This window comes from Triturus cristatus, chromosome 8 (genome assembly GCF_964204655.1).
Source record: "Triturus cristatus chromosome 8, aTriCri1.1, whole genome shotgun sequence".
Taxonomy (NCBI): Eukaryota; Metazoa; Chordata; class Amphibia; order Caudata; family Salamandridae; genus Triturus; species Triturus cristatus.
The window spans coordinates 62,359,328-62,647,685 of record NC_140591.1 but is presented as its reverse complement, the minus strand read 5'-3'; the positions used below and the strand labels follow the sequence as shown (position 1 = coordinate 62,647,685).

The window sequence follows — 288,358 nt, the reverse complement described above, 5'->3', positions numbered from 1 at the left end:
ACACTGTCAACATGCATCTCCCCTTCACATTGCAGAGGGGCACACAACACCTCCAGCAGAGCACACAAGACAACACATCTGTGATGTCAGAGAGGACCACCACACCTTCAACACCGATGCCCTACAACAGCCCATAGATATCCCATGCAACCCACCACCAGGACCCGGGCAGCCAAGCTACTTAGAGGAGAACACAGAGCCTGCAACAGACCACACAGCAGGAAGAACCCGCAAGCACAGCCGACTCACGACACTTCATCCACCCACACATGGCACCCCAATGCCATGTGTCAGCACGCCAAAAGGAGGTGGCCCAACAGGTGTGGGTGTGCTACGAACCCATGGAAGGCGAACTAGATCACATGCTTTGGTGTCTATTGCCCTGCAGGGTCCACCTTCACCCCACAAAGGAGACCCACACTGCCAAAGAGACACATGCAGATGCACATTCACAGTACACAACCACGCCCAGGGGCCCCCACATATCAGTCACACATCCACGTTGGCTCTGCGTACGATGGCCCAGGTCACTCCCCTTACGAACTGAGTGGGTGACGACAAAGCTACATGTCCAAGCTCAAACCCATTGACTGCGGTGACATGCCTGCATCCGCTGCACACAGCACAAGGTAATGTCGTAGGGCCCTGGGCCCCAATGCATACAACAAGACCATAGGGACACACGCAGACATTATGTTGAACTGGCTACGGGCACGTGCGCCCGGCCTCTTTATTGGCAGGGCCACATGTACAGTGACGTCTGTGCTGGATATGTGTGGTGTGGGTGCAAGCCAGCCCTCAGGGAGTTGTTGGTGCTGGCAACAAATACAACAGTTAACACAATGAATACGTAAACAGACAACATCAGCATCACAGGGACAACTGCGAAGCATCTTGGAGGTAGACTGAGCAAGTCCAGAGGGCACACAATGAGCAAACAGAAGTGTCCGTGAGTTGCAATGCAGTGGGGTCTGGGCACTACAGCTGAGGGCGCCCATGTGAAGATAAAGTCTCGGATTGTGTCCTATCGAGATATTCCTGATGCAGATGCAGTGGGATCAGGAATATCTCGTTAGACCTGCATCATCTTCCTCATCATACGTCCCAGGTCTCCCACACTGCTTGAGGTGACATCGCTGCGCAACCTCTCCACAGCACAAAACTCAATCAGTAACGGATGGCTTGCGGTGCACCTGGAGTGCCTATCAGGGTATCAGTCTGATGATGGCATCCACAACAGGTGTGAGCAACTCTGTAAGTCTGTTAGGACCACCGTTTTAACTCTGGCAGATGGAGGCTGGAGGTGGTCCTGTCAGTGGTGGCGTGTGCCACCTGCGGCGATGCGAATTCCGGGCCAGTCAGGACTCGATTTGGTGTGAGCCCTGGTGGACCGCAGTTGAGGCCAGAGGCAGCGGACAGTGCAGGGCCACAGACACATGGCATTGTTGACCCTAAGGCCATCGCCTCAGAGGCCATCCAATATCTCAGAAGAAGGGGTCCCGGACATGACCAGCACAGAGTTAGTGGCCCCGGATGCACAGCGGGCGGCACAGGCACCCTACCACGGGACGGTGACCTCCGGTGCACTGAGGCAGGTCCACGCACAGTGAGCAGGTCCTCATCAATGTCAAAGGTGAATGTGGCGGAGTCTTGCGGGGGACAGAGGAAGGTGTCCTCCAGGGCATGATGCGGAAGGTCTGATGTTATCCGGAAGCACCATATGGTGGAGTGAAAAGCGACAGCCTCGTTTTCACCACCAATTCGGTATCAGCTACATGAGGATGAAAACTAGCCCCTAGTCCCTAGACTCAGACACCACCAATGTATGACCAGAGAGTGTCCATGAATGTCGGGGAACAGACTTAGTGGTACCGGTGGTGAGAGGGGATGCAGTCTGCGATGATGCCAGTACACTGATATGAACTCCGCCATCGCTAAATGAAGACACTGTGACCTACTGGACTGCAGTGTAGGCCAGAGGCAGTGGTCAGCAGTGGCCCACACCCACCTGTCGTTGGGATGCTATGCACATGGTTGCTTCCACCTGACCAAAGGGAGTACAGTGAAGTCAAATCTTCCTTTTTGTGGGTACACGGACAATATATGATCAAGACTCAGTTACAAATGTGTGACCTACTTGTCCGCAGTGTGGGCTGAAGGCAGTAGTCAGCAGTGGCCCACACCCACCTGTCATTCGCTCGCGATTCACAGAGTTAGTGACACCAGAGCAGTTGTCGGTAGTGTTCGATCACCTCCGTAATGAAGATCCTATTCCCTCCGGACTGCAACGCGTCATCCTCTTATGCCTCTCCTTGCGTGCGATGATATGTATTCTGCCTTTGAATAATCGATGTTCGGTTCCAATTCTGTGACCTACTCTTGCGCAGCGTTGGCCGAGGGCAGTAGTCTGCATAGGCCCACAGACACGTGTGGTTGTAATGCTATGCACAGACTTGGTGGCACCACATCGAAGGGAGTATAGTGACATGAACTCTGCCTTAAATAATGTTCACTGCCATGGTTTAATCAAGACTCAGTTCCAAATGAGTGACCTACTTGACCGTAGTATAGGCCGTAGGCGGCAGGAGAGTACGTCAATGAGAAAGGACTAAAGCGGGCCTGTGTCGTGGAGGCCGTGATGGTCTGAGAGGCTGCCAAGGTCACGGCCCTTGGGCTTGGAGCTTGCGCAGGCACGTGGTGGGCCCTCCTTGACACACACCAGTATCGGAAGGTGATCGGTGTGGCCTGGCTGCGCAGGGGCGGGCCTGACAGGTTCGGGGTCCAGCGGGCCGGGGTACGGCAGGCGCACAGGATCGCAGGCAACTCCGCTCACGAGGACAGAGTCAGCCTCGTGGCATGGTGAGAGGCGCCGCCGTGGCAGAGACGTTGGGCTTTCGGAAGAGGACTGCGCCCAGGGCTATGTGCTTTTTATTCACACCCCTACGCTGGCCTGGCGTACGCTGGGCCATCACACTCCACTCACGCTTACGGGGGGGACGTAACAGGCAACATTTCCGCAAACTCCCACACTTGCTGGGGTAACATGGTTGGGTCCACTGTCCACTACACTCCATACACCAGAGGTGTATGTCGCCATGGATATGGGTGTGTTCGGCATACTGCGGTCTGTCCAGCACATCTCCGCCACTCTTGGAATTGTGTACTTTCCCAATCATGGTTCTCCTGCATCCTTCACACATGCCTGGTTGCCACCTCTCCCCACATTCGGCTAGTGTACCGCTGAGGTGCCATGCCATTGATGGCTCATGTTCACAGCTTGCCCAGGTTACCATTGTGAGTTGTTCTCTCGTGTCTGGTGGGTGGTCATATTGTTTTGCATGTTGGTTGTCATTTTGTGACGTGTGCATTGCCAGGGTTGTTAGTTGCATGGTTGTGGAGTTGAGGTGAGTGGGGTGTTCATTTGGAACTTGCCAAGGGGCGGTGCATTTCCCTTGGTGCCATCCTGGGGACGCTGGTTGCTGCTGGACTGTCTGAGGATGAAGGGACCATGCACACTGGCTGGGTATTTGGAGGCTAGATTGGTGGAGGTTCCACGGTGTTCGGATGTTGCCTACACATTGATGTGAGACATGTGCTTTCTGCTGCGGTGATTGTGTGCTGTGTCACCAGGGGGCACAGGTAGGACATGGGTGCTGTGGATTGCCCCCAACACGTGCGTGCATCCAGCTATGGTGCATGGTCCTTGCTTGGTCTCCAGCAGATCCTGCGCATTGTGTCGGACGTATAGGGCCTGGGGTACCAGGCTGATGGTGATGTCCAGGACAGGTGTGAGGAACTTGGATGTGGCTGGCTGTGAGACTCATCCGACTCAGGCAGGTGTTGGTTGGGGGGGTACCTGGGGCCAAGAGGTGCAGCACAGCCAGCAGCTTTGTGTGGGGTGTGATGTTGGTTGTCCGCTGTGTTGTTGCCGTCGGCCTGTTGGGCGATGTCGGTCAGGATGCGTAGGATGGTTGTCCTTTTGTGCCTGTAGTGAGCAATGACATTGTCAGGTGTTGGGTCTGTGAGGCTGGTGTGTTTCCTGGGGGTCCGCTGTCTTTGTCTGTGCAGCCTCTGTGGTGGTCCGGGGGAGGGGGTGTTCCGGGTGGGGGATGGGTTCCTGGGTGGTGGCGGTGGGTGTTGTGGCCCTCTTGGGTGTCCGTGCCGCATGATCTGTGGCTCCATGGCATCTGTTGCCCTTCCGATGTGGCTGTAGGCTGGGCTCCCTTGTCTGCTGCAGGCTGTGGTCCGACTTTGCACCAGGTCAGAGCAGGTGTTAGTTTCATGCTGCTAAAGCGCCTTATCGCCTGTTTTGTGTTCTTATCACAGTTCTGGCTGGTCGTTGTGAATGTTGTGGAGTGGTGTTGTCGCGGCTTTTGGCACGGGACCGCCTACCCTGCATCTTATTAGCGATAGTTGCGGGGGTCATCTGTGGCGATGTGTTTTGCGGCTGCTATCGCGGGTAAACTGGTGCTGTGGGCTGTTAACACCAGCTTGTGATTGGGGTGATAAGTTTATCTCAACTTTGGCTGCGATAAGGTGCCATTAACTCGGTGATAGATCCTTGTGAATATCCCCCATAGTGTACAAAAATAATTCAAAGTAATGAAAATAAATCTAAATCTAAACTTACAATTAAAGTGTGATTATTTAAAACACAAAAAATGTAATTATATTTATTATTCAAAAATATAAAAAATAACATACAGATTCAAAATGTAAAAGAATCATTTTTAAAACACATTTGTTTAAGAAAAGTATGTACATTTTCAGCGCACATTTATTTTACATTAAAATATAAATGACATTAACAGTGTCTAAAAATGAATTATTATATTTTCAAAAGACTCCCATTAAACTACACTAATCTATTTAAAAGTAAATGTACTGTAAAACTGGGTAAAATGATTGGGCTGGCACTCTTTCTTGAAAGTACTCTCCAACTCTATTTACCTACAGTCTTACAATTTACAGTTATGACAAGTTACCATTTAGAAGTCAGCCTGTAATAAACACTAACACTCATAAGTTCAAAAATTACAACACTCTCTGATACAGTCTTTGAACTCTTGTTGTTCATTATGGCTTCTTTCAAATCAACAAAGACCTCCTAAAGTCTTCTGATTTTTTATCAACTCCTTAGTTAGTCTCTACTTAACCAGGTAAACATAAGGCTTTTCAGTATATCAGTCACATAATAACAATTCCATTAATGTGAATATTCATGAAAATTCACACCATTTTCACTTATTTTATTATTCCCAAATCCAGGGGTGTTATATTAATTCGATAACGCAACAATTCAAAATAGTTTTTAATCTGGATTTTTTAAAATCACATTCAGCAGTTTTTTAATCAGACTTTCTATCTGGAAAATACGCCCTGTAATAAGGAGCTAACAAAATGTGGATTGGCTTTTAGGTCAGGCCTGAACGTAAAAAAACAAGAGTTTGAAAACAGTATCAGAGGGTGTTATAATAGATGGACGTAGGATTATCAGTGTTTGCGACAGGGGGCTTCCAAATTGTAACTTATTATGATGAAACACATATTCACGATTTATGCAACCTTTGTAGGTAATTCTTGTGAAATCAAGAAGTGAGAAGGAGGCTCTGATGTGCTGTGGCAGGTCGTTCCAGGCTTTGAGGGAGTTGTGAGAGAAGGTGCGACCTCCTGTTCTGGTTTTGTGTATGCAGGGTATGTGTGCCACTGAGAGTTCGGCTGAGCGTGTTAAAATCTGGTTTGCAATGTCAACACAATCGGCGCCATCTTGTCCCCTCTCATGTTCGTACGCTCACTTAAGCAGTAGCCATTTTGAAAGCGCCATGGCCCCTCTGCCCCTTGCCAATCACCAGCGCGTCCCTCAGGCGCTGCAAACATCCCCCGCGCGCCGGCCACCCCCGCTCTCTCATACATGGGCCATAAACCCTCTCCTTCGGCGCGACCCTGCCATGAAATCACATCCTGCACCTGGCCAACACCTCCTTTTATCCCTTACATGGTCATACATCCTTTCGGGAACCCCTTCCTCCACGCCTGATCATCCGAACTGACCCCAGGCCATCACCTAGCCCTGCGGACGCGGTTTTATTGCCCCTACTGTAAAGGAAGCACCTCACATCTAAGGGATTGCAGTAGATCAAGGCCCCCAACCCCTGTGACCCGATCAGTCGCACTCACCCCCGGGAATTGGCAGAATGTCCAGCTGTGTGATAGCCATCTCCTACTGTGGGTGGGGTGGGGACCTCCACTGTAGTTATGGGTGGGGGCGGATCCGAGCCAGGGATTCCGGGGATGTTCTTTCATGTATCAAAGCAATCTCAAGAATGTGCTATGTACAATAAACCGGTAATAAAGCAATAAACGTGTGTATAAGAGACCAGGTCTCAGAGATGCAGTTAGAGCACCTCGTGACGATACCTTGCTGTCTGATCTGATGTGTTCTGCTCCGACGGAATAAAACTTTGTTTCCTGCCTTCCAGTCTCCGGTGCCTGCCTCTTTTATTGGTAAATCATCGAATGGTATAAGAGGCGATTACCGCCGGGCAATACTTGAAAGGTTATCGACTGATCCTGCCGCTACCATTTAACAATTGGCGCCCAAAGTAGGGCCCATCAGCGACACGTGGATCCAGTGGGAGAGGTCCTGACGACAAAGTGAACGAATGCAACGATCGGGAGAGCTCCTGCCCGATAGACCCTCGTCTGGCAGCCGATCATCCGAACTTCACTGGTTCCGAGCAGACCTCTCTCGAGTGATCTACGGTCCTGACTGGGAACCATCAGGAGTGCCGCGGCAAATACGGAGAGTAGAGGACGATCGGGTGCTGGAGGCGGAAGACGAGAAACTGTCCATGCGGTCCGGGTAAGGTCGTGTAACACGACAAATTGCGAAACGATTGATTGATTGATTGAAAATACTAGTATTGCTTATTGATTGTTCTTTTTGAGGTATTCGCTGCCTACAAACGGGGAAGAGTAGGAATAACTCTCTCTCCCTTTGCAGATAGTGAAGGGTAGGTAACGCGGACTTTTGTCCCCCATTGTAATCTGTCGTGCCTATTTTCCTCCCCACTGATTGATTGTCCGAATATTGATTGTTTTGAAGAATAGTACTTCTTGAGATATTCTCTGTTTGCAAATAACGTAGAATAGAAATATTCTGTCTAGTCTTTGCAGATAGTGAAGGATAGGTAACGCAGACTTTTGTCCCCGTTTTAACCCGTCGTGCCTATCTCTTTCTCACCATTGATTGATTGATTGTCCGAACACTAGTTGTTCGATATTGGTTCTTTGGAGGTATTCTATGCTTGCAAATAACGTGGAATAGAGATATTCTGTCTAGTCTTTGCAAGCAGTGAAAAGATAGGTAGTGCAGATTTTTGTCCCCGTTGTAACCCGTCATGCCTGTCTTTTCCCCACTGATTGGTAGTTGGTTCTGCCCGGACCGCTTATTAGAGGTGAACCATCCGGCTCCACTGGAAGGCACCCCTAATAAGGACATGTTCACTAAATATGGACTAGTCGCTGTAGCTTATAGCAAGCTATGGCATAAATATACAAAGAAGGAACCCGAGAGTCAGTGGCCACTGATGGGATCCTTTGATGATCATAAAATAGAAACGCTAGAAATAGCTCTACGTAGTAATAAAACGACGCCTACTATGCTTGACAGTATCGGCATGTGGCGCAAAGAAGCAACGCAACAGAAAAAGTGGGAAGAAGTAAAAGCAGAAAAGGAATTACGAAAGGCAGCTCACCGTGCCGCTAGAAAGTTAGAGGAAGAGATAAAGGAGAGAAAAGAAGCTAAACTAAAACAAGAGTCTGAAACATCAGGCCAGTGCCCTGTTAGGACCTCCTCTACGCTCTACCCTGAGTTACCTTCCAAGCAACGAGCGAATGACGAATCGCTATTAGGTCCCCCGATCATCTACATGCCCCTCCATACGCTCCCTCCCAACATATATATATACCACACTCCAACAAAATAGTATGATTAAAAACGCTTTAATAACTTATAGGCAACACTTCAACAGGGTAAAACACGTTAAAACACAACTATTTACATGGCAGCCTGCTGCAACAATCCACCCCCAAAGAACTTCACCGTCCGCGTAACACAGTCCCCGCCCCTCCTTCTTCGAAGTAGCAACATTGCTGTCTCTTAGTCGGCTTTGGGCTATAAAAAGGGCCTACAAAATCCATCCACCTGTGAGACGGCACCAGTAACGGTCCGTTGTACGAAGAGGCCGGAGGCAACACGATGCGCCGAGTCCCGGGCGGCGCCGAGGTGATGTCCAGCAAGTTGTTGCACTGGTCTTGCCAGCCTACAATACTGCACAGAAAGACAACGGGGGGTGCCCTGGGGGGTGGCGACGCAAACAGGCCTCCCCCGCCTCCCCAGGTGGAGGCTCACCATCTGAGAGGGCACCCCTGCCGTTTCACTCGCCGGCCAGCTGAGTAGGCGCCCTTGCACTCGCCGGCCAGCTGAGAGGGCACTCCTGCCGTTTCACTCGCCGGCCAGCTGAGTAGGCGCCCTTGCACTCGCCGGCCAGCTGAGAAGGCACCCCTGCCGTTTCACTCGCCGTCCAGCTGAGTTGGCGCCCCTGCACTCACCGGCCAGCTGCAGCAGGGGAACCATTTACGTCTCGCCTACCAGACGACCACCCAGGCGCGAGTTCCTTTCTGCACCAAGTTTGGCCTTGACGTTCCACCCAAGAAGTGGGCCCCCGCAGTTGGTTGGTCGGGGGACCCACCCCGGTGGCTGTAATGAAGAGCTGCTGCTGCCACTGGACTCTCAAAATGGCGGTTGGCTCTCCGGATTCGGGCCTGGTCCACTAAGATGGCTCTGGGCTACCCTGGAACTCGGAAGCTTGCCTGCTCGGGCGTGGGCCCCACCCTTGAAAACGTCCTCTCAGCTTTGCAGATTTTGCGGGAGTCATTGGCCCTCGACTCCCGCGGACTTCCGGTAGGGGCAACCGCCACTATCGCTCGATCATTCCTCATTAACATGCCTTTGCCTCGGGCGGCAGCCACCTTGTCCCCGTTTGGTGCCGTGAGAGAGGCTGATTCAGGGTATCGGCGGAGAGGCGCGCCTGCTGTCTCGCTCTCCGAAAGGACCACGGCGTCACTGCAAGATGGTGGTGCCCTCATGCTGACGCCAGTTTCTGTTTGAATTACCAGGAGACACTGTAGTCTACCAACCCGAAGCAGTTCCGGTGGAACCTCAGCATGACCCGGTAGGAACAAAAACTGTGCTTTCCCCACCTTCAAGTCACGATTCATGCTGTCTGTTCTTTCTGTTGGCATTAATGGAAACTTTTTGGACTGCCGAAAGGGATTCTGGTCCGACCGTTAGCTAGTGGAAACATCTAGACTGTACACTGGACCCACCCGACCTCGCCCCAAAATGGCGCCGATGTAGAAGGGGCCTACAACTCCTTATGGCGTTCTAGGTTACTTGGCATTGATGTTAAGGGATATGTATACGGTCTTTTTGCACATGGCGGGCGGGGGACAGGGAGGGTACTGACTGGACATGCGGACAACCTTATTGATGCTGGTCTTCTCAATATTGATTATTTTTATTTTCACATTAAGGTAGTATTGCTCATGATACTCGACGCCTCTTGCACCGTGGCCGGCCTATACGGTTGTAGGCCCGTATTTGTATACTGACATTTTCACAATAAAGGGTTTTCGAAGGAATTATGGAATCAGCCTCATAACAATCGTCTAGGTTGGTAAGGTTCTGAATAACGGCTGTCATTTCCAAACAATAGAAGACAGATAATGCAGACCCCTTTGCCTGAGTTTTGGATTGATGAAAATTTGTATCCATGTAAGGTATGGTATTTTGTCCAATAATATACGGCTAATTGGGAAACAAATGCACGAAGAGGGAACTCGAATTTAGGGAAAAATAAAAATGAAGACATTTTGGTATAGTAGAAAAGAAGGATATAGTACACAGAAAGAAAAATGCGAAAAGGATAGTCAAGATCTGTGGTATTGTACGTTCCTGCAGCTAGTCTGGTACGTGGTAAGTAGAACTTTTTCGTGTTTATGCGCGCTGATGTGCCTTGAATGCTGCCCTCCCCCCGTCTTTTCTTCTCTGTAGGTTACATCGGAGTTCCGACTGAAGAATGGAGTGGACATAGACCGCACCGTGCTCCATGTAGGGAAAAACATAGACATGCGCTGTGAGATGGTGCGTGGAGTGCAGACCATCACTGGAAACGTGAAAAACTATATGGTATGACTGTGCGTATGTGCCCTGATTGGACGGTATGAATGTGTATGTATTGCATATGCCTGGGTCGCTGGAGAGAACGTCTTTGTATGACTGAAATACTTGTCTGTCGGTCAAGGGGATGGGAAAATAAGCCCGAATATGGTAACTCCTCGTTTGTAGAACCGACTCTCCCTCTCCCGGAAGCTAGTAAATTGGAGAGTGACTTACACCAGAAACTTGCTGTGCTTGATGTATGTGCTGTTACACCCTATCCGGTATTTGTGTGTACGTGAACGTTGAATTTATGTTTTCCCCCAGCTTGTGTTTTTGTACGAAAAACTGACCCGTGCTGCTCTATGTTGTGTGTACACCAAGTGGACTATTATCGTACACGTTTGTCTCTCTCTCTCTCTCTCTCTCTCTCTCTCTCTCTCCCTCGTTTTATGTCGTACGTGTACCTAATAGCCTACTTGATGCGCACGTCTCTCTCTCTCTCTCTCTCTCTCTCTCTCTCTCTCTCTCCCTCGCTGAAGGCTCCCTTGCCCTCTTTTGATTAGATGACAACACTGTACCTCCCCGGTATATGTATAATTGGCCTAAACACGACAGTGTTCGAACAAATTGACAGAAACAAAACGACCGTATTTTGCCACACTACTACCTCTCCTTTCTGTAAATGATAGAACTTAATTGGCTGAGAAAGAAAGGACAAGTAGGATGACTGATGTCTCCCAATCTGGCCCTTATAACGGGAACTATATGTCAGTGGTTTTTATTGTTTTAGGGCTCTAACGACTCCACCTCCATCACTCAGAATCGCCCCGCCCATTGCACAGAAATAGAGCGCCTAAACACCCCGTCCTTCCAGAATAGTCTGAATAGTAGACTTTTGTCCCCGTTGTAACCCGTCGTGCCTATCTCTTTCTCACCATTGATTGATTGATTGTCCGAACACTAGTTGTTCGATATTGGTTCTTTGGAGGTATTCTCTGCTTGCAAATAACGTGGAATAGAGATATTCTGTCTAGTCTTTGCAAGCAGTGAAAAGATAGGTAGTGCAGATTTTTGTCCCCGTTGTAACCCGTCATGCCTGTCTTCTCCCCACTGATTGGTAGTTGGTTCTGCCCGGACCGCTTATTAGAGGTGAACCATCCGGCTCCACTGGAAGGCACCCCTAATAAGGACATGTTCACTAAATATGGACTAGTCGCTGTAGCTTATAGCAAGCTATGGCATAAATATACAAAGAAGGACCCCGAGAGTCAGTGGCCACTGATGGGATCCTTTGATGATCATAAAATAGAAACGCTAGAAATAGCTCTACGTAGTAATAAAACGACGCCTACTATGCTTGACAGAATCGGCATGTGGCGCAAAGAAGCAACGCAACAGAAAAAGTGGGAAGAAGTAAAAGCAGAAAAGGAATTACGAAAGGCAGCTCACCTTGCCGCTAGAAAGTTAGAGGAAGAGATAAAGGAGAGAAAAGAAGCTAAACTAAAACAAGAGTCTGAAACATCAGGCCAGTGCCCTGTTAGGACCTCCTCTACGCTCTACCCTGAGTTACCTTCCAAGCAACGAGCGAATGACGAATCGCTGTTAGGTCCCCCGATCATCTACATGCCCCTCCATACGCTCCCTCCCAACATATATATATACCACACTCCAACAAAATAGTATGATTAAAAACGCTTTAATAACTTATAGGCAACACTTCAACAGGGTAAAACACGTTAAAACACAACTATTTACATGGCAGCCTGCTGCAACAATCCACCCCCAAAGAACTTCACCGTCCGCGTAACACAGTCCCCGCCCCTCCTTCTTCGAAGTAGCAACATTGCTGTCTCTTAGTCGGCTTTGGGCTATAAAAAGGGCCTACAAAATCCATCCACCTGTGAGACGGCACCAGTAACGGTCCGTTGTACGAAGAGGCCGGAGGCAACACGATGCGCCGAGTCCCGGGCGGCGCCGAGGTGATGTCCAGCAAGTTGTTGCACTGGTCTTGCCAGCCTACAATACTGCACAGAAAGACAACGAGGGGTGCCCTGGGGGGAGGCGACGCAAACAGGCCTCCCCCGCCTCTCCAGGTGGAGGCTCACCAGCTGAGAGGGCACCCCTGCCGTTTCACTCGCCGGCCAGCTGAGTAGGCGCCCTTGCACTCGCCGGCCAGCTGAGAGGGCACCCCTGCCGTTTCACTCACCGGCCAGCTGAGTAGGCGCCCTTGCACTCGCCGGCCAGCTGAGAAGGCACCCCTGCCGTTTCACTCGCCGTCCAGCTCAGTTGGCGCCCCTGCACTCACCGGCCAGCTGCAGCAGGGGAACCATTTACGTCTCGCCTACCAGACGACCACCCAGGCGCGAGTTCCTTTCTGCACCAAGTTTGCCCTTGACGTTCCACCCAAGAAGTGGGCCCCCGCAGTTGGTTGGTCGGGGGACCCACCCCGGTGGCTGTAATGAAGAGCTGCTGCTGCCACTGGACTCTCAAAATGGCGGTTGGCTCTCCGGATTCGGGCCTGGTCCACTAAGATGGCTCTGGGCTACCCTGGAACTCGGAAGCTTGCCTGCTCGGGCGTGGGCCCCACCCTTGAAAACGTCCTCTCAGCTTTGCAGATTTTGCGGGAGTCATTGGCCCTCGACTCCCGCGGACTTCCGGTAGGGGCAACCGCCACTATCGCTCGATCATTCCTCATTAACATGCCTTTGCCTCGGGCGGCAGCCACCTTGTCCCCGTTTGGTGCCGTGAGAGAGGCTGATTCAGGGTATCGGCGGAGAGGCACGCCTGCTGTCTCGCTCTCCGAAAGGACCACGGCGTCACTGCAAGATGGTGGTGCCCTCATGCTGACGCCAGTTTCTGTTTGAATTACCAGGAGACACTGTAGTCTACCAACCCGAAGCAGTTCCGGTGGAACCTCAGCATGACCCGGTAGGAACAAAAACTGTGCTTTCCCCACCTTCAAGTCACGATTCATGCTGTCTGTTCTTTCTGTTGGCATTAATGGAAACTTTTTGGACTGCCGAAAGGGATTCTGGTCCGACCGTTAGCTAGTGGAAACATCTAGACTGTACACTGGACCCACCCGACCTCGCCCCAAAATGGCGCCGATGTAGAAGGGGCCTACAACTCCTTATGGCGTTCTAGGTTACTTGGCATTGATGTTAAGGGATATGTATACGGTCTTTTTGCACATGGCGGGCGGGGGACAGGGAGGGTACTGACTGGACATGCGGACAACCTTATTGATGCTGGTCTTCTCAATATTGATTATTTTTATTTTCACATTAAGGTAGTATTGCTCATGATACTCGACGCCTCTTGCACCGTGGCCGGCCTATACGGTTGTAGGCCCGTATTTGTATACTGACATTTTCACAATAAAGGGTTTTCGAAGGAATTATGGAATCAGCGTCATAACAATCGTCTAGGTTGGTAAGGTTCTGAATAACGGCTGTCATTTCCAAACAATAGAAGACAGATAATGCAGACCCCTTTGCCTGAGTTTTGGATTGATGAAAATTTGTATCCATGTAAGGTATGGTATTTTGTCCAATAATATACGGCTAATTGGGAAACAAATGCACGAAGAGGGAACTCGAATTTAGGGAAAAATAAAAATGAAGACATTTTGGTATAGTAGAAAAGAAGGATATAGTACACAGAAAGAAAAATGCGAAAAGGATAGTCAAGATCTGTGGTATTGTACGTTCCTGCAGCTAGTCTGGTACGTGGTAAGTAGAACTTTTTCGTGTTTATGCGCGCTGATGTGCCTTGAATGCTGCCCCCCCCGTCTTTTCTTCTCTGTAGGTTACATCGGAGTTCCGACTGAAGAATGGAGTGGAAATAGACCGCACCGTGCTCCATGTAGGAAAAAACATAGACATGCGCTGTGAGATGGTGCGTGGAGTGCAGACCATCACTGGAAACGTGAAAAACAATATGGTATGACTGTGCGTATGTGCCCTGATTGGACGGTATGAATGTGTATGTATTGCATATGCCTGGGTCGCTGGAGAGAACGTCTTTGTATGACTGAAATACTTGTCTGTCGGTCAAGGGGATGGGAAAATAAGCCCGAATATGGTAACTCCTCGTTTGTAGAACCGACTCTCCCTCTCCCGGAAGCTAGTAAATTGGAGAGTGACTTACACCAGAAACTTGCTGTGCTTGATGTATGTGCTGTTACACCCTATCCGGTATTTGTGTGTACGTGAACGTTGAATTTATGTTTTCCCCCAGCTTGTGTTTTTGTACGAAAAACTGACCCGTGCTGCTCTATGTTGTGTGTACACCAAGTGGCCTATTATCGTACATGTTTGTCTCTCTCTCTCTCTCTCTCTCTCTCTCTCTCTCTCCCTCGTTTTATGTCGTACGTGTACCTAATAGCCTACTTGATGCGCACGTCTCTCTCTCTCTCTCTCTCTCTCTCTCTCTCTCTCTCTCCCTCGCTGAAGGCTCCCTTGCCCTCTTTTGATTAGATGACAACACTGTACCTCCCCGGTATATGTATAATTGGCCTAAACACGACAGTGTTCGAACAAATTGACAGAAACAAAACGACCGTATTTTGCCACACTACTACCTCTCCTTTCTGTAAATGATAGAACTTAATTGGCTGAGAAAGAAAGGACAAGTAGGATGACTGATGTCTCCCAATCTGGCCCTTATAACGGGAACTATATGTCAGTGGTTTTTGTTGTTTTAGGGCTCTAACGACTCCACCTCCATCACTCAGAATCGCCCCGCCCATTGCACAGAAATAGAGCGCCTAAACACTCCGTCCTTCCAGAATAGTCTGAATAGCAGACTTTTGTCCCCGTTGTAACCCGTCGTGCCTATCTCTTTCTCACCATTGATTGATTGATTGTCCGAACACTAGTTGTTCGATATTGGTTCTTTGGAGGTATTCTCTGCTTGCAAATAACGTGGAATAGAGATATTCTGTCTAGTCTTTGCAAGCAGTGAAAAGATAGGTAGTGCAGATTTTTGTCCCCGTTGTAACCCGTCATGCCTGTCTTCTCCCCACTGATTGGTAGTTGGTTCTGCCCGGACCGCTTATTAGAGGTGAACCATCCGGCTCCACTGGAAGGCACCCCTAATAAGGACATGTTCACTAAATATGGACTAGTCGCTGTAGCTTATAGCAAGCTATGGCATAAATATACAAAGAAGGACCCCGAGAGTCAGTGGCCACTGATGGGATCCTTTGATGATCATAAAATAGAAACGCTAGAAATAGCTCTACGTAGTAATAAAACGATGCCTACTATGCTTGACAGAATCGGCATGTGGCGCAAAGAAGCAACGCAACAGAAAAAGTGGGAAGAAGTAAAAGCAGAAAAGGAATTACGAAAGGCAGCTCACCTTGCCGCTAGAAAGTTAGAGGAAGAGATAAAGGAGAGAAAAGAAGCTAAACTAAAACAAGAGTCTGAAACATCAGGCCAGTGCCCTGTTAGGACCTCCTCTACGCTCTACCCTGAGTTACCTTCCAAGCAACGAGCGAATGACGAATCGCTATTAGGTCCCCCGATCATCTACATGCCCCTCCATACGCTCCCTCCCAACATATATATATACCACACTCCAACAAAATAGTATGATTAAAAACGCTTTAATAACTTATAGGCAACACTTCAACAGGGTAAAACACGTTAAAACACAACTATTTACATGGCAGCCTGCTGCAACAATCCACCCCCAAAGAACTTCACCGTCCGCGTAACACAGTCCCCGCCCCTCCTTCTTCGAAGTAGCAACATTGCTGTCTCTTAGTCGGCTTTGGGCTATAAAAAGGGCCTACAAAATCCATCCACCTGTGAGACGGCACCAGTAACGGTCCGTTGTACGAAGAGGCCGGAGGCAACACGATGCGCCGAGTCCCGGGCGGCGCCGAGGTGATGTCCAGCAAGTTGTTGCACTGGTCTTGCCAGCCTACAATACTGCACAGAAAGACAACGAGGGGTGCCCTGGGGGGAGGCGACGCAAACAGGCCTCCCCCGCCTCCCCAGGTGGAGGCTCACCAGCTGAGAGGGCACCCCTGCCGTTTCACTCGCCGGCCAGCTGAGTAGGCGCCCTTGCACTCGCCGGCCAGCTGAGAGGGCACCCCTGCCGTTTCACTCACCGGCCAGCTGAGTAGGCGCCCTTGCACTCGCCGGCCAGCTGAGAAGGCACCCCTGCCGTTTCACTCGCCGTCCAGCTGAGTTGGCGCCTCTGCACTCACCGGCCAGCTGCAGCAGGGGAACCATTTACGTCTCGCCTACCAGACGACCACCCAAGCGCGAGTTCCTTTCTGCACCAAGTTTGCCCTTGACGTTCCACCCAAGAAGTGGGCCCCCGCAGTTGGTTGGTCGGGGGACCCACCCCGGTGGCTGTAATGAAGAGCTGCTGCTGCCACTGGACTCTCAAAATGGCGGTTGGCTCTCCGGATTCGGGCCTGGTCCACTAAGATGGCTCTGGGCTACCCTGGAACTCGGAAGCTTGCCTGCTCGGGCGTGGGCCCCACCCTTGAAAACGTCCTCTCAGCTTTGCAGATTTTGCGGGAGTCATTGGCCCTCGACTCCCGCGGACTTCCGGTAGGGGCAACCGCCACTATCGCTCGATCATTCCTCATTAACATGCCTTTGCCTCAGGCGGCAGCCACCTTGTCCCCGTTTGGTGCCGTGAGAGAGGCTGATTCAGGGTATCGGCGGAGAGGCACGCCTGCTGTCTCGCTCTCCGAAAGGACCACGGCGTCACTGCAAGATGGTGGTGCCCTCATGCTGACGCCAGTTTCTGTTTGAATTACCAGGAGACACTGTAGTCTACCAACCCGAAGCAGTTCCGGTGGAACCTCAGCATGACCCGGTAGGAACAAAAACTGTGCTTTCCCCACCTTCAAGTCACGATTCATGCTGTCTGTTCTTTCTGTTGGCATTAATGGAAACTTTTTGGACTGCCGAAAGGGATTCTGGTCCGACCGTTAGCTAGTGGAAACATCTAGACTGTACACTGGACCCACCCGACCTCGCCCCAAAATGGCGCTGATGTAGAAGGGGCCTACAACTCCTTATGGCGTTCTAGGTTACTTGGCATTGATGTTAAGGGATATGTATACGGTCTTTTTGCACATGGCGGGCGGGGGACAGGGAGGGTACTGACTGGACATGCGGACAACCTTATTGATGCTGGTCTTCTCAATATTGATTATTTTTATTTTCACATTAAGGTAGTATTGCTCATGATACTCGACGCCTCTTGCACCGTGGCCGGCCTATACGGTTGTAGGCCCGTATTTGTATACTGACATTTTCACAATAAAGGGTTTTCGAAGGAATTATGGAATCAGCGTCATAACAATCGTCTAGGTTGGTAAGGTTCTGAATAACGGCTGTCATTTCCAAACAATAGAAGACAGATAATGCAGACCCCTTTGCCTGAGTTTTGGATTGATGAAAATTTGTATCCATGTAAGGTATGGTATTTTGTCCAATAATATACGGCTAATTGGGAAACAAATGCACGAAGAGGGAACTCGAATTTAGGGAAAAATAAAAATGAAGACATTTTGGTATAGTAGAAAATAAGGATATAGTACACAGAAAGAAAAATGCGAAAAGGATAGTCAAGATCTGTGGTATTGTACGTTCCTGCAGCTAGTCTGGTACGTGGTAAGTAGAACTTTTTCGTGTTTATGCGCGCTGATGTGCCTTGAATGCTGCCCCCCCCCTTCTTTTCTTCTCTGTAGGTTACATCGGAGTTCCGACTGAAGAATGGAGTGGACATAGACCGCACCGTGCTCCATGTAGGGAAAAACATAGACATGCGCTGTGAGATGGTGCGTGGAGTGCAGACCATCACTGGAAACGTGAAAAACTATATGGTATGACTGTGCGTATGTGCCCTGATTGGACGGTATGAATGTGTATGTATTGCATATGCCTGGGTCGCTGGAGAGAACGTCTTTGTATGACTGAAATACTTGTCTGTCGGTCAAGGGGATGGGAAAATAAGCCCGAATATGGTAACTCCTCGTTTGTAGAACCGACTCTCCCTCTCCCGGAAGCTAATAAATTGGAGAGTGACTTGCACCAGAAACTTGCTGTGCTTGATGTATGTGCTGTTACACCCTATCCGGTATTTGTGTGTACGTGAACGTTGAATTTATGTTTTCCCCCAGCTTGTGTTTTTGTACGAAAAACTGACCCGTGCTGCTCTATGTTGTGTGTACACCAAGTGGCCTATTATCGTACACGTTTGTCTCTCTCTCTCTCTCTCTCTCTCTCTCTCTCTCTCTCTCCCTCGTTTTATGTCGTACTTGTACCTAATAGCCTACTTGATGCGCACGTCTCTCTCTCTCTCTCTCTCTCTCTCTCTCTCTCCCTCGCTGAAGGCTCCCTTGCCCTCTTTTGATTAGATGACAACACTGTACCTCCCCGGTATATGTATAATTGGCCTAAACACGACAGTGGTCGAACAAATTGACAGAAACAAAACGACCGTATTTTGCCACACTACTACCTCTCCTTTCTGTAAATGATAGAACTTAATTGGCTGAGAAAGAAAGGACAAGTAGGATGACTGATGTCTCCCAATCTGGCCCTTATAACGGGAACTATATGTCAGTGGTTTTTGTTGTTTTAGGGCTCTAACGACTCCACCTCCATCACTCAGAATCGCCCCGCCCATTGCACAGAAATAGAGCGCCTAAACACCCCGTCCTTCCAGAATAGTCCTAGTTATATTTTAAGCAGTACAGCTGATGACCTTGTTTTTAAAGATACATCGCCTAGAACTGATAAAGGTTAACTATTGTCTCCAGCAAAGAAAATGTTTAGCTCGTGTTCCTCCCCGAAATAGATATTTGTGAACCCATGACAGTAGCACCTCGCACTTTTTCATAAACTTAGCAGTCCTTGGAGAAAAATGTGAATTAACAGAGCTTGTGTTAGAAGAACAAGTCTCTACCGGAGAAGCCGGTTCGAATTTTGATAGACCAGAAAGTTGACAGATGTCAGGCCTCCTGCAACGATTATAAGGTACAGGAATAGACACCTAGCAGGCCAGACGATGGAAATTTGCAGGAACACCCACAAAACATGCACCACAGCAATGATTAATAAGTTAGTAACATACACCGACATAAGAGTTAATAGACATCCATCATAGAGCGACCGATAAAACATTTCCCCGACTACTCGGTGGTTGGGAGAGAGAATGAAGTGCGTAAATGTCTTCCCTACCAGTTCTCTAAGATTTTGTTTCTTGTACTCATTCAAAGATAACATGCGGTCATCGGAGGAGAGGGGTCGGACGTGACGCACAGCCTGGCTGCGGATCATGGAACATCTATGGCCTCGACCAAGGAGGAGCCACGGAGCAAAAGGATGCGGGACGAGGCACCATTCTCAGCATGGAAAGCGATAGAAAGAAGGGCTATCCCGAAGCCCCCTGCTCACTGATCAGCTCGTGCCTGAAGTCCCAGCCCGTCGAGCCCGATTGATGGGCTCAGTGCTAAAAGATTCTGCTCTCCTTGGTCCGCTCTTTGATCCGATCCCACTCCACCCCCTCTTCCCTCGGCCTCCCACAGCACGCCCCTGCCCCCCGCCCTCTTCATATGGGATTTTGAACTTGACTTGACAAAAGAAGAACGAAATGCGGGTACCCTGTCTCAAGGTACCTATGATAAGACAAGTCAAGGGACAGGACAGAACAGGACTGTGATCCAAGAGCAAAGAATGGTCACACCCTGCTACGTGAAAACTTGGATTTGAGCAGGACCTTAGCTCCACCGCCGGTGCTCAACAGTGCCAACGAAAGAAGAAGAACAATGAAAGCTTACCAGTGATGGCTCGCTATAATAGGACACTGGAAAGAAGAACTCCCTTCCCTGACTGTAACTCATGTTGAGTTGAATTACTCTCCCAACCGCTTTCGTATTGACTATCTTCCAATCGAATTTTCATGATATTACATCGGTCACTTCCAACTGTACACTGATAGTTAAGAAACATTAACTTTATATAATGACGCTTGTATAACACCAGCCGTACACATGACTATGCTGTCTAGTTTGATCCACACGAAGTCTAGGCCTTAAGTAATGTACGTAATATTCCATGTTTTGCCAGAACATTTTTACTTTACGGTATCATGTTTGTGTTCAAGCGAGCTTCCCTCCTCCTATCTCCGGGTCTGACATATGACGCAGCTGATGTAATTTTGTATAGGCTACCTCTTCGCCTGTCACGTCAACCACATGTAACTATGTACAATTGTGTCAGATTGTTGCTGTCTGTCCTAAAACTCTGTACAGGAACGCATGAAAGCATTTACGATATTATGGCTAAGAGGTTAACGAAGGTGAATGTCGGCTAGACAAGCTGGCTAGATATGTTGAAAAGGGAGGACTGTTAAAATCTGGTTTGCAATGTCAACATAATCGGCGCCATCTTGTCCCCTCTCATGCTCGTACGCTCACTTAAGCAGTAGCCATTTTGAAAGCGCCATGGCCCCTCTGCCCCTTGCCGATCACCAGCGCATCCCTCAGGAGCTGCAAACATCCCCCGCGCGCCGGCCACCCCCGCTCTCTCATACATGGGCCATAAACCCTCTCCTTCGGCGCGACCCTGCCATGAAATCACATCCTGCACCTGGCCAACACCTCCTTTTATCCCTTACATGGTCATACATCCTTTCGGTAACCCCTTCCTCCACGCCTGATCGTCCGAACTGACCCCAGGCCATCACCTAGCCCTGCGGACGCGGTTTTATTGCCCCTACTGTAAAGGAAGCACCTCACATCTAAGGGATTGCAGTAGATCAAGGCCCCCAACCCCTGTGACCCGATCAGTCGCACTCACCCCCGGGAATTGGCAGAATGTCCAGCTGTGTGATAGCCATCTCCTACTGTGGGTGGGGTGGGGACCTCCACTGTAGTTATGGGTGGGGGCGGATCCGAGCCAGGGATTCCGGGGATGTTCTTTCATGTATCAAAGCAATCTCAAGAATGTGCTATGTACAATAAACCGGTAATAAAGCAATAAACGTGTGTATAAGAGACCAGGTCTCAGAGATGCAGTTAGAGCACCTCGTGACGATACCTTGCTGTCTGATCTGATGTGTTCTGCTCCGACGGAATAAAACTTTGTTTCCTGCCTTCCAGTCTCCGGCGCCTGCCTCTTTTATTGGTAAATCATCGAATGGTATAAGAGGCGATTACCGCCGGGCAATACTTGAAAGGTTATCGACTGATCCTGCCGCTACCATTTAACAAGCGGAGGAGTCTTGAGGGGTGGTGGAGTTTGTGCGGCAATTGAGGTAAATAGGGCCTATGCTTTGTATGTGTGTGAGTAGTTTGAATAGAGTGTGCTTGTGTATTGGGAGCCTGTAAAGTTCTCTGAGGCTTGGACAGATGTTGAAACAGTGAGGTAGGTTGATGAAGAGTCTTGCTGCAGCATTTAGATGGTTTGGAGCCTGTTTGGTGATTCCTGCATTGAGTGTGTTGCCGTAGTCTAGGCTGTTTCCCGGTGTTCTCTGGTAGCCACTTGAAGATTTTTCTTTGCATCTTCAAAATGTGGAAACAGGTGGAGGTCACCACGTTTACCTGGGCTGACATGTCAAGCTCATCGTTGAGAATGATTCCTAGGTTTCTGGCATGGGTGGGGGCAGGGGTGGAGGTGTTGGTGTTTGGCCGAGGTCTGCAGGCCACCAGATGGAGACCCATACAGATGTCTTCCTTCCAATTATCACCACTTCGGTCTTGTCTATGTTGGAATTTAGGCAGGTGGATCTCATCCAGGTGGCCACGGCTGTCATGCAGGTGGGGAAGTAGGTTATTGTTGCTGGAGTCTTGTCCATCAGGCACAGTATCAGTTGAGTGTCGTCTTCATATGAAAGAATGTTGATGCCGTGAGATCTGATGAGGTCTGCCAGTGGAATCATACAGTGTTAAACAAGGTTAGGCTGAGAGATGATCCTTGTACGACTCCACAGATGAGGTTCTTGGCTTCCGACGTGCACGTTGGCAAGCTGGCTCTTTGTGTTCTTCTTGTAAAGAAGGAGCAGATCCAGTTGAGGCATGTACGCCAATTCACCAAAATGTCAGGGTTAGCAGAGTTGACATCACACGCCATTTAACCTTTACTTTCACTCACACATACATGCTTACACATGCACACACATTTACACATACGCACACTCGCTCTCACTTAAACACACCCTCAAGCATGTGCACAGCATACATTTAAATTATTTTTTTACTCACCTCAGCAGCCAAGGAGGATCATAGTCTAGAAAACCGTAATTCATACTTTATTACACTACCAGTGAATAATACAATATTATTCACTAGTAATGTAATAAAACCGTGACAGAAAACAAGGAAAGTGGAGTTGCCCTTTTGTTCCTTACACTGATTTTTCCCCCTCTGGGCCTTGCATCAACAGAAAAGAACAGGAATGCACCGTAGTCATGAGACACGGCACATTTCTATCTTTTTCTCCTGCGCTCGTGCACAGTGGGCTACCATGTACCAACACAGTTGCCATGGTGCAAGGGTGTCTGCATTGTAGGGGTGATTGCTTTTGTGCAGGAAGGGACACAGGTGTTTTTCTCTTTCTATGTGTGCTGCAGAATGCAGCATACATAGTAAGAGGAAACAACGAGGAGAAATAAGCACATTTCTCCTCGTTGTGCCCCCCCAACCCAACCCCTGACAGGCGTTAGAATATGATGCATTCCCATAAATCTGGGAATGCTTCAGATTCCATGGATGTTGCATGGTAACACTCACAGCAACACCCATGGAACGCTACTTTCATGCAGCGTTCTGTGTGAAAGGGACACATATCTAACAAGCCATTAAAAATGCCATGCAAAGTGGCTTTGTGTGGTCTTTTAAATACGTTGCAGTACATTGTGCCACTGGATCGTCAAAAAAGTGACACTCCGGCAGCACACAAATGCTGCTAGGGGCCTCGTAAATTAAGTCATCAGAAACCATGGGTCATGAAGGGTCAAATGGCATGGGAAAGGCCTGCCTGCACTGGACCATTGGAGGCCCACTGATGGTGAAGGACAACCTTCTACCCTAGGGTCAGAGGAGGCGAGGAAGAGCCTGCCTGCATTGGACTATGGGAGGCCCACTGATGGTGAAGGACAACCTTCTACCCTAGGGTCAGAGGGGATGAGGAAGAGCCTGCCTGCAGTGGACAATGGGAGGCCCACTGGTGGTCAAGGACAACCTTCTACCCTAGGGTCAGAGGAGGTGAGGAAGAGCCTGCCTGCACTGGACCATGGGAGGCCCACTGATGGTGAAGGACAACCTTCTACCTTAGGGTCAGAGAAGGTGAGGAAGAGCCTGCCTGCACTGGACCATGGGAGGCCCACTGATGGTGAAGGACAACATTCCACCCTAGGATCAGGGGATGAGGAAGAGCCTGCCTGCACTGGACCATGGGAGGCCCACTGATGGTGAAGGACAACCTTCTACCCTGGGGTCAGAGGAGGTGAGGAAGAGCCTGCCTCCACTGGACCATGGGAGGCCCACTGATGGTGAAGGACAACCTTCTACCCTAGGGTCAGAGGAGGTGAGGAAGACGCTGCCTGCACTGGACCATGGGAAGCCCACTGATGGTGAAGGACAACCTTCTACCCTAGGGTCATAGGAGGTGAGGAAGACGCTGCCTGCACTGGACCATGGGAGGCCAACTGATGGTGAAGGACAACCTTCTACCCTAGGGTCAGAGGAGGTGAGGAAGAGCCTGCCTGCACTGTACGCCAGCACTGGACCATGAGAGGCCCACTGATGGTAAAGGACAACCTTCTCTCCTAGGGTCAGAGGAGGTGAGGAAGAGCCTGCCTACAGTGGACCATGGGAGGCCCACTGATGGTGAAGGACAACCTTCTAGCCTGGGGTCAGAGGGCACAGGGAAGAGTCTGCCTGCACTTGACCATGGGAGGCCCACTAATGGTGAAGGACAACCTTCTAGCCTGGGGTCAGAGGGCACGGGGAAGAGCCTGCCTGCACTGGACCATGGGAGGCCCACTGATCGGGAAGGACAACCTTCTACCCTAGGGTCAGAGGAGGTGAGGAAGAGCCTGCCTGTAGTGGACCATAGGAGGCCCACTGATGGTGAAGGACAACTTTCTACCCTAGGGTCAGAGGAGGTGAGGAAGACGCTGCCTGCACTGGAACCATGGGAGGCTTACTGATGGTGAAGGACAACCTTCTACCCTAGGGTCAGAGGAGGTGAGGAAGATGCTACCTGCACTGGACCATGAGAGGCCCACTGATAGTAAAGGACAACCTTATATCCTAGGGTCAGACGCTGCCTGCACTGGACCATGGGAGGCCCATTGATGGTGAAGGAGAATCTTCTACCCTGGGGTCAGAGGGAGTGAGGTAGAACCTGTCTGCACTGGATCATGGGAGGCCCTCTGATGGTGAAGGACAACCTTCTACCCTAGGGTCAGAGGAGGTGAGGAAGAGCCTGCCTGCACTGGACGCCAGCACTGGACCATGGGAGGCCCACTGATGGTGAAGGACAACCTTCTAGCCTGGGGTCAAAGGGCAAGGGGAAGAGCCTGCCTGCACTTGACCATGGGAGGCCCACTGATGGCGAAGGACAACCTTCTACCCTAGGGTTAGAGGAGGTGAGGAAGATGCTGCCTGCACTGGACCATGGGAGGCCCACTGATGGTGAAGGACAACCTTCTACCCTAGTGTCATAGGGCGTGGGGAAGAGCCTGACTGCACTGGACCATGGGAGGCCCACTGATGGTGAAGGACAACCTTCTAGCCTGGGGTCAGAGGGCATGGGGAAGAGCCTGCCTGCACTTGACCATGGGAGGCCCACTGATGGCGAAGGACAACCTTCTACCCTAGGGTCAGAGGAGGTGAGGAAGATGCTACCTGCACTGGACCATGGGAGGCTTACTGATGGTGAAGGACAACCTTCTACCCTAGGGTCAGAGGAGGTGAGGAAGATGCTACCTGCACTGGACCATGAGAGGCCCACTGATGGTAAAGGACAACCTTCTATCCTAGGGTCAGAGGAGGAGGGGAAGAGCCTGCCTGCAGTGGACCATGAGAGGCCCACTGATGGTGAAGGAAACCCTTCTACCCAAGGGCCAGAGAGCGTGGGGAAGAGTCTGCCTGCATTGGACCATGGGAGTTCCACTGATGGGGAAGGAGAAGCTGTAAATCTGGAAAGCAAACGGTTTCTATAGGGATAGAAGAAGAATAAGCTGCTGCCACGAGACATGTGATAGCCTATGGTGGGAGAATGTCCTCTCGGCAGAAGGAAGAGTTTCAGAGCAAACAAGTGATGGGTGGAATCAGTTCTTTGATTGTCAGTGGCTGAGATGAATTCAAGCATCCCACACATAACTTTGTTTGTCTCAGTTTGATGCCCTAAGTGTAATGGGTCCAGACGTGGTCCCCCTCGTTCACTGTGCCTGGGACTCAAACCGCTTGTCATTGATAAGGTCCAATGAGGCTGGAACTGGTCTGGGGTTGCTGATGCTCCTCTTTGGAGAGGATGTGGCCTGGTAGTTCCGGCTGGACTGTTGAGTGAAGGTTAGTGACTGGGAAACTGTGAGTTTGCGTAAGTGTGCTTGTGTTTGAGTACATTTATGTGTGAGGATGCCCAAGATAATTTTTAAAAAAACAATGAGGTGAACATGAGGCAAATATTACGACCCACCACTTTCAGGGATCACTAGCCACACTGTTGTAAGATGTAATTTTTTTCTAACATACAAAAAAAACTATTAAATGAGCTGTACAGATATTTAAAAATGTTGCAGTCGGAAAAGCACACATTAATAGCTTTTTCATAATTCTGATGTGTGATGGAAACAAGATTTTAATATAATCTTTCCAATTCAAGACTCTTAACATAGTGATTCCCAAATGACAAATATTAGCGGAAACCTGATTTTCACACAGTTACAGGTTGTGTACTATATTTAGTTTTATCAGTCACACGGTATGTCTGTACAAATTTAGTAGTCAAATGTGCTGTCTATAAATGACAGTGTGATACCACAGCATGCTTTAGTAATATATTTTTGACAGTGTGCTCTGAAATGCAACACTAAATACATACCACACCCTTACAACTCTCTTGCTGATTGGGCGTGGCTCATTTGCTTCACGTGTTCTTTGTGTGATGCTTGGATGTTTCAGAATCCCTCTGAGTTCAGTGATGTGGCATGGATGCCAGCTCCCTGGTCTGACAATTGTTCCAGCATCTCTGTCTTCCGACCCCAGCCCTTGTGGGTGTGGACTGCCCCAGCCAATGAACACCGGGGCTTCTAGCCACACCCTAGACTATGTATTCAGCCACGCCCCCTGACCATGAAAACCAAAGTCCTCTCTCCATAGCAATTATGCTCCACTAAACTTTTCTGAGGCCTATGCCTAATTAAAGGTATGAATGAAGGAGGGGATTTATGGAACGCACGGCTACTCAGACAGTGTTTTTCAAGTATTTCAAGTGAGCCTTGTGTTAGGGACTAGATTAGTGAGGCAGTGGGCCTCGGGGCAAGCCCTGCATGGCTGGGGGGTTCCTACTCCCTCATAGGAGGAAAGGTACCTTCCAGAACTCTTTTGTCTGACTCTTGCTCTCTCCCATGGTTGGTGCTACCTGGCCTGCTAACACCTGTGGGCGGGGAGGGAAATCACTGGCTCCTTGGCATAGATCATGGGCCATACAACAAATGTGCCCTTCACACCAGAGCCTCCAACCTCATATCCACACACACATGCACACACCAGCTTAGCTCCAGGATACTCTGGCGGGTTAAAGTACACTCTACAAATACACATAACAACAGGTAAACCTTATATAAATATTGATAGCGTACATGTGGTACTGCGTGGCCTTCTTGTGCCCATCTCTCTTGTAGGCCACAATCTGTCCTGGTGGACGAGGCCCATGGGATGCACTGCAGCAGAGCCAGGGATCGAGTCACAAGTTACGCATGGTTCAGTGCTTAATTTGAGCCGGTGGTTTCGTGTGTTCGGCACCAGCACAAAATTGTCAACACCTGGGCTTGTACCAGTCTGCCACATGGTGGCGCTGTTTCTCTAATTTAGAGATGAGCACAGCAACTGTTGTTTACTAATTCATTATACAATAAAAATGCCTGTTGGCTGTCGCCCCAGCCTTTCTTATACCTTTGGTGGCCTGGAATAGGCTGAATTGTCACACTTGCGGGATGATTAGTAATTGTGTTGGTACTGCCATTGGCTGTGCTCGGAGGGGCAATGCGTGGTGCAAGCTGCAGTGGCTTCCTGATGCGGGCCCTGTCCCTTTGCAAATAAGCAGCGGCATGGTTCCATGTTACATCACTGGGCCCCCGGGGAGGCGGGTGTGAGCAGCCACCACCCTGGCATCGCTGCAGCCGTGTGTGAGACCCATGATCCCAGACAGACAGAGCCTCACCTCCCTCCTCCGGCAGTGATGGAGAAGGCTGGACAGAGCCCTGCCTCCCTTGAAAGGACCTGCATGTGTCTGTGAGGATAGGTGCAGCCGGTCGAGGCCGCGGAGATGCAAAGTTGAGGGGCAGTTCTTCTCCCTGCAAGCAGGTCAAGCCAAACCCATTAGGGGCTCTCAGTACACAGCCCTAAGTTTGTAATAATGTCAATATTTTAGCATGAAGTAATAGCCTACTTGTGTAGGCGACCTTCCTTCCTGATTCTGGCGCTGGGAAATAGAAGGTCAACCATATTATAGTCATCCTGCAAAGAAAAGGCAGAATGGACCCACCGGAGTCCAAGGGGCTGAAATAATGCCAGCGGCGAGCTGGGATTTAGGTGAATTATGTGTGTCTGGTAAGAGTGATGTAGTGAGCCAACCACCATGCTATCTTGCTTTTATTACCCAATTCCTTGAGCATCAACCTCCTTGCTCCCCCCTTTTTGTCCTGCTCTGGCCATGAAACCCAACCATCAGTGGTGCTCCCACATCTGTGTGGTGGGGACTGAACCTGCCTTCCTGCTGAATGAAGGATGCTCATGCCAGGACCTCCTCCAGGTCGATCCACTTCCTGTGATGTGTCCCATCTGCCCTCAGAGCCCAGCCCGGCTCATGGCCTAGTTCCAGCTGCTTGCCCGCCTTCCATCTCCTCCCATTTGAGCATCTTCGGCTTCCGTCAGACATGACATGAAACACATTTCACCAGGTAATTTTGCCCCGGCCTCGTATACTCACAGTTTCCTTAATGTCTCTTTCTCACTGTTCCATCCTCGAATCCAGAATTGTTGCTGCTCCATCAGAGGGTCTCCACCACTTCTTTAGGTACAGTACTGGGGTGGCTCGGTAGATACTGATGGGCCACAAAGGAGATATTCAGGTATCTCCCCCTCCCCGCCTCATTCCATCGGTGCAGCTGCTTAAAGCTAGTTGTCTAAACCTAAATGGCAGAAAGAGGGGCCGGATGAGCCCATAAGACACCCCCAGAAAAGGATTAATGATCAGAAGGCGTGCCTTTATATGATTTGGTGTTATAAGAGATAAAGTACCCCCTGCCGTACATTATAAGGAAATTGCAAGCCACCAAGGATTTATCTCTCTCTCTCTCTGTCAGTCAGTCAGTCTCTCTCTGTCAGTCTCTCTCTCTATCTCTCTCTCTCAGTCTGTCTCTCTCTCCCTCAGTCAGTCAGTCTCTCTCTCCCTCAGTCAGTCAGTCTCTCTCTCTCTCTCTCTCTCTCTCTCTCTCTCTCTCTCTCTCTCTCTCTCTCTCTCAGTCAGCCAGTCTCTCTCTCTCTCAGTCAGTCTCTCTCTGTCAATCAGTCTCTCTCTGTCAGTCAGTCTCTCTCCCTCTCATTCAGTCTCTCTCTCTCAGTCAGTCAGTCTCTGTATCTGTTAGTCTCTCTTTCTGTCTGTCAGTCAGTCAGCCTCTCTCTGTCAGTCAGTCAGACAGTCTCTCAGTCAGTCTCTCTCTCAGTCAGTCTCAGTTAGTCTCTCTAAGTCAGTCAGTCTCTCTCTCTAAGTCAGCCAGTCTCTCTCTGTCAGTCTCTCTCTTTCTGTCAGTCTCTCTCTCCCTCAGTCAGCCTCTCTCTCTCTTTCTCTCTCTCTCTCTCACTGTCAGTCTCTCTCTCTGTCAGTCTCTCTCTCAGTGAGTCAGTCTCTCTCTCAGTCAGTCAGTCTCTGTCAGTCTCTCTCTCTCTCTCTCTGTCAGTCAGTCTCTCTCTCTCTCTCAGTCAGTCTCTCTCTCTCAGTCTCTCTGTCAGTCAGTCTCTCTCTGTCAGTCAGTCTCTCTGTCAGTCTTTCTCTTAGTCAGTCTCTCTCTCTGTCAGTCAGCCTCTCTCTCTCCCTGTCAGTCAGTCTCTCTCTCTCAATCAGTCTCTCTTTCTCTCTCTTAGTCAGTCAGTCTCTTCTCTGTTAGTCTCTCTCTAAGTCCACTCTCTCTCTCTCTCCACTGTCTTTCTCTCTCTCCGATCTCTCTCTCCACCCTCTCTCTCGCTCTCCACTCTCTCTCTCCACTTTCTCTCTCCACTCTCTCTCCTCTCTCTCTCCACTCTCCTCTCTCTCTCCACTCTCTCTCTCTCTCCTCTCTCTCGCTCTCTCTCTCTCTCTCCAATTTCACTGTCTCTCTGGGTGGCCACAGGTACATTACCTGCAAGGTCCGCAGCCGCCAAGGAAGGCCTGCGGGGCCGCTGGCGGCCCGCGGGCCGTACTATGAGTACCACGGCTCTATCCGAATGATTCCAATGTCTTTACTTTTCAGGTACAGCACAGGGTGTTTTATTCTTTATAAATTGTGGTCACACCATCACCCTTCCCTCAAAAAGATTAAACCCTTCGTGGCTTACTCCTTCATATGAAGTAGATAATATGTTTGCAGATAAGTAGAATAAATGTGCAACACACCAATCTACAGCTGGTACTTTGTAATAATAAAAGAAGCAATTTAATGGATGTGGCTTTGTGGTAACATTCAGAAGAGATTCCTGCTTTTGTGTGCTGATTTCTAGGAGACCAAAAATGAAACGTCATGCCATAAATGTCTCCTCTCTGCTAATGACTGCTCATTTTCAGGGAAAAATAGTTCAGGGGAGTTGAAAAGCGAATTATGCTGTGATTGTTTAAACTATGGTTGTATTTCTGCTCCATGGCCCGTCTATCCCACTGTCTTCTGGCTCTGACAGCAGGCATTGTAATCTCACAACTCAACTGTAATAACTTATTACATCAGAGTGATGTCACAACTATATTGTTATAAGAACACAAGAGACACTTTTTGCACATATATCTCAGACTTCCATGAATGGTCTGCATTTTTGTCATTCTAGTGATCTTGAATAGCCCGGATCATCTCAAGATTGTCTTTACTATTGCATTCATTAAAAAGCTAATTCGCCGAGGTCAGAGGGGTGGAATATCCGGCAAACTGGATAAGTATGCGTACACAAAAGACCAAGCTGAATCATCGCGACTAACGGAGACCCAAGCAGAGACTACTGCACCTCAGGGCCCAGACTCAGTCACGTTGTTGGACGTCATGGCCGCCCAACAGCACGTCCAGTCTTCCATCGGCACGATCTCCACGGATATATCCCTGATACGGGCAGATTTTTCAAAACTGTCCCAGAGAATAACTGAAGTGGAATCTACGACAATGACACTGTCCACAGAAACAACTGAATTACAACGTCAAGTAAAGAGACTGGAGGAAGACAACAAGCTAATATTGGCCAAGTTGGACAACCAAGAAGGGCACTCTAGGCGCAATAACATCCGCATCATTGGCGTACCGGAGAATGTGGGGGGGCCTGCTCTGGACTTATATGTGGAGGACCTCATCAAGAACCACTTGAAACCACGTGGGTTGTCGCACTTCTTCTCCGTAGAAAGAGCCCATCGTGTACCGGGCGGAAGGCCGAGACCGGGTACCCCCCCCAGACCGATACTGGCACGATTCTTTAACTTCCGGGATCGAGATGCCATTGTGCAGGCAGCAAGAGTAGCCCCGCCAATCCGTCTGGAAAACTATACAATCACGCTCTACCCCGACTATACAGCGGCAGTGTCTAAACAGAGACGCGGGTTTCTAGAAGTCAAAAAAGAGTCGAAGTGAAAGGAAAGACCTGGTTCTTTGCCACACCTGGGGAAGCTAGGGATTGGCCTGGAAGGATGGCGCCCGGCAACGAAATCAGGCAAACCGAGAACACAGCAACAGCATCGGCAGCACGAGACGAACAGGCTACGATCACCTGGACGCAGTGACAATGGGGACTGATCAACCATGCACCACTGCTTTATGAACGTGTAAACTTTGTGAGATATGCTTTGGGACTCTCCCTGGTCACGGGCTGGCCAAAGGAATGAAGTGCCTTATGGATTTTAACAAAATTGATGGAGGCCTCCAGCTTACTTAAGAAGTGGGTGCTGGAAATGGGGTTGGTCGCCGATATAGCAACACTACATCTGGTGGGCCTCCGAGGACTACGGTTGAACTCTCATCCCTCACGCAAGTAACTGTTATGGGGACGAAGCACTCTGCTCAGTTGGGGAGGCGGGCAGTTTGGGGTCCATCGGGCAGGGAGGGAAGTTGGGAGGGGGTGGGGGGCAGGGAGTTGGAGGTGCCATAGTTGGTTGTGTATTCAATTCACTGTTCATATACAGTCACATGCATGTTCGTTAATGGATAGCAGGTACATGAAAGAGTCACAAGCAATCTGGAGGGTGGGGGGTGTGATACTGGATCTAGTGTTGGGAGCACATACTCAGATGGGCTTGCAGGTTGTTGATAAAGATGACAGAATGATCCCAATATGTGGTAGTTTACTAGTTCTACATACCGATGATGGGGGATAGAAGGGAGAAAACGCTCTCAGTGCTGACCTGGAATGTGAATGGGTTGGGGAACAAAATCAAACGGGGCATAGTCCTACAATATTTGAAACGCCATGGTCTGGATGTAGTGTTATTACAGGAGACACACTTGGTGGGGAGTAAGAGCAAAGCCCTATCGAGGTGGGGATACAAACTCCTGGTGCATGCAGATTACACCTCCGGGTCCAGGGGGACGTGTATCCTCGCAAAGAAAAACCTCGCTTTAATAGTGAAACGCGGGTGGGCGGATCCGAGGGGTAGATTTGCAGTCTTGGAAGAGCAATGGGAGGGACAGCCACTAAACATTATTTTGGTGTACTTGCCGCCGGCATTGGGTAAGGAAGCTCTAGCGGACCTGGGAAAGATACTGGTTGACCTTCCTGTGGGCCCCCTAATACAGGGTGGGGATTACAACATGACTATGAATGACCTAACAGACAGATACCCACGTAGGGAAGGGGCTAGACCAAATGTGTTAATGGACAAATTCGCGTCAGCAATGGGACTGACGGACGTGGGACGAACCATTCAACCTGACGGAGTCCAATACACCTATTTCTCCAATGCCCACAAAAGTTCTTCCTGGATTGACTATTTTTTGACTTACACTACCCATGTCGGCAAGTTCTGCAATCCTCAGGCCCTTCTGAGGGGCATTTCGGACCACTCCCCGGTTAGTATTGACTTTACACATGGGGAACAACAGCCCCGGACCACGCTCACCATTAATCCATGGATTTTGAAGATCCCTGACATTAAAAAAGAAATGCACACACAGACGGTAAACTACTTTAAAGAAAATGTAGGTTCGGTGGATTCCCCGGTAACCTTATGGGAAGCATTCAAGGTGGTCCTGAAAGGGCAGGCCTGTGCACTACAGGCTGGATACTCTCAAAATAAATACCAACAGATAGTGCAATTAGAAAGTGACCTCCAGCAACTGCAACTGTAGAGCGTCACCACACCAGCAGATGGGGTCTTCCACCGCCTCGCCCTTAAACGGGAGGAATACAACATAAAAACCAGGGAACAGGCAATGGCTAAGCTACTTCGGACCAGCCAAAGGGTATATGAGTTGGGGGATAGGGCGGGCAAGACACTAGCGACTCTAGAGAAAAGAGACCAAAGGGATAGGTGGGTGTGTAATCTTATTTTGAAAGATGGCACACCCGTTGTGCACCCTCATGATATAGCGGAAGCCTTTGCAGACCATCTGGAGCAAATGTACTCCTCCTCCACTATATATACGGCAGTAGATTCTCGTCAGATCCTCTTGGATAGTGACATACCTTCGCTCTCTGAGACGGACAGGAACACCCTTGAGGAAGACTTGTCGGATGAGGAGATCTAAAAGGCCATCGGTTGTATTCAATCCGGAAAGGCCATGGGACCCAATCGGGTGCCCATTGAGTTTCTGCATCTGGTGACCTCTCAGGTGGCACCGCATTTACGATCCATGTTTGAGGAAAGCTTTGAGCAAGGAGTTCTGCCAGAAGATCAGAGATTAGCATCCATAGTAGTACTCCGCAAACCAGGGAAACCTGCCGAGGCCTGTAGCTCCTATAGACCAATTTCTTTAGTAAAAAGTTCTCGCCTTGCGCTTGGTCAGGGTCATTTCCTCCTTGGTCCATCCAGATCAATCAGGCTTCATGCCGGGGAGGAATACGGCACTTAACATCTGACGCCTCCATAATGATCTGGCCAGGCAAGAATACATAGAGGAGGATGCCGTGGTGTTGTCCTTGGACGCCACTATGGCATTTGATTCAATTGAGTGGTCATACCTGTTTGAAGTCCTGATCAGGATGGGCTTTGGACGGAAATTTAGGGGGTGGGTGCGACTGCTCTATACCAACATAAAGGGCCAGGTGCGAGTTAACAACTGTACATCACGAACCTTTACACTCAGACGGGGCACCCGGCAGGGATGCCCCCTATCACTGTTGATATTTGCCCTTATGCTGGAACCACTGGCCGCATGGGTGCGAAGAGACATGATAAGGGGCCTAAAATGGACAGAGGATCACGGTGACCGTATATCGCTATATGCGGATGATATTCTGCTATACCTTGCTTCTCCCTATAGGTCTCTACATGGGGTGTTAAATATCTTTACAAATTTCGGAAAATATTCCGGATACGCCATAAATTAGAGTAAATCAGTGCTGTATGTACTACGGGGGCCTAACCCGAAACTTCCTAGAGGATGCAACGTGGAAATAACCACAGATGGGTTCCGATACCTAGGGTATATATTACCGCAGATCCTAACCTTTTTTATGAGCGCAACTTGACACCACCGCTGGCCAGATTGAGAGCAGATGTAAAGCACTGGAGATCTCTGCCTCTCTTCTTACTGGGATGAGCGGCCCTCTTTAAAATGTTGGCTCTCCCACGGTTCCTATACATCATGCAGAATTGCCCACAGCGGATCCCGGATACTTACTTCTCGGGAGTAGAGAATGAACTCCGGACGCTGTTATGGGATGGGGGAGCTCCCCGTATAACTCTGACAAAATTGACAAAAGGGTGGTATGACGGGGGTATTGCCCTCCCGGACCTTCGACTGTACTATTGGGCATCGCAATTGGTAGTAATAAATCAATGGATATATCACTCCCCGGTAGATCCAGCGGATCAATTGGACAGATATCAAACAGGAAGATCAGGATATTTGGGGGCTCTATACTCTAGGGCTAGCAGAAAAAGATACTTTGGGCCCACACGCTCAAGATATGGCACCAGGCAAATTCTCGATTGGGGTGGTCCAATAGAATAACAAAAGTCACGCCCCTATGGTATACCCAGCAACTGGGGCTCCTGTGTCACCAACCTGGATTTGACAAGTGGAATATAATAAGGATATCCACAGTCGGAGACTTAATAAAAAAAGGGTCGCTCCTCGGGTTTGACGAACTAAGGGTAAAATATGATATGAACCAAAGAGAATTCTTCAGATATCTACAAGTCAGACATGCCCTCACTGCAGCAATACAAGATCTTACAGACATACCGGACTCGTCCCCACTAGAAAATAGACTGCTAGATGGACCGCTCCAGTCCAAAGCGATATCGCTAACATATAGAAAGCTCTGTAATAACCTACCAGACCCATTTGAAGCAGCAATCAACTCTAGATTCAAATTGATACAACTTCGAATTTTTCATAGATCCTACATGTCAGGCACTACGTTGGCAAAAATAGGGGCTAGGACTGACGTGCTTTGCCTTAGGGGCTGCTCACAACCAGCTGCCTTCTTTCACATGATCTGGGAGTGCCCTAGGTTAAAGCACATATGGGAAGGAGCAACGACACACATCCAAAGTGCCCTGGGGAAAGAGATACACCTTACTCCAAGATTGGGACTCCTTAATATTTGGGCCCCCACAGATCTTATGGAGGTGGAGCAACAACTGACCTCACTGGGTTACACCCTGGTTAAGCGAGAAATAGCAAGAAAATGGGGGGCGACAGACGTACCCTCTCTTCAGATGTGGATGAAAGAATTTGATAGGTGTATGGTCGCGGAGACGGAAGTTTTTAAGACATGAGGATGCCCAAACAAATGGGACAGGAAATGGGGGAAATGGAATGAGTACCGGGGTATTTTATGTGTCTCCCCATCGGTGGAACTAGAAATGCAGTGTTATAGAGAAAGAGACATGGACATACTGTGATCATAACGTTTCCCACCGGAGCTAATGTAACAAGACTTGTGACGAATCTGATGTACTGTATGCAATATGTATGTGCTTTTATTGTTGAATTTAATAAAAAGATTAATAAAAAAAAAGCTAATTTGCAATATTAAACTAATTAGATTGACGTAATTAACATATTAGAATCACGTAATTGAAAATGTTGTCAAAATTAAATTGCTTTGTAACCATTTGTGAGTGACTGGAAAGATTGAGAACTTAGGGGCATATTATCAAGACAGGCGATGAAATTATCGCCGCTTTAGCGGCAGAAAACTGCCGCTAAAACAGCGATAATGGGATTGATAATATGCCCTAAGGAATTCTAATTGAAGCTCAGGTTAGATGTCCTTCACATCTAACATGGGCTTCAATTGGAACTCCATAGAGCATATTATCACTGTTCTTTTATGGTAAAGAACTTTCACTTAATTTAATGCGGGAGTGGTGCTGCGTGAGAGCATTATATACCGTGATAGAAGAGCCCGAATAATCAAACTCCACCGTATTGTGCAGTGGAAAGGGCTGCTGCACCCCCCCCCCGGCAGAGCCTGGATTAAGGACCAGTCAATGTGACAATCTCTTCATAGGTGCATACCATCGACACCCAACAATGGTAGCCCACTCAGAGGGAGGGAGTGGCCCAAATTATGAAGCCTGGGTGGGCCACCTGACAGTTGTACCCTAACCTGACGAGGGTGAAGTGGTCTCCTATTGTGTCCCCTAGGAGAGGTGGAATCTGACTGCATGGTTGCCCCCACTTTTTTCCTGGTGTTTTGCTGTTTTTCGACTTAGTTTGGCTGGGATCCTGCTACTCAGGACCCCAACCAATCTGCTTTCCCCTTTAAATTGATTACCAGTACTTTAGGTACCCTCCTGATTGGATTCTGGGGTACCCTTATAAGTCCCTAGTATATGGTATACCATGTACCCAGGGCATAGGTACCCCAGATGCCTACCAGGGGCTGCAGCATGTATTATGCCACCCCTGGGAAGCCTTCCAAAATGACACCACAGGTCTGCGACTGCAGCCTGGGTAAGGTGGTGCATGCACCTCTTACTGAGATATAGGTTCACTATATCTCTCCATATCACTGCACATGTAAACCTATCAGTCACCCCTATGGCAGGCCTTAACAATCCTGAAGGCAGGGTGCTGGGTTTCATGTGAGAGGGTGCCCATGCATGAGCAGAGCCCCTCTGCAGCCTTCGGAACCTTTATCCCGGGGTTGTTTGTGATGCAGCCAGACCATATACTCTTAAGTGCATTATAACCAAACGGTTAATGCTAACTTTGGAATGGCTGCATGGAAACATGTCGTGTTTGGTGTCAAACACCTTGGAATCATACCCCCATACCAGTGGTGTGGGAGTATGATCCCACCCTTCTAGAGGGAGAGACATGACAGCACCGGTATACCCGGTGCCAGCTAACAGAGCCCTGGCATCACAAAATGACTGCTGTCAGCCACAGACATGAGTCTGCCCTCCTGCTGCTGGACGAAACTCCAAAAACAACAGTTGATGGACAGAATGCAGAACAATGTCATACATTCACCCAAGTACAGAGATCTGGGCCTAAATGTGTCGTTCTTTTGCTCACTGTGCCATTGCAGTTTGAACCCAGCCATATGCAAATAAGTCTTGACCCTGTGCCTCATGGGAACAGTCCAACCCGAACTGCCAAGCCAGGTCCTCCCTGGACGAAAGTCTGGCTTTAGTGTATAGGGGCTTGGTGGGTGCACTCCAAGAGTGCTTTGAAGTCTGCAATGGGGGCACATTTGGTGTCCCTGTGCATAGTCCAGCTCAAACCGGTTGCAGGGGCTACCAGCCCCTGCTCTGGTGCAAAACTGGACAAAGGAAATGGGTGTAGCCACCCCTCTTTCCTGACCCTCCCATAGGTGGGTCCCTAGAGTTTGTCCCACCCCTCCCTTGGGTATAAGAAAGGAAACCCTGGCTACAGGACTTTAGATTTACCTGGACGAAACTCTGATAGATAATCCTGGAACTTCGACGATCTACAAAGCGCTAGATGACTGAAGAATCTCCCTTGGAGTAAAGGAGTTACTCCCCTGCAAGGCAGGCACCTAAGATGTATCTGACTGGTTTGCATCTCCGAAGCTCCCGCCGGACTCCAAAGAATTTGCAACTCAGGAGGTTGGTTCCCAAACTTCCCAGATGCTGACCCAAGCTCCCAGCAAAGCTGAGACCTGTAGCCCTCGTGGGGGACCGTGGAACCGGAACCCCTGGACACCGTGCACATTTGCAAGTGCATATGCTTCTCGTCAATCCTTGAGGCTGTGCTTTGGGCTACTTGTAGTCCAACGCTCGACCAGTGTCTCCACCGAAGATTACTGGCCAACACTCAATGAGTGTCCCGTGGGCTGGTATTGTGTGACTCCTCTCGAAGTCCCTTCGTGATCCCTGGTCCGTCGACTGGTGGGTCCCTGTGAAAGCAACTCAAACTTTAATTGGGCTTACCAAATTGCTCCAGATGTGGGAGTCCCCAGGACCTTGCTGGTCCGCACCGAAGCATCTTTTCTCTTCCTGCGTGGGTTGCTGTTACCAAGACTTGTTGGGTTCAATCCGAGCACCGTCACTGCAGCACTCAACATCTTTCATGGGACAGCTCGAATCTAGCTCCTGGTTGCCGTCGACGCCTCCTGGTCCGTGGCTGCAGAGTCAAGCTTCACCTCTTTGAACCTAAAACACCCTACATCAGGGGGCATTCGTCTATCGTGCCCCTGGTCACTGGCAAGTGACCCAGACTCTGTCCCCTCTGCTTTCAGGTTCTTTTGATCTTCGATCCAGGCTTGGATCACACCGGACACTTTTCTATTCCCGGCAGCAGCACTTTGCAGCAGATCGCCATTGAAATCAACGACGATTCCCGACACCATTTGACACCTATGCACCCGGCTTCCCTGGGTGAGGTAACTTGAGTACTCCGGTGCTTCAGTGGGTGCTGGCCCTAGAACCCCCTAAGTCTAAAGGGGTTTGCTCAAAGTCCTCTCCTAAGTGTCCTTAACTTCTAAAATTCCAACCGCGACTTTCCCATAGAATAGTACGGGGCTTGCGCCTGTGTTCTCACACTGCACACGCCCCCCGTGGGTCTCCTGTGTCACCACTTTGGGTGGTTCCTTGGGGTCCCAGCGATTCTACGTGCTCTAGGCACTGTGTCTACTCAAGTCGTGGTTCTTATACCACTTTCTTAATATATGGTTTGGTCCGCTCCTAGGGCCCATTGTATATTGTGCTATTTACTGTCATTTTAGAACTGTATTATTGTGTATCTTGGACTCTAATCTCATAAAGAGATTAGTAGTGAGTGTTTAGAAATAAATACATGTATTTTATATATATCTTGTGTGGTTCTCCTATCATTTAGTAATTCAAGAGGTTATAATCTGGTAAACCAAGCTGCTTTACACTTCTTCAAGACTTAGCCTGAAGGCTGCTCTCCATAGCTACCACTAGGATAGCTTTCTATAAAGGTTGTCTTTAAACCTTTTCATCAATAAGGGTTGTTTGGACTGGTACAAGGTGCCCACTATAACTAGTGGACAGCATATACCAGGCCAACTTCTCACACCCCCCCCCCCACAATGTACCGTGGAGAAGTAGCCAAAATATGGCGAGCACCTCTAAAGGGACTAGTGATATGGGATTTTATTCCAAGACCAGAGGCTACCATTATGCATTTAATCTTTAAAGAACTTTAGAACTACACAAAAAAACTAGAAGCAGAATACATAGGTTATAAGAAGTCCATGCACATAACATTCTGGCGAGCTCCTCTGAAGGGGCTAGTGATGTGGGATTCTCCAACCATGAAAAGATGCCAGGTTTGCCAGAATGATGAAGTCAGGAGCAGATTGACACGGGGCTGCTGCCCTGGGTGCGTCAAACAACAGCAGTAAACAACAGTACACCGCTGAAGGGAGGCTGAGTGCCTAACACATCCCATAGCACATTACAGTTTATTGCTGTAACAGTGATTTCAGTGCTGAGCAGGCCTCTGTGCGCCAGAGCTCTGTACACACTGAACATATGATTTGTAAACACAAGCACGCTGCATTATTCTGTTTTGGTGGCATATGCAAACACAGTCAAGGCGCGTTGTGTCTCATGGTTGGTTGTTCTGTTCTTTGGATCGTTGCTCCTCGACTGCCTTCCCAGCTTCCGGTGTGTACAAATGCACACAAGTGCTTTCTTCCGGTTGAGCTTTTCACCTCTAAGTGCCACTTCCTCTCAGTGTCCGACTTTTATGTGCCTTTTGTATAATTACGGATCCGCGTCTCTCGTGATATTTCTATGAGCCGCGCTCTCTGTTCTGTGCACGGACCGAGCCCCTCCATGTCTTCGCATTCTCCTTCTTCCTAACAAACCTCCTTCACAGCACACGTCTGAAAGGACTGCTCTCCCTTCTGATGCTGAGCCCTGTTTTATTTACCACCAGCAGCATAAGTCAATAAGTAAAGGTTTTGCAGAGCACGTGAATGCCACGGCTTCTTGGCGCTAGCGTCCTGGAGCTGAGCTGGGCATAGTCCTTCCCCACAGAAAGAGGTTTAGTGTAAGCAGCTGTGGTGAATAAAAAAGTTACTAATGAGACATTGGTGTTGGTGTGAATACTCCTAAGATGTTATAAGATGGCTAATGTGATGACTCCGTCCTGCGCTGAGGGGCATCTTCAGGTGCCCGCTGAGGAGAGGGTCTGATAAGGTCTGTGTCATCTTCTTCCATTCTCTCAAATGGTGTGATGGCCACAGACGTCAGCAGACTTCAGCGAACCAACCAACAACCTCAAATAGACCTGACTCCCTGTAACGGCACCTTTAAAGGATGATTGCCAAAGACTTCAGCAGGTGTACAGATGCCCTAGGAGCAGCGACCTCTGATAGACCTGATGTGATACAACTACACCTTTACAGAATCATTGGCTAAAGACATCAGCAGTTCTACAGCCGTCTTAGTAGCACCAACCAGCAACCTGAAATAGACCCGACGCGCTGTGACTGCGCCGTTACTGGATGATGGCCACAGACTTCAGCGCACCAACCAGCAACCTCAAATAGACCCGACGCGCTGTGACTGCGCCGTTACTGGATGATGGCCACAGACTTCAGCGCACCAACCAGCAACCTCAAATAGACCCGACACGCTGCAAAGGCACCTTTATAGAATGATGGCGAACGACTTCAGTAGGTGTACAGAAGTCCTAGGAGAACCAAGCAGCAACCTCAGACCCGACGCGCTGTGACTGCGCCTTTACTGGATGATGGCCATAGACTTCAGCCGACTTCAGAGCACCAACCAGCAACCTCAAATAGACCCGACACCCTGCAAAGGCACCTTTATAGGATGATGGCCAAAGACTTCAGTAGGTGTACAGAAGTCCTAGGAGAACCAAGCAGCAACCTCAGACCCGACGCGCTGTGACTGCGCCTTGACTGGATGATGGCCATAGACTTCAGCCGACTTCAGAGCACCAACCAGCAACCTCAAATAGACCCGACACCCTGCAAAGGCACCTTTATAGGATGATGGCCAAAGACTTCAGTAGGTGTACAGAAGTCCTAGGAGAACCAAGCAGCAACCTCAGACCCGACGCGCTGTGACTGCGCCTTTACTGGATGATGGCCATAGACTTCAGCCGACTTCAGAGCACCAACCGGCAACCTCAAATAGACCCGACACCCTGCAAAGGCACCTGCATAGGATGATGGCCAAAGACTTCAGTAGGTGTACAGAAGTCCTAGGAGAACCAAGCAGCAACCTCAGACCCGACGCGCTGTGACTGTGCCTTTACTGGATGATGGCCACAGACTTCAGCAGTCTTCAGAGCACTAACCAACAACCTCAAATAGACTTGACGCGCTGTGACTGCGCCGTTACTGGATGATGGCCACAGACTTCAGCGCACCAACCAGCAACCTCAAATAGACCCGACACGCTGTAAAGGCACCTTTATAGAATGATAGCGAAAGACTTCAGTAGGTGTACAGAAGTCCTAGGAGAACCAAGCAGCAACCTCAGACCCGACGCGCTGTGACTGCGCCTTTACTGGATGATGGCCATAGACTTCAGCCGACTTCAGAGCACCAACCAGCAACCTCAAATAGACCCGACAACCTGAAAAGGCACCTTTATAGGATGATGGCCAAAGACTTCAGTAGGTGTACAGAAGTCCTAGGAGGACCAAGCAGCAACCTCAGACCCGACGCGCTGTGACTGCGCCTTTACTGGATGATGGCCATAGACTTCAGCCGACTTCAGAGCACCAACCAGCAACCTCAAATAGACCCGACACCCTGCAAAGGCACCTTTATAGGATGATGGCCAAAGACTTCAGTAGGTGTACAGAAGTCCTAGGAGAACCAAGCAGCAACCTCAGACCCGACGCGCTGTGACTGTGCCTTTACTGGATGATGGCCACAGACTTCAGCAGTCTTCAGAGCACTAACCAACAACCTCAAATAGACCCGACGCGCTGTGACTGCGCCGTTACTGGATGATGGCCACAGACTTCAGCGCACCAACCAGCAACCTCAAATAGACCCGACACGCTGCAAAGGCACCTTTATAGAATGATGGCGAAAGACTTCAGTAGGTGTACAGAAGTCCTAGGAGAACCAAGCAGCAACCTCAGACCCGACGCGCTGTGACTGCGCCTTTACTGGATGATGGCCACAGACTTCAGCGCACCAACCAGCAACCTCAAATAGACCCGACACGCTGCAAAGGCACCTTTATAGAATGATGGCGAAAGACTTCACTAGGTGTACAGAAGTCCTAGGAGAACCAAGCAGCAACCTCAGACCCGACGCGCTGTGACTGCGCCTTTACTGGATGATGGCAATAGACTTCAGCCGACTTCAGAGTACCAACCAGCAACCTCAAATAGACCCGACACCCTGCAAAGGCACCTTTATAGGATGATGGCCAAAGACTTCAGTAGGTGTACAGAAGTCCTAGGAGAACCAAGCAGCAACCTCAGACCCGACGCGCTGTGACTGCGCCATTACTGGATGATGGCCATAGACTTCAGCCGACTTCAGAGCACCAACCAGAAACCTCAAATAGACCCGACACCCAGCAAAGGCACCTTTATAGGATGATGGCCAAAGACTTCAGTAGGTGTACAGAAGTCCTAGGAGAACCAAGCAGCAACCTCAGACCCGACGCGCTGTGACTGCGCCTTTACTGGATGATGGCCATAGACTTCAGCCGACTTCAGAGCACCAACCAGCGACCTCAAATAGACCCGACACCCTGCAAAGGCACCTTTATAGGATGATGGCCAAAGACTTCAGTAGGTGTACAGAAGTCATAGGAGAACCAAGCAGCAACCTCAGACCCGACGCGCTGTGACTGTGCCTTTACTGGATGATGGCCACAGACTTCAGCAGTCTTCAGAGCACTAACCAGCAACCTCAAATAGACCCGACGTGCTGTGACTGCGCCTTTACTGGATGATGCCCACAGACTTCAGCAGTCTTCGGAGCACCAACCAGCAACCTCAAATAGACCCGACATGCTGCAAAGGCACCTTTATAGAATGATGGCCAAAGACTTCAGTAGGTGTACAGAAGTCCTAGGAGAACCAAGCAGCAACCTCAGACCCGACGCGCTGTGACTGTGCCTTTACTGGATGATGGCCACAGACTTCAGCCGACTTCAGAGCACCAACCAGCAACCTCAAATAGACCCGACACCCTGCAAAGGCACCTTTATAGGATGATGGCCAAAGACTTCAGTAGGTGTACAGAAGTCCTAGGAGAACCAAGCAGCAACCTCAGACCCGACGCGCTGTGACTGCGCCTTTACTGGATGATGGCCATAGACTTCAGCCGACTTCAGAGCACCAACCAGCAACCTCAAATAGACCCGACACCCTGCAAAGGCACCTTTATAGGATGATGGCCAAAGACTTCAGTAGGTGTACAGAAGTCCTAGGAGAACCAAGCAGCAACCTCAGACCCGACGCGCTGTGACTGCGCCTTTACTGGATGATGGCCATAGACTTCAGCCGACTTCAGAGCACCAACCAGCAACCTCAAATAGACCCGACACCCTGCAAAGGCACCTGCATAGGATGATGGCCAAAGACTTCAGTAGGTGTACAGAAGTCCTAGGAGAACCAAGCAGCAACCTCAGACCCGACGCGCTGTGACTGTGCCTTTACTGGATGATGGCCACAGACTTCAGCAGTCTTCAGAGCACTAACCAACAACCTCAAATAGACCCGACGCGCTGTGACTGCGCCGTTACTGGATGATGGCCACAGACTTCAGCGCACCAACCAGCAACCTCAAATAGACCCGACACGCTGTGACTGCGCCGTTACTGGATGATGGCCACAGACTTCAGCGCACCAACCAGCAACCTCAAATAGACCCGACACGCTGCAAAGGCACCTTTATAGAATGATGGCGAACGACTTCAGTAGGTGTACAGAAGTCCTAGGAGAACCAAGCAGCAACCTCAGACCCGACGCGCTGTGACTGCGCCTTTACTGGATGATGGCCATAGACTTCAGCCGACTTCAGAGCACCAACCAGCAACCTCAAATAGACCCGACACCCTACAAAGGCACCTTTATAGGATGATGGCCAAAGACTTCAGTAGGTGTACAGAAGTCCTAGGAGAACCAAGCAGCAACCTCAGACCCGACGCGCTGTGACTGCGCCTTTACTGGATGATGGCCATAGACTTCAGCCGACTTCAGAGCACCAACCAGCAACCTCAAATAGACCCGACACCCTGCAAAGGCACCTTTATAGGATGATGGCCAAAGACTTCAGTAGGTGTACAGAAGTCCTAGGAGAACCAAGCAGCAACCTCAGACCCGACGCGCTGTGACTGCGCCTTTACTGGATGATGGCCATAGACTTCAGCCGACTTCAGAGCACCAACCAGCAACCTCAAATAGACCCGACACCCTGCAAAGGCACCTGCATAGGATGATGGCCAAAGACTTCAGTAGGTGTACAGAAGTCCTAGGAGAACCAAGCAGCAACCTCAGACCCGACGCGCTGTGACTGTGCCTTTACTGGATGATGGCCACAGACTTCAGCAGTCTTCAGAGCACTAACCAACAACCTCAAATAGACTTGACGCGCTGTGACTGCGCCGTTACTGGATGATGGCCACAGACTTCAGCGCACCAACCAGCAACCTCAAATAGACCCGACACGCTGTAAAGGCACCTTTATAGAATGATAGCGAAAGACTTCAGTAGGTGTACAGAAGTCCTAGGAGAACCAAGCAGCAACCTCAGACCCGACGCGCTGTGACTGCGCCTTTACTGGATGATGGCCATAGACTTCAGCCGACTTCAGAGCACCAACCAGCAACCTCAAATAGACCCGACACCCTGCAACGGCACCTTTATAGGATGATGGCCAAAGACTTCAGTAGGTGTACAGAAGTCCTAGGAGAACCAAGCAGCAACCTCAGACCCGACGCGCTGTGACTGCGCCTTTACTGGAGGATGGCCATAGACTTCAGCCGACTTCAGAGCACCAACCAGCAACCTCAAATAGACCCGACACCCTGAAAAGGCACCTTTATAGGATGATGGCCAAAGACTTCAGTAGGTGTACAGAAGTCCTAGGAGGACCAAGCAGCAACCTCAGACCCGACGCGCTGTGACTGCGCCTTTACTGGATGATGGCCATAGACTTCAGCCGACTTCAGAGCACCAACCAGCAACCTCAAATAGACCCGACACCCTGCAAAGGCACCTTTATAGGATGATGGCCAAAGACTTCAGTAGGTGTACAGAAGTCCTAGGAGAACCAAGCAGCAACCTCAGACCCGACGCGCTGTGACTGTGCCTTTACTGGATGATGGCCACAGACTTCAGCAGTCTTCAGAGCACTAACCAACAACCTCAAATAGACCCGACGCGCTGTGACTGCGCCGTTACTGGATGATGGCCACAGACTTCAGCGCACCAACCAGCAACCTCAAATAGACCCGACACGCTGCAAAGGCACCTTTATAGAATGATGGCGAAAGACTTCAGTAGGTGTACAGAAGTCCTAGGAGAACCAAGCAGCAACCTCAGACCCGACGCGCTGTGACTGCGCCTTTACTGGATGATGGCAATAGACTTCAGCCGACTTCAGAGTACCAACCAGCAACCTCAAATAGACCCGACACCCTGCAAAGGCACCTTTATAGGATGATGGCCAAAGACTTCAGTAGGTGTACAGAAGTCCTAGGAGAACCAAGCAGCAACCTCAGACCCGACGCGCTGTGACTGCGCCATTACTGGATGATGGCCATAGACTTCAGCCGACTTCAGAGCACCAACCAGCAACCTCAAATAGACCCGACACCCTGCAAAGGCACCTTTATAGGATGATGGCCAAAGACTTCAGTAGGTGTACAGAAGTCCTAGGAGAACCAAGCAGCAACCTCAGACCCGACGCGCTGTGACTGCGCCTTTACTGGATGATGGCCATAGACTTCAGCCGACTTCAGAGCACCAACCAGCAACCTCAAATAGACCCGACACCCTGCAAAGGCACCTTTATAGGATGATGGCCAAAGACTTCAGTAGGTGTACAGAAGTCCTAGGAGAACCAAGCAGCAACCTCAGACCCGACGCGCTGTGACTGTGCCTTTACTGGATGATGGCCACAGACTTCAGCAGTCTTCAGAGCACTAACCAGCAACCTCAAATAGACCCGACGTGCTGTGACTGCGCCTTTACTGGATGATGCCCACAGACTTCAGCAGTCTTCGGAGCACCAACCAGCAACCTCAAATAGACCCGACATGCTGCAAAGGCACCTTTATAGAATGATGGCCAAAGACTTCAGTAGGTGTACAGAAGTCCTAGGAGAACCAAGCAGCAACCTCAGACCCGACGCGCTGTGACTGTGCCTTTACTGGATGATGGCCACAGACTTCAGCAGTCTTCAGAGCACTAACCAACAACCTCAAATAGACCCGACGCGCTGTGACTGCGCCGTTACTGGATGATGGCCACAGACTTCAGCGCACCAACCAGCAACCTCAAATAGACCCGACACGCTGCAAAGGCACCTTTATAGAATGATGGCGAAAGACTTCAGTAGGTGTACAGAAGTCCTAGGAGAACCAAGCAGCAACCTCAGACCCGACGCGCTGTGACTGCGCCTTTACTGGATGATGGCCACAGACTTCAGCCGACTTCAGAGCACCAACCAGCAACCTCAAATAGACCGAAGTGTTGCAAATGCACCTTTACAGGATGGAGAAAGTCTAAGCCTGGCCCCCTGGTGAGTGTAGGGAAAACAGAGGCAATGATCATAACCTCACCAGTTGACAAGGTCAACCATTTAGGTGTCAGCCTCCTACATCAACAAGTAAACCATAAAATATGTTAAAGTGCACCAGAATCCCTCTGTCACTGATGAGACGCGTCAGTGCTACAGCCAGCTTCTAGAGGAAGACTTCTGCACATGTCACCTCCTCAAATACATTGTTTCCATATCAACTGCCTGTTCAGTCCAAAGAAAAAGATTCAATAAAGTGGTTAGAAAAGTACACTAGTTCCAATACCGGTGCACAAGCAATCAGAAAAAAGGCCAACAGAATATAGTGAACTGAGAGTTGAAAAACCCACCGCAGAACGTGCCTTTGGCGCCTCTAACACATATCTCATGGCGAAATCCCAATTAAGCCATTATATCCTCTCCGGGAGCTGTGTTGAGTAAGGAGCATTGTATAAGAGTTCACTCATTAAGGGAATAAATGTAAAGGGCAGCCTTCCGATTGGCTGCGCTCCACCTCTCATTAACATAAGGATGTCCTTCAGAACCCCAAGACACAGATATTCTACCTTCTCCTCTGAACTGTGGTTTCCTTGCAAGACCCTTGTTTCTTCCTTACTGTTTCCTTTTCCTGTCTCCTCCTTGCACCTTATTGCATCACAAACAACCGATCAATACATAAATATTCCTTCTCCAGCTATTGATATTTCTTTGATTAGGAGGCCTAGGTCTCTGAGGAAGGTTCATGGTCATGTGTCTCAGATGTTCGACCAGAGGAACATCTGCCAGAGCCTGCACTGGATCTCTCTTTTGCTCAAAGGAGATTACAAGGAACTGATTAGACCTGGTGATGATGGAAATACCTCCTATTTCGTGAATATTGACTAAATCCACAGAGGGAATCCACAGCGGAACCTCCTTTAACACTGTTGCAATGCTGTTATTTAACAGTCATGACTAGAGAGCTGTTGGTCAGTGAAATAACTTAAGTGACGGTAGGTCCGATTCTCAAAGGTAAACTTAGACTTCAGGTCTAAACTTAGACTTCAGGTAAAAGTCTACCTTTGTGAATCAGGCCCTGAATGTGTGGGACGCTTTATCCCTCATGGGCACAAGACAAACCCCTTGTGAGGATAGACGCCATATGTGATCAGGTCAACCCTCAATCTCAACTTCTCAGGAGATCCTGACCAGCTGCGATCAGAGGCAGGACCCTCGCTGTGTGCAGAGACTGGACTCAACAAACCTCAGATACTTTGCTACTTCAACTTGACGGGTCTTGGAGTGTTTCTAGTCACATCCTTTTCCCATGTCCAGCCCTTTTCAAATATTGAACAAAGCTCTATTTTCATTTCAGCTTCCTCCAGTCTAATAAGAAGTTACAATGCAGCTGCAACTAATAAAACCCTACAGGGTAAAAATGTTGTTCTCCAAAACCATGCTGTCATACCAGAAAATGAGGAGTGAGCGTACAATGTTCCTGCATATCACCACTCCTAATAATTTCAGTTTTTCCAGGCTGCAGAAATAACTGTATTGGGGTAAAAACAAGGCCCAGTCCAGTATTCATCAATACTCTTAGAAGACTAATACTTTTCTTGTTCGTTTTTCAAATGTAAACTGGTTTTAAAAATCATATGACAGATCCACAAATTTCTTGGCAATAATACAATAATAATAGTTTAAATAAATAAATTAGGAAGGGCATGTCCAGGCAAGATGGCCGGGTGGATGTGATCCACACCGGCTCTACCGCAACGTCTATCAACAAAAGATTGAGGGTAAATGTAGCAGCACTTGGTCCCAACCCGGTCCTTCCAATAGGGACAGTCGGCTAAGGTTGAAGCCAGCACCCGCCTGCGGGCCGCAGGGCGACGAGAACGAGTGCGGCCGCGGAGTTTTTTTTATTTTTGCATCTTTTATATAGCGCGAACTCGACCCGAAGGTATTGGAGCGTTGTACATGAGAACCGTATTTACATTACATATTCAGGCACGGGGAGATGAAGTGATTTGCCCAGATCTGGACGCGACCTCGAGGCTCGAACCCTGTCTCAAGATGGAGCCGCTGGCTCTCGAGAAGACAGCTCCGGACTGTAGAGGTGCAGGCCCAGGGTCGCAGTTACAGCGGCACTAGTAAAGGACAACACACGGTTGATAGGTTACTGGGCTACACCAAAAAGACCACGTGCGGTCTCGCCCACCTTTATTTATCCCCTCGGGCGAGCCCGCCCCAGGGGTGTGTGGATGCATGTGCGAATATCGATACACTGTAGTGGAGAGCCCGAGTGGCTCTCTACATCCCTCCTTTGTTTTAGCTGTACAGCCCACACACGATCCATAATTTGGGAAAAGTCTATACATAGTCTCTTAGTCTCTGGCTAGGCGCCGGATTGGGGCGCAGCCCGTACCTCGGGCATCTGGAGTACGTATCGAGTGACCTGTCCTGCAAAAGAGTCCCAGACTCACCCGCCCCACTGTCTTGACTCCCGGACCTCTGGCAGGCCTCCTCACCTGACTCAGACGATCGTCCACCGGCCACCGGGGAAGCTGTTTGGGTGAGAGCCGTTGGATCTCCGGCCAGGGCCCCGCCCTGAGCCAGATCAGGATCTTCGACCTCGCGGCCTGTCTCCGGCACCACCTTGAAACTGGACACATTCCTCGTGATGGTCTGCTGGCCACGACGTGCTGTGATCATGGTCCCTTTCACCCCCGTCACTGTCCATTTCTCGGGTTCATAGGGTGTTCGGAACTTCCAGCCAGGGTGCTGGTCCTTGATGACCATGCTGTCTCCGACCTTGAGCCCGGTGTCCTGGGCTCGGCGTGCTTCACTCGCCTTCTGGTTGGTCAGCTCCCTCCTGGCCTGAATGGCGACATCATCTCGCTCTGCGGGGGTCCAAGCGGGATCCGTCGGGATACTGTCTCTCGGGGCCCTTCTGAACAGGAGATGCGCAGGTGCACATTTCGTGGTGCTATGGGGGGTCTGACGGTATACTCCCAGGAACTGACTTAAGGCTGCCTCCGGATCATCCCCGGCTTCCACGGCAATCCGCAGTGCCCGGTTGACTGTCCTCATCAGCCGTTCCACCTCCCCATTAGCTTGTGGCCAAAGGGGTGTGATTTTCCGGTGCCGGATGGCTTGACTCGCCAGGTATTCGTGAAACTCCTGCCCCTGAAACGGGGGCCCGCTGTCCGACTTGATCTCCTCGGGCAGTCCCAAGGTTGCGAACACGCGATCCAGGGCCCTCTTGACGTGGGGAAATGCGGTGGACGCAATGACTTCCACTATCGGGAACTTTGAGAAGGAGTCGACCAGAACCATCATATGCCGTCCATCCGGAAAACTTCCAAAGTCTATGCTGAGGTGCGTCCATGGCGACGCACTCGCTTCCTCAGTGATTACCCGGGCGGGTGCTGGATCCCCTCCAGTGATGGTGCAGGCATGGCACTGCCTGACCATTTCATCGACTTTGGTATCCATCGCTGGGAACCATACCTTGTCTCGGAGTCGTGCTTTGGTCTTGGCCGTGCCTTGGTGGCCCACGTGCGCAAGGGCTAGAACCTTCTGCTGGAGGCTCTCTGGGACCACTATCAGCCGCCCCCTCAGGATGACGTCTTTGTCCCCCACGCTGAGCTCACTCCGGATATGCCACAGTTGCTGACGAGCATGACTGACCTCCGGCAACAGGGCCCGAACCCCGTCTAGGAAATGAGTCCATCCTTCACGATCTAGCGCCTTTCGGACTCTGGTAAGAGTGGGGTCCTCCCGTGTGGCTATGCCGATTTCATCCAGAGTCATTGCTTTCGGACAGGCTCCTTGGGACACCATCCTCACGAACGCCTCCGTGTTGCCTGTGTCTTCCTGCACTCCAGCCTCGAGACTGGGCTTCGGATGTCTGGACAGGTAGTCCGCGGGGTTGTGGGCCCCTGGCCGGTACACCACCTTGAACTGGTACCCTTGCAGCTGGACGGCCCACCTTTCGATTCGGGGCGGGGCGAGCCTCGTCGATCCCGTGAACAGGGAGAGTAGAGGCTTGTGATCGGTGACCACGGTGAAGTCCTGTCCGCAGAGATACAGATGGAAGTGCTGGCACGCCCATTTGATTGCCAGTGCCTCTCGCTCGATCTGGGCGTACCTCGTCTCCGTGTCGGTCAGCGCCTTGCTGGCATACGCCACCGGCTTCCATACTTCTGAGCTGTGCTCCTGCAGGAGGACGGCCCACAGGCCCACCGGGCTGGCGTCCACCACCAGTTCCGTTTTCCGTCGCGGGTGGAAGTATGCCATGATGGTCTTGTCGAGGAGCCCTTCCTTGATTTCTTGGAACGCTTTCTGAGCTTCCGGGGTCCACTCCCACGGGCGATCTTGGCGCGTGAGGGCGCGCAGCGGTTCAGACAGCGCGGCCAGTCGGGGAATGAACCTCCCGCAGTACGTCACCATTCCGAGGAAGCTTCGAACCTCTGTCGGGCTCCGCGGTATGGGTGCCGCTCGGATGGCTTCTGCTTTCTTCGGATCTACCAGCAGTCCGTCACGCGTGAATGTGTACCCGAAGAAGTCCGCCCGGTCTTGGTAGAACGAGCATTTTGCTTTGTGCAGGGTCAACCCGCACTCCTCCAGCCGTGGAAGCGTGGCCCTCAGGTGAGCATGGTGCTCCTCCAGGGTGGTGGAGTAGACCAGGATGTCGTCACTGAGGTTGATCACCCCTTGCAGTCCCGACAATGACTCTCGAATGGCGTTCTGGAACACTTCTGCCGCAGAGGAGACGCCAAAACTTAGCCTCTTGTATCTGCGGAGACCAACGTGGGTTGAAAAGGTCGTTATGTAACGACTGCTAGGGTCCAGTTCCAGCTGGTGGTATCCCGCATTAAGATCCAGCTTCGAGAACCACTTGGCCCCGTTGAGATCAGCCACTATATCGTCCATCGTGGGGGTGATGTGCCTTTCCCTCTTCACCGCGGTGTTGGGCAACCGCATGTCGACACACAGCCGAATGGCCCGGGCTGTTTGGGCTTGGGCGCCACGACCAGCGGGGACACCCAGGGCGTGGGGCCAGACACCTTCTCGATTACGTCCAGTTCCTCGAGTTTCCTCAGCTCCTCTTCCACCTGCGGGCGCAGGTTGAACGGTACCCTCCAGTGTCTCAAGGCTACTGGCCTCACGATGGAGTCTATGTGCAGTTTGAACCTTTTGCCCTTCAGTTTGCCCAGTCCGGTGAAGAGAGCCGGGAAGTCTTGAAGTATGTCCTCTGCGTGGGAGTCATGAACTTGATTCGCAAAGAAGACCAGGCCCAGGTCCTCGGCAGTGTGGCAGCTGAGCAGCGTCCCCTACTTGCCCTCGGTGACATAGAATTGCGTCTGCGTGGAGTACCCTCCGCTGGCGACAGTGGTGGTGATGATGCCACGGAGCGGAAGGGGATCCGTCCCGCCGTATGTGTATATTCGAGCTTTCGACGACGCCAGCGGGGGCCTTGGAGATAGTCGGTCATACTGGTCCGAGTCCATGACGTTGACGGACGCACCGGTGTCGATGAGGGCCTGGATCTCTGCACGGCCCACGGAGACTGAGCACATGGGTGGCGGCCGCCGCCGGGAGCTTATCCTGCCGACGAATGACACCACGAATACCTCGTCATCTTCGTCCTCATACACCGGGTCGTGCGCCTGGCGGTAGGATCGGTCGGTGAGCGGAGGATCCTCGTGTTCGATCTGGCGCACCTGTTGTTGTCCAGACTTCGGCCTCGTGGACTGCTGCCGGAGGCGTCCGCCTCGGCACACCCGGGCATAGTGGTTCATCCTCCCACAGCGAGAGCACGTCTTGCCTTTTGCTCCGCAGATCGCCGTCGCCGGGTGGTCCTCCCCACAGTATCCACACAGGCCCAACGTAGCGGGTTTGGGCGTCGAGCGAGGTGCGGGAGGCCGCCGTTGTATCGCTTCTACCCTCTCCTCCTTGATGGGCACGCTCTTGAGCCCCGGTCCCGCCACCACGGGAGTGTGGAGGGCGGCTTCCATTTCTTCCACCCGGGCATCGGAGAGTTCGTGGGACCGGGCCAGAATGAGGATGTCATCTAGCGAGATTCCTGGTTGCCGGAGGATCAGCTTTTGGAGGAGCTTGGAGCGACAGCCTAGAATGATTTGATCCCTTATCTCGGCCCTCTGATCGGCGAACGGGCACGTGCTGGCCAGCCGGCGCAGCCGCGCGTAGAACATGTCCACCGACTCTGCGTCCGTTTGACACGCCCTCCTGAACTTGAATTTTTCGAAGTCCGGGTTCAGTTGGGGATCGAAGTGCTTGTTCAGTGCCACAACTGCGGCGTCGTAGTCGTCATCCTCACCGGTGTTCGGAAGCGTGTCGAATAGTTTGTAGATTTCCGCCCTTCCGTAGTAGATGAGTAACGATCTCTTCACTGCCCCGTCCGTCTCTCGGGTCCCTCGGAAGTAGTGATTCAAGCGACCCACCCATGCTTTCCAGCGCGGGGCGGCGGTAGCTGGGTCAGATGCTTTGCTGAAGGGGGGTAACGGCGCTACAGCCGTGTGGGTGACCACCGAAGGCGGCGGCGGATTGTTGACAGCCACCGCGGCGGGTCCGCTCCTCTGCGATGTGCCAGCGCCGGTAACCGGCGGTGTGGACATGGTGGGGCGTGGGGCAGCCTGAGGAATGCTTGTGCTGGAGCGCAAGTCCTGATGGGGTGTGAGTATTCCCCTTTCTTGGCCCTCAGGAGCGGTGAAGCACAGTGAGGTCTTCCCAGGCCTGGGTTTGCAACTGCCAATGCTTGTTGGATGGCTGTCCTCCTAGGCCTGGAAATGCAGCAGCCAATGGTTGTTTGCTGGGCCTGGGCGTCTTCCCCTCGCGCTCACGATCTTCTTCCCCCCCGGGGACTCCACTCTGAGCGAGCAGCAAATTGCAGGCAGACAGCACGAAGGGCAGCCTGCCAAGGCCCCCTCGCCGAAGGCAGTCCGCCGGGAAGCTCCGGGAAGCGCGCGATGCCTGCCACTCACCCGGCCTCACAGGAGATGACACCAGCGGCTCCAGGCGAGCGCGAACCAGCAAGCGGGTGGGCTCCGCCGACAGCAGGCTTCAGACGGATGCCGGCCACTTCATCCACCACGCGGGCGGGCACCGCAGGCAGCGAGAGAGAAGAGGAGGGAGCACGATCAGCGCTGGTGGGCTCCGCTCGCTCCCCATGCACCAGCAGCAGTGTCGCACGCACAGGTACGACCGGCCTCGTCGCCAGTGTAGAGGTGCAGGCCCAGGGTCGCAGTTACAGCGGCACTAGTAAAGGACACCACATGGTTGATAGGTTCCTGGGCTACACCAAAAAGACCACGTGCGGTCTCGCCCACCTTTATTTATCCCCTCGGGGCGAGCCCGCCCCAGGGGTGTGTGGATGCGTGTGCGAATATCGATACACTGTAGTGGAGAGCCCGAGTGGCTCTCTACACGGACCACGGCTCCCACGGTTGGAGCCCACAAGGATAGTGCAACATCTAGAGGAGCATACCACCTTCGGCGAAAACCGAGAGGAGCAGGATCGAGCGTCGGCTGACACTTGTCGCAGGAGGAAAACAGAAACTTCTATGGAAGCGATGGAGGTACTGGCAGCACATCGCAGCATACCGCGGGGGCCTAAAAGCAGGGAGTGAGAGGCACGCTCGGGTTCCCAGTGTATTAGGCAAGAGGCCCGGGGTCCGGGGTGGAACAAAGCGAAACAAAGCAGTAGATAGAGGTCAGAAACTCAGTGGAGACCACGCCTGACCTTAAATGGCGGCCAAAGCAGTACAAACACCACAGGTGGGGAAGTTGCCAAGAGAAGACTTGGAATTGTTTCCCGAGCCAGCATAAGGGCTCCAGGGGGTAAGGAGACGTAGGCTCGGGGGCCAGATTTATCAAAGACAACTGAGGCTCGACCTCTGAAACTAGCCTGACCCTAAAATGGCATCCATCATTTAAGTCCTTTGTGAAAGGGCAGACGAGGGGCGTCCCTCCAGCAGAAGTTAACTTATCCACGAGGGGCAATTGCAGACACACATTACCTGGCGAGTTCAAGGTACTATAGTGAAGGGACGGGGACCCCCAGAGGCCTGGGGGCTAGCTGCACCCAAGAATGAGGGGAGATGTTTGACTGCACCTGTGCCACCAAAAAAATCCTCAAGCAAAGTATCTAGTTAATTTGCCCCCCCCCCCCCGTGAAAAGAAGCAATATCAGGACCAAAGTGACTTTGATACAAGCATGGCACTCACCAAGGATGATCGGATGGCCTCCCTGAGGGAATTTAAGGCCGAGCTATGCACAGAACTTAAGCTGGACATAAAGGCCTCATTGGAGCAACTCAAAGCTGACCTAACGGTGCGCATGACCTCCCTCCAACAAGATGTAGACTCCAACTGCACAAGAGTACTGGAGGTGGAGGCTCAAACAGAGGATCTTGACAAATGAGCAACGGATACCCACGACAAGGTGCAAGTCCTCCCCACGCAACTGCAATACGTCCTATTGAAAAACAAGCATTTGCAATGCAATAGGTCTCGCAGTATTAAAGTTTGAGATATTGGCATTGTAAATGACTATGCTTTTTATTTATGTTTTAAAAACAAAAACAAAAATGAAAGGCATTATCATTTGCAATGTCAATAGCTCAAACTGTGCAAACCCACATATATTAGCTGGCTAAAACCGGTTCATTCACTGGTGCAATCTCACCTTGATGATGCCAATACCATGCTAGCTGGCCTCCCCAACTACTCGGCAGCACCTCTCAGCCATCTTACGCTGCTTCACACTTGGTGAAGGGAGCAATAAAAATAGACATCACATCCATTTAAAGAGAGCTGCATGAGGCTAGAAATGAATTAAAAATAGTCTGTTCACTCACAAGGCGATTCACCTTCGCTGGCCCTCCTACTCATACCTAAAAAACAAGCTCCATATCACAAGAGGCCAGAGAAACATTAGACAAAAAACACTATTTCACGAAAGTGAAGTAAAAAAAATATCAAAAGCTCCTTAAACGTTCTCCTATCAAGTCCCAAGACTGATAATAACCTCCTCGAAGAGCTGGGATGCAATGGAAACGCCCTCGCCTTCTGCAAGGCTCCAAAACTTCACTTTCATGCTCCGTTTGCAACAGGATAATTATTGGACCCATCCCTTGCTACGGGAGCTTCGATTCTCGTTCTATTTCCCTCGCAATTTTGCATCTGCAATGAGAATCTCTGCGCTGTTATCTAGTTCTATGAAGTCTGTCTTTGTATGTGAAGTGATGGGCTACCCATGCAATGAAGTCCTTGCTATATCAGCAGCATGATAAATAAAAAATCTCTGCCACCTGTAATGATCATTACAAGACCTTACCCCCCACAAACGTACCAAAAAAAGACACTCACATAAGAGTCTATATTCATGACATGCAAGGACACTACAGCTGAACACTCTTCTGCAGAGTCCTAGATTATTTGCACTTACGCATTTATTAGATATTTCCATTCTGTAATATGCAGTATTACTTCCTAGAGATCAGGCAAAATAAATCTTTCACTACATATAAAGCTTTGGAAAAAGTCTAGATGGACGGAACACATATAGGCGGGAGTGGAGCAAGGTGCGGGAGATGGTGTGGGTTAATGGTGGGTCTGGGGTGTTGGGGCTGGCCTGGTGGTGGCGGTGGAAGTTTGCAATTCATGGTGGGCATGCTAGGCAAGGAGGGAGACAGGATTGCAGGAGATATGTGTGGGGAGGTGCGCATCCGGGGGTTGGAGGACGGGTGTTGTGGTGCTTGTCACAGGTTGGAGCGGGATTGGCCATGCAAGGGGATCGGCCTGGCATGGTTGGGTTGGTTCCAGAGGGTAGGTGCCGGCGGGCTGCTGTGAAGTGGGGTTGGGCTGCTGCTGGAGCCTCGGCTTGGTAGTAGTGTATTTGGTGGTTGTATGCAGGAGCGGAGGGGCCTTGGGTTCAGAACTGCCGATGTTGGAGCGGGGAAATAATGTTTAGATCGCAGGCGTGGCTCAACATCATCATCATCATCAAATATCTTTATTTCGGTCATTGAGACCATAAAAGAATACATCATAATACAAGACACATTTACAATATAAAAACATTGCACAGTGTAATAAAGATATTAGCTCAATAAAACATCATTACTTGATATGGTTTTAAGAAGGCCTGATCGTGTGAACCACATGGACGTTAAAAATTTGGCAACCGCAAATGCAATTGGGGGCGAAATGTCGGACTTAAGTAATCTAAAAGCGGGGGAGTACTGTTTAAATCCCATGTTTCTAAGTAGTGGACAAAGCCAGTACTTTCTTGCTCTTCTGTATACCGGGCAAAAAAATATGACATGCAAGTCAGTCTCTTGTGTGTGCTTGCAAAAGGGGCATGAGGCCGTATGTTCTGAATGTGGCCAAAGAGCAGTAAATGCCCTCAGGGGGAGAGTATTATAGCGCCATTGCATATAAAGCTTTCTTGTGAGAGTGGGACCCATATCATTATAAGTCGACTCTAAGTGGTAAAAGTCTTTAAAAGCCAGGAAGTAGGCAGTATGAGAGCCCTCCTTCGCATTCCTTATGGCATCTTGCAAATGATGCTCACGAAAAGCCTTCGTGATGAGTTTGCGTGAGTCCCTGAGGCATGCAGCCTCAGGGTCATGCCATAAGTCTGGTCGATTCAATGTCTCACAAGTATGCTTTATATAACTTAGCCAAGGTATTTGTGTATTGTTGCGGAGGCGCAGAATCTCTTGCAGCTCTGATCTGTATTTAGAAAGTTCAGGGGAAGACCATATCTTACACCAAAAAGTTAGGGGTTTTAAGCCCAGCTCCACTGAAATCGGTCTTAAGCCCAAATCTAGTCTAAGGGGCAAAAGAGGGGTACTAGCAGGTAACGCTGTCAGCTGCCTGAGAAAAGTATTCTCCGTCACCTGGAGCTTCTGTGAAGACGTGTGTCCCCAAATTTCTGCACCATAAATAATTGCCCCCCTAGCCTGGACCTTGTATATTTGTATACGTGGGCCTAGAGGCCTATATGTAAGGCCTTTTGTCAGCCTGCCAATTCCTCCCACCAACTGAGTCAGTTTCATATTAGCCCTTAATTTGTGGGATTCCCAAGTCATGCGCTCGTTAATAACTATACCCAGGTATTCAAAGGTAAAGACCCTCTCCAGCCTAGAGGACCCAATACTAGGGCACGCACGTGTAATCGGGGGGGGTTGAAGATCATGAATTTCGTTTTAGAAGCATTGATCTCCAACCCACGTTCCTCACAAAAACCTACGAAGCCATCCAAAACCCGTTGGAGTCCCATGTGGGGATTTGGATAGCAGCAGGGTATCATCCGCAAACAAGATTGCAGGAACCCTGCTGCCATCCAACTTAGGGGCATCAATGTCATTCAGGGTGCAGAGATGATCTACGACCCCATTGACAAAAAGACAAAAAAGGGTCGGGGCGAGGACACAACCCTGCCTGACCCCCCTATCACCAGGGAAAGCGTCGGACAAAGTACCATCCCGTCCACACCTTACTTTGGCGTAGTTCCCCTGGTGGAGCCTTCTCAAAATTGAGAGAATGTCCACAGGGACCCCCATCTTCATTAACACCGACCATGACTTATCTCTAGGCACCAGATCGAAGGCGGCACGAAGATCCACAAAAACTGTGTAGAGGCTGCCACCCTCAATCAGCACCGTCTTCCAATATAAAAGAGTTAAGCGGAAGATTTGGTCGGTGGTGGAAATACCACGTTGAAATCCCGCTTGGTAGGGGCCCATAATCGCCGTTTCTTCGATCCAATCCTGGAGGCGATTTAAAATGAGCCTGCCAAAAATCTTCTGCGGTACATCTATTAGGCTAATGGGTCTATAATTGGCTGGGAGCAGAGGCGAACCCTTTTTAAAAATTGGGACAATCTCTGCTCCCAGCCAAGTACCCGGAATAGCCATGCCCGCTAGAATGGCGTTATAGAGAGTCAAGAAATAGGGAGTCCAGACATCTGGCTCCTGCTTAAACAGATCACCCGGAAGACCATCTAAGCCAGGTGCCTTTCCTGTGGCGAGACCGGTCAAAGCGGCTCGTACCTCCTTTAATGTGAATGGTTCGCCGGTCTCGATGGGGCAGTGGGGGAAGCTAGAACTTTCCTCAACATCCGCTGGTAGTTTATAAAGAGACTGGAAATGGTCCTCCCACACCTTAGCTGAGATATTTGGTTCTAAGGCAGGTAGCAATTCCTCAGCACCCGTGTTGACACAGCGCCAAAATTTGCGCGAGTCTGCACGGGCCAGGAAATTAGTGAGTTTAATCCATTTGTCGTGTTCCCATTCACTTTTAGCGTTTAAGATCAAGGACTTATAGACACTCCGTCTGGCCCTAATATCCACGGCACCCCTTCCTTCCTTGATTGATTCCAGAAGGTCGGCTTTTGCCTTACGGCAAGCGCCGTTGTACCAGGATGGACCAAGAGTTTTCCTATTAGTCCTGGTTATTGGTTTGGTTAAGAATTCAGAGACTATTTTAAGGAGGTCGGCATGTAACTGTCCCAGGTCGGAGTGAATATCCTCGCTGGTGGCTTTCTCGGCTAGCACCTGAAGCTTCTCGAGAAGAGGCAATGTTTGAGCATATAGATTATGAATCTTATCCGGATGAGAGGATAAATGCTCCCACTTTATTTTGCGTCTATTAGTCTCGAGTCCCCGACAATCCGTAGAATCGGCCATTTGATTTCCCCTGACTGGGGCGCCGGGATGACTGTAGCTTAATTCAAGGGCATTGTGGTCGCTATCGTTCCTGACTGTGACCCAAAAATCTTCAACAAAAGGCCAAGAAGACACCGGGACTAATACATAGTCCAGTCTGGACTCACTGCCCATTCTGTTAAAAGTGCATCTTGCCTTGGTATCAGACTTAGACCTGCCATTACAGGCACGTAGTCCGTATTTCAGCAAAAGGGAATTAATTTGGAGAGCCAGGGGGGACCATATCTTTGGGGCCGGAGCCTGTGTGGGAGGAATGTGCCAGAGGAGATCCTCCTCCGTGGCCAAGCCTTCCATAAAGCCAGGGAGGGGCTCGTAGTGGCAGTTAAAATCCCCGCCTATGAGATAGGCGGTGCCCTGTGGTATATCCTTCACAACCAAAGCGAGCTCCGTTATAGTGGAAGACTCCTGAGTGATATTTGTTGGCCGTGAGTAGATATTAATCAACAGAAGGCTGCCGGTATTCGGCCACTCCAGCAGCACAGCGAGAATATCTGCTGAATTAGTGGGTAGTACATCCGCCCTGCAGCCTAGGTCGGTGGCCACCCATGTTGTAAGGCCGCCTGAGGGGCGCCCTCTACCCCCCCACGATGCGTGTGTGGAAAAAGATGCATACCCCTTATGAGTGATATTTTCTCTAGCCCAAGTCTCTTGTAAGAGACAGATGTCTTTCTGCTCAATAAAGGAACACCAGGACGGATTATTCAATTTGTTGGAAAGCCCCGCAATATTCCAAGATAGTATCTTGAGGGGGGGAAGAGTTGGTACCACAAGGGGTGGGGTTGGGGAGGGGACCACTTCCAGCTCCAACCTCCGGGGGGGGGGGGTTTGGCCACAGTCATTTCCCTGGATAGCCCTCTGGGGTGGGGTACTCCCAGGAAGAAGGGCCACCACCAAACCCCCCTCTTCTGTATCTTGGGTGTGACGCAGATGTTCTTTCTTTTGGGAGGTACTGGTTGACTATTCTTACTTCTATTCAAAGCACCACCACCCACCAACCCAAACGGTCAATCCACCATATCTAGGATAGAGAAACGGTTGTGAGTTGGGACTTGGTCGCGACTGGGGCATCCTTTCTGCCATCGTTCCCTGTCCACCAATGAAGCCCTTATCCCATTTCTCCTGGATACTAGTTCCCATCCATCCTCAGCTTGCGGAGATATTATGGGGGGGGTAAAAAAAGGAAAGTGGAAGGGATTGGATAAGAGATCCCGGTGTTAAATATGGCCAGCTACATATATGAGAAACTGTACGGGGATCCCTAAAATTGATCAATACACAGTCACCCGTGATAGTTTTTTTGGTGTTTCCCAGCCACGGGAGTCTCCTGACCATAAGAACTTCGCTATTAACACCCTCAGGTAGAGGCCTGTTCTTGGAAAGCCAATGAATGACTTTGTTTTTTAAAGCCCCCAATGGTTCACTGGTCGATGGTTTTAATTCCCGGATACCCGTTAGGATGACTGTGTAAGGGGCTGACTCAGGTGGTAGATTAACTAATCTGTGTCTACTATCCTGTCCCTGCACCCGTAAAGGAGATGGTAGTAAAATGTCTGAGGGGTTGGGAATAATATTCCGTGGGGGGATCTTAGGCCCAGGTATTGAACATTCAATCAATCTGGGCAGATGTGAGTGGGAAAGGAGTTGTGGGCCAGGGCTATCCCTAGATAGTGGTGCGTCTGCGGGCTTTGCAACTACTTTGGTTGATTTAAATGTATCCCCTAGCTGGTCCAATCCATATTGTAAATTTTGTATGGATGATTCCAATTTTGCAAGTCGATCTATTATGGGGGTGAGCATTTCACTCATGAGAGATTTTATGTTGGACTCACAGGTATATTAGTCTGGGTTGGGGGTATAGCCACTTCCCCTCGCCCCGCTGTCGGAGGAGTTGTTTTTCCCCTAGAAACGTGCTTTGAGATCTTCAGCCTGCGCCCCCCTACAGTTTGAGCCCTTCCCTTCTTCTTGGGTATTGCTCCCTCACGGTTCCCCTGGGTGGTATGTGAAGTAGGGGTAGTACTAATGCTCGTAGGTGTCTCAGGGGGTAAATCTGATTTGCGTGTTAACGAGGCAATAGAAAGCCTTGGTGGCGGGAGGGATAGTGCGGTAAAATCAAATGAGGTGGAAATATCACAGTCTATATTAGACGTATTGTTTGGGTTCAATAATGTCGAGGAGCCAGGCAGCCCCCCCCGTAGCAGGTTCGGCATGTTCTGACGTTTGTGGCGGAGAGGTAGCATGTCTGAGGGGGCCTAGAGACGATCTTCTAATCCAGTCTATTTCAAGGGATATGCGCTTCTCTAGAGTAGTTATATCGTCAACCAATAGAGAGCCTGCCTTTGCAAAGTATAAGTCCAGAGTACCTGTGGGCTTGACAGCAGCCTGCGTTGTTTTGCTCCGTGTTTCTCTCGCAGGTGCCATAAGTACAGTGGAGGTGAGGGCCTAGGAAGGTGGGCCCTGTCCCTGCCTCTCATGTCCTCGAACGGCCTCAAACGGCCCGCTCTTTGCCCGGTCTTCACTCCGGGCGCGTTCCGCTGGCGCGTAGAGGCGGAACTCTTAAGCAGCTCGGTTGTTGGAAAAAGGGGGAGGGGCCGGGAAGAGGACACAGGTGTGCTGGATCAAGGCAACAGCGAGCACCCTGGTCCTCGCAGTCCCGGAGCAGCGATGTTGCACAGCAACCTCCCAAAGTTCAGAGTCCGTAAGTTCAGCAGCCCCGGGCGGGGGGGAGACAGCAGCTTCAAAATATCCACCAGGCTAGTCCGACGAGCGGCTCCCGCGAAGCGGGGGCCGCGAGAGGTTATGAACTGGATGGGGGAGGGGCCGGAAAGAGGACACAGGTGTGCTGGACCAAGGCAACAGCGAGCACCTTGGTCCTCGCAGTCCCGGAGCAGCGATGTTGCACAGCAACCTCCCAAACTTCAGAGTCCGTAAGTTCAGCAGCCCCGGGCGGGGGGGAGACAGCAGCTTCAAAATATCCACCAGGCTAGTCCGACGAGCGGCTCCCGCGAAGCGGGGGCCGCGAGAGGTTATGAACTGGATGGGGGAGGGGCCGGGAAGAGGACACAGGTGTGCTGGATCAAGGCAACAGCGAGCACCCTGGTCCTCGCAGTCCCGGAGCAGCGATGTTGCACAGCAACCTCCCAAAGTTCAGAGTCCGTAAGTTCAGCAGCCCCGGCCGGGGGGGAGACAGCAGCTTCAAAATATCCACCAGGCTAGTCCGACGAGCGGCTCCCGCGAAGCGGGGGCCGCGAGAGGTTATGAACTGGATGGGGGAGGGGCCGGGAAGAGGACACAGGTGTGCTGGATCAAGGCAACAGCGAGCACCCTGGTCCTCGCAGTCCCGGAGCAGCGATGTTGCACAGCAACCTCCCAAAGTTCAGAGTCCGTAAGTTCAGCAGCCCCGGCCGGGGGGGAGACAGCAGCTTCAAAATATCCACCAGGCTAGTCCGACGAGCGGCTCCCGCGAAGCGGGGGCCGCGAGAGGTTATGAACTGGATGGGGGAGGGGCCGGGAAGAGGACACAGGTGTGCTGGATCAAGGCAACAGCGAGCACCCTGGTCCTCGCAGTCCCGGAGCAGCGATGTTGCACAGCAACCTCCCAAAGTTCAGAGTCCGTAAGTTCAGCAGCCCCGGGCGGGGGGGAGACAGCAGCTTCAAAATATCCACCAGGCTAGTCCGACGAGCGTGGCTCAACAACATCCGGTGATCCTGGGCAGAGTATTAACCACCCACAGTATCAAAATTCGGTCTGGGGTGACGCAAAGGGGGAGGCATAAAGGCATGGGCCAGAGTGTTTGCAGTCTCACGGGGAGTATGGGTGCCACTTGATGGACCTTTTAGCAGCGCCAAGAGTGGGGGGGACAAGGAGGGGGGGTCGGGGTGCAAATTTAGATGGATGGGTGAGGGTCGCATGGCAGGGGAGTAGGTGCAAGGGGGATGGGTATAGGGGGAAGCCTTTAAAGGGGATTTGTTTCCTGGACTGCGGGAGGCTCAATGGAGGTGAAGGAATGCTGGGGGGGGGGGTCTGGGGTTGGGAGCAGGATGTTGTAGAAGCAAGGAAGGAGGGTCGTGGTTTCAGGGCGAAGGGACGAGCATAGTGGGCAAGGCTGGGTAATCCTAAAGCAAGCACATACACGCTGAATAGGGTTGGACAAAAAGCACACCGGGGGAGGGCAGCAACTTAGGTATTTAAGAAGGAGGCAGCTACAGGTCTTTTTACAGGATAAAGGAAGGAGGAGACAGGGTTGGGGGATGAGGCCGTCCAAGAGAAGGTATTTCTCAAATAAGGAGGCCAGGGCAGGCGGGAGATGATCAATTACGCGGGCCGTCAAATCTGGGCTGTGGGGGGGCTGCTCTACCAGGCACTACAGGGAGCGCCACCCTGAACGAAGGGTTTGGCGCCATTCGCCTGATCCCTTCGATGTAGAACGATTTCGAGGTTTCAGAAATGAATCTGAAAAGTTAATTTTGAAACTTTAATGGCTAATTGGCATCTGCTGAGGTTATCAAAAACTACAAGGGATGACTTTCATGCAGCAAATCACGGTCATAGCGGCTGCTTAAGAGCCCGTGGAAGCGCGCATGAGGGGGAGGGCAGTGGAGGAGCGCTGCTACGAGAGCCTCATTTGCATTCCCAAAAAAATAAAAAATAACGTGTCCACCTCTTTGGGTGTGAAGGTATAGCGGAGGTCGAGTCAGGGGCACAGAGTGCCCACTGCTGCTTCTGCAGATCATGCCCCAAGGGCAGCGCTCCTCCGGGAGGCTGTCATACAGCACCTTGAGTCCAATTACATCTGGGTTTCTCACCTCCCGCTATCCTCATTTCTCTGTGGCCTCGGGTTGAAGGGGCGGGGTGGGCTTCCCAGGAATCCCTCTGCATTCCTGCCACACCTGGAAGTGGAGGGGTTTGCAGTGCCAGGCACTGGTGGGCGCTACACCCGGGGTTGGGGAGCGGAGTATTTTTGGCCCCGGGTGACTGGGGGTGAAGCGCTGTCTGCAGAGGGATGAAGAGGCGCTATACAGGGAGCAATGCTGTGGAGGGCTGAGGGCAGCCGGCAGGGTAGTTACTCAGGTGCTTGTGGATCGGACGGCCACCTTGGGGATATGCAGAGGACCCTCGGGGGCGGGTGGTATTAAGGACACACTTGGAGGTAGATGCAGTCATGTGAGGCCAGGAGGCAAAGTGACGGAACATTGGCGGGGTCCGGGACAGTTGGGCGAAAAGTGATCAACGTCTCTGTTTCACGGACCGTCGTTCTGCCTATGCAGAACTATGCCCTGTATACATCATGTACCGCATAGGTATAGACCTGTAATGTCGTATTCTACCTTGTTTTATCATGCGCATACATGACCCAAGGGTAACGGAGCGCTATACAGTACACAAGTGAGAACCAATACAAATGGTGATTAAGGAGAACGTATTGGATGACGACAGTTTCAAGTTACATAAGGTCATAACAAAGGAAATACAAGGGGTAATTACTTACTTCCTTCCTTCCAGTAGTGTAAGAGACGTGGTCTCTGCGTTCGCTATTGGAAAACAAGCCCGCGAGTGATACGCGTGCGCCACAGCGAGACATGTGATTTCAATTATCGCGCCCGTGTCTGGGCACGATAATTGAAACCACATGACGGCCGGTGCGCGTAATAGACACCAATAGGCCGTGGGTGGAGCAATGCACCTGCCTTTGGCCTATTGCGTGCTCTGTTTGTGAAAAATACACACGCACAAGCCAATTGCGGGGATCAAAAGAAAAAGCACACACACGAGCGTGTGCGATTTCTAGGTACATTTGGAAACCCCCTACCAAAGGTCTCTTGCTGCGCGAGCAGCGTTGCGCACTGCAACGCTAGGCGCGAGACCTAACGAGGACCTGAAAAATAGGTTGAGGAGGGAAAACATCTGAATCAGAGATTTGGATGAAGGAGCGGCGGGGCCTGACCTGGAGGCCTTCATTGAGGGACTCTTCGCAGAGGTACTGGGGACACACCAGACAAAAATCAAAATAGAGAGAGCCCATCGAGTGGGTCGTCAAACACTCGGAGAATGAAGAAGCACCCGCAACATTCTGGTAAAGCTGGCCATACTATAAGCGGGCGGGAAGAAAGACTCAATATCCTTTCAGGGTTTCACATACACATTGTTTTAAGACCTGGCACAGTCAGCCCTGAAACGAAGTTGCGAGCAGACAGCATCAAATACCGCTGGACTCATCCATTTGGGTTGGCCGTTGAACTCAATAACAAAGCACGACACATCACAGAACTGGAGGAAGGTCTGGAGGTTATGGGAATAACGAACCCAGAGGACGCAAACACTCAGAGTTCCACGAAAGGGAAAGATACAGTGCGCAATAAGTCATTTCAGTGGCGGACTCAGCCTAAAGGACAACAGTCAAAGATCTAAAGTGGGAAAGAAACGATCTATCATTGACAGTCAAGAACCAGATGGAAGAGAATAGGGTGAAGCTGGCCATATCGGTCTTGGCGGAGAATGGAGGGGCCCGAGACAACGACCGGTGAGGTAATGGGCAACTGACTCTGGCTCCATGAAATCAAACAGTTTCGACCGATCACAATCCAGGAAGAAAAGAGAGGAAATGCTAGACTTATTACTAATGGACACCCGGAGCGGCAGGCCTAGACCAAGACGCCCGCTGACATGCTCTTTTCCTTGGTTGGCAATGTTGCTGGGGGTCCGCGGGCTCCACAGCGAATGTTCAGTTATGTTACTAGTTCCAAAGGTTTGAGGAGGGGTTAAGGGATCTTGGAAGGTGGTGGGATTACAATGGGTGTAGACAGGCAATACAGCACTTCAGCAACAGGTAGTGGCAGGTCACAGGGATGGGGTGAGAGAACTGACGCATTGGTGGTGATGGGGTAGGGCAACAAATCAGGCAGGGCAGGGCCCCAGGGGGGGGCGAGATATGGGTTAGGATGATTACAGTAGCAGCATGGAACGTGAAAGGCCTGAACTCCGCTCTTAAATGCCACAAAGTCTGGAAGTATATGGTTGACCACTGATTCAATATTGTGGCGCTCCAAGAGACACATCTTAAGAGGTCCGAGGAACTCAGGTTATGGCATGAAAGTTATCCCCTAATATACAGATCGTCAGCTGGAGCAAAACAGAAAGGGGTAGCGTTACTGTTTCACAGTGCCACAAAATTCCAACTGGTAGGAATAAAAACTGACAGAAAGGGAAGAGTGATTATGTTGAAGGGGAAATTGAGGGGGAGACTGTAAAATTTTTCAGCATATGCACCTAACACGGGTCATTTTGCCTTTGTACCTACTCTGCTTAATATGGTGGGCAGATTCACGGAAGGTCAGATTGTTCTCATGGGGTATTTCAATCTCACATGGCACTCAGAAGTAGATAGTAAACACCCCCAAAGAGCCTCTATGGACAGCTTCTCTAAAAGTGCAAAACAGGTCAGTCAGAGTATGGGTCTCAGGAACACATGGAGGACTCTTAACCCACTGCAAGAGACTATACTTCCTTCTCACATGTACATCAGACATATTCCCACCTAGACTAGGTATTCCTTAGTCAAGGACTGTTAGGGATCCTACAAGCTTCAAAGATTCACCCCATCACTATATCAGACCACAGCCCGATCTCTGTCTGTCTGACCTGGGGGATCAAGGCGCAGGGCCCGCCGAGGTGGTTTTTCCCCCATCTCCTTAACACGTGACAGGTTGCTTCGCGATGAACTGCGAGCAGCTATTAAATAATTTTTCCAACTGAAATTGACACAAGACACTACACCCTTGAATAATTGGGATTCGTTCAAGGTTGTGTTGAGGGGTAAATGCATTGAACTCAACGTCGCCTTTAACAAGCAAAGGACAAGAGAGCAAGCGGCCCTGGAGGTAGAACTGGGAGAAGTAGAAAAGGAACATAAAATGACGCCTACACGGGCCGCCAGCGCAAGCTAAGTGTACTAAAGGGAAAATCAATGCGACTTGCACTAATAGAGCGGAATATACTCTTTTGCGCTTGCGTCGCATCTCCTATGCCCAAGGGAATAAAGTAGGCTCCTACCTGGCAAGGCAGCTCAGAGAAAAGAGGGAAAAGGAATACATAGGAGGGATCTACGATGGTGAAAGACATGGAAAATACAGACAAGGGCAAAGCTAACATATTAGGGCCTTCTACAAGGAGCTATATCAGGCAACAACTAAAGAGGTTAATGCCCAACTAAAAAATCTGGACTCGACTGATCTTCCCCAGCTCTCGCCCGCTCAGAACGAGTGTTTGAACGCCCCATTCACCGTCGAAGAGGTAAGGCAAGTAATTGCAGCGTTAAAGCTGCATAAATCCCCAGGGTCGGATGGGTTGACTGCACACTTTTATAAAACGTTTGCCTCAGAGATCATGCCCCCCTGACCACCCTCTTTAATTTGATAGCAACGGGTCCAACAGTGACAGCCTCAATGGCTGAAGCCATGATGACGGTGATACCACAAGCGGGGAAGGACCCACAAAGCTGCTCCTCCTACAGGCTCATTGCACTTTTAATTTGGATGCTAAATTATACTCCGCAATCTTGGCGTCCAGATTGGAGGATCTGATGCCGGACCTAATTCATCACGGTCAATCAGGTTTCATAAAGGGCAGACAAACACACAACAACATTCATAGGGTACTACACCTGATTGAAAAGGTCGCAAAACACAGACTTCAGGCAGTCCTGCTGGTATTAGATGCGTAAAAAGCTTTCAACAGGGTGAACTGGCCTTTCCTTTTCCGCACTCTAGAGAGATTTGGGTTTGGGGGACCCTTTATTAACATGATCAAAGCTAACTATGCACAACCCTGATCTAGAGTACAGGTTAATGGCGTAAGCTCGCCTCCGTTTCCCTTGGCAGGGGGACAAGGCAGGGCTACCCGCTGTCCCTTCTGCTGTTTGCCCTAAGTATTGAACCTTCGGCAGCTCGAATCCGAGCAAAACAAGAGATTCAGGGGATTGGATTTGGGGGCGATTAACACTAGATATCCTTGTTCACCAACGACATCTTGATGACGCTTACTTCTCCCCGATCCTCGCTGCAGGCCCTCCAGGATAAATTGCAGAGGTTTGAAAATGTAGCGGAGTTCTGCGTAAACCTGTACAAATCATCCATTTTAAATCTCACTATGCCAGAAAGGGGGGTGGCTCTTGTGCACGGGCAATCCCCATTCCAATGGGCCAAACACATTCTCACATACTTAGGGATCAAGATCATGCCACAATTGGAGGGGCTGTTTAGGGCCAACTACCCCCCTACTTCTACAGTTACAGCGAGACCTCAAGCGCTGGAAACCATAATAAATCTCATGGTTGGGGCGCATTCATGCGATCAAAATGACGGTACTCCCTTAACTACCGTGCCTGTTCCAGGCCCTCCCGATAGACCTAGAGCGAGACTTCCTCCCCAAATTACGCACGCTCTTCCCTCGCTATGGGCCCGATTCACAGAACTAACTTAATACATAATCCTACACTTACTACCATTTTGGTATTCACAGAAGGCACTTACTCATTTTTGGATTCACAGAAGGCACTTACTCATGTCGGTATTCACAGAAGTTAGGATTCCTAACTTTAGGACTCCTAAATGCCTTCTGTGAATACCGAAAGTCTTAAAGTTAGGATTTTTCTCAGTTTAGGAGTAGTAAAGTTAGGACTCCTAACTTTAGGACTCCTAAATGCCTTCTGTGAATACCGAAAGTCAGTTCAGTTTCATAAGGCTTTATTCGGAGCTTAAAACAAGTCCATAAAAGCAAAACAAAATACATATCAAATACATCAAACATTACATGGTTAAAATGTAGACAGGTTACATGAATTAAGAATATAAATAGTTAAAAAAGCATACCAGGCCTTACTTTAATAGCTAACAGGAGGTAGGTTGCGGTAAAAAAGCATACATCAGGATAGGGTTTAAAAAGCAATTTCATAGCATCTTTCCTATTCCTCACTCCATATTTTAAAAAGATGGGTTTAAGGTAGGCTCGACGGTAATTATCATAAAGGTTACATGATAAAAGAAAGTGCATAGTGCTTTGATCTGATACGTTATCGCAAGGGCAAGGGCCTACCGGCTGTTTTTTTATATATGGGTAAGCCACCAAATGATGAACTGTCCCAAACCTTAATCTGGTGATAACATATCTATGGGAGGGCCGGGTGACTAAACTCAGATATATCTGAAAACCCTCATCTTCACAAAAACTGTTATAAAAAACACATGTACTTAAATTTCTGCTAGTTCTTTCCCTTTGTTTTTGGACAAAATTCATAAAAATTGGTTTCATCACATTTTTAGACAGACTGGAGGAGGCGTTATAGTCATTTATAAGGCTAATACCATAAATCTCAGAGTAGCAATTAATGACATATTTAATCCAAGGAATTTTCATATGGCTGTCAATGGAGAGACAATCTCCGATAATTGCTCTACTTAAGGAGGTTTCTTCTTTTAACCATACAGAACGCCACAACATTAAGGGCCTTAGTGCTAACAAATCTGAGAGGTGGGAGATACCTAGTTCTCTATGAACCAGATCATTTGTGGCAGATTTAGGTAAACACAACAGCCTTTTTAAGAAGAGGTTTTCCTCTACTTGCAGGTTCCCTGCCTTGGTATGCCCCCACACTCCGGCTCCATAAAGGGCCACGGACAGACATCTCATTTGAAAGATCGTCAACATATCTTTGATCCGTTTATCTCCAATGTTTGTAGCGAATTTGAACACTCCATGTGAACTTTTCGCCATCCTAGCCTGGACATTATTGATCTCACTAGTCCAGCTGCCTGATTTAGAAAAGGTAATGCCAAGATAATTAAATGTTTCCACCGTAGACACCTTATGGCCTTCTAAAAAATAAGCATGTGGTTTCTTACACACCGCCCCGCACTCCATTATAAAAGTTTTAGTTTTGTTAATCAACAGTTTCCTGTCATTGATAAACAGCAGGAACCTATCCATCAAACGCTGTAGGCCAATAGGGGTCCTAGACAAAATAACAGCGTCGTCCGCATAAAGAAGTACGGGGACGCTGAAATCTTTTATTTTTGGAGCGTCAGCCACAATTTCCTTTAAGACTGAGTCCACCTTATTAATAAAAAGAATAAATAGCAAAGGGGCAAGCACACATCCTTGCCTGATTCCCCGTCTAACCCTAAACTTGGGGGTACACTCTCCGGTCTGGCCGTAGCGAACACTAGAGTTTAGTTTGGCATAAAGTCTCGCTAAAAAGTAGACAATTGCCTCTGGGGCCCCCAATTCCAATAGCGTGGACCATAGGATACTATGATCCACCATGTCAAAGGCACTACTCAAGTCTGCAAAGCAGAGATAGAGCGATCCTTTTTTTGCCTTTGTATATTTGCCTATGATTAAATCTAAGTTAAGGCATTGTTCCAATTTTCCTCTGCCTGGCCTGAAACCGTATTGAGAGTCCGCAAGGATATTATTGGACTCGGCCCATTCTTCCAACCTGACCATGAGAACCCGGCTCATGACTTTCACCGAGGAGTCCAGGAGGGATATTGGGCGGTAATTCTTTGCATCCCCCCTGTCACCTTTCTTGAAAATCGGTACGATAATGGATTCTTCCCAGGTGTGTGGGACCCCATAACATACAGCAGTATTAAAAACTTTTGTCAGCAGTGGGCCCCATAATTCAGGTACAGTTTTGTATACGTCAATAGGGACCCCATCAGGTCCCTGGGCCTTCCCACCCTTGCTGGATTTAATACTATCCCACACTTCGGCGATAGTGATGTTCAAGGGTATAACAGGCCAACTGTCCTCATAGGAATTTCCGGTTCTAATCGAGTCAAAGATCTGTGAGAAATGGGTAACCCAGCTCTCTGAACTAACATTGGCTGTTAATTCTGGGAGCTTTTCATCCTTTAAAAAAGGGCTGTTTACTGTTGCCCAAAATAAAGAGGAATCCGCTGTAGAGGCTGCCAAATCTAGTTTTTCCCAGGCTTCTAGTCTGAGTTCATTTTTCCTGGACTTGGTAGCCATCTGATAAATCCCTCGTAATTCCCTAATGGTTCCCATATCTCTCTTCTTATCTGACAATGCTGTTTTAAGTTTTTTTAGTGCAATAGTACAGGCGTGATCAAACCATCCCTTGGGCTGGTGTTTCGTACCCTTATGCGGTACAGTGAAGTTGCTGTTTATAATTCGGTTAAGATTAATAAAAGTATGCAGGGTTTCGGCATTTCCCTCCTCCTGTTCTAAAATAGTGACTATTTCTGTGAGACACCTCGACACAATGGCGTTAGACTGAATGTCCGCTTTATTGCCTTTCCATCTAATACGAGTGCCATTGGGGCGGTGGGGCTCAATATTAGTAATAGTACATGGGGCAAACACAGGTCGTTCCTTCCATAGTGTTAACTCTGCCGTGATACAATTATGATCGCTAATCAGGTTGTCTACAACCACAGGGGTAGAACACCTTGGGGCAATTCCAGATGATAGACAGAAAAAATCAATCACTGTATTGGCGTTCCTTCCCGTATAAGTGGGGACAATTTCCCCTAAGTTATTAGTCTGGTTAGCCAGTATTTCCATATCATATGTCATTAAAATTTTGTTCAGAGAGTTACCATATGCGTTGTGAGGGAAATGGGAAACCCCATCCCCCCAACAATCAGTAAAACCACATACCTTTTGGGTGGCAAAAGGACACACCATTGTATTGAAGTCTCCCACCCAAATGATATCAAAAACAATATCAGACTTAGTCACTATATTTTCCATAGCGGATTCTAAAGCAAGTACAACCTGGTACCTTGAATTGTCAAAGACATTATTATAAAAATTAATTAAAAGCATATTCCTGTCATGCTCCTGTTGAAGCCATAAGATCTGAGAATGTGTTCCAACCAACACATGTTTTTTTACTTTGACAGGTATATCAACAGCAACCATAACCAATAGGCCACCCTTGGCTCTACCCGATGTTGAGGCCTCAGCTGGTAGGTTATAAGAGACAAAACCATTGTAATTGATTGGATCAACACACCAGGTTTCCTGGAAACATAAAATGTTAAAACTGTTAATAAATTCAACCCATCCTGGGCAAGTGGTCTTGGAGGAATGTCCAGCAATGTTCCAGCTAGCGATCAGACAGGCACTCTGGCTCCAAGATCTAGGGCGGGAAGGATGGCTCGTGGGGTCAGAAGGGATGTGACTGCAGGGCTGGTCATTCAACAGAGGGACACAGTTCTCGTCTTCACGGTGAGCAAAATTTCCAACGGCAATAACAGTCCCACTGACATTCACTGGGTCTGGGACCCTCGTTGCTTCAGTCTCTCCCTTGTCTCCAGTAATATTAGCCACAATAGTTGACTCAGACAAATCTATCCCCAGTCAATCGTTCCCATCCAATCCACTCAATGCTTCATATCTATTTACCGTGGTAAAGATAGGACCAGGGAGAACATACTTATCTCTTTCCCTCACCCCAGTATGTGCGGTATTTGGACGGATGTTATGATGCCTGTAAAAATATCCTAGAGGCCGAAGGGATATCCCTTTTTCCAATGAGAGAGAGGATTGCGCTCTTAACAGAGCTGTGGAAGCAAGGTGCGGGTTACGAAAATTAACTATAATACAATCACCCCCACAGGTCTTACGCGAGCTCCCGATCCAATCAACTCTTCTAGTACTTATGATATCCTTGGCCAAGGCTACTGGAAAGCCGCATTCTCGACGCAGCCAGTCCACAGTTTTATTTTTCAAAGAAACGTGTGTTTCGCTAAAATTACGGCCAGTTTCTTTGACTTGTGGCACATTAGTAAGGACCGCCACAAACGGGGCGCAGGCTGGGGGCAGATCAGGCCTTGAAGTACCTAAGTTTTTTACACCAAGTTCGGGGAGATTTGACGATACTAGTTGATCCGGAATCGGCAGAAAATTAGTGGAATCTCTACTTTCATTAACTTGCATGCTTTGTGACGTCTTAGGGGGATTGGCCACTAGGTCAGCTGGCTCAGAGGTCTGTCGAGAAGCACGGCTGTTTACTGGGCTTTTGGTGATTGCTTCAGCTCCAGTACTTGCTTTGAGATGAGATTCTAACAAACCTCCCAGCCTAGCCATCTCGATAATTGCCATGTCTAATTTATTCATTAAAGGTTTGATTAGTAAATCAAACTTGGCATCGATCATGCTAATTAAAAGATCCAACTGACTACTTTCAATAACGACCGGGTTACTATCCATCACAGCGGGAGGGGTTTGGGTAGGGTTTACGGCCAAGGGATCAGTTCTTTTAGTAGATGTTAATGTTCTCCCCCCCCCCCTCCTAGAATGCACGGTCTTGTTGTATGCCTTGTTATGTGACCGACTAGAACGTAGTGTTCTTTGTGATGTGCCGCTGGGACAGCAGTTAAAGAGTCCCCAATACATGTTAAATCCTCAGGAGATGGGTCAACTATGTTAGTGTCATCAGCAGAGGCAGGCACACTAAGATCTGCCGCATCATAAATCCGATCATGATCACTAAGCTCATGGTTGGCATTAACATTGCCTATATCAGTTAAGTGGGAAATAGGGTTGGTATCTACAAGAATAGGGTCGATTACCTCCCCCCGCCCCAATGATTTTCTCCGCTCTTTATTTATTTTATCAACCATCTTTACCAAATAATTGTCCATGGTTGATTTAGTTGAGGAGGGTTTGGTTTTTGACATGGGGTTCTCTAATTCCACACTGTTACAGATTAATAAGGGTAGACAGTTATTTCCCCTGCCACTTCGTTCACTTTCCCCTCAGTTCACAGTGGCCTAAACCAGTTGGTGCCACTCAATAACACAGGGAGGATGGAGCCCCTCCCGTCCTCCACATACAACAGGATGCCACAGACCTGCCGCTAGTATAGGTTACAATACCTTCACACTGAGTCCCGGTATCAGAGTCGCAGCACCTTAGGGGGGTGGCCCAGCCCAGCCTCCTCTGGCCTCTGACGGCCACAGACGGCCCGCCCTCTGCCCGGGCTCAGCCCGGCGCGTCCCGCGCGCGTCCTCGCGGGAGGAGGATCCGACACCGTCTTTAAGCGCCTCCTGGCGCGCTTCCGTGCGTGGTCAGGGGGCGTTACCAAGCCCGGCACCCGAAGAGAAATGCAGCTGGGAGAGGCAGCGTCAGCACCAGCCACACGCCGCCAACAGACACGAGTGACCCACCAGTGAAGGGTCCGACACCGTCTTTAAGCGCCTCCTGGCGCGCTTCTGTGCGTGGTCAGGGGGCGTTACCAAGCCCGGCACCCGAAGAGAAATGCAGCTGGGAGAGGCAGCGTCAGCACCAGCCACACGCCGCCAACAGACACGAGTGACCCACCAGTGAAGGGTCCGACACCGTCTTTAAGCGCCTCCTGGCGCGCTTCCGTGCGTGGTCAGGGGGCGTTACCAAGCCCGGCACCCGAAGAGAAATGCAGCTGGGAGAGGCAGCGTCAGCACCAGCCACACGCCGCCAACAGACACGAGTGACCCACCAGTGAAGGGTCCGACACCGTCTTTAAGCGCCTCCTGGCGCGCTTCCGTGCGTGGTCAGGGGGCGTTACCAAGCCCGGCACCCGAAGAGAAATGCAGCTGGGAGAGGCAGCGTCAGCACCAGCCACACGCCGCCAACAGACACGAGTGACCCACCAGTGAAGGGTCCGACACCGTCTTTAAGCGCCTCCTGGCGCGCTTCTGTGCGTGGTCAGGGGGCGTTACCAAGCCCGGCACCCGAAGAGAAATGCAGCTGGGAGAGGCAGCGTCAGCACCAGCCACACGCCGCCAACAGACACGAGTGACCCACCAGTGAAGGGTCCGACACCGTCTTTAAGCGCCTCCTGGCGCGCTTCCGTGCGTGGTCAGGGGGCGTTACCAAGCCCGGCACCCGAAGAGAAATGCAGCTGGGAGAGGCAGCGTCAGCACCAGCCACACGCCGCCAACAGACACGAGTGACCCACCAGTGAAGGGTCCGACACCGTCTTTAAGCGCCTCCTGGCGCGCTTCCGTGCGTGGTCAGGGGGCGTTACCAAGCCCGGCACCCGAAGAGAAATGCAGCTGGGAGAGGCAGCGTCAGCACCAGCCACACGCCGCCAACAGACACGAGTGACCCACCAGTGAAGGGTCCGACACCGTCTTTAAGCGCCTCCTGGCGCGCTTCCGTGCGTGGTCAGGGGGCGTTACCAAGCCCGGCACCCGAAGAGAAATGCAGCTGGGAGAGGCAGCGTCAGCACCAGCCACACGCCGCCAACAGACACGAGTGACCCATCAGTGAAGGGTCCGACACCGTCTTTAAGCGCCTCCTGGCGCGCTTCCGTGCGTGGTCAGGGGGCGTTACCAAGCCCGGCACCCGAAGAGAAATGCAGCTGGGAGAGGCAGCGTCAGCACCAGCCACACGCCGCCAACAGACACGAGTGACCCACCAGTGAAGGGTCCGACACCGTCTTTAAGCGCCTCCTGGCGCGCTTCCGTGCGTGGTCAGGGGGCGTTACCAAGCCCGGCACCCGAAGAGAAATGCAGCTGGGAGAGGCAGCGTCAGCACCAGCCACACGCCGCCAACAGACACGAGTGACCCACCAGTGAAGGGTCCGACACCGTCTTTAAGCGCCTCCTGGCGCGCTTCCGTGCGTGGTCAGGGGGCGTTACCAAGCCCGGCACCCGAAGAGAAATGCAGCTGGGAGAGGCAGCGTCAGCACCAGCCACACGCCGCCAACAGACACGAGTGACCGAAAGTCTTAAAGTTAGGATTTTTCTCAGTTTAGGAGTCCTGAAGTCAGGAGTCCTAACTTTACTACTCCTAAACTGAGAAAAATCCTAACTTTAAGACTTTCGGTATTCATAGAAGGTATTTAGGAGTCCTAAAGTTAGGAGTCCTAACTTTACTACTCCTAAACTGAGAAAAATCCTAACTTTAAGACTTTCGGTATTCACAGAAGGCATTTAGGAGTCCTAAAGTTAGGACTCCTAACTTCTGTGAATACCGAAATGAGTAAGTGCCTACTGTGAATACCAAAATGAGTAAGTGTCTTCTGTGAATACCAAAATGGTAGTAAGTTTAGGATTTTGTCTTAAGTTAGTTCTGTGAATCGGGACCAGTGTTTGGCAGAATGGTAGGATGCAACTGCCTTTTAATCTCCTAAAACGCACAAAGGGGGAGAGGGATGTGACTCTGCCCAACTTTGACCTTTATTATGAGGCAGCACAACTCTGGGTAATTGCAGAATGGTCCATGAGGGAATGAGACAAACATTGGCTCCACATGGACAGGGCAATAGTAACAGGAGTAGAACCCGTTAACCCAGGTGAGACCGGGTAATTAGTATAACAGTATAACAGTGTCTCAACTGGGGAACATTTAGCATGGACAGTTAGAAAAAGTAGCCTATATCATAAAAACCAGGGAAAGAGAACAAAGGGAGACCACAAGGAAGTGATGTAATTAAGATTTTTAGTAATTGCAGGTAGTTATAGCAGCACTACTGTACAATTAAAGTGTATAGTGACCATAATACACAAGTGGGTACTGGGCGTACCAGTGACAAGTGACGGCGCAGTGACACAAAGTGCAAAAACAGCGTGAACGGCGAGAAATAATAACAAATAGTGGTCAATGAAGAGACAGGTATATACAAGAAGGAGTTTAGGGGAGCAAGGGTCCTGTAAAGTTACCTGGAGGCCGCAAAAGAGACAACTAATCTAGGCGGTCAGAGGTCCAGAAAAAAACAAGGGGTCCAGAAGCTGAGTCAGCGTAGGAGTCAATCACGGGGCACGCTGACACAGGACCCTGGCTCCCCTAAACTCCTTCTTCTTCGGGCCACTTTGCCACTTATACGTCTCCCTTTCCATTTCCCCTTACAGCACTACACTTGTAAATTACGTGACCATTTGTCCTGATGATGATCTGAAACCAATCAGGTTGAAACGCCGTCGACTACCCAGCACAGAACCTTGGCGCTGTAGTGGTCAATTTACTTTACCCAATTTACAAACAAATTTGTATATACCTGTCTCTTCATTGACCACTATTTGTTATTATTTCCCGCCGTTCACGCCGTTTTTGCACTTTGTGTCACTGCGCCGTCACTTGTCACTGGTACGCCCAGTACCCACTTGTGTATTATGGTCACTATACACTTTAATTGTACAGTAGTGCTGCTATAACTACCTGCAATTACTAAAAATCTTAATTACATAATAACAAATAGTGGTCAATGAAGAGACAGGTATATACAAATTTGTTTGTAAATTGGGTAAAGTAAATTGACCACTACAGCGCCAAGGTTCTGTGCTGGGTAGTCGACGGCGTTTCAACCTGATTGGTTTCAGATCATCATCAGGACAAATGGTCACGTAATTTACAAGTGTAGTGCTGTAAGGGGAAATGGAAAGGGAGACGTATAAGTGGCAAAGTGGCCCGAAGAAGAAGGAGTTTAGGGGAGCCAGGGTCCTGTGTCAGCGTGCCCCGTGATTGACTCCTACGCTGACTCAGCTTCTGGACCCCTTGTTTTTTTCTGGACCTCTGACCGCCTAGATTAGTTGTCTCTTTTGCGGCCTCCAGGTAACTTTACAGGACCCTTGCTCCCCTAAACTCCTTCTTGTATATACCTGTCTCTTCATTGACCACTATTTGTTATTATTTCTCGCCGTTCACGCTGTTTTTGCACTTTGTGTCACTGCGCCGTCACTTGTCACTGGTACGCCCAGTACCCACTTGTGTATTATGGTCACTATACACTTTAATTGTACAGTAGTGCTGCTATAACTACCTGCAATTACTAAAAATCTTAATTACATCACTTCCTTGTGGTCTTCCTTTGTTCTCTTTCCCTGGTTTTTATGATATAGGCTACTTTTTCTAACTGTCCATGCTAAATGTTCCCCAGTTGAGACACTGTTACATTGTTATCCACATGGACAGGGCGATAGTGGGAAGGACGATATTGGATGTACTTTGGAAACCAAGAAAGGATAGAACTCGAAATGCATACCAGAGTACCCCCAAATGAACTACGCTTAAGGTATGGGACAACGTCAATAAAGGGGCTGGCTGGACGACGTCTCCCTCTCACTAAACCCCGATCCAGTGCAACCCGGAGTTCCCCCAGCAGTGGGGCTGGGACCATTTGATTCTTGGAGGGAGGGAGTAATAAGGTAAATGGAACAGACACAGGAAAGTCCACTTGAAGTATTTATTCAAGCCAGAGTAAACAGACCACCAGCCTCTGCAGCAGCACAGCTCCTACTGCCACTTGGCTTCGCTAGCCCCTCCAAGCCAAAGCAGTCCATTGTGTAGTCACTGATGACGACTGGAACAGTATGATGCTGTCCAGCAACAGGACCAAGGGAACACTTACATAGCTGTAGTATCCTCACGTTATGTCTTTATGTTCCCCTTCACCTTGTCCCTAGCTGCTCAGCCAGTGTGAGTGTTCCGTGCAGAATGTTAGTGTGATTGACATGAGTGGAATGCTTGGGTGCCTGGTGTGGGAGTGTTGTCAGTTGGAAGATGGGCTGAGCAGCTAGCAGGCTGCTCCTGGTGGGGCTCGCTGTAACTACTTCTTAAGGACTTAATAAACTACATGAAACTCAACTCGGCTATGTCTACTATGTCTCCTGAACACGTGGGGCCAGCCCACTACAATAGCCTAGCCCATAACAGGGAGGCTGCCTAGTATTATCCGATCTTTTCCATAACCACGGCATTCTGACTTTTGAGCACTACCAATGAGAGTTTAACCTCCCCCCAACGTCCCCCCACCAGGCACTTCCATTATCTCCAGCTCAAACAATGGGCCCTACACCCACGGATCAGGGAGGCTGCTACACAAGAGTTGGTGCTAATAGAAACTTTTGTGCAGAGGGTGGGAACCATGAAAGGGGTGATCTCCTTATACAGACTCCTGCTTTCTACACTGCATTCCCCATAGCCCTGACACATCAGCTTCTGGGAACACAAGTTAGGGAGGGAAATCTCAATCGGAGAGTGGAGACACCTGTGGAAAGACATTGTTAAGAACAACCATTCATTAGACCTAAGGGAAGCTCACTACAAGACACTTTTCAATTGGTATCTCTACCCCACGAAAACTAAAAAGATATTCCTAGAGGCCTCCGACCTCTGTTGGAGGGGATGCGGTCTGCTAGGGAATCTAAGGCACATCTGGTGGGTCTGTCCAACCATTAAACCATTCTGGGAATTGATTTTAGCACAAATTAAAGACATGCTGGGATACCCCATCCCGACCACACTAGGGCAGTACTACTGGACCTCAGAGATCCTGGACTGGAACACCAATTAAAGGAAGACAGGGCGATTATGTGGGGGTGCTTCGTGGCGGCTAAAAAGGCAATTGTGGTCACCTGGAAGAAGAATGCAGCACCAGAGTTGGCTCAGTGGCACTCCCGTCTTTGGAACATACTTTGATGGAAAGGCTAGCAGACATCTTTAGAGATGATAACAAGAATGTTGAATATAGATGGGGTCTTACATGGGGTCTCCTGCTGGTGGCGTGCCCTCCCACAATGAGAGGCATGCACCTGTTCCAGTTTTAGACCTGACCCAGGACAACCAATAGAACCCCTAATATCAGATGGAGCTTACAGAACTGCCCCCAAGCCTATCTACACCTTAGGATCTAGGCCTAGACACCTAAACTATTCACTACTACTAGGCATCCATTGCTTTTTCCCACCACCACTGTTGTTGGGGCAGGAGTACAGGGGGAGGGGCAGGGGGAGGGGGAGTTGAGAAGGGCTTGCAAAAATTCAGAAACAGAAAATTGAACGGGATGGCATGGGAATGGTGAGATGACAAGTATTACATTTCCCTCCTTATTGAGATATGGATGGGGCTATGGGGATTGATTATACGATGTAATGCCTTGTCTGACAAAATAAATAAATTAAACAATTAAATAAATTATTTAAGTCTCACTTCCTGATAAAGGGCCTGATTTACCAAAAGTCTAACTTTGCTACTTTTCGGTATGCACAAAGGCAAAGTTACTACTAGTAACTTTCCCACTCAGTATTTTACTAGTAGTAACTTTACTAGTTGTCATTTTACTGGTAGTAACTTACCTTTGTGAATACCGAAAAGGAGTAAAGTTAGACTTTTGGTCTAAGTTAGAGTTTTGGTCTAACTCGGGCCCAAAGTCTCTAAAAAAAAATTAATAATAATATTGCCACGTTTAAAAAAAAATATCCTTATTAATCATTTCACAACAAACACACCTTTCAAAATCTTACAAGTAACATCTGGAACGGGATAGCCCATTTTTGTTTGCTCCAAATTCTGTTGTCTGTTATTCACTCACTGGAACATATTTTAGCTCCAGAGATAACATAAGCAAGCATTAAAAGGTAAATAATTGTAAACCAGCGATAAAGAGAGCAACGCCAGCAGCTAGCCTAGTGGAAATTAATAGTGATGCTGGAATCTCTATTTGCTGGGGGTCCGCACTGTACATACGTGGGTGGGGGTACGCTCCGTACATACACGGGTGGGGTGGGGGTCCGCACCGTACATACGTGGGTGGGGGTATGCTCCGTACATACACGGGTGGGGTGGGGGTACGCTCCGTACATACACGGGTGGGGTGGGGGTCTGCACTGTACATACGGGGGTGGGGGTATGCTCCGTACATACACGGGTGGGGTGGGGGTACGCTCCGTACATACACGGGTGGGGTGGGGGTCCGCACCGTACATACGGGGTGGGGGTACGCTCCGTACATACACGGGTTGTGGTGGGGGTTGGCACCGTACATAAGTGGGTGGGGGTATGCTCCGTACATACACGGGTGGGGTGGGGGTACGCTCCGTACATACACGGGTGGGGTGGGGGTCCGCACCGTACATACGTGGGTGGGGGTACGCTCCGTACATACACGGGTGGGGTGGGGGTACGCTCCGTACATACACGGGTGGGGTAGGGGTCCGCACCGTACATACGGGGGTGGGGGTACGCTCCGTACATACACGGGTGGGGTGGGGGTACGCTCTGTACATACACGGGTGGGGTGGGGGTCCGCACCGTATATACGTGGGTGGGGGTACGCTCGGTACATACACGGATGGGGTGGGGGTACGCTCCGTACATAGATGGGTGGGGATGGGGGTCTGCACCGTACATACGTGGGTGGGGGTACGCTCCGTACATACACGGGTGGGGTGGGGGTACTCTCCGTACATACACGGGTGGGGTGGGGGTCCGCACCGTACATACGTGGGTGGGGGAACGCTCCGTACATACACGGGTGGGGTGGGGGTACGCTCCGTACATACACGGGTGGGGGTCCTCACCGTACATACGGGGGTGGGGGTACGCTCCGTACATACACGGGTGGGGTGGGGGTACGGCGCGTCCATCCGCGGGGGGCTGGGGGTACGGCGCAAACATACGGGGGCGCTGGGGGGGTGTTCGGCACATACCGGGCCCCCTTTTCCTCACGCTTCGCGGCGTGCTTAGCTTTTCCGGCACTTTTTGGGTGCCGTAAAAATATTGCTGCCCGGAGTGCTGTCGGTACGAATCGTACTTGCTGGTCCGTAAAAAGCTGCCTAACTCCGTGCGAATGTCGCGTATGCGCTGTCCCGGATCACATTCGTATGTATTTTGTAGTCGGTCGGTGTTTTTTCTGATTCGTACGGAAATGGTGTTTCCGTACGAATCGTACTTGCATGTTTGTACGGTTTTTTTCCCGTGTACGAGTCGGACGGAGAAAACGCTCCGTCCAACGATTCGTACACGGTTTTTCCAGGATCGGAATCGGCACCTATGTATTTGAAGAAAAGTACTTTCCCTACTGTTGCATAGGCTGTAGTGGGGATGGTGAATATTACCCCTCTGGAGTCATGCGTTTTCCCTACTGTTGCACAGACTAGAGTGGGAATAGTAAACGTTACTTCTCTGAAGTCCAACTTTTTCCCTACTGTTGCACAGACTGGAGTGGGAATAGTAAATTTTAACTAGGGCTCCCTGTTTTCCGTTTTTACTGATTTTTACAGATAAATACAGACAGAAAACTATTTATTGTCCTGTCTGTATTTACTTTTAAATACAGAAAAATACGGAAAATGGGTCTTCTTTGGACGATTTTTTTCTATAGTCTATTATGAGTGACAGGTCAGTAGGCGTACAGATTGAGGGGTAGGGGAGATGAAAAAAGACAATTGATTTCCTAATTAAGTGCAGATCTACAGTTATTGATGCTATTTTACAATGCAAGTGTTTTCAGATAACACTATTGCACTGCATACTGCTGAAACCTTTTGGACATTCAATTGCGAGTATACGTTTATCAGTCAAATAAATGTGGAAAAATACCCATTGCTGCTTCATTTATATAGAAAACATAAAATAAAAATGGATAAATACAGAAAAAATGAGTAAAAAATAAATATGGATAAATACAGACGGAAATGCCCAAAAAATAAATACCATAAAACCGGGAGCCCTAATTTTAACCCTCTGAAGTCCAACGCCTTCCCTACTGTTGCACAGACTCGAGTGGGAATAATACATTTTACCCCTCCAAACTTCAACACTTTCCCTACTGTTGCGAAGACTGTAGTGGGAATAATATATCTATTATATCCAGACTTCAATACTTTTTTAATATTGTTTAAATATATCTAATATTAATATTTTGTTATTTTGACATTTGTTCAAATATATAGATTTTTAAATTATTTTTATAAATAAATTTTGTAAATGTCTTATTTTTGTTTTTAAATTTAATTAATTTGGTAATTTATTATGTGTTTCCCATTTGCTTTGTTAACATTTCTTGAAATATTTATATTTATAGTAGTAAATAAAAAAGAGTAAAACATTTAATATAATGTAAAATATATTGTTTATTAATAGTGTTACATTATATATAGGTATATATAAACATACTCACATATATATTTGTGTGCATGGTTATATAAGTATATATGTATATGTTGTATTGGTGTGGTGCCATGGCCAGGGCGACTGACTCAGGAAACTGGGGATCACGGTTCAATCCCTGGTGCTGGCGTCAGATTAGCCCAGCACCATGTGACTCTGGGCAATAGCTTGCGTAATCTTCCCGACGGCCCCCAGTGCCTAGAGACCCTTACGGGTGATTGTTTGCGCTTTACAAATGTGGATTATTTATTAAATGTTACTTATGTTTATTTAATTTACATTGTATTATTGTTATATATTAAAATGTTTAAAATTTACTACCTTAAACCATATCTGTATATATATTTAAAAAACAGGACATTTTTGTATGTGTGTTAATGATATTAGTGTGAAACAATATTTGTTTCAATAGTTTTGTACTTAACATTAACATTATAGGGAATTGATATTTTTGTAATCGATATTTTTGAGATGATATTGTTGTGATTGATATTATGTCAGTGATCCCACCTAGAGGGGGACCTACCTGAAACAAAACCAAGATCAGGTGCTTCTTTATATTTTAAATGGTTAGCTAGAGCTTTGACATGTTTTGGATTATATAAACCAGAAAATATATTTTTATGCACCAGAATTCCAATTCCACCAATGTATGAAGAAGGCTTGCAGGTACGATATACGGGCGTTCTTTTTTCTTCATGAGAGAGCTAGAATTATCCCTTCATCCTGTTAGTGTGAAGTGCCCTACAAACTTTTAACTTTATAATTTGCTTTTCTAACTTATTCTCTGGCTGTTATTATATCAGGATTTGGTTCCACCAATCCAGACTCAGGATTATCGCAAGGAGGTTACATGACCAATTTTCTCCCTGTGCTAGCCAATCATGGCACATAAGTATGTGCCCACCCTAGCCAGGCAATGAGGATACAGAAGAGAACTCCTATTCCCACTGCCAAGCCAATTAGAACACAGAACCAATTTCCCACCACAAGAACCCACAGCCAGCCCCATTAGTCCACAGTCAGATTTGTTTGAAACAGATCATGTGACGTGATCCACCCATTCCCTACACGCCAACACAGAAAGACTTTTACACCAGTAGGTGCGCAGAAGGAATGTAATATCCGCCACCAATCGTTCAGGACTCAGAATGATATTCCTGCCATAAGATGCCTAATAAATGTGAAAAATTGAAGGTAAAAACTGCCATCTCACCCGATCAACAACCAGCATGTTTCCAAGGCAGGGCACTCTTTGCCACACCCCAGCCAACCAGAACCATGAACGAATTTCATGCACTACTAAAGCTTTGACCTAAAACGGACAGGTGAGAAGGCCAGAGCTCCCGCCAAGCACAATTCAGGTGTGTCACCAACATGTTCCTGACCTAAATCACCATACTCACTTCCACATCCAAGCACACCACACATAACAGTTATACACATCTCCTAACCCCAGCAACCACCTGCACTTCACATCCGTCAACACACACACGCAGTCAGCAGAAACATCACTGCCCCTCAAACTTAGCAATGTGCGGACTACAGTCGGCCAACAGTTGACCCTGTAGCACAATCATGGCTCACACATTTGCCACAAGCAGAGTTAGCTACTGCACCCATAACTCTATGATAAGACAACTTAACCTTTACATGCCAAAAAAACATATAACTAATTCACAAAAGTGAACTTTGAAAAATATTAGGCATTGAGAGAGGTGATGATTTTGGGGTCACCCCAAACCTAGGGGAGGACCACGCAGATGCCTTAAACACAGAGAGCATATCATGCTGAACGATTCAGTGGTGGTCCCATCCTCCTAGGACCACTCCAAGCAAAGTTATGGGCAAACATACAATGCCAACCAAAGGCCCAGCAAAGCATTATGGGGCGAGATTCTAGTGTGCAGTGAATATTATAGTATTAGCTCTCAGCTGAGCCGGAGAGCTTGCCCCTTGAGGAATGTTTTGCTATTGGATGTTATCAGTGCTTTAAATGGGGGGGGGGGAAAGTGCAGATACTCATCAGATCGAGCTGGGGCGCAGCAAGGAGGTGGGGCTAGAGGCGGGACTAAGGGTGGGTCTAATGAAAAACATTTGAAGGGCGCAAGAATTTTTTCGGTTGAGAATGATGACAAATTGCTTCCCTCCGCAATTTATTGTTGATGCCCTTGCATGTATTAAGTTGTACTAGTTGACAGACTTGAAAGGTAACTATCAGGTTTCCCTTTTTGTCAGAGGCACCTGTATATTAAACAAAACAGTAAAAGGTGCAGAGACTTGTTTTACTGAAAATTAATTAAAGGAAAAAAGACTACATCCTAAAATGCAACTCTGACCCGCATCGGATGGAAGGAAGCCATCAGTTGTCATGCTAGTGATCCTAGGAAAAGCAAGTTATCTGGGGTCTCACAACAGAGCAATAATATTTCACCCTTTCATTCACTTTCAGATACTGTGCCACCCAGCAAAATCTAGTCCAAAATTCTGTGGGGCTAGTAAAAAGATGGAGGCACATATAACCATGTACATATGAGCACGGTGTCACTGATGATGGTGGTCAGCAGGCCTGCTGTAGCCACTGTTTCTGATATGGGAGGCACCCTGTACCCACATGTATTTGATGCTCAAAGCTTCCCTCTGGCCTGCACCTTCTCCTCAAGTCCAAGGCTTGCCTTCCTTCCTTGGATGCTTTAGGTTCCCTGGTGCTCCCACTCCTACTGTGTGGCTGACTGTTTTTCATGGATACCAGATACAGCCCGCAGTTGTGTCAACTGGTGATGACCAGTCTGGTACACCTTATAGTGCAGTGGAACCCTACAGATTTCTAAGCTGCTGTAGTGGAAATTGGGAGGGGCAGACATTTGGCACTATCAGAGATATGTCTCTGTACTGCTCACAGCCGCACACTTATGGATGCCTCCACAGTATTGTCCTGGAAAGACATACCTGCGATTCCCCGGCTAACCAAGATCCTTCCTTCTTTCGACTTCTCTGCCTGCTCCCTCCTTCCAGTGCGGGGATATGTGTCCGGGCCTGTAGTGGTGTGGGTAGTTCTTAAGCTCCCTGCCTGGCCTGAGGGGTCTAGCCCTCTGGTCACATCTGAAATGACAACTACATTCTTGGGACAATATTTACAGTAGTCTGTGTACCACTTTGCCAATTCACTAATTTTACATGGATGGAAATCCATTTTCATATTATACTTTTGTCACAACACACTAGTGGCACTCTGTGGGTGCAGAACTCCCAAGCTGGAGTGTTGGGTGTGCATCCAGAAAAAGGCAGCAAATGAAAGATAAACCACACCTAAAATAGATGGTTTTACTTTATTTAGTTGAAAACTGCAGGTATTTATGTGAATTTGCATCAATTTGCTTTAAGAGAAGGTGAAGGGCTGGCTGTAACCGTCCCTCTCCAAGGCAGATAGTCTTTGACATGCAGAAATAAAACTGAATTTCCCCGTTTGTGATTATTGTAGGATGTCAGTAACATTAACTGTTTGGGGAATCTAGTCATTTCTGCATCTGTGGCAAGTAACTGGATATGGGCCTGTCCCAGTATGGTAAGAGCTCTGCCTCCAGACATCCTTCCTTCCTGATGTCTGTGTCAGTCGAAGCCCTGGTCCTCACCCACCAGAATGGAGGCAACTCTCTGCCCATTAGCCTCCTTAACAATATTCAGACACCCATGAAAGCGCCTTAACCACTGCAACACTTCCCACCATGGGCTTGTAGAAGTTGGCCAAACCCACCCACACTGAAGTTATTGTATTGTAATGGCATTTATATAGTGCTTACTACCCCTGATGGGGTGTTGAAGCGCTTTTGTTTGGAGAGTAGCACTTATCGGGTTTAAAGAACAAAGAAATACTGAAAGTGTGACTGAGCATGTGTATGACAGCAAAAAAGCGTACTTGGCAATCTGGAATAGGCCTAGTTTCTGAGAAATGCTTGATATCAGACACAAGCATTCTGGAAGCAATTTAAAGTGTAACATCATAGAAATGAATGAGAAACATTCACCAAGCCATGGGACGTCATGTCTTAGTTGTGTTTGAATGCTTATATTGTTAGCTACGTTCAGTGTTTCCTGGTAAATGCGCATATTCTTCCCCTTCCAGTGTGCCCCAGTAAAGTCTATACTGTGTTTAAGTATTTTGATAAATCCATTCTTCCTCCAAGTATGCAATCTGAATTCTTATGTTTGTTTGTTGGGCTTTTCATTGTTTAACTTCGCTACAGAAAAATGAGTCACATTATGGTAAACTTTATATTAGCTGAGAGAGAAAAAAAAACACATGACTTAAATATACCACCCTCCCCTCAAAATTATTTTTCTATCCAACTGCCGCCCCTCTGTAGATAACACTTTTTTGGATGACGGGATTCTCGCCTACCTCTACCCTCGGATGTCCCTAGCCCTTACTTACCAGCCCCATGTCCCCTCTGAGGCCCCATGTGTCTCTTTACATTGTTTCATTTTTCAGGTGGTCATGCCACCTTTCATCTTAAATGTCCCCCCGTTCATCCCATCAAATTGCTTCTCTTGCTTTTCTGGGATACCCCTCCCCCACTTAAAAGACCAGTCTCTGCCACTGCAGCTGTCACTCTGTCCTCACTCTAAAGGCCCCTTCCACCGACCTGTGTCATTCTCGAAAGCCTTGGCTCTTTCTTTGGACACCTACCCACCCCCGACTCTCATCAGATGATCCTCATCTCATCCATCAGGTGCTTAATTTTAAACCCACTGCCCCGCACCCGCAGTGTATTCTCTACTATAATTTGCTTGCCCCTTTCTTCTTCAGATAACCCCTCGATTTCTTCAGCTGACTGTGCTTATACCCCTTCACTTCTGAAAGCTCTCCTCAGTTGTCCCCTTTCTTACCCGCCAGCTGCTGTGCTATCCTTTCCTTTCCGTCTTTTTCGCATAGAAGAAAGGGAAAGCCAGAGCAAATTGTGCTTTTTAAAGAGCTTCCCTTTCTTCCTGCGCACAGCTTCCTAGCGGGTGAGGTCACACCAGAGGAGCAAGTAAAGTCAAATTTCGGAGCGGGGAGTGGGGGGCCTAGGAAAAACTGTCGGGGGGACGGATTCTTCAAGCAAAAGTCAGAGTGGAGCTGCAGGGGGCTCTCTAAGAAGGGGTGAAATACATTAAAACCTCATTAACAAGCAAAAAGGTCTTTCAAAGACCTGTGAAGTACTCGGGTGCGGCTGTGTGTGTGCCCGGAAAGCTGTCTCAGACCGGGCTGCCACACACGACGGTGGGGAGGGAGGGGCTGAAGTCCAATGGGCATTGCGCACCTGGGTCACACGTTGCTCTGCCTTGGCGCCATGGCGTTACTGCCCTCCTTGTGAAATCACCAATATGTGAGCATACGCCGCAGTGTAGAAATGCGATGCATGCTCACATGACTTTGTGTGACAGTGAGTACCGGTACTCTATTTGGTAATGGAGAAGTGCCGGTACTCTTGAGGAGAAAAAAACAGAAGTGTCGGTACTCAGTACCGGCGAGTACCGGCCCATTTAAAGCACTGGATGTTATAATATTCACTGCACTCTAAAATCTCGTCCCATAATGCTTTGCAGGGCCTTTGGTTGGGATTTTATTTTTGCCCATCACTGACTGTGCCTGGGGTGATCCTAGGAGGATGGGACCACTACCAAATCACTCAGCATGATGTGCTCTTGGTGTTCAAGGTAGAGGCCTGGTTCTCTCCCTAGGTTAAGAAGGACCCCAAAATCATCACCTCTCTCACTGATTGATTTATTTTCATTTTCACTTTCGAGAGAGAACTATATGCATTTTAGCATGTAAATATAGTTGTTGTTTTACTAAAGGCATGTGAGATTTCTGTTTATAAGTTGGGATGAGATGAAAAGAGTTTCAGGAAAACGGAATTCATGCAAAAACTCTCAAGTAAGCTACTGCACCCACAACCCTATGATAAAAAAATATTATCTTTACATGCTAAAAAAGCATATAAGAAATTCACAAAAGTGAGCTTTGAAAAATATCAGGCAATGACAGAGGTGAGGATTTTGGGGTCCCCCCTAACCTAGGGGGAGGACCAAGCAGATGCCTTGAACACAAAGAGCATATCATGCAAGCAGCCATCTTGCAGCCCAGTGTGACCCAGCCCCCTTTGGTGAACTTTTATGTCTTAATTATTTTGAAGGATATCTCTTCTACCGTATCCTTTTTAGGTCTAGCGTGCGTTACAGGACAGAGCCCTGCTCCGCCTCTGCGAGAGATTTTGTAGGAGAGGATTTTCAGAAGTGGGCTTTAAGCCCCGCCCCTCATTCCCATTGGCCGGAGTCACCGTTTATGTTAAACGGTGGCCTGCCATTAGAAATTAGGTGTTTTGGTTGCCTCCCTTTGGCTTGGATCTGGACTTGGTAGCCTGCTTCACGGCTGTCGTAAAGAACTTTCTTATCTTTATGGGGCCATGTGTTTAAACACATGGCCCCATAAAGACAAGAGATCAATGCTTGTTTTAAATAGTGCGTACTTTGCCCGAGGACAGACAGCGCGATGTAAACAAGCATCTGTAATGCGCGAGGGCTTGTTATTTCTGTGATTTAAATCCACGTTATTCTTCTTACTTGCTGTCCTGTGGAATTGGACTATACTGCAGAACCAAAAATGTATTGAAAAGTGTTTAGGTGGATACATATTCAGGCGGTGAGACCAGGGCCGGACTGGGAACCAAAACCGGCCCTGCCAAAGTGCTCGCCCGCCCCTCTACCCCCCTCGTGGGGAGTTGAGGGTGCCGCCGAGCTCTTTGCCAGGGCTGGTTTTCGGCCGATTTTGTTACAGGGCAGATTTTGCAGCTATGCTGCAAAAACGGCCCTGTAACAAAAACGGCCCCCAGGGGCCGAAAACCGGCTCCCACCCGTGCGGAGCACCGGGGGATTGCCCGGTGCCCACTACGGCCAGTCCGGCCCTGGGTGAGACTGGAGGATTAAAATAGTTTCCGGAGACAGTCGGCTGCTAACGCGGCGAGTTGGCCGAATGTAAATGGCTGATTTTCTATGAATGATGTAACCTTTACAGCGATCGTGTCTGAGCAGGTAGGCAGGCCAGCTGAGCTTCGGACCCCGAAGGGAGAGAGGTCAGACGTGTCTGGGGCAGCTTTGTGCCAGCTTGTGATGTCATGCACCCTCCCAGGATAGCAAGCCTGAAGAGATGACGTCAGAGGGTGTTTGAAGCACGCAGCAGGTATATACTGCCCTAGAGTACCGGCAGTGCGCCTGCGCTAAAGAGCCCTCCTCTCCCACCCCCACTCCCCCACCATCTTCACCCCTCTCTATGTGCCACCCCACCTGAATACAGCGCCCTGGCCTGAAGACATGTCAGAGGGTGTTGGAGGCACACCGCAGGTATATACTGCACTAGAGTACCGTCCGAGTAGAGGAAACCCGTAGAGAAGCGCTCATAGGAGGTATTGGAGGCTGCAGTGGGCCTGCCCCAGAGTCCCCTCACAACCACCACCCCGTTTTCTGTGCCATCACAACTGAATGCAGCGCCCTGAAGACGTCAGAGGGTGTTTGAAGTGTACTGCGGGCTCCTGGTTTCACGCACCTCAGTAGAGGCACCCGTGGAGGTGTGCTGATGGGGTTTATGCAAGGCAGCAGAGCACCTGGCACCAGAGAGCCATATGGCAAGGTCGCCCCCGTAGCGCCATCCTAACTGAAAACAGGAACCAGAAAAGACGACTATTCCGAGGGTGGCTGCAGCAGCGGGTTGTCTATCACAAAAGATGTGTAACGGCCACTGATCCCATGCTGTCCCTACCCCCCCTCCTCCCCCCCTGTTGTGTTCTCGGGTCCCCGTCAGCTGTTGCACGGGGCACGCACCCGGGGCACGAGTCGTGACTGGGGCCTAACGCAACAATAATGAGGCGGAGACAGGGTGGTAGTTTACTTGTCTGCCGCCGTACCCTATCTGGCGTACGTGTCGGCGTAACCTGTATTTATTCAATATGTCCGCGTCACGACCACGACATCACATTCCTCCCCAACAAACATGAAAAGAAAACAAAAACCCAATAACTGGCCTATAACATTTCTAACATTAGGCTCCCCCTCTTTTATGCTCACTTTGGTTACCACTATTTCAGAAATCAACAAAAATATTTGGAACAGCCTTACGTTAGGTAGTCCTTGAGGCGACAGGAGGGCTCAGGATTATTCCGCAGGCGGTACTGCGACGCACCCCGGCCTTGTGAGGTTCCGGACTGCTCACCATACTCCTCACCAAAGGTCACTACCTCACGAGACAGTCGCTCCGGACATGCGGCAGTGTCATGCCCACTCCTCGGCGGGGGTGATCGGGAAATGTCAGCTTCTCCAGGGTCCTCCAGAGCCGGCTCCCCCTCTCTATTTCCGACGCTGACATCTTCCACCCGCTCTTCTACACGCCTTGTGTTCCCGGTGTCACGCCTCGAGTCAGAAACCACGTCTTCTCGCTGCGGGTGATACCTTTTGAAGTAGGATACATTTCGGGTTATTCTCTCCCTCTCACGGGTGGCCGTGACACAAGTTCCTTTGACGGACTCCACTGTCCATGGCTCTTTCTCAAAAGTCAAACGGAATTTGCTTCCTTGGGTCCGATTCTTAATCAGTACGGGGTCTCCTCGGCGGAGGTTGGGCAAGTCAGCTCTCCGCCTGGCACTCACATGAGCGTGTGCTTGTCGCCGCCGGGCATCAATGGCACTGTCTTCTGGAGTGTCTGGTCGCCACTCCGGGAGGTGAGGGATCGTGTCCGTAATTATCCTCCCCATCAACAGATGGGCGGGGGCCACCCCTGTAGTTGTGTGAGGTGTTTGGCGATAATTCCGGAGAAACGTGAAGATGGCCAACTCCACCGATTGAGCCTTGTCATGTGCAATGCGGATTACCTTGTTGAGGGTCCGCATGAATCTTTCGGCTTCTCCATTCGCTTGCAGCCAGCGGGGAGTGATTCACCGATGATGTATCCCCAGCGCTTGCAGATATGCAGCAAATTCTTGGCTTTGGAATGGGGATCCATTGTCAGTTCTTATCTCTTTCACAATTCCATGTGCAGCCATGATTTTTTCGAGCTTTGGTATAACTTCAGTCGCGCTAAGTGCCGACAATATTTCCACCTCAGGGTACTTTGAGTGGTCATCAATGGCGACTAATGTATGGCGCCCATCTGGAAGACTGCCAAAATCGATACTCAGTCAGGACCACGGGACTCTCGGCCGAGGCTCCATGATGACAGGGGCCGGTCGAGGTGCTTCCCCAGTGACCTGACACGCTGGACACGCTCGAACAGTGCCTTCAACCAAGTCATCCATTAGTGGAAACCAGACTTTTGTGCGCAGCCTTGCTTTGGTTTTCACCATGCCCTGATGTCTGATATGGGCAAGGTCCACTACCCTCTGGGTCAGGGACGTGGGAATTACCAACCGATGTCCTCGTAGCAAACACCCCGTGTCATCTTCGTTGAGCTCTACCCGAACATGGTGTAGGCTGTCCATTATGCGGCGGGCCGTGACTGTCAAACTCCTCCACTCATCCTTCGCTTTGTGCCAGCTGCTGTCCCGAATGGCTCTCTTCGCTCGCTGCAGACACTCATCCTGGCTGGTGGCTTCCTGGGGACTGGCCATGGAAATGGGTAGGGACACGAGCGGGCCGTAACACACCTGACATACTCTTCAGTCTCATCGGCCTCTTCCATTTCGTGGGCCGTCGCTTGCCGAGGATGGCGGGACAGGTAGTCAGCCGGGTTCTTGGAGCCGGGTTGATATTCTATTTTGCAATTGTAGTTTTGGAGCTGGAGCATCCACTTTTCGATTCGTGGTGGTGGTTTAGTCGAAGTCCCTGAGAACAATGCCACTAGCGGCTTGTGGTCTGTGGCCACTACAAACGGCTTCCCGTACACGTACAAATGAAAATGATGGCATCCCCAATGAATCGCGATGGCTTCTTTTTCTATCTGTGAGTACCTTTGCTCTGTCGCGGTGAGTGACCTGCTGTCGAACGCTACGGGAGCCCACTCTTGAGGGTTCTTCCTTTGGAGGAGGACGGCCCCCAGCCCGACCGGACCAGCATCAACGGCGATCAGAGTTAGCTTGGATGGATCGAAAAACGCCAAGGTCGTCGCTTCAGAGAGAGATTCCTTGATTCTTTCAAAAGCCTGAGCTTGCTCACTGCCCCACTTCCAGGTGGTAGACTCCTTGGTCAGTTCCCTCAGCGGTGCCGTCAGGTTGGCCAAGTCTTGTATAAACCTTCCACAATAATTGACCATTCCAAGGAAGCTGCGAACTTCCGTGACGTTGGTGGGGGCGACCGCTTCTTTGATGTCCTTGACTTTCTCGGGGTCTGGGTTCACTCCTTCGGCGGAGAAAGTATAGCCAAAGAATTGCAGTTTGGTGCATAAGAACTCGCACTTTTCTCGGTGGAGAGTAAGGCCGGCCTCTCGCACCCGGCGGAGTACTTGGAGCAATCGTTCATGGTGTTCTGGAATCGTTTTGGCGTGGATCATAATGTCATCACTGACATTGATTACCCCCGGGATGCCTGCAATCAACGCCTGTATTACGTTTTGGAATACCTCTGCAGCACTGGACACTCCGAAACTTAGCCTGGTGTACCGCCTGAGTCCCACATGTGTGGAAAATGTGGTGATGTTTCTGGAGGCTTCGTCCAGTACCAGTTGATGATATCCGGATCTGAGGTCCAATTTTGAAAACCAACAGGCTCCTGCCATTTCTCCAATGAGATCATCTATCGTGGGAATGATGTGGCGTTCCCGCTTGATCGCGATGTTAGGGAGTCGCATGTCAACGCAAATTCTCACCGCCCCCGGCTGTTTAGGCTTCCGGGCAACCACGATGGGGGACACCCACGGAGTGGGACCGGATACTTTTTCAATTATCCCTGCCGCTTCTAGTTTCTTGAGTTCCTCTTCCACCAGCGGCCTCAGGTGAAATGCTATTCGCCGGTGTCAACGTGTAGATGAATTTCCTTCCCTCAGAACTTTCCGATCCCCCGGAAGATCTCCTCGAACTCAGCTAGGATATGCTGCAGGGATTCCTGGTGCACTCCGAAGGCGAATGTCACGACACCCAGGTCTTCAGCCGCTCGGCACCCCAGTAGCATTCCCTGGTCGTCTTCTGTGACGTAAATGTTGGTGGTGATGGACTGCGTGCCATGGGAGATGACTGTCCGGAACCGTCCACGTATTTTTAGTGGAGCCTCCTGGCCATACGCGAACAGCGTTATCGCTGAGGGGTGTAGTGCCGGCTTCGGGTGCATCGTGCTGTGTAGGGCGGCGGCCATGATGTTGATGGTGGCCCCGGTGTCCACGACTGCGGTGACTTCCTGCGACCCTACTCGGATGTTGCACTGTGGTAAACGCCTTGCTTTGCGGGTAGCAGTGCCAATCATGTGGATTTTGTGCACCACTCTCTCCTCCTCATCCTCATCATCCATGTCACTGGGTGCGGGATCCTCTTCTTTGACGGCGTTTGCTGCCTGGCAGGTCTTGCGGTACTTCTTCGACTGGCACACTTTTTCAAAGTGATTAAATCTTCCGCACCCCGAACATCGTTTGCCTTTCGCAGGGCACTCCGCTGCTGCGTGCGGCGGTCCTCCACAGTATCCACACGACTTTGGCGGTGCTGGTGATGAGGTTCCCGTTCCTTTCTTGCCCCACCTCTGTGGGGGTCTAGCTGACACTGCATTTAAGGTTCAGTCTTCACCGGCGCTTGAAGAACTGCTTCCATATGCGCTGCTCACGCTTTTGACAGCTCTTTGGTCCGACCCATTGTCAAGATTTCCGCCAGCGGCTTCCAGTATGCGCTCTCGCAGTTTAGCCGATGCACGCCCCTGGATGATCTGCCCTCTGATTTCTTCGGTCTCATCCCGGAACCCGCACGTGGCTGCAAGATTTTTTAGGCGCGCGTGATATGTGTCGAGCGACTCATCCGGAAGTTGGCGCGCTTGCCGGAAGATGAACCTCTCATAATCGCGGCTAGCCATAGGTTCGAAGTGTTCGTTAAGGGCGGCTATCAATGTGAGGTGTGTCTTGGGAGTGGCCTCCGGTAGCGTCTTGACAATGTTATGAATATCTTTTCCCCCGAGGTGTATGATCATCGCCCTTTTTTGATCCCTGTGGACTTTGGTGGCCTCAAAAAATATCCGCAGCCGATCTTCCCAGTCCTTCCATTTGGCCGCAGTGGACGACGACGTTCCTTCTACTATGAAGGGTTCTATTGGCAGTATCGTGGCCGTGGCTGGTACGCAATGCCGTGCGTGGTCCTCCCTAGCCTACGCAGGTGTTCTGGATGTCGTGCCTCTAACCCTGGTATGTGTTCTTCTTTCACCTTGCGCGTTTCTGACTGATGGGCCACCCTCCTGGTTGAAAGCTGTGAGATGCTGGGTCACTCTGTGCAGGTCTGGGCTTATTCTAGCTTCGCTGCCAGACGGGGCCACATACACTCCTCCCCTGGTACTCACCGGTTGCCCTAGGGGCTGTCTCCCCTTTGTTGTAAATTGAAACAACGATGTGATTAAGCATTTACTAAAGACATTAATTCCCCTCTTATAGATCATGTTTTCTCTGTTATGTTGACCGAAGTTCGGACTCCATTTTGTATTGTTATGCTTCCACGTGTTCCCCACGAGAAGAGTCCAACCTCTGTGTTAGTTGCTCTTGTAATCTGCCTAGTAACAGTCTATAAATAGCTCCTTTGTCCATCTGGCACATGCCCAGACTTGACCACATCTGTTATCAGTTAGCCTTGCTTGACCATGTTTTCGCGGGCTCAAGGAGTGTGTTAGCTCCGCCCACATATTGATTCAGTATCGAAAATGACCATAAATGGTAATGTTCTTCAGCCTCATGTTGTATCCACCCACTTATGAGCCCCTCTGTTGTGTATAAAAGGGGACTGTGTACGCAAGTTCTTTGTGCTACTCTATGCAATACTGAAGAGTGTTGTGTGGATTGTAGGACCACCCTTAAGGGTTAATAAATGCTGTCTTTGTACTTTGCAGTTTCCGTGCCAACTTCCTTATAGATTCCATTACAGGAGAGCGAACCCTTGTATCCTGCGGGCCTAGCTGGGGCCTGTATTCATCAATTGGCGCCCGTCACGTGGGGCTCATCGGCGACTCGGATGCTCGAAGGACTGGTCGCGACGAAGGTGAGGAATTTGGCCGGGGACGTGATCACTGCCAGCGGCGTCTTAGCCCTGGCATCCCGAGGTTTTTCTTCCTTCCCTTCCGAGCTGACCGTCTGGGTGGCGCCGGTCCTCGACTGAGACCTCTTCTGTCGGTCTTGCCGTGAAAGCCGTTTGGGCGATTGTGGAGCTTGGCAGTTGGAATCTGGACTCTTGATTGGTAAGAACCGGTGTACGGTACTTGCTCCGAGTTTTTGAAGCCTGATCTGGCTATTTGAGTTTGATTTGTGATGACTAGTCATATTTTGTATTTGTCTTTGTGAAAATATATGCGTTGCAACACATATAGGCAGGTAATGTGGAGAGATTTCTCCGGAGCTGTGTAACTTTGAACGGCGCAACGATTAAGTGCCATTTTTTCTATAATATTGCATATTTTGCATTATTTCTGAGCATGCCTGCTTTCAGCGCACTCCGTAAGTGGTGCTGCTGTTTTGGGAACCGGTTGAACCTCGAGGAATCTGCTCCAGCTCCCCCAGAGGGGACTCCTAATAGGGATATGTATGTGAAGCATGGTCTTTCTTCCATAATGTACAGCACAGTATGGAGGAAATATACAAAAAAAGATCCTGAGTTACGATGGCCTTTGTATGGATCGTTTGATATACGTAAGATTGAGTATGTGGAACAGTGTATGTGTAAGCGGCGTGCTCGTCAGGATATGTTTGAGTGTGTACGGTTGTGGGTGAAGGAGGTGCGTGAGCGAGAGAAGCGTGAGAAAGCGCTGTTTGATAAAGAACAACGGAAGAATGATCATGTGCGAGCACAGGAAGCGAAGCGTCGGGAGGACAGAGAGCAGACGGACAGGCAAGAGAAAGAGCGTAGGCTGCAAGTTTCGGGTCAATATGCTGTTCGGCAGCCACTCTATCCTGTCCTTAATAATCTTGATGATGATTTTTATTTACTAGATCGCTCTCCGCCCCCTTATGTTGGCGCATCTGCTCCAAGGCCGCAAGATTCTGTCCCGGGTCCGGGTAAGGTAGATACGCGGTCCATGTTATCGGCTGAGCATATGGCTGAGCTTCGGCAAATTTCCTTCCGTGCACTTAAGGGTAAGGTGTCCGTGGGTGAATTGTTCCATACTTGGGGGTCGTGGCAGGATAGAGAGAGATTGTATTTTTTGAACCATTTCGCTGAGGAACTGATTGCTGCTTTTCGGAAATATTCTAGTGTCTTTGAGCCTGAAGAAGTGACATCGGATGCTAAAGCGTTGCATGATGGTGTTTTTTCTCCCTCTAAGGCTCCTGATACGGCTCGGCGGCTATTCGCCTTGCGGGACGCGGTGTTGGCCCATAGAGAAAAAGCGCGCCAACGAGCAGGGGAGGAGACGCAGTCGGATTCGTGTACTGCAGAAGGCCACTCATCCACCTCTCAATCAGATAAGAGCGATCTAGTGCATGCTAAGCCAATGCGCGAGGCGGCGCCTTTGTATGTTCCTCCTAAAGGAGCGGGGACTAGCTCGGACATTACCTCCGCCGATGCTAAGGGATATTTTGTGTATAATTGGGTTTATACTCCGTGGCATAGAGCTGATGTTATGGCATTAAAGAATGCGCTGCCTGACCCCCGCAAGAATCCAGCGGCCTTCTATGAAGAAGTCGAGGGGGCCTTGAATTCTTGCGTTATGACTTTAGCAGATATAGATTTGTTCTTTGGGCTTATTCTACCACCAGATATGTGGCGATCTGTGCGAAAGGTAGATGATGTTGCCACTTTTAAGGCTCGATGGTCTGAACTGGAGGATGAGGATAGGGAGAGGAAGCCTGCGCAGAAACCGCCCCAGAATATTTTAGATCTCCCTGCTGCTATTGTGGCTAAGTTAAAGACAATTATCCCCCCTAAAAAGATTGACTGGAATATGTTAGCTGCATGTAAACAGAAAGTTGACGAGTCAGTTGCGGACTTCTTTACGCGCTTTGAGGAGACGTTTCATGATTTTAGTGGCCAGTCGCTTACTGACGATACGGGCCGCCACCTTTTTGCGGATAAATATGTGGCTAATCTGCTGCCGGCAGTTGCGGCCCGTTTAAAAGCGAGCGAGAGTTCTTGGTCCTCCGCTACACCGACGGCCCTCCTGACTATCGCCCAGTATTATGAGCGTCAGGAGCAAGAAGCTAAGGGCCAGGAGGAAAAGAAATCGAAAGATCTGAAAACAAAGGTGATGTTGGCACAAGTCTATGGCCCGCCCCGGCGGGGTAGTAATAGAGGTAGGGGAGGATCTTATGGTCCTCCCTCGGGCCGATCTGATTTAAATAGGAACCAATGTGCGTATTGTAAGCAATCGGGTCATTGGGCTAGGGACTGCCCGGTGTTGCATGCATCGCGTCAGGGGCATACCTCTGGTGGCCCGCGAGGTAGAGGGGGTTTCTCGAATTTTCGAGGGAATTCTATCGAACAGGCTCGTTTTGACTCTGCTGGGCAGCACCGCGATAGATCAAACGTTTTTGATCGCCAGCATCAGTACCAAGCGTCGGGGGTTGACCGGTCGGGGTACCATGACTCTCAGCATGCATAGGAATGCGTTGGATGGGGGTTAGAATCAGTTGAGGTGCCGGTCGATCAGAAGGGCCCTTATGTATCGGCTGAGGTTTTGGGCTCTACTGATCAGTTCCTAGTGGATACAGGAGCGACACGTAGTGCACTGTCTAAGCAATTGGTTCCGGGGGCTCCCCCATCCGGCTTAATGGTCACATCGGTAGGGTTTGACGGAACGCTCTCCCGAAGCCCTCTTTCACAGCCCCTCATGTTTAAGGTTGATTCTTTTTCTGCACCCTGTCCGTTTCTGCTTGCCCCGTACACACCGGACAACATTATGGGTCTTGATATGTTAAAGCATTTTAGGGCTACGATCCGTTGCTCCCCTGCTGGTGTACGGGTAATATTGAATGACAATTACCCCCGATCAGAACGGATGTGTACGATGTCTGAGGATGCGCTGTTAGCTACCCTCCCTCGTGCTTTGTGGGCAACTTCGGATACTGATGTAGGACAAATGGTGATTCCACCGGTCCACATTAGCGTCCAGGAGGGGGCGGTGTTACCACGCCTCCCACAGTACCGTATTTCCCAGGAGGGCGAGGAGGCTCTCATACAGATAGTGCAGGATTTGATGGCGGTAGGGGTAGTGGAGGAAGTCCCCTACAACATTTGTAACAGTCCGATCCTTCCCATACTGAAAAAGGATACGGATGCCAGAGTTTATCGGTTTATAATTGATTTGAGAGAAGTAAACAAGATCGTGATACCTCAGTACCCAGTGGTTTCCGATATCACGACGTTGCTTACTTTGGTCCCGCCTACGGCGACCATGTTCTCAGTGATTGATTTGAAGAATGCTTTCTTTTCCATTCCCATTCACCCTGATAGCCGATATCTTTTTGGGTTTACATTGAATAATAGATCTTATCGTTTCTGTAGGATTCCCCAGGGCTACACAGAAAGCCCTAGCATTTACAGTCAGGCTTTGAAACGACAATTGGATTCCTTTGCTCTGCTCGAGGGTGTCGCCCTCATTCAATATGTCGATGACATCTTGCTGGCGGCTGACACCCTGGAGTTGTGTGAGAAAAGTACGTTATCCTTACTTTCCTTTTTAGCATCCCACAATCATAAGGTATCTAGGAAGAAATTGCAATTCTGTAGACCAAAGGTGACTTATTTGGGTCACCTTTTGTCTAAGGAGGGACGTGCACTCACACCGGATCGTATCCAAGTAATTCTGGATACACCGAGACCGTCCACACAGAAGGATGTGCGTGCATTTCTGGGTCTTGTTTCTTTTTGTAGACAGTGGATATTGGGGTTTTCGCACATAGCTAAGCCATTATTAGCCCTCTTGACAAAGGACACGCCTATCCCAATCCCTTGGTCAGATGAGTGTGATACTGCTTTTCAGCAACTACGACAGGCCCTTTGTTCAGCACCAGTGTTAGGGACCCCTGATTATGCAAAACCCTTTTCGTTGTATGTGCATGAGAAAGATGGATGTGCATTGTCAGTTTTAGTGCAGATGCACGGCGATAAGCAGCGCCCTTGTGCATATTTTTCGGCTGTACTTGATCCTGTCGCCCGAGCATTACCGGGGTGTTTTCGCTCGGTTGCGGCGACAGCTGTGTCAATACGCCAAAGTGAGGAAATTGTGTTATCTCATAAGCTGTTGGTATTAGTCCCCCATGCTGTTGATGCCCTGCTTAATCAAACAAAGACGCAGCATTTGACCAGTGCCCGTTTAACGGGATATGAGTTGACGCTTTTGGCTCCTCATATTACGTTAAAGAGGTGCGTAACGTTAAACCCGGCAACATTGTTGCCATACCCCGAAACCCAGCCTGAGGCGCGGAAAGCGCATGATTGTATTCTCGTGACTGAGGAACAAACAAAGGGTCGTATTGATCTCCAGGATACGCCCTTTCCAGATGTAGATGGAGAACTGTGGGTGGATGGATCATGCCTGAAGCTACCAGATGGTACGACTTCAGCAGCGTATGCGATTACCACATTGCAAACGATAGTGGAGACAGCACGCATACCACAGAAATCAGCTCAAGCAGCGGAACTGATAGCATTAACACGAGCATGTGAGCTCAGTACAGGACTATGTGTGAATGTTTATACAGATAGCCGCTATGCCTTCGGAGTAGCGCATGACTTCGGCCTACTCTGGAAGGAGAGAGGGTTTTTAACGTCACATGGAGTACAGATAATGCATGGAGAGTTAGTTCACAATCTTTTAACCGCATTGACATACCTAAAGAAAATTGCCATCGTTAAGTGTAGCGCCCACAGGAAAGTAGTTGATAAAGTTGGAGAAGGGAATGCGTTGGCAGATCGAGTAGCACGGGAGACTGCGATGCAGCCCGGTACTACTGCCGTGTATGTAGTAAAGTCGCAGGTGGAAAGATGGCATGATGCGAAGGAGGAAGTGCGAGAAATGCAAAGGACCGCTTCTGACAAAGAGCGGGAACAATGGGCTAGTGAGGGAGAATTGGATGATGAGGGTTGCTGGAGAAATAAGCGGATGGATAGATGGAAATTACCCACGGCTTTTGTACAGCCTATGGTTCAGATGGCACATGGGCTAGCACATGTTGGAGCTTCCGCAATTGTGAAATTGCTTACCCAAGTCTGGGAGCATCCAGAGATTGCTAGCACAGCAAAGAGGGTGGTGCAGACCTGTATGATCTGCCTGAGGTATAACCCAGGAAAAGGTACTCGAACTCCAGCAGGAGGATTTGTGACACCCACTGCACCCTTTGAGGTTCTGCAGATGGATTATATCCAACTGGAGCGCTGTAATAATCTGAAGTATGTCCTAGTAGTGGTCTGCGCTTTCAGCAAATGGGTTGAAGCGTACCCTACGAAAGACAATACTGCAATGACTACTGCGAAGTTGCTGCTGAAAGAGTTCTTCCCTCGATATGGCGTTTGTAGACTTCTGTGGAGTGATAATGGCCCTCACTTTGTAGCGGATGTTATAAAGTATGTCTTGAAGGGCCTAGGCATCACTCAGAAGTTCCACGCCGTGTTTCACCCTCAGTCTGCAGGCCTAGTCGAGAAGTATAATGGTACACTGAAGCTTAAGATCGCTAAGATTCAAGCTTCGACGTCTTTGACTTGGCCAGACGCTCTGCCACTGGCGTTATTGTCAATTAGATCGGTACCACACTCTCGAACTGGCCTTACACCTTATGAAATCGTTTTCGGACGCCCAATGAATATTTGGGGTCCACCAAGACCTAAGGCTGTGTATGATGTACCTTGTGTAATGATGAGCGATTATCTGGCACAGTTAACGGATAACTTGGTTTCTATTCATCAACAGGTCCGAGAGGCGCTCCCTGATCGGTCTACCGGCGAAGGACATGGTCTCCGGCCCGGTGACCACGTCATGGTGAAAGTCTTCGACAGAACGAACAGTTTGGAGCCGAGATGGGTGGGCCCTGAGCAGGTCCTCCTCGCAACGAGGACGGCTGTGCGAGTCTCCAACCGAAATAATTGGATCCACTCTCTGCACTGTAGGAAGGTGCCGCCCGGATTGGTGGAACCTGCCGTGCTGACCGATCAACGAGAAATCTTGGCTGCAGAGACAGGCCGTACTGCGGAGCCAAACGCCACTGAGGAGCTCTTTCCGGACCACGCGACTCCTGGAGGAAGGCGATATCATCTTCGACCAAGGAAGTGAGTTTTCCAGTACCGGGACATACTGTCAGAACGGCCCTTGGGTTAGTGAAACGGAGAGCCGATGAGGCAAGGGGGGGGGATCAGCCCTGCATTAGTGTAGCGACACTCGTCTTGGCCCGCTGGTGAAGAAATCAACCGCTGCCCAAGGGGAAGAGTTCTGACAGACTTTTTAGTTTCAGGAAGATATTGGTTTTATTCTTATCTTTACCTTGACATGGAGAAAAAGAAAATCCTTTGTGCAGTAGGGTTCATGTTGACAGTAGCCATTGTTGGGATAACCACATGGTTCGTGGAGGATGTAACTCCCGCTCGGAAGATTCTTGTATTGACAACTCCGGTGCCTGAGGAGCACTACTTTTATACATTACCGTATCAAGAGTTGAAGCATCGACAATCTTACTTGAATAACACTTTCATCCAGATGCTGCATCATACCCACGTTGCTACGAATGCTACGAACTGTTGGATATGTGGGATGATGCCAGCTCACCAGAAGAAAGGAGGAACGCCATTTATACCGCTTCCTTTCTCTCATAATGGCTCTTGTAGAGCATGGTATACTTTGCTTTTTGCTACTCGGAAACCAACAGTGGGACGATTGCTCTTCAGACTCAATAAAGAATGCCATCAAGACAAAATTGGGTATCCACAAGCGAATGGGACAATTTGGGAGTGGGAAGAGTACCGACCAGACAATGAATCCATTCCCTACATCTTTACGAACACAAGAGACACTGTGGGAAAGGACAAGTTTGTAATTCAAGTAGCACAAGCTCAAGCGGACCTGTGTGTCCAGAGTGTGGGTTTTATTCCAGTTGGTGTTAGTGATTGCATTACTGTTTTGAATATTGATGGGTTGAACAATAGTACCTTCTTGGCCTCCCATAATACGTATTTTGTGTGTGGAAATAAAGGTTACTACCGTCTGCCGGCTGGGTGGTCTGGGGTATGCTATGTATCATTTCTATTACCTCCTGTATTCCTAGCACCCGCATCTTATCATAAGGATCTGAAATTATTGAATAATGTGACTGTAAATAGGTATAAACGTACTTTATCAATTGATGATGTAGATCAGACTGATACCAGTCTGCAACAGTATATTGATTTTAACTTAGGACTGTTTTTCTTTGTTGGAGCTGCCCTGAACAGTAGGAAGATCCGAAGGTTAACAAGAGTGGTAGAAGCTGTGACAAATCAGACTGCTGCTGCTCTTGGGAATCTTACGGAGGAATTACAGATTACTAGAATTGTTGCATTGCAGAATCGTATGGTATTAGACGTTATGCTAGCTGACAGAGGAGGAGCATGTAAAATTATTGGAAGTAGCTGTTGTGTGTTTATCCCTGATCATACGCCATCAGTTTATAATGCCATCAATAAACTGCATAAAATTGCAGCTGAGATCCATACAGAAAACGGCACTTGGTCCTTTTCTGGATGGTTTTGGGCGTTAATTACTGCCTGGGGATGGAAGGTTCTAACTGGTCTCTGCATTATTGTAGCGGTTCTGTTTTCATGCTGTATCTGCATTCAGTGTGGTCCTTTACTCTGCTCATCATGTGTATCATTTTGTATCCCCGATAAGAAAGCTATTGCCAATGTCACTTATCAGAAACGTTTAGCTAAGGAAGTAGAAGAGATGATGATAATTGATATATATGATGATTATTCTAACAAGCCGGATGTCTTCAGTAAATGCTGAAAGGGTCGTCTGTTGTAAATTGAAACAACGATGTGATTAAGCATTTACTAAAGACATTAATTCCCCTCTTATAGATCATGTTTTCTCTGTTATGTTGACCGAAGTTCGGACTCCATTTTGTATTGTTATGCTTCCACGTGTTCCCCACGAGAAGAGTCCAACCTCTGTGTTAGTTGCTCTTGTAATCTGCCTAGTAACAGTCTATAAATAGCTCCTTTGTCCATCTGGCACATGCCCAGACTTGACCACATCTGTTATCAGTTAGCCTTGCTTGACCATGTTTTCGCGGGCTCAAGGAGTGTGTTAGCTCCGCCCACATATTGATTCAGTATCGAAAATGACCATAAATGGTAATGTTCTTCAGCCTCATGTTGTATCCACCCACTTATGAGCCCCTCTGTTGTGTATAAAAGGGGACTGTGTACGCAAGTTCTTTGTGCTACTCTATGCAATACTGAAGAGTGTTGTGTGGATTGTAGGACCACCCTTAAGGGTTAATAGATGCTGTCTTTGTACTTTGCAGTTTCCGTGCCAACTTCCTTATAGATTCCATTACAGGAGAGCGAACCCTTGTGTCCTGCGGGCCTAGCTGGGGCCTGTATTCATCACCTTCACCGGAGCAATTGGCAGCACGTGCAGGGCTTACTTGTGCTGGGGCCAGGTGTTTAGCCTTTCCCTAGGCCTGTGACCACGTGGTTGCCGAGCAGGGCCTTCTCGCTCCACCTGCGCTGAGCCTCCAACGCTTCCGAGGGGCAGCGCGATCAATTTTCGCCTCAGGCGCGCTCCCAGATCACGAGGATTCGTTTTTTTTCCTTGTCGCGCTGCGCTGGGGCACGAGCGCCGCGAGCCGCGGATCGAGCTCGCGGCCGCCACATCAGCGAAACACGCGTCGGCGAGGGCACGTCCTGTCAGGACTCCAAGATTACAGATAGGTTTAATCATGCATCGAAGACTCAAAGTTTGCTCACCCCGAGCTATGGAAGGTACATGGGTGGAGCTGACTCGGATATGGCGCCGGAAAAGGCCACCAGAACCGAGTAGCTGTTAGCGTTCTAGTGTTTGGCAGAGAACGTGCTGGAATCCTAGGTGAGGCTCGCGCTGCTTAGGAACTGCGCACTTCACCAAGAATTCTAGAGAGTCAGGTGCGCACTTCAGAGCGCGCTGACAAAAATAGTTTCAGTTTTTGTTTGAAAGCTTTTCATAATCAAAACAGAAGGGCTTTCGGAAGTCTGTAGATACAAGTTAGTAATCCGAGTTCAATGAAGTTGAGTGATGTTTGAGGAGAACAGCAAGTCTCAGTTTTGTGAAGAATTCGTACCGAGTCGTCAGGGAGAGGAAGCAGCGTCTACAGGAGCATCAGAAGGAAGAAAAAGAAAACGAAGCTAAGTTAACAAGTGTATATTTGTCACGTCAGAGAACTGAAGTATATTACTGATAGTTATAGAGTTATAGAACTTACTGTGAGGAAAGTGGCTTTACAGAATTTCTTCACAGAGGTAACGAGTTGTAACGGCAAGTCCTGAAAAAACACGAAGAGAGAATTGCATTACATGTTAGAACGCTTGAGCAACTACAAATGATTAGAATAAGATAAAACAATACTTACCACAGAAATAAGTCGTTGGACAGTAGCTAAGAACAGAGAGTAAAATACCACCACGAAAAGAATAAGAAGAGAAAACATTAAATACACAGATGAATAATTACAAATAGGAAAAGACCCCAAACTCAGTAAGTAGAATACCAAATTAAAATAAACAATACCAAGTTAAAAGAGAGCAGAAGTTCTTAACAGATAAATGTAAATATATTGCAGGTGTGCAAAAAGAAAAAAGAAAACTGTGAACTAAGACAGATACCAAGGAAGATAAAACATAGAAGAGTGAAAAGAAAAATAGGAAAGTAAGTAAGAAGCACAGGGAGAAAGATTCACATGAGGCAGATAAACTTTGGGTTCTAGCTGTTTCCTTTTTAATTGCAGATGAAGAATATAGTTAAGGAATTAAAAGGCACACACAGAAAAGAAATAAAAGAAATAGAAGAGAAGCTGAGTTCTGGAATTGGCATGGTAAGGAAATAAGGCAATAGGGGTTAAGAGATAAGAGAGGTTAAGGACTAAAAGTTTATGATAACAATAACTCTTGTCTACAGGTTACCTCTTCAGCAATAGAAGTCTGCTGGACGGACTCCTGAAGGAAGCCGCAGAACAGTCTCTTCTCTCCTTTGTTATTTTATCCATTTTCGACCTTCCCCCTAGATAGCCACTCTAGAGACTTGTCACACTAAGCTCTGGATGGCTGTCGGGGTGGATTTGGGAACTAGCATCTCTGTTCCTGTGTAGTAGAGTACCGTAACTAGAGTCTGACAGAGTGAAGTGCCCACGTTGCATTTTACACCGAACAGAGATGGCTGAGGGAATAGACGTACAAGGTTTAGGAACTATATCAGATACCATACAAAAAGAGTTAAGTGCAGTCCGAGAGGAAAACCAGAGCCTCAGATTAGAAGTAGTAAATTCTAGAAAAGAAACCGCAGAATTGGCGCAAAGGCTTAGACAACCTTTTGGTTCAGGGTCAGACGCTCAAGCTTCATTGACAGAAGGGACTAATAGGATGACAACTCAGGTGATTCACTCCCTCTCACCTGTCATTCCATTAGCAGCACCCGAGCGTTTTAGTGGGAATCCGCAGAAGGCTCAAATATTCATTACGCAGTGCTCATTACACTTCATGGGCCGCCCTTCCATTTTTCCAGATGCTCAGTCTCGAGTGGCCTTTGTGTTGTCATACTTAAGTGGGGATGCAGCATCCTGGTCTTTGCCTCTGATTTCAAAGGACGATCCCATATTGCGGAATTATGAGAACTTCAAAGAAGAGTTTCTTTGAATATTTGACAGAAGGCGGATATCCCAAGCCGTAGACAACGAGCTACTCGACCTGAAACAGGGGAACCGTGATGTGGTCTCTTATTTGGCTCAATTCAATAAACTAGTGGTGGAAACCAACTGGCCTGAGAGTAAGAGAGCAGCGGTGTTTTATCGAGGTTTAAGAGATGAGTTAAAGGATGCATTGGCCGGAATACCCAATAGACCCACAGAAATCTCAGCGTTGGTGGATTTAGTGCTGGAAATCGATTTCCGTCATGGGGAAAGAAAAGGTGAAAAAAGGAAAGATTTCAAGTCAGTGATTCCAAGATTTGATTGAGTAAGGTCGGAAGGAGGACGAAGCAATGAAGGTCAGCAGGGCATCGAACCAATGCAGATTGGTACTATACGGGGTCCTCTTTCCAAAGAAGAGAAGGAAAAGAGAAGAATCAACAACCTATGCATGTACTGTGGATCGGGAGGCCGTTTAGTACGTGCGTGTCCAAAGAAACCCAAGGGAAGTTTCAAGCCGAAGGAAAACTAAAGGCACCATCTGTTGGAGGAGTTGAACAGGTGGATGCTATTTTCGATCAGACTCCAAAAGAACATAGGGTGGCCAATACTCTACAGTCTGCAGCGCCACATCTAACTTTATCAATGGAAATCAGATTCTGACACGTGACGCTGAGGGAAGTCTCAGTGATGATCGACTCAGGAGCCACCGGAAACTTTTGCGATCTAAGGTTTGCAAGCAAGGTGGGAATCGAAGCCATCAAAAAGTTAAAAGCTGAGCCCGTTAGGGCTGTGGATGGAACCAATCTGTCCTCAGGTCCAATAATCAGTCACACAGAATTAATTCATCTGATCTCGAATGACGGACATGAGGAGAAGCTCCAGTTTAACTTGACCGATGCCCCCCAATTCCAGTTGATCCTTGGGCTTCCCTGGCTTACTTAACATAATCCAACAATCAACTGGAGTACCAGAGCCATTAAGATGGAATCAGATTATTGTTTTGGAAATTGTTTCAGAGGCCAGCTGCAGGAGCAAGAGGTGAATCCTGCACATTCGTTGTGTCAGATGGGAGGGTCAATTTGTGTAATCCATGTACAAGACATACCAGAGGAATATCGAGATTTTGAAGACGTATTCAATGAAGTGGAGGCAGAACAATTACCACCCCACAGACCTTATGATTGTAAAATTGAGATAGAGCCCGGTTCAAATCTATCTTGCAGCCGTGTGTATGTCCTTACGGAAAAAGAACATCATCACCTAAAGGAATATTTGGATAAGTATCTAGCAAACAGCTTCATTTGTCCCTCGCAGTCCCCAGTCTCCTCGCCCCTATTTTTTGTGCCAAAGAAAGAAGGAGATTTGAGGACTTGCATCGACTACAGAGCCATCAATAAGATTACAAAAAAGAACCGTTATCCATTGCCGCTAATATCTGTTTTGCTAGATCAAGTGAAAGGAGCAACAATTTACACGAAGTTGGATCTGAGGGGAGCGTATCATCTGGTGAGAATGAAGGAGGGCGATGAGTGGAAGGCAGCCTTCAGAACGAGGTTCGGCCTATTTGAATATCAGGTTATGCCCTATGGGCTATGTAACGCTCCAGCAGCCTTTCAACACTTCATTAACGACGTATTGAAGGAATTCATCGACCAGTATGCACTGGTGTACATTGATGACATCCTTATTTACTCTGAGAACAAGGAAGAACATCAGGATCAGGTTAGAAGGGTCTTACAGAAGTTGAGAGAAAACAGACTGTTTGTAAAGCTAGAGAAGTGTGCTTTTAGTGTCTCTCAGGTTGAATTTTTGGGTTTTGTAATTTCACCAACGGGCATTCTTATGGACCGCAAGAAGATCGAAGCGGTGATAAATTGGAAGTCCCCCGAGAGCGTCAAAGAAGTACAAAGCTTTATTGGCTTTGCCAATTTTTACCGGAGATTCATTGGAGAATTTTCGCATAAGATTTTACCACTCACCCGTCTATTGAAAAAAGGGGTCAAATTTGAATGGACAACTGAAGCTGAAGAAGCCTTCTGATCCCTAAAGGAAAGTTTTACATCAGCCCCAATCCTACAACATGCAGATCCGACTGAACCATTTTATGTGGAGACCGATGCCTCTGATCAGGCGGTGGGAGGAATTTTGTCCCAACGAAGCAAGCAAACGGGGCAGCTGCATCCAGTCGCCTATAGGTCAAGAAAATTAACTCCGGCAGAAATAAACTATACAATCACAGAGAAGGAGCTATTGGCCATAAAAGACGCATTCAAAGATTGGAGACATCATTTAATGGGGGCACAGCATCAAGTCACTGTATACACAGACCATAGAAATTTCAAATTTCTAAAAACAGCCAGAACCTTAACACCAAGACAATTGCGATGGTCGCTGTACTTTGCTGATTACGATTTCGTCATTACTTATCGACCAGGGGTCCAGAACGGGAAAGCAGATGCCTTGTCTAGGATAGACACAGAAAATCAAAAGACACCTCTAGGAAATCAATCCATTATCCCAAGTGAAAAGATTATTGGAGCAATCACTTCAGTTGATCTTGAACAGGGTATCTCTGACGCAATGGATGAAAAGACCTTGAAAGAGTGGGCGAAGAAGGAAGGAAGAGAAGTTCGTAATCAGTTGCCCTACTTCCAAGGAGCTCTGTATATTCCCACTAAAGAGTTGCAGCAACAGATTATCAAGGAATGCCACGATGCAAAGTTGGCAGGACATAAGGGAGAGGCAAAGACCAGAGAACTGATCCAGCGACACTACTGGTGGCCTGAAATGTCGAAGAGTATTGAGCAATATGTTAAGACTTGCGAGATTTGTGCTCAGGGAAAATCCAAAAGGCAGGCCCCAAAAGGTTTACTTATGCCCTTACCCACTCCACCTTATCCTTGGCACACTGTTACATTAGACCTCATTACTGACTTACCCCTTAGTCAGGGCTACAATACCATCTTAGTAGTGGTAGATTCCCTTTCTAAAATGGCTCATTTTACAGTTTTAAAGGGAGTGCCAACAGCTAAGCAGTTGGCGACTCATTTTAGTGCTCAAATAGTGAAAATACATGGAATCCCTAAAATAGTAATCACAGATAGGGGTCCACAGTTCATTTCCCACTTTTGGAAATCTTTCATGGAAGGGTTGGGTACAGAAGTCCATTTTTCCACCAGTTACCACCCAGAAACTGACGGTCAAACCGAGAGGGTGAACCAAGAACTTGAACAGTATTTGAGATTGTTTCTTTTGAAACAAGAAGGAAATTGGTCGGACTATTTGTGGGCTACAGAGTTCGCCCATAATAATGCAAAGAATGTTTCCACTGTGTATTCCCCCTTCTTTATGAATTATGGAAGACATCCCAACTCGACCCTCAGGCAAACCGAGATCTCAGTTCCGGCGGTGGAGGAGATCGTAACACAGATAGATCAGGTACATAAGAGGGCAATTGAAAATCTTGAACTAGCTAAAGAAAAATATAAGAGTTATGCAGACAGACGAGTAGGCCCCTCATTGGAAATAGGAGACAGGGTTTGGTTAAGTACTAAGAATTTGAGACTAAAAGGTAATCTGAAGTTTCAACCGAAATTTATTGGTCCATATCTGGTAGAGGAGAAAATAAATCCGGTGACTTACCGAATTCAATTGCCACCAAGGTTGAAAATACACCCAGTTTTCCACATATCCCTGTTGAAGAAGGCTCCAGAAAATCTACGAAAAAACCTGCCTCCAAGGTCACTTCAGCTAGAGACTGGTACTGAATTTGAAGTCAAGGAAACTCTAGACTCCAAAATGCAAAAAGGGAAATTATACTATTTGGTGGACTGGAAGGGTTATGGGCCCGAGGAAAGATCTTGGGAACGAGATGAAGATGTCCATGCTCCAAGATTAGTTAAGGCCTTTCACCTACGATCACCAACTAAACCCCAGAGGAGAGAACCTACCTTGTTGGAGGGTACTGTCAGGACTCCAAGATTACAGATAGGTTTAATCGCGCATCGAAGACTCAAAGTTTGCACACCCCGAGCTATGGAAGGTACATGGGTGGAGCTGACTCGGATATGGCGCCGGAAAAGGCCACCAGAACCGAGTAGCTGTTAGCGTCCTAGTGTTTGGCAGAGAACGCGCTGGAATCCTAGGTGAGACTCGCGCTGCTTAGGAACTGCGCACTTCACCAAGAATTCTAGAGAGTCAGGTGCGCACTTCAGAGCGCGCTGACAAAAAGAGTTTCAGTTTTTGTTTGAAGGCTTTTCATAATCAAAACAGAAGGGCTTTCGGAAGTCTGTAGATACAAGTTAGTAATCCGAGTTCAATGAAGTTGAGTGATGTTTGAGGAGAACAGCAAGTCTCAGTTTTGTGAAGAATTCGTACCGAGTCGTCAGGGAGAGGAAGCAGCGTCTACAGGAGCATCAGAAGGAAGAAAAAGAAAACAAAGCTAAGTTAACAAGTGTATATTTGTCAAGTCAGAGAACTGAAGTAAATTACTGATAGTTATAGAGTTATAGAACTTACTGTGAGGAAAGTGGCTTTACAGAATTTCTTCACAGAGGTAACGAGTTGTAACGGCAAGTCCTGGAAAAACACGAAGAGAGAATTGCATTACATGTTAGAACGCTTGAGCAACTACAAATGATTAGAATAAGATAAAACAATACTTACCACAGAAATAAGTCGTCGGACAGTAGCTAAGAACAGAGTGTAAAATACCACCACGAAAAGAATAAGAAGAGAAAACATTAAATACACAGATGAATAATTACAAATAGGAAAAGACCCCAAACTCAGTAAGTAGAATACCAAATTAAAATAAATAATACCAATTTAAAAGAGAGCAGAAGTTCTTAACAGATAAATGTAAATATATTGCAGGTGTGCAAAAAGAAAAAAGAAAACTGTGAACTAAGACAGATACCAAGGAAGATAATACATAGAAGAGTGAAAAGAAAAATAGGAAAGTAAGTAAGAAGCACAGGGAGAAAGATTCACATGAGGCAGATAAACTTTGGGTTCTAGTTGTTTCCTTTTTAATTGCAGACGAAGAATATAGTTAAGGAATTAAAAGGCACACACAGAAAAGAAATAAAAGAAATAGAAGAGAAGCTGAGTTCTGGAATTGGCATGGTAAGGAAATAAGGCAATAGGGGTTAAGAGATAAGAGAGGTTAAGGACTAAAAGTTTATGATAACAATAACTCTTGTCTACAGGTTACCTCTTCAGCAATAGAAGTCTGCTGGATGGACTCCTGAAGGAAGCCGCAGAACAGTCTCTTCTCTCTTTTGTTATTTTATCCATTTTCCCCCTTCCCCCTAGATAGCCACTCTAGAGACTTGTCACACTAAGCTCTGGATGGCTGTCGGGTGGATTTGGGAACTAGCATCTCTGTTCCTGTGTAGTAGAGTACCGTAACTAGAGTCTGACACGTCCCGCCCTCGTTGCCAGCGTGTGTTGTGTTCTCGGGTCCCCGTCAGCTGTTGCACGGGGCACGCACCGGGGGCACGAGTCGTGACTGGGGCCTAACGCAACAATAATGAGGCGGAGACAGGGTGGTAGTTTACTTGTCCGCCGCCGTACCCTATCTGGTGTACGTGTCGGCGTAACCCGTATTTATTCAATATGTCCCACGTGACACGACACGTACACCTCAAGCGTATCGCGTCACGACCACGACATCACCCCCCCCCCCCCCCCAGAGGATGCAAAAAGATAATATGCCAGTCTGTGTCTGGGGCTGTCACAAGAGATCTATATGTATCTGTAGGAGGCTTCGGGTACCTCTGGTTTGCCGGCCACACAAGCGTAGGGGGAATGGATGTTTTATAGGAGTTGCTAGTGGGTGGCTAACCTTCTTGGGAGTCCAGGAAACTCTAGCCCTCACCTGCGTGCCCTGTGGGCACCATTCACAAGTCCTTACTTCCTGCAATATGATTTTCTGACTAAAGTTATTTATTTATTTTTATAATTCGTTTTTTTTCCCTGTTTATGTACACTGCTCCAAAAAGGCATGGCTGCGCTGTATCAAACACACCTAAATAGAGAGGGCATGTTTACGAAAAAGTCTACGAAATCGCAGCGAAGAAAACTAGATCTGATCTCACCAGTGTCATTGTGGCCCTAATGACAAGCTGTCCATGTTGCAGGGTAAGAATGCTGTGTGAGGTACGCCCACGGCTCCAACCAAGCCACCCTGGGCAGGGCGCCCCCCTGGATCGCATCAGCCCCCTGGGATGTCTCTGGGGCCCTGATCCGATCGGCATTTATGCATAGTGCCTGGAAATGCAAGGGAGGCGGGGGTTTGTTGTGAGAGTGAGGCAAGTGCCTCTGATCTGGCGAAGAATGCGTGTTCTGTCAGGGGCAGGCACCGCTCGGTGTCTCTAATCCACACACCTGTTACCTGAGCATCGACACCCCACAGGTGCCCCCCCGCTCCCCCCAAGACACAGATACATTGTGCAGTGAAGAGACCGTGCTCCCTGCAAAGAGCGCGCCCTCTTTCTGTGAGAGACCACAAGGGCCGCTGCGCCACCAGTCCCGAGGCAGGCGGGGCTGACTGAGTGGGGTACTGGTCAGTGGGATCTGACAGCAAACTACAATAATTGTGGTTTTTAAAAACGGATAACCACCCATAACCACATATGTCTTAATTTTCTAGAATGTCCCAAAAACCTTTGTATTTCCCTCAGCTTTATTGGTGCCCAGTTACACCCCTTGTGCACCCTAAGAGGCGAGTGTGGCATCTCAGGAGAGTTGAAGCAGCGAGCCACAGATGAAGTGACGTCAGTCATAAATGCATTGGCAGAAGTCGAAGCCCTTCAGGAAAAAGTATCATTCAAAAATACAGAAAGGAAAGCTGTAGTGGGGAAGGGCTGCCACTGGAACTAGTGTGTCTTTGTGAAGTCAAGCAATGGCCGCCGAATGTTGAGGCCAAAACAAATCCACGGATCACTGGGGCCCGCAAGGTGGCCACGGATGCAGGTGCTGCAGAATAAAGTCTGCTTGGGAATACTTTCTGCTGATTTAATGACAGTGAAGGCTGCCATACATTGGGAAGATGGCACTAAACCTGTTTTGTTCCTGTTTGTTGTACTGATGCGATTTAGGGGCATATCAGCAACAACCGGCGATAATTATCGCTAAGCGCATTTAGAGCTAGGATAATTATCGCCGGCTAGCGTGTGAGGTTCTGTAATTCTCGAGTCTGACTCCATTTTGTTCTGTGCCACCATTTTGTGTTGCCCTCACGTAGGCCTGTGAAGGTAGCCTGGCGAATAAAGTGGCCTGGCCTTCTTAGTTCATGTATACATTAACTAGGTTTCTTTTTGACTCTGAAATGAACTGTAAGAAACTGACCTCTGCACCTGAAACTGACCCAGCAAAGCCAATTTCCCTGATCGATCTTTGTCTAAGATTGCCAATCAATGTTCAGGACATCGTTAACTTTTAGTTTCCTTGCACATGCCTTATCTTGTTCAGCATCTGTTCCCGTTTCTTTTTTTATGTTTCTTCATTACATGGGTTATGCTTTCAATTATAGGTTTGCCCGGCTTGTGGAGATTGAATTTGGGACATTCCTAATAATTAACTTTTGGGTTGGGATACTGTAAATTGAGTTTTTGTTATGTGACACTTGGTTTGAAAATGTACCTTATTGGCTAGAATTTTGTGCAGTGGGTGTACATTTATAATGTGAATATTGGGTATAAAAGGAGACGTCTCGCCTTAGTAAAATGAGCAGTCTCCTGAGAATTTACACCGTGATGTATTTCTAGGATCACTGTTACTAGCTGCAGCTAATAAACTTGGTCTCTGATGCCATCCAGAAGTATTCCGTGTCTCTGTATACCAAGACAGGTGAATTCGAAGATCTTAGGCATGCCCCTGACGCCGCTGGGTTAAACCCCGGTTCTTCAACTGGCGCCCAACGTTGGGCGACTTCAGCAGTACTGGTACAAGCCCGAAGATTGTGAGGAGCCCCGTGAGGAAATTCTGGAGGACGGCCGCCACTTCATCGACCCCTGCATGTCGACGTGGACCGAAGGTTTTTTCTGCGAGGCTTCCCCTTTCCGACGGCTGCGAAGGACTGCTGCCCTGACTGTCACCCTGTCTTGGAACCTCTTGTGATGATTTGTAAGGCGAGACATTAGACGGTCTTCTGGTGGCGTGACAGACATTTTGGTTAAGTATAAGTGGGTCGCTCCCACGACTTTGTTTTGTTTCTTGGTTTTGATTCGGCCATTGCAATAGTCAAATCCGGGGGGTTCGTATATTTGCGAGTGTATCATTTTTGATAACCCCTTGAAGTTTGAAGCAAGACTAGTGAGTTAAAAGATGCCTAGTTTTAGCAAATTTAGGAAATGGTTTTGTTGTAGTTGTAATAGGGATTCCCGATTGGAGGACTCGTGTCCGATACCTCCGGTTGGAACTCCATCTTATGAGCTCTATTCAAAGCATGGTGTAGGTCCCATTACCTTTAATGCAGTATGGGTCCGTTATACAAGGAAAGATGGTGTTTTACGATGGTCCCAACATGGTAGTTTTGAATCAGATGTTTTAGATAACCTAGAAGTTGCGCTATTTAAGAAGAAAGCCCGGCCGGCGATGTTTGACTCTTTTCGCCTTTGGCGTAAGGAAGCCAAACAGCGAGAAATTAAACAAGCTAAGAGAGATAGGAAGGAAAGGAATATATCGGTAATGCAAGCTGCTAGGGAGTTTAAGGAAGATGAAGAAGATCGTGCGATTGAAGTGTCAGATAGACAACATTGCATGGCCATTGACAAATGTTACCCGGCTTTGCCACCTCCCCTTTCAAATGTGACTGTAGACCCTGAAAAGGATCCTTTGATGTCACATTTACTGAGATTACCACCCCCTTATGTGCAGGGTTCTACTGCACCTCCGTTACCTCCAGTTGTTGCACCCCTTGTTGTCGTTCAACCCCCTGTTGTTGTTCAGCCACCCGTTGCTTCACAGGTGGTTCTTCCTCCCCCGGCGCAGCCCCCTCCAGGGCCACCAGCCTTGCCACCAGCCTTGCCTCAAACTCCTTTGCCTTACACTCCTTTATCTTCGACTTCTCTTATGTCTGTCCCTACGTCTCTGTCACCTCAAAACACTTTGTCTCCTGTCCTCATGTCAACTTCTTCTCCTTCTGCTCGGCAACGAATGACTGAGACTGTCACTAGTCTTTTGTCTCCTTTCTTTGGATCACTGAATATGACCCCTGTTTCTGAACGTAAGCAGAGACGTAGTCAGCTCCCTGGTCCCGAAGAGCGGGCAGTGTTAGATCTCCTTGCTCGTAGATGGGTTTCGAATACCTCCAAGTACAGTCCACAAGTGGTTATGGATATCTTCCTACAGTGGGAGGCACCAAAACAAAGGTATGTTTTTGATGTCATGTGTACCTTCCTTCGTCAGGAGTGGGAAGATAATGAGTTGGGTTCAATTCCACTGGAATTGCTTAATGTTCAGTCTGAATTTGCTAAAGGGTCGATAGTGGGTTCCGATGTTGAGGAAGCGGTAGAGACACTACTCACTTTTAGGTCTAGACTTCCACATCAGTCATTGTTCGAACCTGACCCTTCTATTAGGAGAAAAGTGAAGCAGTAGCCTATGAGAGAGGTTCCCCCTGTATGGAGAGAGGCAGTTGTGGCTGATGCCGCTCATGGTATTGCGGCTGCACCGGCTCATTTTCAGCGAGTGTGGGTGCATGTCCCTTGGAAGAGGGCTGAGGTCCTGGCTCTTAAGCAGACTTTGCCTGACCCCCGTAAAAATCCTGCTGGTTATTATAAGGAGTTGTCTCAGACAATTGATGCGTGTGTTATGAATTTAGCTGACATAGATATGTTGATGGGTAATGTAGTTCCTCAACCCTTGTGGGCGAAGATCCGTCACGAGGATCACGCGCCAGAGTTAGGAGATACGTGGGTTAATATTACTGCTGCAGATGGTCGGCAGATAGGAGGTGCCAAACCTGAACCCTTAGTTGCAGAACTACCTGGTAGGATTATTAATTTAATGAAAACTATGATGCCTCCTCTGCGGGTGAATTGGGACAAGTTAGCAGCATGCAAACAAAACATTCATTGATCATAGTGGTCAGGATATGAGTACAGAAGGTGGTCAGAGGTTGTTTGTAGATAAGTTTGTTTTTAATTTACTTCCTGATCTTTCTAATAAGTTAAAGGACTATGAGAGTTCATGGGCTGTTTCTTCTTCAGCTCAGATATTGGCTACTGCACAATACTATGAGAATAGAGATAAAGATGAGAAGGATAAAGTAGAGAAGAAGACTAGAGAATTAAAAACGAAAGTTCTTCTGCAGCAGGCTTATCCGCCTCGCCCTAATCAGCGTCAGTTTCAGCAACCTTCCCAGTTTCAGCAACCCCCACAGTTTCAGAAACTGCTGCAGAAGCCTGAGTCTTTTGCTTCGCGACTCCCGCTAGGCCCTAATCAGTGTGCTTATTGTAAAGAAGAAGGTCACTTCAAGAATAGTTGCCCGATCTTGCTACAGCATGCGAATGGTATGTCTGGTCTGAGAGGTCGTGGTAGTTTCCAACAAGTACCTAGGGGTAGGGGACGTGGTACATTTCCCCAGAATGAACATTCCTTTTCCCCTCAGAATTATATGAATTATTTTGACCAACATAATGTTCCGACCGTCCAGTCCGCTCAGTACTACACTGATGATTATTATGTTGGAAGTGAGAGTGCTGGTTTTAATGATAGTTAGGACAGCCATGGACAAAGGGAGGGAGTAGTGTCAGTTCCAGTAGACCAGAGTGGACCTTATGTTGAAATGATTACATCAGGTGTGGCAGAACCTTTTCTTTTGGATACTGGTGTAGCAAAGAGTTCTATCATGCACTCTAAACTCCCCGGCGCACCTTTGTCTGGCTTGACTAATGTTTCAGTAGGATTTTCTGGCGCCCCAGTTCGTAATCCGGTTTCTTGTCCTTTGCCCCTTTCTATTGGTCCCTGTGAATTGGAGGCTCCCCTTATTCTAACGACGGGCTGTGGCGAGAATCTGTTGGGTTTGGACTTGTTGAAAAGATTGCATGCGACATTACATTGTTCTCCTTCAGCAGTACATCTTACGGTGGGTAAGACAGTGATTTCCCTGATGTATCTGTCTAAGGATCGCCTTCCACTGGAACTGCGTTCTCTCCCTGATACACTTTGGGCTACAGGTCCCAATGATGTTGGTCTCTTGCAGATTCCACCCTACGTTGTTACCATTAAATTGAATGCTAAATTACCTCGCATTTCCCAGTACAAAATTTCCAGTGATGGCGAAAGAGCTCTTTTAGCGATTATCTATGATTTGGTTGAGAAAGGTGTGGTTGAAGAAACGAGAGGTAATGTGTGTAACAGTCCTGTTCTGCCTGTCCTTAAGCATACTAACTCTTCTCAGCCACCTGTGTATCGGTTTGTGATCGACCTTCGAGAGGTCAATAAGATCGTTGTGCCACAGTTTCCTGTTGTCCCGGACATTACTGCTTTATTGACTATGATCCCTGCCTCAGCTGCTTGGTTTTCTGTTATTGATCTGAAGAATGCCTTTTTCAGCATTCCTATTGCTGAAGAGAGTAGGGATATTTTTGGCTTCTCTTTAGGAGGCCGAAGCTTCCGGTTTAAACGAGCTCCTCAAGGTTATTGTGAAAGTCCTTCTATCTATAGTCATGCTTTAAAAACACAGCTTGATACCTTTCCTTTGCCTCCTGGTGCTACTCTTATCCAGTATGTTGATGATCTTTTGGTTGCTGCTGACTCTGAGGACATTTGAAAAGAAGTTACTCTTTCTTTGTTACGCCATTTGTCTGACCTTCATCACAAGGTTTCACCTTCTAAGTTGCAGTATTGCCGCCAAGAGGTGACCTACTTAGGTCATCTCTTGTCGAAGGAGGGAAGACGATTGACCCCAGAACGTATTCAAGCAATTGCTCAAATGTCTGTACCACGTACACAGAGAGAGGTGCGTGCATTTTTAGGCATTACATCTTATTGTAGACGGTGGATTCCAAATTTTTCTCTGTTAGCGAAACCTCTGTTGGCACTTACTCTTAAGAATACACCACACCCTCTTCCCTGGACAGAGGAATGTCAGAAGAGTTTTATGGATTTACGAACTGCACTGTGTTCTGCTCCTGTGTTAGGTACTCCTGACTATAGCAAGCCTTTTACACTCTATGTGCATGAGAGAGAAGGTTGTGCGTTGTCAGTGTTGGCACAACAATTTGGAGACAAGCAGCGCCCATGTGCGTATTTTTCAGCTACTTTAGATCCGGTAGCTAGGGTGTTGCCTAGTTGTCTAAGAGCTACAGCGGCAGCGGCTGTATCTATCCGACAGTCTGCTGGTTTGGTATTGGATAATACATTGATTGTGATGGTCCCACATGCAGTGGATACCCTATTGAATAGAACGAAGACTCAACATCTTACCAGTGCGCGTTTGTCAGGTTATGAGTTGACGCTTTTGGCTAGCCATGTGCACATCAAGCGGTGCAACACATTGAATCCAGCTACATTGTTGCCGATTTTTGTAGAGACAGATGTTCAGGAACAGCATGACTGTTTTCTCCGGACAGAGGAGGAAACGAAGGGTAGAGTTGATCTAAAAGATACTCCTCTTTCGAATCCTGATGGTACCCTATGGGTAGATGGTTCGTGCTTTAAGCTTCCGAATGGAGAGACGACTGCAGCATATGCTGTTACAACTTTGCACACGATTGTTGAAACAGCACGTATTGCACAGAATTCAGCGCAAGCAGCGGAGTTGATAGCATTGACTAGAGCGTGTGTGTTGTCAAAAGGAAAGAGAGTGAATGTTGATACTGATAGCCAATACGCATTTGGCGTGGCTCACAGTTTTGGTCGCTTGTGGAAAGAGAGAGGATTTCTTACTTCCCATGGTACGAAAATTCAGCATGGACAATTAGTGAGTGAACTTCTTGAATCACTTACTTTGCCGACCCAAATTGCGATAGTGAAGTGTAGTGCGCATAAGAAGGTTACGGATGATGTGGGTCAAGGGAATGCGTTTGCAGATGAAGTAGCGAGAGAAACGGCGAAAGATGTGACGAGTCGGATGTATGTTGCAGGTCCTGCCAGATGGGTTGTGGAAGGAGGAATGTGTGAAGATACAACAGAAAGTGTGAAGATGATTCAGGCAGAAGCTACTGAGAAAGAATTGAGTATGTGGAGAGAGAGTACGGGAATGTTGGATTCAACAGGCTGTTGGGTTGAGTTGTCAGAGCACCAGCGATGGTTGTTGCTGGATGCATATGTGCTTCCGGTGGTTACTATGGCTCATGGGTTGGCTCACATTAGTTCAAAAGGAATATGTAAGTTGTTGGCTCTGGTATGGCAGAATGGTGGAATTCCTAAGTGTGCTGAGAATTTGGTTAAACACTGCATGATTTGCTTGATGCATAATCCTGGAAAGGGAACCCCAACTCCAGCGGGTCATTTTGCTCCTCCAACGTATCCGTTCGAGGTGTTGCAGATAGACTATATTCATATGGAAAGATGCAATAACTTGAAGTATGTCCTTGTGGTTGTTTGTGCCTTTTCCAGACGGATAGAGGCCTACCCCCTAAAGGATAATACTGCCCTGTCTACAGCCAAGGTTTTGCTCAAAGAACTCTTTCCCAGATATGGCTTGCCGAGGATGGTATGGAGTGATAATGGAAGTGAATTTGTGGGTCAGATTATGAAGAAAGTATGTGCGGGTCTGGGTATTAACCAGAAATTTCACGCTGCGAATCACCCCAAGTCAGCAGGCCTGGTCGAGTGCTATAATGGCACTCTGAAGCTGAAGTTGGCCAAGGTGCAAGCGAGCTCTGGTCTTACATGGCCCGATGCCTTACCATTGGCACTTTTGTCCATGAGAACGACAGTACATTCTCGCGTGGGACTTAGCCCATACAAGATTGTTTTTGGACGCCCGGCGAATGTCTGGGGTGTGCCGAGGCCTAAGAAGTACAGTGATATTGAGTACCCTATGTTGGTTGACTACTTACATGATTTGACTGCTAAATTGCGTGTTCTTCACCAACAGGTCCATGACACTTTGCCTTCAGTTTCTGTAGACGTTGGCCACACAATTCAACCTGGCGACTGGGTTCTAACCAAGAATTTCCAGAGGTCAAAGAACTTGGAACCAAGATGGACCGGTCTATACCAAGTCCTGTTATCAACTCGGACTGCTATTAAGGTGTTCGGCAAGAAAAACTGGGTACATGGTACCCATTGTAAGAAGATACCTTTGCCCTTACCGTACGATAAGTGGGTCCGGGAAGGTGTTGCCGATTTCGAGAGTGAAAGGGTTCCGAGATTTGTACCTTTTAGCGATGCACATCTGGAATGGACTCAGTCAGAACGTGCGGATGATAAAGTCTTGCAAGAAGGTGTGCCGCCGTGTTTGAGACTTGATACTATGCACCCAGAGACACTCTTTCAGGAGCAAACTGTGCCTGGTAAAGAACGCTACAACTTAAGGTCTAAAAAGGACAAATAAAATTTGATTTTTTTTGTGAATTACACTCTTTCAGACAAGAGACTATTTTTCTTTTTCTTTTTCGAACCACCATCCGGGTTCAGCTGCAGGTTCGCGGTATCAGAACTTAAGGGGTGGCCCGCGTATTGACGAAAGGTCTGCGGTTCTAGGGACCTCTAGGACGCCTGGACGCACACTTGAGTGAAGAAGGAAAATTGCAGCGAGCAGCATGTTAGAGGATGGAGTCTGTTGTAACTGAAAGAGATGTTGAGAGAATAGATCTTAAGACAAGATTTTGTACATTGATACATAGCAACATGTTTTATAATATTGTGCTTTTTGATGTTTTTAAGTATCACATTAGCTTGTGTGGGTTGGACTGTCTATGCTACACAACAGACATCTGCACCCACCTCCCAACCTATGCTTTCTTTCACTACTGTTTCTTTGCACCAGTTTTATACGTTGCCTGAACATGAACAGACAAGGAGATCAGAATTTGTCAACAACTCGTTTATACAGTTGTTGCATCAGCATCAGTTAGTATTAAATACCACTAATTGTTGGGTTTGTGGTCTTATGCCTCATACGACAGATAAAGGTATGCCATATTTGGTTTTGCCTTTTTCTTTTAATAGGTCTGTGTGGGCTTTTCAGACCACGTTTATCTATGCAAATGAGGTACGCCCCTTACGGTCCCTTAAAGATAACTCAAGCAATAGTGCCTTAATAAGGGGAATAGTAGCTATGATCCGAGATATTGATGCATATAATGCTATCCCTAAGGATGAGGTGCAGGCTTACGTTGGTTGGAACGTGACTGGATATAGTACCAGTTTGACAGAGAAGGAGAGACGAAAAAGGTCTCCCCCTATTTGGATTGTACCCCACCGAGGCCACTTTTGTTTTCAAGGTAATGGTCGGAATCCGAAAGCTCAGCTAGGTAAGAGTGTGTGTGCTCAAACCTATGTCTATTCATCTCGGACTTCTCCACCGTTTGTGCCAGCTAAAGGCACATATTTTGTTTGTCATGACAGAGCCTATACATGGTTGCCACCTGATTTTTCAGGAACGTGTTATGTGGCGTTTCTACTTCCCCCTACATACACTACTGCTTCAGAATATCATAGAACGAGATATGGTAGAGGTGTCTTCAATAAGGAAGATACCGCAGCACACGAAGTAGGAGATTTCTTCAAGGGCTTCTTGCCCTTTTGGGGTCCTATGATCAATAGTAGGCATATTTGACAGCTTGTCCGCGTTGTTGAAGCTACTATTAATGAGACAGCAGGTGCTCTTAGTAATGTTACAGCTGAGCTTCAAGCGGACCGCCTTATGACTTTGCAGAACCGTATGGTATTAGACATCATACTTGCAGATCGAGGAGGAGTATGTAAATTGATTGGATCCAGTTGCTGTGTTTACATACCAGATAATGCCCCTACAGTGTACCAAGCCATCTCTAGGTTGTATAAAATCTCTGAGTCTATCCATGTAGACGAAGGAGACTGGTCATTGATGGGATGGTTTTGGGGACTGCTGTCCAAATGGGGATGGAAGATTTTGACATTCCTTGGTATGGTTTTAACCATCCTTTTCTCTTGTTGTCTTTGCATCCAGTGTGGTCCCTCCATTTGTAGTCTTTGTGCTACTATGTGTGTTCGGAGACCTGCCCCGAGAGAAGTAGAGAATAATAAGATGATGCTACAGCAACACCTTGATGACCTAATGAATATCGACATAGACCTAGATTCAGATTAACATGAGTCTTAGGTTATTGCCTACGTAATGGCAAAAGGAGGGTCTGAGGTTCTGCAATTCTCGAGTCTGACTCTATTTTGTTCTTTGCCACCATTTTGTGTTGCCCTCACGTAGGCCTGTGAAGGTAGCCTGGCGAATAAAGTGGCCTGGCCTTCTTAGTTCATGTATACATTAACTAGGTTTCTTTTTGACTCTGAAATGAACTGTAAGAAACTGACCTCTGCACCTGAAACTGACCCCGCAAAGCCAATTTCCCGATCGATCTTTGTCTAAGATTGCCAATCAATGTTCAGGACATCGTTAACTTTTAGTTTCCTTGCACATGCCTTATCTTGTTCAGCATCTGTTACCGTTTCTCTTTTTATGTTTCTTCATTACATGGGTTATGCTTTCAATTATAGGTTTGTCCGGCTTGTGGAGATTGAATTTGGGACATTCCTAATAATTAACTTTTGGGTTGGGATACTGTAAATTGAGTTATTGTTATGTGACACTTTGTTTGAAAATGTACCTTATTGGCTAGAATTTTGTGCAGTGGGTGTACATTTATAATGTGAATATTGGGTATAAAAGGAGACGTCTCGCCTTAGTAAAATGAGCAGTCTCCTGAGAATTTACACCGTGATGTATTTCTAGGATCACTGTTACTAGCTGCAGCTAATAAACTTGGTCTCTGATGCCACCCAGAAGTATTCCGTGTCTCTGTATACCAAGACAGGTGAACTCGAAGATCGTAGGCGTGCCCCTGACGCCGCTGGGTTAAACCCCGGTTCTTCACGTGGATTTTTATCGCTGATATAGCGTGCTATTAGCAACGCTTATCTCAAAAGCGATAAAAATCCTAGCGCTAACTGCCAAACGTGAGATTATCATTGGAAACCCAGCGATACTCCCACGAAGTTTGGCGATAGCTTGCTGATAGGGCCTCACATACTTAGCCATGATATCTACCCTCCATAGGATATCATGGCTAAGTCAGTTTCAAAGCAGGCGTAAGTAAAGTAGCGATAACAGAGGTTATCGCTACTTTTCTTGTCGCTATGCAGCTTTGCGTGACGCTTTGTAATAGGAGAAATGTCGCTTAGTGACATTTCTCCCGTTATCCTGGGGAGGAACGCCCACTTTGCATCTCATTAGAGATGCAAAGATGGGCGTTAGCAATTCAGGCGCTAAGGCAAGGTTTCACGCGATAGCGTGACCTTGCTAATATAGCGATAAAATTATCACCGCTTTTTGGCCGAAAAGGCCGCAAAAGCGCCGATAATTTTATATAGCCGCCTTATAGTTATGCCCCTTAATTTGGCCACTGCGAACCTAGAATGCTTTTCTTCTACAACACACGAGGGTTCTCTTAGCGTGATAAGAGCCAGCGATAACCAGAGCCCTTCCTTGAGCACCTCCAAGTAAACTGAGATGCTGTTGGAACACCCACAGATACTGAAATCTCTGTACTAGAACCACTGGAAGTGGAGAAGGATCTAGTCCAGCCTCCGTCAAGACTCACTCAGAGCTCTGCTCAATTTGAGCTCTTTATATCACTGATACTCAGGGCTCTGCTCAGTCAGAGCTCTTTATACCTGACCTCAGGACACCCCCCACGCCGCACGGCTCACCAGCGGTGCCCCCTCGCTGCTGCTCGTTGTCCCTGCTCCGTTTTTGGCCCGTTTTTCATGCTCACCGCTTCTTTTTCTGTTCTTGCTCCCTTTTAGCCCGATTTTTCGTGCCCACTGTATCTTTGTTCCTGTACTTGTGTTTTTAACTCCTGCATTGTATTCACTTGTGCTTTTGTTTTGTTTAGCGAGCCTCGCTAATCCCTCTGGTGCCCCACTCGCTTCCCGCCGCGGCTCCATTGCGGCCCCGCCCCCTTTTTCCTTCTGTACCCGATTGGCTGCCCCGCTCCCACCTCCCAGCTGCTCCGCCCTCCCACTTGGCCTCATATGGAGCCCGCGCGGTGCAGGTAAGTGTGACCTGACCTCAGGACACCCCCCACGCCGCACGACTCGCCAGCGGTGCCCCCTCGCTGCTGCTCATTGTCCCTGCTCCGTTTTTGGCCCGTTGTTCATGCTCACTGCCTCTTTTTCTGTACTTGCTCCCTTTTAGCCCGATTTTTCGTGCCCACTGTATCTTTGTTCCTGTACTTGGGTTTTTAACTCCTGCATTGTATTCACTTGTGCTTTTGTTTTGTTTAGCGTGCCTCGCTAATCCCTCTGGTGCCCCCACCCGCTCCCCGCTTCCCGCCGCTGCTCCATCGCGGCCCCGCCCCCTTTTCCTTCTGTACCCGATTGGCCGCCCCGCTCCCGCCTCCCAGCTGCTCCGCCCTCCCACTTGGCCTCATATGGAGCCCGCGCGGTGCAGGTAAGTGTGACCTGACCTCAGGACACCCGCGACGCCGCACGGCTCGCCAGTGGTGCCCCCTCGCTGCTGCTCGTTGTCCCTGCTCTGTTTTTGGCCCGTTTTTCATGCTCACTGCTTCTTTTTATGTTCTTGTTCCCTTTTAGCCCGATTTTTCGTGCCCACTGTATCTTTATTCCTGTACTTGTGTTTTTAACTCCTGCATTGTATTCACTTGTGCTTTTGTTTTGTTTAGCGTGCCTCGCTAATCCCTCTGGTGCCCCCACCCGCTCCCCGCTTCCCGCAGCTGCTCCATCGCGGCCCGCCCCCTTTTTCCCTCTGTACCCGATTGGCCGCCCCGCTCCCGCCTCCCAGCTGCTCCGCCCTCACACTTTGCCTCATATGGAGCCCGCGCGTTCGCGCAGCGGTCACGCGCAGCGGGTGCGCCGATTGTGCGCTGAAGGCGCGCCAAAGGCAAGCCCGTCTACGCCCGTCCGCGCCTGGACCGCGCCCAGCGCCAGGACCCCTGGCCCCCGAAGATGCCAGCCCACACGACGGACTTACGATGCCGCCACCCTCAACGCACTCAACGCTGGACGGAACCCCGCCTGCTACCGAGCCACCCCGAAACGCGCCCACGGACCCTTCACCTGCCAAACCTGCAAGTTCACCTGCCTCCGGACCTGCACCGCACCCGCCAAGCCGAACACCAGCAACAACCACCTCAAGTGCATCCTGCTCAACACCCGCTCCGTCCACAGACACACCGTCGAACTCTGGAACCTCCTCGACACAACATCGCCAGACGTCGCCTTCCTCACAGAAACCTGGATGAACGCCTCCTCAGCGCCCGACATCGCCACAGCCATCCCGGACGGATACAAGATCACCCGGAGGGACCGCGTCAACCAGACCGGAGGAGGCATCGCCATCGTACACAAGAACACCATCCGCATCACAACCAACTCCGACGACACCTTCACCGCCGCCGAGCACCTCTACTTCCAGATACACACCGACCCAAAGACCACCTTCAGAGGCACCCTCATCTACAGACCCCCGGGACCATGCACACAATTCAGCAAAGACATCGCAGACTTCATCAGCCCGCACGCCCTCCCCTCCGCTGACTACATCCTCCTAGGGGACCTCAACTTCCACCTGGAGAACAACAAGGACTGCAACACCACCACCCTGCTGGACAACCTCGCCAACCTCGGACTCAAGCAACTGGTGAACACCCCCACCCACTACGCCGGCCACACGCTTGACCCCGTCTTCTCTTCCAGCAAGCACGTCTCCTTCAGCCACTCCACCGTACTTCATTGGACTGACCACAGCTGCGTCCACTTCAGCTTCAGATGAATCATGACCCACCACCACCCGCAACAGGTTCCTCACCGGAGCTGGAGCAAGATCACCACCGAGCAGCTCACCACCTCCCTCAGCCAGAACCCTCCCGCCAGCACAACGGACCCCAACGAAGCAGCCAGCAACCTCACACAGTGGCTGACCGCCTGCGCCGACGACCTCGCACCACTGAAGAACCCTCCCAGCAGACCCGGCAGCAAGAAAGCCCCCTGGTTCACCGACGAACTCAAGGACTCCAAGAAGAACTGCCGCACCCTCGAGAAAGCCTGGCGCCACGACCAGACCACAGACAACATGACCGCCCTCAAGCATGCCATCCGCAAGCACCACCAGCTGATCCGCACCATCAAGAAGACAGCATTCAAAGAAAGACTGGACAACAACGCCCACAACAGCAAGGAACTCTTCAGCATCGTCAAAGAGCTCTCCAACCCCAGCACCGGAAACAACGACATCACTCCTTCACAAGACCTCTGCGACTCACTCGCCTCGTTCTTCCACCGCAAGATCGCCGACATACACAACAGCTTCGGCGCACCAACCACGCACCCAACCGCCGAACCAATGCCCCCCACCACCACCCTCTGCACCTGGACCCCGGTCAGCACCGAAGACACCACCCGCACAATGAACACCATCCACTCCGGATCTCCAACCGACCCCTGCCCCACCACATCTTCAACAAGGCCGACTACATCATCGCACCCCAACTCCGGGACATCATCAACACCTCCTTCCACACCGCCACCTTCCCGGAGAGCTGGAAGCACGCCGAGCTCAGCGCCCTCCTGAAGAAACCAACAGCGGACCCCACCGACCTCAAGAACTTCCGCCCCATTTCGCTCCTCCCTTTTCCTGCCAAAGTCATCGAGAAGACCGTCAACAGACAGCTCGCCGCCTTCCTCGAGATGAACGGATCCCTCGACCCCTCGCAGTCCGGTTTTCGAGCAAACCACAGCACCGAGACCGCACTGATCGCAGCCACCGATGACATCAGATCCCTGCTCGACAACAGAGAAACAGCGGCCCTCATCCTCCTGGACCTCTCTGCAACGTTCGACACTGTCTGCCACCGCACCCTAGTACAGCGCCTCAGCAACATCGGGATCCAAGAGAAGGCACTGAAGTGGATCATCTCGTTCCTCGCCAGAAGAACTCAGAGAGTCCGCCTCCCCCCGTTCAGATCCGATACCACCGAAGTCATCTGCGGCGTACCACAAGGATCATCACTCAGCCCAACCCTCTTCAACATCTACATGAGCCCCCTCGCAGCCATCGCACGCCAACACAACCTCAACATCATATCCTACGCCGACGACACCCAGCTGATCCTCTCCCTCACCAACGACCCCGCCACCGCCAGAACCAGCCTCCAGGAAGGGATGAAAGACGTCGCCGAATGGATGAAGAACAGCCGCCTGAAACTGAACTCAGACAAGACGGAAGTCCTCATCCTGGGATCATCGCCCTCCGCCTGGGACAACTCCTGGTGGCCCCCTGCCCTGGGCACCACTCCCAAGCCAACGGACCACGCACGCAACCTGGGCTTCATCCTGGACTCCTCCCTCTCGATGACCAGACAAGTCAACGCCGTCTCATCATCATGCTTCAACACCCTGCGCATGCTACGTAAGATCTTCCGATGGATCCCCACCGAAACTAGGAGGACGGTCACCCAGGCACTCGTCACCAGCCGACTGGACTACGGGAACACCCTCTATGCCGGAACCACAGCCAAACTTCAAAAAAGACTCCAACGTATCCAGAACGCCTCCGCACGACTCGTCCTGGACATCCCCCGACACAGCCACATCTCCGGCCACCTGAGAGACCTGCACTGGCTCCCCGTCAGCAAGAGGATCACGTTCAGGCTCCTCACCCACGCACACAAGGCCCTCCACGACCTGGGCCCCATGTACCTCAACAACCGCCTGACCTTCTACACGTCCACCCCCAGCTACAATCGACCAGCCTCGCCCTCGCCGCCGTACCACGCATCCGCAGAGCCACCGCCGGAGGAAGATCCTTCTCCTACCTGGCAGCCAAGAATTGGAACTCCCTCCCCATCCACCTTCGGCTGACCCAGGGCCATCTCTCCTTCAGGAAGCAACTCAAGACCTGGCTCTTCGAGCAGTAACGGACCCCTCTCCCCCAGCGCCTTGAGACCCTTCCGGGTGAGTAGCGCGCTATACAAATGCTATGATTGATTGATTGATTTATACCACTGATACTCAGGGCTCTGCTCAATTAGAGCTCTTTGTACCCCTGATACTCAGGGCTCTGCTCAGTCAGAGCTCTTTATACCACTGATACTCAGAGCTCTGCTCAATTAGAGCTCTTTATACCACTGATACTCAGGGCTCTGCTCAGTCAGAACTCTTTATACCACTGATACTCAGAGCTCTGCACAATTAGAGCTCTTTATACCCCTGATACTCAGGGCTCTGCTCAGTCAGAGCTCTTTATACCACTGATACTCAGGGTTCTGCTCAGTCAGAGCTCTTTATACCACTGATACTCAGGGCTCTGCTCAGTCAGAGATCTTTATACCACTGATACTCAGGGTTCTGCTCAGTCAGAGCTCTTTATACCACTGACACTCGGGGCTCTGCTCAGTCAGAGCTCTTTATACCACTGATACTCAGAGCTCTGCTCAATTAGAGATCTTTATACCCCTGATACTCGGGGCTCTGCTCAGTCAGAGCTCTTTATACCACTGACACTCAGGGCTCTGCTCAATTAGAGCTCTTTATACCCCTGATACTCGGGGCTCTGCTCAGTCAGAGCTCTTTATACCACTGACACTCAGGGCTCTGCTCGGTCAGAGCTCTTTATACCACTGACACTCAGGGCTCTGCTCAATTAGAGCTCTTTGTACCCCTGATACTCAGGGCTCTGCTCAGTCAGAGCTCTTTATACCACTGACACTCAGGGCTCTGCTCAAATAGAGCTCTTTATACCACTGACACTCGGGGCTCTGCTCAATTAGAGCTCTTTATACCACTGATACTCAGGGCTCTGCTCAGTCAGAGCTCTTTACACCCCTGATACTCAGGGCTCTGCTCAATTAGAGCTCTTTATACCCCTGACACTCGGGGCTCTGCTCAGTCAGAGCTCTTTACACCCCTGATACTCAGGGCTCTGCTCAATTAGAGCTCTTTATACCCCTGATACTCGGGGCTCTGCTCAGTCAGAGCTCTTTGTACCACTGATACTCAGAGCTCTGCTCAATTAGAGCTCTTTGTACCCCTGATACTCGGGGCTCTGCTCAGTCAGAGCTCTTTGTACCACTGATACTCAGAGCTCTGCTCAATTAGAGCTCTTTGTACCCCTGATACTCAGGGCTCTGCTCAGTCAGAGCTCTTTATACCAATGATACTCAGGGCTCTGCTCAGTCAGAACTCTTTATACCACTGATACTCAGAGCTCTGCTCAATTAGAGATCTTTGTACCCCTGATACTCAGGGCTCTGCTCAGTCAGAGCTCTTTATACCACTGATACTCAGGGCTCTGCTCAGTCAGAACTCTTTATACCACTAACACTCGGGGCTCTGCTCAATTAGAGCTCTTTATACCACTGATACTCAGGGCTCTGCTCAGTCAGAGCTCTTTACACCCCTGATACTCAGGGCTCTGCTCAGTCAGAGCTCTTTATACCACTGATACTCAGGGCTCTGCTCAGTCAGAGCTCTTTATACCACTGATACTCAGGGCTCTCCTCAATTAGAGCTCTTTTATACCCCTGATACTCAGAGCTCTGCTCAATTAGAGCTCTTTATACCCCTGATACTCAGGGCTCTGCTCAGTCAGAGCTCTTTATACCACTGATACTCAGATCTCTGCTCAATTAGAGATCTTTGTACCCCTGATACTCAGGGCTCTGCTCAGTCAGAGCTCTTTATACCACTGATACTCAGGGCTCTGCTCAGTCAGAACTCTTTATACCACTGATACTCAGAGCTCTGCTCAATTAGAGCTCTTTATACCCCTGATACTCAGGGCTCTGCTCAGTCAGAGCTCTTTATACCACTGATACTCAGAGCTCTGCTCAATTAGAGCTCTTTGTACCCCTGATACTCAGGGCTCTGCTCAGACAGAGTTCTTTATACCAATGATACTCAGGGCTCTGCTCAGTCAGAACTCTTTATACCACTGATACTCAGAGCTCTGCTCAATTAGAGCTCTTTATACCACTGATACTCAGGGCTCTGCTCAGTCAGAGCTCTTTATACCACTGATACTCAGGGCTCTGCTCAGTCAGAACTCTTTATACCACTAATACTCAGAGCTCTGCTCAATTAGAGCTCTTTATACCACTGATACTCAGGGCTCTGCTCAGTCAGAGCTCTTTATACCACTGATACTCAGGGGTCTGCTCAGTCAGATCTCTTTATACCACTGATACCCAGGGCCAAGTCTCAGCGGTGCTGAGCGCCGGCAGCTTTTTAAAGGGGGCCTCGAAACGGGTCTCTATCGGGATCTGTTTTGTGCCCTGGCACAGGCGGTCCATTGTCATGGTGTCAGAAGGGCTTTAAGTCGAAGCTTTTTCAATATTATATACAAGCCATAGTTGCTGCTTATTTATCTTAAGCAACTAACAATCAATGACAAAGCCAATAGTCATGACTTGTAGGTATGATGTTACTTGTTGTATCATATCTGGATGCAATGACAGAAACAGCAAAATACAAGTTGGGCGGCATACTATGCTAAGCACAGATTTTTAGCTTAGGTGTTTTTAAGTCACGCCCTTAATTACATTGGCCACGCATAGCATAACAAAATGAAACATAGCATAGCATAACAAAACATAGCATAGCATAACAAAACAAAACATAGCATAACAAATCATAGCATAACAAAACACAACAAAACATAGCATAACAAAACATAGCATAGCATAACAAAACAAAACATAGCATAGCATAGAATAGCAAAACACAACAAAACATAGCACAGCATAACAAAACAAAACATAGCATAGCATAGAATAGCAAAACACAACAAAACATAGCACAGCATAACAAAACACAACAAAACACAGCATAGCATAGCATAACAACATACAACAAAACATAGCATAGCATAACATAACAAAACATAGCATAGCATAACAAAACACAACAAAACATATTATTGCATAGCATAACATAGCATAGCATAACATAACATAAGAAAACATAGCATTAAATTTGATAAACTCATAGAAGCGGGCTAGCTAGCTTTAACGGGCAGTGACTGTAAGCAACGCCGTCAACCCAGAAGCAGTCACTCGGTCACCTTTGCTCTTGTATTGCAGTGGCTTCGTTTATTAAACAGTGCCCATATTTATACTGTTAGCACTTTACTTGTGCAAATTTCAGGGCTCACAAAACTTTGATGAATCGAAATTCACAACTGAGGCTGTTAAGTTCGCGCTATATAAAACCCCAAGGATAAATAAAAAACATTGCCATTTACAATGTGAATAGCTCCAACAAATACAAGACCTATTACAAAGTACAAAACATTGCCATTTACAATGCCAATAGCTCCAGCTCCAACAAATGCGAGACCTATTGCATTTCCAATGCTTGTTCCAAATGCAGGAATGGTAAAGGGATTTGGCAGTACTCCTCATACACAGATAAAAACCAGATTTTCAAGCCTTTTTCTAGAGTTTAGTAAACCCTCTATGGGGCGCCTTAAGGACAGTGTATTGGCTTGCCCTATGTTATAACCAGCTCTGCAGATGTGGCCCATCTCCACCTCTGCTGCATTCTGTATGTACTGCCCGAGGGAGGCAGGGGTAACCATCTGAAATAAGATCTGTCTTCTGCTAGTCTTAGGTGCCGAATTCATTTACGAGTATGGGAAGTAGTACTACAAGAATACTCTTTTATCTACTCTTAAATGCCTTTGTGAGTTGCCCCAAGGCATCCAACTCCCTTTTTGGAGAAGTTCAAAGAGTGCACAGACCTTTCTGTTTGTACTGATATTAACCAAATAGCCCCTCATTATTTCCATTTGAGATGCTTTGTGGTGAAGTGACGAAGACATTTCCCAGCACGTGAAAAAGTACTAGAGGAGTACTGCAGGAGTACTACTTTACATACTCCAAAATGCCTTTGTGAATAGGCTCTTTGGTCTGGCCGAGTTTTGAAAAAGATGAATGTGCCTCATTGTAACACACCAGGTTGAGCAGGGACACTCCCCACTGCCAGGGCTTAATATGCAAAAAATAAGGGACAGGGCCCTCAACAGGAGGCCACTGCAGCTTCCACCAACCGTTGACCCTGCCAGCGCCACCGATTACAGTACCAGCACAACTACGAACCATCACACTCCTCTAAGTGTGATAGTTTAGACTATTCCAGGCCCCTAAAAGCTATAAGATTGGGTGGCAGGTAATAATAATTTTTGGTGTAGATGGTATGAATAAACAACTGTGTTTTTGTGCTTATCTCTAAATCAGACAACTAGCACCACCATGTGACAGATTGTCATAAGTGCCGGTGTTGACAATTAAGTACCGGTGCTGAGCACCGGAGACCACCGGCTCAAATTAAGCACTGCCCACTGCCCTATTTGCTTAGCAACCTCTTCTTTTTCCAGTGATCCATTGAAGTGCCAGATAGAGCCAGGAGCATCTGTAGGGGCCACAAGACAATTCGAGGGTAGAGTAGGGTTGCAGTCACTGGCTACAGGACAAATACAGTTGCCCATTGGGCTTGTGCAATGCATCAGAACCAACTCATCCGGCCCTGGCCTATGCACAAGCTGAGCCCCAGTGCATAGGGTGCATGAAACACAAAGCAAGAGTGCACACGCCCTCTCCAAGAGGGTACATTCAAAACAATTACTTATCCATATTTTGACTATGCCAGGCATTGGACATATGGCCCTGTGCCTGTAGTAGCCAGGTGCAACACATGCAATATAAACCAAAGTCTGCTTTAATTAGAATTAACCATATATATTTAGTAAGTTTGAAGACCATGTGCCTAACATAACATGAAAAGTACAAGCATCTGAGATTCACACCTTTCCTTTAAGTGGATCAAATGATGCACCTTTGGAGGCAGGAGATATACCCAGCAGCAGATGCTCACATTCGGGTAACCTGGAGATTGTGATGGACACTTTTCACAAAGAGGCTCATGTAAACTTTACCACCATAACAAGCATTGGCAAAGCCAACAGGTCTCACTTACACAAGAGCTATTGATTTGACAATGTGTTTTAGCCATGGATAAAAAGTTAGTGCTGTAGAGAACAGTAGCATTGAGTGGAGTGGAATGTCCTGTCATAGACTGGAGTGGTGCAGAGTGGTATAGAGGGGAGGAGAGTGGTGTAGAGTGGAGTGTTGTAGAAAAGTGGTGTAGATCAGGGCTGTACTGGCCATAGTGGGCATCATGCATTTGCCCTGGAGACTGCAAGGGTGGGGGCCGGTTTTGAAGTGGCGGGGGCCAGTTTTGTTACTCGGGCCGATTTTGCAGCGATGCTGCAATATCGGCCCCCGGTAACAAAAGCAGCAGTGCAGGGGGACCGTGTTAAGCAGCAATGCTTCACACTTGCCACCCCCGTCCCCAGGGGTTTGAGGGCCGGTTTGACAAAATTGCCAGGGCTGCTGGGGGTTTCCAGTCCAACCCTGCCATAGATTGAAGTCAATTAATCAGGTGTTTATATAGCGTGGCTACTCACCCGTAAGGGTCCCAAGGCACTGGCAGTAGAGTGTCGTAGAGTTGAGTGGTCTAGAGTGGGGTAAAGTAGCATACAGTGGAGTAGTTCGGTGTAGAGTGGCGTGGAGTAGAGTGAAGTAGGTTGTCATAGAGTGGAGTGGCATAGAGTGGACTGTCATGGAGTGGTGTGGAGTAGAGTAGAGTGGCATAGAGTAGAGTGGCTTAGAGTGGAGTAGAGTGGCATAGAGTATCGTAGATTGGGGTGTCTTAGAGTGGAGTAGAGTGTTATAGAGTGGAGTGGCTTAGAGTAGAGTGGAGTAGAGTAAAGAGTTTTAGAGTGGAGTGTCGTAAAGGGGAGTAGAGTGGAATGGCATAGAGTGGGGTAGAGTTTAGTATCTTACAGTGACACGGCGTAGAATGAAGTGGAGTGGCATAGAGTAGAGTGGAGCAGAGTAGAGAGGAGTAGAGGAAAGTGGAGTGCAAAGGAGTAAAGTGGAGCAGAGTAAAGTAAAGTGGAGTGTTGGTGAGCGGAGTTGTGTAAAGCGTAGTGTTGTACAGTGGTGTAGAGTGTCATAGAGTGGAGTGGCATTGAGTGGAGAATCAGAGTTGAGTGGTGTACAGTGGAGTAGCTTAGAGTGGTTCACTGACAGAATATCGAGGAGCAAATTATCGACCTGCCAAAATATCGACGAAAAACTAAAGAATGACAGAATATCGACTTCCTATCTACAAACAGGTAAGTACAAAAATATCAAATCCAAAATATCGTTTTAAATTATATAGTTTGTTAAAAGTAATTTAAAATAATGAAATAATAAATATAATTAAGTGAAACATACTTAAAAATACTTAAATAACCTTAAAATTAATAAATAATTAATGTAAATTTAAAAAAAAATAAACATTCTATTTTATTTTTTAATACATATATATGTTAACTTAATATTATTAAAAAATATTCAATATTTTTAGTTCTATATAGCGGGAGGTTAAAATTTACTATTCCCACTCCAGTGAGTGCAACAGTATGGAAAGCATTGGATAGCGGGACGGTAAAAAATACTGTTCTCACTCCAGTGAGTGCAACAGTAAGGAAAGCGTATGATAGCGGGAGGGTAAAAATTACTATTCCCACTCCATTGAGTGCAACAGTAGGGAAAGCGTTGTATAGCGGGTAGGTAAAAATTACTATTCCCACTCCGGTGAGTGCAACAGTAGGGAAAGCATTGGATAGCGGGAGGGTAAAAAGTACTCTTCCCCCTCCAGTGAGTGCAACAGTAGGGAAAGTAATGATTTAATAATTAAATATATATAAATTAATTATCAATACCAATAAAAATTTATTAAAAATCAATTACCAATTACCAATTATTTGATAATTAATTATAAATACCAATACATATTACTTATTAAAAATGTATTGCCTGTTAATAATTAACAACAGCATATTTTTAGTGCCAAAAATTAATAAGTAATACAAAATGTTTCCCAATTCATAATTAATTAACAGTAAATTAATTATCAATACACTTTTTTCAATAATTACTTAATTACAATTAAATTACTTCCCACCCTAGTCCCCTTTAATCCCACAAACCACGCCGAATAATAAATTAATACAATTAATATAATTCTCAATTAATCACTTAATAAAAATTAATTACAAATTAACAACAATTAATTACCAATTAATAATTAATTAGCAATACATTATCAATACCAATAAATAAAAATAAATAATTACTTAATTACAATTAAATTACTTCCCACCCTATTCCCCTATAAACCCACAACATGCTCTAAATAATAAATAATACGATTTATATAATTATCAATTATTAAATTAATAAAAATCAATTACCAATTAATAAAAATGAATTACAAATTAATAATTAATTAACAATACATTATTTATCAATGCCAATAAATAAAATTAAATAATCACTTAATTACAATTAAATTACTTCCCACCCTTTTCCCCTATAAACCCACAACCCGCTACAGAACTAGAACACAAAATTAAATTAAATTAAATTAAAAATAATTAATAATTCCTAAAAATGTATATTTAATTTACTATAATTAAATTACTTCCCACCCTATTCCCCTATAAACCCACAATCTGCTTCGGAATTAACTTACGCAATAATTAAATAACATAATATTCATTACTTTAAAAAAATTAAGACATACATTAAAAAAATAATACATACTTTTAACACATATACTAACACTTAAAACACTATAAAAAAAATCGATATTTTTAACAACTATATTATGACTGTCGATATTACTTACTTTGATATTATGACAATCGGTATTTCTTACCTGAATTTCGATATTCTGCACTACTATATTTTGGCAATTCGATATTCTGTCCATTCTATATATTTTTTCTCGATATTGTGACTAGTTGCGGCTTAGAGGTACGTCGAGTGGCCTGGAGTGGTATAGAGTGGAATAGAGTGGCAGAGAATATCGAGTGAAGTGTCATAGAGGGAAGTAGAGTATTATAGAGTGGAGTGGCATAGAGTAGAGTGGAGCAGAGTAAAGTGTTGTAGAATGGAGTGTCATAGAGGGAAGTAGAGTGTTGTAGAGTGGAGTGGTGTAGAGTAGAGTGGAGCAGAGTAAAGTGTTGTAGAATGGAGTGGCATAGAGGGAAGTAGAGTGTTGTAGAGTGGAATGGCATATAGTGGGGTAGAGTTTAGTATCTTACAGTGGTGGGCCGTACAATTTTATTTATTTATTTATTTATTAAATTTGTAAGGCGCAACAGCTACCCAAAAAGGGTTTCCCGGCACCTGGACAAAACTGGAAGAAAACAGGAAAACAGAAAGAGTTATTGATTCTGAGAAAATTATTGGTTAAATAACCAAGTTTTTAGTAAGCGACGAAACTGGGTATACAAGGTTTCCTTGCGTATAGCAAGAGGAATGGAGTTCCAAAGAGTGGGGCCTAGAACCGAAAAAGATCTATCACCCATTCTGGCAAGTTTAAACCTTGGAACTAAACATTTTTCAAGAGAAGCAGGGCGGAGATGATGGGTAGGAACATAGGGGCAGACGAGGGTGTTCAAATAATCAGGTGCTAAGCCCCATTTGATTTTAAACATGTAACTCAGTGCTTTAAATTCGATCCGCTTTTCAATTCTGAGCCAATGTAGATCTCGGAGATGTCCAGAGATAGGAGAATATCTGGGAACCCTACAGAGGAGTCTTGCAGCGGAATTTTGTACAAGTTGCAATCTACGGGACACAGCCTTGTTAGCACCCAGAAAAAGAACATTCCCGTAGTCCAGCCGTGATGTAATGAGGGCATGGACCACGGTTTTCTGGGTGACATTGGGCATCATCCAAAGGATTTTGCACAACCATTTTAAAATGGTAAAGCAAGTAGCAGCAACCTTAACTGCTTGATGGTGCATCGACAAAGAGTCGTCAATATAAAAACCAAGATTGATCAACTGGCCGCGGATGAGCACCCATCTCGTCAGGCGAATGAGAGGTGTCCCAGTGGTCCTTCTTTTTACCTAGGATAAGGACCTCGGTTTTATTGGCGTTGAGTTTCAAATAATTTTGGCTCATCCAAACTGCGATTTGTCGTAGGCCCAACTGGAGGCCAGAGGAGGAGCATGGGTCAGAGTTGGAAAATGAGAAGATGATTTGAGAATCATCAGCGTATGTAAAGAGGGTCAGCCCAGCGTTGTCAGCAATGTCTGCTAGCGGCCTGACATAAAGATTGAAAAGCAAAGGGCTCAAAATGGAGCCCTGAGGAACTCCATAAGGCGATGAAAAAACATTTGAACTATCAGAAGCAGAGAGGACCTGAAAGGTGCGGTCGGCTAAAAAAGAGACCAACCAATCCAGGGCTGAGCCGCAAATGCCAAAGGATCTCAATGTATTCATTAGTATAGGGTGGGAGATAGTATCAAACGCCGCGCTCAGATCCAGCAATATGAGCGTGACTGTATCTCCTGCATCCAGGTGAAATCGTAATCTTTCCGTGACCCCTAACAGAGTGGTCTCAGTCGAGAAACCTGCTCTAAAACCGGATTGTGAAGAATGAAGTATTTTGTTTGTTACAACAAACTTGGAAAGGTATAAATGAATATGTCTTTCCAAAATCTTAGAAAAAATAGGCAGAAGGGAAATAGGTCAAAAGTTGGCAAGAACTTTAGGGTCCGCAGTAGGCTTCTTCAGCAACGGAACAACCATTGCATGCTTCCAGGCAGACGGAACTTTGGACTCTTGCAGTGAAAAATTAAGGGCTTTCAAGATAACCGGAAGATGAGGGGGATCAAGTTGTTTTATAATGGAAATGGGTAAGGGATTGTTTGGAGAGCCAGATTTTATTGTATCAAGAATAGGACCAAGGGAGGCCAAATCCAAAAGGGGCCAAGAAGCTAACAAAGGGAGATCATTAAGATGTTCCGTAGAAATGCTAGCAGAATTTAAAGACGATACCATGCAGGTCGTGGTGGTCGATTGTTGTTGAGAAGAACAAAACAAAGAGGAATTAATAATTTCAGAATGGATTTTTTCTATTTTACATGAAAAAAAGAGAGCAAGATCCTCACACTGGTTCTTATTTAATGGCAGAGGCTTAGCTATGGTTTCAGAACCAGCGAGATTTTTTTACTAAACTGAAGAGTGTCTTGGGACAGTGAGTGGCAGTAGTGATAGTATTAAGAATATACGCGGCTCTCGTGGATTTACATAGGTCGTGATTTGGGATTTGGGATTTTGGATTTTTTATAGACTACTTTCAAGTCAGGAGCATCATTTCTTCGCCATTTCCTTTCCAGTGCTTTGCATTTGGATTTTTCAACTTTAAGGGTATCGTTGTACCATGGAGCTGGGGGACGATGGTGAATCAGTTTTTTCTTAGTCAAAGGAAGGCATTCATCAACAGCGTCGAAAAGCCAATTGTGAATGTTTTTAGAGAATACATTGACCTGAGGATCGACAATGGGGATATTTTCATTGAGCAGATTGTTCAAGGCAGTTATATCAATTTTTTTCCAGTCCCTTTTAGAGAACATGGACAAAGGAAATACAGATGTAAAACTTGCAGGGACAGAAATTATAAACTTTAATAAAAAATTATCCGACCAGATAATAGGTGTTGCTGGTTCGCATTTGATGGAGGAAAGACTGGAAAAGATAGGATCTAAAAGATGTCCAGCCTTATGTGTGGGGCCAGAATTACAAAGATTAATATTCATGGCTGCAAGATCTGCAATAAAATTAGTGCATGTAAGATTGGAACAGTCCTCCAAATGTAAATTCAAATCACCAACTAAAGAACAATTAGTGGAACTCAAGACTAGAGGAGATAACAAACCAGGCAAGGTGGCTGACCACGAAGTGGAAGGGGTTGGAGGGCGATAAACCAATAAGCCAGAGAAGGTAAATTTAGGAGTAAGTGTGATTTTAAAAAGCGCAGCTTTGCAATTAGCGAGGTTTACAGGGTCCAGTTTGCATTGAAAATGTTGTTTAAAAATAATAGCAATCCCCCCGCCTTTCCCAGTGGCTCTATCCATTTGAACGATGGCATAATTGGATGGAAGGGCAATTGCAATATCAGGCCCAGAACTTGCATGAAGGTCTCGGTGAGAAAGAAAGCTTCCGGTAACTCATCCAGAAGGAGATCAAAGATATATCTTTTGTGCTGAGAAAGTGAGCGACAATTTAAACTGAAAAAACGAAACATAGAAGTGGGGGGGAGTCATTTGACGTCGTGATAGATCTACTTTCGTTATCCAAGGACAAATAAGACTGGGGCAGAACGAAAGGGCAGTTAGCGCCCGAGCAGGTATAATTAGCTACATTGTCAACGGCCAATTGAGTACAATCAGCACTACTGATTGGGCGTAAGGCAAGAAGTTGTGTTGTAGAGTATACTAACCTTGAAAGAGGCAACGGGGCAGGGGTCACGGCCCCAGGCCCCGGTCGGCCGCGGACGGGCGCAGACGGGCTTGCCTTTGGCGCGCCTTTCGCACGCCAGCTGCGCGCGGTTGCTGCGTGAAGCGTGATGCATGGAAGTTAAACCCTCCGCTAGGTCAGGTGACCGAGTGCACGCAATTCCCCGCCTCCCCACCTCTAGCCCAAACAAACTGTACCGCGATCTCCCTCCGCAACAAACGGGAATCCCGTGGTGGAACGGGGAGTAAGCGGTGAGATGGGAACGTCCAGGAGCTAAGGGTGAGTGTGAGGTAAGCGTATTTCAGGCAGCAATGCAATGTTAAAAGCAAAACATCCAAAACAGAATTTTAAAACAAAAAGTAAAACGAGAGGACAAACTTCCAGGGCGCGTCCACTGCGCGAGCGAGAAACGCGGAAGTTAAACCCTCCGCTAAGTCAGGTGACCGAGCGCACGCAATTCCCCGCCTCCCCACCTCTAGCCCAAACAAACTGTACCGCGATCTCCCTCCGCAACAAACGGGAATCCCGTGGTGGAACGGGGAGTAAGCGGTGAGATGGGAACGTCAAGGAGCTAAGGGTGAGTGTGAGGTAAGCGTATTTCAGGCAGCAATGCAATGTTAAAAGCAAAACATCCAAAACAGAATTTTAAAACAAAAAGTAAAACGAGAGGACAAACTTCCAGGGCGCGTCCACTGCGCGAGCGAGAAACGCGGAAGTTAAACCCTCCGCTAAGTCAGGTGACCGAGCGCACGCATTTCCCCGCCTCCCCACCTCTAGCCCAAACAAACTGTACCGCGATCTCCCACCACAACAAACGGGAAAGCCCGTGGTGGAACGGGGAGTAAGCGGTGAGATGGGAACGTCCAGGAGCTAAGGGTGAGTGTGAGGTAAGCGTATTTCAGGCAGCAATGCAATGTTAAAAGCAAAACATCCAAAACAGAATTTTAAAACAAAAAGTAAAACGAGAGGACAAACTTCTATGAAGTATAGTGGCATAGAATGGCGGGAATAGAATACGGTAGAGTGAGTAGACTAGAGTGGAATTGAGTGAAGGAGAGTGCCGTAGACTGGAGTGCTGTAAAGTGGAGTGATATGAGTGGAGTGTCGAACAGCAGTGTAGAGTGTCTGAGAGTGGAGTAGAGTGGCTTAGAGTGGAGTAGAGTGGCATAGACTGGAGTGGTGTAAAGTATCATAGAGTGGAGTGTCCTAGAGTGGAGTAGAGTGTTGTAGAGTGGACTGTCCTAGACATATCCCCAGAATCCAGCAAGATTGTCACTTACATTCTCTAAATTTGCAGTCAGAAAAAAAAAAAACCACCAAGCTCCCTCCACAACAGAGCTTGGCATTTGATCTCTGTCCTTCCACGCCAAAGGTGACGAGAAGAAAGTGAACGCTAAAGGCCTGTTTATTGCTCATTCACTTCTGAACTCCAGGATGGGTCGTTTGGGGGTACTTCATCACCCTGCACTCCCTTCGTCCAGCGCCTATAGCATGGGCACGAAATTGAGGAAGAGGAAGAGACTGACCAAAATAAAGCTGGTAGACAGAACATTGTCCTACACAGGAGTGCACTGGCAGGGACTGGTAGAATCAGTCAAACAGAAAGATGGGAGGCAAATAAATACAGCATGTTTTACTGCTGTGAAATAGCATACAGGCGACAAATGAAAATATGTGTACTCTCCTGAAGGGCCTCATGAAAAAGAAAAATAGCGTTCCCAGGAGGCGAGCTGTCATTGAAGGATACAGTTAGCCAGTCAGAGAGGTAGTAAACAGGCTAAGCTCCACGGAAGGGCAAAAACATACTGGACAGCGTAAAACAAATGAAGCAAATAAGCAGAAAGCAAGCAAACACGAGTTACAAAACACCAAGCCAAGGGTCAGGACTAGGGAAGCTTTCAGCATGTCCCATATATGCCTCTGCAACCAACCAGACAGCTGCACCATCTGGAGGGCTTCCACCTAAATGTAGGAGCTCTGCCCAGCAGCAGATCCTCAGATCTTTGTAGCCTAGAGTTTGTGAATGACACTTTTCACAACGCTCTTGTAACCCCACTACCAATGCTCATCTGGATAATATTGTCAGGGGCTTGAACTCCTGTAAAGAAGGGATAGGCTGGTGAATTCACTTGTGATTTACTAAATTAATCTGTATGCAAATGCATAGCATTGCACAACAGGAAGGGGCGTTCTCGCTGTTCAGGCTAAATACGTGAAAACACCGAAACATGTTGATCTTATAGCTACCTCTAACCTACAAAGTGAAGGAGGAAAAGTGCAGGCACACTGACTCTGGACTGACATGGTGAAATGAACACAAGTGAAGGATGCCCTGTGCATCCATCTCTGAACTCATGTCAGGTGTGACGGGTGTTCAGTGCAACCCCGAGCCCTGGTGTTTCACTGCCAGTCTCTTGGATATGTATTTTGGGTCTGGCAGAAGCAGCTTTAGCTCTCTGTCAGTTCTTTTTATGATCACCAAACAATGCAACACAGAGAGAGGTCAGCTAGGCCAGCCCCCTCAGCGACTGCTTCGTATAAGTGTCATTCAGATTTTGGACCCGCCCACACCAGAGCCATTGGGGCTGGGAGGTGTCAGTCATAATGCACGCTGATCTGCTTGTTTACCGAAAGGGAGCATTTTGTAAGATTCTTAGTGAATGGGGTGAATTATTAAGGCATGGAACAGACCAGGCTGGGCTGCCACCTCCCGATATGACACTAACTTTAGTGTCCACTATCAGTAGATAGAGGCCTTGAAATTAACACACGCTGCAGAAAAAAAGCAGGGTGTATCATAACATAAATGTACCTAACCAGAGCCCTTTCCTTTTACGCTTCAATTATTTGCCTGTAAATATACATCACTGATTTCCATTTTACATTGAAAATGTTTTGGTTAATAATTCATCTTGTTCCCAGACCTCTCGTCCATACAGATCCCTCTCTCCCTTACAGATCCGCCCTATAATTGTCCTTATGAATAATGTAGCTACTAAAATTAATCTGTTTGTTTCATCAACAACACATAATCAAAAACAGAGGCGAAGAGCCCGGACTACACTAAGAACAGAGGCTGCATCTTTCCAGCTGCGTCAGTCTCGGTGCAAGGGTGGCCCTGCGATTAAAGCTCCTCCTTCTGGTTGGAATCTTTCCACACGTGCTCTTGACGCCATCTTTCAGCGGAATTGTGTACAAGTTGCAATCTGCGGGACACAGCCTTGTTAGCACCCAGAAAAAGAACATTCCCGTAGTCTGCCTCTCTTTCTCTGTTTTCCTTCTCTACCTCTCTTTCTCTGCTCTCTGTCTCTCTTTCTCTGCCTGTCTGTCTCTTTTACTCTGCTCTCTTTCTCTGCCTCTCTTTCTATACCTCTCTGTCTCTCTTTCTCTGAATCTCTATCTCTCTTATTCTGCACTCTTTCTCTGTCTCTCTTTCTCTGCCTCTCTGTCTCATTATCTCTGCTCTTTTTTCTGCCTATCTGTCACAGCCTCCCTTTCTCTGCCTCTTTGTCTCTCTTTCTCTGCCTCTCTGTCTCCCTGTCTCTGCTTCTCTTTCTCTACCTCTCTGTCTCTCTCTCTCCACTCTCTTTCTTTGCCTCTCTGTCTCTCTGTCTCTTCCTGTCTGTCTCTCTCTGCCTTTCTGTCTGTCTTTCTCTGCCTCTCTGTCCCTCTTTCTTAGCTCTCTTTCTCTGTCTCTCTCTACCTCTCGGTCTCCTTTTCTCGTTTTCTCTGGTCTCTTTCTCTTTCTCTGCCTCTCTGTCTCTGCCTCTCGGTCTCTCTTTCCCTGCCTCTCTGTCTCTCTTTCTCTGCCTCTGTGTTTCTATCTCCGCTCTCTTTCTTTGCTTCTCTGTCTCTCTTTCTCTGCCTGTCTGTGTCTCTTTCTCTGCCTCCGTGTCTCTCTCTCTCTCCGCTCTGTTACTTTGCCTCTCTGTCTCTTTTTCTCTGCCTCTCTGTCTGTCTTTCTCTGCCTCTATGTCTCTCTTTCTCTGCCTCTCTGTCTCACACTGCCTCCCTGTCTTTCTTTCTCTGATCTCTTTCTCTGCCTGTCTGTCTCTCTTTCTCTGTCTCTCTGTCTCTCTTTCTCTGCCTCTCTGTCTCTCTTTCACTGCCTCTCTGTCTGTCTCTCTCCGCTCTCTTTCTTTGCCACTCTGTCTTTCTTTCTCTGCCTGTCTGTCTGTCTTTTTCTGCATTTCTGTCTCCCTATCTCTGCCTCTCTTTCTCTGCCTCTTTCTCTACCTCTCTTTTTCTCTTTCTCTGCCTCTCTGTCTCCCTGTCACTGCCTCTCTTTCTCTGCCTCTTTGTTTCTCTCTGCCTCTCTTTCTTTCTTTCTCTGCTGTCATTCTCTGCCTCTCTGTCTCGCTTTCTCTGCCCCTCTTTCACTGCCTCTCTGTATCCCTTTTCTGCCTCGCTGTCTCTCTTTACCTGTCTCTTTCTCTCTTTCTCTGCACTCTTCCAATCCAAAGTGTCAAAAACATATCTGACATCGACCTCCAGAAATCATACATAATGACATTTTGTTCAACAAGTCCTGGTTGCATGACTTCACAGGTCCTTAGAACAGTTCATGTGTCCCTCGTACAAACATTGTTTAATTAGGAATCATCTCAATCCAAAGCAGTGGAGAGCTGTAGAAGTGACCCGTGTCCTGGATACTGTTTTGGGTGAAGCACTGGTGAAATGGTGACCCTGGATACTGTTCTGGGTAAAGCACTGGTGATATGGTGACCCTGGATCCTGTTATGGGTGAAGCACTGGTGATGTGGTGACCCTGGATACTGTTCTGGGTGAAGTAGTGGTGATATGGTGACCCTGGATACTGTTATGGGTGAAGCACTGGTGATATGCTGACCCTGGACACTGTTCTGCGTGAAGCACTGGGGATATGGTGACCCTGGATACTGTTATGGGTGAAGCACTGGTGATGTGGTGACCCTGGATACTGTTCTGGGTGAAGCAGTGGTGATATGGTAACCCTGGATACTTCTGGGTGAAGCAGTGGTGATATGGTGACCCTGGATCCTGTTATGGGTGAAGCAGTGGTGATATGGTGACCCTGGATACTTCTGGGTGAAGCAGTGGTGATATGGTGACCCTGGATCCTGTTATGGGTGAAGCACTGGTGATGTGGTGACCCTGGATACTGTTCTGGGTGAAGCAGTGGTGATATGGTGACCCTGGATCCTGTTATGGGTGAAGCACTGGTGATGTGGTGACCCTGGATACTGTTCTGGGTGAAGCAATGGTGATATGGTGACCCTGGATACTGTTATGGGTGAAGCACTGGTGATATGGTGACCCTGGATACTGTTTTGGGTGAAGCACTGGTGATGTGGTGAACCTGGATACTGTTCTGGGTGAAGCAGTGGTGATATGGTGACCCTGGATACTGTTCTAGGTGAAGCACTGGTGATGTGGTGATCCCGGATACTGTTTTGGGTGAAGCACTGGTGATATGGTGACCCTGGACACTGTTCTGGGTGAAGCACTGGTGATATGGTGACCCTGGACACTGTTCTGGGTGAAGCAGTGGTAATATGGTGACCCAGGATACTGTTCTGGGTGAAGCAGTGGTGATATGGTGACCCTGGATACTGTTCTGGGTGAACCAGTGGTGATATGGTGATCCCGGATACTGTTTTGGGTGAAGCACTGGTGATATGGTGACCCTGGACACTGTTCTGGGTGAAGCACTGGTGATATGGTGATCCTGGATACTGTTCTGGGTGAAGCACTGGTGATATGGTGACCCTGGATACTGTTCTGGGTGAAGCAGTGGTGATATGGTGACCCTGGACACTGTTCTGGGTGAAGCACTGGTGATGTGGCAATCCCGGATACTGTTTTGGGTGAAGCACTGGTGATATGGTGACCCTGGACACTGTTCTGGGTGAAGCAGTGGTGATATGGTGACCCTGGACACTGTTCTGGGTGAAGCACTGGTGATGTGGTGATCCCGGATACTGTTTTGGGTGAAGCACTGGTGATATGGTGACCCTGGACACTGTTCTGGGTGAGGCACTGGTGATATGGTGACCCAGGATATTGTTTTGGGTGAAGCAGTGGTGATATGGTGATTCTGGATACTGTTCTGGGTGAAGCACAGGTGATATGGTGACCCGGGACACTGTTCTGGGTGAAGCAATGGTGATATGGTGACCCAGGATACTGTTTTGGGTGAAGCAGTGGTGATATGGTGATACTGTTCTGGGTGAAGCATTGGTGATATGGTGACCCTGGATGCTGTTCTGGGTGAAGCAGTGGTGATATGGTGACCCTGGACACTGTTCTGGGTGAAGCAGTGTAGTGATAATGAACAGTGTTTTACTGCGAGAGAAAAGGCACAAGAAACTCTATCCTGGCAGGCCCTGCTGCCATCAGAAGTAGTGTCTGCCCCTTGGAAGTAACATGCCAGTGCGCTGTTCTGCAATTGGATTAAACCCCTGCACAAGTGGAAACGACAAAGAATACAAACTATTGTGCCAGAAGCGAGTTTCAACCTAGCAAAAGTTTGCGGCCTGTGCCATCTCGTGGCATCTCGTGGCCCGTAACTGGGGTTGAGGGAGAACGCCTCAAGAGGACCCCACCCTTCCAGTCTTTCCTATTCATACATCATTGTTTCAGGTGTGTCATCCCGTTACATCCCATTGCAAATAAACAAAGAACACAACTCGCACAACACATTGGTTTGTTAACAGAAGCCCATAGCTGCCAATATGAAGGGTTCCTGTACCTAACGCTGCCAAAGAGAGAGTCCTTGCAGCACACAGCCTGCGCTGAGCAGAAACCTAATCCAACTGTCCCGAAGACCTCCTATCCCTACAACTTATACATAGGAACCATCATCTATAGTCCCCAAGTTCCCTATCCCTACAACCTAAACATAGGAACCCACATCCAATTGTCCCCAAGTCCCCTATCCCTACAACCTAAACATAGGAACCATCATCTATTGTCCCCAAGTTCCCTATCCCTACAACTTATACATAGGAACCATCATCTATTGTCCCCAAGTTCCCTATTCCTACAACCTATACTTAGGAGCCTTCATTTAATTGTCCCCGAGCCCCCCTATCCCTACAACCTATACATAGGAACCATCATCTATAGTCCCCAAGTTCCCTATCCCTACAACTTATACATAGGAACCATCATCTATAGTCCCCAAGTTCCCTATCCCTAAAACGTATACATAGGAACCATCATCTATTGTCCCCAAGTTCCCTATTCCTACAACCTATACTTAGGAGCCTTCATTTAATTGTCCCCGAGCCCCCCTATCCCTACAAACTATACATAGGAACCATCATCTATTGTCCCCAAGTTCCCTATCCCTACAACGTATACATAGGAATCATCATTTATTGTCCCCAAGTACCCTATCCCTACAACCCATACAGAGGAACCCTCACCCAATTGTCCCCAAGTCCCCTATCCCTACAACCTATACATAGGAAACCGCATCTATTGTCCCCAAGTCCCCTATCCCTACAACCTATACACAGGAAACCTCATCTATTGTCCCCAAGTCCCCTATTCCTACAACCTATATATAAGAACCCTCATCTATTGACACTAAGTCCCATATCCCTAAACCTATACATAGGAACCCTCATCTAATTGTCCCCAAGTCCCCTATCCCTACAACCTATACATAGGAAACCTCATCTATTGTCCCCAAGTACCCTATTCCTACAACCTATATATATGAACCCTCATCTATTGACACTAAGTCCCATATCCCTACAACCTATACATAGGAACCCTCACCCAATTGTCCCTAAGTCCCTTATCCCTACAACCTATACATAGGAAACCTCATCTATTGTCCCCAAGTCCCCTATCCCTACAACCTATACATAGGATCCCTCATCTATTGTCCCCAAGTCCCCTATCCCTTCAACCTATATATAAGAACCCTCATCTATTGCCACTAAGTCCCATATCCCTACAACCTATACATAGGAACCCTCATCTAATTGTTCCCAAGTCCCCCTATCCCTACAACCCATACATAGGAACCCTCACCCAATTGTGCCCAAGTCCCCTATCCCTAAAACCTATACATAGGAAACCTCATCTATTGTCCCCAAGTCACCTATCCCTACAACCTATACATAGGAAACCTCATCTATTGTCCCCAAGTCCCCTATCCCTACAACCTATATATAAGAACCCTCATCTATTGAAACTAAGTCCCATATCCCTACAACCTATACATAGGAACCCTCATCTAATTGTCCCCAAGTCCCCCTATCCCTTAAACCTATACATAGGAATCTTCATCTAACTGTCCCCCTATCCCTACAACCTATACATAGGAACCCTCATCTAATTGTCCCCAAGTCCCCCTATCCCTACAACCTATACATAGGAATCTTCATCTAACTGTCCCCCTATCCCTACAACCTATACATAGCAACCTTCAACTAATTGTTCCCAAGTCCCACTATCCCCGCAACCTATACATAGGAACCCTCATCTAATTGTCCCCAAGTACCCCTATCCCTACAGCCTATACATAGGAACCCTCATCAATTGTCCCCATGTCCCCTATCCCTATAGCCTATACATAGGAAACCTCATCTATTGTCCCCAAGTCCCCTAGACCTACAATCTATACATAGGAACCTTCATCTAATTGCCCCCCTATCCCTACAACCTATTCATAGGAAACCTCATCCAATTGTCCCACAGTCCCCCTATCCCTACAACCCATACATAGGAACCCTCATCCAATTGTCCCCAAGTCCCCTATCCCTACAACCTATACATAGGAAACCTCATCTATTGTCCCCAAGTCCCCTATCCCTACAACCTATACATAGGAAACCTCATCTATTGTCCCCAAGTCCCCTATCCCTACAACCTATATATAAGAACCCTCATCTATTGACACTAAGTCCCATATCCCTACAACCTATACATAGGAATCCTCATCTAATTGTCCCCAAGTCCCCCTATCCCTACAACCTATACGTAGGAATCTTCATCTAACTGTCCTCCTAGCCCTACAACCTATACAAAGGAACCTTCAACTAATTGTTCCCAAGTCCCACTATCTCTGCAACCTATGCATAGGAACCCTCATCTAATTGTCCCCAAGCCCCCTATCCCTACAACCTATACATAGGAACCCTCATCAATTGTCCCCATGTCCCCTATCCCTAAAGCCTATACATAGGAAACCTCATCTATTGTACCCAAGTCCCCCTATCCCTACAACATATATATAAGAACCCTCATCTATTGACACTAAGTCCCCTATCCTTACAACCTATACATAGGAACCTTCAACTAAGTGTTCCCAAGTCCCACTATCCCCACAACCTATACATAGGAACCTTCATCTAACTGTCCCCCTATCCTTACAACCTATACATAGGAACCCTCATCAATTGTCCCCATGTCCCCTATCCCTAAAGCCTATACATAGAAACCCTCATCTATTGTCCCAAATTCCCCCTATCCCTACAACCCATACATAGGAACCCTCACCCAATTGTCCCCATGTCCCCTATTCCTACAACCTATACATAGGAAACCTCATATATTGTCCCTCAAGTCCCCTATCCCTACAACCTATACATAGGAACCTTCATCTAACTGCCCCCCTATCCCTACAACCTATACATAGGAAACCTCATCCAATTGTCCCACAGTCCCCCTATCCCTACAACCCATACATAGGAACCCTCATCCAATTGTCCCCAAGTCCCCTATCCCTACAACCTATACATAGGAAACCTCATCTATTGTCCCCAAGTCCCCTATCCCTACAACCTATACATAGGAAACCTCATCTATTGTCCCCAAGTCCCCTATCCCTACAACCTATATATATGAACCCTCATCTATTGACACTAAGTCCCATATCCCTACAACCTATACATAGGAACCCTCACCCAATTGTCCCCAAGTCCCCTATCCCTACAACCTATACATAGGAAACTTCATCTATTGTCCCCAAGTCCCCTATCCCTACAACCTATACATAGGAAACCTCATCTATTGTCCCCAAGTCCCCTATCCCTACAACCTATATATATGAACCCTCATCTATTGACACTAAGTCCCATATCCCTACAACCTATACATAGGAACCCTCACCCAATTGTCCCCAAGTCCCCTATCCCTACAACCTATACATAGGAAACTTCATCTATTGTCCCCAAGTCCCCTATCCCTACAACCTATACATAGGAAACCTCATCTATTGTCCCCAAGTCCCCTATCCCTACACCCTATATATAAGAACCCTCATCTAGTGACACTAAGTCCCATATCCCTACAACCTATACATAGGAACCCTCATCTAATTGTCCCCAAGTCCCCCTATCCCTTAAACCTATACATAGGAATCTTCATCTAACTGTCCCCCTATCCCTACAACCTATACATAGGAACCCTCATCTAATTGTCCCCAAGTCCCCCTATCCCTACAACCTATACATAGGAATCTTCATCTAACTGTCCCCCTATCCCTACAACCTATACATAGCAACCTTCAACTAATTGTTCCCAAGTCCCACTATCCCCGCAACCTATACATAGGAACCCTCATCTAATTGTCCCCAAGTCCCCCTATCCCTACAGCCTATACATAGGAAACCTCATCTATTGTCCCCAAGTCCCCTAGACCTACAATCTATACATAGGAACCTTCATCTAACTGCCCCCCTATCCCTACAACCTATTCATAGGAAACCTCATCCAATTGTCCCACAGTCCCCCTATCCCTACAACCCATACATAGGAACCCTCATCCAATTGTCCCCATGTCCCCTATCCCTACAACCTATACATAGGAAACCTCATCTATTGTCCCCAAGTCCCCTATCCCTACAACCTATACATAGGAAACCTCATCTATTGTCCCCAAGTCCCCTATCCCTACAACCTATATATAAGAACCCTCATCTATTGACACTAAGTCCCATATCCCTACAACCTATACATAGGAATCCTCATCTAATTGTCCCCAAGTCCCCCTATCCCTACAACCTATACGTAGGAATCTTCATCTAACTGTCCTCCTAGCCCTACAACCTATACATAGGAACCTTCAACTAATTGTTCCCAAGTCCCACTATCTCTGCAACCTATGCATAGGAACCCTCATCTAATTGTCCCCAAGCCCCCTATCCCTACAACCTATACATAGGAACCCTCATCAATTGTCCCCATGTCCCCTATCCCTAAAGCCTATACATAGGAAACCTCATCTATTGTACCCAAGTCCCCCTATCCCTACAACATATATATAAGAACCCTCATCTATTGACACTAAGTCCCCTATCCTTACAACCTATACATAGGAACCTTCAACTAATTGTTCCCAAGTCCCACTATCCCCACAACCTATACATAGGAACCTTCATCTAACTGTCCCCCTATCCTTACAACCTATACATAGGAACCCTCATCAATTGTCCCCATGTCCCCTATCCCTAAAGCCTATACATAGAAACCCTCATCTATTGTCCCAAATTCCCCCTATCCCTACAACCCATACATAGGAACCCTCACCCAATTGTCCCCATGTCCCCTATTCCTACAACCTATACATGGGAAACCTCATATATTGTCCCTCAAGTCCCCTATCCCTACAACCTATACATAGGAACCTTCATCTAACTGCCCCCCTATCCCTACAACCTATACATAGGAAACCTCATCCAATTGTCCCACAGTCCCCCTATCCCTACAACCCATACATAGGAACCCTCATCCAATTGTCCCCAAGTCCCCTATCCCTACAACCTATACATAGGAAACCTCATCTATTGTCCCCAAGTCCCCTATCCATACAACCTATACATAGGAAACCTCATCTATTGTCCCCAAGTCCCCTATCCCTACAACCTATATATATGAACCCTCATCTATTGACACTAAGTCCCATATCCCTACAACCTATACATAGGAACCCTCACTCAATTGTCTCCAAGTCCCCTATCCCTACAACCTATACATAGGAAACTTCATCTATTGTCCCCAAGTCCCCTATCCCTACAACCTATACATAGGAAACCTCATCTATTGTCCCCAAGTCCCCTATCCCTACAACCTATATATAAGAACCCTCATCTAGTGACACTAAGTCCCATATCCCTACAACCTATACATAGGAACCCTCATCTATTTGTCCCCAGGTCCCCCTATCCCTACAACCCATACATAGGAACCCTCACCCAATTGTGCCCAAGTCCCCTATTCCTACAACCTATACATAAGAATCCTCATCTATTGTCCCCAAGTCCCCTATCCCTACAACCTATACATAGGAAACCTCATATATTGTCCCCAAGTCCCCTATCCCTACAACCTATATATAAGAACCCTCATCTATTGACACTAAGTCCCATATCCCTACAACCTATACATAGGAACCTCATCTAATTGTCCCCAAGTCCCCCTATCCCTACAACCTATACATAGGATTCATCATCTAACTGTCCCCTTATCCCTACAACCTATACATAGGAACCCTCATCTAATTGTCCCCAAGTCGCCCTATCCCTACAACCTATACATAGGAATCTTCATCTAACTGTCCCCCATCCCTACAACCTATACATAGGAACCTTCAACGAATTGTTCCCAAGTCCCACTATCCCCGCAACCTATACATAGGAACCCTCATCTAATTGTCCCCAAGTCCCCCTATCCCTACAACCTATACATAGGAACCCTCATCAATTGTCCCCATGTCCCCTATCTCTATAGCCTATACATAGGAAACCTCATCTATTGTCCCCAAGTCCCCTAGACCTACAATCTATACATAGGAACCTTCATCTAACTGCCCCCATCCCTACAACCTATACATAGGAAACCTCATCCAATTGTCCCACAGTCCCCCTATCCCTACAACCCATACATAGGAACCCTCCTCCAATTGTCCCCAAGTCCCCTATCCCTACAACCTATACATAGGAAACCTCATCTATTGTCCCCAAGTACCCTATCCCTACAACCTATACATAGGAAACTTCATCTATTGTCCCCAAGTCCCCTATCCCTACAACCTATATATAAGAACCCTCATCTATTGACACAAAGTCCCATATCCCTACAACCTATACATAGGAATCCTCATCTAATTGTCCCCAAGTCCCCCTATCCCTACAACCTATACATAGGAATCTTCATCTAACTGTCCCCCTAGCCCTACAACCTATACATAGGAACCTTCAACTAATTGTTCCCAAGTCCCACTATCCCCGCAACCTATACATAGGAACCCTCATCTAATTGTCCCCAAGTCCCCCTATCCCTACAACCTATACATAGGAACCCTCATCAATTGTCCCCTATCCCTAAAGCCTATACATAGGAAACCTCATCTATTGTACCCAAGTCCCCTATCCCTACAACATATATATAAGAACCCTCATCTATTGACACTAAGTCCCCTATCCCTACAACCTATACATAGGAACCTTCAACTAGTTTTTCCCAAGTCCCACTATCCCCACAACCTATACATAGGAACCTTCATCTAACTGTCCCCCTATCCTTACAACCTATACATAGGAACCCTCATCAATTGTCCCCATGTCCCCTATCCCTAAAGCCTATACATAGGAAACCTCATCTATTGTCCCAAATTCCCCCTATCCCTACAACCCATACATAGGAACCCTCACCCAATTGTCCCCATGTCCCCTATTCCTACAACATATACATAGGAAACCTCATATATTGTCCCCAAGTCCCCTATCCCTACAACCTATACATAGGAACCTTCATCTAACTGTCCCCCTATCCCTACAACCTATACATAGGAACCTTCAACTGATTTTTCCCAAGTCCCCCTATATCTACAACCTATAAACAGGCTGGTGCGCATCCCTGGGGTGGAGGGGGAGCTGATTGTAGCCTGCCAACATCCAGCCCAGAGAACCCTCTCTTACCCAAAAGTGACGTGAAAAATGTGTATTAATCGGTTAATGTAGCTCTGAGCCATCCATGAATTATTCGTTCATAATAACATCTGGAGCGTTGTTGTATGACTGTGCTGCACAGTAAACAGCATGATTTAAACAGGATTATTTTCAAATTACCATAAATAAATATAATAATGAAGACACTCATTTGTTTTATATGGTATAGCACTCAGCAGGTGTGGAAGAAAAAAGACACTTGAGAAAACTCATAGGAATCTAACACGTATTTAATGCAAAAATAACCGTCAAGCATCAACAATTCTTTAAGTGCCATTTGCCATTTCAAGGGACAGAGCTCTGCCGTCTGCTCAGTTGCAGCACGTGAAGCTGAATTCTGTACATTTCCGTGCTGCATTTGTAAACTTCTTCTTTATGCAATAAGTGGAGGAAGGACGCATGATGAAACTGAAACTCCAGACAGACACTGGTGCGCAGGCGCCAGGCTCTTCTGGAGTGGAAGAGTGTGCCTGGAAGAAAGATAAAATAAACTATTGTAAAAGGTTGACTTCACCATATCTGCAGCTTCTAGCTTGGATGCGCCAACTTCTGAACGAGACTACACTTACTTGGAAAGTCAGGCTAAAAGTGCAATGTGCAAAACAGGATAACGAGACGGCGGTACATTTAAAATATATGTAAATGTGCAAGAATGTTGCAGCTCCATGGGTACTTTAAGCAAGTATAAAAACAAAACACACACACACGTATATGTGTGTGTGTCTGGGTGGCTGTTGTCGAAACGCGTCGGTTGTGGTCAGTCGTTGTGATTGTTGTACACCACACCATTCTAATAAGCATGTCTGCTGGAAACTAATAAAATACATTTCTTGTCGAAAGTCCTGGATTGTCGTTCTTCGTCTGTGCCGCTGTACGGTGGGCTGAGTCGATTAGGCCGCTGTGGAGTGTGTATATATATATATATATTCACTGAAAAAACCATAGGTTTCACACATGTTATAGTTAGCTGGACATTTTACTGATAAAAAACCAATGAAATTCCCCCGTTATAGTTACTGTAGGCAACTATAACTCACGCGACCGTAATCCTCTGCTGATGCTAATACTGTATTTAGACACTTATTTGCCCATGTCTTCTTCCATTAAATTTTAGCTATACATATATTACAAATATTTTTTTTTCATAAAGACACATATGTCATCAGCAGAGGATTACGGTCGCGTGAGTTATAGTTGCCTACAGTAACTATAACGGGGGAATTTCATTGGTTTTTTATCAGTAAAATGTCCAGCTAACTATAACATGTGTGAAACCTATGGTTTTTTCAGTGAATTTGCAAGGTTTTTTAAATGCTAATTCCTAACTATAACGTGTGTGAAACCTATGGTTTTTTCAGTGAATTTGTACGGTTTTTTAAATGCTAAGTTACTTTACGCCATTTGTGGCGTGCGCGCCCACTTAACGCAGTTCGTCCCGTGCGCGCACGGTGCGCTTCGTGCACCGTGCGCGCACAGTGAGCACGCGGTGCGCTTCGCGCACCGCGTGCCCACGTTACGCTAGATGGGCCATCGGAGCACATGGAGGAGCACATGGAGGTCATATGATGAGCATCGTTGTGACAGGTAAAATATAGGTTTTGTTTATCTCTGATGAGCAATGCACAAAAGGTGCCCTTCGGGCACCTTTTGCACACGGGGTGGGGAGAATGTGGATATTTTTTTTTTTTTTATTATTTCTTACCGTACGCGTACGCGTACGGTAAGCGTAATCGACGAAATTTTCGAAAAAATTAAAATTGCCTTTTTTCACTTGGGGGATCGTTGGGGACTCCCTCGACATGGCTAGGTGCTTGGGAGCTGTGTAAACAGCCCCTTTACATGATTTGCACTTTGTTTTTCAACCCCCTGTCAGATTGCGAGAGAGGTAAGCGCACCGTAAGCGCACCGTAAGCTGGCTCAGATATATATATTGATTTAAAGGCTATTTTCTCAGAATCTACTGAACAGATTTACACCAAACCTACAAAAGGCACTTCCTTGACCTGAGGACTACCTCTCTGCCAAATTTCAAGTAATTCTGTTCAGCCGTTCGGGCTGTAGCTGTGTCTAAAGGTCCTATGGAAAAATGCATGGGAAAAACGCGTTTTGGGACCCCCCTTTTATCTCAGCCCCCGCTTGACGAATCCCCCCGAGACTTTCAGGGTAGGAGCGGAGCGTAGCGCCCCACCTATTTTGAAAAATTCACGAGGATTCGTCAACCGGCGCCAAAGTTATTCAAATTAGAATGTTGCGGATTTCCTATGGAAACGTGGTCCTAACTATAACTACCTACTGGCGACCGCCAGTAGGTAATATATATATATATATATATATATATATATATATATATATATATATATTCACTGAAAAAACCAAAGGTTTCAGGGGCGTTATAGTTAGGAATTGGCATTTAAAAAACCTTAGAAATTCACTGAAAAAAACATAGGTTTCAGGGGCGTTATAGTTAGCTGGACATTTCCCTCGTACAAAACCCTAGAAATTCCCCCATTATAGTTAGTTCAGCTAACTATAACTCGCGCCCCCGCAATGCACTGCTGATGACGTCACATATTACATCACTCATGACATGGTCAGTGACATCACTCATGACATCACTGATGACATCTCAAATGACATCACTGATGACGTCATCCAGTGAGTGTGTGTTTCTGTAAATTTAAAATATGTTTAATATATATATAGGGAAAAACCTATGGAAAAATGAGTGGGTGTATAAGTGTGTGAATGGATGATTTAGTAGGTGCATGACTGACTCTATAAGTGAGTCATTGAAAGTATCTTACTGCAGACTAGTGAGTAAACTGTGTGAATGTCTGTATCTGTCTGTCTGTTGGTGTATAAGCGGCTGCATGGTTTTGTGAATAGCTATATGGGTGTCTCTATGGGTTATTGATTGGTTGTCTGAGTATCTGTATGGGTCCCTGAGTGTTTGTGTGGGTAGGGTGTGTGTGACTCTGTGCATACATGTGTGAGTGGGTGATTCTATGGGTGCATGGTTTTAAGAGTGCATCTGTGATGGACCGTATGGTTGGGTGAGTGTATGTATGGGTGTGTTAGTGATTGAATGTATATCTCAGTGGTACATGTGTGAGTAACTACATATGTGAAAGGCAGTATATGTGTGTAAGAGTATATAAGTGGGTATATGTGAGAGTGTGTGATTGTGAGAGTGGCTGTATGGATGAGTGTGTGCTTGTATCAGTGATTGTATAAGAGCGTAAGAATGAGATGTCATCAGTGATGTCATCAGTGATGTCACTGACCATGTCATGAGTGATATCAATATGTGACGTCATCAGCAGTGCATTGCGGAGGCGCGAGTTATAGTTAGCTGAACTAACTATAACAGGGGAATTTCTAGGGTTTTGTACGAGGGAAATGTCCAGCTAACTATAACGCCCCTGAAACCTTTGGTTTTTTCAGTGAATTTCTAAGGTTTTTTAAATGCCAATTCCTAACTATAACGCCCCTGAAACCTATGGTTTTTTCAGTGAATATATATATATATATATTACCTACTGGCGGTCGCCAGTAGGTAGTTCTAGTTAGGACCTATTTTCCATAGGAAATCCGCAACATTCTATTCCCAGTCTGGCGCTGGTTGATGAATCCTTGTGAAAGTTTCCAAACTTTTGGCCAGCTCCGCTCCGCTCCTACCTTGAAAGTTTTGTGGTGATTCGTCAAGCAGGGGCCGAGAAAAAAGGGGGGTCCCAAAACGCGTTTTCCCCATGCAGTTTCCAATAGGATCTGTTGTCGCAGCTACAGCCCGAACCGCTGAACGGAATGACACCAATTTGGCAAAGAGGTAGTCCTCGGTTCAGACTCGTGCCTTTTGCATAAATGGTGTGAATCCGTTCAGTAGTTCCTGAGAAAATTAGAGTTAAATGTACATAAATATCTATGGCCGGGGAGGATCCGTGGACCCTACCCGCACCGTAAGCGCACCCTCCCTGAACCGAGCGCGCACCCTCCCGATCGCACGCTGAATGCTAATTGGCTGTCGAGTGTCTGTCTACATTCGAAACCAGGAACTGTTGGCGGCCATTTTCTGCCTCGGTAGAAGCAAGGCTGAAGAAGCAAGGGGAATAAGTGTGTAAAACATATAAAGGGGGCAGAGTGGAAATACTCTGACCCTCTAGAGGTGCTTCTAGGACCCCATGGGGCCCCCTTTTTAAAAAAAAAAAACAGCGAAATGCGCGCATGGTGCGCGCATCCTATCGCGTTAGGTGCTCGGATTCTCTCGCGTTGGGTGCGCGGATCCACGGAATTTTTTTTTAAAAAAAGACAAGGAATCATTGGTTGTATGACTACTGTCAACACTGAAAGGTAGGGTGTATATTTCAGTTTTTTAAAGGTATGATTCTTATTGGTTAAGAAAAACAGATTGTAAGGAACATTATATATGATAAGCTGATATGTTGAAAAGTCAAGCACACTTCCTGTCTTGTTTAGCAACATTGTGTGCTGAACTTGTGACCTGTGTGCTCAGTGCAGTGTTTCATGACCTGTTTCTATGGTAACAGGCAGAAGGCATATTGGGGGAAGGGTTGGAATGTATTTCAGTTGGAAAGGGTTGAAATGTTTAACCAATAGAAATGTGTGTTTGCTTTTGAGTTTATGTGTGAAGGATTGTGATTTGATGTTTACATGTATATGTGTGGAAAATGAAAGGGAAACTTTTCCATTCTTTGTTTTTGCTGAGAGGTGCACAGTGCAGAGATTCTGTAAAAGAAAATCTGGTGTGTGACTGATTTACTTCTTAATCTACAAAACAACTTGAAAGGTGAGTTATTTAATTGTGAGGGGATGTATGTAGACTATTTTGATTTTAATCAGACTAATGTATTTCTGCTAGGGAGTACTTTTTTCTCTACAATCTTATTGACAGTGTGTGTGAATGTAGAAACCATTCTGTGATAAGCATTTGTGTTTTTTATGTGTTTGCAGACAGATAACTGTGCTGTTTTTATATTTTGGTAGAATTAGAAACCAGTCATTGTTTATGAATTTGTGAAATGAGTTATGTTTTTACACTAAAATGTAGTACTCCTTCTAGATGAAGAAATGTGTTTTTGTATAGTGCAAGGAATAGTGTTGTTTGTCTAGAATCACCCTGTGAGTCTGTGTACATTTGGGAACCACTGTGAGAGAAGCATTTGGTAACATCATGTATTTAGTGACAGATAACTCTTTTAAAACCTGTCATGTTGTCAAGTTTTAGTAGAATTAGAAGCCAGTTTTTGCTTATGCTTTTATTAAATGAGTCAGGTTTTGACACAAAAGTGCAGTCCTGAAATATGTAGATTGTGTGCAGTTCCCTTATCAGTTCCACAGTAGTGAAGAATTTTTGGTAAACTCCTAGTTATAGTGGTTGTTGTCTAGAATCACACTGTGAGTCTGTGTGCATTTGGGAACCACTGTGAGAGAAGCATTTGGTAACATCGTGTATTTTTTAGCAGATAACTCTTTTAAAACCTGTCATTTTGTCAAGTTTTAGTAGCATTAGAAGCCAGTCTTTGCTTATGCGTTGATTAAATGAGTCATGCTTTGACACTAGTGTGCTGTACTTAAATATGTAGATTGTGCGCAGTACCATTACCTCTTCTAGACTAGTGAATGAGTTTTGGTAAACTGCTAGGGATAGTGTTGCTTGTCAAAAATCACACTGTGAGTCTGTGTACATTTGGGTAAGGATTGTGAGAGAAGCATTTGGTAACATAGTGTATTTGATGACAGATAACTGTTTTAAAATCGGTCATGTTGTCAAGTTTTAGTAGCTTTAGAAGCTATTCTTTGCTTATGCATTGATAAAATGAGGCAGGGTTTGACACTAAAGTGCAGTACCATGTACTATTCTCTTCACTGTGCCAGAACTGAAAAATTAAAAGTTTTACCCAGGCACTAACCTAGCAGTAGTCTGATGATTTAGTCAGTTTCCAAGTACTCATGTTGTGAACGATACATTACCAAATAGATTGCTTCAAATGTCCATGCAGTATGCATGCAGTCTTCTAACATACTATACACTTGTGTTTCACATTTTCAATTCGCTAGTCAGTATCCATACACTTCCAGGAAACACCCTGTAACTCCCTTTGCAGTCCTCTAGTGACCCATTAAGCACCATGTACTAATCCATTCACTGTGCCAAAACCCAAACACTTATAAATTCACCAAGATACTATCTTTGCAGTACTCTAATCATTCAGTCAGTGCCTAAGTATTCATACACTGAGCCAGGCCTTAGCACATGGACTGCTTCAAACCCCTATCCACTATGTATGCAGTCTTCTAACCACCTAGACACTTGTCTTTCACACTTTCAATTCCCTAGTCAGTATCCATACAGGCCAGCAAACATCCTGTCACTCCCTTTGCACTCCTGTAGTGACTCATTCAGTACCAAGTACTAATCCATTCCCTGTGCGAAAAGCCTACCACTTATAAATTCACCTAGGCACTCTCCTTGCTGTACTCTAATCATTCAGTCAGTACCGAAGTACTCATGTAGTGAGCCAGGCCTTAGCACATGGACTGCTTTAAATGCCTATCCAGTATGGATGCAGTCCTCTAATCACCTACACAGTTGTCTTTCACACCTTCAATTCCCTAGTTAGTATTCATACACTTCTAGGAAACACCCTATCACTCACCCAGTGTGTCTCCTTATAGTACTGTAATCATTTAGTCACTTAGCATGTAGTCTTTTAGTGAGGTAGGCTTTAGGGCATGAACTGCTTCAAAGTAGTATGCACTATGCATGTAGTGTTTTAACGATCGTCATACTTGTGGTTCAGGGCTATAGTTTCTTAGTCAGTGTTGATATAAAATGTGCTTGTACAGTAATGGAATAGTATAAATTTGAAAGTTATTAATATACATTTATTTGTGATTCTTTTTTACAGATACAGAACAGGAGTGTTTCTCATCTGTTTGCACTCTTCTCGTGCAAGATTGTTTGGATGAAGGGTCCTTAGGTGTTTCATCATACTTGCCGTGCCGCACGAGTATTTTTTGTTAGGATCCCCTCGTAACAGAACTCTTTTGCAAATCTTGCGCGTGACGAAGGTGGCATTGGTCTTTGTTTGCCCCTCGAGAAAAGTAGAAAATTTCCTCGTAGGTATAGTGGTTGTTGTCTAGAATCACACTGTGAGTCTGTGTGCATTTGGGAACCACTGTGAGAGAAGCATTTGGTAACATTGTGTATTTTTTAGCAGATAACTCTTTTAAAACCTGTCATTTTGTCAAGTTTTAGTAGCATTAGAAGCCAGTCTTTGGTTATGCGTTGATTAAATGAGTCATGCTTTGACACTAATGTGCTGTACTTAAATATGTAGATTGTGTTCAGTACCATTACCTCTTCTAGACTAGTGAATGAGTTTTGGTAAACTGCTAGGGATAGTGTTGCTTGTCTAAAATCACACTGTGAGTCTGTGTACATTTGGGTAAGGATTGTGAGAGAAGCATTTGGTAACATAGTGTATTTGATGACAGATAACTGTTTTAAAATCGGTCATGTTGTCAAGTTTTTGTAGCTTTAGAAGCTATTCTTTGCTTATGCATTGATAAAATGAGGCAGGGTTTGACACTAAAGTGCAGTACCATGTACTATTCTCCTCACTGTGACAGAACTAAACATTTAAAAGTTTTACCCAGGCACTAACCTAGCAGTAGTCTGATGATTTAGTCAGTTTCCAAGTACTCATGTTGTGAACCATACATTACCACATAGATTGCTTCAAATGTCTATGCAGTATGCATGCAGTCTTCTAACATACTATACACTTGTCTTTCAGATTTTCAATTCACTAGTCAGTATCCATACACTTCCTGGAAACACCCTGTAACTACCTTTGCAGTCCTCTAGTGACCCATTCAGCACCATGTACTAATCCATTCACTGTGCCAAAACCCAAACACTTATACATTCACCAAGATACTATCTTTGCAGTACTCTAATCATTCAGTCAGTGCCTTAGTATTCATGCACTGAGCCAGGCCTTAGCACATGGACTGCTTCAAACCCCTATCCACTATGTATGCAGTCTTCTAACCACTTAGACACTTGTCTTTCACACTTTCAATTCTCTAGTCAGTATCCATACAGTCCAGCAAACATCCTGTCAGTCCCTTTGCACTCCTCTAGTGACTCATTCAGTACCAAGTACTAATCTATTCCCTGTGCGAAAAGCCTACCACTTATAAATTCACCTAGGCACTCTCCTTGCTGTACTCTAATCATTCAGTCAGTACCGAAGTACTCATGCAGTGAGCCAGGCCTTAGCACATGGACTGCTTTAAATGCCTATCCAGTATGGATGCAGTCCTCTAATCACCTACACAGTTGTCTTTCACACCTTCAATTCCCTAGTTAGTATTCATACACTTCTAGCAAACACCCTGTCACTCACCCAGTGTGTCTCCTTATACTACTGTAATCATTTAGTCAGTTAGCATGTAGTATTTTAGTGAGGTAGGCTTTAGGGCATGAACTGCTTCAAAGTAGTATGCACTATGCATGTAGTGTTTTAACGATCGTCACACTTGTGGTTCAGGGCTATAGTTTCTTAGTCAGTTTTTATATAAAATGTGTTTGTACAGTAATGGAATAGTATAAATTTGAAAGTTATTAATATACATTTATTTGTGATTCTTTTTTACAGATAGTGAACAGGAGTGTTTCTCATCTGTTTGCACTCTTCTCGTGCATGATTGTTTGTATGAAGGGTCCTTAGGTGTTTCATCATACTTGCCGTGCCGCACGAGTATTTTTTGTTAGGATCCCCTCGCAACAGAACTCTTTTGCAAATCTTGCACGTGACGAAGGTGGCATTGGTCTTTGTTTGCTCCTTGGAAAAAGTAAAACATTTCCTCACCACTGAAGAAAAACGTTGTTTGTGTGGTGCCTTCTGCAAAACATTTTCTTCAGATTCGGTAAATATTTTAAAGCGGCAACATTTACAGTTTTTGTAAGTTAAACTTATAAAATTTTGTTAGCTGTATGCATTTTATATATCTGTGATTTGTTTCTTGTGGTATTTTGTTGAGAATACCATGTTGTTGTTTTTTTAACAATCTTTCTTATTTTCCAGGTCTGTCGTCGACATCCATTGTCCCCACAGTAGTGTTCCAGCCTTGTTATTTTTTATTATTGTTGTTACATTTTGTTTATTATTTTATTGTTCATATATATGTTAATAAAAAAATAAAGTTTGAAAAAAGTTTTTCGTTTATATATTTATTATTATAAAAAATAAAGTTTGAAAAAATATAATAACATTTTTGGTTGTTCTCTTAACTGCTGTGTGACTCTTTCTTGTTCTTATTACTGTTATTTGATGGAGTCCACCATGGTGTTAAATTTTGGGGGACTTATCGCTGGAATACTGGTGATATCTGCAGTTTGCACCAACTTCTGAATAGTGTGTTAGATTTATCTCAACTTTACTTCCGTTAAAGTGCTGATAATGAAATGGAGAGTAGCCATTCCCGTGCAAAAAGACACGAGGTGCACCTTTCCGATTTATTCTAAATACTAAAATCCTGTATTGAATTGCACTGAGGTATTGGCTGCACTTACAGTGTACACACAAAATCTATTAAGAAATCTCGTTGTATTTATATTGATTGGGAATAGTGCGTCAGGTGCTGGATCTTGATGAGATACACTGCTCAGTTCGTATATTGTTCTGCACATAAAAAAATCACATCACAACTTTCACACCAATTACAATGCGAAACAAATTCCGGTGATAAGACACGTTAGCACCAGGGATTTTACACCTGCTTTCTGCTGGTGTTAAGCAGGACAATTACCTGCACCATGAAAGGGAACACAGCCAAGAGCCACACCAGAACACCCACAGGTACCATAGAGTCAATGAGCATGATACAGGGATACGATGTTACCAAACGCTTCTCTCACAGTGGTTCCCAAATGCACAAAGACTCACAGTGTGATTCTAGACAAGCACCAGTATTCCTAGGAGTTTAACAAAACTCATTCACTACACTGGAAGTGATAAGGGAACTGCACATAATCTACATATTTCACGACTGCACTTTAGTGTCAATGCCTGACTCATTTAATCAACACATAAGCAAAGACTGGCTTCTAATGCTACTAAAACTTGACAACATGACAAGTTTTAAAACAGTTTTCTGTCAGCAAATACACGATGTTACCAAAAGCTTCTTTCACAGTGGTTCCCAAATGCACAAAGACTCACAGTGTGATTCTAGACATGCACCAGTATCCCTAGGAGTTTACCAAAACTCATTCACTACACTGGAAGTGATAAGGGAACTGCATACAATCTACATATTTCACGACTACACTTTACTGTCAATACCTAACTCATTTAATGAAAGCATAAGCCATAACTGTGTTCTAATGCTATTAAAACTTGACAACATGACAGGTTTTAAAACAGTTATCTGTCAGCAAATACATGATGTTACCAAATGCTTCTCTCACAATCCTTACCCAAATGCACACAGACTCACAGTGTGATTTTAGACAAGCAACACTATCCTAGGAGTTTACCAAAACTCGTTCACTAGTCTGGAAGAGTTAATGGTACTGCACACAATCTACATATTTAAGTACAGCACATCAGTGTCAAAGCATGACTCATTTAATCAACATATAAGCAAAGACTGGATTCTAATGCTACTAAAACTTCTCAACATGACAGATTTTAAAACAGTTATCTGTCAGCAAATACATGATGTTACCAAATGATTCTCTCACAGTGATCCCAAATACACACTAACTCACAGTGTGATTCTAGACAAGCACCACTATCCCTATGAGCTTACCAAAACTCATTCACTACAGTGCAAGTGGTAAGGGAACTGCACACAATCTACATATTTCACACCTGCAATTTACTGTCAATGCCTGACTCATATAATGAAAGCATAAGCCATAACTGTCTTCTAATGCTACTAAAACTTGACAACATGACATGTTTTACAACACATATCTGTCAGCAAATACAGGATGTTACCAAACACTTCTCTCACAGTGGTTCCCAAATACACACAGACTCACAGTGTGATTCTAGACAAACAACACTATCCCTAGCAGCTTACCAAAACTCATTCACTACAGTGGAAGTGGTAAGGGAACTGCACACAATCTACATATTTCACGACTGCACTTTAGTGTCAATGCCTGACTCATTTAATCAACGCATAAGCAATGACTGGCTTCTAATGCTACTAAAACTTGACAACATGACAACTTTTAAAACAGTTTTCTTTCAGCAAATACACAATGTTACCAAACGCTTCTCTCACAGTGGTTCCCAAATGCACAAAGACTCACAGTGTGATTCTAGACAAGCACCAGTATTCCTAGGAGTTTAACAAAACTCATTCACTACACTGGAAGTGATAAGGGAACTGCACATAATCTACATATTTCACGACTGCACTTTAGTGTCAATGCCTGACTCATTTAATCAACACATAAGCAAAGACTGGCTTCTAATGCTACTAAAACTTGACAACATGACAAGTTTTAAAACAGTTTTCTGTCAGCAAATACACGATGTTACCAAAAGCTTCTTTCACAGTGGTTCCCAAATGCACAAAGACTCACAGTGTGATTCTAGACATGCACCAGTATCCCTAGGAGTTTACCAAAACTCATTCACTACACTGGAAGTGATAAGGGAACTGCATACAATCTACATATTTCACGACTACACTTTACTGTCAATACCTAACTCATTTAATGAAAGCATAAGCCATAACTGTGTTCTAATGCTATTAAAACTTGACAACATGACAGGTTTTAAAACAGTTATCTGTCAGCAAATACATGATGTTACCAAATGCTTCTCTCACAATCCTTACCCAAATGCACACAGACTCACAGTGTGATTTTAGACAAGCAACACTATCCTAGGAGTTTACCAAAACTCGTTCACTAGTCTGGAAGAGTTAATGGTACTGCACACAATCTACATATTTAAGTACAGCACATCAGTGTCAAAGCATGACTCATTTAATCAACATATAAGCAAAGACTGGATTCTAATGCTACTAAAACTTCTCAACATGACAGATTTTAAAACAGTTATCTGTCAGCAAATACATGATGTTACCAAATGATTCTCTCACAGTGATCCCAAATACACACTAACTCACAGTGTGATTCTAGACAAGCACCACTATCCCTATGAGCTTACCAAAACTCATTCACTACAGTGCAAGTGGTAAGGGAACTGCACACAATCTACATATTTCACACCTGCAATTTACTGTCAATGCCTGACTCATATAATGAAAGCATAAGCCATAACTGTCTTCTAATGCTACTAAAACTTGACAACATGACATGTTTTACAACACATATCTGTCAGCAAATACAGGATGTTACCAAACACTTCTCTCACAGTGGTTCCCAAATACACACAGACTCACAGTGTGATTCTAGACAAACAACACTATCCCTAGCAGCTTACCAAAACTCATTCACTACAGTGGAAGTGGTAAGGGAACTGCACACAATCTACATATTTCACGACTGCACTTTAGTGTCAATGCCTGACTCATTTAATCAACGCATAAGCAATGACTGGCTTCTAATGCTACTAAAACTTGACAACATGACAACTTTTAAAACAGTTTTCTTTCAGCAAATACACAATGTTACCAAACGCTTCTTTCACAGTGGTTCCCAAATGCACAAAGACTCACAGTGGGATTCTAGACAAGCACCAGTATCCCTAGGAGTTTACCAAAACTCATTCACTACACTGGAAGTGATAAGGGAACTGCACACAATCTACATATTTCACGACTGCTCTTTAGTGGCAATACCTGACTCATTTAATCAACACATAAGCAAAGACTGGCTTCTAATGCTACTTAAACTTGACAACATGACAGGTTTTAAAACAGTTTTCTCTCAGCAAATACACGATGTTACCAAACGCTTCTCTCACAGTGGTTCCCAAATGCACAAAGACTCACAGTATGATTCTAGACAAGCACCAGTATTCCTAGGAGTTTACCAAAACTCATTCACTACACTGGAAGTGATAAGGGAACTGCACACAATCTACATATTTCACGACTGCACTTTAGTGTCAATGCCTGACTCATTTAATGAAAGCATAAGCCATAACTGTCTTCTAATGCTACTAAAACTTGACAACCTGACTGGTTTTAAAACACTTATCTGTCAGCAAATACACGATATTACCAAATGCTTCTCTCACAGTGGTTCCAAAATGCACACAGACTCACTGTGTGATTCTAGATAAACAACACTATCCCTTGCACTATATCAAAACACATTTCTTCATCTAGAAGTAGTACTACATTTTAGTATAGAAACATTATTTTTTTTAAATTATATTTTTATTGAGTTCTTGGCAATCCATTCAAAAACAAATAATACAGTAAATAGCATAGATAATATACGGAACTAGACAGAGTACATCAAAGAGAAAAAAAACTACTCAGCGATATCAACCGTAATTAGACAGATGATCTCAGTCAAAATAGGATTCCCAAATTTTGGTACATTTGCGCAATGCCCCAATCCTTTGAGCAAATATAAATTCGGTTTTCCTGACTTTCTTAATTTTTTGATACCATTCATCTACAGTTGGGACCGTTTCTGTCTTCCAATACTGAAGGATCAAAGATCTAGCCATTGCGACCAGAATGTACAGAAGTTTCGCCATAGAGTCAACCAAATTTAGCTCTGGATCGCATCCAAATATAATTAAATTTTCATAGCTGGTAATCGTAAAATGTAAATGAAGGGAAAACAGAGAGAACAATCCTTTCCAGAATGTCCTACTTTTGGGGCAGAAGGCCATTATATGAGACCAGTTAGCCAGGTCCGGTTGGGTACATCTAAAGCAAGTAGACGACGTAGTGCTATACATTTTAGCGAGAGTTGCAGGGGTATAATATAATAACCACTTACTAAAAAAAAGCATTCGTCGCCAGTTGGCGCCTCTCAAAACCGTGAAATTAAATTTATTTAAGGTATTCCAAGATTTGTCAAATAATTTAATACTTTCCTGCTTCTGCCACTTTTTTATTGCTTTGGCACTCAGATCTTCCTCCCTGCTTTGTGCTAAGCTTTTTCTCCATTTTCCAGGATTTTTGAAAATTGGGGACCAGAAAAGAGCATTTGTTAAATGTAAGGATTGGCTATTCTGTGCTAAATCAAATTGAACCAGAGATTTATACAATAGGGCATATGAACCCATAAGAAGAAAGTTTCCATGAATTAAGAAAGCCATCTCATCGATAGTCAGCCATGCTCCATCTTTCACAAAGTTCAATATCTAAAGAGGCTTTGTTTATAAACTTTTTTTGGGATTTAATTTGTAAAGAGACCAAAATTCCCTCTCCACTTTCGATATTTAAATCACCTAAATTAGTTAGATACAAGGTCTTGAGTTGGTTTTTTAAAAAACGTGAAGCCATTCTGAAAAGGTACTCTCTTTCTTTTCTAAGCTTAATAACGCCACTGAGTGTTGTTGTCATTGGATTCGGGATTAACATTGGGCCAGAAATTATACATAATTGGGCCAGATCTGGGTTTATAACTTTATCGAACTTAGTATAGAAACATAACATAACTCATTTCACAAATTCATAAACAATGACTGGTTTCTAATTCTACCAACATATAAAAACTGCACAGTTATCTGTCTACAAACACATGAAAAACACAAATGCCAATCACAGAATGGTTTCTACATGCACACACATTGTAGAGAAAAAAAGTACTCCCTACACTTTAGCAGGATAAATACATTAGTCTGATTAAAATCAAAATAGTCCACATACATCCCCTCACAATTAAATAACTCATCTTTCAAGTTATTTTGTAGATTAAGGAGTATATCAATCACTCACCATATTTTCTTTTACAGAATCTCTGCACTGTGCACCTCTCAGCAAAAGCAAAGAATGGAAAAGTTTCCCTTTCATTTTCCACACATATACATGTAAACATCAAATCACAATCCTTCGCACATAAACTCAAAAGCAAACACACATTTCTATTGGTTAAACATTTCAACCCTTTCCAACTGAAATACATTTCAACCCTTCCCCCAATCTACCTTCTGCCTGTTACCATAGAAACAGGTCATGGAACACTGCACTGAGCTCACAGGTCACAAGTTCAGCACACAATGTTCCTACACAAGACAGGAAGTGTGCTTGACTGTTCAACATATCAGCTTATCATATATAATGTTCCTTACAATCTGTTTTTGTTAACCAATAACAATCATACCTTTAAAAAACAAAAATATACACCCAACCTTTCAGTGTAGAAAGTTGTTATACAACCAATGATTTCTTGTCGTTTTTCAAAAAACGTTGCCGTGGATCCGCGCACCCACCGCGAGAGAATCCGTGCATCCAACGCGATAGGATGCGCGCACCGTGCACGCATTTCCCCGCTTTTTCTTTTTTAAAAGGGGGGGGCCCCAGGGGGTCCTTCTGGGACCCCCTAAGCACCTCTAGAGGGTCAGAGTATTTCCACTCTGCCCCCTTTATATGTTTTATGCACTTATTCCCCTTGCTTCTTCAGCCTCGCTTCTACCGAGGCAGAAAATGGCCGCCAACAGTTCCTGGTTTCGAATGTAGAGAGACGCTCGACAGCCAATTAGCATTCAGCGTGTGATCGGGAGGGTGCGTGCTCGGTTCGGGGCCATAGATATCACTAACTCTTTTACCCTCATTTTCTCAGGAACTACTGAACAGATTCACACCAAATATGCAAAAGGCACGAGTCCGAACTGAGGACTACCTCTTTGCCAAATTTGGTGTCATTCCGTTCAGCGGTTCGGGCTGTAGCTGCGACAACAGATCCTATGGGAAATTGCATGGGAAAAACGTGTTTGGGACCCCCCTTTTGTCTCAGCCCTTGCTTGACGAATCACCACAAAACTTTCAGGGTAGGAGCGGAGCGGAGCTGGCCAAAAGTTTGGAGAATTTCGCGAGGATTCGTCAACCGCCGCCAAAGATATTCCCAATACAATGTTGCGGATTTCCTATGGAAAATAGGTCCTAACTATAACTATCTACTGGCGACCGCCAGTAGATAATATATATATATATATATATACACACTCTCACACACCCACATATATACATATACACACACACACATATATATGCGTGTGTGTGTGTGTACACTGAAAAAGCCAAAGGTTACAGAGATGTTATAGTTAGGCACACATTGTATTCAAATTATACCACAACAATTTCGCAGTTATAATTGCCTGAGCTAACTATGAGTCGTGCCCCTGCAATGCAGTCCTTATGACCTCACATATTACATCACTCATGACATGCTCAGTGACAACACTGATGACAGTACAAATGACATCAATTATGACATCACTGATGACATCATCCAGTGAGTGTGTTTTCTATAAATTTATGAGTGTTAAACATATATACTAAACTACTACAAAAGTTTAATTAGTATACTAGGCATACTACTAATTAATGATACTTCTTTGAACATATACTGATATAGTGACTATGTGTAGCCGTGTGTGAGTGGGTGTCTGAGTGACCTCAAGATCTGGCTCTTCGACTGAACTGCAGACCCACCCCTCCCCCACTCAGCACCTCGAGACTCTCACAGGTGACTAGTTGTATGAATAGCTTAATGGGTGAGTGAGTGGTTGTGTGAGTGGCTTTGTGAGTGGGAGTGTGAAGGGCTCTAGGGATTAGTAAGTGGATTTATGAGTACTTATATGGGTCAGTGAATGGGTAAGTGACTAGTTGTGTGGGTGTCTGAGTGGACAACGAGAGGTTGTATGGGAGTGTGAGTGGTTGTGTGAGTGGTTTTGTGAATGATTTCATCAGTGATGTCATTTGAGATGTCATCAGTGATGTAATCAGTGATGTCATCAGTGATGTCACTGACCATGTCACGAGTGATGTAATATGTGAGGCCACAAGCAGTGCATTACAAGAGTGCAAGCTGCAGTTAGCTCAGGTATCCATAACTGTTGAAATTCTATGCTTTTGTAACTCGTCCATGTACCCTTTGGTTTTTTTCAGTGTATTTATAAGGTTTATTTTATTCTATTTCCTAACTATAACGTCCCTGTAACCTTTGATTTTTTAAGTGAATTTCTATGGTTTTTTTTTAACTAGTAGTCACTTTTGCAGTGTGGTGGCTCGGGTAGGTGCTGAGACGTAGCGTGAGCGGGGCAGACACCTACTTTTAGAGGTCCTTTGACTCACGCTGAGTCCACCAAGTACTGTTGTGGTCCGCAGTCCTACTGAATAGGGTAGCACCAGACCATGACAGGTATTCTAACCGAATGATTTTTTTCACATTACTCATTGTGACTAGGAGACCAATATTCTGTATAGTCCCCTCTTATTTTTGTAGATAGTTTTATAGGTCCTGACGAATCGCGAGCGCACGAGCTCAGAGCGAGAAACATGTTGACCACCAATCTCATGCACTCTAAATAGAGACATTACACTCTACCGAGTGCCACACACACTTTTTAATCAGGGAAGGAGACCTTTAGAATAAATTGAATTCCCACACTGGTACTCTCGACCCTGTTTTAAATCACTTTTTGTATCTACAATAATCAGGCCCCCATACCCGCACTTCACCAAACGGCTGTTGGATTAAAAGAACTCCGATAAAGTGCCCCTTTTAGGGAGCCCGTTAGGCATTGCACCGCCGGCCCGACGAGGAGCAGCGCAGATGATGAAGCATGACACCTGAAAGGGTGTGTGAGGGCATTAATATCCAACAAAAGGATTACCCACTTTACACATAATGTACATGTAGTCCTTTTAGGCTCTCTTATCGATTCACCTCCACCTTCTCTTTCCTCTGAGGAACTACTGGTAACATTCTTCTTGAGAGTCTCATTGTTGGGGCACTTTACCAGTCTGGACCTCCCACTCCCTTGTGTGAGTGGAAAACGCCCCCCTTATCCCTCTTATTTGAAACCTATGTAATCAGTGATGTCATCAGTGATGTCACTGACCATGTCACGAGTGATGTAATATGTGAGGCCACAAGCAGTGCATTACAAGAGTGCAAGCTACAGTTAGCTCAGGTAACCATAACTGTTGAAATTCTATGCTTTTGTAACTCGTCCATGTACCCTTTGGTTTTTTTCAGTGTATTTATAAGGTTTATTTTATTCTATTTCCTAACTATAACGTCCCTGTAACCTTTGATTTTTTAAGTGAATTTCTATGTTTTTTTTTAACTAGTAGTCACTTTTGCAGTGTGGTGGCGAAAGGGGGCAGGCCCTCAACCAGCTCTCAGTAATCCCGCTGTGTGAGACTTACTGGAGGCAACAGGATGGGTTCTTGGCCTCCAAGGACCCTCAGCAACCAGAGGACTATATCCCTCAACCATTTGTGTGCCAGGAGGTGCATTTGCAGTGTGGTGGAGAAAGAGGGTGGGGCCTCTCACCTGCTCTCAGCAATCCCACTGTGTGGGACTTACTGGTGGTAACAGGAGGGGTTTTGGCCCCAGGTACCCTGTTCCCTGTCGCCCGGCCTTTTTTAAAAAACAAGATGTGTAATAGGGTGGGGGGGGCCACATGGCACCCTTTCCCGGGCCGTTTTCGGGCCCGGGGACGCCATCCCCCCAGGGCCCAGCCTATTTGAATTGGGAGAGGGAGCTTCGCGGACCCTCTCCTTAGGCCAATTTTGGCCCCCAGGACCCATGTGCCGGTGCCCGGCCTTTTTAGGTCTCGCCTGACCCAGCGCTTGCGCTGGTCTGGCGAGACTTTAAGTAAGGGCTTCATAAAATGCTACCGCCGGCTACAGCTTGCAGTGCATGTGCGCGGGCGCGCGCTTATGAGCAGAGGCACAATATGGCATTCCTCATGCTCATTAAGCGCATCGCTCGCCGTGCGCTTGATCGCGATCACTTTCACTTTTGCGGCGGCGCGACAGCCGCGCACGCACTACTCCCTTTATACTCTCCCTTGTTTTTTACTTTCAGCGCTCGCACACAACACCCGGGCTTGCACACCCCCCTCACTTTTACTTTTGTTGACTTGTTTTGACTCGCTCACACAACTACAGCAGTCTTGATTCTTGTCTCACGCGAGGAGCCATTAACATTAACATGTGGGGCAATAAACTGCTGACGGAGAGGTAACATAGCATGCTTTGTCCTACTCGATGAAGCTGTCTGCCATCTGGCATCTTCCTAGTTTCATTTGTCTTCTGCTTGCGGGTGGTGGCGTTGTACTGGGGGATTATCTATGGGTGCGCTCCTAGTACTGTCCCTCACACTGAGTTTTGAGAAAGGATGGCAGCATTGTTCACCCTCTAGATTAAAAGACTGACGCGTTAGATGCTCGAACAACTAACACTGTTGCCCGTGCACTCATTCTTTATTGAATAACATTGAGGGGCAGCTGTCTAGAATTTAGCTAAATATTTAAGTGAAACAATGAGCATGTTTTTCTCTCGTCGCAATAGACAAACTTTCAGAGTACTTGGAGCGATTTTTTGTTTAATCCCAAAAAGCCGTGCATTGGGTTTGTAGACAAACCAAGAATTGAGGTTTATTCACTTCCCCTTATTCTGTCCCTGCATCCAACACCAGTGATCCAATTCATGCGAATCATTTCTCTCCCAGCTGCAGCCTGTAATGCTTCATACATATATGAGGGCTAGGCCAAGTCACTCTCTCTCTACCTCTCTCTCTCTGAAATAAGAGTGAGAGAGAGAGGTAGAGAGGTAGAGAGGTAGAGCGGTAGCGCTCTACCTCTCTACCTCTCTCTCTCACTCTACCGCTCTCTCTCTCTACCGCTCTCTCTCTCTACCTCTCTCTCTACCTCTACCTCTCTCTCTCTACCTCTACCTCTCTCTCTCTACCTCTACCTCTCTCCCTCTACCTCTCTCCCTCTACCTCTACCTCTCTCCCTCTACCTCTACCTCTCTCTCTCTACCTCTCCCTCTCTCTCTCTACCTCTCTACCTCTCTCTCTACCGCTCTACCTCTCTCTACCTCTCTCTCTCTACCACTCTACCTCTCTCTACCACTCTCTCTCTACCTTTCTCCCTCTACCACTCTACCTCTCTCTACCGCTCTACCTCTCTCTACCGCTCTCTACCTCTCTCTCTACCGCTCTCTCTACCTCTCTCTATCTACTGCTCTCTCTCTACCTCTCTCTCTCTACTGCTCTACCTCTACCTCTCTCTACCGCTCTACCTCTCTCTCTCTACCACTCTACCTCTACCTCTCTCTACCTCTCTCTCTCTACCTGTCTACACCCTCTCTCACTACACCCTCTCTCTCTCTCTCTACACACCTCTCTCTCTCTACACACCTCTCTCTCTCTACACACCTCTCTCTCTCTCTCTCTCTACACACCTCTCTCTCTCTACACAACTGTCTCTCTCTACACACCTCTTTCTCTCTACCTCTAAGTGGCAGCCGGAGCCTGATAGCACTGCTTGTCTTTTTTTTTTATAAAGCAGTGGCATAGCCAATAGGTCTCGCCTTTGGGGCCTTATAAGTGTTTAACCATGCAACAGTTAATGTTGTTGCACCAAGGATATTGTGATTCAGAACGAAATACTTATAAGGTCCCAAAAGCAAGACCTATTGGCTATGCCAATGCTTGTTTCAAATTATATTGCTGGTGGGGGTTTGGGTGGCACCCCTCTCCAGGCAGATAAAGCCCCATGGACGTCATGCCCTGGGGCCCGGCCTATTCATAATACGGGGCAGGAGCTGCGCGGCCCCCTCTCCGGGCCAGATTTGGCCCCAAGAACCCCATCTCCCAGGCCCAGGCCTTTTTTCAAATTATATTGGCCCCCCTCCACGGGCTGCTTTTGACCCCCGGGCCCTGGCCACAGTACCTGGATGCCCCCAGGGCACCCAGCCTCCACTGGGACCGTGGGGGGCCTGAATGCCCCTGCGTTCCCCGCCTCCTGCAGGAGCCGGCATTGCTTTCAGACACAGGGAACTGTTAAACATGCAGCTCCCTGTGTCTGAAAGCAATTCATCTGTTTCCCTGCTTGCTTGATAGCGGGCAGAGAAACAGGAATGCTCGGCTTCCAGCAAGCAAGAGCATTTTGTCAGTACTCGCATGCTGGAGGCCGATCATTTGCTGTGACTTGGCGGGAGATGTGGAGCTCCTGCTAAGCCACAGCAAATAGCTAAGTTCTGGGGGTGGCCACCACGGGACATAGCAGGAGCTGGCCCTCGGGGTGGCGGTCCCCAGGGCCATCTATGGCTCCAGGAGGGGGGACATGTTACCTCTGTCCTTTGTTGTTGTAGGGCGTACCCCGGCGGAAAGGTGGTGGTCCCCAGAGTCCAGAACATCCCGGAGAGGGCAGCGCAGCCCCCTCCCATCTAAAAAAAAGATTTTGGCACCGGAAAGTTGGCAGCCCCGGGGGCCGGGTGGTCCTTGTGGCCCCTCTATTACAAATAAAATAGCACCAGGGAGACGGTGGAGGCTACTCAGACAGACCTGATACAAAAGGTGCATTTTACGGGACCAAAATTGTTTGGTAGTGAACTGGTCGAGAAAGTGCATAAGGCAGCGGAAGAAGAGAAGCTTCCAAACTTTTTTAATTGGCTTCAGGAAAAAAACGTTTTTGTTTAAGAAATCTCATCAGAATTTCCAGGATAAATGTTCCTTTTCCTTTCGTGGCTAGGACTGTGGTCGAGGGCTGTGTTTGGGCCCGAAACCAGGCCAAATGTCTCTAATGCCCCAGAGTACCCTAAAAATGACTATCTGAAGGTTTGAGCAAGGCTCTGACTTTTTTGCCATCAATGGGAGGAGTGTGTTTCGGACCAATGGGTTCTCCAAGTTATTAGAGACAGCTACCAGATTCCTTTTGACCGAGAACCTCCCCAGAGACATTTCAAACCTACAAAGCGGCCAAAAAATAACACAAGGGTTCAAGCAATGTCTTTGGGGTTGCAATCTCTCTTACAAAAGAAAGCAGTCATTCCGTTTCCAGAGGAACAAACGGGACAAGGCTTTTATTCGCTTTTGTTTTTGGTGCCCAAGCACAATGGGAAACCAAGACCAGTTCTGAATCTGAGGAGTCTGAATAAGTATGAGTTGGGGGAGACATTCAAAATGATTTCTCTACCAGGGGCGGCTGGTGATATTTGAAAGTGGCGGGGCGTGAAATGATTGCAATGGAAGCAAACAAACGTGTGAGCAGTCGTGAGGGGAGGGAGGGTCACGCGCATCGAGCATCACATTTCATTTGAGCATCACATTTCTTTATATTTTTGGTATTTTTTTAAAGAACGATAGAAACTCAAGCAATAACTTCGTCACATTTTTATGCATGTTGAAAGAGAGATGGCTGGATGGATTGGCGGGTGCATTTTTAAAGATTTACAAGCCCCTTCCGCCACTTATGCGTCACTTTTCCCATGTTAAAAGTGACGCAAATGTGGCGCATGGGGCTTGTAAATCTGCCCCGCAGTATTTACTTGCCAAAATACCAATTTTAACAGACTCTCATTTCACCCATTGGAAATGCACGTGGTGCTGCTCTTCTCACTCACATCCTATCTCACCTTTCGCACAGGAAGTGCAAATACTTCTAAAATGCCGGTTTTATCAACTGGTGACCAACTCCTGCAGAATCATTTATGAGGTTACTAATGGCAATTCGTGGTACTAAGGGATTATTTGCCAACAAAGAAGTGCACATTTTACACCTAATGTTTTGTGAACTGCCTTTAATTTTGCAATGCACTAATCAGTCACTCACTGCATTTGTAGAGGGTCGAAAAACGTCCTACCTCATGCTCATTTATTAGGCACTTTACATTTGGCCATCCTCTATGATTGGCAGCGAATACAGAGATGGAGCCTGCCCAACGTCCATTCCCAAAGAGGAAGTTGTCCCGGCCTCGAAGATAGCTTCCACTTTACAATTCAGTTAGCTACCCAACTCGAGTGTCAATACGGGAGCAAATGTTGTGGCTGCAATTTCCACTTTCTAATTTGCAGTTTCCATCACAAACCATTAATACCCCGACACCCTCCACCTGGGGTGTAGTTACCACTGGTACAGCAGGTAATGTGCCCCTGTTGATGATCAAAGTCGCGAGGGGGGGGGTCACGCGCGGGGGGTTGGGGTTGGGGGGGTCGCACGGGAGAATCAAACGAACGTGTGAGCAGTCGCGAGGGGGGGTCACGCGCGGGGGGGTGTCGCACGGGAGAATACTATAGTATGAAAAATAAAAGGAAAACTTACCTGACCGCCTCTGCTCCTGGTCCGCGTTGGCGCCTCTGCCGCCCTCTTCAAACTGGATGGAACAGCGCGTCGTCACGTCAGCACTGCAGTGGCAACCCCTCAGCCAATCCTGGCGCTGCTGCAGCGCCAGGATTGGCTGAGGGCACAGCCTACTCCTCGCCTGCCGCCTGCCCATTAGGAGACTGAGGGGCTCCTAATGGGCATGCGCAAATTCGGGAAAACACAAGTGCGCATGACTGGGCACAGGCTAAAAACTAGCTCACCATGCCCACTCATGCGCACTTGTGCTGCAGTGCTGCCTGGTCTGACAATGCTTGTCAGTCAACATGACGCCGGACCGCCCACGGTCCGACGTCATGCTGACTGACATGCATTGTCAGTTCTCCCCACCCTCGGCGTCTCTGAACTTAAGTAAACTAAGTTCAGAGACACCGAGGGAGCTGCGGGCGCGGGCGGGTGCGCGGGGGCGGGGGGGCAACGCCCCCACGCCCCAATGGACGCACCGCGCCTGTTCTCTACAGACAATCATTCTGTTATTGGCAAGAGACGAGTTTCTGGTGACATTGGATCGTCAGGATGCGTACTTCCATGTCCCGATGCATCGTTCCAGTATACAGTTCCTTCGGCTTGCAGCGCAAGGCCAACACTTCCAGTTTCAAGCCCTCCCTTTTTGACTGGCCATGCCTCCGAGGGTCTTCACCAGGGTACTTGCTCCACTTGTTGCGTATTTGCATCTGGCTGGTATCACTATTTTCTTACACCTTGATGATTGTTTGCTTTCTGCTTCTTCTTTTTCAGAATCCTGAATGAACGTGGAAATGGTGATAACAGTTGTTCGGTGCCTGGGATTCGTTGCCAGGCCCTCGCAAGGGACGATGTTTATTGGTGCTCAATCCAGCCCTCTGCTGGCAGGGCCTTCCCACCTGCACTGAGAGCAGCGTCCATTCAGCAGACCATTTCCCACCTGTTGACCCAGTCGATTGAAACAGCCCAAACTTGGTTGAGAGTCCAATGACTGTCAGCCACAACAACAGCAGTAGTCCCATGGGCTCGGTGGCATCTGAAACTCATGGTGAATCATAGCCTAACTTGGTTGTCTCCAGTCAAACAGGATTACAGATTCGTCATCCCGGTGACCCCAGAAATAGCACTGAAGTGGGGTTGGAGGTTCGTGGAGAATAGTTTGTCTGTCGGGATCCTACTACATGGCCCAGTTATACTTATATGAACCAAAGATGCCAGGCTTTGGGGTCGGGCTGCTACACAGGGGGAGATGGAAGCAAGTGGTCCATGGACACACACAGGCAGAGGGTCTCCACTCTTCCAACTGGAGGGAGCTTGCAGTGGTTTGGAGAGCTCTGCTTGCCGTGGCCTCTCATCTGTAAGGAACCGATGTCTTAGTACGAACAGGCAATCTAGTCATGAGGCGCTATCTCAATCGCCATGGCTGTACAAAATGCAGAGAACTGAATCAGGTAGCCGAACTGATCCTTGCTTAGGTAGAGTCTCATCTTTTAGCCTTGAAATCAGTAAACTTCCAGGCTTGAGTGAACTTTTGAGCAGACGGCCTGAGGCAGAATCTTCCTTCCTCAACATCTTGATCATCATCTGTCGGTTCATGAATTTAGTCGCATTTGTGCTCACGCTGGAACCCCCGAGATGGACATGTTTGCGACCCCCAGAAAGCAGTGCTTCTGATACTCTCTTCGGAAGTGTCATGCCCTCAAGTGTGGGCATTGCATGCTCTTAGTTCCTTGGCATCAAGGCATCCTGTATAGCTTCTCCCCTATTCCCCTCCTTCGAGGGTGCGTCAGAAGATTTGGGAGGAGAGGAGTAAAGTGGTACCAATACCCCTTTTTGGCCTCGGAGGCCGTGGTTCGCCCTTCTCCTGAGCATGTCAAGAGGGAGGATTCTATACCTCTCAATGCAGCCTTTTCCTCTTCAATCCCAACCACTTCCGGAGTTATAAGTCAGGCACCTGAAGTGGACAGCCTGGTTGTTGAACGGTCAGACCTGCAGAGAATGGATTGTTCAGACTTGGTTGCCTTAGATATTCAAGCTTCTCGGAAGCCTTCCACCTTGCTGTCCTATAAGAAGCATTGGACTTCTTTCCAGAGAAGGTGCATTAGTAAAGGGTTTGATATATCCTCCGTGGATCTGTTTAAAATTCTGGACTTTTTGAGGGCGGACCTTCTTAAAAGTCTTGCTTGCAACTCTAGCAGCTCAGTGGCCAGCAGTTGAAGCGCTTAAAGTAAGGGACAATTATTCTAAAGTTTCCTCATTTGTGGTCATATTGTTAAGACGTTTTCAATTACAAAGTCCCATAGTTAAAAACTCTGTACCATCTTGGGATCTGTCTATCAAGCTTAAAGGTCTGCAACCATATCCGCTGGATCCTATGGAGCAAACAGGACTGGCCCCTCTCTGCTAAATCTACCTTTCTTGCTGCAACCACCTCAGCTAAGAGGGTGATGGGGTTAGAAGCCCTTGTAATTCATTTGCCCTATTTAAGATTTTTTCCGGATCCCGTCATTCTGAAACTTGATACCAAGTTTCTGCCTAAAGTACAATCTTGCTTCCATTTATCACAAGAGATTGTGCACCCTGTGTTTTGTGTCTCAGATTCAGACATTCTACCATCACTCGATGTTACTTTATCTGACGCGTACTCGTGATTTTCGTTTTTCTTCTTTCCTTTCTCTTTCATAGGGAGCACACAACAAAGGTAACAAGGCTACATAGCAGCCCATTAGTAGATGGGTCAAGCAAGCTATTCCCCAGGCTTTTCAGGTCCAAGGTTATTCAGCTGGAGCAGTGTCCACACCCTGGGTGGAGGTAGGGAGCGGCTCGATCCAGGAGAATTGTCGAGCAGCGACTTCATATTTGAAGTTTGTAAATCATTATCGACTTGATAATTTGTCATCTTTTTCTGATTGAAATTTTAGTTCTGTTGTTTTGCAATCAGCAATGAAGTAAAGTATTACGCTTATTTTTCCTGCACTTGTTGGTGCAATTAATTGACATGGTAGATCCTCATATCATTAGGAGTGGGACGAGGAGGACGGAGTAATGTTTTATTTACTCACCAGTAATCTTCATTACCCCGATAGGTACTTCTCCTGATCCCAGTTCACAACCCTTCCTCCTTCACTCCCTCCCTCGCAGCTGCACTTCCACAGGAGTACTTCTAAAACTACAGGCGGAGTGGAAGGGGAGAAGGACATGTAGATGGCTTAAAACATAGAAAAAGGACTATGTTGATGGACCTTCGGTGATGGTATGCAGTGAACTTCCTGTCAGAGGCGGAAGCGCCTCATATCGTTAGGATTGAGACGAGGGGGATTACGTACTGGGTAATGACGATTACTGGTAGCAAGATAAATCATTATCGACAGCGCTACGGTTACTTCATCCGTTTGCATATTTTCGTCTTCACATTTACTTCCATTACTTTGTTGCTAGTAATGGGACACAGCTTCTGATTGCTCTAAAGTGGTCTTACTTTTTTGACACATTTAAAGCGTGGAAACTATAAATCAGAGTGGAGTTCACCTTGAGTGCAGCAAATAAAGCAAAATGTGCCTGTACCGTGGTTTATTCTGACCCTCCTACATTGTTTGTGCTCATCACACTCCAGATTTAAGCCACAGACGTGTCGCAATTTCCACCATAGATTTACCACCAGAATTGGGCCCATGCATAGCTGACAAGTCTCTCAGGTCCATGCCTGACCTGTCACTCCAGTTCCCATTTTTTCTTAGAATTCTGGGACTCCTGGCCTCGGTTTTGTACTGGGTCAAATAAGACAACAGGCCACAGAATATTAAGAAGAAAACAGTTTTAACCAGTCACACACGACCAGGAAAACTTGGCAGGTATGCCAGTGGTGTTGGGGATTTGTAGACAATATTTGTCAATGTCATCTCTAAATTGAGATATCATCTCACTATGTTTAAGGCCTTTTTGGAATAAATAGATCAGTAGGCCCTCAATTTACAATGGTGCCCTTTTTCGGGATTTTCACACGTTACGTTCCTTTTGCTACCTGTTTTGTAAACAAAGCACATACATAAAAAAAATCGCTATGAGCAGTTGTCACTTCTAAAGAGGGTACCTATTCTCAGTTTGGACCCACCTACGCAAAGAAATGCTACTTACACGATAAACGGGAATCTTTTTTGGTACCAGGTACAATGCAAAAAACATTTTCCCTTCACAGCGTTTCTCGACGTTTAAAATATAAAAAAGCGGTCTATCAACAACCCCAGACGTTAGGTCAAAAAAAAGAAATAAAAAATAACCTGGGTTGATTTTATGCGCAAACTAATTAGTATTACTACCACGTGCGTAAAAGTCGACTAAAAACAAAACTGCAGCATTGGGGCAATTCTCAGTGAAGGGATTAAACCCCAATGGAAATCCTTCCGACTGACCACAAGAGGGCGCGCGAGGCCTGTCTGTCGAGGATAATATATCTGCGACGGGCTGGTGTGACCACACGAGGCGCAACTCACCCACCTGAAGGAGGAAGCAATATAGTTTTGGTGAGAAAGAAAGGTGCAAATAACATATTGAATTTCGGACAAAACTACACTGACGTAGTTTTAGTTGTTTTAAAAAGTTTGAAATGTGGGGGAACCGGTCAGTCCAGGAGGGGAGGCGGGCAGCGGCGGGAAGCCTCTGTCGGTGCCGTTTTGATGCGATTTCGAAATTAAAAAGTAGGTTGGCTGGTGGCTAATCTCCTGGTGAATTGAGCCATAGCTGCCACGGTTTGAGTGCCATGCGTGACATTTTCAGAATTTCAGTGTAATTATGAGTGACATTTCAACGACTATGGGTGACACTTTCTCACGAGCAAAATCAAGCAATGAAGAGGAGGGAAACGTATCAATTTCAGAAATTACGCCAATTTGAGCAACTAGAAACTCTAAGAAAGTCACTGAACTAAAGTGCGCTAACAGCAGGCTACTGAAAACTGAGCAGTCAGACTGCGTGAATGTCACCCATTATTACAGTTAAATTATGAAAACATCACACTTACCAATCTGAAACCTTGGCAGCTATGAGTGAATCAGTGTGAAAATGTGCTCTAACTGAGGTGTGTTCCTCGGCACCCTCAGCTGACCAGCCTGCCAGGTGTCTCTGCAAACTCGCAAGCGCCGAGCAGCTTTCCATCAGTTACATGTTAATGTAACTCAACAAAATAAACACATAGGATGTTCCCTGCAGAAATCAGAGGTTTACCTGCGCCAGGTTACACTTACTCCAGCACTTTAGAAGTGTCAGTTCATTCAAGGTCCAGTCAGCCCTCCCATAATGTCTGATTACTCAGCGCAGAAATGCTAAAAAGGTTTTTTTAAATACTAATCTGTGGTCAGATTAAACCTTCCAAAAAGAGCTGCTTTCATCTGAGTAATGAGACCGTTTCTGGGATGTTAAAATCACGGTAAGACACAGTGACCTACCCTCTAGCACCCCCTCAGTGATCTTCTGTCTGAGGCATGGTGCAACTGAGGTCTAACATGTTTTAGGACTAGGTGGTCTAGACTGCCCTGGGCTTCAGTGTTTCGTCCATTTAGCCAGGAGTGTGGGAGGAGGGGAGATCCGAGCCTGAAGCAGTGTGTGCGGTGGTGTTTGTGATGCTCCCAGACTAGAGTGGAACCACAGCTCCCCGCGCCACGGTAGGCACCTAGACTCTCAGCGCAATCAGCTCGTGTGGGGAGCAACGTCTGTAGATGCATTACAGCGACACCTGCTGGACAGAAGGGGACCTGAGGCCTCTTCTGTGTGTGTGTAAATTGGGCCTCATGGGCCCGCGACCAGCAGATAGGGGCCCAAACTAAAATTGTTAACAATTTTCCAGTCAAAGTCGATCTGAAGCCGTCTCTTAACTATCCCCTGACGAAGGGCTCGTTGCCCAAAATGCATCGGGAGGGATGGAGAAAAAGGAAAGAGGATTGTGTCTAACAGCATTATGGATGTACATTATTGCTGATACTAAGCAATGAGTAAAAAATGAATCCAACAAGAAAGAAATTGAATAAACATCGTCTACCTGTTGAAAAAAATTTTGTGTTTCATTCATGTTCGACATTGAATAACTAATCGACCCCGGACTACGGAGATCTAGTAATGCCTAGGAGGGACAGACCCTACCAGGGTACGCTACATCTACATTGATCACCACCCTCTTGGATCAGAGAGTGATACCCCGTGAGCACACCACAAACTGAGCACTTTGAACATCACAGAGAAGAAATGTGTGCTTGTTCTCCCACTTATTCTTGTTTTAGACATAGAAAAGGGACATTCATTACAGTACTACCTCACAGGCATCTGTACTTAATAACACGGGTTACCGCATTGCGCTTAGGAGACAGGGTAAGCACCAGAAAACGGACGGTGCCCACATGGAAATAATACTACACCCGCATTGATGCATGATTAGCAGCACCAGCAGCCAACGAGGCACGATGCCTGTTTTGCGTGACTTTGCATCTCACCACACTGAAATGCGCTAGTCTAACGCCAGATGTGTGCTTGTTGGCAAGGCTGTGGAGCAGGATTCTGGATCCTGCCTAATAGGGCACAATAAAGCCCATAATTTGGGGTTTTCCAATAATCGGAACACATCAACACAGTGGTATGGGGTAATGACACAAAAAGCTGAGAACAGTGGGCACCAGACTGACCTACCCCACCTGGTCTCCGAGGGAGTGGACACATTCCATGATTTAATGTCAGATCACTTCTCCCTTGATCCACGTTCCCTTGTCTTTCTGAGCATTGATCATCGTTTGTCTTGTCGGCGCTGAACTGCAGTATCTTCTCTGTTCATGTGGACACCTCTGCCAAGCAGGTGATCTGGGAACGTAAGGGATGCATTAGAATGAGAAGTGTCACCTGCTCACTGCCACGCCTACAGATGACATCATCCAGCGTTGTAATATACGCATTGGACAATGGGGCAACTGTACTGACCTTTAGAGATGTATCCGCAGGATCCACGCTGAACCAATGCCAGCCTGTTGGGCTCTGCAGCATAAAAACAATACGTTCCATTGCAAGAAAGTTTCACAAACCCGCCGGCTCTCATAGGTAAGATAACAGCAATCATCCATGAATAACGTTATCGCCCACTGACAGGTAAAACATGGTGAGACCAGATACAAAGCCAGTGGGAGGCTGGCTTAGTATATGGTGCCTACTTATGTAAGTGTAGCACCCTACACTAATCCAGACAACCCTTATGGTGGTTTTAGCGGTCTTAGACAACTTTAGAAAGCTCTCTAAGTGGTAGCTGTGGGGAGCAGCCTTCAGGCTTAGTCCAGAAGGAGTGTAAAGCAGCTTGCTTTACCAGAACTAATCTTATGGTGCAGGTTAAGTGAAAAAGAACCATACAGTGTAGTTATAAAAATATGTATTTATTATGAACACTCACTAACACATTGCAATATCTCCTACCCAGAGATATAAACACAATACTCACAATAGTTTGGAAATTGGACACGTAAGTAGCACAAATACAGAGTGGTCTCCAGGAGGAGACCAAAGCATATACTAAAATAGTGGAATGCAAACCACGACCAAAGTCGAGAATGGACCTCGAAGACGTAGAAGAGCTGGGGACCCAAGGAACCACCCAAGGTGAGTATCTAGGAACCCCATGGAGGTCGTGTGCAGAGTGGAACATGACCGCATGCTCAATGTAAGTCAATAGGTAAGTCGCGGTTGCAGTTAAATAAAAAGGACCCTTCCCAGCAGACCCTGTGGAAGATGGAAGGTTGGCGAGTCACTCCACCCATTGATACCCCAGTAACCAGAATATCTACACCAGGCAAGCCGGGTGCATAGGTGCGAAGTGACATCGGAAACCGCCGTAGACCACAATGGAGGACTGCAGTGAAGATGCCACATGGCGAAGAAGGCGAAAGAGTCCAGTGGAACCCATAGGTGGATTCAAGGTGAGAGGTACCTACAAGCAGAGGGGACTGAGTCTATGGCACTCAGGAGTGACCAGGAGGCACGGAAGACGAATGGCCACTGATGTAAGAAATGCAGGAGAGTTGACGGTGCCTTTGAAGTTACATTTGTGCGGACCAGGCGATGCTGTGGAAGACCAGGAGCCATTAACGAGCTGTCCCACATTGGATGTCAAGAGCCAAGGGGTCAGTGTCCAGCAGGGGCACCAGCAAGCCTTGGCAACGGCAACCAATGTGGTTGTTGAAAAAGGTGCAGTGTCAGGACCAGCAAGGTCCAAGGTCCAGCAAGGTCCAAGTGACTCACCACAAGCAAGTAAGTCAGAGCAGGCCCCGAGCAGATCTTGGCTGTAGGAGATGCTTGAGGCTCGAGCTTCTTGGAGCCCTTAGATCTCTGGAGGAGAGAGTCAACAAGCTTTGGCAACGGCAAGTCGACGCTGTGCACAGGGTTCTGTTCCAGCAGTACCTACGAGGGATACTGGCCTCAAACTCGGTGAGAAGACAGTGCAGGCCTTGAGGGAGTTGCAGAACCACCACCTGTGTTGCTGAGCCTATAGGAGTCCGTGGGAGCCCAGGATCAGCAGACCGGGAAGCTGTGTTGCTGTGCCTGCAGATGCAGGGGAGTGACTTCTTCACTCCAAGGGAGATTCCTTCGGGAGTCTTGGATGCCCACAGGTCCTGTGAAGAATCTCTATGGAGCACAGGCACAGACATTGCAGCAGTCTTGGAGGACGATGAGACCAGGAGGATACACCCATGTCCTTTGCCCAGTTTCTCGCCCAACAGGAACCAATGGCTCCCTAAACTGGTTTTAACTGGAGTATGCAAAAAGGGCACCGAATGTGCCCTTCAAAGCAGTTTAGTGGCACTGGCAAGCGCCCCCACCCTGTCCCAATACACTAAATCCTGTCTGAGAGGTGGTCACACCTCCCTGTGACAGGATACCTATTGCTCTGCCTTCCCCTACTCGAGCTTGGCTCAGCAGCAGGAGGGAAGAATCATGTCTCTGGTCGGCAGCAGCCCTAGCTTGCTGTTCGGGTCTAGAAGACTGGTACCGGGAGCACTGAGGGCCTCCCGGAGGAGCTTTACAGTGCATGGAATCATACCCCCACACTGTTTTCAGCATGGGGGTATGATTCCAACATGTTTGATACCAAACACAACAGGGTTTGTTGCAACCAGTTTAGAGATAGCCATCACGTAGTGACTCATGGCCACTCTATGTATCTTAATGACTGATGCACTTACAACCCGGGAGAATTGAATCCGAAGGTTGTAGGAGTGTGCTGCTCATAGAGGCGCAGCCTGGCACTTAGAACTGAGCACCCTGCCTTCAGGATTGAAAGGCCTCCCTCAGAGGTGACTGATAGGTTTTAAGTGCAGTGACCTCAGCTAGAAGGAAACTTATATCTGTTGTGATCGGTGCTAGCACCAGATTACACAGGCTGCAATGGCATGCCTGTAGTCACAGTTTGAGTGGTTTCTCATGGGCAGCATAATGCATGCTTCAGCCCATGGGAGGCCCCTGGTGTCCCTATGCCCATGGTACCTTAGTACCATATACTAGGGACTTACAAGGGTAACTAGTAGCCAATCTAGAGTGTACCTAAGTACTCGCCATGCCCAATTTAGGGAAGAAGTACAGAGACTGGGGTCCTGATTAGCAGATTCCCAGTCAGACTAGTCAGTAATACATAATGACACCAGCAAAAAGTGGGGGTGACCATGAAAGCAGATCCTACTTTCCTGCACAGCCTCTATCCTTGGCTATAAGAAAAGCAACCACAACATGGACTAGGAAGACTGCGCCTGATACCAGCTTGCGCGCTGTACCTCGTTGACCCAGCCATGAGGGGAACGGCTTTCCTTGCTCCATCCACACCGCTGCTGCTTCGCTTGCCACGCCGTGAGGGGAACGGCCTGCTTGACCATTGGCCATCGGGCCACGCTGTGAGGGGAACGGCTTCTTGCGGACTACAGCCCCCAGCAGGCACTGGGTGTCGCACGCACAACGCGTCACCACAGCGCCGGGGCATTTAAATTCTGAACAGCCCTCCCGCAGCACGGAACGCGCGCTGTACCTCGTTGACCCAGCCGTGAGGGGAACGGCTTTCCTTGCTCCATCCACACCGCTGCTGCTTCGCTTGCCACGCCGTGAGGGGAACGGCCCGCTTGACCATTGGCCATCGGGCCACGCCGTGAGGGGAACGGCTTCTTGCGGACTACAGCCCCCAGAAGGCACTGGGTGTCGCACGCACAATGCGTCACCACAGCGCCGGGGCATTTAAATTCTGAACAGCCCTCCCGCACCACGGAACGCGCGCGGGCGTGCCCGGGCCGCGCCTGGGCAAATCCCGTCCGAGGCTGAGGGAGGCTGGGCCACGTTATTTGGCCTCAGCAGAGGCTGTTATTGTCGTCCTGTCCCTCCACCTACGGACATCTGGTGTTAAGGTACTGTGAAGACGCTTACTGCCTATTGCATTAGCCGTTGATGGGTGGGCCCACAATTGTGTAATTGGGCCACTACATCTTGTGTTGCAAAATGAGTAAATTGAAAGGTGTAGCCGGGACCCTGGACGCATTCATTGTAAGGGCTGAATCCCTTTTAACTCATGAAATCCACCTGACTGAAAGAAGGTTGTCTCTGGACCCTGCCACGCTGCAATCTCGTTTGTCGCTGGGTGGTTCCGCTAATGTCAACACAATTCGCCCAAACACACCAATTATATCACCAAATATATCTCTAGCAAGACCTGTCCCTGTTTCCTCTAACTTACCCTTACCATTTGAAGATTCCCCTAACGTGCCCGTTTTAGATGTACCCTATATTAACACTAGGGGTAATTCCGCTAAGGCACAAAGGAACACTAAATTAAGCGGTCAATCTATTAAAAAAAAGCATGCCGCCTCTGCTAAGTCTAACTCTAAAAACGTTAAAGGCTGCCAATCGGCTGGGAACCCAAACATTGTCGTGGCTGCTATTAAAAACTCAGTAGCAACCCAGCCAGACAGCATTTTTGAACCCATGTGTAATAAGGCTAATACAGGTGCTGCGGGGGGAGCCACACAAACAGGGTTCGCTATGGAAGCTCTAGAGTCTACGTTGGTTTCCCTCAAGGATGTGATTGATAAAAAATTGGAATTGTTGTGGGGTAAATTTAATCAGTTGGACCGTATTGTGGACAACTTAAGCGGTGGGAGGTTGAACAAAGTTTACGACGAAGCGGGACGAGGGAACAATATACCATCAGCGGCCAATAAATATGGGCCTGCTACGCAACTGACGGATGTTGCTCTCGCTCCCCAGGTTACATCCTTCGTCGTCAATCCTAGTGTTTCCCGTTGTAATCAAATTAATTTACTTGTGCCAAATCCAATCGCCACACAGAGGGGAAGCCTGGGCATACCCCATATGCGTAATCCCAATGATTTCAATGCGACACTAGGCAGTGTGAATTGTAACTTGCCTCAGCAGGGAACTATTGAGGCTGACCAAAATAATGTGGTTATGGACCACCTTAGAGACACACACCTAAGTCCCAATACAGACGTGCTGAGCCTGCCACCAGCCTCTAGTCCTTATGTGTTAGTATTGGCTGGTGTTCCTAACCTCGCGGAGGGACAGAGGGAATCTTGGTCAGACCTCCGCAATAAATCTGTAGATTGGCTACGTAAACACAAAGGTTTCCACCCCTCTTCAATGAATGAAATCTGAAGTAATTGAAACGGATTATGGGGATCATAACCCCATTAAAAAAATGTTGAGCTTTGCACCTCGGCCTGTGATCTCCCTCGAATGCGGAGCAAAAAATCTTGTACCCTCAACTGATAATCTGAGACTAGTTTGGAAGGGCGTTGACAGCGGTGAACTTTTTAAAATGTTAGTTAGAGGTAATATGCATCTCATTAATTCCTGCTTGTCACTACACATTGCACCCACTGAGGTAGTTCAAGACTTTTTAAAACTGTGCCTAGCTATCAAAACACTCCTGTCGAAACCTGCCTTATTGGCAGTAAATAACCCTAAATGGTTCGACCATGTGTGTGCACGGGCCAATAGAAATCTTCGTAGGGCACAGTCATTTAACCCAAGGTGTGCCACAGATGTACAATCGGCAAGGGGGGAATATAACATTGCAATCCGGAAAAGGAAGGGAATCCTCCTAAACGAACGCTGGGAAACTCTATCCCAGGCTGCAAGTTCAAAAAAGGGCAACAATTTTTGGTCCGCAGTTAGGGAGCTTCGATCGATGGGTCAGCTACTAACTCCTATTAGTTGTAACATATCAAGCGAGACCTGGGAAAATAATTTCTCAAAAATTTATGCTACCCCGCAATCAGAGCTTGATCAACACAATTATGGCCCTTTTACCACTATTGAGCTGACTATCTCTGACATAGAAGAGGCCATCCAACAGAGCATTAGGAACAAAGCACCTGGCCCTGACGGGCTACCAATTGATTTAATAAAATGGAAACCAGACTTTTGGGCCCCACTACTTTTAAATGTTTTTAATAGTCTAACACATGCCACGTTACCAGACACATGGGCTAAGAGTATTATAGTGCCAATTCTAAAAAAAGGAGATCGGTCTCAGCCTAGTAATTATAGGCCAATCTCATTAATCGGTAATACTTTACAAATATTAGGAAGAGTTCTGTACAATAAAAATTTCAACCTGGGCAGAGGAAAAAAACATCTTAGAGCACTGTCAGCTAGGCTTCCGTAGCAAGGTGGGTACCAATGAGTAATGTCTCAATCTCAACTTGGTTATTGGGAAATACACCATTGCACGGAAATCCCCGCTCTACATGGCCTTTATGGACTTGTCCTCAGCGTTCGACCTCGTCAATAGGTCTAAGCTCTGGGCAATTCTTTTGGCATATGGTTTGGACGAACCTCTGGTACATTTCTTAGCTCATCTCCATAATGACCTCCATGCGCAGGTGCGGATTGGCATGAGTGGCGAGGTTTCGGGGATAATTAAGGTAGGAAGGGGGTCAGACAGGGATGTGTCTTGGCCCCCCTCCTTTTCATTATTTATATTAACGGGCTGAACAATTTGCTCAAAACCTCGACCCATGACGTCCCCATGATCAATGGTAAAACTCTTCCTGTACTATTATACGCAGATGATGCGGTCCTCATAGCCCGCACTCTGAATTCTCTGCGTAGGCTAGTACGGACTTTTGTTGAGTACATGGATAGCCTGGATCTATGTGTTAATTTTAACAAATCGTTCTTAATGTCCTGTGGCCCTGGGAAGCGACAGTTAAGTTCCATTGCAGTGGGTAGTCAGAAATTGACAAGTACTTGTACATTTCCATATCTTGGTTTGATCTTTGCTGCGAACGGCTCCTGGACTGAGCATCTCGCTCACTCCAGGAGCAAGTTCTCAAAGGCCACCAACTCAATTCTTAGTCTTCCCCGCCCAAAGACCACTGGTGCTATATCAGCCATTTAAATGTTTTTTAAACTACAGTGTGTCCCTGTTGCGACTTACGGGGCTGAGATTTGGGGTACTGCAAACTGTCCCGGCATTCAGCAGGAAGAAAATAGGTTTTGTAGAAAACTCTTGGGTATCCCAATCTCTACCCCACAACACATCTGCCACAGAGAACTCAATCTTAATTATATATCGGATTTTATACGCGCCCGTCCTGCCCTTTTTTGGCTATCGATATGGAAGAACCAGGCAGCCTCCCTCACCAGAGAGATTATTAATGATTGTCTCTCGTGTGACAAAGGGATGGAAATCCCCTGGCTTAGTGGAGTATACCAAAGCCTGTGCAGTGTCAACAAAGGAAATATTTTCCTATAACCAAACAAAGCTGACACTGTGCCAAAAAAGGAGCTTAGAGATGCGCTTCACTTTTTATAAAATAAAGAAAGGATTGGCCTGGAATCTAAGAAATCTTCTGTTCTCAGTTACATGTCCATTGAACAGGACTATCATTCCCTACCCACATATCTCACCCTACACATGAGCCACTGGGAAAGGAGCTTATTATTCCGCCTTAGAGCAGGAACGGTTAGATTTGCGTTGTGCTTCCCTCTCGGCTATCACCACAATCTTGACCATGTACCATGCCCTTGCGATGGGGTGAGTGGACAATCAATTTTACACTTTTTATTTTTTTGTAAGTATTATATTAAATATACAAAGTGGCTTTTAAATCCATTTTTTAAAAAGAGAAGGCCTATCAGTCTGGATAATGCTTATACATGCTTAGTTTCCCTGGCCGATGAAGAGCTGATCCTTCGCACAAGCACTTTTCTAAGAATTGACATTAGAGCACGTAAGACTATGCCCGACCCCTGAGCCCCCATCTGACTGACTATCTTTGTATTATTGTTAGTTGGCACATTGTTTTATTAACAGAAAATCACTTATTTTTCACCAATGAAGTTCCTTTTTAATATGTCATCAAATGTATTAATTGTTATAGCCATATTATTATAATGTTTGATCATTGTGTACTGTCAGTCTTCCATTTTGCTATTTATATTTTTCGTTAAGATGTTGTGCTTTTATGGGTATTAAGCTACCCGAATAAAGTCTACTGAACTGAACTGAACTGTGCTGTCGAGCAGGTCCTCATAGAATGCAGTATCCCACAAACCGAGGTCCAGCGAGGCAGGAGCACCTAACCTGCGACCTTACAAAAAGGGACAGGCTGGAGGCGGCACAATAGCCAGGAGGCAGATCACCTTACAAGACCAACTCTCTTCAACAATAATCATTATTGATCTAAAGTGTAGTTTATTTTGCAAGGAATCTGTTGATAAATCCATTAATCGGGGTGACGCTGTTCCGCAGTACTTAATTTGTAAAAGAAAATTGCCAGGGCTCTTGCCAGGCAGGCCACTGCAGCTTGCACCGCACATTGCTCCTGCAAGCGCTGCCAAGGACAGTGCCAACACAACTACTAGCCATCACAATCTTACAAGTGTGACAATTTAGACTATTGCAGGCCCCCAAAGTGATAAGAATGACTTACGTGCAGGGAATAGTCATTTTTAATGTATATTGAATACAAAATTAACTGCTGTTGTCATCTCTAAATTAGCCAGACAGTGTCACATTGTGGCAGACTGTCAGAAGTGCTGGTGTTGACAAATAAGTGCTGGTGCTGAGCACCGTAAACCACTGGCTCAAATTAAGCTCTAGGGTTCCGGATGTCTTTCCAAGAAGCTTTAATCAGCAGTTCTGTCCGGCTGTGGAGGAGGGCTGTGACTGTGGAGGAGGGCTGAAGTTCGACTGATTCGAGAGGCATCTGTGAGTCAAGGCTGACAAGATCATCAAGGGATCAATAGCAGAGTGATGGTGTGATCAGTAGCTGGCTAGTGCGACCAATGTTTTCTAACAAAAAGAACTGTGATGGAGGTACCCCAAGATGAACCTGGCTGCCATCCACCTCCAATGGATCCAAGGAGACATTTTCCAGCATGTCACTAACCAGGGAAAGATAAGTCTTCTGTGCCTTGAATTCCCGTTGCTAGATCAGAATAGTGTTGAGATCTCATTCAAGGGTGCTCGTCTGCAGGATCGGATGTCGTGCCCTAAGTGTCTACAACACCATGAGGCCCGCAGAATCCCATGAACAGAAACTGTTCCAGAGGGAGGAGGTAAAATTGTATTCATCTCTATTAGACTCAGGGCCTGATCTAGATCTCGACAGATCGGTTACTCCGTCTGCCGAAAGATAATTCCCATAGGAAATAATGGGATTTATAGTTTAGCGGGCAGGATATCCATCACCGTTGTGACAGAGTAGCCCGCACGCCAATATCTAGATCAGGTCTTTAAGAAAAAACTGTTTGCATTTCAAATTATATTAAATGCGAACTTGTAGCAGGTGTTTTTGGAGGTATTGGAATTAACAGGCAGTCTATGTTTTAAACATTTGATAGAGCTCAGCGGAATCTGTTACTGCTTCTTGGTCTTTTCTTGCACCTGTGATCTTGGTTCCTGATTAGACATTTATTGAGAACAAGTAAAATCTCCTCAGCGGTAGTGAAAGCTTAAAAAGAGATATGTTTTGCAAACCCACTGATCACTAGTCGAGCATGACTGTAAATCAAGCCAATACTTTTGATACGATTAGTCCAGATTAAATTTAAGTAGTGGAGGGATTTCGAAAAAAAAGACTCCTTTTTTCTGGTTCTTGGTATCATGATGGGCCAGGCTGACGCTTGTCAAGTTAAGCCTGTTATAATGTTCCCGGGAAACCTCCGCTGTCCATGGCGTCTTCACGCGCAACCATGGTTTAACCTTGGATGTGCCCACACGTTGGATGTGACCAATCAGAAAAGCAGAAATCGAAAAGATTGTCCTTGTGCAATAGATATATGTGTCTGTGATCCGTGACATTGGGGTCTGCGGCTTACGTTTGTCAAAAGCCCTACTGATTACTCCTTCGAAGCCCGTCCATCTGAAGCGGCATTGTGCATTAGCGGGATCACAGGAGCTACTCAAAATATAAAGATGCTATCTAGAATAACGAATATGACACGTTATTTCGCATGCCATTACTTCGCATGCCGTTACTACGCAGTTATTACTTAGCAATAACCGTTACTACACAAGTTTTTAGTTCGCATACCATTACATTGAAAGTGTTAATGTATACGAAGTAAAAACTTGCCTAGTAATAAAAATGGTATGCTGAATAACGTGTCATATTAAAAAAATACTTTTAACCCCCTTTTTTAAATGTTTAAAACACAACACTACAATAAATATTAAATAGAAATATGCTTGCATTTTTCAAGAAACATGGTGCAGGGAGCCCTGCCACAAGGTAGGATATTCAACATATTTTGTTCCCGCTGTCCCCCCTGTTTCAGGGAAGGGACGCCCTTCGGGCGGTCTCCTCATATGGGTTGATGTCGCTCTCGATTGCCAGGTGGTTCAGCACCCCACCAACTCTCCCGATCTCCTCAATATTACTGTAAAGGGTGCACGGGGTGGCCTCCTCCTGGACATCTTTAATATCTACGCCAGAGGCACGAAGGGTGGTATACCATCGGCCACAATATCCCTATTAGAAGGTCTGCTCAGGCAGCGCCCCAATAAATCTCGCATCTTGGTGGCAGGAGACCTGAATTGTACGTTCGAGCCTTTGGGCCTGGACGATACATTGGGAAGTGGTGAGGAGTGTGAGAAGTTGGCCTGATGTATGATGTCACTAGTTATAGTGTACACCTTATATCAGTCCAAATACCCTTATGGTGATTGGTTGTAAAGTCAACCTTATAGACCAGCTATCCTAGTGGTAGCATGGACAAGAGCAGTCTTAGGCTAAACTCTGAATGGCATGTGAAGCCAGCTGTGATACCATATATAATCCCTTGAATACCAAATGAAAGGACACCACAACAGATATATATATAAAATAAAGTGTATTTATTCTAAGCAAACCCTCAGCACTCTTTATGAGTTTAGAGGTAAGTACAACACAGTCTTATTAATGCATACAGTAAGTCACACAGGTAAGTAATACAGTTAGGCCCTAGGGGCCACGCAAACCATATACTAAGTAAGTGGTATAAGAACCACTGTCACGGAAATAGAATAGGCCTAGGCCTAGGGAATCGCTGGGGCTACACTACACTAGCGTTAGTTAGGAAGTGGGAGGCCCACGGGATTCGTGTGCAGAGTGGAAACACTCACGCGTAATGCGTAAAAGTCAATAGCAATGTTACAGTTTAGAAATAGATAGATTTAGGACACTTCCGGAGTAGCTAGGAAGTTGAGACTTGAAAACTAGACACTAGGATAGTTACTATCCTGATGAGCACCGGAGTACCCAAGTTACCTAGCCCACAGGCTGCGGGTGCATAGGGGTGAAGATTCGTCGTTTTCGTCGTCGACTCCTATGGATGCCTGAAGAAAGATGCTGACAGGCAGTCAGGAGAGAGTGTCCGGTGGATCCCAAGCCTGGGATCAAGAAGAGAAGAAACCTGCAAGCAGAGGGGACAGAGTCAAGGTCACTAGCCAGTGACCACGTGGAACCAGGAAGGAACCAGGCGATGTCGTGAAGAGTTGCAGGTGAAGGTGAAGCTTGTCGCTGCAGCCAGGAGGACCAGGAAGCGTCGAGGACGACCAGGACCAGGAGGCAAGCTGTCCCACGAAGGCTCTTGCTGTCGGCGGCGTCGAAGTTGGACTAGGACTCACCAAGCCTTGGCAAGCGGAACCCACGAAGAACAAGGGACTTGCTTCTGGTGCAGACCAGGAAGGTCTGGGGTGCTTCTTCTTTGCAGAGAAGCGGGAGCCAGTCTGGAGGAGCCAAACCAGCGCAGAAGATTTCAGGGAGCGTCGTCACAGAGGCCACTAGCCAGCGGGCAAGCAACCGGACAGACGCGGCAAGCAGGAAAATGCTGAAGGGCCCCACGCAGGACTCGTGGAGTGTGGGGGGCTGGTCTTCGGTGCAGATGGTGCTTGGGGTTGGGGCTTCTCAATCCCCGGTGCACAACTTCGAGGGTACCTCAGAAGCTGCGCTGTAAGTTACTAGCCACTTTTCCCAGGTAGCCGGTCCCACGTCGCTCGTCGCCTCCACGGATCTCAGCTCTGCTGCAGATGTGGATGAGGGTCGGAGAAGTCTGGAAATCAAGGCTCTGGTCGGGCTCTGCAATCGGTTCCTCGTCGAACGTTTCACAAAGCAAAGGGTAGTCACTTGATGGTGCCTGTTTGCACAGGGTAGCCACTCCTTGGCTACAAGGGAGATTCTTCAGTCTTCTTCTTTCGTCGAATGTCGAAGGTCCAGAGTTTCTGTTCAGTTTTGCAGGTTCAGGATAATCTAATGTCTTGAGGCCCAACTCCCACTCTTATACTAATCTGGGGGGGCTGGGATACCTGCTAGGTCACGCCTTATGGGTGGGACCTGGGAGGGGGTGGTTACACCCACTTCCCTTTGTCCAGTTTCGCGCCAGAGCTGGGGCTGGAGTGCCCCAGCGCCGGTTTGAACTGGACTATGCAAGGAACACCTTGTGTGCCCCAGGCATGTCTCATTCCTTTCAGCCCACCCTGCCCCAATACACTAAAGGCTGTCTGGGGAGGTGCTAGCACCTCCCCAAGCAGGAAACCTATTGTCCAGGCCTCCCTGGCTGGGATCACTCCCAGCTGCAGGAGGTCAGACTTGTGTCGTGGCAGCAGCATCCATTTTGTGATGCTGAGGCTTTGGTTAGAGTTAAACAGCAAAGTAGGATTTTAACATGTCTCTCCCTCTATAAGGGGGGAATAATATCCTCATCACCAGAAATGGTATGGGGGTATTATTCCAAAGTGTTAGACACCTTACACGACATGTTTTGATACAGCCCAACCATAGTTACCATAACCGTTTAAGATTATAAGGCACTTTAAGAGTATATGGTAGGCTATATCATAGAACAGCTATAAGGACATGGTTCCGAAAGCTGCAGACAGGCTCAGCTCATGCTAGAGCACCATCTCACATGTTACCAAGCACTCTGCCTCCAGGATTGTTAAGGCCTGCCATAGGAGTGACTGATAGGTACACATGTGTCTATATATAAGGTAGGTATAGGAATACTACACCTAAGCAAGGGGTGATTACACGACCTTGCCCCAGCTGAGTGATCAGCCAGTTGTGTCTGATTGGAAGGCCAGACCAGGGGTGGCATAATACATGCTGCAGCCCCTGGGAGGCCTAGGGTACACCTATGCCCTGGGTACCTAGGGTACACTGTACAGGGTCCAATAAGGTGATCCTTACCAATTGGTTATGTACCTAGGGTACATGGAGTCCATTTTACAGAGAGAGCAGACAGCCTGAGACCCTGAATGGCAGGATCTCAGGCCAACTAAGTCGAAAAACCAGCTAGACACTAGGCAAAAAGTTGGGGGTAACCATAGTCAGATATCCACCTTCCTACACAACCCCCCCCAAACGAAAGGAGATAAGGCTGGCCTTGACAAGGTAAGCCTCTATTGCCTGAGTGGCCATATAAGGAAGAACCAGCACTGGCATGGTTACCCCCTGTCTCATGGTCCACTAAGCAATCCCTCATCCTAAAGATATCATAGGGTCTCCACCATAGGGAATCTCTACCTTTGGTGTGTCTTGGCAAAGTAAAAGGCTGGTGTTGAGATGGAGTACTGAAGTGAGTGTCCCCAAAGTGAGGCCTCAGCTTCCTCCAATCCCCCTCCACCATGGATGCCTTTCTTTCCTTAACTGAGTTGCACTGTGCTCTCAGGGTCAGCCTCTGGCTACCTAAAGCTGGAGGCTGGGTCCCTTTTGTGGGCTTACTGGAGGGACAGGTCAGGTTTGGGGCCCTAAGGTCCCATGTTTGCCTGTGCCCAACAGAATCCCTCTGGGGGAGGTCCCTAACTACCTGTGAAGGGGATCCCTCAGGAATGTTTTTACCCATCACCTGGCTAGGGTAACTAACCAGGCAATCCTCATTCTTTTGAAGGGGGGGTTCTTGTGGACAGGGGCCCTCTTGGGGTCCACTGGCCTCCCTGACCTCTGCAGCCCTGGGCTGACTGAGGCAGGGTAGAGAGAGGCAGGCTACCTGCACCAGACTGGGTCCCACCTTGGAAGGGGCCACTGACATCAGAGGCTCTGCCAGGCCAGGCCAGGCCTGGCTACCTCTGGGGCAGTTCCTTCACAAGGGGTGAGGTCAGATCCCGGAGGAGGCTGACCTTTTCCTAATGTCTGGGGGGAGGGAGACTTTTCTTCCTCCCCACTACTCTCTGTTTGTGTGGAGTGATCCATAGTTTCAGGCTTCACTACACCTATATCAGTCTGAGTGTGGGCTGAGACCATTACAGCCTTGCCAACCTTTTCAGGAAGGCACTCAGTTTGTGTTTGAGCTGTGACTGTCACAGCTCTGCCAATTTCTACAGGGAAGTCTGTCTGTGCCTGGGCTGTGGCTACCACTGCCCTTCCAACCTTTTCAGGGAGGAAAGCTACTTGGACAGGGGTTGTGACTGGCACAACCCCACTACCCTTTTTGGAAAGGCCTACCATTTTAGAATGGGTGTCTTGTTCAACTCCAGCCCAAGCTGAGAGTTCTAAGTCATTCCCCAGTAAGCAGTCCACAGGCAAGGTTGGAGACACTGCCACCCTTTTAGGGCCAGTGACACCTCCCCAGCTGAGACATACCTCTGCCATGGGATGACTGTTCTGGTTGCCATCAATGTTAGTTACCTGGTATGAGAAGCCAGGCAAAAGCTGCTCAGAGGGAACTAGCCTATGGGCCACCATAGTGATGCTAGCTCCAGTGTCTCTGTAGGCCTCAGCTTTTCTACCATTGATGTAGGGTTCCTGTCTGTACCTACCCAAAGTGTTGGGACAGGCAGTGAAGTTGGCAAACCCCATGCCACCATCACAGACAAGAGTAGCTGCTGTAGGGGAATTGGCTAAGCCAGAGTCCCCCTGTGTTCCCCAAGAAAACCCAACCAAATTTTTGGGGGCACTCCCACCACCTGGGGGATTACTGCTGACAGTAATAGGTGGTGTGACAGGAGTAGTTGGAGGAACAGTTTTGTTTTTAGCCTGTGGACAACTGCTGTCAGTTTTCCAATGCCCAGGTGTTTTACACACATGGCAGTAAGGCTTTTTAACTGTGGTAGAGGAGGGAGCTTGGGACCCACCACCCTATGTGGAGTTTTGGGGCCCTGAGGAAGATTTCTCTTTTGCTTTATCCCCACCCTTCTCTTGAGGCTTGGTGGTATCTTTCTTTTGGTCACCACCCTGATTTTTAGGCCTAATCCTGGTCCTGACCCATTTATCTGCCCTCTTTCCCAATTCTTGGGGAGAGGTCAAATCTGAGTCTACCAAGTGTTGATGGAGAAGCTGGTTCTGACAATTACTAAGGATCTGCTCCCTCATAATCAAGTTGTACAATCCTGTATAGTCCTGCACCTTGCTGCCAGTTAACCAACCTTCCAAAGCCTTAGTGGCACAATCCACAAAATCAGACCAGTCCTGTGTCTGTGTCTTCTGGGTGTCTCTGAACAACAACCTATATTGCTCAGTGGTTAAGCCAAACCCATCTATCAGAGCACTCTTCAGGACTTTGTAATTGTTTGCATCCTCATCACTGACTGTGAGGAGCTTGTCTCTACCTTTGTCAGAAAAGGAGAGCCACAAGATAGCTGCCCACTGACTTTGGGGTACCTGCTGTACTTTGCAGGCCCTCTCCAAAGCAGTCATCCATTTGTGGATGTCATCCCCATTCTGATATGGGGGGACTATCTTGCTTAGGTTTCTATGGTCATAAGACCTATCCCTATCTCTAGGAATGTTGCTGCCACCAGTGGGTTCTGACCCACACAATTTTTGCTCTCTAGCCAGAGCAAGCTTCTCCTTGGCAAGGGCAATTTCTTCCCTCTGAATCCTCAGATTAGCTTCCCTCATTCTGGCTTTATGCTCCTTTCTCTCAGGTGAAGTCATTCCCCTGTGAGAGGAAGCATTAGAGATGCTAGAGACATGGGAGTGGATGGATTCCCCTGAAGGGGATCTGTCCCTCCTGTTTCTCTGTGAATGCCTACTTGTGGGTCTGTATGGGGGGACCCCATGCAAACTCCCATGTAAGCTTAAGTTAGCCTGGCTAAGTCTCCTTACTTGGCTCTGGCTGTCTACCTCTTCCTCTGAAGTCCCATCTGACTCATCTGTGGTGGGTAGACCCTTATCTACAGCTATGGCACCATCCCTGGCAGCTCTTTCAGCATCATAGGCCTCCAGAAGCTCCACTAGCTGTCTAAGGGTAGGGTTTGCACCCTGTTTTATTCCTCTGGAGGTACACAATTGTCTCATCTCCTGGAATGTGAATGCATCATACCTAGAGGGAACCTGTCTAGGATTCTCCTCTCCTGAGGGAGCATCAGTGTGATCTCCATCCAGGGGCATGATTCTAGTGAGGGTGTGGTGTGTGCACCTACCTACACTAGTTGTATCTACTAAACCTCTCTAGTAGTTGTAGTCAGGGTGTGTTACTCCCTTCACCCTACAACTACTAAGTCCAGTAGGACTTAAGTATTATAAACTATGTTATATGTACCTAGACAATATCTGTGTGATCTTCCAATTTAGTATCTCAAGATTACAATGGTATTACAACAGCAAGCTCAGATCCCACCGCTGCCACCAATGTGAGAAGTTGGCCTGATGTATGATGTCACTAGTTATAGTGTACACCTTATATCAGTCCAAATACCCTTATGGTGATTGGTTGTAAAGTCAACCTTATAGACCAGCTATCCTAGTGGTAGCATGGACAAGAGCAGTCTTAGGCTAAACTCTGAATGGCATGTGAAGCCAGCTGTGATACCATATATAATCCCTTGAATACCAAATGAAAGGACACCACAACAGATATATATATAAAATAAAGTGTATTTATTCTAAGCAAACCCTCAGCACTCTTTATGAGTTTAGAGGTAAGTACAACACAGTCTTATTAATGCATACAGTAAGTCACACAGGTAAGTAATACAGTTAGGCCCTAGGGGCCACGCAAACCATATACTAAGTAAGTGGTATAAGAACCACTGTCACGGAAATAGAATAGGCCTAGGCCTAGGGAATCGCTGGGGCTACACTACACTAGCGTTAGGTAGGAAGTGGGAGGCCCACGGGATTCGTGTGCAGAGTGGAAACACTCACGCGTAATGCGTAAAAGTCAATAGCAATGTTACAGTTTAGAAATAGATAGATTTAGGACACTTCCGGAGTAGCTAGGAAGTTGAGACTTGAAAACTAGACACTAGGATAGTTACTATCCTGATGAGCACCGGAGTACCCAAGTTACCTAGCCCACAGGCTGCGGGTGCATAGGGGTGAAGATGCGTCGTTTTCGTCGTCGACTCCTATAGATGCCTGAAGAAAGATGCTGACAGGCAGTCAGGAGAGAGTGTCCGGTGGATCCCAAGCCTGGGATCAAGAAGAGAAGAAACCTGCAAGCAGAGGGGACAGAGTCAAGGTCACTAGCCAGTGACCACGTGGAACCAGGAAGGAACCAGGCGATGTCGTGAAGAGTTGCAGGTGAAGGTGAAGCTTGTCGCTGCAGCCAGGAGGACCAGGAAGCGTCGAGGACGACCAGGACCAGGAGGCAAGCTGTCCCACGAAGGCTCTTGCTGTCGGCGGCGTCGAAGTTGGACTAGGACTCACCAAGCCTTGGCAAGCGGAACCCACGAAGAACAAGGGACTTGCTTCTGGTGCAGACCAGGAAGGTCTGGGGTGCTTCTTCTTTGCAGAGAAGCGGGAGCCAGTCTGGAGGAGCCAAACCAGCGCAGAAGATTTCAGGGAGCGTCGTCACAGAGGCCACTAGCCAGCGGGCAAGCAACCGGACAGACGCGGCAAGCAGGAAAATGCTGAAGGGCCCCACGCAGGACTCGTGGAGTGTGGGGGGCTGGTCTTCGGTGCAGATGGTGCTTGGGGTTGGGGCTTCTCAATCCCCGGTGCACACCTTCGAGGGTACCTCAGAAGCTGCGCTGTAAGTTACTAGCCACTTTTCCCAGGTAGCCGGTCCCACGTCGCTCGTCGCCTCCACGGATCTCAGCTCTGCTGCAGATGTGGATGAGGGTCGGAGAAGTCTGGAAATCAAGGCTCTGGTCGGGCTCTGCAATCGGTTCCTCGTCGAACGTTTCACAAAGCAAAGGGTAGTCACTTGATGGTGCCTGTTTGCACAGGGTAGCCACTCCTTGGCTACAAGGGAGATTCTTCAGTCTTCTTCTTTCGTCGAATGTCGAAGGTCCAGAGTTTCTGTTCAGTTTTGCAGGTTCAGGATAATCTAATGTCTTGAGGCCCAACTCCCACTCTTATACTAATCTGGGGGGGCTGGGATACCTGCTAGGTCACGCCTTATGGGTGGGACCTGGGAGGGGGTGGTTACACCCACTTCCCTTTGTCCAGTTTCGCGCCAGAGCTGGGGCTGGAGTGCCCCAGCGCCGGTTTGAACTGGACTATGCAAGGAACACCTTGTGTGCCCCAGGCATGTCTCATTCCTTTCAGCCCACCCTGCCCCAATACACTAAAGGCTGTCTGGGGAGGTGCTAGCACCTCCCCAAGCAGGAAACCTATTGTCCAGGCCTCCCTGGCTGGGATCACTCCCAGCTGCAGGAGGTCAGACTTGTGTCGTGGCAGCAGCATCCATTTTGTGATGCTGAGGCTTTGGTTAGAGTTAAACAGCAAAGTAGGATTTTAACATGTCTCTCCCTCTATAAGGGGGGAATAATATCCTCATCACCAGAAATGGTATGGGGGTATTATTCCAAAGTGTTAGACACCTTACACGACATGTTTTGATACAGCCCAACCATAGTTACCATAACCGTTTAAGATTATAAGGCACTTTAAGAGTATATGGTAGGCTATATCATAGAACAGCTATAAGGACATGGTTCCGAAAGCTGCAGACAGGCTCAGCTCATGCTAGAGCACCATCTCACATGTTACCAAGCACTCTGCCTCCAGGATTGTTAAGGCCTGCCATAGGAGTGACTGATAGGTACACATGTGTCTATATATAAGGTAGGTATAGGAATACTACACCTAAGCAAGGGGTGATTACACGACCTTGCCCCAGCTGAGTGATCAGCCAGTTGTGTCTGATTGGAAGGCCAGACCAGGGGTGGCATAATACATGCTGCAGCCCCTGGGAGGCCTAGGGTACACCTATGCCCTGGGTACCTAGGGTACACTGTACAGGGTCCAATAAGGTGATCCTTACCAATTGGTTATGTACCTAGGGTACATGGAGTCCATTTTACAGAGAGAGCAGACAGCCTGAGACCCTGAATGGCAGGATCTCAGGCCAACTAAGTCGAAAAACCAGCTAGACACTAGGCAAAAAGTTGGGGGTAACCATAGTCAGATATCCACCTTCCTACAAGGAGGACTCCAGGAGGGGGATTCCTGCCCTAAAGCTGCCTCCCATCAAGAGGTGGACCCAAGTGGCGGTACAGATTAATTCCCTCACCATGGAATTTGACCTTAGGGCTGTTAATGGGAGGTCCAAGTCTGACCTAGTGGGTGCTCATACTTATAATAGGCCGAATCATACGTCTAGAATAGATTATATTCTTCTTGACGTAACTCTATGGAGCATCCTGAAGGATATGGAGATCATACCGACAACTGAGAGTGATCATAATCTCCTCTCACTCGCTCTCTTTCCCCAGTGGTCAACTAATAAGGGGGGGATTATCATCTTATATAGCTCCAAACCCCCACGAAGTTTTCCCATCCAATTGTGGTAGACGGCTGAAGTGGGCTAAGCTTATCATGTCCGAAGAGAAAGTGGCAGATATAGGGGCACTTCTGGCTGCAGCACAGTGCAAATTGGAGTCGCTGACCCGATCGCCTGAGGAGATCACGCTGACCTTCTGCGACTTAACTAGGGCGCTGAGCAACCTATTTATTCTCCCTAGCATGGCTCCTCGTGCTAACAACAGGAAGTTGCTGCCCAAAACGCAGGGTTGGTTTACAAAAAAATGTAGAGTCAAGAAAAAAGCGCTGGTAGGGGCTGTCAAATCTAAATCCCAGGTTGCAATTAGGCTCGCAAGGAAAGATTACTCCCAGACTTTAAAGGCAGCAAAAAGAGAGGGGGAGGAGAAGTTCTGGGCGGACCTCTTGGCTGCAAGCTTGGACAGGAACGCTAGGGGATTTTGGAGTTTGGTAAGATCCAGGGAAAGGCCTGTTGGCACATTGCTGACATGTAATATCCCAGCTCAGAATTGGTTTAGCCACTTCTTGTCCCTTTATACCCCTGCCGAGGGGGTCCTTAATGACTCCTTTGCTCTGCTGGTCGAGGCAAGGGACACTGAGGTCGATGCCTTTACTGACAGAGAAGTGGAGGTCGTAATCAAGTCCCTGGTCCCCCTAAAAGCTGCTGGGCCTGACGGGATACCCGGCGACTTGTTACGTACCAATCCCAAGCAATGGGGGAAGTTGGTTTCCACTCTATTGAATGCTATTATGGGGGGAGCATCTGTACCTGAATCCTGGAAAGGGGCGGAGGTTGTCCCGATATTCAAGAAGGGATGTCGGGACAACCCCGCTAACTATAGGCCCATAAGCCTTATTGATTCATCCCAAAAGGTGGCAGGGAAGGTAATTCTGGGGAGAATCCTCCAATGGGTGGATGAAAACAAGATCCTGTCAGATTTCCAGGCTAGTTTTCGCTCTGGAACCGGGACCATTGAGCAAGTCTTCAGACTGGCGCTCCTGTATTGGAAGGTGGTGGTGCTGGGCAAGGGCAGTCTTTATCTGGCCTTTATCGACCTCAAGACTGCCTTTGACCTGGTACCTAGGGAGGAACTGTGGAGGATCTTGCAGGGTTTGGGGGTGCCGTCTTATATCCTATCACTCCTGATAAAACTACACACAGGCAATCATGCACAGGTCCGGTGGGGTAAGAATGGGGAGAAAACTGACAGAATTCCAGTGAGTAGGGGCGTCCGCCAGGGATGTGTGTTAGCTCCCACCCTATTCTCTCTCTATGTGAATGGTGTGGTTGAGTATCTGCTACAAGAACCTGCTGATGCACCCTCCCTGGCGGGCACTCGGATTCCCACACTGCTCTTTGCAGATGATACCCTCCTCATTGCAAAGACCCCCCAGGGCCTCCAAAAACTTCTTAACCGCTTCCAGGAGTTTTGTTCCCTTAGGGGATTGGTGATCAATGTTGACAAGACCAAATATTTGATCATGAATCCTCCTGGGAAACTGGGGCGCCCTCCGGTCTTGAACTCTGCTCACCTGGAGAGGGTGTCAGAGTTTGACTACCTGGGAATCCGCCTTAGCGACTCTATGAGTTGGACTCCGCACATCCACAAGATGCTCCTTAACCACAAAAGGGTGGGTGGTGTGTTGCTTAGGGAACATCGTTCTTCCACAAAACAATTTATTGACCCAGTTGTGGAGATTTATAAAGCTAGAGGGGTTAGTGCTGCCTTGTATGGGGCGGAGCTGTGGGGTACAGGCAATCTCGATGTACTTGCAAAATCGGAGAGCAAATTTTTGAAAGATCTGATGGCTCTCCCTTTGAGCACACCCACAGTTCCAGTGTTGCTGGATCTAGGCTGCAGATCAATTGCGGACCAAGCTCGACTTCGTCCCTTGCTCCTGTGGGCCCGCTTGTGGAGGGTGCCCGAATTAGCCTCCTATGCGGAGGGACTGTCCGAGGTGATGTCAATGGGGGGCTGGCATAGGATTAAATGGTTGAGGGACGTTAAACATCTTTTGGGGGAGCTGGGCTTAGGTGAAGCTTGGGTTACTCGATCTGCCCCTCCTAAAGCCACTTTAAAGAAATTGTATTGGGATTGGGTTTCGTTTAAACTCACTGTCGATCCACGCCTATGAAAGTCAACTGTAGCCTTTTTGAGGATTAAAGACGTGGTAGCTTACGAACCCTGTCTCGACATGATTTCCATTCCTTTTGATAGTGCTTTATATTTTAAATTTAGAGTAGGGATTCTACCTGTTGGTGACCTGATATCCCGGTGGAAATTGTCCCCCCAGTCCTCCCCCTTTTGTGCCCTCTGTTCCACGCGGGTCGAGACGGTGGCACATATTCTTTTTGAATGCCCTGACTATTGCTCTCCCAGGAGGCGCTGGCTCACACCACTTTGTAGACAGTTGGGAACTCGCTATCACACTGTGGCCCTACGTATTTTATTGTCCGACACATCCACTTTGGTGGCTTGTGCTGTGTCTAAATTCTTAAAGTGGACCTGGTTGATTCGTGCAAAAAGGCTTTCCGTATCAATTTAATCCTGGTTTTAACTGTATTAATTGTATTTATTAAGTTATTGTTTTTCACCTTCTTTTTCTTCTGGGAATGTGTTTTATTTGTTGTTTTTCTTAACTGTTGAACTGCTTTTAAGATATTTTATGTATCGAAATAAAGCCTATCAATCAGAAATACACTAACGTACACATCTAACAATGGAAAACACTACCAAAACACTCAAACACTACACTACCCTACACTACTGAAACACCACTACACTTCTCTAAACCCTAAATCACTACCCCCTGCATACTCATTCCCCCACTCCGGTCCCTACACTCATTCACTACCCATCACAACCCCTGACACTACACTAAACACTAAAACAGCAACCTACACTACACTAACACCACAACACTACCCTAAACCCTAAAACACTACCCCCAGCACGACCCTGCCCTGTGACCCAGTCCTGTCCCTACTCCCAAACACTACCCTGCAGGACCCCCTACACTACCCTAAACCCTACAACAGTACCCTACACTACACAAACACTACAATACTACCCTAAACCCTAAAACACTACCCACAGCACGACCCTACCCCTACTCCCAGTCCGTCCCCTTCACTTAAACACTACCCTGCACGACCCCCTGACACTACCCTAAACCCTAAAACACTACCCTACACTACACAAACACTACTACACTACCCTTAACCCTAAAACACTACCCCAGCACGACCATGCCCCTACCCCCAGTCCATCTCCTACACTGAAACACTACCCTGCACAATCCCCCAACACTACCCTAAACCCTTAAAACACTACCCTACACTACACAAACACTACAACACTACTCTAAACCCTAAAAAACTATCCTAAGCATGACCCTGCCCCTACTCCCAGTCCTGCCCCTACACGTAAACACTTCCCTACACGACCCCCTGAACCCTAAACCCTAAAACACTACCCTACACTACACAAACAATACAACACTACCCTCCCCATCCCCCACTCCTGTACCTACACACAAACACTACCCTACACGACCCACAACACTACCCTTAAACTAAAAACACTACTCCTCAAACACAAACCCTTCAAAATGAAACAGTCCCTCTTACCTCTCTCTCCTCGGTGGGTGCCCGGAGCCCCTCTGCCCCTCTTGATGCTGTTGTCACCTGTTCTCCTCCCACCATGCCGTCTTCCTGGCCTCCTCCTCACTGCAATTCCGTGAATTCAATTCAATTCCGTCATCGCTGCCTCCTTGAGCCATACCCGACTCCCGTCATCCATACACGCATTACAACGCATGTGTTGTAACAGCGCATGCGAAGTAATAACATGCGAAGTAAAGGCTACGCGTTATTACAGCGCATGCGTTGTAACGCTTGCGTAGTAATGGTACGCGGTGTAAGGACCGCGTACAAAAGGAGGTTTACCAGGAGAATACGCACATTAAGAAACCGATTCTTTTTTTACTTCTTTTGATGAGTGGTGCTTCACTTCAGGTGGGTCATTGAATGCTTCCACCTGCTCATGAGGCCTCTCGTATTTTTAATTTGGAGCTTGGCTGTTGGTCTGTGATGGTTTAGAAGAGGGATTGATTCAATGTTTTCCCATGGAAATATAGACTATGGGCATGGCCACTGGAATTATACGGCAGGAAAAGGCCAAATTATGCATCAAAATTGAGTAAATTATGCAGCAAAAAAAGGCAAATTAGGCGGCATAATGCAGCACATTTTGTAATAGTATTAACTCATTATTTAGTCATTTTGAAACTTGGTAACACTGTCTGGGCATTGGTTGCACCTCATTAGTACCAGTTTAACACCCAAACATAGCAATAAGCTACAAAAAGTTGACCAGTCAAGTTTCAAAAAGGGTCTTTCACCGCACTGCATTCGCACCGTTTGAGCTAGAAATAAAAAGATGTGGTTAAAATCTACAGATTGTCCGGCAGATGATGAATTATGTGGCAAAAGCGGCAAAACTACAACTATGCGAAAATCACCTCAGTTGCATAATAACGTAATTTCAGTAGCCCTGAATATAGGTTACCCTTGCACAGTCGTACAGGTGTTGGCTTGTAGCCAGGCTTCATTGCAGCCACAGCTGCCTCACGGGATGAAAAGAGTGACTACTCCAGCGAGAGAGCAGGGCTTTGCTGCACGCCAACTTGCTAGCCGAGACTTCAGGGCGTAGACTCGCCAACTCATGCGTAGGCTGCTGTGGGCTGCTGTCAGGTTTAGAAACGCCTTCCTGATTTTTGCTCACAAGGCGGATCCTTGTAGGCAGGGAAATTGACAAAATACAGCCAGACCTGGGAACATCTACCTTCTAGTGTAGTGTAGTGTTCAAGTGGAACCAAAAGTGGCTGATTAGTGGTATACTACAATGATATTGTAAATTCTCCGATTACCTGTAATCTTTGACTTCGTAAAATAGCGCGAGCTGGGTGTGTTCCTATTGGAGGTGCTGGTTCAGTGCTTAATTTGAGCCAGTGGTTTCCGGTGCTCGGCACCTGCACTTAATTGTCAACACTGGCGCTTGTGACAGACTGCCACAATGTGGCGCTGTCTGGCTAATTTAGAGATGACAACACCAACAGCTAATTATTCATTCAATATACATTAAAAATGACTATTACCTGCCACCCAAGCCATTGTATAGCTGTGGGGGCCTGAAATAGTCCGGTTTGTCACACTTGTAGGAGTGTGGTGGTTAGTAATCCATCCACAGGCAACACTTACGAATTCTGACGCCTCATCATGCAAGGAGCACTTTGATTGCTTTGTTGTCGCTGTTCTATGCTTCATAACGCCGCTGGCTGCAGAAGCACTATCCGGACAAAATGGCGGCTTCAGAGGGATCTGAAAGCTGAACTCTGCTTTTGACATAGCTGCTTTCATACCCCAGTAGCTTGCCACGAAGAGGGCCTGTCTCTTGTGGTGCACCATAGCGCCAGGAGTGGGGCTCGGCCACTGTTACCGCTGATTCTGAAAGTGCACCCTGCCTTAATTCTCCAGGGGGAAATGGCAGGACACTGTGTGGACCCCTTTGAGGCCGATGAAGCCTGGTTTATGCGTCATGCTCCAGAACACTGCTCAGTGACCTGAGGCTGTTTCCAGGCTATTGTTGACTGTGGCCTACCTAGATTTGGGTAACTGGCGTAGACGTGCGGACACAGTGTCAGACTGGTGCATTGACGTTTGGGTGCGATCTGTCCCATCACATTACTCTCAGTAAGTGCTATCACCTGGACAGTCTGAGGCTGTATACCACCAATTACCATACACTAAAGTGGACGGCGCAGTGCTGAGGGTGCCAGGTGGCTTGGACTATTCTACTGCCACGGCAGGGGAACCACACTGCGCTCTTTTAACGACTACCACACTCACGCTGGTGAGCTCCATCTGTGAGGAAATCACACAGCACAGTGCAACAGTATTGTCTGCAACACGCAATCCTCATCAGCATGGTACACTGAGAAGCGAACATAACCCTAACATTAACCTCACGGTGATGCCATGAAAGCTGCCCCACAGAGGAGGTCGCATCATGGGCCGGACGGACAAGCAACAAGCGAAATTGAACTTTGAAACCCAGCGGCTGACGAAATCCCAGGTCCCAGCTACATCGGACACTGAGCCTGAGTTGGAAGAAGGCGCCAGCAACAAACTGGAGCACATGATGCTAACAATGCAGCAGAGTCTGCAGTCCATTGATGCTGAGATGATCACCTCAACCTGCGAATGAACGGTATGGCAGCGACGCTTGACAAACATGGATCGCGGATAGCAGAGGCGGAGCAGCGAATCTCAACGACTGAAGACCAGATGGAGGTTGTTAGCGCCTCATGCTCCACTATGAAAAAGCTCCTGGCGGTGATCCAGGCGTGGAACAAGGACCTTGAAGCCCATTCTCGCAGGAACAACCTGTGCATTACGGGGATCCCCGAATCAACCAACACGGGCCCATTGAATCATACATCGAGACCTTACTCAAAGATATGCTGGGAGCGGAACATTTCTCAAATGTACTAATCGTGGAGAGAGCCCGCCACTCGTTGGCACCCAAACCCGTACCGGGAGTCCCTCCGCGCCCCATCATAGCCAGGCTGTTGAACTATCGAGATCGGGACACGATCCTGCGCCTGGCCAGGGAGAAAGGGATTACCAACTACCAAGGGATGAAAGTGGAATTATTCCCTGACTTCACGATGGCTGTGCAGCAGGCGCGTCGTGATTTCCATGCTGTCAAAAAGAAACTGCAAACACTTCAAATTCAATATGCTATGTTATACCCTGCGCGGTTGCGCATACAGCATGCAGGTAAAGCCAGAATCTTCAATCCCCCAAAGAAGCCCTACAATATGCGCGCCAGATTGAACGGCAGGAATCAACACGAACAGCGGGATCAGATGCTGATGAGGAGGACTGAGCATGTGAGATTATTACTGTGCAGCGCTTGGGGTAGAATATAGGTCGCTGATGCACAGAGACTAATCACTGATGTAGTGCTGTCGGTTCTGTGGGGTTCTGGTTACTATGCTATGATAGCTGCATCCTAGTGCACAATGTAATTTTACTATACAAAGAAGATGAGATCTGTGGGGCTTCTAGCTCTTGCTGGAGCTGTGTATACGTCGTTGGGTGTGGCCTATGTTCTCATCTAGACTTTATTAATGATTCATAGACCTGTGGGTACGATGTTTATCAATACCCCTCGACCCCCCCCTGATACCACGCAGAGGGCAGACGGCTACTGGTGACCCCCTAAGAGGAAGTACCCCACCACGGTTTACTGTTACACAATGGACTCCCGCAGCGGTGGGTGTCCTGAATCACAAAACGCGGCTGCATGGATGCTGTTTTGTTCCGTGGGATGGGATTCTCCGCATGGCTCCGTTGCTGGAGTGGGAGGAATGGGTTGTTGGGGAAATATATGTTTTTCACACTGCATGGGACACACGACATCGGCAGGAATGGGCACGTTCTGCGAAGCGCTATGTGAGACGGCATTTTGTCACATTGTACTCCACAGGGAATGGAGGGTGCCAAATCAAATGGGATCTCATGGTTAACCTGGAATGTCCGAGGCCTGAATAACCCCAAAAAAGTTAGACAGGTAATATCCTATCTAGACCGTCATAACGTCCAAATCGCTCTATTACAAGAAACCCATCTTACTAAACATACTGTCTCGGCGGTGGTATCTAGATGAGCATGGGTGCGCCTGGCTGCTTCTTACTCCTTTTACTCGAGGGGTGTCATGATATTGATTAAAAGAGGAATCCCATTCGAACCCATACATGTAGAAGAGGACGTGCTGGGGCGTTAGATATTGGTGCAGGGTATGCTTTGCGGTACAAAAGTGCTCATAGTAAACGTCTATGGGCCCAACACTGACAAGCCTGCATTTTATGAGGTATTGTGGGGCAAAATATATAATCTACCTCCCTTGACCAATATATGTGGGGGGGGACTTCAATGTTGTGTTAACACCCAAACTCGATCGTCGGTCTGCAGCGAAGCACACGTTGCGAAAAGCAGTGTCATCTGTACTCAACGGTATGCTCAATCTGGGACTGACAGATATTTAGTGCCTAAGATATCCAAGTTCACAAGAGGGCATGTGTCATTCACATGTACACCAGTCCTGGTCCCACATTGACTACTGGCTGGTCACAAATAATGTGGCTACCTAGATTGTCAATGTCCGACACCCACCTAGAACCTTGAACGATCACTCTCCGGTCCTTCTCACTATGGGCCTCATGTAGGTAGCCAAATACCGGTCGGTAACGGCCGATTTTCGGTAATTATACCGTTACCGACCGGTATTTTGGCTTGTGGTATGTAGGGGGTGAATTTCTGTATTCGGAATTTACCGAATCGGTAAAATTACCGAATCGGTAAAATTACCGATTCGGTAATTTTACCGATTCGGTAAATTCCGAATACAGAAATCAGATGTAGGGGGACTGTGTGGGTGTTGTTTGGAGTCTGTATTTACCACCAACTAATAGTTGGTGGTAAATAAAGTATGGATGTGTAAAAGCATGTTATAGCGCTTAGAAGTGTGCAATGTGGCAGACATACATGCCCTTAGGGCATGTATGTGTGCCACATGTGCACACATGGCCGAATCAGGGGTGCAACAGGGTGTCAATGTGACACCCTGCCACCCTTGCATGTGCTCCCCCATTACCGAATCGGTATTTACCGATTCGGTAATGAGGCATACCTTCCCATCAATGGGAAGGTATGCCTCATTACCGATTCGGTAAATACCGATTCGGTAATTACCGAATTATTCCGAATCGGTAATATTTACCGACCAATTACCTACATAGCATTTACCACTTCATAAATACCGAATCGGTATGATTCGGTATTTATGAAGTGGTAAATGCAAGCCCACCTACATAAGGCCCTATATCTCTTCCGACGCACAATCCTCCACAGTTCCAGTGGCGGTTCCAATCCTCCTCCTTGCTCGACCAAGTTTTCTGCGAAGGTATTCGCGAAGCTATTTCGGATTATTTCTCACATAACACTGGGTCAGTTTCATGTGTGGGGACACTCTGGGAGGAGTTCAAGGTGACCATACGGGGTGCATGCATAGGTCTACAGGCTGGAGTCTTGAAATTCCTGCGTGGCACCATGGGTCGGTTGGAGCGGGAGCTAGGAGGTCTAGAGCGCGAATATAGTACCACTGCAGATCCTGCTATATTAGAGAGTGTTAAAACAAAGGTCACCGAATACAATGAGATAGCCGATCAAGAAATACGCCATATGTCGCGCAGACACATAGCTAGATACTACGGCGAAGGGGGCAGGCCTGAGAAAACGTTGGCTAGTAGAATAGCAGACTCACGGGGTGGAACTATATAGTCAAGGCCATCACAGAGGGCGACACTACACATTATGATACACCCAGTATACTCCACAGGTTTGCAAACTATTATCAATCCATGTATGAAAATCGGCAGACGGCGCAAGATGCAGACATAGCGCAATATCTAGACGACATAGCACTGGTGTGGCTCTCGCATACTCAACAAGAATTTTTAATGCACCCGCTAAAATTAGAAGAAGTTTTATAAAGAGTACATAGACATTTTGGCCCCCATTCTTCTCGAAATGTACATGGAAGCGTATGACACCAAGAGTCTCCCTCCTACTCTGCGAGAGGCATTGGTTGTCGCCTTACTAAAGTCTGACAAGGCGCCTGACAGGTGTGATTCATACAGACCCCTGTCCTTGATAAACACTGATGTAAAAATTCTGGCAAAGGTGTTGGCCAATAGGCTGCGACTGCTTCTACCGGTTATGGTTCTTCCTGAACAGTCAGGATTTGTATAACCACAAGAACCCCAGGAAGGACCTAGGGAAGGGAACCAGAGGCACGGGGCACTAGGAGCAGGCAGCCTCCAACATACAATGTTTAACACAAAACGAGCCGCTCCCAGTCTGGTGACCTAAGTGCTACAGTGTTATTTCGTGAGTGCAGGCATCTCACAAAAAGTGAAAGACTGGTCTGACACACCACCTGGTGTCATGCTTCATCATTGACCAGTCCTCCCCCTCTAAAAACTTGGTTTGATAAGGGCGGGCATGCACCTGAAGACAGGGATGCACTTCTAAAGCTAAGTGGGGGCCCTTACAAAAAAAGTGAGATTTAAAAAGCCATTACAGATGTCAAACTCATTTTAATGTAACTGGCATCTGTATGGTAATTAAAATAAATGATCGGTGTGTTGAGGATTCTATTGTCCCCCCACCGTAATGTGAGTGGTCGACATGTTTCTGCCAGTTTGCCCAGTCGGGTCCGTGGCATTCATCAGGACCTAAAATAAACAAAATGTAGCACTTAGGTCACCAGACTGGGAGCAGCTCTTTCTGTGTTAAACAAAGTCAGTATCCGTCCCTCCTAGATCTACGTCGCATAATTTGGGTACGTTGTTTGCAACACTGCATGTACTGGAACCCTCCTTGCCGGCCGTGGCGGTACTGTTAGATGCAGCCAAGGCATTTGATGCTATCTGCTGGGAGTACATGTTCGCAATCTTACATCGCATGGGTGTGCCTTTCATTTTTACAAATTGGATTAAGTTGCTGTATACAGGTCCCGTGGTATGTGTAAGAATTAATGGGCATATATTGGATCTCTTCCAGATACAACGGGGCACGCGGCAAGGGTGCCCACTATCGCCCTTGCTGTTTGCGCTAGTTTTGGAGCCACTGGCATGTATTCTGGGACAACGCTACGCTCAGGCAGCGCTGCGTTTTCACCAGCGACCCCTGGCGGTCTCCATGTACGCAGACGATATGGCGTTATATGTGCGTAGACCGGCAACACATTTAGCACGGTTTATCCGGGAATACATATGATTTGAATGGTACTCTGGCCTTGGGATAAACTGGGCAAAGTCAATTATATTGCCCCTCACAGATTGCACACCACAGACGGAATTAGATCACCCACTGGAGTGGTGCACAGACCCAGTGCAGTACTTGGGGATATGGATTCACAGGGACCCACGGTTGGTTGTTCAACACAATATTAGTAAAGCTGTCACACGTCTTGAAAAACAACTGAATCGTTGGATAGCACTACCGTTGTCCGTCGCTGACAGGATAGCATCAATGAAGATGGTGGTGCTTCCGCGCTTTCTATATTTATTTTTGAATGTACCCGTGCACTTGACACGCCACTTCTTTGACACACGTCGCTCCTTATTAGTCTCGCTTGCTTGGGGTGGGAAAAAGCCACGGGTTAAATGGGAAATCTTAACTCTCCCCTTTGAGATGGGCGGTTTCACAGTGCCAGACTTTCAGTTGTATTATCTCTGCGCGCAGGCGCATTATGCTTACTACTGGCAGCAGACGCCAGCTTATATACCACATGTAGCGGTCGAGGCAGGTGCAGTACACCCAATCCCCCTTAAGGCCATGATAGTTAACCAACACACTGTTTTTGACAAGGGGGAAATAGACACGGTGCAAAACACAGCCAGGACATGGCAGGCGTTGGGAAGACGTGAACGTAAATTGCCGCTTTATGCACCAAATATGGCACTCCTACATTACACTGCAATTTCGTTGACAGGAGAAACTGGTGCACTGAAAACTCTCCATGAAGTGGGACTGTCTATCATGGGGGATGCATTTCCCCGGGGTCAGTTTGTGGAGGCCGCCACTTTTCTTGGAGATGGGAAGAATGCTGCAATGCGAACAGTTGTGTACACAAGATTGCGATCGGCTACGCGTGCGCTGTACCCTCAGTTTCCGGCAGAACCCCCAACTCTGGAGGCTCTGCAGCTCCTCTACACCACCCCGACACATGTTAAACTAGTTACACGATTATATCGTGCCTCACAGAAGGAAGGGGCTGATGCGGGAGGGAGCTCGCTAGAGAATTGGAATGCGATTCTTTCTGAACCGCTCTCTGATGACGACTGGAGCACCTGCTGTAGACTGACAGGGCAGCTAACGGCGAATGGCAATCTACGATTGGTACATTTTAAATATTTACATCAAATATACTATACCCCTGCTCAGTTATATAAATATGGTGTACGCGAGGTTGCTAATTGTAAGAGGTGTGGTGCCCCAGATGCTGACTTTTACCATTTAGCGTGGGCTGGCCCGAAAGTATATTTGTTCTGGGAGCAGGCCACACACACTTTGCCATTGATGGTGGGGACACCCATAGCATGTACTCCCCAACTATGTCTGCTGGGAAATGTTACCGATGTCCAAACCTCTGTTAGGAGATTGGTGGCGATAGCGCTCTTACTTGCCAAACGTAGAGTTTCGATATGCTGGGAGGTAGACCTGCGCCGACTACTAAATGTTGGTTGCAAGACATGGTATATTGCCAGGATCAACTCACCTGCTATGCTGAAGAACTGCCTAGAACCTCGAAATCCTGTGATATATGGAGTCCTCTTACTTCTTATTTGCTAATTGTACCTGGTATCAGATGGCCAAGACAAAAGCTGTATTGTTCTACATTAACTATTCCCACCTTACGATCTTTCAATGTTATACTAATGCCTGTCTCACATGTCAATTGGTTTGCAATCCTTGTATTGTGCTGCGATAATACCTATATTTCGTGTGCCCAACAACTGCTTATGCATGTATAGATGGCCATGTTTTTCTTTTTTGAAAATGCAAAAAGAAGGAGAAAAAAGAAAAGAAACGGCTGGGTTGGGTATACCATGATTGGCAACCATTGATGCTGTGTTTAGATCCCAAGATGGGAATCCGGTGGAAAGACAAAGGACTCAATGTTTGCACCGCTCCTTACGGCGGGTCTTCCCAGGCACCAAATGCACCGTCATATCGGCAGGTCTTTTCTGGGAGCAGAAAATTGAGTTCCATTCAGGCACTTATGTTGCAGTTTCCAGTAACTGCCAGAGCTGTTTATGTAACAGCGTGGACGAAAAAACGTCCAATAATCTGATTATTGCGCTTTTTGATTACTCTCCACAGTTACCAGCATTTTCATAATGCGCTGCAATATTGTAGGAATGGCGCATTTTGAATTAACATCGCCAGCAGCCATTTCTGCAGGATTTGAAGTGTTTCCGAAGATTTAGCAAAGCAAGCGGCAGACAGATTTACCCCACTCATCATTATGGCCAATCTCCTCCAGTGATTGCATTCCGCTCTTAGCCTTTCCACTTAAGTCAACGGGGGTGCAAATGTGGCTTAAGGGCTAAAATTGCCGACTGTGGGGTTTGCCGGACCTAGGCTCGTGTCCTGGCCTCAGTGCTTGATTTAACATTGCGGTCCTGGTTCATAAAGGAGATCTTCCACTTTTGTATGAGTTTACGATTTCTTTGATATCCATAAACTATGAGTTTCATTTTACTCATGGTAACTTTACGATTGTGAAGACTCTGCACTCTTAGTGCAGACTCCGCACATAAAAATACAGGCCTGTCCTATCTTTTATGTGCGGAGTTTTCCGTCCCCAGTGCGGAGTCTCCGCAGACATAAAATTACTATTAGTAAAATTAACCTGAAAATACCTCTCTCTTCTTCTTTTAGTCGAGCAAACAATATTTCCACATTAATCACTGGCCGATTAAGATTCCGCCCACTAATTTATGTTTGACTTTATTTGACTGTCTACCTCCCAATCCTCTTATCCCAAACTCTTCCGACACACTCTTGGCCACACTGCAAAACTCCACCTCACATAACACCATAAATATGATCTGCTCCCTCCCCTGCTACAGACAACCACATGCACTTTGCACCCTTCTCTCCAGTTCAATCCACTGCCCCTTATCAAGGGCTCTCAAAAACACTTAAGCTTTGCACAACATTACCCTTGCACAGCACCACTTTCTGCTCTTGAACCAACACAGCACACTAACCTCAGCTATGTTCCTCCATTGTTGAGAGATGATCACTCCAATCAATATACTCACTCTTCATATACACGTCACTGCTCCTTATCAAGGGCTCAAACATTTATCCAGTTCGGAGAACCAACGTCTTACCACTTCCACTAACCAGGATTACTCCACTGCTCTTAGACCTGAACAGACCCCTCTCATTAACCCCCTTACTGGTACTCCTTCCTCCTTCCTCCTTCCTCTTCCTCACTAAGTTATTTTCTGATGTATCAAGTCCTGTTCTTAATGAAAAGTTATCTTGTTATGTTAGTCTCTAGCGCACTTATGGGCCAGCTCCCCCTGGGAGTCACCTCCCCTCAGCCCTCCACGGACTCAATCAGAACACACCATCCAATTGTCCATCCTGCACTTGGCCATCTCTACTAAACCCCCCATCTGCCTCTCTCATTCAGAGATATGCACTCATCACTCTATGGCAGGATGCCGCCTTCTTCATCCTTCCCTGTCCCTCCAGTCTCCTCGACCATTGCAACTCAAAGAGAAGTCTCTTCACCATACCCCTTTCCTGACCCAATGCACACCACTTACCGTCCAGTGAACCTATTGCCTCACAGACCATATAATCCCCACCTCTCTCTCAGGCATACCCCAAGTCTATCTTTGAAACTCAACTAATCTCTTTTCCCTCTAAAATGATTCCCAGTCACATTCACCTGATGACCTCTACCCTACACTGATGTACAGTAAATCCCTCACTTCTCAGTCCCTCACCATGACTAGGCCCATCCCATTTCAGCCCCTCGCCCCAGTGCCGCTCATCTCATCGTCAGATCCACCACTCCGAACGTTGCCCCCAGATCACGACACAGCTTCTGAGGCTCTCTCATCTTCCTCTCTATCCGACTCCAGCTCTAAGTCATCGCTCCTAGAGTAGTCATTGTCCCACTTGAGCTGCATGTTTACTGCTCTTCTAGAATCTCTGCTCCAAAACGGGATGAATGAACATGCCTGGTGCACAAGACGAGGAGCAGCGATGCTCCTCGTACACATAGGCCCTCGTCCCTTTATCTCTCACATGAAGACATTTGAAACCTGCTAGACTGCGGCACTCACCACCACTCATTCACCACAGCGGCCTCCGACCGGGCCTCTGTGGTTAACCTCGCTCACACAGTTTCTCCTATTTCCTCATTACATTCACAACTGCCTGTTCAATCCTCCGCTCCAAACCTACCATTGTCAACACAGCCTCGTGGCGTCACTACTGACAAAAGACTTAATCTACAATCACAAATGCACGCAGTGGCCAAGAATTTTCACTTTCAACTGCGCCTGCTCTGGCGAATTTATCACCTCCTTCCAGATCAAGATTGAACAAGCATTGAAAATGCAGTAGGTCTCGCCTTTGATTAAGTTAAAGCCATTTGCTTTGCTAATGGTATTGTATAGCAACGCAAATGGCTTTAACTTAATCAAAGGCGAGACCTATTGCGTATTTAATGCTTGTTTGCTAATTCAACCTGCCGATTTCTCATATGGTGCTCGTAACGCGGTGACTATTACTCCACACCCTCAAAGATGTGCTCCTTGTAGTCGTGCAATATTAACAGAACGGAAGTTGTTTTACGTGATAACTGCAACAAAATGTCACAAAAATAAACAATTCTCTTACTGACATGCAAGAAGATCAAAGCTACGCTTACCCCATGCAATAAAACAGTACGTGTTCCCTCTTGAGATACACAACCGTTAACCTCGAGTCAAACTAACCTGTTAATCCCCTGTTGTGCGTGACTTTGTGCTCGACCGGACGCGTGCGAGCACAAGATGTTCTTAAATTAAAAGCTCACCATATTGACCATTTTGTTGCAGTTATCACGTAAAACAACTTCCGTTCTGTTAATATTGCATGAATACAAGGAGCACTTCTTTGAGGGCGTGGAGTAATAGTCACTGCGTTACGAGCACTATATGAGAAGTCTTCATTCCTGTGACATTTGGTCGCAGTTGCCACGTTAAATATTTTCCATTAACATTGCATGAATACACAGAGCACGGCTTTTGAGTGCATGAAGTAAGAGCACTTGGGGCTTTCATTTTAGACTACAGAACGAGGTATGAATTCAAACACGTTTGTGACGTGTAATCACTGGTACACTGAACAATGGTCACAAGCTGTTTGGATCGGCAGGTTGCATTAGCAAACAAGCGTGGTCCCAAAAGTGAAAGGAGGACCGCGCTGCAAGCATTGGGATATCTTGTCTTTATGGGGCCATGTGTTTAAACACATGGCCCCATAAAGATAAGAAACCTTTCACGCCAGAAGGAAAACAGACGAGCTCGTCCAAGTGGGCCGTATGAAAAAGCCAAAGGGAGGCCACATGGAAAGCTGTTTTCCAATGGCTAGCCACCGTTTAGCATAAACGGTGACGCCGGTCAATTGAAAAGAGGGGCGGGGCTTAAAGCCCCTTACTGAAGCTACTCAAAAACATTATATCTCACTGAGCGAGCTGCGCATGTGCGCAGCAACGCTAGCCGAGACCTAAAAACTCTGATACAGTCACTGGTGCTGTCAAGAATCAACCACTGGAATTCTCTCCTCAGCGGTGCCCAAAAATGCATCACCCCCCTACATCAGAAGCAGTTCTACATGTGGCAGCACGTTTCGTCTCTAGGGCCAAAAGGAATGACCATATCTCACCAGTTCTGTTAATGATTCACTGCTTCCCATTGAAGCCAGAACTATGTACAAAACAGCTTGCGTCACTCACAAGGCCCCTCACACCTTCACTCCGTGCCACCTGCATTCCAAGGTAAAGAAATCTGGTGGGACTAGATCATCGCGCAACGCTGAAGCTCGGCTTCTGGAACCCCCAACCTCTAAAAAAGAACGACCCGTGGCACACCCGTTTTCAGGGAGTGCCACCAGAGCCTGGAGCGCTTTACCTTCCGGCTCACGCACCCACCCTCACTGACGAGCTTCGAATCCGAACTGAGAGCCCGTCCGTTTGAAAGACGCCGCAGTGGATTTCTCTCTTCCCCACAACCAACCACAGATGTAGTTTCTGCGCGGAACCTTGCACGGTGTCCCACCCCTCACCCTCGGTATAGTATGTTACTTTCCACAATATTGTACCCGTTCACATAGTGTTACTTGATATGTGTGATGGGTGTGACTTATCATTCATATGTATTGTTCTATTTTCTATGTAAATCACTCTAACGCATGGGTCTTCAAACTGAGGGGCGGGCCCCCCTAGGGGGGCCTCAAGTTATCCCAGGGGGGGCACCAGGCTCTGGCCAAAAGAAGCTTTGTACTGACAACAGTCCTGTCTTTTAATCAGAAAATAATGTGCAGCATTAAGCCGCTCTGTGATGGGTCATCACTAACATCTTTAGTCATTTATATCCTGGCTGGGAGAAGGTGTCCAAGTATTCTTCGCGACCCCCGCCCCCATTTCTAATATTCACACTGTGGATACTTTTACACTTTAGTAAGGCCTGCCTGACCAGAATCGTATGTGTTGCAACCATGTATTTGATTGCATTTAGAAAACAGTAACAGAAATTAACTGCAGTGTTTAAATACATTTATACATATTTAAACATTGTCAATTTAATATAACAATTATGAAAAATTCTGAGGGGAACTCCAATGTTTTTTTCCCACTGGGGGCGGGGAGGGCACAGCATTAAAATGTTTGACGACCACTGCTCTAACACCTCTGGATAATGTCTGCGCTTTGTAAAATATCATTAATACATAAATGCCCGTGTATTTTTGAACAGAGACCTGTGGCTGGATTTTTGAGCTCTTTAAAACAATATGTAATAGGCCCTACCAATGTGAGTTTGATTCCATGTTTCTCGGTTAAGCGTTCACAGACTGTGAGCAAAGTGTTGCTCCGTTGAGCAAGACTTTTTATCAACTCAAGACAGAACAAAAGTCGACTGATGCCAGCGTGACATCATCCAAAGACGATGATGTAAGGGCCAAAGCGGCCGACCTTGAAGCGAGGGAAACAGGTTCGAGTCTCGGCGTCGGCTCCGCATCCTGTGATTCTGGGCAAATCACTTAATTTCCCGTGCCTACCAAATATGAATGGGTGCTCCTGTAAAGCGCTCCGATACCTCTGGATCGAGTTTGTGCTATATAAAACTGCAACAACAAAAACACACCCTACAAATGCCAGGAAGCCGACTTGAGAGGACTTCAACTTGCCTGGCATTTTAGGGAACAGTAGCTTGTCACGTTTTCCTTTTTGAACCCATATTTAGCAAGAAAAAAAAAATACTACAAGTCCCAGAATGCAACATACTGCCAGCTAAACAGACATAGCTAGCTGAAAGCTCAACACACCTGACATGTGGCCATTGGCTGCCAGCTACACCACTTTCAAGTTCTGTACAGATATCTCAAATAAAACGAAAGCATGAGGTCACTGGGCTGCTTACACGTCATTCCTTCGAACACAGTTGTAGTTTTCTCCTGAAGGATTTTTTCAACCTTGAAAGCTCTCTGGATTACAGAAAATGGCGAAAAAGTGTTTCGATAGGAAAAATACCGTTTATTGACACAACCGTGAAGGGTGTCGGGTTTCTGATGAGGGAACCGAGCATTTTCACAGTCCTTGATTCGGCCCAGATGTTACTCAGCAGGACACATTTTTTTAAACCGCATAATTTGCCTCACGCCGCGGAGGCTGCGTGACTGACGGTGAGTTGGTCAGGTGTGACCGGCTTGTCGGTCAGTGTTTACTGCCCGCCACAGATGCGGTGTGTTGCACCTCGGCCGGCCTCGCACGGTTCACACCGGCAGAGGAAGCACAACAGCCGTGAAACACTTGGAAAGTGGACCAGGGGGCGTCCCCCACCCCTGTGGAAGGGGGAGGGGTGAGGGGGTTACACGAAGCTCTGTTTTCACCCATATAACTGGCGTAGATAATCGCGTGAAGGGTCTTTCATTCCGAGCAGCGAGGCATCGCCTCTCGCTCTTCACTCTAAGAAGCTGGGTTCAGGGTCCCCCGATTTACATGTTGGGGTCTCAGCTGTACTGAGCTGCCAAGTGGCCCATGGCACGCGGGGCGCCCTGGTTATTGTAATGTCGTTTACCGCGGCACAGGATGCCAGAGCAGAGCGCTTTACGGAGATCAGTGAATGAACACAGTTTTAACGTATACATGCAACGCCTGTTCCCACGCCTCATCTGGGGTAGTAAGCGCTATATAAATGCAATTTAAACACTGATCACCACACGCCTTCACAAGCCGGAAGTCACTCAGCTGTCTAATGAAATACTGGGAAGGGATCAGGAAGTCACACTGTGGCTGCTATGATGCCACACCTCTGGAAGAGAGTGGCGCTATACATCAGGGCAGGCCTCTAGCATCAGGGGCGTAGGTCAGCCAGTAGAATTCAGGGGGTGTTAGTCTGAGATTTCCGAAGGGCGTCGATCAGTCAGTAGAATTCAGGGGGTGTTAGTCTGAGATTCCCCAACAATCACAGAAGTGTACCCCCCCAAAAAATGGCACGATTGATGGGGGTTGAGAGGTGATTATGGGCAGGGCCTCTAGAATTATGCGGCAGGAGATGTCCATATTATGCGGCAGGCTTGAGTAAATTCTATGGCATGAACAGGCAGATTATGCGGCATAATGGGGCACATTTTGTAATAGTATAACTTCATTATGTCCTAATTTTTTTAATTTCAAGAATTTGTATTGGTTGTTTTTAAACAAATCAGAACACACAATAAGCACATATGGAAGGACATAAAAATATAACCAATATAAAATCAAAAAGACATGATAGACAATACAGGAAAGAAGTGTGGCGCCGCTGCCAGGGTGACTGACTCAGGGGATCGTGGTTCGATCCCCGGTGCTGGCGGCAGATTACTCCAGCACCATTTGACTCTGGGCAATAGCTTGCTTAATCTTCCCGATGGGCCCCCAGCGCTTAGAGACCCTTACGGGTGATTGTTTGCGCTTTACAAATGTGGATTATTACTATTATTGTTATAATACAATGAATAAGAGGTGGCAACATGACAGTCTAAGTAATACAATCTGGGTAAAATGTCAGACACATATTGAAATAGATGTAGGGCTGTGGGAGCCGCCTTATATAACCTCCGACATACAATAATGCACAAAAACATAATCTGCGTAGGGGAAATAAAGAGAATACAATAAAACAGAATATATAGCTAACGGTGTGTATCTATTGGACCAAGGTATGCATTGTCAGTATTTACATACATTTGAAGTACAGTGATCTAGTATGAGGGCATCCCATGTATGTGGTTAGTTGGTCAGGCCTCCGAGAATTGTAATTCATGGCGGTTTAAGTGATTTGAAGTATCGATCGAGGCTATCCCACATGTGTCTGAGGGGGGTTTCCATGGTGAATTCTGGAGAGCAATGTTGGCAGCACCCCTTAGGTTGGAGACCCAGTTCAACCAGCCCTTGAGAGACGCTTTTCGCGTGTCTTTCCTATTGTTTAGTATGATCTTAACCGCTGCTGCCAGGAGTAGGTCTAGTAGCGCCATTATTTATTATAAAGGTTTTATATAGCGCTAGCTGGACCCGAAGGTATCAGAGCGCTTTACATGAGTATCAGACCATAATTGCAGTATCGGACCATAATTGCAGTATCGGACCATAATTGCAGTATCGGACCATAATTGCAGTATCGGACCATAATTGCAGTATCGGACCATAATTGCAGTATAAGACAATAATTGCAGTATCAGACCGTAATTGCAGTATCAGACCGTAATTGCAGTATTGGACCATAATTGCAGTATCGGACCATAATTGCAGTATCGGACCATAATTGCAGTATCAGACCATAATTGCAGTATCGGACCATAATTGCAGTATCGGACCATAATTGCAGTATCGGACCATAATTGCAGTATAAGACCATAATTGCAGTATCGGACCATAATTGCAGTATCACACCATAATTGCAGTATCGGACCATAATTGCAGTATCGGACCATAATTGCAGTATCGGACCATAATTGCAGTATCACACCATAATTGCAGTATCGGACCATAATTGCAGTATCGGACCATAATTGCAGTATCGGACCATAATTGCAGTATCGGACCATAATTGCAGTATCAGACCATAATTGCAGTATCGGACCATAATTGCAGTATCGGACCATAATTGCAGTATCGGACCATAATTGCAGTATAAGACCATAATTGCAGTATCGGACCATAATTGCAGTATCACACCATAATTGCAGTATCGGACCATAATTGCAGTATCGGACCATAATTGCGGTATCAGACCATAATTGCAGTATCGGACCATAATTGCAGTATCGGACCATAATTGCAGTATCGGACCATAATTGCAGTAGCAGGCCATAATTGCAGTATCGGACCATAATTGCAGTATCGGACCATAATTGCAGTATCAGACCATAATTGCAGTATCAGACCATAATTGCAGTATCGCACCATAATTGCAGTATCGGACCATAATTGCAGTATCGGACCATAATTGCATAATCGCCTTATCTTTGTCATTCAGTGATTCTACCCTGAGGAAGCCAAATGTCAGCGTGGATAGTTCCCTTTTGAGGGAGCATGAGAAAAGATTAGCGATGACACCAAAAACCCTGTCCCAAAAGGGTTCCACACATTTGCAGAATAGTAAGAGATGGGCTCGGCCTCCTATCTCTTCACTACAATTCCAGCAGTTAGGGTCTTCACGAATCTTGTGTGAATGTAACCGGGCGGTGTCCAATAGGCCTTATTTAGAAGCCAGGACTTTGTCTGGGAAAGGGCTGGTGAGATTTTATTCCTCAAGACAGAGCTCCAAGTTTTGGACCAGTCAGTCTTAGAGATCGGGGAAAGGGAGTGTGAATCCCAGAAGGATATAAGCTTCTTATTGAGGGCGGATTGTTGTGGCCGGATTAATTTGTAGAGCCAAGATACCTGATGCCCTAATCTATTTATTCTCGCCATGTATTGTGGCAGGGAGGATGGTAAGGGCAAACGTTTGGCTTTCGTCAGAGCTGCCTTTATTTTTAAAAAGTTATAAAACTCCAAGGGGTCTAGGTTATGTCTAGCCTGTATTTCTTTGAAAGTTAAGGGGTAAGCTGAGTCGAACAGTTGATATGGGAAAAAGATACTCTATCAATCCAGGTTTCCTTGTGCAGTGTATTCCCTTTGTACACAATTTTATGATTATTCCAACGGGACTCGAGATTAGATCTTCGAATGCTGGTATCTAATTGTTTATCCACTTTCAGTAGTGCAGTCTTTGTGTTTTTAAATATGGATTTTGAGCAAGTGATGTTGGTGAAGTTTGAGGTTAGAAGGGCTGCTAGGGCAATGTCTTTAAGTAATGATTTTTCAATTTCTAGCCAGACTGGGGTATACTCCTCCGGTGGAATGAGCCAATACGAACCCTGTTTTGCTAAGAATGCTTAATCACACTTGACAGAGACAAAGAATAACAGAAAAAAGCAAGTATAGCAGTCTAGGATGCTAAGAAGTGGGAAAATCAATAGATTTTATAATACTGCCCTCACACACCCGAGAGTGTCATGCTTCATCATTGAGCCGCATCATACACCAAGGTGCAGACCAACACCTTTGGTGGAGCGCAATTTTTTAGAATGAATGATGAAAGTCGGTGGTGAGGGTAAAGTATAAAAACAGAACAGTTAGAATAAACACAAAATTGTGCTTCTCAAAGAGAAAGACAACAGATAGTCTCTCAGAGTAAAGGGACCAAAAGAAAAGCAGAAAGGAATCTAAAACTGTCTAGGGGTTGACACTCGCACTTTTATTCCTGTCAACCTCTGGCAGGGTTAAAATGAAGAAAATGGGGTATCCAGGGCAGGTAACGACCCTATAATCCCCCTGCTAAAACCAACATGTTTCTGCCAGCTATTTGCGTGCCCAGCCGGGTCACTCTGGCATTCATCAGGGTGTTGGTCCCTTTCGTGTGGTCTGTACCCCTTGTCGTGTACTTACTACCTTATTCGTTCGGGACAATATCCCTGCTTCGCTCTTATGGAAATTCCAAGAGGAGGGACATATAAGAGTTTACGAAAAAATGTTCTAAACCCGGGACTGTGGGGGCGGGTGCTCTTGTCGTCACACATACTCCAAAGAGGCACTCGTTCCTCTTTCCCCTCGTCAGTCCTCCGCCGACTGACGAGGGGAAAGAGGAACGAGTGCCTCTTTGGAGTATGTGTGACGACAAGAGCACCCGCCCCCACAGTCCCGGGTTTAGAACATTTTTTCGTAAACTCTTATATGTCCCTCCTCTTGGAATTTCCATAAGAGCGAAGCAGGGATATTGTCCCGAACGAATAAGGTAGTAAGTACACGACAAGGGGTACAGACCACACGAAAGGGACCAACACCCTGATGAATGCCAGAGTGACCCGGCTGGGCACGCAAATAGCTGGCAGAAACATGTTGGTTTTAGCAGGGGGATTATAGGGTCGTTACCTGCCCTGGATACCCCATTTTCTTCATTTTAACCCTGCCAGAGGTTGACAGGAATAAAAGTGCGAGTGTCAACCCCTAGACAGTTTTAGATTCCTTTCTGCTTTTCTTTTGGTCCCTTTACTCTGAGAGACTATCTGTTGTCTTTCTCTTTGAGAAGCACAATTTTGTGTTTATTCTAACTGTTCTGTTTTTATACTTTACCCTCACCACCGACTTTCATCATTCATTCTAAAAAATTGCGCTCCACCAAAGGTGTTGGTCTGCACCTTGGTGTATGATGCGGCCCAATGATGAAGCATGACACTCTCGGGTGTGTGAGGGCAGTATTATAAAATCTATTGATTTTCCCACTTCTTAGCATCCTAGACTGCTATACTTGCTTTTTTCTGTTATTCTTTGTCTCTGTCAAGTGTGATTAAGTGTGTTTGAGGGAGCCAGAGACAGCGCTATCCCTCGTCTCTTCTACTTTGTGGGTTGATGATTGCTAAGAATGCTGTCTGATAAAGTTTAAAGTCCGCTAGGTTGATTCCCCCCCATGGATTTGTCCAATCTGAGTTTTTTCAGACCAATTCTGACCCTTTTCCCTTTCCATAAAAAATTTGAGAGCAGGATGTCCAACTTGTGGTGGAAGTCTTCCGACAGTATGAGGGGGTGCATGGTTATTAAATAGTTCACTAGGGGTGTACTCATCTTGATGGTCTCAATCCTACCCCACCATGTGATGAATCTTGGGGACCATGCCTCGAAAAGCGCTTTGATTTTCCCCAGGGTGTTAGCTTCACTTCGTTGGAGTGACTCTAAGATAGTGCTACCGAAGTCTATCCCCAGATATTTGATAAATCCCGGCTGCCAAGTAAGGCCTGAATCTCCCAGTACCTCCTGGGTACAGTGGATGTTCAGGGGCTTAACTTCGGATTTGTCTCGATTGAACTTATATCCAGAATGGGTTGAGTACATTCCTAGGGTTTGCATCAGGGCCTGAATGGACGAGCTCGGGTCCTCCGTGACTATGAGAATATCATGCACATACGCGGCAAGTTTCACTTGAGAATCCCCAAGATGTACTCCTTTTATTTCATTATTGCGCTTGATGTCTTGAATTAGTGAGGGAGGGGGAGAGAGGGCAATCCTGCCTGGTTCCTTTTTCTAGTGTGAAGGCATCCGAGACGGTTCCATTGATCGCTTTGCAGGCGGTCGGATCTGAATACATAGCCATAACCATGTCGATGTAAGAACCACTTAGATCAAAGGAAAGCATACAGTGTCTCAAGAATGACCATGACACCCTGTCAAACACTCTCTGGACATAGGTAGCACCTTATTAATACTAGTTGAATGCCCAAATATAGCAATAAGCAACAGTCCAGTTTGCAAAGGGCCTTCCACCGTGCAGCAACACGTGTCGTCACATTTTTAATACCTTTGAAACCATTTGAGCTAGAAACAATTTTTTGTTGTTAAAATATGCAGACTATGCGGCAGATGATGAATTATGTGGCAAATGTGGCACATCTATAACTAGGCAACAATTGCAGCAGTCGCACAATCGCATAATTCCAGTGGCCCTGCTTATGGGGCATGAGGGTTTGAGAGGAAACAGACGTCTGAGAGGGGTTTTATGCATGTCAGTGGACAGGTGAAGTGCCTCCATGTGCCTAGCGCTGGTTTAGAATACGATTCGAAGGCCAGCAGGTGTCCGGCACCTCACAGTTTACACTTATGGTTTGAGATGCTAGGAAGGATGGATAGAACACTGCCATTGAAGAGGCCTGTCCAGCAGGGGGCGGTGTTGCAGCTGCCCCATCATGGCCAGTCGCTCCTGCACATGGCTTCTGCTGGCATCTCTCCCTGCATCACTGGCCCTCCTGCCCTTCCCAGACAGAGCACCAAACCCCCCAACGTGCAGGGAGCCACACAATCTTCAGACTCAGATCTGCACCCCAAACAAGTGGCATACCGCCCAGAGACCAGTATCATGGCCTGCCCCGAAAGATGTCCTCACTTTATATATATGCATTTAATTTCCATCAATTTCAGTGAGATTATCTTTCAGAGCCGCACAGTTTCACCCTCGTCGAAGGCTCAAAAGGTTTAGACTAGGAACAGAAGAGGGCTATAGTACATACAGCACAGTATCCGCACTCGGCACCTTAGCTAAACTAGGCACACCATCCACACTAGGCAAACCAGCTGCACTAGGCACCTTAGCCGCACTAGGCACCTTAGCTAAACCAGGCACATCATCCGCACTAGGCAAACCAGCCGCACTAGGCACCTTAGCCGCACTAGGCACCTTAGCCGCACTAGGCATATCAGCACACTAGGATGATTTTTCCACCGCATAAACATGCTTCAGTGTCGTGGCATCATCCCGCCCCCTGGGAAAGCTCGATGGACACAGCACAGCTCAACAAGCTCTTTTTGCGTCATTTATGAAATGCAGATGTACAGTGGGTTCACAGACCCGGCAGGACCTCTCAAAACCCGACTTTCAGCATTTGCTCGGGGAGTGGGACACCCGCATACCCCCATGGAGGTACGCCCTGTTTAGCATGTGCGGGCTGGGCCCATGCCCAGGGCGCATACCTTTAGAGGGGCGCAGGAGCTGCCGGCAGGAGTCTTCTTCCAATGTGACAGCAAAGAAAAGTGCATTAAACCTTTTCCGGTGGCTCCTGCATCTTCATATTGACTGCTTCTCTTCTTATGGCTTTTCTTTCTCCTGCCCCCTTCCCCCAACCTCTCCCATTTTTTCAAAACACAGTTAAAGAGGACAAATGGGAAGGGGCAGCAAATTTGGTTTTGCCCAGGGTCAGGAGCGGCCCATGTAGGTAAGAGCGGTGGGGCAGGGTGGAGGGGGCGAGTCAACAGATGACAACGAGGGAAAATTAAATTTAAAACAAGCATTGGCATAGCCAATAGGTCTCACTTTTGGGACCTAATAAGTATTTAGTTATGCAGCACAATCTCCTTGGTGCAATAACATCAACTGTTGCATGGCTAAAAACTTATAAGGTCCCAAAAGCAAGACCTATTGGCTATGCCAATGCTTGTTTTTTATTGCACAAACGTAGCCTGAGAACATTAGAACGGTTTACTAGAGAGATAAAGGCTACACATTTCTAGACACAAAAAAGGCTGCCAATTTCTCTTTCAGCCTGGAGAAAAAACACACAGGGAAGCACAGCTGATAAGAGTAAATAAAGAGAGACATACGTTGCATGCCGCGCTCCCTGTGGAGAGATGGGAGCCTCAGGCGATTGGGTCTTGAGGTCAGAGGACGGGCCAATCTGCATCCTTCTCCTGTTTCTTGCCCCATCACCACCCATGCTGATAGTGCATGGACTCATTGGCTTCTCAATGTCACATTCTGGAGTCCAGTGAACACTGTACTGCTTTCATAGGGCACATGGAGCCTCTTGAACCTTCATTAGGCGATACACTTACCACTGGATTGAAACTTATTAAAATGCAAGAGCCGCCCCTCCCCCACCCAGCTCCCCTCCTCCTGAAAAGGAACGCATACTAACTTCTTTGCTAAAAATATAAAAATACTCCCATTGAAATGTATGCCTTGAAGTTAATGCAAAAAGTCAATTGGCACAACACTTTGGGAATTGTGGATTCTTCTATGTTGAAAACTACTTATAAAGTCGGTATCCGAGTACATTGCGTTGTAAAGAATGTTTTTAACATACGTACAATTAAAGTGTAATGTGTTTACTTGATGCACATTTTTGTGCAGTTTTATATTGCGTAAACGGGATCTGATCACATGAGCACCATTTACATTCCACAAGGTCACATTTATGCTTTTTAAGGCTCATGTAGGGACGACGCGACACTCAAACCTGGTTCCCCTGTTCCAAAGTCAGCTGTGGCCATAACGCCACATCCTCTCCTTCTTTTAAATGTGTCAGTCGTTGCTGATTGTAAAGTAAATGCTAGTGAAATGGCCCTTGTCACACAGAATGCCTTAAGACAATTTTGGTATTAGCTAATCGCAAATTGCATAATGGGTTTTGTGGATTTGATTAAAAGCAGAACATCAGAGCTCTCAAGGTTCCGATGTCTATGCACGTGTAGCGCTTCAACTTAAGTTGTTTGTTTTGCATTCTGGGACTTGTGGTCCTTTCTATGCCGTTATTAAATCAAGACTATGTCCTAGAATGCAAAGCAGGACCTGGAATGGATATACTACTGGCGCATTTACACGGGAAATTTAAGAGCGCTGCAAAATCTCAACATATAAATCACCGTGGCAATATAAAACATGATGTGTTGATCTTACCTTAAAATTTAAGCCGTTCTAAAAACATTTTGCGTCTTTAAAGTGTCTCTGTATATATGACATAATGTATAATTTATACTACATAACTTTTGTGTTACACAAATCTTTGTTGAAAACACTGACAGGACTTTGGTCAGAGCTGGGCCGTGTGGATGAGAGGAAGAGGGTTTGGGAAGCGGATCAAAGCGCTGCTCAGGGGAATCTGCAGCTGCGGCTACATGCGTTAGTAGGATTTTTTAGATTAAGGGCTGGGCTTTGCATTGTTTAATATGAAGACGGTACACCACTGCGGTCGCTGGCTCACAGGAGAGGGGTCAGATGGAAGCTTAAAGAATGCTGTCTACATATTGTGGAACATTACTGATTTGTGGCTAAAGTTAGTCCCGGTGGCACGGAATGTACACTCACAGACTCGCTGAACTTCAGCAAGGGGATGCCTCAGTTGAAGGGGGCAGTCAGTCCCCAACAGCGGGGGCTTTGGTAGTCCCTCTGTGGTCTGTGGGTGCAGCACCTACTCCCCTAGCAGCAGCAAGGCGACGCTCTGCCAGAGACTGGGAGCAGGGCGGGCGCTATCCTGCGATGAAATAACAAGTACGGCTCCTACATCCCTTATCCACCTGAACTACACGATTAAACAAGTTGTAGACTGTTCTCGTTTAAATACAACTGTACGTTACAACAGAGGCTGCTAATTAAAGTGGCTCTCACAGGTAGCCAAGGCAAGCATTGCCCTCCCTGATTGGAGGGAATAGAGGGCTATAATTTTATGTGAGAGGGAGCCTGGACAACCCCCCGGAAAGGGGGTGGGGGGATGCCTGCCTGCCCGAGAGGCGAGTTAGAGAAGCGTTCATTTGAGTTCAGAGAGAAGAGAAAGAACTTGGAGGGTGAGGGAGAGCAAGGCGACTCCTAGGGAAGCCAGGGAGCAGCCAGACAGTGAAGGACAAATGTAGATGGAGTAGGTGAGAGTGTAGCAAATAGAAAATGGGGCTCTGGGTAAGAGTGTGAAAGAGCAGATAGTTAGGAGGCGGTGAGATAAATAAAACAGGAAGACAGCAGTCAAAGCAGAGCCGAAAGCTAATAAAACAAGCACTATCCAATTCATTGCTGACGCATTCCAATACCGACGACAGCTTCTCCCACTTACACGTTTAAATACCACTACCACAAACATGTTCACGGGAAAGGGTCGACCCAACAGACGTCTACAGTATCTCGAGCACAACGCTGCGGCAGGGTCTGACATTCAGTGCGGCACAGACGTGACCTTTCTACCTGAACCCTTGTCTTTGTTTAGCCCAGAGCTACTGCTCTCTCTAGCAAGTTAGTTTAACTTTAACCGCAGTGAATGAAAGAAATAAAAAAATTGAAAACGATGACACACGGCATGCCACATGAAACTTACCACGCTGCTTCCTTACTGCCCACAGCATTTGTCAAGCTGAACTTCTGCAGCTATCGAGTATGCACGGTTTAATCTGGAGACATCTTGCAGTTGCATTGCGACTTAAAGTGAAAGTGCGATGCAAAAAAACAGGAGAAAAGCACACAAAGTCTGCGAGACCTAACAAGCGCGCGCTTCAAATTAAAACAAGCCCGGGAGTTGAGCATGACGAGGAAAGCCATATGGTGCCTCTGCTCTTATGCGTGCGCCCGCGCACATGCACGCAAACTGTAGGCCCGCCAGGTAGCATTTTTTGAAGCCCTTACTAAAAGTCTCGCCAGACCTGCGCATGCGCTGGGTCAGGCGAGACCTAAAAAAAGAAAACCACTCACCTTGCGCTCGCAAGTAGATGAACATATGAAGGTAAGTATCATGTAGTTTTTGACCTCATCTACAAGTTTCAGTGTAAGGCTGAGCTTGTTAGGTCCAGTTTTATGAATTCTGCAGTACTTGCCTTTGGATGAAAATTACAATGCAAACAGTAGTTGCACACAGGCGATCACAAACGGGGTAAAGACATGAGATGAAAGGGCAGTTTCCAGGAGCCTGTCAGAAGTATACAGAGAGGTGGCATGTCTGATCCGGGACATCAGCGCAGAATCCATGTTCACCCAAAACACGGCTTGCTCGTTGGTGAAGAGAATGAGGAACAAGGCGAAAGGGAAGAACCTAGTTACACCTCACACTGTCACTGTATTTATTCATTTATTCATTCCATTTGGCTTTTTGACATAGCTGCCAGTCACAGTGGTGGGTGGAAAGTTACCAGAATTATTAGCGAACGGTACAACTCCACAGAGCCCTACTGGGGCTGGGTAAATATGTTCCCAGAGGTGGAAAGTGGGCATGATTTTGAGGCTAATGTTTGAGGTGCAGGAAGACACTAAAAATAAAATATGTTCGGAATAGGGGTATAAAAATGAAAAACCAAGTGTTAGCAGCTCAAGTGTTTCAAGAGGGTCAAATAGTGTCAGAGGTGACAGGGTCATGTAAAGCCAACAACAGTCTGAAAGGTCATTTGTTCCACGGTCATGTGGATGCTTGCAGCACAGGAACCACTGATGGGCTGGGCTGCTTCTGGACCTTGATCTGCAATGATGCAGGTACTGTCTGGGCTGAGTAGGAGGCTCATGGGCACCGCTTCACCTCCACTCCATATTTGCATGCCAACCAGTCATGGCGGAGGTGCGTTGCCTCACTAAAATTTTTTATCATTTTATTTTTCTTACCGTATTGCAATCCGAGGTTAGGGCAGGGTGGGCCATGCTGAAAAGTAGGCACTTATGAGTGCGCATGTCAGTTTGGCCAACCATCTTAGGCCGGCCAAACAGACATGCGCACTTAGGTTTTTCCAACCAAGCTGTGTTGTACTGCCGGGTTGGAGAAAAGCTGCAGACTCCCTGTGCCTGAGCGAGCGTTAAACCAGTCCTCTCAGGCCAGTCCAGGTGTTGCTCTCATGCGAGGTACAGCATGACAGCAGCATCTGGATTGGGTGGGGAGCCGGTGCAGTGAAGCCCATCCACTTCCAGGATGAGTGAAAGTTAGAACCGGCGGTCTCTCGTTGGCAGAGGTATACACTTCTGACAAATAGGGACCAACCAACTCTAGTCAGGGCAAGGGGATTACACACTCAGATAACCCCTGCTACCCCCTTGGTAGCTTGGCAGAGCAGACAGGCTTATCTCAGAGGCAGTGTGTTAAGCATTTATGACCACATACAGTAATAAAGTGAATACACTACAGATGGACACGACACAGAAAGTATTATAAAAATAGTATTTTTATATAAGGCTTAGCACAAGACCAAATAACGACAAAAATATACCACAGTCTTAATAAATACTCTTTGGAAGGAAAAATAATAGTTCAAGTAAGGTTTCTTCTTGGCAAATAGTTCTTTAGCAAAGTATTCTTCTGAGCACAGTTCTTTGGCAACAATGTAACCCCCACAGGAGTCACACGACGTCGAGTCTACAAGATTCCCAAGGGTCGGCGTCGACCGCGAGGAGCGCTACGTCGAGCCTGGAGTTGCAACAGACCCCACAAGTACAGTACCTTGAGAAACGAAGAAAACGATGATCCACGGCGTCGAGATCGGCGTCGAGGTCGTGCCTCGGAGTCGGGTCAATCCGCAGCGGCGTCGAGGGATGTCGGGCCGGAGCAGCGCTCACGGCGTCGAGAAGGGCGTCGAGTCGATGCGATCAGCAGCGGCGTCGGGACGGGGTCGCTTGGAGGTAGAGCCGATACTCACTCCTCACTGGCGTCGATACCGGCGTCGAGACGGGGTCACTTGGAGCCGGGGCCGATACCCACTGCTCACTGGCGTTGCTGCTGGCGTCGATCGGGCCCGGCGGCCGGCGTCGAAGGCTCGGGACACTGGAGCCGTTACTCACGGTGTCGAGCTGGATTCGGCGGCGTCGGCGGCGTCGAGACTGCAGATTTCCCCTTGTGTACTGGAAACCACACTTTCCAGCAATTCAGCAAATGGTGAAGTCCTTTGGCCCTGTGACTTCAGCAGGAGACTGGCACTCTTCCAGTCCTTGGAGATTTCCTAGCAAGTGTTCAGAGAGTACACACCAAGTTCCTCTCTCCTTGTTCCTTGGCAAAAATAAAGAAGCAGCTTTCAGGTTCCTCCACAGCAAAACAGCACTCTGGCAGAAAGGGGAGGCAAGTCCTTAGATCAGCAGGCTTCTTGTCCTTGGTACAGGTTTCCTTGTCAGAAGTGATCTGAGTTCTTGGTTCAGGGGTCCTTCTCTTATACCCCTTTTTCCCTTTGTTCCCTTTGTCCAAGCAGGGAGATTCCCACCAGCTCAGGTTTGTTGTGGGTGTTGCCAGGCAGAGGCACCTGGCCTATTCACTGAGCAGGGCAGAGTCCTCAGCCGCCCAGCAGGAGGCGGAGCCAGTATTGTCACTGGCAGGAGCAGGGCTATCAGTCGCCCAGCAGGAGGCGGAGCCAGTATTGTGTCAGGCAGGGCAGGCTACTCTTCCCTCACTCTATGTGTAAACGCCCCATTCACCCCACACTGACTCACTCAGACCTCTGGAGCCACCCAGCCCCTGACACACACACCAAACCAGCAGAGACCGGTAGATAGTTGGACAAGAAAATAGCCACTTTCTAAAAGTGCTATTTTCAAACATAGAATTTAAAAACCATCCATCCTAAAGGGTGTGTTATTAAATTCTGAGTTCAGGGATACTAAACTCGACTTGCTACCATGCTCCCTGAGTCAGATAGATTATAATGGAGTTAATAATCAGTCTGCCCAGTCTGGCCTATTGGAGGCAGGTAGCCCTTCAATAGTGAAAAACGAAAATGGCTGTAATTCACTATTAGGTCATGCCACACACATCAGGGCATGACCTACCTTTTACCAACAATGCACCCTGCCCTAGGGCCTACCATAGAGGTGTCTGAAATGTGGCAAAGGGAAGGTTTAGAGACTGGTAAGTAGGTTCCCTTACCAAGTCGACATGGCAGTCAGGGACTGCACGCAGGCGCTGCGGTGGCAGGCCTGAGACACATTTTACACGCTGCTTCTGTGGGTGGCACAACCAGTGCTGCAAGCCCACCAGCAGCAGTTAACTTACACGCCCTTGGCACACGCAGTGCACTAGACTAGGGTCTGAACAGTAAGTCAACCAAGCCAATCATGGTAACACCAATCAATGTAACAATTTAACATAGGGAGCACTTGCACTGTGGCACTGATCAGCAGTGGCACAGTGCCCAAAGCAATAATCCAGCAAAAACATCGTAAACAGAGGAGGCAAACAGAAAAAAATGGAGGAGAGACTCATGCCAATGCTGCCAGGTCTAACACGTGTCCCCTCCAGCTGAAATGTGGGGAGAGCTACCCTTCACCCAGGGAGTCCTCATCACTAAGGCGGAAAAATCTGGACAGACCATCAGCATTGGCGTGATCTGTACCAGGGCGGTGTTCCACCGTAAAGTCCATCCCCTGTAGGGAAATGGACCACCTCAACAGCTTTGGGTTCTCACCCCTCATCTGCATTAACCACCTGAGGGGCCTGTGGTCTGTCTGAACCCGGAAGTGAGTCCCAAACAGGTAGGGTCTTAGCTTCTTCAGCGCCCAGACCACAGCAAATGCCTCACGCTCTATCGCACTCCACCTTTGTTCCCTGGGAAGTAACCTCCGCCTGATGAAGGCTACAGGTAAGTCTCGGCCCTCCTCATTCATCTGTGCTAGAACAGCCCCCACACCATGCTCTGAAGCGTCTGTCTGGACAATGAATTCTTTTGAAAAGTCGGGTGCCTGGAGGACCGGTGCTGTACACATTGCAGTTTTCAGGGTGTCAAAGGCTTTCTGACAGGCGTCAGTCCAGATCACAAGTCTCGGCTGCTTCCGGGAAGTCAGCGAGGTCAAGGGGTGCACAATGTTGCCATACCCCTTGACAAACCTCCTGTAGTAACCCGTGAGACCCAAGAAGGCTCTCACCTGAGTCTGGGTTTTGGGCGGTTCCCAAGCCAGGATGGTATCTATCTTGGGTTGCAGGGGGGCCACCTTGCCGCTCCCTACTTGGTGCCCCAAGTACACCACTGAACCCTGCCCAATCTGGCACTTACTAGCCTTGATTGTGAGGCCTGCTCTGCGCAGGGCCAACAACACTTCCTGGAGGTGGTGCAAGTGTTCCTCCCAGCTGGCGCTGAACACTGCTATATCGTCCAGGTAGGCGGCGCTGAAATCTTCCAGCCCGGCCAATACCTGGTTAACCAACCTCTGGAATGTGGCAGGGGCATTCTTCATCCCAAAGGGCATCACACGGAACTGGTAGTGCCCATCTGGTGTGGAGAATGCAGACCTCTCTTTTGCCCCATCAGTTAAGGCGATCTGCCAGTACCCAGACGTTAGATCAAACGTACTAAGGTACCGGGCAGCCCCCAACCGATCGATGAGCTCATCAGCTCTGGGGATGGGGTGCGCGTCAGTCTTGGTGACCGAATTGAGTCCTCGGTAATCCACACAGAACCGAAGTTCTGGTGAAGCACCAGGCGCTGCAGCCTTTGGGACCAAGACCACTGGGCTGGCCCAAGGACTGCTAGAGGACTCAACCACCCCTAAGGCAAACATCTTGGAGACCTCCTCCTTGATGTATGCTCTGACCTTGTCAGTCACTCTGTAGGCCTTGTGCCTCACAGGAGTGCTGTCCCCAGTGTCCACATCATGGACACACCACTGAGTGACACCAGGGATTAAGGAGAACAGATCAGGGAATTGTACCAACAGATGGCGACAATCTTGCTGCTGCTCAGGGGTCAGTGTGTCAGAGAGGACAACACCATCCACTGACCCATCTTTTTCTTTTGCACACAGGAGGTCAGGAAGAGGCTCACTCTCCTCCTCCATCCCAGCATCTGTGGCAAGGAGCATGCCCACTTCGGACCTTTCTAAGTGGGGCTTTAACCGGTTGACATGCAGGACCCTTAAGGGGTTCCTGGGAGACTTCAAGTCCACCAAGTAGGTGACATCGCTCTTTTTCTCCACAACCTCAAATGGTCCAGTCCACCTGTCCTTGAGCGCACAAGGTTCCACAGGGGCCATGACCCAAACTTTCTGACCAGGTTGAAGCTCAACCAGAGTGGCATTCTGATCGTACCACCGCTTCATCTCTTCCTGGCTGGCCTCCAGATTTGCCTGAGCAAGATCTCTGAAGCGCCGAGTCTGGTTCCTAAAGGCCAGCATGTAACTATATACATCCTGGGGAGGTTTCCTGGGAGATTGCTCCCAGCCTTCTTTGACCAGACTCAGAGGTCCTCTTACCGGGTGACCATACAAAAGCTCAAAGGGGCTGAACCCTAGAGACTTCTGTGGCACCTCACGGTAAGCAAACAGCAGGCATGGCAAGAGGACGTCCCATTTACGCCTCATTGGTTCTTCAAGACCCATGATCATGCCTTTTAGGGTCCGGTTGAATCTCTCAACCAGCCCATTACCTTGAGGGTGGTAAGGAGTGGTAAACTTGTAGGTTACCCCACACTCCTTCCACAGAGACTTCATATAATTCGAAATGAAGTTGGTGCCCCGGTCTGACACCACCTCTCTGGGGAACCCCATGCGGGAGAAAACACCCATCAGTGCCCGTCCCACCACGGGGGCCGTCACTGTTCGGAGAGGGATGGCTTCCGGGTACCGGGTGGCATGGTCCACCAAGACCAGGATAAACCTGTTGCCCATGGCTGTCTTGGGGTCCAGTGGCCCCACAATGTCAATTCCCACTCGCTCAAAGGGGGTACTGACGACGGGAAAAGGTTGGAGGGGAGCCTTCTGCTTCCGCCCACTTTTCCCACTTGCCTGGCAAGTCTGACAGGTCCTACAATGGATATCTGAATCCCTTCTCATCTGAGGCCAATAAAAATGGGTGACAAGCCTGTCATAGGTCTTGTCCTGCCCCAGATGTCCAGCTAACGGAACGTCATGAGCCAACCCCAGTAGGAAGGCTCTGAAGCGCTGGGGTACCACCAGCACACGGGCTGACCCAGGTTCAGCAGCCTTAGGCTCGCTATACAGGAGGTCGTTCTCCCAGTAGACCCAATGTGATCCTGACTGATCACCTGTCGTTTGGGCTGAGGCCTGCTGCCTCATACCCACAAGAGAAGGGCACACTTTCTGTTCAGCACAAAATTCCTCCCTGGAGGGACCACCATCCTGCTGCCAATGGGTCAGCTCGGGCAGGTCTCCCAGTTCGGCCACTTGTTCTCCTGTCGGTTCCAGGGCATCCCCCTCAGGGTCTGCTCCCTCCTGGACCGCGGGAACGATGGGGGACGGTTTCCCGCGCCCCCTGCCTCTTCTCTTCACGGTTGGGACCTGGGCCATACTTTCAGGCTCCAGGGCCCCATCAACACCCTTACTGACTGACATGGACCGGGTGGTCGCACACACCCACTCAGGCAGACCCAACATTCCCAGATGCGCTTTTCTCTCCACCTTAGCCCAAGGGGAGTCCTCCAAATCATTGCCCAGGAGACAATCAACAGGCATGGCGGGCCTCACAGCAACCTGAAGAGTACCTGAGACCCCCCCCCACTCAAAGGGAACTTGAGCAACCTCACACTGACTCTGTGAGTTGTCAGCAGCTACAACGGGGTAGAATGCATGAGGGACCACCTGCTCTCTGGACACCAAGTGACACTTGACAGCTGTCACACTCGCTCCGGTGTCTCTGAGAGCTTCCACCCTATGGCCATTAATGGTCACCCACTGCCTATATTTCTTAGTGTTACTAGGCAGAGGGGTTGGAGGGACCATTTCCACGTCTCCTAAAGAGACCAGGGACATTTCTGCGGGACCCCACCCACCGGGGGCCCCCATCTCATCCCCTCCCAGGGCTACACTTGCTACCTGACGAGGGGGTGCACGCGGCGGTGCATTCGAATCCTTCATGGGACACTGGGGATCATAATAACGGTGTCCCACCTGCTTACAGGCATAGCAGGTCATGGGGCCCCTGTGAACAGGTTTACCTGTCGGGGCCTCTGGCTTCTTTACAGGGGGAGGCTGGGAACCCTTCCCTTGGTTCCCTTGGGGACTACTTTGGGGCCCTTTCTGAAACTCCCTCTGTTTACCCCTGTCCCCCCCACTCTTCTGCTGGGGACCCTGCCCACCTTTGGCTGAGTCTCCCACTGGACCCTTGTGGACCCTGGTACTGACCCAGCGGTCCGCCTCCTCAGCAAGTTTTCTAGGGTTAGATATCTTGCTATCAACAAGGTGCTGGCGTAGCTCTGGAAAACAGTTATTAGACAAGTGCTCCCAAGCAAACAAATCATAAAGAGCATCATAACTATCAACCTTGCTACCCTTTATCCAACCATCCATGGTTCTGCAGAAAAAAGACACATATTCAACCCACGTAGTACCAGGCAACTTCTTACATTCTCTAAAGGTTTGTCTGTACTTTTCTGGAGTTAAGCCATATCTCAGCATTAAAGCATCTTTCATATGAGTATAAGACATCCTATCCTCAGCAGGAAGGCTCAACAAGGTATCTCTCCCTTCATTTGTAAAGCGGCTCCACAACCCCGTTCCCCAATCTTTCTCAGGGACCCGGTGGGCCAATAACGCTAACTCATATGCTTTAAACCATTGGCTAATATCTTCATTCTTACTGTAATCTTTGATCACATCTTTAGGAAAATAAAACCTACTTTCTGCAGGCACAGATGGAGCGCTGCCACCAGAGGGATTCAACTCTAAACTCTTAGTTTTAAGCTCCATCTCCCTCACCATCTTCTCACGTTCAAACGCTAATTTCTCTCTCTCAAAATCTAATCTTTTGCTCTCCATTTCAGCTTCTCTCTTGCTTCTTGCATTCTCTAATTCCAACTGCCCTCCTAATTTAAGGTTTGCCATTTCCAACTTGTACCCCCTCTCCTTCTCCCTGTCTTCTAATTCTTCGGGGGAAAGGCTCCTAGAGGACGCACTACTGCCTGGAGATGACACTGGCCCACCTGTGGGCTCTTCCTCTTCCTCTTCCTCTTCTTCTTCCTCTTCCGGTACCACCACCGGATCAGAGGGATTTCTGGCCTCTAACCAGGCCTTCAGCGCTTTGAGGAAGCCCTCTTTCTTTGAGACACCTGTGGTAGGAACTTTAAACTGCTTGCAAAATCCTTTTAGATCTTTTAGCGTGTAGGAATCTATCTTCTCCTTATCAAATTCCCCCACAACATTCTCCACAGGTGTAGCAGCTCCGGCATTCTCCATGGTCAAAACTGGCAGTGTTTAAAAAAAATCAGATCCAGGAAAGCGGAGAACAAAAATAGGCAATCCTACCAAAACCGAATGTGGCTGCGTTATGGTCTGCTTTCACTATGTAGCGTACACTAATCACTGGACATGAGTCATAAATGCAAAGTTCAATCCTCACCGCTGACCACCAATGTTAGAACCGGCGGTCTCTCGTTGGCAGAGGTATACACTTCTGACAAATAGGGACCAACCAACTCTAGTCAGGGCAAGGGGATTACACACTCAGATAACCCCTGCTACCCCCTTGGTAGCTTGGCAGAGCAGACAGGCTTATCTCAGAGGCAGTGTGTTAAGCATTTATGACCACATACAGTAATAAAGTGAATACACTACAGATGGACACGACACAGAAAGTATTATAAAAATAGTATTTTTATATAAGGCTTAGCACAAGACCAAATAACGACAAAAATATACCACAGTCTTAATAAATACTCTTTGGAAGGAAAAATAATAGTTCAAGTAAGGTTTCTTCTTGGCAAATAGTTCTTTAGCAAAGTATTCTTCTGAGCACAGTTCTTTGGCAACAATGTAACCCCCACAGGAGTCACACGACGTTGAGTCTACAAGATTCCCAAGGGTCGGCGTCGACCGCGAGGAGCGCTACGTCGAGCCTGGAGTTGCAACAGACCCCACAAGTACAGTACCTTGAGAAACGAAGAAAACGATGATCCACGGCGTCGAGATCGGCGTCGAGGTCGTGCCTCGGAGTCGGGTCAATCCGCAGCGGCGTCGAGGGATGTCGGGCCGGAGCAGCGCTCACGGCGTCGAGAAGGGCGTCGAGTCGATGCGATCAGCAGCGGCGTCGGGACGGGGTCGCTTGGAGGTAGAGCCGACACTCACTCCTCACTGGCGTCGATACCGGCGTCGAGACGGGGTCACTTGGAGCCGGGGCCGATACCCACTGCTCACTGGCGTTGCTGCTGGCGTCGATCGGGCCCGGCGGCCGGCGTCGAAGGCTCGGGACACTGGAGCCGTTACTCACGGTGTCGAGCTGGATTCGGTGGCGTCGGCGGCGTCGAGATTGCAGATTTCCCCTTGTGTACTGGAAACCACACTTTCCAGCAATTCAGCAAATGGTGAAGTCCTTTGGCCCTGTGACTTCAGCAGGAGACTGGCACTCTTCCAGTCCTTGGAGATTTCCTAGCAAGTGTTCAGAGAGTACACACCAAGTTCCTCTCTCCTTGTTCCTTGGCAAAAATAAAGAAGCAGCTTTCAGGTTCCTCCACAGCAAAACAGCACTCTGGCAGAAAGGGGAGGCAAGTCCTTAGATCAGCAGGCTTCTTGTCCTTGGTACAGGTTTCCTTGTCAGAAGTGATCTGAGTTCTTGGTTCAGGGGTCCTTCTCTTATACCCCTTTTTCCCTTTGTTCCCTTTGTCCAAGCAGGGAGATTCCCACCAGCTCAGGTTTGTTGTGGGTGTTGCCAGGCAGAGGCACCTGGCCTATTCACTGAGCAGGGCAGAGTCCTCAGCCGCCCAGCAGGAGGCGGAGCCAGTATTGTCACTGGCAGGAGCAGGGCTATCAGTCGCCCAGCAGGAGGCGGAGCCAGTATTGTGTCAGGCAGGGCAGGCTACTCTTCCCTCACTCTATGTGTAAACGCCCCATTCACCCCACACTGACTCACTCAGACCTCTGGAGCCACCCAGCCCCTGACACACACACCAAACCAGCAGAGACCGGTAGATAGTTGGACAAGAAAATAGCCACTTTCTAAAAGTGCTATTTTCAAACATAGAATTTAAAAACCATCCATCCTAAAGGGTGTGTTATTAAATTCTGAGTTCAGGGATACTAAACTCGACTTGCTACCATGCTCCCTGAGTCAGATAGATTATAATGGAGTTAATAATCAGTCTGCCCAGTCTGGCCTATTGGAGGCAGGTAGCCCTTCAATAGTGAAAAACGAAAATGGCTGTAATTCACTATTAGGTCATGCCACACACATCAGGGCATGACCTACCTTTTACCAACAATGCACCCTGCCCTAGGGCCTACCATAGAGGTGTCTGAAATGTGGCAAAGGGAAGGTTTAGAGACTGGTAAGTAGGTTCCCTTACCAAGTCGACATGGCAGTCAGGGACTGCACGCAGGCGCTGCGGTGGCAGGCCTGAGACACATTTTACACGCTGCTTCTGTGGGTGGCACAACCAGTGCTGCAAGCCCACCAGCAGCAGTTAACTTACACGCCCTTGGCACACGCAGTGCACTAGACTAGGGTCTGAACAGTAAGTCAACCAAGCCAATCATGGTAACACCAATCAATGTAACAATTTAACATAGGGAGCACTTGCACTGTGGCACTGATCAGCAGTGGCACAGTGCCCAAAGCAATAATCCAGCAAAAACATCGTAAACAGAGGAGGCAAACAGAAAAAAATGGAGGAGAGACTCATGCCAATGATGCCAGGTCTAACAGTGACGCAACAAGGCGGACGGCAGCTGGAGCAGAGCGGCAGGTAAGCCTTTTTATTTTATTTTTAAAACCCAACCCCAAGCACCCCTCCCCTAAAACTTTACTATAGCAGCAGACGCTACTGATGCCCCGCAGACTGCCCACAACCTTACATACACCACGGTAGCTACACAACAAGGCATTCAGGTGCAAAATAAAATAACCGGCTACAGGTGCAATAGAAGACAGCAGGAGGCAGGAACCTGTGGTACCCAGGGCAGGACTGGCCAGTCATTCCATCAGGCATTTCCCTAGGGGGCTGGATACAATGGAGGCCCGATTTTGAAGGCTCCGGGCCACTGCTGGTGCCTCTGTCTCTGTCTCCAGCAGCTCGAAGTTAATGACACCAGGCAGAGTGGCCTCAAGCAAGAGAAGGGGAACTAGAGAAAGAGAGAGAGAGAGAGAGAGAGAGAGAGAGAGAGAGAATTCAAAAAGATCAAAGAGAAAGAAAGAGAGATACAGAAAATGGATGGAAAGAGAAATAGAGAGAAAGGGATACAGAGCATGTATTGAAAGAGAGACAGATTGGGGGAAGGAAGGGAGATGGACTGGTTTGAACATTTTCTCTAGTGCTGCGTTTGGTTTCCAGTTGGATGCTGGTGACACCCCTGCACCTCAGCCTCCCTCCTCATCAATTCTAAGGCAAGTTTAGCAGAAAGACTGGTGGCTGGCAAGTGTGCAAAGGATCGTAGTGAGAAGGAATCACAAAGGGGCCAGGAGTCATTGATCCCTCCACTTAATGCGGCACAGTGCTTAAATTGTGCCAGTACTTTCCGGTGCTCGGCACTACCACTTCATTGTCAACACTGGGACTTATGGCAGTCTGCCTCATGGTGGCGCTGTTTGTCTGATTAAGTAAGGAGCACAGCATAAGTTGTTCATTGATTAAAAATACATTAAAATGACTAATAACTGCCGTCCAACCCATTCTTATTACATTGGTGTCCTAGAATAGTCTGAAATGTCACACTTGTAGGAGTGTGATTGTTAGTTGTGTTGGTACTGTCATTAGCAGCACTGGCAGGGGCAGTGGGTAGTGCAAGCTGTGGTGGCCTCCTGACGAGGGCCCTGGCACTTATTGTTTTACAAGTTAAGCACTGATCTGGCAGCTCTTTCGTTCTTGCTATACCCTCAATGGCGGTCACAGAAGACCTTTGTTTAGCGAGCCCCATTGCTGTCCTTGCTGGTTGCCCTGCTGCGCTGCCCCACCTCCACACTGCGTACGCCGGACGTGACGGCTCACGGCGCACACTCGTTGCTCTTCCTGCCAGCCACTCCTGTGTCACTTTCCACACTGTGACCAGACAATGCCAGTGGTTTAACATTGTGGCTCCCTGCCACCAGGGAAGATATCTGTTCTCCAGTTATTGTTTGCCACATTTGTCAATGTTTTATTGCATTCATTAGGTCTCGCCTGGGAACGCAGCGCGAAGCGCTGTCGCCAGCGAGATCTATTGTTGCTGACTTGCCCCGGAAGTGGGACAGGAGATGGGCACGCGCAGGCTTTAGGCGATTGGAGCCTGTGTACGCGTTTGTGAAGACGCGCTTGCAATGATGAAATGTACGTGGCATGCACATCTCCTGTCCCCCTTCCGTCCTCAGCAGCCTCATGCACTTTCACTTTCCATTCCCCCCCGTCGGGGAGATGTTGGCCAAGGAACACGTGGTAAGTGTGAAAAAGAAACCCTGATGCAGGGACTGCGGGTGACAGGCGATTCGTTACACAAAGTTAGATTAACCCGTGCACTGCTCCCAGCAAGGGGACCAGAGGTCCTCCTGCACGCAGCGTTAAAACGAGAAATACAGTCAGGTTTTTATTTTTCAATGGAAGCCTAAATATAGCGGCACAGCGCGGCATCTCCTTGGTGACCGGCGGCTCCTCACCTCATTGTGGCCGCTGCTGGGAGTCCGGGCGGGGGCGGCGGGTCCTCTGGAGTCCGACCCAGGGTGTCGGGGGTCCCGGGCGCCGTGCTGCTACCAGGCGGGGGCAGCCCCGGGGGGCCCAGGCCATTAACCGGCTGCAGGGGGCGGCGGAGTGCGGGGCACCAACTTGCAGCTGTGTCCCGACTGGCTGGGGCTCCCGTTCCTCGGGCTCTCGTGTCCTGCCCCCGCGGCGGCCTCCTCCTCCTGCCACCGACTCTCTCTGCTAGTGCTCTCTCTCTGCCAAATGGATGGGGAGAGGGAAAGTGGGAAAGAGGGGAGCGCCGACGGTCCCCGGGGATGGGCTGACAAGTGGGGGTGACAGTCACGAGCGTGCAAAGTCCAAAGGGAGGCGTTCTCAGACAAGGGGGTTGTACAGCATCGTGGGCGGGCACAACTTCTTCCACCGAGGGCTGGGAATTGGGATGGGTGAAGTCCAAGAAGTAGCTGGAAGGATAGAGGGGTTGAGCAAGGAGACAGGTCGTTCGGTGTGTGTGCACGCGGCAGCCATCTTTAAGTAATTCGATTACGTTAGGCGAGTTAAAATAGTTACCCAGAAACGAGAGTATTTTTTTGTTGGTGCCAGACTAATGAAAGCGTGTATTATTTTAAGTGAACTTTAGACACGTAGCTGTGCTTGTTGAGTGCACGTATTTTTTTCAATTAAATTGTAATCCAAATTAATACCAAAAGTGACACATTTACGTTGTTAAAATAGCTAATTATTAATGTGGTTTGAAGGTGGGAAATGCAACCGTCATCATTAATTCAAATACAAGCTCGTGCGAAGTTTTACAAGTATTGTCATTCCAAGATGGCCGCTTGCGGCCAAGGAAGGCTTAAGCACCTCACTCTGTCCCTTAACCCCTTCCATGCTCATGACGGAACGATTCCGTCATGAGCATCGGTTGAGCTGTGCTCATGACGGAACCGTTCCGTCATGGCCCCGCCCGCGCTCGAACCCTTCAGCACCGCGGGGGAATCCGCGCAGCGCTGAAGGGGTTAAAGTACTTTGGGGACAACACTTCCATAACTCTTTCCAAGGTTGCGTGTGGGGAAATTTGCTGGGGATAGGGGATACAGTACAGCCTTTTGGAATAGCACGTGCATGACTTCACATAACCTGGTCTATAATGTAATATTACGTTTTTTCCTAAACCACCCCATTTAAGAAAAATGCATGGATCAACTTTACCTTTGTAATTTAAGAGTAGCGACGGCTCTGACTGTATTGTATTGCAATTTCAATTATTTTGCACTTCATACTCCCGATGAGGTTAGGGTGGTCAACTTTCCATTATCACTTCACTTATACATGCCAGTATGAAGACACATTGCCCCATCGCGAGTTTGCGCTATTGGCATTGTAACCGACAATGCCTCTTTATTATGTTTTGTTTTTTAAAACAAATAAAAGGCATTGTCATTTACAATGCTAATAGCTTAATCTCTTGCAAATGCGAGACCTATTGCATTGCAAATGCTTGTTTTTGTTAATGTAGTTTGTTTTCCTTTATATTGAACTAATAAAATCATTGGTGTGATAAAGCACATTGAGAATAATATGTTGTAAAAGGAACACCCATGACAGGAACACAGTGCCCTTGGTGCTAAAGATCATCTAGCAAATCCACTCTGCCAATTGCTTTCTCTGCCAAATTCTCTGCCCAGGTTCTCTGCCAATCACAGCTACACTTCTGGAAGGACTGAATGACATCCTCTCTCTGATTGGCTGTGAGTAAAGTACGATGTGTTTCGCCTGACCTTGATTGTCCATTCCAAGGCAACCTGCATTCCTTGTCCTCTTCCACATCCCATTAATTATTATTTGCTATTCTCCTAAATCTGAGAATTGGTAATATCAGGGCAGCTACACTCTAGTTATTGTCTTCTGTTGAATGTTCCCTTCCTCAGGATTTCAACAAAAGCTACCAGGCGTCATCAGACAAGTACTTACCCGCCTTGCCTACAACAGCTTCCTCTGCATAGGACCATCTAACCAGGTGATCCCGAAGCTGCAAAGAATCCAAAATCTGTTCACAAGATGCCTCCTTCACCTCAATAACAAGTCACGCATCTGTCCCAACCTTCAATCTGCACTGTCTCTCCGAATTCAGGTGTATCACCTTCGAGGTCATGTGCATCGATCATTGTGAACTTCATGGCTGAAGACCACTGTCCAAACACAAGGAGATAATGGACGGAGCACTGAAACTTTACAGACACCCACCCCCAGTCAGAGATCTGGGTTGAATCCATCATCGTTCTTTAGCTCACTTCACCACCCCAGTACAGACACAGCTATATGCAAATCAGTCGTGACCCTGTGCCTCATGGGAACACTCCAGCCGGAACTGCCAAGCCATGTCTTCCCTGGACCTGAAACAAGCATCCTGGGACCGGTTTCGGGGTAACACCCCTCTTCAGCCAGGCTAGCTTGAATTCAGTGGCAAAATGAGCAACGGACCCACTGTCCTGCAGCAAAACCTCCAGACCTGCCTTCAAGTGAGACCACGTTGATCCACGCTGGCTCCTCTCCTCTCCGTACCTGCCCTCAACAACTCTCGCAGTAGGGAGACTCCCTCTCAGTTCAAGCAATGAGGACATGGAATTCTCTACTGGAAAGAATAGAGCCAGTAGGCAACCACCTTCAACTCCAAAGACTTATAAAACCCTGGCTCTTCCCGCATCTGTAAGTACCAATTTTACTGATGTTTGCAGATAAATACAGAGAACCATCAACTCATCTTTCTGTATCTATTTTCAAATATGGATAAAATTTGAAAATAGGTAATTTTTGAGCTATTGCTAATGCTGTCAGTCAGGACTGGTGCGCCAATTGCTTTGCAGTCTGACAGGCAGGGGAGATACAAAGACAAGTTTTCCTACTGAAGCTTTAAATAGATATTTATGTAGTTTATAGCGCCTTCTCTCGCTCTTTTCCTGAACACTTCCTGCTGAAGCGCTGCACCTCCGCAGCACCATATTTAGAGCCCGTCTCCAAGCCTCACGCTCCTCACTGATCCGCTCCCACATAGCTCCTTCTGCAACCAATTCCCTGTTCAGCACTTTGCACCGAAAGGGCGCCCAGAGTCTGGATCAGGATCAGAGCGCTTCACAAACCTGTCCGGGGCATGACATGTTTCATAAATGCCACATTAGTATCTAGTAATGTAGACGAAGAGTGATTGATGGAATGCTTGAATTAATCTCAGTCACTGTTAATTCTTTGGGCCATATCTTAATTCATTGTTATTTTGCCCACCATGCCACCTCAGTGGTGAGAGAGCCAGTCTTGACCATGCTCCAGTATGAATAATCCTTACCCCACGCCAGGCCAGATCCTCCCCGAATTGGCACCCAAGACACCCAGTGCCGCATTTACCTGGCTGATGAGCCTCAATAAGGACGACTGGTCCCTGGTCCCTTCTTTTCTGGTTCAGGGATGACCTGGCCTCACAGTTCGGGCTGGACTGCTCATGTTGGAGCAGGGACAAGCCTGATTTGAACATAAATGGTCCCAAACTGAGGTGGCATGGTGGAAGAAAAACCCATTGATAGATTGGAATGCAGCTTGAGCAATCACCAGTGGCTGGGATTAATTCAAGCATTCCACCCATCACTTTGTTTTTTGATGCCCTAAGTGTGTCGGTTATGCCCAGATGTGGGACCCGTGTAGACTGTGCCACAGGACTCAAGCTATACCTGGCTCATGACCCAATAATAAGGGTGAAACCGGTCCTGGGTGTCTTGTTTTCTGGTTCGGGAAGGGCCTGGCTTGGCAGTGTGGGTTTGACTTTCCCCATAAGGAGCAGGGTCAAGGCATATTTGCACATGCATGGGTCCATACTGAGGTGGCATGGTGGGCCAAAAACAATGGCTTGGGATGCAGCCCGGGAGCAAGCACCAGTGGCTGGGATTAACTCAAGCATTGCACCCCTCACATTGCTTTTGAATGACGTGAGTATCTAGAACACAACACAAGACACACAAAGAAGAGCACAAATCAAGTGCCTCAGCTGGGCCCAGGCAACCTTTAATGAAGTGCGCTTCACTTTGTATAAATCCCAAGGAATGGGTTTTGTGTTACGTGTAAGCTTTCTTCTCCCTCGCTTATACTGCATTTTTAAAATAATTTTGACACGTGTGAGACTAGTTCAAGCAGAAATGTCATCCTGCGATATAGGACTTGTGCTACACAAATAATGTTACTTACTGTACATTAGAAACTGTAAGGAAAGCACAGTGACCAGGTATCTCGCATGACCTTTATATGCATGGAAATACATCACGTATTTCATGCAACACAAATAATTTTTATGAAAAAAATGAATACTTTGCGTGGAAGAGTTTTGTGACTCTAACCAAGGAAAGGATTTACCTTGAATGTTTCACTAAGAGGCCTTGGACCAAAGATCCTCCTCCCTGAAGTGCCCTGTGGGCCACAGAGGTCAGACAATAATCCTCTCTGAGCTGCCCTTAAATTGATGAAAGTGCTGTTCTATAGGGCCCTGGCAGGAAAATCCCATGGGTGACCAATTAAAACGAAACTAAACACCTGCGAAACGTTTCTGTAGCCTCTCAAATGTGTGCCCAGGTGAGTATGATGCCAACAGTTATACCCAAGTATGTGCAGTAAAGGGGGTGACCATGATCCAAGCTGTTCCATGTCAATAACACGTTCGTTTCCCATACAAAGGACTCTATTTAATTAAGAGTTTTCTGAACACCTGTCACTGTTGTGTCACAGATCACAGTGTCGTTTAAATAGTAGTGCACTATTTTAAGTGTTTTGGTGAGAACAGATGGACACGTAGAAGACCAAGTTCAAGGTAAGTAGTAAGTGGCCTATTTTCCAATAAAGTTGGACCAAAATTAGGGGGGGCTTCTCCTCTGCCTGCTCATCATTTTCCGACATTTTCGGATTCCTTGGAGTGTGTCTGGAAAATTGCAATAATATCAAAGATGAATGAAGGGTTCACCACGGATGCCCCACAGACATACAATCCTGGGCATTCACAAACTTCCAAGGGTAACCATCCCTTGGAAGCTCATTTTCGCACCTGTCTACTGGCATTCATGTTTGCGTAGAATTCTGCACTCATGGGAGAGACCTCCGCCAGTGCTTTAAGTGGGAAAAAAAACCTGGGGGTTCTCTAAAAGGGGCGTGGTTAATGTCTTGAAGGGGCGTGGCCTATCCGAGTAGGGGCGTGGTCTAAATCAAAATAACTAGCACTGTGTGCTTAAGAAAATCATGAAGTCGCATCCTCTGTCATTACACACTGTAAATAATGGGGGTTTTCTCTACCCAGTGTAATGACACCAAAGATGTCCTTTTAAAAAGCGCAGATCATTTAGCGTGACTGAGTGCATAATATCACACCAACAGTATGATTACTAAAGCAGTAATGGAAAAGCACTTTTTGAAAATGAATGCTGCAGCCACGCCAGGAAAAACACCATTGCCAAGTATCTATGATCATACTTAGATTTTCGCTGCCTAATGTTTCCAGTGGCCTCGGACATGGAATCTCCTACTATTTCGGGCCGCCCCTTTTCCACTGCAGGAAAAAACGGTTCAATGTTGTTGGCAAATAAACATTGCAAGTGTAAGCATATGAACAATATAGTTGTTACACAACTGCCTGGCGCGGTACAGTCGTGGTCAGGAGGCATTGGCTTAATGTATATGTTCCTCAAATCGTTATGAGCTTTAGGTCAGAAGGTGACACAGCATATTTCTTTTGTAGAGAAGGGACCTGAGTGATTAGGCTGTTCATTATGGCTTCAGTAATCGCACGTCTTAATCTTTACCTGCCTGCATGGTGTGATCCTTGGCAAATGACGCTCAATTCTGTCTTCTACAGCCGTGTCATAAATGTAGTAAAAAGCACAAATGCTCCAGAACAGGTGTTTTTGTAACACCTTTTGTAAAGGGTGGTTCTACTTTAAAAAAAGAATACGTACGGCCCAGTTATGCTGAAAGAGCCGCGGCTTCCTGCCTTTGTATTCATTGCTTCTTTGTGGTGGTGTGTAATGCTTGCATACAAAGCGATGACCACGTAGTTCCAAAAGTTTGTCAGCCGTGCACCATGCAAGCAGCATTTTCAGTCCTGTTTTCTTCATTGTGGGGCCGGTGTTCATCTGCTCGAGTCCCATCCCCCAGCTGACAGCTGGTGTAATCCTCGGCATGGGTTGGTGCTTACAAGCAGCCCCTGTGGCTGTAAAACCAATCCCTTAAAAATGACAGTTACATTTAATTCTGGTGATTGTGCAGGAGGACGTTTGTTATGTGATCCCTAACAGTGCAGCAACAGTGGGCAGAGTCTGAGCACCGGCAGTTTTTTTTTGGGCCCTCAAAACGGGTCCGGAAAAAAAAATAAATAAAGAACGGACTACCTTTAGTAGCCACGAAAATAGAGCCCGATAGAGACCCGTTTCGAGGGCCCCCCAAAAAAACTGCCGGTGCTCAGACCCGGACAGACCCGGCCCACTTAAAGCCCTGACCTCCGCACATGGAAATGGGCTGATGCGTGCCAGAAATCCTTTCGCAAATTCCTGGCAGGCATAAGGAAAGTAAGTTCAGTTGTAAACGTATGTCTGTGATAAAAGTCAGCTCTGTGAATAGGGCCCTCTGTGTCCCAGTACGTACCATTGTCTGAGGCCCTCACACATCCAGTTTACGCTGTGATGGATATCGGTGCATTTGCTTCAGCAAAGCAGTTCTTCTTCCAGTGGGCACTCATGGGTGCTCTGAATGAGCAGAGGGTGTGCAGCAGTGGTGTGCCAGTAATTGGCATAATAGCACCTTTATGGTGCCTTTATGGTTAAACAGTATAATTGTAAGCCGTTCTGGGTGCCCTAGGCAAAAGGGAAACTCTGGTCACCCCTCTTTTCCCACAAACTATGCTGAGAAACCTTATTCAATAAGTAAAGATGGCAAACAAAATGATACAGTGTTTCAAGGTTGCAAAAATAGTATACCCAGTGTCTGCTTGTTTATCAGCAGCCTTGTGTAGTGGAGACCTGGTGGCTAAGAATAGTCACAAAATCTCTAGGTCCAGTAGTCGAAGCCTCGGACTCTAGGTCCGGTAGTCGAAGCCTCAGACTCTAGGTCCGGTAGTCGAAGCCTCAGACTCTAGGTCCGGTAGTCGAAGCCTCAGACTCTAGGTCCGGTAGTCGAAGCCTCAGACTCTAGGTCCGGTAGTCGAAGCCTCAGACTCTAGGTCCGGTAGTCGAAGCCTCAGACTCTAGGTCCGGTAGTCAAAGCCTCGGACTCTAGGTCCGGTAGTCGAAGCCTCGGACTCTAGGTCCGGTAGTCGAAGCCTCGGACTCTAGGTCCGGTAGTCGAAGCCTCAGACTCTAGGTCCGGTAGTCGAAGCCTCGGACTCTAGGTCCGGTAGTCGATGCCTCGGACTCTAGGTCCGGTAGTCGAAGCCTCGGACTCTAGGTCCGGTGGTCGAAGCCTCGGACTCTAGGTCCGGTGGTCGAAGCCTCGGACTCTAAGTCCGGTGGTCGAAGCCTCGGACTCTAGGTTCGGTGGTCGAAGCCTCGGACTCTAGGTCCGGTAGTCGAAGCCTCGGACTCTAGATCCGGTAGTCGAAGCCTCGGACTCTAGGTCCGGTGGTCGAAGCCTCGGACTCTAGATCCGGTAGTCGAAGCCTCGGACTCTAGGTCCGGTGGTCGAAGCCTCGGACTCTAAGTCCGGTGGTCGAAGCCTCGGACTCTAGGTTCGGTGGTCGAAGCCTCGGACTCTAGGTTCGGTGGTCGAAGCCTCGGACTCTAGGTTCGGTGGTCGAAGCCTCGGACTCTAGGTTCGGTGGTCGAAGCCTCGGACTCTAGGTTCGGTGGTCGAAGCCTCGGACTCTAGGTTCGGTGGTCGAAACCTCGGACTCTAGGTTCGGTGGTCGAAGCCTCGGACTCTAGGTTCGGTGGTCGAAGCCTCGGACTCTAGGTTCGGTGGTCGAAGCCTCGGACTCTAGGTTCGGTGGTCGAAGCCTCGGACTCCAGTTTCGGTGGTCGAAGCCTCGGACTCCAGGTTCGGTGGTCGAAGCCTCGGACTCCAGGTTCGGTGGTCGAAGCCTCGGACTCCAGGTTCGGTGGTCGAAGCCTCGGACTCCAGGTTCGGTGGTCGAAGCCTCGGACTCTAGGTTCGGTGGTCGAAGCCTCGGACTCTAGGTTCGGTGGTCGAAGCCTCGGACTCTAGGTTCGGTGGTCGAAGCCTCGGACTCTAGGTTCGGTGGTCGAAGCCTCGGACTCTAGGTTCGGTGGTCGAAGCCTCGGACTCTAGGTTCGGTGGTCGAAGCCTCGGACTCTAGGTCCGGTGGTCGAAGCCTCGGACTCTAGGTCCGGTAGTCGAAGCCTCGGACTCTTGGTCCGGTAGTCGAAGCCTCGGACTCTATGTCCGGTAGTCGAAGCCTCGGACTCTAGGTCCAGTAGTCGAAGCCTCGGACTCTAGGTCCGGTAGTCGAAGCCTTGGACTCTGGGTCCAGGAGTCGAAGCCTCGGACTCTAGGTCCGGGAGTCGAAGCCTCGGACTCTAGGTCCGGGAGCCGAAGCCTCGGACTCTAGGTCCAGGAGTCGAAGCCTCGGACTCTAGGTCCGGGAGTCGAAGCCTCGGACTCTAGGTCCGGGAGTCGAAGCCTCGGACTCTAGGTCCGGTAGTCGAAGCCTCGGACTCTAGGTCCGGTAGTCGAAGCCTCGGACTCTAGGTCCAGGAGTCGAAGCCTCGGACTTTAGGTCCAGTAGTCGAAGCCTCGGACTCTAGGTCCGGGAGTCGAAACCTCGGACTCTAGGTCCGGGAGTCGAAGCCTCGGACTCTAGGTCCGGTAGTCGAAGCCTCGGACTCTAGGTCCGGTAGTCGAAGCCTCGGACTCTAGGTCTGGTAGTCGAAACCTCGGACTCTAGGTCTGGTAGTCGAAGCCTCGGACTCTAGGTCTGGTAGTCGAAGCCTCGGACTTTAGGTCCGGGAGTCGAAGCCTCGGACTTTAGGTCCGGGAGTCGAAGCCTCAGACTCTAGGTCCGGGGGGCGGAACCTCGGACTCTAGGTCCTGGGGTCGAAACCTCGGACTCTAGGTCCGGGGGTCGAAACCTCAGACTCTAGGTCCGGTAGTCGAAGCCTCGGACTCTAGGTCCGGTAGTCGAAGCCTCGGACTCTAGGTCCGGTAGTCGAAGCCTCGGACTCTGGGTCCAGGAGTCGAAGCCTCGGACTCTAGGTCCGGGAGTCGAAGCCTCGGACTCTAGGTCCGGGAGTCGAAGCCTCGGACTCTAGGTCCGGTAGTCGAAGCCTCGGACTCTAGGTCCAGGAGTCGAAGCCTCGGACTTTAGGTCCAGTAGTCGAAGCCTCAGACTCTAGGTCCGGGAGTCGAAGCCTCGGACTCTAGGTCCGGGAGTCGAAGCCTCGGACTCTAGGTCCGGTAGTCAAAGCCTCGGACTCTAGGTCCGGTAGTCAAAGCCTCGGACTCTAGGTCTGTTAGTCGAAGCCTCGGACTCTAGGTCTGGTAGTCGAAGCCTCAGACTCTAGGTCCGGTAGTCGAAGCCTCGGACTCTAGGTACGGTAGTCGAAGCCTCGGACTCTAGGTCTGGTAGTCGAAGCCTTGGACTCTAGGCACAGCGGAGGACAGGCAGCTCTAGTCTTAAGGGCTCACACTTGTGAGTGTTAAAGGCTAAGATACGACTGGTTGCTATGCACTGGACGGCCACCTATACCAAGGGGTTAAGGAAATGACTATTCCTAGTTGAGGTCTGCTAAATGGGGCTACTAGGGGTGTTGTTCACCTCAAAAAAGTGTCATTTTCTGACAGAGTCATGGAAGAAGCTGGAATGGCCTCAGTGACGATAAAATGATTATATTTAGGACATGTCCACTGGTGTGGGAATGAACGAAAGGTTCATATCCAAGGTATTTATTGGAAGTGATATCTTGTCACACCTCTAGCAGATTTCTGCGGTCACCACTAACCCCAAAGTGCTACAGGCAAGAATCTGCAAGTTAACTGTGAAGTAAAACCCTCTGGTCACCTGGCCTGGGGCTAATATATTGCACAAACTTCCAAGTTATGTGCAGGACTCTGAAGAGAAGCTTTGTCATATTAAGGGGATTTGTGACTCTGGGTGCACCTGCTGGCTTTGTTATTATCATTGTAATCAATGTTATGTGTATTCGTATAGCACACAACTCACCCGGGAGGGTATCCTGGTGCTGAAGCAGGAGTTGCATGGGCCAAGGCAGGGGCTACTGATGGCTGCGCCACTATCATTGGGTTCTCTTAAGTTTTGCTTTTTGTAATTGTATATTCTTTAAATTTTGTATTTTGCTATTTACTGTCATTGGTGCCTATCTCCTCCAGATTAGAAATAATAAAACAAACAAACTGATATTGAAGTTGGGTGGTGCACTCAGCGTGCTTTTGCTGGTAACAATATTTACCAACCCATGTCATTGAACTGGCCAGTCGGTGTCAGGGGCACTTTAGCTCCAGGTCCCTCAATGGTGCCCAAGAGATCACCATTTGGAACTGAAGAACAGGGATTTTGCGTCCGGCCTTAACTCTACCACGCTAAGATCTTTTATCCTCTGGTGACAAACAAACCCTTCACTTCAGATCCGGGGAGCTTGGTTGTGATTTCCTCCTTGGCCCATGGTGGGCTGCTTCTACTGTACGATCTCCATGTATTCTTCAGGCGGTTGGGCGTGGCTCTAATGCCCGTGGGCAGGAGTCAGCCTTTCTCACCAAGCCAAGCCGTGCAGCTCCCTCTTCTCACAGGACAGGTTTCTCCAGCAGGCATTCTCCTGATCCGAGAAAGTATTCTGACCTCGGGGGATCACACGAAAAGATAGAGTCCTGTCCCTGGCAACCCTCACTCTGGGCTGTTACGCACAGGCAACAAGAGTTTGGGAGTATGTTCACTCTTTTGAGGCACGATTATTGATGCCTGAGCAGACCTGTCCTTACAATATCTACGGTCATTCTTAGATAATACAAGTGCACAGTAAAACCATACTACGTATATGGTCTAGAAACTAGTCATTAAGAGTTTCCCAGCACCATAATGGCTTTACTGAACCCTCGGATGTTTGCTATCAAACATCTGGGAATAATAAACCTGCACTGATTCCATTGTCACATTTATTAGTCCATGCACTCAGGGGCCCCTTCTAGAGGGGACCCCTAAACCAAACCAACCACTGGTGGGTTCCTGACTGGTGAACGCCAGCCTACCAGCATGAGACATGTTTCTGGACCCCTGAGGCAGGCCCTGCATTCCCTGGGCCCAGAAACAAAGCCTTTCCTGGATGTATGTGTTCACACACCCCAAGACAGGATGAGCCATCTGTAGCAGGGGTGCTTCAAAGACCTTACAACCTTTGCTCTGCGACCCCGCCCCTCCTGCTAGCAGGTGTAGGCCCCCCTCCTGTCTTCTCCCCCAATTTTGGCAGGAAGACAGATGGGACATTTTAGCAAGTCCAGGTGGTGAGCCCACCTCTGCCAAACTCCACCCCTCAGGTGAGGGAGGCAAGGTGAAGCCCACTCCTCAGCGCCCGCCATCTTGCTGATGGGGGTATCACCCAATCAGGGTTAGGGAATGTGCTCACTCCCCCACATGGGGTGAGCACACCAAGGGTGTAGTCACCCTAAGGTCAATAGCACATTGGCTACTATCCCAAGACCCCTGAAAATCCCTCTAAATTAGGGGCCATCCCTGAGCCCAGGACTGCAGAATTGATGACTTAAGAAGACCCAACTGTCTTAGCCCCAGCCCTACCTGCCTGCCTACAGCTCCGAACCCCCCTGTAAAGAAAACAATAGCTCCAAAAAGGATCGGCGACTTCCAGACTTGGCGAGGACTCATCCCCTCCTTCAATAAAGACTTGAGACTCCCGAGGACAGCAGCCCTGTCCACAAAAGAAGATCAAGACCCTCGAGACCCAGAAACGCTGCTCCAGGACGTACCTCTGCACCCGCTGTCCACAGCCCGTGTCCAGAGGGTCCATCGGTCCTAAAGTGGTTCTCCAGTGGTCCTTACCTCCATACTATCAAAGGGTTTCACCTCCAAGGCCCAGTGTCGACGCCTGCAGCCTCTTCACGACGACCCCCCTCAACTGCAACCTTCGGGTATGGAGACAACTCGATGCAAGAAGACACTCCTGCAGGCTCTGGCCCCATGTCCTGTTGACCAGGTCCAAAGGTGTCCTTATGTCCTCCTGCTGGCTGTTGGCTTCCCTCGTCAGGCTATCTGACAGACCCCTGCAGCCTGTGACCGATTTTGAACATCACCATAGAACAGCATTTGGCGCACTGCGCCGCGTAAGCCCTCTGCACCCTGCTGCCCCAGTGCTGCTAGTGGTGCAGTTTTGTGCTGCCTTGGGTCCCACTTTGCCCTCACCTAAACCCCAAGAGATCTCCGTCCTAGCCCGAGTGGCCTTCCCATGAGCAGCCTCCAACCGATATGCCCATTGTCCCCGTTGATTAGTATTGGCACCCCTGCACTCTGCACCCGGCTGCCCTAGTGCCGCTGGTGGTGCACCTTGAGTGCAGATTTGAACCTTGGGAAACCTTGGTTCTACCCCAAAAGGACCCACCAAAAGTTGCTTTACTTACCTACAATAGCTAACTTCATTTTCACATGGAATTGCATGGTGTGGTTTTTCTCTGGAAAATTGTCTAAGTGTTGACTCCGCCTTGTATTGCAGCAACCTAACCTAGTATCTGCAAATGAGTTGTCCAGCTTACTAATGTACTGCAGTGCCTAAACTGTGTTATTTGATTGTTTTGCACTAAGATAGAAAAGTAACTGAAAAGTAACTACAAAGTAATCTAAAGTACTTACAAGTGTCATAAAGAGTTTACAACACATTTTCTATACTGCAAAGTAACTTGTATGCGTCTATAAAAATCAGTACACACCGTAATTTGAAACAAAAGTATCACTTACTTACTACTATGTAAATCTTGGTTCTAGTAATAAAAATAACAAAATAATAACTTTTTATACAAACAATTGGTCTTTGAGTGTGGGACATCATTTCTTGCCTGATTGTTTACAACAAATGCTTAAGACTACCCTCTGATAAGCCTGACTGCTCAACCACACTACCACAAGAGAGAGTGAGGCAGTACCTACTTTAGCCTCCGCTACGCCTCTGTCGATCCCCTGGACCTCACGGTGGTGTAGTACACACAGAGCCAGCTTCCTACACCCACGTACACGTGGCTAGCAGTAAGGTGTACTTGCTGGTTAGTTACTCTTGCAATGACTGCCAGTGATTGGCTTTGTAGTATATAATTAAATTAGAAAGACTCAAACTAGCAACTGGGCAAGTGGACAGAATGGCCACGGAATCCAGGTGTAAATGTATCTACGTATCATAAAGTTACCGAATTGGCTTTGCACATATCCTTAAATAGTATTGTTTTGTGAGTAGTATTTCCAGACTAGAAACATCTTCTGTTGTTTATTTCTTGCAGGCCAGAAGTCTAGACAATATTTATTTCCATATAAAGGACCATAAATTACTTTTCTGAATCATTGTTTTCATTATGCAATTAATGATGGAGAAAGTTTATATTACCCTGTATTGCTTGGCATTGGGTCCATTTGCAGTGACTGGGCAGCACTGGTGAAAAGCACGTATGGATATAACTTTGAATTCATTTGTTTAGGATGTGTCTGATAATATTCCATCTTATCTGAAGGTGACACTATTTAAATGTATGCAATCTACCTCTTTCTGTGACTTTTTAATGACATCTAGCAGACAATTCCCAACTTGGCACCTTATTTATTCGGTGATGCATTATGTTTTCGCTCTTTTCCCCACATGTTTAATTAATATGTGCAGGTTTATGTTAGGTTTTCGTTGTTGGAAAGGCGTTTGTTTACCAAATTTTACATAACTCGGTGTAGCATGGTATTCTTGGGGTCTGGGAGGAGCTTGCTAGCCTCCGTAAAGCGCATTGAAGCCTTGCCAGGGAAAGTAAGCGAGATATGAACGCAACACATGTACAATATAGTTGAGTTGCGTAGTGTTCAGGAAGCGGCTGGCTCGCAGGAGCAGGCAATGCTTCTTAGTGGCTGACGGTGTTTAGAAGTGGTTGCTGGTGGCAGACAGTGGTGTGCACCAGTTGCCCCTGTGTTTAGAAGTGGTCGCTAATGGCAGACAGTGGTGTGCACCAGTTGCTCCAGCGTTTGGAAGTGGTTGCTAGTGGCAGACAGTGGTGTGCACCAGTTGCTCCAGTGTTTGGAAGTGGTTGCTAGCGGCAGACAGTGCTGTGCACCAGTTGCTCCAGTGTTTGGAAGTGGTTGCTAGTGGCAGACAGTGGTGTGCACCAGTTGCTCCAGTGTTTGGTAGTGGTTGCTAGTGGCAGACAGTGGTGTGCTCCAGTTGCTCCAGTGTTTGGAAGTGGCTGCTAGTGGCAGACAGTGGTGTGCTCCAGTTGCTCCAGTGTTTGGAAGTGGCTGCTAGTGGCAGACAGTGATGTGCACCAGTTGCCCCAGCGTTTGGAAGTGGCTGCTAGTGGCAGACAGTGGTGTGCACCAGTTGCTCCAGCGCTTGGAAGTGGTCGCTAGTGGCAGACAGTGGTGTGCTCCAGTTGCTCCAGCGCTTGGAAGTGGTTGCTAGTGGCAGACAGTGGTGTGTACCAGTTGCTCCAGCGTTTGGAAGTGGTTGCTAGTGGCAGACAGTGGTGTGCACCAGTTGCTCCAGCGTTTGGAAGTGATCGCTAGTACCAGACAGTGGTGTGCACCAGTTGCTCCAGCGCTTGGAAGTGGTTGATAGTGGTAGACAGTGGTGTGCACCAGTTGCTCCAGCGTTTGGAAGTGGTTGCTAGTGGCAGACAGTGGTGTGCTCCAGTTGCTCCAGCGCTTGGAAGTGGTTGCTAGTGGCAGGCAGTGGTGTGCACCAGTTGCTCCAGCGTTTGGAAGTGGTCGCTAGTGGCAGACAGCGGTGTGCACCAGTTGCTCCAGCATTTAGAAGTGGTTGCTAGTGGCAGACAGTGGTGTGCACCAGTTGCTCCAGCATTTAGAAGTAGCTGCTAGTGGCAGACAGTAGGGTGCACCAGTTGCTCCAGCGTTTAGAAGTGGTTGCTAGTGGCAGACAGTGGGTGCACCAGTTGCTCCAGTGTTTAGAAGTGGTTGCTAGTGGCAGACAGTGGTGTGTACCAGTTGCTCCAGCGTTTAGTAGTGGTTGCTAGTGGCAGACAGTGGTGTGCACCAGTTGCTCCAGCGTTTGGAAGTGGTCGCTAGTGGCAGACAGCGGTGTGCACCAGTTGCTCCAGCGTTTGGACGTGGTCGCTAGTGGCAGACAGCGGTGTGCACCAGTTGCTCCAGCATTTAGAAGTGGTTGCTAGTGGCAGACAGTGGTGTGCACCAGTTGTTCCAGCGTTTAGAAGTGGTTGCTAGCGGCAGACAGTGGTGTGCACCAGTTGCTCCAGCGTTTGGAAGTGGTCGCTAGTGGCAGACAGTGGTGTGCACCAGTTGCTCCAGCGTTTGGAAGTGGCTGCTAGTGGCAGACAGTGGTGTGCAGCAGTTGCTCCAGTGTTTAGTAGTGGCTGCTAGTGGCAGACAGTGGTGTGCACCAGTTGCTCCAGTGTTTAGTAGCGGTTGCTAGTGGCAGACAGTGGTGTGCACCAGTTGGTCCAGCGTTTGGAAGTGGCTGCTAGTGGCAGACAGTGGTGTGCTCCAGTTGCTCCAGTGTTTGGAAGTGGTCGCTAGTGGCAGACAGTGGTGTGCACCAGTTGCCCCAGCGTTTGGAAGTGGTTGCTAGTGGCAGACAGTGGTGTGCACCAGTTGCTCCAGTGTTTGGAAGTGGCTGCTAGTGGCAGACAGTGGTGTGCACCAGTTGCTCCAGTGTTTAGTAGTGGTTGCTAGTGGCAGACAGTGGTGTGCTCCAGTTGCCCCAGCGTTTGGAAGTGGTTGCTAGTGGCAGACAGTGGTGTGCACCAGTTGCTCCAGTGTTTGGAAGTGGCTGCTAGTGGCAGACAGTGGTGTGCACCAGTTGCTCCAGTGTTTAGTAGTGGTTGCTAGTGGCAGACAGTGGTGTGCACCAGTTGGTCCAGCGTTTGGAAGTGGCTGCTAGTGGCAGACAGTGGTGTGCACCAGTTGGTCCAGCGTTTGGAAGTGGCTGCTAGTGGCAGACAGTGGTGTGCTCCAGTTGCTCCAGTGTTTGGAAGTGGTCGCTAGTGGCAGACAGTGGTGTGCACCAGTTGCTCCAGTGTTTGGAAGTGGTTGCTAGTGGCAGACAGTGGTGTGCACCAGTTGCTCCAGTGTTTGGAAGTGGTCGCTAGTGGCAGACAGTGGTGTGCACCAGTTGCTCCAGTGTTTGGAAGTGGTTGCTAGTGGCAGACAGTGGTGTGCTCCAGTTGCTCCAGTGTTTGGAAGTGGTCGCTAGTTGCAGACAGTGGTGTGCACCAGTTGCTCCAGCGCTTGGAAGTGGTTGCTAGTGGTGGACAGTGGTGTGCTCCAGTTGCCCCAGCGTTTGGAAGTGGTTGCTAGTGGCAGACAGTGGTGTGCACCAGTTGCTCCAGTGTTTGGAAGTGGTTGCTAGTGGCAGACAGTGGTGTGCTGAAACAACAATTATTATTAGGAGAGGCACACTCTTGTTTTGGCAGACTCAATTAATGTTTATCCTAATTTAGAACTTTTCTTGTATGAAGCGTGCTGCGGAGGGGGCACATAACAGTCTTGTATGCCTAATTTATGCACAACAATAGAAGGGTCAATGAGATCCAACCTCTGCGCACTGTGGCTATCAGGTAAAAAGTACCTTGGTATCTTATATTTTCACCCAGAATACATTGTGAATTTTATACTAATCATAAACATAGTATACACTGAAAATTCAACAAATCCAAAACAAAATTTGTAAATGCATTCCAATTTATGTTTTTAATTCATTGGATGTCCTTATATTTCTTTTTTAGTATGATCCAAGTTTTGAAATCAATAACATTTTCAACGAATTATCTTGTTGCCCAATGCATTTCGAGCCGACACTGGCTCTTCTTCAGGGGCTCAAATTCTACAACATAAACAGAGAAATAATACTTTACAATTATAGATATGCTAGCGTCATAGATTAACAAAGCAGTTTCTTCTTCCGTTTACTTGAACAATAAGAAATAATTGGTAAAGCTTTTGGTATGAACAAACGAGAGTGAAATAAACAGAAACCCTCCACCGAAAGGTGACATTATTCCAAAGAAATCTGTACTCAATTTACAGCCTATGAAGCTGCTGTCACGTTTAGGAATTAACTGGTAATGTGTGTATATAAATTCACAATACCTTGGTCTTAGTGCTTAGGCTCGTATCCGAATTCAATCATCAGAAGCAAACGCTCACGATATGAAATAAATGTGAAGGGTTCTCGATCGAACTCCTCTGTAAATACCTGTTTACAGAAACAACTATGAGAACATACCGTTTTGGAAAACTGGAAACTTCAGTCCCTAAGTCCTCTGTGAATACAACGGCGAGGTCTGGACAAAATCATTTAATGAAGACTTTTGGTTAGAACTTCCCTGTTTTCTAAAACGGTACGTTTCTAAAGTAGTGTCTGAGAGTAGGCATTCACCGAGGCGTTCGACCGAGAACCCTTTACATTTTATATATTCTATATCATGAACTTTGTTCATTTCAGATTGCGTTCACTCCAGTTCACTGATTTTGTCCAGACCTCGCCGTTGTATTCACAGAGGACTTAGGGACTTAAGTTTCCAGTTTTCCAAAACGGTATGTGTGAGAAGTTGGCCTGATGTATGATGTCACTAGTTCTAGTGCACACCTTATATCAGTCCAAATACCCTTATGGTGATTGGTTGTAAAGTCAACCTTATAGACCAGCTATCCTAGTGGTAGCATGGACAAGAGCAGTCTTAGGCTAAACTCTGAATGGCATGTGAAGCCAGCTGTGATACCATATATAATCCCTTGAATACCAAATGAAAGGACACCACAACAGATATATATATAAAATAAAGTGCATTTATTCTAGTCAAACCCTCAGCACTCTTTATGAGATTAGAGGTAAGTACAACACAGTCTTATTTAAGCATACATTAAGTCACATTAATCTCCCTCTCCCCAGACATTAGGAAAAGGTCAGCCTCCTCAGGGATCTGACCTCACCCCTTGTGAAGGAACTGCCCCAGAGGTAGCCAGGCCTGGCCTGGCAGAGCCTCTGATGTCAGTGGCCCCTTCCAAGGTGGGACCCAGTCTGGTGCAGGTAGCCTGCCTCTCTCTACCCTGCCTCAGTCAGCCCAGGGCTTTAGAGGTCAGGGAGGCCAGTGGACCCCAAGAGGGCCCCTGTCCACAAGAACCCCCCCATCAAAAGAATGAGGATTGCCTGGCTAGTAGCCCTAGCCAGGTGATGGGTAAAAACATTCCTGAGGGATCCCCTTTACAGGTAGTTAGGGACCTCCCCCAGAGGGATTCTGTTGGGCACAGGCAAACCTGGGACCTTAGGGCCCCAAACCTGACCTGTCCCTCCAGTAAGCCCACAAAAGGGACCCAGCCTCCAGCTTTAGGTAGCCAGAGGCTGACCCTGAGAGCACAGTGCAACTCACTTAAAGAAAGAAAGGCATCCATGGTGGAGGATGATTGGAGGAAGCTGAGGCCTCACTTTGAGGACACTCACTTCAGTACTCCATCTCAACACCAGCCTTTTACTTTGCAAAGACACACCCAAGGTAGAGATTCCCTATGGTGGAGACCCTATGATACCTTTAGGATGAGGGATTGCTTAGTGGACCATGAGACAGGGGGTAACCATGCCAGTGCTGGTTCTTCCTTATATGGCCACTTAGGCAATAGAGGCTTACCTTGTCAAGGCCAGCCTTATCTCCTTTCGTTTGGGGGGGGGTTGTGTAGGAAGGTGGATATCTGACTATGTTTACCCCCAACTTTTTGCCTAGTGTCTAGCTGGTTTTTCGACTTAGTTGGCCTGAGATCCTGCCATTCAGGGTCTCAGGCTGTCTGCTCTCTCTTTAAAATAGACTCCATGTAGCCTAGGTACATTCTCAATTGGTAAGGATCACCTTATTGGACCCTGTACAGTGTACCCTAGGTACCCAGGGCATAGGTGTACCCTAGGCCTACCAGGGGCTGCAGCATGTATTATGCCACCCCTGGCCTGGCCTTCCATTTTGACACAACTGGCTGATCACTCAGCTGGGGCAAGGTCGTGTAATCACCCCTTGCTTAGGTGTAGTATTCCGATACCTAACTTACATATAGACACATGTGTACCTATCAGTCACTCCTATGGCAGGCCTTAACAATCCTGGAGGCAGAGTGCTTGGTAACATGTGAGATGGTGCTCTAGCATGAGCTGAGCCTGTCTGCAGCTTTCAGAACCATGTCCTTATAGCTGTTCTATGATATAGCCTACCATATACTCTTAAAGTGCCTTATAATCTTAGACGGTTATGGTAAATATGGTTTGGCTTTATCGAAACATGTCGTGTAAGGTGTCTAACACTGTGGAATAATACCCCCATGCCATTTCTGGACATGAGGATATTATTCCCCCCTTCTAGAGGGAAAGACATGTTAAAATCATACTTCACTGTTAGCCTCTGACCAAAGCCTCAGCATCACAAAATGGATGCTGCTGCCACGACACAAGTCTGACCTCCTGCAGCTGGGAGTGATCCCAGCCAGGGAGGCCTGGACAATAGGTTTCCTGCTTGGGGAGGTGCTAGCACCTCCCCAGACAGCCTTTAGTGTATTGGGGCAGGGTGGGCTGAAAGGAATGAGACATGCCTGGGGCACACAAGGTGTTCCTTGCATAGTCCAGTTCAAACCGGCGCTGGGGCACTCCAGCCCCAGCTCTGGCGCGAAACTGGACAAAGGGAAGTGGGTGTAACCACCCCCTCCCAGGTCCCACCCATAAGGCGTGACCTAGCAGGTATCCCAGCCCCCCAGATTAGTATAAGAGTGGGAGTTGGGCCTCAAGACTTTGGATTATCCTGAACCTGCAAACTTGAACAGAAACTCTGGACCTTCGACATTCGACGAAAGAAGAAGACTGAAGAATCTCCCTTGTGGCCAAGGAGTGGCTACCCTGTGCAAACAGGCACCATCAAGAGACTACCCTTTGCTTTGCTGAAGTTCTACGAGGGACCGACTGCAGAGCCTGACCAGAGCCTTGACTTCCAGACTTCTCCGACCCTGATCCACATCCACAGCAGAGCTGAGATCCGTGGAGGCGACGAGCAACGTGGGACCGGCTACCTGGGAAAAGTGGCTAGTAACTTCAAGCGCAGCTTCTGAGGCACCCTCGAAGTTGTGCACCGGGGATTGAGAAGCCCCCACCCCAAGCATCATCTGCACCGAAGATCAGCCCCCCACACTCTACGAGTCCTGCGTGGGACCCTTCTGCATTTTCCTGCTTGCCGCGTCTGTCCGGTTGCTTGCCCGCTGGCTAGTGGCCTTTGTGACGACGCACCCTGAAATCTTCTGCCCTGGTTTGGCTCCTCCAGACTGGCTCCCGCTTCTCTGCAAAGAAGAAGCACCCCAGACCTTCTTGGTCTGCACTAGAAGCAAGTCCTCCGTTCTTCGTGGGTTCCGCTTGCCAAGGCTTGGTGAGTCCTAGTCCAACTTCGACGCCGCCGACAGCAAGAGCCTTCGTGGGACAGCTCACCTCCTGGTCCTGGTCATCCTCGACGCTTCCTGGTCCTCCTGGCTGCAGTGACAAGCTTCACCTTCACCTGCAATCTTCACGACATCGCCTGGTTCCTTCCTGGTTCCACGTGGTCACTGGCTAGTGACCTTGACTCTGTCCCTTCTGCTTGCAGGTCTCCTATCTTCTTGATCCCAGCCTTGGGATCCACCGGACACTCTTCACTGACTGCCTGTCAGCATCTTTCTTCAGGCATCCATAGGAGTCGACGACGAAAACCGACGCAACTTCACCCCTATGCACCCGCAGCCTGTGGGCTAGGTAACTTGGGTACTCCGGTGCTCATCAGGATAGTGACTATCCTAGTGTCTAGTTTTCCAGTCTCGACTTCCTAGCTACTCCGGAAGTGTCCTAAATCTATCGTTTTCTAAACTGTACTATTGCTAGTGACTTTTACGCATTACGCGTGAGTGTTTCCACTCTGCACACGAATCCCGTGGGCCTCCCACTTCCTAACTAACGCTAGTGTAGTGTAGCCCCAGCGATTCCCTAGGCCTAGGCCTATTCTATTTCCGTGACAGTGGTCCTTATACCACTTACTTAGTATATGGTTTGCGTGGCCCCTAGGGCCTAACTGTATTACTTACCTGTGTGACTTAATGTATGCTTAAATAAGACTGTGTTGTACTTACCTCTAATCTCATAAAGAGTGCTGAGGGTTTGACTAGAATAAATACACTTTATTTTATATATATATCTGTTGTGGTGTCCTTTCATTTGGTATTCAAGGGATTATATATGGTATCACAGCTGGCTTCACATGCCATTCAGAGTTTAGCCTAAGACTGCTCTTGTCCATGCTACCACTAGGATAGCTGGTCTATAAGGTTGACTTTACAACCAATCACCATAAGGGTATTTGGACTGATATAAGGTGTGCACTAGAACTAGTGACATCATACATCAGGCCAACTTCTCACATTGGTGAGCAGCGGTTGGGATCTGAGCTTGCTGTTGTAATACCATTGTAATCTTGAAATACTAAATTGAAAGATCACACAGATATTGTCTAGGTACATATAACATAGATTATAATACTTAAGTCCTACTGGACTTAGTGGTTGTAGGTTGAAGGGAGTAACACACCCTGACTACAACTACTAGAGAGGTTTAGTAGATACAACTAGTGTAGGTAGGTGCACACACCACACCCTCACTAGAATCATGTCCCTGAATGGAGATCACACTGATGCTCCCTCAGGAGAGGAGAATCCTAGACAGGTTCCCTCTAGATATGATGCATTCACTTTCCAGGAGATGAGACAACTGTGTACCTCCAGGAGATTAAAACAGGGTTCCAACCCTACCCTTAGACAGCTAGTGGAGCTTCTGGAGGCCTATGATGCTGAAAGAGCTGCCAAGTATGGTGCCATAGCTGTAGATAAGGGTCTACCCACCACAGAGGAGTCAGATGGGACTTCAGATGAAGAGGTAGACAGCCAGGGCCAAGTAGGAAGACTTAGCCAGGCTAACCTAAGCTTACATGGGAGTTTGCATGGGGTCCCCCCATACAGACCCCCAAGTAGGCTTACACAGAGAAGCAGGAGGGACAGATCCCCTTCAAGGGAATCCATCCACTCCCATGTCTCTAGCATCTCTAGTGTTTCCTCTCACAGGGGAATGACTTCCCCTGAGAGAAAGGAGCATGAAGCCAGAATGAGGGAAGCTAATCTGAGGATTCAGAGGGAAGAACTTGCCCTTGCCAAAGAGAAGCTTGCTCTGGCCAGAGAGCAAAAATTGTGTGGGTCAGAACCCACTGGTGGCAGCAACATTCCTAGAGATAGGGATAGGTCTTATGACCATAGAAACCTAAGCAAGATAGTCCCCTCATATCAGAATGGGGATGACATCCACAAGTGGATGACTGCTTTGGAGAGGGCCTGCAAAGTACAGCAGGTACCCCAGAGTCAGTGGGCAGCTATCTTGTGGCTCTCCTTTTCTGACAAAGGTAGAGACAAGCTCCTCACAGTCAGTGATGAGGATGCTAACAATTACAAAGTCCTGAAGAGTGCTCTGATAGATGGGTTTGGCCTAACCACTGAGCAATATAGGTTGTTGTTCAGAGACACCCAGAAGACACAGACACAGGACTGGTCTGATTTTGTGGATTGTGCCACTAAGGCTTTGGAAGGTTGGTTAACTGGCAGCAAGGTGCAGGACTATACAGGATTGTACAACTTGATTATGAGGGAGCAGATCCTTAGTAATTGTCAGAACCAGCTTCTCCATCAACACCTGGTAGACTCAGATTTGACCTCTCCCCAAGAATTGGGAAAGAGGGCAGATAAATGGGTCAGGACCAGGATTCGGCCTAAAAATCAGGGTGGTGACCAAAAGAAAGATGCCACCAAGCCTCAAGAGAAGGGTGGGGATAAAACAAAAGAGAAATCTTCCTCAGGGCCCCAAAACTCCACACAGGGTGGTGGGTCCCAGGCTCCCTCCTCTACCACAGTTAAAAAGCCTTACTGCCATGAGTGTAAAACTCCTGGGCATTGGAAAACTGACAGCGGTTGCCCAAGGGCTAAAAACAAAACTGTTCCTCCAACTACTCCTGTCACACCACCTATTACTGTCAGCAGTAATTCCCCAGGTGGTGGGAGTGCCCCCAAAAATTTGGTTGGGTTTTCTTGGGGAACACAGGGGGATCCTGGCTTAGCCAATTCCCCTACAGCAGCTACTCTTGTCTGTGATGGTGGCATGGGGTTTGCCAACTTCACTGCCTGTCCCAACACTTTTGGTAGGTACAGACAGGAGCCCTACATCAATGGTAGAAAAGCTGAGGCCTACAGAGACACTGGAGCTAGCATCACTATGGTGGCCCATAGGCTAGTTCCCTCTGAGCAGCTTTTGCCTGGTTTCTCATACCAGGTAACTAACATTGATGGCAAACAGAACAGTCATCCCATGGCAGAGGTATGTCTCAGCTGGGGAGGTGTCACTGGCCCTAAAAGGGTGGCAGTGTCTCCAACCTTGCCTGTGGACTGCTTACTGGGGAATGACTTAGAACTCTCAGCTTGGGCTGGAGTTGAACAAGACACCCATTCTAAAATGGTAGGCCTTTCAAAAAAGGGTAGTGGGGTTGTGCCAGCCACAACCCCTGTACAAGTAGATTTCCTCCCTGAAAAGGTTGGAAGGGCAGTGGTAGCCACAGCCCAGGCAAAGACAGACTTCCCTGTAGAGATTGGCAGAGCTGCGACAGTCACAGCTCAAACCCAAACTGAGTGCCTCCCTGAAAAGGTTGGCAAGGCTGTAATGGTCTCAGCCCATACTCAGACTGACATAGGTGTAGTGAAGCCTGAAACTATGGATCACTCCACACAAACAGAGAGTAGTGGGGAGGAAGAAAAATCTCCCTCTCCCCAGACATTAGGAAAAGGTCAGCCTCCTCAGGGATCTGACCTCACCCCTTGTGAAGGAACTGCCCCAGAGGTAGCCAGGCCTGGCCTGGCAGAGCCTCTGATGTCAGTGGCCCCTTCCAAGGTGGGACCCAGTCTGGTGCAGGTAGCCTGCCTCTCTCTACCCTGCCTCAGTCAGCCCAGGGCTGCAGAGGTCAGGGAGGCCAGTGGACCCCAAGAGGGCCCCTGTCCACAAGAACCCCCCCATCAAAAGAATGAGGATTGCCTGGCTAGTAGCCCTAGCCAGGTGATGGGTAAAAACATTCCTGAGGGATCCCCTTTACAGGTAGTTAGGGACCTCCCCCAGAGGGATTCTGTTGGGCACAGGCAAACCTGGGACCTTAGGGCCCCAAACCTGACCTGTCCCTCCAGTAAGCCCACAAAAGGGACCCAGCCTCCAGCTTTAGGTAGCCAGAGGCTGACCCTGAGAGCACAGTGCAACTCAGTTAGAGAAAGAAAGGCATCCATGGTGGAGGATGATTGGAGGAAGCTGAGGCCTCACTTTGAGGACACTCACTTCAGTACTCCATCTCAACACCAGCCTTTTACTTTGCAAAGACACACCCAAGGTAGAGATTCCCTATGGTGGAGACCCTATGATACCTTTAGGATGAGGGATTGCTTAGTGGACCATGAGACAGGGGGTAACCATGCCAGTGCTGGTTCTTCCTTATATGGCCACTTAGGCAAAAGAGGCTTACCTTGTCAAGGCCAGCCTTATCTCCTTTCGTTTGGGGGGGGGGTTGTGTAGGAAGGTGGATATCTGATTATGGTTACCCCCAACTTTTTGCCTAGTGTCTAGCTGGTTTTTCGACTTAGTTGGCCTGAGATCCTGCCATTCAGGGTCTCAGGCTGTCTGCTCTCTCTGTAAAATGGACTCCATGTACCCTAGGTACATAACCAATTGGTAAGGATCACCTTATTGGACCCTGTACAGTGTACCCTAGGTACCCAGGGCATAGGTGTACCCTAGGCCTACCAGGGGCTGCAGCATGTATTATGCCACCCCTGGCCTGGCCTTCCATTTTGACACAACTGGCTGATCACTCAGCTGGGGCAAGGTCGTGTAATCACCCCTTGCTTAGGTGTAGTATTCCTATACCTAACTTACATATAGACACATGTGTACCTATCAGTCACTCCTATGGCAGGCCTTAACAATCCTGGAGGCAGAGTGCTTGGTAACATGTGAGATGGTGCTCTAGCATGAGCTGAGCCTGTCTGCAGCTTTCGGAACCATGTCCTTATAGCTGTTCTATGATATAGCCTACCATATACTCTTAAAGTGCCTTATAATCTTAGACGGTTATGGTAAATATGGTTTGGCTTTATCGAAACATGTCGTGTAAGGTGTCTAACACTGTGGAATAATACCCCCATGCCATTTCTGGACATGAGGATATTATTCCCCCCTTCTAGAGGGAAAGACATGTTAAAATCATACTTCACTGTTAGCCTCTGACCAAAGCCTCAGCATCACTGTGGAATAATACCCCCATGCCATTTCTGGACATGAGGATATTATTCCCCCCTTCTAGAGGGAAAGACATGTTAAAATCATACTTCACTGTTAGCCTCTGACCAAAGCCTCAGCATCACAAAATGGATGCTGCTGCCACGACACAAGTCTGACCTCCTGCAGCTGGGAGTGATCCCAGCCAGGGAGGCCTGGACAATAGGTTTCCTGCTTGGGGAGGTGCTAGCACCTCCCCAGACAGCCTTTAGTATATTGGGGCAGGGTGGGCTGAAAGGAATGAGACATGCCTGGGGCACACAAGGTGTTCCTTGCATAGTCCAGTTCAAACCGGCGCTGGGGCACTCCAGCCCCAGCTCTGGCGCGAAACTGGAAAAAGGGAAGTGGGTGTAACCACCCCCTCCCAGGTCCCACCCATAAGGCGTGACCTAGCAGGTATCCCAGCCCCCCAGATTAGTATAAGAGTGGGAGTTGGGCCTCAAGACTTTGGATTATCCTGAACCTGCAAAGTGGAACAGAAACTCTGGACCTTCGACATTCGACGAAAGAAGAAGACTGAAGAATCTCCCTTGTGGCCAAGGAGTGGCTACCCTGTGCAAACAGGCACCATCAAGAGACTACTCTTTGCTTTGCTGAAGTTCTACGAGGGACCGACTGCAGAGCCTGACCAGAGCCTTGACTTCCAGACTTCTCCGACCCTGATCCACATCCACAGCAGAGCTGAGATCCGTGGAGGCGACGAGCAACGTGGGACCGGCTACCTGGGAAAAGTGGCTAGTAACTTCAAGCGCAGCTTCTGAGGCACCCTCGAAGTTGTGCACCGGGGATTGAGAAGCCCCCACCCCAAGCATCATCTGCACCGAAGATCAGCCCCCCACACTCTACGAGTCCTGCGTGGGACCCTTCTGCATTTTCCTGCTTGCCGCGTCTGTCCGTTTGCTTGCCCGCTGGCTAGTGGCCTTTGTGACGACGCACCCTGAAATCTTCTGCGCTGGTTTGGCTCCTCCAGACTGGCTCCCACTTCTCTGCAAAGAAGAAGCACCCCAGACCTTCCTGGTCTGCACTAGAAGCAAGTCCTCCGTTCTTCGTGGGTTCCGCTTGCCAAGGCTTGGTGAGTCCTAGTCCAACTTCGACGCCGCCGACAGCAAGAGCCTTCGTGGGACAGCTCACCTCCTGGTCCTGGTCATCCTCGACGCTTCCTGGTCCTCCTGGCTGCAGTGACAAGCTTCACCTTCACCTGCAATCTTCACGACATCGCCTGGTTCCTTCCTGGTTCCACGTGGTCACTGGCTAGTGACCTTGACTCTGTCCCTTCTGCTTGCAGGTCTCCTATCTTCTTGATCCCAGCCTTGGGATCCACCGGACACTCTTCACTGACTGCCTGTCAGCATCTTTCTTCAGGCATCCATAGGAGTCGACGACGAAAACCGACGCAACTTCACCCCTATGCACCCGCAGCCTGTGGGCTAGGTAACTTGGGTACTCCGGTGCTCATCAGGATAGTGACTATCCTAGTGTCTAGTTTTCCAGTCTCGACTTCCTAGCTACTCCGGAAGTGTCCTAAATCTATCGTTTTCTAAACTGTACTATTGCTAGTGACTTTTACGCATTACGCGTGAGTGTTTCCACTCTGCACACGAATCCCGTGGGCCTCCCACTTCCTAACTAACGCTAGTGTAGTGTAGCCCCAGCGATTCCCTAGGCCTAGGCCTATTCTATTTCCGTGACAGTGGTCCTTATACCACTTACTTAGTATATGGTTTGCGTGGCCCCTAGGGCCTAACTGTATTACTTACCTGTGTGACTTAATGTATGCTTAAATAAGACTGTGTTGTACTTACCTCTAATCTCATAAAGAGTGCTGAGGGTTTGACTAGAATAAATACACTTTATTTGATATATATATCTGTTGTGGTGTCCTTTCATTTGGTATTCAAGGGATTATATATGGTATCACAGCTGGCTTCACATGCCATTCAGAGTTTAGCCTAAGACTGCTCTTGTCCATGCTACCACTAGGATAGCTGGTCTATAAGGTTGACTTTACAACCAATCACCATAAGGGTATTTGGACTGATATAAGGTGTGCACTAGAACTAGTGACATCATACATCAGGCCAACTTCTCACATTGGTGAGCAGCGGTTGGGATCTGAGCTTGCTGTTGTAATACCATTGTAATCTTGAAAAACTAAATTGAAAGATCACACAGATATTGTCTAGGTACATATAACATAGATTATAATACTTAAGTCCTACTGGACTTAGTGGTTGTAGGTTGAAGGGAGTAACACACCCTGACTACAACTACTAGAGAGGTTTAGTAGATACAACTAGTGTAGGTAGGTGCACACACCACACCCTCACTAGAATCATGTCCCTGAATGGAGATCACACTGATGCTCCCTCAGGAGAGGAGAATCCTAGACAGGTTCCCTCTAGATATGATGCATTCACTTTCCAGGAGATGAGACAACTGTGTACCTCCAGGAGATTAAAACAGGGTTCCAACCCTACCCTTAGACAGCTAGTGGAGCTTCTGGAGGCCTATGATGCTGAAAGAGCTGCCAAGTATGGTGCCATAGCTGTAGATAAGGGTCTACCCACCACAGAGGAGTCAGATGGGACTTCAGATGAAGAGGTAGACAGCCAGGGCCAAGTAGGAAGACTTAGCCAGGCTAACCTAAGCTTACATGGGAGTTTGCATGGGGTCCCCCCATACAGACCCTCAAGTGGGCTTAACCAGAGAAGCAGGAGGGACAGATCCCCTTCAAGGGAATCCATCCACTCCCATGTCTCTAGCATCTCTAATGCTTCCTCTTACAGGGGAATGACTTCCCCTGAGAGAAAGGAGCATGAAGCCAGAATGAGGGAAGCTAATCTGAGGATTCAGAGGGAAGAACTTGCCCTTGCCAAAGAGAAGCTTGCTCTGGCCAGAGAGCAAAAATTGTGTGGGTCAGAACCCACTGGTGGCAGCAACATTCCTAGAGATAGGGATAGGTCTTATGACCATAGAAACCTAAGCAAGATAGTCCCCCCATATCAGAATGGGGATGACATCCACAAGTGGATGACTGCTTTGGAGAGGGCCTGCAAAGTACAGCAGGTACCCCAGAGTCAGTGGGCAGCTATCTTGTGGCTCTCCTTTTCTGACAAAGGTAGAGACAAGCTCCTCACAGTCAGTGATGAGGATGCTAACAATTACAAAGTCCTGAAGAGTGCTCTGATAGATGGGTTTGGCTTAACCACTGAGCAATATAGGTTGTTGTTCAGAGACACCCAGAAGACACAGACACAGGACTGGTCTGATTTTGTGGATTGTGCCACTAAGGCTTTGGAAGGTTGGTTAACTGGCAGCAAGGTGCAGGACTATACAGGATTGTACAACTTGATTATGAGGGAGCAGATCCTTAGTAATTGTCAGAACCAGCTTCTCCATCAACACCTGGTAGACTCAGATTTGACCTCTCCCCAAGAATTGGGAAAGAGGGCAGATAAATGGGTCAGGACCAGGATTAGGCCTAAAAATCAGGGTGGTGACCAAAAGAAAGATACCACCAAGCCTCAAGAGAAGGGTGGGGATAAAGCAAAAGAGAAATCTTCCTCAGGGCCCCAAAACTCCACACAGGGTGGTGGGTCCCAGGCTCCCTCCTCTACCACAGTTAAAAAGCCTTACTGCCATGAGTGTAAAACTCCTGGGCATTGGAAAACTGACAGCGGTTGCCCAAGGGCTAAAAACAAAACTGTTCCTCCAACTACTCCTGTCACACCACCTATTACTGTCAGCAGTAATCCCCCAGGTGGTGGGAGTGCCCCCAAAAATTTGGTTGGGTTTTCTTGGGGAACACAGGGGGTTCCTGGCTTAGCCAATTCCCCTACAGCAGCTACTCTTGTCTGTGATGGTGGCATGGGGTTTGCCAACTTCACTGCCTGTCCCAACACTTTGGGTAGGTACAGACAGGAGCCCTACATCAATGGTAGGCTAGTTCCCTCTGAGCAGCTTTTGCCTGGTTTCTCATACCAGGTAACTAACATTGATGGCAAACAGAACAGTCATCCCATGGCAGAGGTATGTCTCAGCTGGGGAGGTGTCACTGGCCCTAAAAGGGTGGCAGTGTCTCCAACCTTGCCTGTGGACTGCTTACTGGGGAATGACTTAGAACTCTCAGCTTGGGCTGGAGTTGAACAAGACACCCATTCTAAAATGGTAGGCCTTTCAAAAAAGGGTAGTGGGGTTGTGCCAGCCACAACCCCTGTCCAAGTAGATGTCCTCCCTGAAAAGGTTGGAAGGGCAGTGGTAGCCACAGCCCAGGCAAAGACAGACTTCCCTGTAGAGATTGGCAGAGCTGCGACAGTCACAGCTCAAACCCAAACTGAGTGCCTCCCTGAAAAGGTTGGCAAGGCTGTAATGGTCTCAGCCCATACTCAGACTGACATAGGTGTAGTGAAGCCTGAAACTATGGATCACTCCACACAAACAGAGAGTAGTGGGGAGGAAGAAAAATCTCCCTCTCCCCAGACATTAGGAAAAGGTCAGCCTCCTCAGGGATCTGACCTCACCCCTTGTGAAGGAACTGCCCCAGAGGTAGCCAGGCCTGGCCTGGCAGAGCCTCTGATGTCAGTGGCCCCTTCCAAGGTGGGACCCAGTCTGGTGCAGGTAGCCTGCCTCTCTCTACCCTGCCTCAGTCAGCCCAGGGCTGCAGAGGTCAGGGAGGCCAGTGGACCCCAAGAGGGCCCCTGTCCACAAGAACCCCCCCATCAAAAGAATGAGGATTGCCTGGCTAGTAGCCCTAGCCAGGTGATGGGTAAAAACATTCCTGAGGGATCCCCTTTACAGGTAGTTAGGGACCTACCCCAGAGGGATTCTGTTGGGCACAGGCAAACCTGGGACCTTAGGGCCCCAAACCTGACCTGTCCCTCCAGTAAGCCCACAAAAGGGACCCAGCCTCCAGCTTTAGGTAGCCAGAGGCTGACCCTGAGAGCACAGTGCAACTCAGTTAAAGAAAGAAAGGCATCCATGGTGGAGGATGATTGGAGGAAGCTGAGGCCTCACTTTGAGGACACTCACTTCAGTACTCCATCTCAACACCAGCCTTTTACTTTGCAAAGACACACCCAAGGTAGAGATTCCCTATGGTGGAGACCCTATGATACCTTTAGGATGAGGGATTGCTTAGTGGACCATGAGACAGGGGGTAACCATGCCAGTGCTGGTTCTTCCTTATATGGCCACTTAGGCAATAGAGGCTTACCTTGTATGGTTACCCCCAACTTTTTGCCTAGTGTCTAGTTGGTTTTTCGACTTAGTTGGCCTGAGATCCTGCCATTCAGGGTCTCAGGCTGTCTGCTCTCTCTTTAAAATGGACTCCATGTACCCTAGGTACATTCTCAATTGGTAAGGATCACCTTATTGGACCCTGTACAGTGTACCCTAGGTACCCAGGGCATAGGTGTACCCTAGGCCTACCAGGGGCTGCAGCATGTATTATGCCACCCCTGGCCTGGCCTTCCATTTTGACATAACTGGCTGATCACTCAGCTGGGGCAAGGTCGTGTAATCACCCCTTGCTTAGGTGTAGTATTCCTATACCTAACTTACATATAGACACATGTGTACCTATCAGTCACTCCTATGGCAGGCCTTAACAATCCTGGAGGCAGAGTGCTTGGTAACATGTGAGATGGTGCTCTAGCATGAGCTGAGCCTGTCTGCAGCTTTCGGAACCATGTCCTTATAGCTGTTCTATGATATAGCCTACCATATACTCTTAAAGTGCCTTATAATCTTAGACGGTTATGGTAAATATGGTTTGGCTTTATCGAAACATGTCGTGTAAGGTGTCTAACACTGTGGAATAATACCCCCATGCCATTTCTGGACATGAGGATATTATTCCCCCCTTCTAGAGGGAAAGACATGTTAAAATCATACTTCACTGTTAGCCTCTGACCAAAGCCTCAGCATCACAAAATGGATGCTGCTGCCACGACACAAGTCTGACCTCCTGCAGCTGGGAGTGATCCCAGCCAGGGAGGCCTGGACAATAGGTTTCCTGCTTGGGGAGGTGCTAGCACCTCCCCAGACAGCCTTTAGTGTATTGGGGCAGGGTGGGCTGAAAGGAATGAGACATGCCTGGGGCACACAAGGTGTTCCTTGCATAGTCCAGTTCAAACCGGCGCTGGGGCACTCCAGCCCCAGCTCTGGCGCGAAACTGGACAAAGGGAAGTGGGTGTAACCACCCCCTCCCAGGTCCCACCCATAAGGCGTGACCTAGCAGGTATCCCAGCCCCCCAGATTAGTATAAGAGTGGGAGTTGGGCCTCAAGACTTTGGATTATCCTGAACCTGCAAACTTGAACAGAAACTCTGGACCTTCGACTGAAGAATCTCCCTTGTGGCCAAGGAGTGGCTACCCTGTGCAAACAGGCACCATCAAGAGACTACCCTTTGCTTTGCTGAAGTTCTACGAGGGACCGACTGCAGAGCCTGACCAGAGCCTTGACTTCCAGACTTCTCCGACCCTGATCCACATCCACAGCAGAGCTGAGATCCATGGAGGCGACGAGCAACGTGGGACCGGCTACCTGGGAAAAGTGGCTAGTAACTTCAAGCGCAGCTTCTGAGGCACCCTCGAAGTTGTGCACCGGGGATTGAGAAGCCCCCACCCCAAGCATCATCTGCACCGAAGATCAGCCCCCCACACTCTACGAGTCCTGCGTGGGAACCTTCTGCATTTTCCTGCTTGCCGCGTCTGTCCGGTTGCTTGCCCGCTGGCTAGTGGCCTTTGTGACGACGCACCCTGAAATCTTCTGCGCTGGTTTGGCTCCTCCAGACTGGCTCCCGCTTCTCTGCAAAGAAGAAGCACCCCAGACCTTCTTGGTCTGCACTAGAAGCAAGTCCTCCGTTCTTCGTGGGTTCCGCTTGCCAAGGCTTGGTGAGTCCTAGTCCAACTTCGACGCCGCCGACAGCAAGAGCCTTCGTGGGACAGCTCACCTCCTGGTCCTGGTCATCCTCGACGCTTCCTGGTCCTCCTGGCTGCAGTGACAAGCTTCACCTTCACCTGCAATCTTCACGACATCGCCTGGTTCCTTCCTGGTTCCACGTGGTCACTGGCTAGTGACCTTGACTCTGTCCCTTCTGCTTGCAGGTCTCCTATCTTCTTGATCCCAGCCTTGGGATCCACCGGACACTCTTCACTGACTGCCTGTCAGCATCTTTCTTCAGGCATCCATAGGAGTCGACGACGAAAACCGACGCAACTTCACCCCTATGCACCCGCAGCCTGTGGGCTAGGTAACTTGGGTACTCCGGTGCTCATCAGGATAGTGACTATCCTAGTGTCTAGTTTTCCAGTCTCGACTTCCTAGCTACTCCGGAAGTGTCCTAAATCTATCGTTTTCTAAACTGTACTATTGCTAGTGACTTTTACGCATTACGCGTGAGTGTTTCCACTCTGCACACGAATCCCGTGGGCCTCCCACTTCCTAACTAACGCTAGTGTAGTGTAGCCCCAGCGATTCCCTAGGCCTAGGCCTATTCTATTTCCGTGACAGTGGTCCTTATACCACTTACTTAGTATATGGTTTGCGTGGCCCCTAGGGCCTAACTGTATTACTTACCTGTGTGACTTAATGTATGCTTAAATAAGACTGTGTTGTACTTACCTCTAATCTCATAAAGAGTGCTGAGGGTTTGACTAGAATAAATACACTTTATTTGATATATATATCTGTTGTGGTGTCCTTTCATTTGGTATTCAAGGGATTATATATGGTATCACAGCTGGCTTCACATGCCATTCAGAGTTTAGCCTAAGCCTGCTCTTGTCCATGCTACCACTAGGATAGCTGGTCTATAAGGTTGACTTTACAACCAATCACCATAAGGGTATTTGGACTGATATAAGGTGTGCACTAGAACTAGTGACATCATACATCAGGCCAACTTCTCACATTGGTGAGCAGCGGTTGGGATCTGAGCTTGCTGTTGTAATACCATTGTAATCTTGAAATACTAAATTGAAAGATCACACAGATATTGTCTAGGTACATATAACATAGATTATAATACTTAAGTCCTACTGGACTTAGTGGTTGTAGGTTGAAGGGAGTAACACACCCTGACTACAACTACTAGAGAGGTTTAGTAGATACAACTAGTGTAGGTAGGTGCACACACCACACCCTCACTAGAATCATGTCCCTGAATGGAGATCACACTGATGCTCCCTCAGGAGAGGAGAATCCTAGACAGGTTCCCTCTAGATATGATGCATTCACTTTCCAGGAGATGAGACAACTGTGTACCTCCAGGAGATTAAAACAGGGTTCCAACCCTACCCTTAGACAGCTAGTGGAGCTTCTGGAGGCCTATGATGCTGAAAGAGCTGCCAAGTATGGTGCCATAGCTGTAGATAAGGGTCTACCCACCACAGAGGAGTCAGATGGGACTTCAGATGAAGAGGTAGACAGCCAGGGCCAAGTAGGAAGACTTAGCCAGGCTAACCTAAGCTTACATGGGAGTTTGCATGGGGTCCCCCCATACAGACCCCCAAGTAGGCTTACACAGAGAAGCAGGAGGGACAGATCCCCTTCAAGGGAATCCATCCACTCCCATGTCTCTAGCATCTCTAGTGTTTCCTCTCACAGGGGAATGACTTCCCCTGAGAGAAAGGAGCATGAAGCCAGAATGAGGGAAGCTAATCTGAGGATTCAGAGGGAAGAACTTGCCCTTGCCAAGGAGAAGCTTGCTCTGGCCAGAGAGCAAAAATTGTGTGGGTCAGAACCCACTGGTGGCAGCAACATTCCTAGAGATAGGGATAGGTCTTATGACCATAGAAACCTAAGCAAGATAGTCCCCCCATATCAGAATGGGGATGACATCCACAAGTGGATGACTGCTTTGGAGAGGGCCTGCAAAGTACAGCAGGTACCCCAGAGTCAGTGGGCAGCTATCTTGTGGCTCTCCTTTTCTGACAAAGGTAGAGACAAGCTCCTCACAGTCAGTGATGAGGATGCTAACAATTACAAAGTCCTGAAGAGTGCTCTGATAGATGGGTTTGGCTTAACCACTGAGCAATATAGGTTGTTGTTCAGAGACACCCAGAAGACACAGACACAGGACTGGTCTGATTTTGTGGATTGTGCCACTAAGGCTTTGGAAGGTTGGTTAACTGGCAGCAAGGTGCAGGACTATACAGGATTGTACAACTTGATTATGAGGGAGCAGATCCTTAGTAATTGTCAGAACCAGCTTCTCCATCAACACCTGGTAGACTCAGATTTGACCTCTCCCCAAGAATTGGGAAAGAGGGCAGATAAATGGGTCAGGACCAGGATTAGGCCTAAAAATCAGGGTGGTGACCAAAAGAAAGATGCCACCAAGCCTCAAGAGAAGGGTGGGGATAAAACAAAAGAGAAATCTTCCTCAGGGCCCCAAAACTCCACACAGGGTGGTGGGTCCCAGGCTCCCTCCTCTACCACAGTTAAAAAGCCTTACTGCCATGAGTGTAAAACTCCTGGGCATTGGAAAACTGACAGCGGTTGTCCAAGGGCTAAAAACAAAACTGTTCCTCCAACTACTCCTGTCACACCACCTATTACTGTCAGCAGTAATCCCCCAGGTGGTGGGAGTGCCCCCAAAAATTTGGTTGGGTTTTCTTGGGGAACACAGGGGGATCCTGGCTTAGCCAATTCCCCTACAGCAGCTACTCTTGTCTGTGATGGTGGCATGGGGTTTGCCAACTTCACTGCCTGTCCCAACACTTTGGGTAGGTACAGACAGGAGCCCTACATCAATGGTAGAAAAGCTGAGGCCTACAGAGACACTGGAGCTAGCATCACTATGGTGGCCCATAGGCTAGTTCCCTCTGAGCAGCTTTTTCCTGGTTTCTCATACCAGGTAACTAACATTGATGGCAAACAGAACAGTCATCCCATGGCAGAGGTATGTCTCAGCTGGGGAGGTGTCACTGGCCCTAAAAGGGTGGCAGTGTCTCCAACCTTGCCTGTGGACTGCTTACTGGGGAATGACTTAGAACTCTCAGCTTGGGCTGGAGTTGAACAAGACACCCATTCTAAAATGGTAGGCCTTTCAAAAAAGGGTAGTGGGGTTGTGCCAGCCACAACCCCTGTCCAAGTAGATTTCCTCCCTGAAAAGGTTGGAAGGGCAGTGGTAGCCACAGCCCAGGCAAAGACAGACTTCCCTGTAGAGATTGGCAGAGCTGCGACAGTCACAGCTCAAACCCAAACTGAGTGCCTCCCTGAAAAGGTTGGCAAGGCTGTAATGGTCTCAGCCTATACTCAGACTGACATAGGTGTAGTGAAGCCTGAAACTATGGATCACTCCACACAAACAGAGAGTAGTGGGGAGGAAGAAAAATCTCCCTCTCCCCAGACATTAGGAAAAGGTCAGCCTCCTCAGGGATCTGACCTCACCCCTTGTGAAGGAACTGCCCCAGAGGTAGCCAGGCCTGGCCTGGCAGAGCCTCTGATGTCAGTGGCCCCTTCCAAGGTGGGACCCAGTCTGGTGCAGGTAGCCTGCCTCTCTCTACCCTGCCTCAGTCAGCCCAGGGCTTTAGAGGTCAGGGAGGCCAGTGGACCCCAAGAGGGCCCCTGTCCACAAGAACCCCCCCATCAAAAGAATGAGGATTGCCTGGCTAGTAGCCCTAGCCAGGTGATGGGTAAAAACATTCCTGAGGGATCCCCTTTACAGGTAGTTAGGGACCTCCCCCAGAGGGATTCTGTTGGGCACAGGCAAACCTGGGACCTTAGGGCCCCAAACCTGACCTGTCCCTCCAGTAAGCCCACAAAAGGGACCCAGCCTCCAGCTTTAGGTAGCCAGAGGCTGACCCTGAGAGCACAGTGCAACTCAGTTAAAGAAAGAAAGGCATCCATGGTGGAGGATGATTGGAGGAAGCTGAGGCCTCACTTTGAGGACACTCACTTCAGTACTCCATCTCAACACCAGCCTTTTACTTTGCAAAGACACACCCAAGGTAGAGATTCCCTATGGTGGAGACCCTATGATACCTTTAGGATGAGGGATTGCTTAGTGGACCATGAGACAGGGGGTAACCATGCCAGTGCTGGTTCTTCCTTATATGGCCACTTAGGCAATAGAGGCTTACCTTGTCAAGGCCAGCCTTATCTCCTTTCGTTTGGGGGGGGGGGGGTTGTGTAGGAAGGTGGATATCTGATTATGGTTACCCCCAACTTTTTGCCTAGTGTCTAGCTGGTTTTTCGACTTAGTTGGCCTGAGATCCTGCCATTCAGGGTCTCAGGCTGTCTGCTCTCTCTTTAAAATGGACTCCATGTACCCTAGGTACATTCTCAATTGGTAAGGATCACCTTATTGGACCCTGTACAGTGTACCCTAGGTACCCAGGGCATAGGTGTACCCTAGGCCTACCAGGGGCTGCAGCATGTATTATGCCACCCCTGGCCTGGCCTTCCATTTTGACACAACTGGCTGATCACTCAGCTGGGGCAAGGTCGTGTAATCACCCCTTGCTTAGGTGTAGTATTCCTATACCTAACTTACATATAGACACATGTGTACCTATCAGTCACTCCTATGGCAGGCCTTAACAATCCTGGAGGCAGAGTGCTTGGTAACATGTGAGATGGTGCTCTAGCATGAGCTGAGCCTGTCTGCAGCTTTCGGAACCATGTCCTTATAGCTGTTCTATGATATAGCCTACCATATACTCTTAAAGTGCCTTATAATCTTAGACGGTTATGGTAAATATGGTTTGGCTTTATCGAAACATGTCGTGTAAGGTGTCTAACACTGTGGAATAATACCCCCATGCCATTTCTGGACATGAGGATATTATTCCCCCCTTCTAGAGGGAAAGACATGTTAAAATCATACTTCACTGTTAGCCTCTGACCAAAGCCTCAGCATCACAAAATGGATGCTGCTGCCACGACACAAGTCTGACCTCCTGCAGCTGGGAGTGATCCCAGCCAGGGAGGCCTGGACAATAGGTTTCCTGCTTGGGGAGGTGCTAGCACCTCCCCAGACAGCCTTTAGTGTATTGGGGCAGGGTGGGCTGAAAGGAATGAGACATGCCTGGGGCACACAAGGTGTTCCTTGCATAGTCCAGTTCAAACCGGCGCTGGGGCACTCCAGCCCCAGCTCTGGCGCGAAACTGGACAAAGGGAAGTGGGTGTAACCACCCCCTCCCAGGTCCCACCCATAAGGCGTGACCTAGCAGGTATCCCAGCCCCCCAGATTAGTATAAGAGTGGGAGTTGGGCCTCAAGACTTTGGATTATCCTGAACCTGCAAACTTGAACAGAAACTCTGGACCTTCGACATTCGACGAAAGAAGAAGACTGAAGAATCTCCCTTGTGGCCAAGGAGTGGCTACCCTGTGCAAACAGGCACCATCAAGAGACTACCCTTTGCTTTGCCCACGTTCTACGAGGGACCGACTGCAGAGCCCGACCAGAGCCTTGACTTTCAGACTTCTCTGACCCTGATCCACATCCACAGCAGGGCTGAGATCCGTGGAGGCGACGAGCAACGTGGGACCGGCTACCTGGGAAAAGTGGCTAGTAACTTCAAGCGCAGCTTCTGAGGCACCCTCGAAGTTGTGCACCGGGGATTGAGAAGCCCCAACCCCAAGCATCATCTGCACCGAAGATCAGCCCCCCACACTCCACGAGTCCTGCGTGGGGCCCTTCTGCATTTTCCTGCTTGCCGCGTCTGTCCGGTTGCTTGCCCGCTGGCTAGTGGCCTTTGTGACGACGCACCCTGAAATCTTCTGCGCTGGTTTGGCTCCTCCAGACTGGCTCCCGCTTCTCTGCAAAGAAGAAGCACCCCAGACCTTCCTGGTCTGCACCAGAAGCAAGTCCTCCGTTCTTCGTGGGTTCCGCTTGCCAAGGCTTGGTGAGTCCTAGTCCAACTTCGACGCCGCCGACAGCAAGAGCCTCCGTGGGACAGCTCGCCTCCTGGTCCTGGTCATCCTCGACGCTTCCTGGTCTTCCTGGCTGCAGCGACAAGCTTCACCTTCACCTGCAATCTTCACGACATCGCCTGGTTCCCTCCTGGTTCCACGTGGTCACTGGCTAGTGACGTTGACTCTGTCCCTTCTGCTTGCAGGTCTCCTCTCTTCTTGATCCCAGCCTTGGGATCCACCGGACACTCTTCACTGACTGCCTGTCAGCATCTTTCTTCAGGCATCCATAGGAGTCGACGACGAAAACCGACGCAACTTCACCCCTATGCACCCGCAGCCTGTGGGCTAGGTAACTTGGGTACTCTGGTGCTCATCAGGATAGTGACTATCCTAGTGTCTAGTTTTCCAGTCTCGACTTCCTAGCTACTCCGGAAGTTTCCTAAATCTATCGTTTTCTAAACTGTACTATTGCTAGTGACTTTTACGCATTACGCGTGAGTGTTTCCACTCTGCACACGAATCCCGTGGGCCTCCCACTTCCTAACTAACGCTAGTGTAGTGTAGCCCCAGCGATTCCCTAGGCCTAGGCCTATTCTATTTCCGTGACAGTGGTCCTTATACCACTTACTTAGTATATGGTTTGCGTGGCCCCTAGGGCCTAACTGTATTACTTACCTGTGTGACTTAATGTATGCTTAAATAAGACTGTGTTGTACTTACCTCTAATCTCATAAAGAGTGCTGAGGGTTTGACTAGAATAAATGCACTTTATTTTATATATATATCTGTTGTGGTGTCCTTTCATTTGGTATTCAAGGGATTATATATGGTATCACAGCTGGCTTCACATGCCATTCAGAGTTTAGCCTAAGACTGCTCTTGTCCATGCTACCACTAGGATAGCTGGTCTATAAGGTTGACTTTACAACCAATCACCATAAGGGTATTTGGACTGATATAAGGTGTGCACTAGAACTAGTGACATCATACATCAGGCCAACTTCTCACACATACCGTTTTGGAAAACTGGAAACTTAAGTCCCTAAGTCCTCTGTGAATACAACGGCGAGGTCTGGACAAAATCAGTGAACTGGAGTGAACGCAATCTGAAATGAACAAAGTTCATGATATAGAATATATAAAATGTAAAGGGTTCTCGGTCGAACGCCTCGGTGAATGCCTACTCTCAGACACTACTTTAGAAACGTACCGTTTTAGAAAACAGGGAAGTTCTAACCAAAAGTCTTCATTAAATGATTTTGTCCAGACCTCGCCGTTGTATTCACAGAGGACTTAGGGACTGAAGTTTCCAGTTTTCCAAAACGGTATGTTCTCATAGTTGTTTCTGTAAACAGGTATTTACAGAGGAGTTCGATCGAGAACCCTTCACATTTATTTCATATCGTGAGCGTTTGCTTCTGATGATTGAATTCGGATACGAGCCTAAGCACTAAGACCAAGGTATTGTGAATTTATATACACACATTACCAGTTAATTCCTAAACGTGACAGCAGCTTCATAGGCTGTAAATTGAGTACAGATTTCTTTGGAATAATGTCACCTTTCGGTGGAGGGTTTCTGTTTATTTCACTCTCGTTTGTTCATACCAAAAGCTTTACCAATTATTTCTTATTGTTCAAGTAAACGGAAGAAGAAACTGCTTTGTTAATCTATGACGCTAGCATATCTATAATTGTAAAGTATTATTTCTCTGTTTATGTTGTAGAATTTGAGCCCCTGAAGAAGAGCCAGTGTCGGCTCGAAATGCATTGGGCAACAAGATAATTCGTTGAAAATTTTATTGATTTGAAAACTTGGCTCATACTAAAAAAGAAATCTAAGGACAGCATTTGGAAGTGGTCGCTAGTGGCAGACAGTGGTGTGCACCAGTTGCTCCAGCGTTTGGAAGTGGTCGCTAGTGGCAGACAGTGGTGTGCACCAGTTACTCCAGCGCTTGGAAGTGGTCGCTAGTGGCAGACAGTGGTGTGCACCAGTTGCTCCAGCGTTTGGAAGTGGCTGCTAGTGGCAGGCAGTGGTGTGCACCAGTTGCTCCAGCGTTTGGAAGTGGTCGCTAGTGGCAGACATTGGTGTGCACCAGTTGCTCCAGCGTTTGGAAGTGGTCGCTAGTACCAGACAGTGGTGTGCACCAGTTGCTCCAGTGTTTAGAAGTGGTCGCTAGTGGCAGACATTGGTGTGCAGCAGTTGCTCCAGCGTTTGGAAGTGGGTGCTAGTGGCAGACAGTGGTGTGCACCAGTTGTTTCAGCGTTTGGAAGTTGTTGCTTGTGGCAGACAGTGGTGTGCTCCAGTTGCTCCAGTGTTTGGAAGTGGCTGCTAGTGGCAGACAGTGGTGTGCACCAGTTGCTCCAGTGTTTAGTAGTGGTTGCTAGTGGCAGACAGTGGTGTGCTCCAGTTGCTCCAGCGTTTGGAAGTGGCTGCTAGTGGCAGACAGTAGGGTGCACCAGTTGCTCCAGTGTTTGGAAGTGGTTGCTAGCGGCAGACAGTGCTGTGCACCAGTTGCTCCAGTGTTTGGAAGTGGTTGCTAGTGGCAGACAGTGGTGTGCTCCAGTTGCTCCAGCGTTTAGTAGTGGTTGCTAGTGGCAGACAGTGGTGTGCACCAGTTACTCCAGTGTTTAGAAGTGGCTGCTAGTGGCAGACAGTGGTGTGCACCAGTTGCTCCAGCATTTGGAAGTGGTCGCTAGTGGCAGACAGTGGTGTGCACCAGTTGCTCCAGCGCTTGGAAGTGGTCGCTAGTGGCAGTCACTGGTGTGCACCACTTGCTCCAGCGTTTGGAAGTGGTCGCTAGTACCAGACAGTGGTGTGCACCAGTTGCTCCAGCGCTTGGAAGTGGTCGCTAGTGGCAGACAGTGGTGTGCACCAGTTGCTCCAGCGTTTGGAAGTGGCTGCTAGTGGCGGACAGTGGTGTGCACCAGTTGCTCCAGCGTTTGGAAGTGGTTGCTAGTGGCAGACAGTGGTGTGCACCAGTTGCTCCAGCGTTTGGAAGTGATCGCTAGTACCAGACAGTGGTGTGCACCAGTTGCTCCAGCGCTTGGAAGTGGTTGATAGTGGTAGACAGTGGTGTGCACCAGTTGCT

The 288,358-nt window shown here is 47.9% G+C and overlaps 2 long non-coding RNA genes across 2 annotated transcripts; one reads left to right on the top strand and one right to left on the bottom strand.

Moving 5' to 3' along the window:
- Positions 1–155,331: 155,331 nt before the first annotated feature.
- LOC146801332 (uncharacterized) lies at positions 155,332–286,522 on the bottom strand. The gene is made up of 3 exons (XR_014967616.1): positions 286,477–286,522; positions 286,281–286,372; positions 155,332–155,589 (listed from the first exon to the last, which is right to left on the bottom strand). It is a non-coding gene; the product is annotated as an uncharacterized LOC146801332 (long non-coding RNA).
- LOC146801331 (uncharacterized) lies at positions 264,301–287,075 on the top strand. The gene is made up of 3 exons (XR_014967617.1): positions 264,301–264,346; positions 264,451–264,542; positions 286,994–287,075. It is a non-coding gene; the product is annotated as an uncharacterized LOC146801331 (long non-coding RNA).
- The last annotated feature ends 1,283 nt before the right edge of the window (positions 287,076–288,358 follow it).